Source organism: Rhinolophus ferrumequinum, chromosome 4 (assembly GCF_004115265.2).
Source record: "Rhinolophus ferrumequinum isolate MPI-CBG mRhiFer1 chromosome 4, mRhiFer1_v1.p, whole genome shotgun sequence".
Classification (NCBI taxonomy): domain Eukaryota; kingdom Metazoa; phylum Chordata; class Mammalia; order Chiroptera; family Rhinolophidae; genus Rhinolophus; species Rhinolophus ferrumequinum.
Genome location: NC_046287.1, coordinates 85,951,490 through 86,239,847, shown reverse-complemented (window position 1 = coordinate 86,239,847; position 288,358 = coordinate 85,951,490). Strand labels below are relative to the sequence as shown.

Below are 288,358 nucleotides of genomic sequence, written 5' to 3'. Positions count from 1 at the left end.
GACTTGCATTATTGTGCGGGTTCTCTGTCTGTCTGAGGGGGACAATTCCGGACCTTAACATTTGGGGGCTCGTCCGGGACGCCCCCCCTCAGGGGAACAGACAACTCCCGATACCGAGGTTTACATAGGGAACCGCGGAAGGAGGTTTGGCCACCTCCGATAGGGGAGGACTGAAACAGGTCCTCGACCGGAGAGACTGAAACAGGTCTCTGCCCGGTCCCAAACAGGGGAGGACTGAAACAGGTCCTCGACCGGAGAGACTGAAACAGGTCTCTGCCCGGTCCCAGTTGAGAATTCTCACGGGAAGGAAAGTGCGGGTTACGACCCTGGAGGCTTCGTTACTTGAAGTCGTGGGTGACGTCCCCGACGAGAAGGTGGCCCAGCGACGTCCACAGTGGACGCCGTTTGGACGGGCCCTAGGTAAGGATCTTGAGCGTGGTGAGACTGGTGTGATTGAAACGGCGCCTGTGGATGTGGTGTGGTTGACCGGCCGGTGGGTGTTGAAGAGTCCCGTGCGAAGTTGTGTATTTGCTGGCACTGTGTCTTTTGTCCTTTCTTTTGCCTTTTCTTGGTTTCTCTTTGTGACAATTATGGGACAGGTTCAGGTAACACCTAAGACCCTGCTCCTGAACCACTTTCCTGAAATCCGCGCCAAGGCTCGTAATCATGGTGTGAAAGTAAAGAAAGGTAAGTTTGATACATTCTGCTCTGCAGAATGGCCTACTTTTAATGTGGGCTGGCCCCCCCAGGGAACTTTTTCCCTAGACATTATTAAGAAGGTCCGAGATATTATTAATCGGCGCCATCCGGACCAATATCCCTATATTTTGATGTGGCAAGCCTTAGTAGAGAGTCCTCCCTCCTGGCTTAAGCCCTTTATCCCCGACAAGCCAGAAGATCCCCCCCTCCCCCTTAAAGTCCTGACCATTTCGGGACCCTCCCGCCAGTCGGCGGTGCCCACGGCCGGCCCGAAACCCCCGGAGAAGCCGACCCAGGGACCCATCCTTCAGGAGGGGTCAGACATATACCCCTCCCTGATAGACCTAGATCTGGAAGAGACCCCCCCCTCCTTACGCTCCGGTGGCGCCGCTCCAGCGGCGGCGCGCGCCCAGCCCGGTGGCGCCGCTCCCGCCTGAGGCTGCCGCTCCTTCCGAGCTGCCTCACTCTACCGCCTCCCCAATGGCTCCCCCTCCCCCGGGTTCCCCTGCCCCAGCTCAAGGGCCGGCGAGGGGATTGAGGCCTCGCAGACGCCGGGAAGAGACCCCAGAGGAGGAACCGTCCTCCTCCACCTCCGCTGGGGCGCCGATTCTCCCCGTGCGAGCACTAGGAGGAACTGGTCCAGATGGGGAGCGAGCATACCAGTACTGGCCCTTTTCTAGCAGTGATCTGTACAACTGGAAGGCTCAAAACCCTCCTTTTTCTGAGGACCCGAAAGGCCTAACTGACCTGTTCGAGTCTGTCATGCACACACACAGTCCCACTTGGGATGATTGCCAGCAGCTTCTTAAGACCTTATTCACCACCGAGGAGCGCGAGCGAATCCTCACCGAGGCCAGAAAAATGTCCCTGGCGACAACGGACGCCCGACGACCTTACCGAACCTGATCGAGGAGCGCTTTCCCCTGAATAGACCGGATTGGGACTTTGGGAACGCAGAAGGTAGGGAGCGTCTCCGAGTCTACCGCCAGACTCTTATGGCAGGTCTCCGAGCGGCGGCACGCCGCCCCACCAATTTGGCCAAGGTAAAGGCTATAATGCAAGGGGAAAATGAAAGCCTGGCCGTGTTTTTAAAACGCCTCTATGATGCTTACAGACAGTACACCCCGTTGGACCCCCTGGCAGAGGAAAACCAGTCGGCTGTAATTATGTCCTTTATAAACCAGGCTGCCCCAGATATTAAAAAGAAATTGTACAAACAGGAGGGACTGGGAGAAATGTCTATCCGGAATTTAATAAAAGTAGCGGAGAGAGTATTCAACACTCGAGAGACTCCCAAAGAAAGGGAGGATAGAATTAGAAAAGAAAATCAGAAATTACAGAAACGAATCAGGAAGGAAGACAGAGAGCATCAGAGTAGGGAGAACAGGAGGCAGCAGGAGAACAGGAGATGGCCAAGATCTTGTTGGCAGGCGTGCAAAGCACAGTCAGGGTGGGACCGAGTCCGGCCGGACCAGCCCGACCGTGGAGACCGCGGCCCTGACTGGATAGGGGACAGTGTGCAAACTGCAAAGAGTATGGACATTGGAAGAGGGAGTGCCCCAAGCGCCAGGGCCAAACAGGGCAAGACACACGGGTCCTGCTGGCGGGGATGGAGAGTGACTAGGGGAGACGGGACTCGGATCCCCTCCCCGAGTCTTGGGTAACTGCGTATGTAGAGGGGAAGCCAGTAGGATTCCTGGTAGACACAGGAGCCCAGTACTCAGTTTTGAATAAGCCCACAGAGCCCTTATCTCAGAAAACCAGTTTGGTACAAGGGGCAACTGGGTCCAAGGCTTATCGGTGGACTAGTAGGCGCCAAGTGGACTTAGGCCGCCACCAAGTGACCCACTCCTTCCTAGTTATCCCTGAATGCCCTGCCCCCTTATTGGGGCGCGATCTCCTGACTAAGATCAGGGCTCAGATCCATTTTGAGCCGGATGGCATTAAGCTATTGGATGGCCAAGAACAGCCCCTCCACATTTTGACCCTGTCTCTTGTGGATGAACATCGCCTGTTCGCCCTGCAGGACAACCCCTACAACCCTCCCTCTACAGAATGGCCCCGTGATATGGATTATTGGCTTAAAACATACCCTCAGGCGTGGGCGGAAATAGCGGGTGTGGGCCGGGCAGCCCGCCGAGCACCAGTAGTGGTGGAACTTAAAGCCTCGGCCCAGCCTATCCGGATCCGCCAGTACCCCATGTCTGCAGAGGCGCGGAAAGGGATTGCCCCGCACATTAACCGTTTACTGGAAGCTGGAATACTGAAACCTTGCCATTCTGCCTGGAACACCCCACTTCTCCCCGTTAAGAAACCGGGGGGAAAAGATTATAGGCCAGTCCAGGACTTGAGGGAAGTGAATAAGAGGGTTGAAGACATCCACCCCACGGTCCCCAACCCTTATACCTTACTAAGTCACTTGCCCCCTTCACATGTCTGGTATACTACCTTAGACCTAAAGGATGCGTTTTTAGCATAGCCCTGGCACCCAGCAGCCAACACATTTTTGCCTTCGAATGGAATGATGGCAATACGGGAACCCCCGGGCAGCTGACCTGGACTAGACTACCGCAAGGCTTCAAAAACTCTCCAACTCTGTTTAATGAAGCCCTAAATCAAGATTTGGACTCGTTTCGCCAGAGCCATAATTCAGTTACGCTCCTGCAGTACGTAGATGACTTGCTTCTGGCGGCCCCCTCCGAAGCTGAATGCCGACAGGCCACTGGAGACCTCCTCCAGGAGCTGGGGCAGTTGGGCTATCGGGCCAGTGCAAAGAAGGCTCAAATATGCAGGCAAACAGTCACCTACCTGGGGTATAAACTAAAAGAAGGAGCCAGATGGCTGACAGAGGCCATGAAAGAGACTATTCTTAGACTTCCAGTCCCGACCTCAGCACGAGAGGTCCGTGAGTTTTTAGCGACGACAGGCTACTGCCGGCTGTGGATTTTGGGGTATGCTGAAATAGCAAAACCTCTGTATGAGGCAACCAAGGATAAGGTCCCTTGGGCCTGGGGGTCAGACCAACAGAAGGCCTACGATGAACTCAAGGTCGCTCTCCTAAGAGCCCCGGCTCTGGCATTGCCAGACCCCCTGAAGCCCTTCACTCTCTTTGTTGATGAGAGGAGGGGAATAGCGAAAGGGGTGCTAATACAGCGTCTGGGGCCCTGGAAACGTCCGGTTGCCTATTTATCCAAGAAGCTAGATCCAGTTGCAGCAGGATGGCCCCCGTGCTTAAGGATCATTGCGGCAGTAGCCCTAATGGTAAAGGATGCTGATAAACTCACTTTTGGGCAACATCTGAAGGTAGTAACCCCCCATGCGATCAAGGGGGTCCTAAAATATCCCCCTGGTAGGTGGATGACTAATGCCCGCCTAACCCATTACCAAGGACTCTTGCTAGATGCACCCCGGATCATCTTCGCTGAACCCACCGCTCTGAATCCAGCCACCCTGATGCCGACCCTGGATCTGGGAGCTCCCCTGCATGATTGCCAAGAGATCATGGCAGAAGTCACCCAGGTGCGCCCCGACCTCCAGGACACCGCACTACCCAACAGTGAGTTGGTATGGTACACTGATGGAAGCAGCTTCGTTATAGATGGTGTGCGGAGGACAGGCGCAGCGGTGGTAGACCAAGGGGGAAACATCATTTGGAATGCCTCGCTTTCCCCGGGGACATCAGCACAGAAGGCCGAACTGATCGCGCTGGCGGAGGCGCTGGAACGGGCCGAAGGGAGACAAGTGACTGTCTACACCGATAGCCGCTACGCCTTTGGCACTGTCCATGTGCATGGCGCTATCTACCGGGAAAGAGGCTTTGTTACAGCGGAAGGAAAGACTCTACGCAATCTTCCTGAGGTACGAAGACTGCTGATGGCTGTGCAAATGCCCCGGGCAGTCGCAGTTGTCCACATCCCTGGGCACCAGTCTGCCCAGACCCCGGAAGCTGAAGGAAACCGGCGAGCGGATGAAGCCGCCAAGGCAGTGGCAGTAGCTTCATCAGCTTTAGCACTCACCCTGCCCACACCTGAGCTCCCGCGCCTGCCCCCGCGACCTGACTACACTCCGGAAGACCTGCGATGGATCCAGAGCCACCACTGCCCGGAGTCTGATCAGCAGGGGTGGCATCGGGATACAGAAGGAAGATTGATACTGCCGGCACAGCTAGGACTGTTTCTTCTCTCCAACCTGCATCAAGCCACCCACTTAGGAAAAAAGAAGTTGCTGACAATTCTCGAGTCCGCCCGCCTCCGGTTTCCCCGACAAGCGGCTCAGATTCAAGAGATTGTAGATCAGTGCATTGGGTGCCAGGCTATGAGACCCAGTAGGAAAGGACCCCAACATACAGGTACGAGGGTACGGGGAAGAGCGCCGGGACGGAGTTGGGAAGTGGATTTTACTGAGGTAAAGCCTGGGAGGTGTGGGTATAAGTACTTGCTAGTAATGGTTGACACATTTTCGGGCTGGGTGGAAGCCTTCCCCACGAAACGGGAGACTGCCCAAGTGGTTGCTAAGGCATTACTAGAAGAAATTATTCCCAGATATGGGGTTCCTGAGGTTTTAGGCTCCGATGACGGCCCAGCTTTCATCAGTAACGTCCTACAGGGACTAGCCCGGGCGATAGGGACCAATTGGAAGTTACATTGTGAATATAATCCCCAGAGCTCAGGGCAGGTAGAGAGAATGAATCGGACTCTAAAGGAGACCTTGTCCAAACTGGCCATCGAGACTGGCGGGGACTGGGTGACCCTCTTACCCTATGCCATCTTCCGGGTCCGGAACTCACCATATGTACATGGTTTGACACCTTTCGAAATTCTGTATGGGGCACCACCCCCCATTATTGTTCGTACTCTACCAGATCATGACCCCAATGTGGCCCCAAGTTATCTGGCCAGTTTAAAGGCCCTACAAGGGGTCCAACATGAGATATGGCCCCTAGTGAGTTCCCTGTATGAAATTAAGGACGCCCCGAACCCGGAACATGGCATCGTTCCAGGGGATTGGGTATGGGTAAGGAGACACAGGTCCTGGACACTGGAGGAAAGATGGAAAGGTCCTTATGTGGTTATTCTGGTTACCCCCACTGCCTTAAAGGTTGACGGCATTGGGCCTTGGGTCCATCACTCTCACGTGCGCCGAGCCAGCCAGCTGGAGAAGACGCAAGCTAAGGAGTGGATCGTTCGGCGACACCCTGATAACCCTCTGAAGCTGCAGCTCTCCCGACCTCGGGGAAGCGTCAAGCCCCCTGCCTCAGCTAACGATGGAATGGCTGCTAGCCCTAACTCTGCTCAACATATGGGAGAAGAGCCACACAGGGATCAACCCACACCAACCCCATAAGCTAACATGGACCCTAACAGATGGACAGACCCAAACAACCCTTAATAGCACCACACATACTGCCCCCATCAATACGTGGTGGCCAGACTTGTTTTTCGACCTGCGTGACATTTTCGGCACTAAACGTGGACGGCAGTATGACTACTCAGTCAGGTCCAAGCGGGCTGTAATTGACACCTCTCAAGGACATAGTGCACAAGGGTTTTGGGCCTGCCCAGGGAACCTAAGAAACAATTGGAAAACCTGTGGCGGCCCAGACCGCTACTATTGTGGTAGTTGGAGTTGTGTCACCTCCTATGACGGGCCCCGACAGTGGGACGTTGGGAACAGGGATCTAGTTAAATTCTCCTTTAGGGACCCCCACAACCGGGTGCCCCAGGTACGTGTCCAGTTTAACCAAGACGTGGCACGAAGAGAGCGTGGTTGGTTATCAGGATTAACTTGGGGGTTCCAATTAGATATAGGCCATTGGGCATGGATAGGCCCCCACCCCAGCGGTCTCCTAACTATTCGACTATCGGTGGAAACGATCAGCACTCAGGTGGGTCCAAATAAAGTGCTGGCCCCTCTCGTCCCTACCAAGAACCCAGGTATATCAAGGGATAAAAACACCGCAGGAGGGACTGCGGAAACCCAGCCAAAGACCTCTGTAACTCCTTTGACGCCTGCTACGCAGCCAATCGAAGACTCATTGCGGAAACTGGTGCGCACTGTATACGAGACCCTTAATGCCACCAGTCCTCACCTCACAACCTCCTGTTGGCTGTGCTATGATATAAAGCCCCCGTTCTATGAGGCAATAGGACTTAATGCCACTTACAATGCCTCTAACGGTAAGAACCCTTCTCAGTGTTCATGGGGGAATCGTAAAATTGGCTTAACCATGCAACTAGTGAGCGGCAATGGGACCTGTCTAGGGAAGGTGCCCCAGGCTAAACAAAGTTTATGTGCCTCCATAGACAGCTCCCCTAGTTGGAAAAGTGACACTAAGTGGTTAATCCCCAGAACTGATGGATGGTGGATATGTTCAAAGACTGGCCTCACCCCGTGCCTATCTACCTCGGTCTTTAATGCCGCCAATGAATTCTGTGTCCTAGTAACAGTGCTGCCCCACATCCTCTATCACCCTGAGGAGAGTATGTATTCGCATTGGGATAGTGACACAACTATGAGAAGTAAAAGAGAGCCCATCACCGCACTAACCATTGCCACCCTGTTCAGTTTGGGAATAGCCGGAGCTGGGACCGGCATAGCTTCCCTGGCTACTCAACAATCAGGAATGACCTCCCTAAGGGCGGCCATAGATGAGGACATAGAAAGGTTGGAAACCTCGATTAGTCATTTAGAGAAGTCGCTCACCTCTCTATCCGAGGTAGTACTCCAGAATAGAAGAGGACTTGATTTGTTGTTCCTCCAACAAGGGGGACTGTGTGCCGCGCTGGGGGAGGAATGTTGTTTTTATGCTGACCATACTGGTGTGGTAAAAGAATCCATGGCAAAGGTGAGAAAAGGGTTAGCTAAGAGAAAACGGGAAAGGGAAGCTCAGGAGAACTGGTTTGAGGCTTGGTTTAACAGATCTCCCTGGCTCACCACCTTAGTATCTACCTTAGTGGGCCCAATTATCTTGCTTGTGCTTATTCTAACCTTGGGCCCTTGCATATTAAACAAGCTTATTAATTTTGTAAAAGATCGTGTTAATACCGTCCAGCTCATGGTCCTAAGACAACAGTATGAGACAGTGCCCACCCGTGAGGACCTCTACGGCTGGCCCGTACATGAGTAAGATTCCTCATTATGAACAACACACAGGGGGGAAATGTAAGAGACTGTTAGCATGTGAACTGCTATCTTCAGGTCAGGGTTAACAGCCCCTAGCCTGAAACAACATAATTATAAAATTCCAGGATGTGGGCAGTTGCAGCATGGAGACTAGAAGTTCTGTAGCTTATCTTATACTCCTGGTCTCCTTGTCCTGTAGTAAATCTTATACTCTTTGAAGCTATGTAAGTCCTGTAAGTTTATCTTGTACTCTCAGAAACTATGGAAAGCCTTGAAAATGCTATATAACCCCTTGGCTTTAAGTGTTTGGGGTCCTTGTTAAAAACCCACTGCGTCGGGCAGAGACTGGGACCCCAGCTGGCTGGTAATAAACCTCGCTGTGTGACTTGCATTATTGTGCGGGTTCTCTGTCTGTCTGAGGGGGACAATTCCGGACCTTAACAGTTCGTTGCTTGTACTAACCCTGGAGGCAAAGTGGGAGAGGCCACACTGTGAACTTAGGATCTCTGCCACCAGTGCCAGACCTGGGGTATCTCTGCAAAATGCCCAGACATCCCAAAGCCTGCTGCCACCTGCCAGCTCCCTTAAGGTTCAGCCACTGATCAAGCCTCATGCGGTATGCAAGTTGGTTGAGGCAGGGTCTCAGAGAGTCACTAGAGTGGGAAGTGTTTTGGTCACCAGATTAATGTAAATTCTGGTTTAGTGCTAGTGCTGAGCCTGAAGGTACTCAGCAAAAGTGTCAGAGCACACTGAGGCCGGTTGCCACCCTCCTGATTTCTGTCATACTCTGATAGTTTTCCAAGAAAGAGTGCAATGAGGGCAAGGCTGGCTGCTCTTGGAGAAAGTGCCTCTGGTGTTGGGGGAGTTAGGTGGGTTGGGTTCCCAGTGAGTCAGCAGGGTGGGGCTGTGGAGTTCACTAGTCTAATCAGATTCAGATTTGGTCATGAGCACAGGGGGAGGGCTCAATGCATTAAAGATGGAGGCCACCTGCCTACTACATGGGAGAAGGACCCCTCACAGGGGAAATGGGACTGTCCTCTAGCCCTGGCCTTGAAACCACATACCTCAGTCTGTTCCCCATATGCCTCTGATGCCCCCTGAGTCAACATCTGTCATGCAGGGTCTCTGGTCCTGCTCCCCACATAAGAACGCAGGATATGGTGAAGCCAAAAAGGAACTCCCACAAAGCCATGGATAGGGAACACCACTATATTCTCGCTGGCTGCTGGGTTGGAGATACAGGAAACAAACATCTGCCGGTACCCCAACAAGGGGTCTTCCTGCACACCAGTCTCGTTAGCGGCTGGGCAAGACACAGGAAGTAGGATCAACATGATCTACAATCTGTCGTCCACTTCTCTGCCAACCAACCAACCCCTTGCTAACTGCAATCTGCCCTTACTAGCTTAGCCACAGCAGTTATATTAGTAGCTAATGGCTAACTGGTTACAGCTGATGGCCAACTAGTCACAGCTGATGGCCATCTACTACCCGAGCCAGCACCTTTTCACATGAGGTGCAGAGCCTGGAAACTGCTCTCTGTCCCTACACCATCCCTCCACTGGAGCCCAAGGTGAGTGACTGTGAGTGAGTGAGTCTGCCTGTGGGCTGTTTAAGAGGATGTCTGGATTTTCCACAGCCTTCCATCCCACTGGGATGGTTGGAATCCTCACTGTTTTTCACAGCCAGATGTTGTGGGAGCTCTTCTTCCCGGCAACCTGGAGTGGGGTTGACGGCCTTTGCTCCTCAGGGGGGAATCTCTGCAGCCAAGGTATCCCTGCCAATTTTCATTTGCCACAGAGGTTTGGGACCAGCCCATTTCACGTCTCCAACCCTCCTACCAGTCTCAACGTGGCCTCCATGTTTATATCCTTGTTTATATCCAGATGGTTTTCCAGGTTGATTGTTCTGTAATGCAGTTGTAATTTTAATGTGTTTAATTTTAATGTGTTCGTGGAAGGAAGCAGGCACAGTGTTTATCTACTTCTTTCTCTGTGTGTTAAGTATTCTTTTTTTTTCCCCTTCTTCCACCTACCCCATCCCCCCCAGTTCAATCTCAGTCTAGTTGTGTAGGACACAGTTGCCTAGCATAGGCTGATGGTATTATGAGACTTGCTCTCTCCCCGGCTGAGGCAGTCGGTTGCTGGTTGTCCATCGGCTGCTCACAGTAGCTCGCGGCAGCCTAGAGCTGCCGGCCACTCATGATGGCTGCCGGCCACTCACCCTGGCTGCCAGCCACTCCTGGAAGCACACAGTAGCACACAGCTGCACACAGCAGCCCATGGCCGCTCACCACTCGCGCTGGCTGCCGGCTGCTCCTGGCAGAATACAGCAGCCCCCAGCAGCTCACGCCAACCTCCGGCTGCTCACAGCAGCCCAGCTCCAGGAAGAGCTGTTATTCACAATCTTAGCTGTAGAGGGCGCAGCTCACTGGCCCATGTGGGAATCGAACCATCGAACCAGTGACCTCGGTGTTAGGAGCACGGAGCTCCAGCCACCTGAGCCACCGGGCCACCGGGCCAGCCCGTAAGTATTCTTAAATGGTGAATTTTTAAAGGAAAAAGGGACTCCTTTAAAGCAATTTAATAAAAGTAATATGGAAAGAATTGTAACCAATTTAGTAAATGAAATATATCCAATTAATTACCATATGATTCCACTACTTAAAGTTCCAAGTTCTTTGTGTCTTGTTTTATTACTTTTTTTGATTAGATATTGTTAAAGCCATTGCATACTTGCATTAACTCTATCCTTCTTGGTAGGTTTCTTAAGAGGACTTAAGCTCCCTCTGCAAGAGGCACAGCATCAGTTCCTGTCACTAGCTCCAGGGCATTATAGACCTTAGGATAAAGATTTTACAAATTCACTTCGTCTCTATTCCCCCCTTCCTTTCTTGTTTTTTACATCCTGATTTTTGGTCCTTTGCTGTGATATACACTTTGTCTTGCATCTTTCCTACAATGGCATACATCGTGCCTGCACTTGACTGCTGTTACTGTTATTGCTTCAACTCTCTTCATGCCTGCTGACTCCATGACTTGCCTGAGTGCTGCTGAGCTCACTTTTCCAAATGCCAGTCTCAGCATTCAAGCCACCTTCTCTCAGTGGTGTGGTCAAGAGCGGGGTGGGTAGTAAGGTTTTGGGAGGTGTTATGATATGAAGTGGTATGGTGAGGTATGGAGAGGTGTGGGGAGGTGTTATGAAATGACGCATGGTATGGTGAGAGTGGTGTGGTGGGGAGGTGAGGTATGATGAGGTGTGGTGAGGTGTGGTTCTATTTTTTCTAAACTGACTCAATGCACAGTGGGGGGAACTACAACATGCTCTGGAAAACTTACCATTGGCCAAAAAGGCCTAACTTTCTGGAAAAACTGTCTTGTTACCATTTGGCCCTGGAAAGCAAACACATTTTCTATGTAATTTGGCTCCCTAACATAGGAAAGTGGCCTGGATTACCTACTTAGTAGCACTTTGCTTTAGATCTACTGCTACCCAGGAGGTGTGTACAGACATTTATCAAAAGCTTTGAAGAAGCATTTGAAGAAGTTTTTCTACACCATTAACCCTTGAATAAAACTGCTACATGAAAAGGAAGTAAAGAAACACAAGTTTACATCAATCACTACTTCTTTCCTCAAGCTTACTTCCCACCCCAAATCTCCTCATTCAGTTTATGGCCTGCTTTACTCATTTTCCACAACCCTTACAACCTATCCCATACACCCAGAGATTTGTATATAAAGAGGAAAAAATTAGTTTTCAAGATGGTAGACTATACATTTAATTTTTAAAATATTTTATTTTTAGAGAAGTTTTAGCTTCACAGTAAAATTGAGAGAAAGTACAGAGGTTTCCCATTTGCACATGTGCACAGCCTCCTTCCATTATCGATATCCCGATCAGAGTGGTGCATTATTATAACTGATGAACCTTTTGTTGCATCAGTATCATCCAAAGTCCATAGTTTACCTCAAGGTTCATTCTTGGTTTACATTTCATGGGGTTTTTTTTGACAAATGTATAATATGTATCTATCATTCTAGTATCATTCAGAGTAGTTTCATTGTCCTAAAGATCTACCTGTTGTGTTCTACCTATTGATCTTTTCGCTCCCCCAGCACACCCACCCCTGCCCAAGCTCTTGGAAACCACTGATCTTTTTATTGTCTCCATAGTTCTGCGTTTCCAGAATGCCATATAGTTGGAACCATACAGTATGTAGCCTTTTCCAATTGGCTTCTTTCACATAGTAATATGAATTTTAAATTTCTCTATGTTTTTCGTGGCTTGATAGCTCATTTCTTTTTAACACTGAATAATAGCCCAATGTCTGGATAACCACAGTTTACTTATCCATTCACCTATTGAAAGACATCTTGGTTGCTTTTAAGTTTTGGCGATTATAAATAAAACTGATATAAACAATTGTGTTCAGGTTTTTGTGTGGACATAAATTTTCAATTCCTTTGGGTAAATATCAAGGAGCCAGATTGCTGAATTTTATGATAAGAGTATGTTTATTTTTGTAAGAAACTGCTAAGCTGTCTTCCAAAGGAATTATACTATTTTACATTCCCACCAGCAATGTATAAGAGGTTCTGTTTCTCCACATCTTGCCAGCATTTGGGGTTGTCAGTGTTTTGGATTGTGGTCATTCTAATAGGTGGGTAGTGAGTTGGTATCTCGTTGTTTTAATTTCCATTACATTTAATTATTAAATTAGGTCTCCTTCTAGCTTCTTTGCAGATATGATTTAATTTTCAAAACAAAAATAATATTTAAGGGGCAGCCAGTTAACTTGGTTGGTTAGAGTGCAGTGCTCTTAACAACAAGGTTGCTGGTTCGATCCCCATATGGGCCACTGTGAGCTGCGCCTTCCACATATAGATTGAAACAATTACTTGACTTGGAGCTGATGGATCCTGGAAAAACACACTTAAAATAAATAAAAGCTTTTTAAAAAATAATACTTAAAACATTATTTCCAGTTATAGTTGACATTCAATATTTTATATAATTTCAGCTGTACAGCATAGTGGTTAGACATTTATATACATTTATATAATCCTCCCTATTAGTCTACTACCCACCTGGCACTGTACATAGTTGTTGCAACATTACTAACTATATTTTCTGTGCTGTAATTTACATCCCTCTGACTATTTTGTAGCTACAAATATGTATTTCTTAATCCCTTCAACTTTTTCACCCAGCTCCCCAACAACCCCTCCTGTCTGGCAATCATCAGTTTGTTCTCTATCTATGAGTCTATTTCTGTTTTATTTGTTTATTTTGTTCTTTAGATTCCACATGTAAGTGAGATCATATGGTATTTGTCTTTCTCAATTTGACTTATTTCACTTAGCATAATACCCTCTAGGTCCATCCATGTTGTCACAAATGGTAAGATTTCATTATTTTTATGCCCAAGTAATATTCCATTGTATAAATATACCACTTATTCTTATCCAATTGTCTATTGATGGACACTTGGGTTGCTTGCATATCTTGGCTATTGTAAATAGCGCTGCAGTGAACATAGGGATGCATATATCTTTTTCAATTAATGTTTTGCATTTTTTCTTCAAATAAATACCCAGAAGTGGAATTGTTGGATCATAAGGTAGTTCTAATTTTAATTTTTTGAGGAACTTCCAAACCATTTTCCATAGTGGCTGAACCAATTTGCAATCCCACCAACAGTGCATGAGGGTTCCCTTTTCTCCGAATCCTTGCTGGCACTTGTTTGTTGATTTATTGATGATAACCATTCTGACAGGTGTCAGGTGATAGCTGTTGTGGGTTTTATTTGCATTTCTCTGATGATTAATGATGTTGAGCATTTTTTCATATGTCTATTGGCCATGTGTATGTCCTCTTTGGAGAAATGTCTATTCATGTCTTCTGTCTATTTTTAAATTGGATTGTTTCTTTTTTTGGTGTTTCACTGTATGAGTTCTTTATAAATTTTAGATATTAACCTCTTATCAGATGTATTATTGGTGAATATCTTCTTTCATGCAATAGGCTGTCTTTTCATTTTGTTAATGGTTTCCTTTGCTGTGCAAAACCTTTTTAGTTTGATGTAGTCCCATTTGTTTATTTATTTTTTTCTTTTATTTCCCTTGTGCAAGGAGATAGATCAGAAAAAACTATCACCAAGAGCAATGTCAGAGCATTTATTGCCTATGTTTTCTTCTAGGATTTTTATGGTTTTAGGTCTTATATTTAAGTCTTTAATCCATTTTGAGTTTATTCTTATGTATGATGTAAGAAGGTGGTCCAGTTTCTTCCTTCCTTCCTTCCTTCCTTCCTTCCTTCCTTCCTTCCTTCCTTCCTTCCTTCCTTCCCTCCCTTTCCTTTTTTTTTTTTTTTTGGTTTTTGCATGTATCTGTCCAGTTTTCTCAGCACCATTTATTGAATAGACTCTCTTTACTCCACTGTATATTCTTTCCCCCTTCATCATAGATTAAATGACCATACAGGCATAGTTTGTTTCTGGGCTCTCTATTCTTCTCCATTGATCTATGTGACTTTATGCCAGTAGCATTCTGTTTTGATTACTATAGCCTTGTAGTTTAGTTTGAGATCAGGTAATGTGATACCTCCAACTTTATTCTTCTTTCTTAAGATTGCTTTGGCTATTTAAGGTCTTTTATGGTTTCATATAAATTTTAGGATTGTTTGTTCTAGTTCTATGAAAAATGCCATCAGTAATTTGCATTGAATTTATAGATTTTTGGGGTAGTATGGACATATTAATGATGTTAAAAGTCTTCCTGTCCATAAGCATGGTATATGCTTCCATTTATTTCTATCTTCTTCAGTTTCATTCTTCGATGTCTTAGTTTTCTGAGTACAGATCTTTTACCACCTTGATTAAATATATTTCTAGGTTTTTAAAATTTTGATGCAATTAGGATTTAAATAAATTAGGATGTAAATAGGATTATTTTCTAATTTGTCTTTCTGATAGTTTGTTATTGGTCTATAGAATGCAACCAATTTCTGAATATTAATTTTGTATCTCACTACTTTACTGAATTTATTTATCAGTTCTAATAGTTTATTAGTGGAATCTTTAGGGTTCTCTCTATATAGTATCATGTCATCTACAAATAATGATGCTTTTACTTTTTCCTTCTCAATTTGGATGACTTTTATTCCTTTTTCTTCTGTGATTGCTATGACTAGGACTTCCAATACTATGTTGAATAGAAGTGGTAAAAGTGGACATCGTTGTCTTTTTCCTGATCTTAAGGAAAAGCTTTTTGCTTTTTCTCATTGACCATGATATTAGCTGTGGGTTTGTTATATCATATACGGCCTTTATTATGTTGAGATATGTTCCTCCTATTCCCATTTTGCTGAGAGTTTTCATCATAAATGGATGCTATATTTTGTCAAACCCTTTCTCTGCATTTATTGATACGATCATATGATTTTGATCTTGCATTTTGTTTATTCGTTGTATCATGTAACTTGAGTTGCAGATACTGAACCAACCTTGCATCTCAGAAATAAATCTCACTTGATAATGGTGTATGATCTATTTTTAATGTATTGTTGAATTTGGTTTGCTAATATTTTGTTGAGGAGTTTTACATCTTCGTTCATCAGGGATATTGGCCTATAGTTTTATTTTTTTGTAATGTCTTTGTCTGGTTTTGGAATCAGGGTAATAATGGCCTTGTAAAATGAGCTTGGGAGTTTCCCTCCTCTTGAATTTTACGGAATAGTTTGAGAAGGATAGACGTTAATTCTTCTTGGAATGTTTGGTAAAATTCACCTGTGGAGCCATGTGGCCCTGCACTTTTGTTTTTTGAGTTTTTTTGATTACTGATTCTATTTTGTTAGTAGTAATTGGTTGGTTCAAATTTTCTGTTTGTTCTTGATTCATTCTTGGAAGATTGTATGTTTCTAGGAATTTATCTATTTCTTTCAGATGTCCAATTTGTTGGCATACAATTGTTCATACTATTTCCTTATAATCCTTTGTATTTCTGTGGTGTCACTTGTCCTCTGTCATTTCTGATTTTATTTAGTTGTGTCCTCTCTCTTTTTGTCTTATGAGTTTGGTTAAAGGTTTATCAATTTTTATTTATCTTTTCAAAGAACCAGCTCTTGGTTTCACTGATCTTTTGTAATTTTTTTTAGACTCTATGTCATTCATTTCCATTCTGATCTTTATTATTTCCTTCCTTCCACTCACTTTGAACTTTGTTTGCTGTTCTTATTCTAGTTCCCCTAGGTGTAAGGTTACACTGTGTACTTGAGATTTTTCTTGTTTCTTGAGGTAGTCCTGTATTGCTATGAATTTCTCTGTTAGGACTACTTCCACTGTGTCCCATAGATTTGGGGTCCTTGTGTTTTTATTTTCAATTGTCTCAAGGTATCTTGATTTTTGTTTCCTTGATCTTCTTGTTGATCCATTCATAATATAGAATCATGTTATTTAACCTCCATGTCTTTGCGTGTTTTTCAGTTTTTTTCTTGTAATTGATTTATAGTTTCATACTATTGTGGTTAGAGAGGACGATTAATATGATTTCAGTCTTCTTAAATTTATTGAGACTTGTTTTGTGATCTAACTTGGAAAATGTCCCATGTACACTTGAAAAGAATGTATATTCTGCTGCTTTGGGGTGAAATGCTCTAAAAATATCTATTAAATCCATCTAGTCTAGTGTGTCATTTAAGGCCACTGTTTCCTTATTGCTTTTTCTGCTTGCAAGATCTGTCCATTTGTATCAATGGGGTGTTAAACTCCCTGACTATTATCGTATTACTGTCCTTCTCTCCTTTATGTCAGACAATATTTGCTTTACATATTTAGGTGCTCCTATGTTGATTGCATAAATGTTTACAAGGATTATATTCTCTTGTTGAATTGATCCTTCTTTCATTATGTAATATCCCTCTTTGTCTTTATTACAGCCTTTGTTTTGAAGTTTATTTTATCTGATATAAGTATTGCTACTCTAGCTATTTCATTTGCATGAAATATCTTTTTCCATCCCATTACTTTCAGTCATTGTGTCTTTCAATCTGAAGTGAGTCCTGTAGTCAGCAAATGCATGGGTTTTGTTTTCTTATCCATTCAGCTACCCTATGTCTTTTTTTTTTTTTTTGCATTTTTAAAAAGATTTTTTATTAAATATAGCTAATACAATATTATATTAGTTTCAGGTATTCACAGTAGTTATTCCAAATTTATGTATCTAAGGAAGTGATCACCATGGTAAGCTCAACAACCATCTGATGCTGTACCACTCTACCATATTATTGATTATATTCCCCATGCTGTACATTGCATACCCATGACTCATTTGTTTTATACGTGGAAATTTGAACCTCTTATTCCCCTTCATCTTTTCTCCTCCTTTTCAAATTTTTCAATTACACTTAACATTCAATACTATTTTACATTAATTTTTACCCTATTCTTTTGATTGGAGCATTTAATCCATTTACATTTAAAGTGATTAGTGATAGATACATAGTTATTGCCATTTACTATTCGTATTTATGTTCCCCCCCCCCACACACACACACATCTTTTTCTTCTTAAAAATGTCCCTTTAACATTTCTTGTAATACTGGTTTGGTGGTGATGAACTCCTTTAGTTTTTTCTCTTCTGTGAAGCTCTTACTCTCTCCTTTAGTTTTAAATTATAGCTTTGCTGGATAGAGTAATCTTGGTTGTAGGTCTTTGCTTTTCATCACTTTGAATATGTCCTGCTAATCCCTTCTGGCCTGTAAAGTTTCTGTTGAGAAATCAGATGACAATCTCGTGGGAACTCCTTTTTAACTAGTTGCCTTTCTCTTGCTGCTTTTAGGAATCTATCTTTAATCTTTGCATTTTAATTATAATGTGTGTAATTTAATTATAATGTGTGGGCTAGTTTGTGTGCACCTTGTTTTGGACTCTGCACTCCTAGACTTGTATGTCTATTTCTTTTGCCAGGTTAAGAAATTTTTCAGTCACTATTTATTCAAACATGTTCTCAATCTCTTGCTTTCTCTCTTCTGGTACTCCTATGATGTGAAGATTGTTATACTTGATATTGTCCCAGCAGTCTCTCAAACTCTTCTCATTTTTTAAAATTATTTTTCATTTTTGCTATTCTGATTGGGTGTTTTCTGCTACCTTGTCTTCCAAACTGCTGATTTGATCCTCTGCTTCATCTAGTCTGGTGATTCCTTCTAGTGCATTCTTCATTTCAGTTATTGTATTCTTCACTTCTAACTGTTGCATTTATATGATTCCTATGTCCTTTTTCATGCTTACTATCTCTTTGTTGAAGTTCTCACTGAGTTCATCTATTCTTCCTCTAAGTTCATTGAGCTTCCTTATAACCATTGTTTTGAATTCTGTATCTGGTAGGTTGTTTGCCTCCATTTTATTTAGTTTTTTTTTTTTTCTGGAGTTTTCTCCTGTTCTTTCATTTGGGACATATTTCTTTGACTCCCCATTTTGCCTATTTCCTTGTGTTTGTTTTTATGTATTAGCTAGAACTGCTATGTCTTCTGTTCTTAGTAGAGTGGCCTTATGTATTAGGTGTGCTGTGGGGCCCAGTGACACAGTCTCCTTGGTCACCTCTCCTGGGTTTTCCATGTGTGTCCCTTGTGTGGGTTGGTGTGTGCCCTCCTGTTATAGCTGGGCCTTGATTGTTATTGGTATGTCAGTTGGTGGATTGATCTTCAGAATGACAACTTAGAGGCTGCTGGGGGTGGGGAGGTGTTGGGGGGCCTTTGCTCACAGATCAGTATTCACCTCAGTGGGCTCTGGTGCCTGCTGAGACTGCCCTTTGTATTTGCCACTTGTGGGGCTAATTGTCTGGTGCTCTGCTGTGGTCTGAAGCCAACTTCCAGGTATCTTGGTTCTGGGGTCTCTTGAGAGGGTCTCTGGTGCAGACCCAGGTCAATCACTGCATGTGACTAGCTAGGGACTACCTGGTAGGAGCTACAATGTAATCCGTGTTTAGTCACTTCCTTTGTTGGATCGGGAGGTGTGTGGAAGAGGCCATGCTGTGAACCAAGTATTGGGACTGGGGTAGCTCCTCAAAAAGCCCAGGGCACCCCAAGGCCTGCTGACACCTGCCAGCTCCCATAAGACTCTATTAAGATCATAATGCGAGTATGTGAGTTGGGTGAGGCGGGGTCAGGGAATCACCAGGGTGGAACAATATTGTTCACCAGGTTAATGTAGATTTTGGTTTGGTGTCAGTGCTGAGTCTGGAGCTACTCAGCAAACGTCTCAGAGCACACTGTGACCAGCTGCAGAGAGTTGAACCCCAGAGAGTTGTCTAAGGAATGTAGCACTAGCAAGACTGGCAGCTGGCCGAGAGTGTGCCTTGGGTGTTGCACAAGTTGGGTAGGGCAGAATCCCAGGGAGTCACTGGGGTATAGCAAGTGGGGCTCACCAGGCCAATGCAGTTCAGATTTGGCCGGGTGATGGAGTGCTTAACTCAGGAAAGATGGAAGCAGGAGGAAGATTCTACACAGGGAAAATGGTGACTACACCTCCAGTCCTTGTCTTGAAGCCACACAACTCAGTCTCTCCCTGTATGTCCCTGGTACCTCCTGAGCTGAAGTCCTTCTGCTGTGAGTGAGTGAGTCTGTGTGCAGGCCTTTTAGAGGATGTTGGGTTTCCTGCAGTCTTTTTTCTCCACAGACTGTCAGAATCCCCACTGTTTTTCACAGCCAGATGTTGTGAGGGCTTCTTTTCCCAGCACTGGAACACTGGGCTGTGGGGCTGGGGCCCCTTGTTTCTGCAGAGAGATTTCTGCTGCCAAGATATCCTTCTCGATTCTCAATCACCACAAGAAAGTGTAGGGCTGGCCTGTTTTGCATCTCCACGCCTCCTACAGCCTTGACAAGGCTTCTTCTTTATATCCTTAGTTATAGGACTTCTGTTCACATGGTTCTCCAGGTTGATTGTTCTATAATTTAGTTGTAATTTTAATGTGGTCATGGGAGGAGGCAAGCACAGTGTTTATCTACTCCAACATTTTGGAACCAAAAATAATATTTTAAAAGTCTTTAACATGATTGAATAAAAGGTGATGTTTGATTGTTGAAAGCCCAACTCAGCAGAAGAGCAGTAGATATTAATTGTTTAACCATACAACATCCATCAAGACCTTTAGCATCCAGATCTCAGACTTTGTCTTCACTACAAGGCCTACTTTTGACTTAGGCAGTTTCCTTGTCAATATAGTTGACCTAGTCAGCACCCTAGCCTCACAGTTCAGTTAAGGCTGTCAAGCTAGTCAACTTTACGTTCAAATTTAGCTGTGCTCCTATAGGCTATATGATTTTAGACATTTGTCTGCCTCACCTACAGCCTGTGAAGCCTTGTGGCTCCACAGACTGGATCAATTCAGTCATAACTTTCGACTAATCTTCCTTGCCCAGGAAATCAGCACATCCAGTGCAAATTAATAAAACTATAAATGTTGGTGGATGAGAAAGGGGTTCTGTAAAAAATCTGACATGTCTAGCAACTGAAACTAACCTCACAGTGTGATCTGATCATAAATTCTTAACTGGGCGGGTTATGGTTGATAGTCACATTTGAGGCATATTATTTTTTTGGTGAAATATTTATCAGCCTTAAGAAAACCCTGTTCATTATTCATGTGCATCTAGGTTAACACATCTTTGAAATACCAGAAGTTTAAGCACCCTCAAGGTTTAAGCACCCTCAAGGGAGCACATGATTTTAACTATCCTATACTCCAATCATATAGATTTTCCCACCTTCATATAATTTTCCTTATATTTCTTCATTAATTCCATAAATATGAAAGAAACTGCAAAGCATCATTCTCTGGAGCATTTGAGATCTTGCTTCCCAGCATGTCATCAGTTTGGCTCAAATTAACTCACAAAAATTCTCTACAGGGTTGCACATTTCTTACCTTGATATTTACTTGACATAGAGGCGGGATTCTGAAGAAGCACAACCAGGACCACCCTGTGGATCTTGACCTGGTGCTAGGTACTAGCAAGCGTTCATTGTGCCCCACTGGCTCTCTGCTTTGCATTGGATGGACTTCAGTGAGTTTTTTTCTTGGAATTGTGGGCCTCCTTGCTTTAAGTAGCAGGTCCATGACTTTATTTGAGTTGTTCTTAGAAAATCCTTGAGGTGAATAAGGGTTGACATCACCCAGGGAAAGGAAAGCAAAGTGAGTTGCTGCTTTTCTTTTCATTTTTTAAATTGGATTGTTTACTGAGAGTCTAAATAAAATCTTTGCTGGTTAATGAGAGACTGAACTCTCTTTAGCTTCAAAGAGAAAAGACACTTACTTCTTCAACCTGAATCTTGGCTATTCTTAGGTGGCTAAGAATCTTTGTGGGATGGCCTGAGGAAAACTTTCCTCTAGGGCATTAAGCAGTCTTATAGGGAGATCTACCACATTTGGTTTGTCTGGAGACAACCATATAAAGGTTTGTTTTCCCTAGAAGTTCATTCAGACTCCACAGATCTCTAAGGAAAACTAAAATTAACATGGGAAATCATGCCTCTGAGACTGACAAACCCCACAACATTCAGTCACCCATTAATACTCTTGCAGGAAGATGGCTGAGATGAGGATATTTTGATACTTCTAAATTAATCTTTTGCATGCACAATTAGAAAAACCCAGCTATAAAGTTAGGTAGAATGAATGGAAAGTATATTTAATTGGTCTGTCAATGCTTCAAAAGGAGGATTTAGATAAATGCATCAACCTTTCATGCCATTTAGGTGGCAACCCAATTCTTTGAGGCTTTAAAAACAGTTGTCCTTAACAGGGAAAAAGTCATTTGGAACTTGACTTATCAAGGATAGATCTTATCCCAACTGCCAAAATAAAATTTGGATCCAACTGTTCTTTTATAAACTAGTGGTTTTTTCTCATGGTTAAAGGTTTCTGTTTGTGTCTCTTTGTGTGTCTATATATGTATGTTGCAAATGTGAGATAATTTTCTACCTCTGGATGATATTCTTAAAATTAATTTAAAGGCAAGCACTTATAAGGATTGAATATTCTAAAATTCTCTGAAATATAGAAACTAACTCAAATGCTTTTCAAGTTCATTAAGATTAATCCTTAGTAAATAAAAGCTACCCTGTTTCCCCCAAAATAAGACCTAGCTGGACAATCAGCTCTAATACATCTTTTGGAGCAAAAATTAATATAAATCCCACTCTTATTTTACTATAAGACCCAGTCTTATATAAAGTAATATAATATAAGACCGGGTCTTATGTTAATTTTTGCTCCAAAGACTCATTAGAGCTGATTGTCCAGGTAGGTCTTATTTTCGGGGAAACACGGTAGTTTATGTTATTGGTTTAAGTAGAATAGACATGTTTTTGAGTTATTGACATTAAATATAATAAATATATTTTACTAGGATTTACAAAAATAAGTTCATGTTAATAATTGACTTTGATGTCTATGAAATATGTTTCTAAAGTTTATAAAATGTCTTCATAAATTTGACTTCTTAGTTTTCATTAGAAATTGAGGTTTGAATATATGTAATTAAAATACAAGGAATAACTTTGCAGTGTTCCAGAAGGGCCCCTGAAATGCCTCAAAATATTTGTTTTCTCTTCTTACAAAAGATAAATTTTATTGAAAGGAGACATCTTACACTATGGCCAAAGTTTGATAGAGTCACTTTAAGAAAATGCCAAATAGGTAACTGCTTCCTTTCACAAGCTCCTTGGAGACAAAGACTTTAAAGATCATTGACTGCCACCTGGAGATTTTCTTTATTGGAAAGGACATGAAAAAAAAAAGACACTCTCCAAACTCGGAAGGGACCTTTTCAGGTGCCTAACCATGAATAGACATCTACCCCCATCTCTGACACTTGCCTCTGTTTACAACAAACACAAAGACTGCTCAAGGATGAGAAGCCACTGGTATCAGAGGTAGACAGCTATCCCAAGACATTGATAAGGCCTGTATGCCTGTGGATTGATATTGAACTCAGAAACCAATTGTTTGATTGTCTTTACCTGTCTACTAATGACATTAGTCCTAATAATAGTTATTCTTTGGTTTTTCTATATAGACCAACTGTTTATGATTACTGAACATATATAAGATAACTTTTAATATTCTTTTTAAATCATATATATGTATGCAGTGTTAGATACAAAATACAGAAAAGTGAGACTGATGGCAAAACTTGGATCATGATGTTTCACAAGATAGAAATCACCCAGAGTGTTTTTCACAATGAAGACCATGAGACCTGACTGCCTTCCGTTTACCTTCCTTTCCCTCTAGGGGAAATTTTGCCTCAGTTCAAATATTTCATGGTCATGATATTGCCCCATCCCCAATGATTCGCTGTTTCAACAGGATGACATCAATAGTGAGCCTTCCTAGGAATGAGCCTTCCTAGCACTGTGACACCACACTGTCTGACCAAAACTTTGATCATCAATGCATACTTTGGATTGATTTATAACAAAAAGGGGGAATTATGGATTTAAAAAGGGCTCTATACCATGTTTCCCTGAAAATAAGACTGGGTCTTATATTAATTTTTGCTCCAAAAGACGCATTAGGGCTTGTGTTCAGGGAATGTTATCCTGAAAAATCATGCTAGGGGCTTATTTTCGGGGAAACATGGTAATAAATCTGACAAGTCTAGTGACTGAAAGTAATCTCACAGGTTGATCTAATCATAAATTCCTAACCGGGCAGGCCATGGTGGGTAGTCATGCTTCAGGCATATAGCTTTTTCAGTAAAAAACTTTGTCTTTGCCTTAAGCAAGCCCTGTCCATTGTTCTTGTACATCTAGGTTAACACACCTTTGAAAATGCCAGATTAATCCTCTTTTTCAGACCCCTTGGAGGCTAACCACCCTCAAGGAAGCACATACTCTTAACTGTCCTGTACCTTGCTTTCTCCCACCTTCATGTAATCTCCCTTACCTTACCTCCTTCATTTCAAATGTACACAAGAAACTTCAAAATTGTCAATTCCCTGGAGTATTTGAGATATTGGTACCCTGTATTTCATCAGTTTGGCTCAGATAAATTCTTATGAAAATTCTCTACAGGATTGGATGTTTCTTATGTCAACAAATTTATGACCTCCAACAACAGAAAAATCCTCCACAATGCTGTGCTGTCATGCTACATGCTTTTAAAAAAAAAAATTTTTTTTTTTTTAAGGAGGGCACAAGTCACAGTGGCCTACATGCTTTTAAACAGCCACCTCCACCCTAAATTTCTAAATGTTGCCTCAGAACATTTACCAGTCTCCTATGACTCCTGCCCACAATCATCAGATGGGAACTCCCTCATCCTCTTGTCCTCCCTCTACCCAACTAGGGATTTATCTTCTTTTACAGCTATCCTTTCCTCCTTCCACCTCATCTGAGAGGTTATTCCACCACTTTATCAGAGCTACTCTGGATACCAACCTTTCCTGTCTTCTTTGGTGTTTTAGTCTTTTCATTTCTCCATGCTATGCTATATCTGCAATCCCTCCCTCTCTACTGCTTTCTTTCCTTAGATTATGAACATGCACAGGCTTTTCACCTTGGGAGAGAAAAAATGTCTTCTATCTTCTACACAAACACTCTCTTTTTCCATTCAAACAGTCTTCTTCAAAGATCAGTCTATGAAACCATAACTACTTCTTTAGTACACTCTCATTCACTCTTTAACCCACTTCACTTTGGCTTCCATTCCCACTTGAATCATAAAGCTACCTCAGCAGAAGGCAGAGGTGACATCCATACCACCCAATCCAATATGGAATTTTTAGACTTTGGTATACATGCCATCTCTGTGTCACTGAGTATTGACCACACCTCCTTCTCAAGTCCCCTCTTCTTTGGCATCTGTGACATCACCTATCCTGGTTCTCTGCCTACCTCTGAATATTTCTTCTCAGTCATCTTTCCTAACCCTTTAAATGCTTATATTCTCTAGAACGTTTCATTTCATTTACATTCTATTGGTGATCCCAAACAACCCGTAGCTCCAACTTCTACCTACATTCTGGTAATTCCCTAAATATCTGCCTAGATACCTCAGACATCCCAGAGATCTTCTGTGCCCTAAGACAGTAACTGTCTTATGGACACTTCCACTTGGTGGTCACAGACTTATCAAACTCAACATGTCCTAATGCAAAGCTTCATCTTCCCCCATACCTGCTCTTCCTGGGCTCTTATGTTCTTGGATAATACCATGATCTATCTAACTACACAAGTGGGAAATCTGAGTATTATTCTTAGGTCCTCATTCAGATTCTTTCCTTTTGTCTCCTATTCTCAATTAGTAAAATTCTATTACATCTGTTTTATAAATCTCTTAAATTTGTCTCTTTCTCTCCAGTCCTTCAACTATTGCTCCATCATTTCCAACCTGGGCCAGTCTCCCTGACTCCAGCTTTGTCTCTTTCCAATTTATCCTTCATAAATCTGCTAGCAGCTATCTTTCCTTGTTAAAGTAACTTTCTAAATACAGGCACACCTTGTTTTATTGGGCTTCACTTTATTGTGCTTCACAAATATTGTGGGTTTTTTTTAAATAAATTGAAGATTTATGGCAACTCTGAGTCAAACAAGTCTATCGGCACCATTTTTCTAACAGACTCAGATGATGGTTAGCATTTTTCAGCAATAAAGTATTTTTAATTAAGGTGCGTACGTTGTTTTTTCAAACATAATGCTATTGCACACTTTATATACTAGAGCATAGTGTAAATAAAAAATTCACGTGACTCATTTTAGTAAGATATTCACTTTATTGTGGTAGTCTGGTACCGAACCTGCAATATATTGGAGGTATGCCTGTAGCATATCAATCCTCAGCTTAGAGTCCTTAAGTGAGAAGAATAGCCATAGAGTAGTAATGTAAATTTATTTTAGTTACTCAATTATTAAAATCTATACTTTTCACATTAAATTTATAATTTTGAAATATCAGGACACATTTGGTTGAGAAATATGTGGGACTTCCATTCTAGAACCTCTTTCTCAGAATCTGGCAAGTTAACATAGCATTCAAGAACTTAGTCTTTAATTGTTTTCAGTTGCCAATCTGGTGAAATACACACTATATATATGAAATTTAGGATCAAATCAAATAACAAAAATATGTTTATTTCATTTATACAAAATTTAAAGTTCTCCTTATATTAAAAAAAAGGACTCAGTTTATCAATAATTTTCTTTTTTCTTTTTTCTTAATTGGAGAATATTGGGGAACAGTGTGTTTCTCCAGGGCCCATTGCTCCAAGTCATTGTCCTTCAATCTAGTTGTGGAGGGCACAGCTCAGCTCCAAGTCCAGTCACCACTTTCTGTCTTTAGTTGTAGGGAGTGCAGCCCACCATCCCGTGAGGGAATTGAACAGGCAACCTTGTTGTTGAGAGCTCCCGCTCTAACCAACTGAGCCATCCGACCACCCTGTCAATGATTTTCTTAAGACAGTATCCACGTCGCTTTCACTGCTCCCGGATCTGATGGGAGGGTAGGTGGTTTTATAATTGGAATGCGTGGGAAATACAGAGAAAAGGAGCAACAGCAGATTTTGTGTTTATTTGTTTATGAATCTTTGTATCTAAATGGGCATTCTTTCTGACTGTTCCTCCTAATTTTTGAATCTAGGGAGAGGAGGAAAATGGCAGCAGAAGGACCTAAACTATACTTTATATGTATTTTTTTCTTCTTTATTTTTCATTGAGATATAATTGACATACAATTATATTAGTTTCAGATGTACAGCATAATTATTTGATATTTGTATATAGTGCGAAATGACCACCACGCTAACCCTAGTTAACATCACCACAGTTACAGATTTTTTTCTTGTGGTGAGAACTTTTAAGATCTACTCTCTTAGCAACTTTTACATAGACAATACAGTATTATTAACTATACTTACATGCCTATATTTTTAATCAGTATTATTTTATAATGCATTTTGATATCTGATATGACCAGGAGCTCTTCTTTATTTTTTTAAAAGACATTTTTTCTTTAATTTTAACCATAGTCTCACTTTTCAAAATGTCCATTATTCTTACATGTTTATGCCAAGCACTGGGATAAGTTAGAATACCTACTTACAGGCTGGTTGTGAAGATGAAATGAGTGAATGCATAAAGCTCTTGGACAATGCCAGGCAAGTAGGAAGTACTTAGTAAACATTGGCTTCTACTACCGCTACCCTAGAACACACACACCAAGAGAACAGGAACTTCTGTTTTGGCCACTACCCTATCCCCAGCATCTAGAAAACAGCAATAAATATTTATAGTTCATTCATTTTAGTTCAATAAATACTATGAATACTATGACATACTTGACAGATTATCAGAGATCCAGTGAGGAGTAAGAATTTGGCCCTGTACCAGAGAGGTGAAGATTAATAGGAAATTTTTCTCTCTCCACTGTATTTTTGTTTGTTTTTTGTAGATGCTGTTCCCTCTGCTTGGGACACTCACCACCACTTCTTCATCTGGTTAATTCGTACCATTTTTCACACCTGTTAAGACAGGGGATTGTAATGGTGGCACCAAATCTTCTATTTTAAGATTTGGATCTCTGGTCTAATTTGATTTAACAAGTGTAATTTAGCTTGGGACTTTTTGAAAGCTTTCTTTTCTTTCTTTGCCTCTTAATAATTCTATTTCCTTATACATTTACTATGCCTACCAGTTTCATTGTTTCTGGTTACTTCGTCCTGGTGCTGGCCCTATGACTTGGGAGAGGGTTTGCATCTATATGGGACCCACTCCTGGCTCCAACTTAAATCTGCATAACACATGCAAAGGTTGCTATCACCTGTTTAACTGCACCATCACCCCAACTCAACAAAGCTGAACTCAATAGAAAATTCCAGTACAGGCTGAAGAGATTTACATCTTCTTATATAGAAAATATAAATATATTATATTTAGAAAATATAAAATATTTTATATTTTAAATATAAATATATTATATTTAGAAAATATAAAATATTTTATATTTTAAATATAAATATAAATATTTAAATAAATATAAATATATTTAAATATAAAATATAAATATTTTTGCTCCTGTTAGGCCAGGAGCAGAAACTGCCTTAGGCCTGGAGAAACCCTGGAATGTGCTGAATAGAAACCATCTTATCTTAGAAGCCATCTTGTCCGCTCCCTGCTTGTTTATGATGCATTGAAGAGGAACAGCCTTGTTTACTACCTGCCCCTATAAAGCTCCATACCCTTCTTACTCGGAGAGGTTATGGTCTTTTCTAACCTGACCTCCTGTTACTCACACATGCCAAATAAATTCTAATAGACCAATTTTGGTCTCCCGCCACTCATTCCTGCCACTCATTCCTCCGGCCGTGCCTAACAACATCCTAAAACCTCTCAGCTCAGATACTACACACACACAGAAAAGCTTTCCCAGTGCCCCTGCGTGGGTGAGGAACCTTCTGCAGCCCCTCGTGTTGTGTTCTTAGCAGGTAGGAATTTTCTGTCTCTGAGCACTGACTAGACTGAGCAACGTGAAGTCATGACAGTGGGTCTCAGCTCTGTGGCCTTAGTGCCCAGTCCATTGTTTGCTACATAATATGTGCATGATATATGGTAAAGAAATGAACGATGATGAGAAAACCTAGTCATCTTTACAAGACAAGAGGACTTTTTTGGAATAGCCCTGCCATCGCTTTAAGAAACAAAGACATGTACTGTACTGCAAATCATCATTTTTACCCGTAAATGGCAAAATAAGCCAAACTTTATGAAAATCTCCTTTTTACCTTTCCTGGGTACTAAATTGTTTTTGAAAGTTACGTAACAGGACATAACTAAATTAAATGGTGAGAAGTGAAAAAATGTCACTGTTATCTCAGTGAGGTAACCATGGAACCAGTGACACTAGTCCAAAGAACCTGACAGACAGCTACTGGTGTCATTTTTATACAGCAACATCAATTTTATTCCCTTCTAAAACTGGGGGAGAAAGATTAATTCCCCCACATCAGAAGTATTTTATAGAATATCTTTTAAAATGATGAAGACATTAGGATGTCTCTCTGGTTGTTATGAAGAAACAATAGATATTCATCAAAGTAAGCAAGTCGTTTGGCTAATGTCGCGGGATTAATTGCTATGGTAATCTCAACTGTGGTTTAGAGTTACCTGAGACTGAGTGTGTGCACTTCCTTGGACAACGTCACCATATCAACCTGTGTTCCTCCAGTATGCAGGGAAGGAAGGCTTTAGTAAGAATGGGTAAAAATGGTTCCTACCATTTTGGGGAAAAGCTTTCAAAGTCCCTTCTCTATGCTTCCCCACCTTCTGATGATCTTTGATGTGCTTCCCCAAGGGTGTCTCCCACTGCCTCAACCCCCATTTCATGTAGAGAACCTCATCTCCCAGAACCAGGATCCACTTGCTCCCTCCCCCCGTTTGGGTAAGCCTATTCGAGCTGGAGGCAGTGAGGCGATTACTATTAGGGTAAAAATGGCCCAGAATGTTTAATATGTGGTCCTGAGTAAGGCTGTTAGTATTTTCATAGATGCATTCTTAATCTAAGATAATTAATTCTGATTTTTCAAAGTTTCAAGCATCAACAAGCAAGAGGTGGGAGGAGTTTCTGGGTCTGGCCCATGGCAGCTGCCTACTCCACTTACTTAGATGGCTATTTTGTCTTCAATCTTAATTTCTAAAGAAAAAAAAAGTCTCCATTTTTCTTCCATAAAAACTTGCCTAGGGTTCTGGCCCCTAAAAAAATTACAATCACATGTAATGCTTTGAGAAAAACCACAATTCTGAAAACCTGGGATTAATTTTTCATCTAAATATTTCATATTATCTAATCTTATCAAAAATTAATATGGATATAACATGCCATTCCCCAAATCAGAGCAAAGGGAAAGGGGTTTTGAATCTAACAGTCTTTCCTTAGCTGAAAACATTCTGGGAAACAACCAGCAATTTAAGATTGCTGCAATGGTTTCATGCTAGGCTTTCTTGCCCCATTCAAAATTGTGTACAATCACCCCTCTCTCCCTAGAGGTTTGGGAATGAATCATCAACTTTTCTTTTTCAAGTGCACTATTAAATTAGGCTACAGCCTGGAACCAAACATTTGTTCTTACAAACCTTTCTTTCATGTCATCAGCTGTAATGGAAACCAGAAATTCAGTAGGCAGTCCTTATCTCCAACAAAGCAGAAGCAGGGACATCCAGGCCCACACTTCTGCTGTCATGCACCATTTGGACAAATTTAAAAATCATTTTTAAGAGTTGGAGAATTAATGCTAAAATTAGAAGAGGCCAACTTCAATTTATATAAAAATTCATAATTTTTAAAATTCAGAAGTAATATATGTAATTCCTATTGAGTAAGAAGTTAAAACCAACTGCTTTGAATCTCAGTGTTATGAAAGATACCTTTAAAGGACATCCACATGTTAAAATAAACAGTGTTTTTAAATTCCAGTTTCAAGAAGTTAAAGGTGCTTTCAGTCCATTTTTAATTTCAGGAAATAGCAATTGCTGAATATAAAAATACATAACTATAATAATGGCTACCACTTAGTAATGACTACCACTTACTGACATATTATGAAAACCAGACCTTTAAGGAAAAATGTAAATGAGATAACATCTGTAAAAGCACCTATCACTCTTCGTTAATTCATTCATCCGCTGAACTGATAGTGTTACCACTATGCAAAGGAGGAACAACACAACAATAAACAAAACATACAAAATCCTCTGTATTGTGGAGCTTATATTGCAGGGACGGTGAGGTGAGATAGATTATAAACAAAATAAATCAATAAATATAGAGCGAAAGGCTATAGAGAAAACGGACCAGACACTGTTGCAGATAGGGAGGAAGTTACAATTTTAAATAGGAGGGCTGGGTAAGGTGGCATTTGCATCAGGTATGAAAAAGATGTGACTTTGAGAAAGAGGACTCCAGGCAGAGGGAACCAAAAGGGCACAGGCCTTGAGACTGGAGTACCTGGCACCCTTAAGGGACACCAGAGTCCAATGAGGCTTGTGCAGAGAGGTGGGTAGGAGGAGAGGGTGTTAAGGGATTAAATCATAGAGGGGGTGGGGGTGAGAGCAGATTTTAGAAGGCCTTGTAGGACATTGGGTTTTACTTTGAATGAGGTAGGGGACCATTGGAAGATTTTGCACAAAGAAATTACATAGTCCTACTTAAATCTTTAAAAGATGATTTTGGCTGTTACAAGTAGATTTAAGAAAGGCAAGGATTGAAGGAGGAAGATTAACTGGGCATAAACTGGACACTCCAGAAATAACTTGTTTATTACAAATTGCATTTTTATATTAAATTCCCTCTTTTTTTTTTTTTACTTATAGCACCCTTTAAAATTTACTTTATTTCCTTATTCTCCATGTTATTTGGGGTTGTAATATATTCAAATTTAAGCAGAACAATTGCATTTCTTTGAAACATTGAATACATTTCAGACTTTTCACCATCAAGTCAAACCGGTTTCTCATTAGACTTCTCCTTTTCCTTTCCTTAATTTGGCCAGAGTTAACTATAGCTCATTCTCTGTGAGCAGAAACAACTACAAACAACAGAAGTCACCATACTAGTAATAGGTAACGTTTTTGAGTGTTCTACATGTAGTAGGCACAGTGCTAAGTGTTCCACATGAAGTAGCTCATTTAGTCTTCACAATGATGTGCTGAAGTACTGTGTTTCCCTGAAAATAAGACCTAGCTGGACAATCAGCTCTAATGAGTCTTTTGGAGCAAAAATTAATATAAGACCCTGTCTTATTTTACTAGAATATAAGACCAGGTGTTGAATAGAATAGAATAGAATAGAATAGAATAGAATAGAATAGAATAGAATAGAATAGAATAGAATAGAATAGAATACTGGGTCTTATATTAATTTTTGCTCCAAAAGATGCATTAGAGCTGATTGTCCGGCTCTGTCTTATTTTCGGGGAAACAGGGCAGGTATTGTTATCACTCCCATCTTCCCAATAAGAGAAGTTAAATAACCACTTGAGGTTACACAGCTGGCAAATGACCGGGCCTGAATTAGAACTAAGGCCATAAGGCCATGGGGCTCAAAACCTGTGCAGGTGGCCACCACAGTACAGCGCTGTTACCTCCCAGACACCCACAGAAGTGCCACTTTAAAAGACTGAGAAAGAAGGAAGACCTTAGGAAACTTTGACTGGCTTGTGACATTGTAAAGTAACTCTGGTCCACTTGATTTTATTGTGGTCTATCTGGTTAATGAACAAATGGCGTTTCTGTTTATGTTATTGTTACGTTTTGGCCTTTTGTGAGTTTGGTTTGCTTGGATCAGCACCTCTCCCTCCCCTTCTGCCACCCCTTCCCTACCTCCTACCCTCTCCCCATCTGTGCCTCCCGCATCTCCCTCCACTGCCCGGAGCCTTATCAAGCCCAGGCCAGGAATACAGAGACTCGACTAAAGGTGTCAGCTTGTGCCAAACAGCCGGCTCGCCCTTTGCACACAATGGTTCCAAGTGACTATTTAGAGTTGTTTACAACATACTTCAAATTTATTTGGGGAAAGGCTTTTGAGTTATTATTGTGACATGATTTTGATTTATTTAGGCTTCTCCTATCTAATTGGTAAGAAGCTTAGTACATTTTGGTACAGAAATTTGAATTGTCATTTTTCACTCTTGATCTGTTACCTCTCAGGAATGTATAGTTCCTCTTATTTGCCATCTGAGGTAGGGAAAACTGAGGTGGTGGACATTTATATTTAACGCAGTTAATGTAGCACGGACTCTAGATTTACTGCTTGCTGTATCTTGGCCAGAAAATGAATTCAGAGTTTCAACAAACTGGTAACTGACAATATTGGAAAAATACCAATCAGTTTCCTCAGCTGCTTCTCTCTCTTTTTTTGTGAACAGCCTCTTTATTAGTCCTTTGCCTTCCATCTGACTCCATATGACTGCTTAGCACATTGTGTTTCTCATGTAAACATTTGATATATTTTGTATATACTGCATATTTTTTATATATGTGTGTGTGTTGTATAGGTATATATTTCTTTTATTTAAAAAATCCTGCTCTCTAATAGAATGCAGTAGTTGCTTGAAGAGAGAAGAATGTGACGAACAGGGGTGAAAAGGAGATTTTAGTTCACTGTATATACTATTTTCTACTTTTTGGAATCTATATAGCATTTTTCAATTATCTGTTTAAGTTCATTATTTTACTATTAAAATAAAACAATTTACGACTAAAATCAATTAATTCTCTCTTTAGGTAGGGTCAAAAGTACTATATTATTTATAAAGGAAAACTTATTTTTTAAAAATTAGAATAATAAACTGCCCTGGATAAATATTGTTTTAGAAAAATATTCCTCAAAAATGATTGTTAGACAAATACCACATGGTCTCATTTATATGTGGAATCTGAAAAAAAGATTTTTTTTTTTTAACTCATAGATACAGAGACTAGATTGGTAGTTGTCAGAGGTTGAGGCAGGGGTAGGGGTATGTGAAACGGGTGAAGGTCGCCAAAAGGTACAAAACTTGCAGTTATAAAATAAATAAATCCTGGGAATGTAATATGCAGCATGGTGACTATAATTAATACTACTGTATTGCATGTTGGAAAGTTGCTAAGAGAGTAGATCGTAAAACATCTCATCACCAGAAAAAAAATTGTAACTATGTGTGGTGATGGACATTAACTAGACTTATTATGGTGATCATTTTGCAATATATACATATATTGAATCATGTGGTACACCAGAAACTAATATAATGTTATATATAAATTATATCTTAATTTAAAAAAAAAGAAAAAGGCCTCATGGTCAGATAGCATATAGCCAGGTAGAAATCTCAGTTCTGCTACATACCAGCTGAGTGTCCTTGGGCACATTAGAAAAGCTCTCTGTACCTCATTTTTTCTCATCTGCAATTTGAAGATATGATACTCTCTACTTCACAGGGTACTTATGAAGATTAAATGAGTGTGGTGAAGAAGAAAAGGGAGTAACTGCTAATGGGTACGGCGTTTCTTTTGGGCAGTGATAAAAATGTTCTAAAGTAAATAGATGTTGCACAACTTTGTAAATACTAAAAACCATTGAAATATACTTTAAAATAATGAATTTTATAGTATGGGAATTATATGCTAATAAAGCTGTCATTTGAAAACAATAGGCTCGGTAAGAGTTAGAAAGTGTACTGAAAAATATCCCATGTAACAATAAGAGCATAACAAATGAATTTAACAAGAAATATGCTAGACTTATGTGAAGAATTTATAAATTCTGACCAAGGGTTACAATCAAAGACCGAAATAAATGGAAAGACAGACTATGTTTCTGGATATCTTAATATTGTAAAACGTAAATTCTTCCTAAATTCACATATAAATTTAATGGTATCCCAAGGGATTTGAGGGGGAGAGTAAAGTGTGTCAAAATTAGTGTAAAAATATGAAAGAATATATTATATATAATACAGTATAAAATATATGGAAGAAATATGTCAATGTAGGTTCAATAGTAACAAATGTACACACTCTGATGGGAAATGTCGTTAGGGAGGGGGCCTGTGCGTATGTGGGGACAGCAGGTATATGGGAAAGCTCTGTACCTTTCTCTTAAATTTGCTGTGAACCTAAAACTTCTCTAAAACACACACACACACACACACACACACACACACGGTGCAAAAAAGTGTATACACATTTTTTTTCCTGTGACTATATATATATATATATATATATATATATATATATATGTAAAATTATAGTTGACATTCATTATTATTCAGCTTCAGCTTCAGGTGTACAGTGCAGTGATCAGGTACCTACATCATCCCTGAGGTGGTCTCCCTAATAAGACAAGTGTCCATTGGATACCCTACGAAATCTTTACAACATTATTGATTACATTCCCCAAACTGTGTTTCATATCCCCGTGGCAATCTTGTGGTTATCAATTGTGTTTTCTAATCCCCTCACCTTCTCTCTCATCCCCATGCCCCTCCCATCCAGCAACCCTCAGTTTTTTCTCTATATCTCTGAGACTGTTTCTAATTAGTTTGTTCATTTATTCTATTCTTTAGATTCCACATATGAGATCATATGGTATTTGTCTTTCTCTATCTGATTTATTTCACTTAGCATCTATATCTAGGGCCATCCATATCGTTGCAAATGGTAAGATTTTATTCTTCTTTATGGCCGAGTAATATTCGATTGTATAAATGTAACACAATTTCTTGATCCAGCCGTCTACCGATGGGCATTTCAGTTGTTTCCATGTCTTGGCTATTGTGAATAGTCCTGCAATAAACATAGGGTGCATAAAGTTTTTTGAATTAGTGTTTTGGATTTCTCTGGATAGATACCTAGGAGTGGAATTGCTGGGTCATAAGGTAGTTGCAGTTCCAGTTTTTTGAAATATCTCTATACTGATTTCCATAGTGGCTGCACCAATCTGCAATCCCACCAGCAGTGCACAAGGGTTCCTTTTCTCCACATCCTCACCAACACTTGTTGTTTGTTGATTTATTGATGATGGCCATTCTTACTGGGGTGAGGTGGCATCTTATTGTGGTTTTCATTTGCATTTCTATAATGATTAGTGAGGTTAAGCATTTTGTCATATGTCTGTTTGCCATCTGTGTGTCCTCTTTAGAAAAATGTCTCTTCATGTCCTCTGCCCATTTTTCAATTGGGTTGGTTGTTTTTTGGTGTAGAGTTGAATGAGTTTTTTTTTAATAAATTTTAGATATTAACCCCTTATCAGATATATCATTGACAAATATCTTCTCGCATTCAGTAGGATGCCTTTTTGTTTTATTGATGGTTTCCTTTGCTGTGAAAAATCTTTTTAGTTTGACATTAATCCCATATGTTTGTTTTTTCCCTTACTTCCCTTGCCCAAGGGGATATATCAGTAAAAATATTACTAAGGGTAATGTCTGCAAACTTTCTTCCTATATTTTCTTCTAGGAGTTTTATGGTTTCAGATCTTACATTTAAGTCTTTAATCCATTTTGAATTTATTCTTGTATATGGTGTAAGGAGGTGGTCCAGCTTCATTTTTTTGCATGTGTCTGTCGAGGTTTCCCAGTACCATTTATTGAATAAACTGTCTTTACCCCAATGTAAATTCTTGTTCCCATTGTCATAGATTAAATGACCATATAGGCATGGATTTATTTCTGTGCTCGCTATTCTGTTCCATTGATCTATGTGTCTTTTTTTTATGCCAGTACCATGCTGTTTTGATTACTATAGCCTTGTAGTATGATTTGATGTCAGGTATCATGACACATTTTAAGAAAGGAATAAGCTATATTAAAATTATGCTTATGGTAACCACTTTGAGCACCTCTTATAATTGCAGAAGTCAAATGTGACTTGTAGTCATCTTTTGTTATCAGTATATATTGAGTATTAAAATTTCAAAACAGTTTTTTCCTTTCTTAAAATATGTATACATTTTTTTGGCATCCTCTGTGTGTGTGTATGTATATGTATATATATAATATATGAATAAATATGTAAACATAATTGTCCTTTTGGAAAAGAGAAATAGAGTTAAACATATGGTCTTTAAAAAAGAGGAGCTAAGGGTCATATCAGATACCAAAATACATTATACAATGATACTAATTAAAAGTGTAGCATAAACATAAGACTCACAGACAGAATAACCAATCAGAATAAAAAGTCTAGGAACAGGTTTACATTTATTTAAGAATTTATTGTATATTAATGCCATTTCAACTGAGGAGAGAAAGAATGGTTTATTTTAATAAATGTGGGATAATTGCTTAAACAAAAGCAAAAAATAAAATTAGATTCCTACCTCACAGATATAATCAAAATTTGGTAGATTAAATAGTAAAGCTTAAAAAAGTTTCTAATGAGTCCATTAATTATTGGGAGGAAATATAGTTTTCTTAGATTATTTGTATAATCTTGGGTATAGATGTCTATCTTTTTAGCATTGCAACATAGGCAGAATTATGACTACTTAAAAAGTCTTGATGCCCATAAAATTAAATTTAAAAGTAAGACAAATTGGGGGAAAACCATTTCGAATATATGTAATTCTCTATATAGAAAACACATATATGTATAATAAATATATAGATAGGGCTCTTAAAACTCAATAGGAGAAATATCAGAACTTAATATTTTGTTTAGAGGACACAAACAGGCAGTTCACAAAAGAAGAGGTATTTGTGGTCAATAAACATTTTTTTTTTTTTATTTCAGGCTCACTAGAAATCAAAGAAATGCAACTGAAAATGAGACCCTACTTTTCATCTACTAAATTAGCAAATATGAAAAAAAACCAATATACTCAGGGTGACAAGGTTGAGGAGAAAAAACATTCTCAACCACTGTTGGTGGGAATGTAAATTGAAACAATTTAGCAATAAGTGTTTTGTTTTATTTTTAATCTTAAATATGTGCCTATTTTTTTATATAGAAATCCCACTTCCAAGAATTTGTCCTAGGGAAATAACCAGTCACTTATACACAGCTATATTTGCAAGGGTTTTTATTTACTCATTAATTATAAAAATAAAACAAAAGGGAAACAATATAAATTGTTTAATAACAGTATTGATTTTAAAAACTATGATATGTCCATACTATAAAATATTATGCATCTATTGAATAATATTTTAATGGTGCATTTATTGACATGACAATTTTTATTGCATGTTGGTAAGTTAAAGAATGGCATAAGTATATTTTGTAAAAATTGTAAACACTCTACACACTATTTTGGCAAAAATCAGGAAGAAATAAAGCACTAAGTTTGATTCTGGTTTATTTTGGTGGCAGAATTACGAATAATTTTTCCTTTTTTAGTTATCCCATTTCCATTTTTCTGTAATTATGTGATAATATGATTTTAAACAAAGAACGACAAAATTGAAAAATTGAAAAAGGAATAAATAAATGGAGAAATAATTTTTAAAAATAAGAGAGTCCTGAAGACAGATTCTATTTGTGATTAAATTTCTGAATATAAATTAGACTATTGGTGATGAAAAAAATCCTCTAGATTTTGCCAAATGTTGAACTAAATACCATAATAAGTGACCACAGGGGAAAAGGAGAGCCTGGACAATTCTTTGTGAAAGCCCGCCTGCACAATGCTATTTTAAAAATCTTACTAATGGTCATAAAGGATCTTCAAAAGTGAATGCTAAATAAATTACGATGACAAAAATGAATTAGCAGAAAGAATCTATGATCTGGGATTTGTTATATGTATGATGAATCAACTCAGCATCGAAGTCCTATTTTTACAGACACAGCCACATACCCTTGCTGGGGAATTCTTAAGGAGTGCTGCTGAACTGGCTACTTTGTTTTATTATTTACTCGTCATTTCTTCCAAGAATACTCAGACTAAAATTGAACTTGTTGTTAAACTCCATTAAGAAACAAAAATAAATTCTAGCATAATGGGATCAAAAGTTGGTTCTCTCTTATAGTAATGCATTCAGATATCAATTATAATGAGCAAAGAGACTATCTTCCCTGTGATAGATAAAAACATGTGCTGCCAAACAGACCTAAGGGTGGGTTTTCTCTTCCCCAGTGTGTGCATGATATGTGCAAAGAGCATAAAGCAAGCCCTGGGAGTTTCTGTACTCTGCCCATTGTCCACTACGCTTGCCTTTTACACTATGCCTCAATCTATACAACATGTAGAGAAATCAACATGATTTGGTTATTTATTATTTGAATATGCTATTAATGAGGTCGACTGGTGTCTTAGTTTGGGTCCTCCAGGAAATAGACTCTGAGACAGAGATTTGTGTTCAAGAAGTCTATTGGGGAACTACGTCTCCAAGGAGTGAGGGTAGCAGGACAGAGGGGAAAGTGTGGACTCAGCTGCTCTCATGGGGAGCTCAAATTGTCTCATATTGAGGCAAGGGGGCTTGGATCTTTGTGCTCGCTTTCCCTTTGTGTCCATCCCTCATCTCCCACAGAATGGGGACCTAAACTTTTTATTATTATTATTATTAGTTTCATGTGTACAAAACACTGTAATAGTTAGACATTTATCATTTATACTCCTCATAAAGTAATAACCCCCCTTCCCCAATCTACTACCCCTCTGACATCTCATATAACCATTACATTTCCATTATCTCTATTCCTTATGCTGTACTCCTGTACTCCACTTCTTGTGAATATATCTATCTATCTATCTATCAATCTATAAAGTTATAGTTGACATTCACTATTATTCAGCCTCAGCTTCAGGTGTACAACGCAGTGATCAGGCACCTACAGCATCCCTGAAGTGGTGGGGACCTAACCTTGAGGGAGGCTGCTTCCTTCAGGGAAGTCCTCGGGAGGATTCAGTGGTAAACTTTCAACAGCCAATACTTTGGGTACCTGGGGTCTCCATCCTAAAGGGGAGTATGAACTGAGTGCTATAGACCGAATGTTTGTGTCCCCCAAAAATTAACATGTGGAAACCCTAATTCCCAAAATGGTGACTCTTGGACAGGGAACATTTGGGAGGTAGTTAGGTATAGAAGAGATCAGGAGGGTGGAGCCTCCATGATGGGATTAGTGCCCTTACAAGAAAAAGAAGAGACACATGAACTCTCTCTGTACACACATGTACATAGGAAAGAACAGTGAGAACAACCAGGAAGAACCTGACCTGGGAGCACCCTGATCTCAGACTTCTAGCCTCCAGAACCATGAGAAATAAATGTTTGTTATTTAAGCCATACAATCTGTGGGAATTTGTTTGGGCAGTCCAAACTTTCTAAGACACTGGGCATTGCAGCAAATATAACCAGTGATAGCTTGACTTACATTAACATTGGGACTCTTCAAAGGCCTGTCCTACTCAGAGTAAACGCACGAGAGACAAATTAGTAGTTGAAGGTATAATTCTTAAGAGAGAAGTTTTGCATTTTTACCAAAAAAAAAAAAAGGAAAAAATTAATTTAACTTCTCAAGTAGTAAAGTAGGAAAAATTATTACCCTCTATCTCCTGCTCTGTTACCAATGCAGGGTATGCAGGAAGTTATTCTGTTAATTGAAATGTGAACTTAGTACACAACAGAAAAAGTTAATATCACTTCCTTGTTTTTCTGCCTCTGCAGAATTCTGTCTTTTTGCATTTTATTCAGGTTACTGAAAAGGCCATTTAGAGAGTAGGCTGCTTGCACTTCATAGTAAATAGTGAAAAACCTTTAATTCAAATTTTATCTTGAAAAATGAAATACAGATCGTAAAACTATATTTATTTTACCTTGTATTTAACAAAATGAGGTTACACTGATAACTACATGCTTCTTCTTAGAACTAAGAATAAGTCAAGTGATTGCTTCACATTTTTGGATAAAATTTTTTCCAAAAAAATTTATAACCACAAAAATACATTCTTCTCTTTATATTTTACTTGTGCAGCATGAAAGTGAAGATGGACATTTATTTCAGGGTTTTTACAATTTTACCAGAGTCCCTCAATCCTTTAATTTGAATTCATGGGGAGTTGAACTCATCTTTGGAAAAACTTCTGTTGTCATTATCCTTCCACATGTTTGTCTCCAGTTGTGGACCTCTCCACTTGAACATGTTCTTACTGTGTTCAAAACAGAACCTTGATTCCTGATTTTCCCTGCCTGCCCTGACCTCTATCCCATCTTCTGTCCTCCAGTTGTTCAAAACAAATATTAGGAATTATCCTTGATTTCTTTTTTCTTTTTTCTTCTCTCACACACTACATGCAATCCATCAACAGGTCCAATTGGTTCTATACCCCCAAATCAACTCCTTCTCACCAGCTCCACTGCTGTCATCCAGTGCCAGCCACCGTCAGCCCTTGCCTAAACTGCTTCAGTAGCTTCCTGAATGGTCTCATAGCTTCTACTTTTATGTCCCTACAATCACTCTCCACAGAGCAGCCAGAAAGAATTTTAAATGTATTTATTTTTGTTAGGTACTACATTTACATGATCTAAAATTCAACACGCTATAAAAAAGATATGCCCAGAGAAGTCTTGCACCCATTCCTGCATTCTTCACCCCAATCATCTAACGATAAGCACTTCCATTGGTATCTTTTTTGGTTTTTATTCTTCTAGGGTTTTTAAGGCAAATGCAAGAATATACAAATATATCTCCCACTTTATTTCACAAGCCTACCATATACACTGTTTTATATTGTTCTATACCATGCTCTTTTTCAGTTACCAATATATCCTAAAGTTCTTCCCACGTCAGTACATAGAGATCTTCTTTATTCATTTTTACAGTTGCACGTCATACCATCATTTATTGAACCAGGCCCCTTTTGCTGAATATCACAACTGGGTCCATTTTTTTTTCTTACAAATAATGCAACAATGAATAACCTCATACATGTGTCATTTCATACATGTGGAGATACATCTATGGGATAGAATCACAGAAATATAATTACAAGATCATACGTTTTAGTGTATTTGCCAGTTCAAAATGAAAATTTTAGAGCTCAATCTGATTGTCATTTCCCTGCTTAAAGGTCTCCAAAAATTCCCCACCCCAAACAGAATGAAAACCACTGAGACCACAAGGGCCTCTCTGGTCTGGCCTTCGTCTACCTTGTCAATATCACCCAAGTCTTTCCCTGTCTTTCTCTGTGAACCGAGTACGTTGGCTTTCTTTCCGCAATCTCATAGAATTTATCTTTTACAGGATGTGTAATTTCACTTTGTAGTTCATTTGTGCTGTATTGTCAAATATATATAAAAATCCAGTCATCAGCTAGAGACCTGACAAAGAAGTTGATTTTAGAAGTGGAGAATCGATGCTGATGTTTAATGGAGATGGATATTTGAATGGGTTTTATACTCAGTCATTTGATAAATAAACATTTCTGGGTTACGATAACTGTTACTCTCCTATACAACTTTAAACTTCAGGAATTCAGGTAATGAATGTTGAGATAATGAGGACGTTCTATCTTCCTATAGTGTGACCATGGATCCCAGACACATAAAGGAAACAGCCTAACCTTACAGAAAAATGCAACATGGCTGGAAAAGAGCTTGGAAATTTTGCGTGCCACTAAGTCAACTGTGAGGGCTCAGCCAGCCATTTTACCTTCTCCTGCCTCATTTTATTTGTATGAAAAGGGGGAAAACAGAATTCATCGTTATTCTCAACCTTTGGACTCCCCAGGGATTCCTTTTATTATGCACCTCCCCCCCCCCCGCATTTTCATAACATGTTGAGAAATTTTGTCTACTAAAAAGTGTCAGTAATTTACATTGCCATGTCCATTGTTAACATGTTCATGTTCATTGTCAATTTATCAAAGCTATATATAGCTTCCAACTCTGGTGAGCATTATATAATCAATCGCCATCGGATGAGCTGATGTAATCCCATCAACAGCAAAGAAACTTCACATTTTAATTTGTCTGGGTGGCTTTATCTTGTTTCAAGAGGCTGCAGGTTGGGAATCTCTGGTCCCAATCGACAGTAAATTTCCTTACAAGTCTGGAGTTAATGTTATATATATGATCATCTAGTCCAGTGGTGTTTTAGATGGCACCTCACAGAGCCCTGGGGCTCTGCAGAGTAGCTCAGAGCAGAAATGAAGGTTGAGAAAGAAGAGGCGAAGCAAGGGGTCTTAGGGCCCCCAAACCTCTTTTATCTAGAGTAACCCCACTTGTTTCTGTTTGATATATTGTGTTCTGTCTAAGACTTTGTTTGAAGAAAGGATTTAAACTATTAAAAATAATTTGAAAGACACCGCAACCTAACTTGAGTGCATAGATGTGGATAATGAGGCCCCGAAAAGGTAAATAAAATTTACCCAAGGTTACAGAGCTAATTAATGGAAACATATTCATTCAGTCAATCAACAATTATTTATTGAATACTGTGGAAATAAAAATTGTAAATATGAAACTTTGATTCAGTCTTAACCTAAAATCAACCTGTGGGTTACTATGGTATTTGATCAAAAACTTTAGGATGAAAAAAATCTTATTTTCATACACTGATGGAGAACTGACATTATTATGCATGTTTACTGCTGTTCAATAAGACAAGGAAGAGAGGGCAGGAGAATGTTTGCATTCTGGTTATCAAAGGAGAGCAGTGAACAAAGAGCTCCATTAGGAGACAGGGCAGGTGGGGTAAAGGTCATTTCAGTTTAAATCAGTAGGAGCTCTCTCTCTGATTGTCACACTATTACTCTGTTCAGTGTTCACAGAGGAGGAACCAAGAGCCCTGCCTCCCCAAGATTATTTATAAGGTGTTTGTTTCATTTCCCAGATTGAGCATGTGATTACCACTGAGCTTGGAAAAAACCTGTGGCTATGGGTAATGGGTTCATTTAATCTATAAAATACATTTGTGAAAGTCAATTGGGTGAATTTGTTCCATTTAAGCTGTTAATAAATGCACTGGTTTTATGACAATTTACCCGTGACTGGTTGTTGTGTATGTTCTCTTCTTAGTCCAAAAGCTACAGACCCTCTGGTTCTAGCTTTCTCCTTGCAGACTATTTGAAATAAAGAGTGTCTTTCTTTAGCAGATTCAAATGCAAACATAACACAAAGCCTCATTCTTTTTCAGCACCAATCAAGCACCAGCTCTTCTTCTAGACATTCATGATGCAGCAATGAGCATGTGAAGAAAGTTTCTTGCTTCCTATGGACCAAAATTGGTTCTCTTGATTTCTGGCCCAATGCTGTTTCCAGTACACGATGCAAAGTTGAAGACTTGTTCTACTGTTTTGCAAGTATTTGTCATTATAGAGTATGCTTACGTCTCCTCCATATTATTTATTCATTTATTCAACAAATATTTATTGAGTAGCTTCTATTTCCAGGCTCTCCGCTAAGTGCTGGGCATCCTGATATGAATTAGCTCACAAGGTGCCCACAGACTTATGGGAACATAGACTTGTAGGCAAATTTCAAACCAGCATAATAAGTACAATGGTGGGAGAAGAACGAAGTACAGACATGCTACACGACGTGCTACACAGCAGCATGTAGTATGATTAACTCTTTCTGGCATGATATCCAAACTTGGATCTGCAAGGTTAATAGGTGTTTCCCAGGCAAGCCATTGATGGTGGGAGCAGGAATGGCATACAGAAAGTTACAGAGACTAGAGAGAACATGCCACCCTGAGAACTACACGCTGTTTGTCAGTAAAGGAGTCTAAAGTACAGGTGGAGGGGAGGCCAGAAATTGATGGAATCTCTATCTGATGGTCTCTGTTTTTGCTGTGAGTTAAGAGAGATGGGCATTTCTTTAGAATGAAGAAGGCAGAGGCTGGATAGGAAGTTTGTAGGGAGGTTTAAAAGAGCTGCTAATTTTTTTTATAAGATAGAAATGATTGGAAAAAACCTGAAGGTACATTAAAAGGGGACTGGTTGAATAGATTGTAGTCTACCTATGCAGTGGAATACCACCTAGCCAGGAAAAAAATATGTATTGATATATATTGATCTGAAAAGGTCTACAAGGTATTTAGTGGGGGAAAAAAACAAGATATTCTACAAGATGCAGAAACGTGTGTACTAATTTTACTTTTGAGTAAGCATCAGTGGGAGATTAGAAAAATACTTTCTTATGTGCATAAAACAGCCCTGGAAGAAAGTATAAGAAAGTAAGAGCTTTGGTTGCCCATGGGGAGAGAAGCTGGATGGCTAGGGTACAAAGTGGGGTGGTGGACACTTTACACTCTATACTTTTGAATTTTGGATCATAGGAATGTGTTGTTTACTCAAAAGTAAATTAAAAAATAAAATCTCTAAAATCTTTTTTAACAAAATGAAAAAGAATAATTTCCAAGGGCAATAGAAGATAAAACTAAATAAATGTTGGCTTTACAGCTATGTTCCTCTGGAACCTTGTGCTTAAGCCACTTGGGGAAATACAATGGGAAATGCCTATTTTCATTAGGGGTTCCTATTTGGGAAAGGTGAGTTGGTTGGATAATTGGGATTGGCGCTAGAGAGTGTCTACAGAAAAACCTAACCAAGGCCACTGGCTTGGACGCTTGAAGCCAGGGTCTCCAACCATGGCTTCTTCAACATACTAACAACATTGTTTTGGTTATATCAAAGCAGCAACTCAAGAAGGATTCCAATTCCTTTGTTGTACCTGTTGGTGCAAAACCCTGCTGGTACAAAATGAGTTAAAACAACTCTGCCCTTTAGGAGCTAGGAATTTAAAAGAATACTAATTATTGTGTAATACACAAACAAGTAATAAACAAGACAGACTTTTGTGTGTGGATTGTCAAATTACGTTCATTATCTTATAGTCATACATACCCTCTTATCTCTAACCAAATATATAAAGACATGTTCTGGGCATTTGACAATGAGTCTGTCAAGTACCATCTACGTGCCAGATAGCGTTTGGCAATAGCGATATAAGGATGACCAAACGCTAGCCCCTGGTTCTGGGACCACATAGGGCAATGAAAGAGAGAGACATGAAGAAAACAGAATAAAATGTGCTCCTATCAAAGAGGCATAAACAGAAGAAGGAGCCCAGAAGAAGGAGCGAGTAACTATCCGGAAGGACTTAGGAAGGGCATCCTCGAAGAGAAAATATGTAACCCAAGTGTTAAATGAGGGCTTGGCATTGAGGGATGATCAGAGGGAGATTCCAGGCAAAGAGAGTGCGATGTGGAAACGCAGAGACGCTTAGAGTAACTTGGTGTGTTCTGGGACTCTGAGCAGCTTGATCTGACAACAGCGTCAGGTGCTTCTCAGGGAGTGGCCAGCATCGGGCTGGAAAGGCAGGTTTGGACAGAGTAATGAAGTGCCTCATGTGCTAGGATAGCAAGTTTAGACTTTGTCACGTCAGTAAAACACCGTGTTCTCAGTCTACATGTTGAGAGGTCGGGACTTGGCCATTACTGTCTAATTCTCTTCTAAGCAGGGCATCTGTCTGGTGGCTTCTGTATTCTCGTTAGAGGCAGAACACGGGCATGGAGGGCGGGTTTCTAAACTGATTGCTCACCTTCCCATCCTTCCCTTTCTTATTCTTCTTGCACATCCAATTAGTTATCAAAGCCTGTGACTATTCTGTCACAAACGCTTTTTAAATTTTTTCTTAGAGCAACAATTTAGTAAGTATTTACCTGTGGTAGGTCCTGGGCTAAGGGCTTTATATGCACCATCTTATTCAATCCTCAAAATAGCCCTGTGAGGTCGTGTTTTATTCAGGGTTCTTGGTAGCAAACAGCGGATAACTTAAGCAGAAAAGAAATTTACTGGAAAGGTATTGGGCAACTCACAGAATCCATAGGAACATGGGGGACTGGGTTCAAGGGGGATCCAAAAGCAGCAACAGGGCACAAAGTTGGGATCCTACCTCAGCAACGATTTCCCAGGACATGCCCCGCCATGCCTCTGGATTTCAATCTCCCCAAGAGTCCTCAAGGATTCTCAAATTGACCTCCGTGCCTTTGCATCACTACCCCCCAGTACGGAGAGATGGGCGAGCATCTACTGGCCCTGTTCAGAGCACATGCCTAGCTGCCAGAAACAGGCAGAGGAACAGTTTTCCCTTTGAGGCTTCCACTTACATTGGGATTCACTCAAGTTAGGAAGGACGTTCAGATGGTTGACAGCAAAACCGACCAACATCCACAGTGCATTTTGTAGATGAGGGAATAGACTTAGAACAGGTAAGTTAGTTACCCAAGTAACACAGTGGTGGAGCCAGGATCAGAGTTAGTTTGTCTGCAAAGCCCACGCTGTTATGCAATCCTCTGCATTGCTTTCTCTAAACGATTCCAGCTCTATTTCACAGCCCACACACCAGTCCGGGCTCCCATCCCCTCGTTTGCATTATTGCCTCCTACCTGGTCTCTCTGCTTTGTGCTCCCCCATCTCACTTCATTCTCTACACAGTTGCTAAGATAATATTTTTTGAGTAGCATCTACATCGTGTCAAACGCTTGCTCAAAAATCTGTGACTCACCCTTTGAAAAGCCTTTCCTGACTAATATCATTCCACACTGATCCCTCCCTCAGCAGTCAGTCAAATAATGTTGCTACAGTGCCATTACGGATGTCTAATTTATACTACACTACCTTCTATTTTTGCAATTATTTTTAGTTGCAAACATCGCGATTACTTTTGCACCAACCTAATACTTACTAATAGTCTCTCGCTATCACATTTATATGTGACTTCATTAAGGTCAAAAAGCCTGTTTTCTGCTGCTTTTGTGACTCTAGTGACAGATACCAGCATCTGACACAGTGACTAGCTTCTCATCTTTGAATCCCAGGGCTCTCCAGGATATTGCATCACTGTCATCAATGTTATTACTTGCAGAGCCCTAGCATTTGCCAGTTCATCTTTAGCGTCCCAGAAATTTCCCAGTTGCTTCCTACGTTCCTCTGCCACATACACTGTGCCCTACCAAGAGCGTGTTAAAAAATTACTAATAATGATAATTTTAGTTTTCGGAAATGTTTCTTTACTCCACCCTGGTACTGTAAGTTGAGGAAAGGCAAAAATGGTGTTCTTTTCTTGGAGCCGTGAGGCAAGAGGAAATAATATTAGAACATGCTCCCCCTTTCTAGTGAAGAATAATAAAAGTAACATAAGCATGGAGCATAACATGAAATTAGGTAACCTGGAACGTCGAGGTTCCTGTAGGAAAGACTCTTGCCCGGTTCCTGAATTGCCTTCATATGGCAGAGGGCATCATTAGCGACTTATAGTACCCTGAACCCTCAAAGCCTCTCGATTCCGCTAAGTCCAGACCCAGAAGGCCAAGAACCAGAGTGAAGCAGGCAGTGCATCTCCCATCTGCCTGTGCTCCAGTATGCAGTTCCTTTTTTTGAGGAGTTGTCTCTTTTTTGAGTTCATGACATCAGAGGAGGTCACACCTGAACAGAAGGCACACAACCTGATGATCAATGCCTCCGATAGAATTAACAAAACTCAGAATTCATTTAAAGGATACTCCTATATATATATGCTCCGGTCATTTCATAGATGCCAAGAGTAAGGGTAAAAAAGATAGGGTTTCTGTTCTCAAGGAGTTAACCTTCTATCTGGGGAGAGAAATCTATTAAATAAATAACTGATGAACAGTGGGATAACACAATAAATTAATTCTGTACTGGATATAAGAACGACACATGGAAGGGAGTGATCCACTCTGTTTGGAATGAGGGATCCTAAAAAAAACTTGCAGAGAATGAAATGCTTGAGCTGGGGTTAAGGGAGGAGTAAGAGTTTACCAGACAGATGAAGTGGGAAAGAACATTACAGGAAGAGGGAAGAGGGGTGTACCATGGAATGAAAGGCTTAGAGAATTGTAAGTAGTTTAGATTCTGAAGATATTTATTCAGCATCCACTCTCTCCTTCCCTCCATATTTCCGAGCCGTGGGGTTGAGCATAATTGATCTCAATCTCAGCTCTAGGGAAGGTTCTTGGTTGGTCTTAACCAATCAGCATAATCCATTCCCTTGCCTACTTGCTTCGCAGAGAAGCATGTCCTCTAGGCCTAAGAAAATCAGCCATGGCATTCCTCAGGGATATTAGTTCAGGTCTGGATATGTCCAATCAGAAAGAAGACCTGGACTTTGTTTGATGGTTGGGAGAAAAGATGTGCTCACATGGGAGAGGAAGCTTATAAACCTGAGAGCTGCTAGTTTCTAGTTTGTCACCTCAAGGGAACCCAACCAGAGCACACAGATGTCATATAGAGCTAAGGGAATTGCAGAGAAAGGGAGCCAATGACCTGACCAAACTCTGACCAGAGATTAAGTGGATGTTGGAATTTTGCACGTTGTTTAAAAGATCAAGTAGACTTTTTTGTTACTTGCAATTGAAATCATTCTACCTGACCATGGCACATTTTCACTTCTTTCAAAGGGTATGAGCTTCCAGCTCCTTTTTGCACCAACCTCAAAAGGGAACCAGCCTTTTGAAGATACTTAATCTGTGAACATATGATATAGGATAGGATATAAATTCTTTAGGATTTTATACCCTGGCAGTAAAGATGCATGTTTTGGAATCCCATAAAATTTCTTTAAGGATTTAATGTAGGAAATCAAAGTTGGCTTATATTATTTGGACTATCAATAATATCTTGGCTTCCTTCCATTTCTCTTTAGGACTTTCAATTTGTTCTATACTCCCTCTGAACTCTTTTTGTATTTATTTGTCAATGCAGTCTTTTTTCTCATTGTTTGAGTTTTTTTGTTTTGGCTTTTTTTCTCTAGATACAGAATGGCAATTGAGGAAAAGGAATAACATTGAGTCGATTGGCACAAAAGCCCTTTTCCCATGGTATCTGTTGCCCTTGAGGGAAATCAACCTGATCCTAACCAAATTTACTCAAGAGGAATCACCTTTGATAACAAACATTTGTCCTGATCTCATTGGTTTCCATTATTAACTGCCAAGTAAATTCCATTAATAGGAGAAATGTGGGTATGTGACTCTGCTCCGTTTCACTGGAAACTGTCCTGCAAAGATGCAAAGATTCAATTAATTTTTCTACTTACTTGTCACTATTGAGCTCCCTCTTCATGCCTGCACAGTACCTGATGCTAGAGGCAGTACAACAGGAAAAGAAGGCTGGGTTTCTGCTTAAAAAAAGACTTACGGTACAAATTCTGAGGATGGGAAGTGCTTTTCCTAAAACTCTATCAATGAGGTTTAAGCATATACACAGTTGGTTCGTATGTAAGATGGCTGTGCTGTGCTGATTCTTGAAGCTTACAAAAAGTTTTTAAAAACATCATCAGATATATCCAAAGAGTTTCAGATGCCATTCTGCCAGGACTCCAGTGACACCATTAGAATTTTGGTCATTAACCACTGACCTTCAGTCAAAGTCCTTGAGGATAAAGATGATCTCATTCTTCATTAACAGAATCGTTTATCTTGCTCGTGTGTATAATTGTAGGTGGAAAATGGAACCAAAAGCAGGTACATGTAGAAAAATGTATCATCCCCAAAAGTTGCCACAAGATACAAAATGTCCATTTCTTAGTAAGAAACTGTAGTTACATATGAGAGCTAGAGACTGATTCCTTCCAAATGAATAAATCATCTTGACTAAATGGCCACATATTTCACAGCACACACACACACACACACACACACACACACACACACACATTTCACTCTTTCATATGAGTAATAAGCATTCCCCACATGTTCCATTTAATTCCTTCATACATTCTGTTCAACATTATGTGACACAGGAAATTTACAGCAGAATGGACAATATAATTGTGCAACTGAACCTGAGCATAGACCTGACCTTTTTTTTAAACCAAAAGCTTGTCACACCAATTCTTCTTTTCTACTTGCTCGTTGTGCCCTGGAGACAGTGGACCTCTAATGATGAAATCAAAGATATGAGCCGAAGCCAGCTCTGCCCTTGATTTCACAAGAGAGTTAATCATATCCAGCTCTTAGCTCACTCCCTAGCACATAGCAAGTGCAGGCACTGAACAAATATTTGCTGGAAGGAAGAATGAATGAAAACAGTGTCCATACAATTGTGGATTAGCCTGATTCTTTTTACCTTAAACCAAGGACTCTAATACATTAAGACCTTGGAATGGCAAACTGAGAAGTTTATGTTTTCATTGATGCTTTTAGTCAACAAATATTTTTTGAGAGCCACATGTTTTAGGGGTTGTAGACTCACTTCCTCTAAATACATTTGGAGTTCTTCTGTTTGGTCTTCAAAGGAGCAGACTGTGTCAGTCACAGCCCCTGCCTTTCACTTCATCTCAGTTCAGGGTGAGCCTATCGCAGGTCCATGGTAGCAGCAAAGTTATTAGGAAAGAAGAAAGCTCCTTCTCTCTTTTATTTCAGTATTTACCCTAATTGTTGCCATTTCACTAAAGTTGGTTCCCACTTCTTCCTATTCTGCCCTCCTAGTTCCTCTGTAGAAAATTCCAGAGGAGTTGGTTTCCCCCTGAAATACTGATGAACCTAACTCCTGTTTATTGCTATTGGAAATGCAAAATAGTTTCCTACAAAAATAGGAAGATAGTTTCCTACAAAAATAAACATACTTTTTACCATACAAGTCAGCAACTGGGCTCTTTGGATTTACACAAAGAAGTTGAAAACCACAAAGACCTGAACATGGACGTTTATAGCATCTTTGTTCATAATTGCCAAAACTTGGAAGCAACTGAGATGTCCTTCATGAGGTGAATGGATAAATAAACTATAGTAATACTCAGACAATGGAATATTATCCAATGCTAAAAAGAAATGAACTATCAAGACATGAAAAGACATGGTGGAAACTTGAAAGCATATTACTAAGTAAAAGAAGCTGATATGAGAAAGCTACATACTGTATGATTCCAACTATATGACATTCTCTCATGGGCAAAACTATGAAGACAATAAAAAGAACAGTGGTTACCAGGGGTTAGGCTGGAGAAGGGAGGGATGAATAGGTAGTACGCAGAGGATTTTTAGGGCAGTGAACTATTCTACATGATATTATTTTGAATACATGTATTTATACATTTGTCAAAACCCATAGAATGGACAACACCAAGAGTAAATCTTTGGATGATAATGATATGTCAATATAGGGTCATTTATTGGAAAGTGTACCACTCTGGTATGGAATGTTGATAATGGGGGAGGCCGTATGTGTGGGTGCAGGGGGTATATGAGAACGTCTGTACTTTCCACTCAATTTTGCTGTGAACCTAAAACTGCTCTTAAAAAAACAGTATTTAAACAAACATATAGATATGTAGATATAGAATTTTAGATCTATATAGAGAGATGAACCTTACTTCAGCCCTTTTCCCTGTCTTCTTTCACCTCCCCCAAACACACTCTGGTTCAAGCCGTTGTGTCTAGTTGTGTAGGACACAGCTCCCTGGGCCGTGCTGGTATTATGAGCCTTGCGCTTCCCTCGGCTGAGGAAGTTGGTCGCTGGTCATTGGTCGGCTGCTCACAGCAGCTCACGGCAGCTCTCGCTGGCTGCTGGCCATTCACGCTGGCTGCCAGCCACTTCAGTGACCTCGGCGTTAGGAGCTCGGCCCTCCAACCACCTGAGCCACCAGGCCGTCCCACTTCAGCCCTTTCTATGCATAAAAATCTACTGTTAGCCCAAGCTTGCCTGGGCTACAGAGAAGTGGAAAGGACTAGAGAGGAAGATTAAGAGAAAAGCCTTGTGTTTGCTTCCGGCACAGGTGAGGAGGGAAAAGGCACTGGCTGTGTTCTGTTACTCAGTGGAACACATAAAAAAAAACCAAAAAACCAAAAAAAAACATTGATCTGATCAGAAACACTTAGATGCGGCCAGTGGAAAAGCAAGTAGTCTGGCTAGTCCCTCATACTGAGAAAGAAAAGGAAATGGGCAATGTGCCCACGGCTGGAGGCCTAGCCCCCTATACTGCTGATAAATTTTTCTGCACCCTTCCATTGAATTTGCAGGTCTGCAGTTCTCAAATTTGACTAAACATTGAGGGCCACCTGCATTAGACTCACCTGAAATGCTTTATTAAAATTCAGATTCTCAGGCAAGGCTCCCAGAAAACCAAAATCAGTTATTCAGTGACAGGGTCCAGGAATCTGCATTTTTAAAAATTTCCCAAGGCTTTCTGATGTGCAGCCAGGCTGTTGGGGTACTTGTGCTTACTGCTGGGAAGGGAACTGGGAAAGGAGGAGGAAGACAAATGGAGGAATGTTTATCTGATACTCCTAGATATAACTTCAAAGATATTCTTCTGGAGACGCATTATTTATCAGGGTTGTTCTATGCCAAGGGACCATCAGTTTTGTTTGTAAGGATTTTGTGAGCATGCCTGGGGACCACCAATGCATGTTTGAGTCAGCAAAAAAGTTCAGAGTTCAAAACAATGAATTGTAAACAACTGACTTAAAAAAAGAGTGGACGTTACCTTTAATTCTCTATCCTCAGATTTTAGTCACTCGAAAAGTTGGCACTTCTGTTGCAAGATGGTCTGGCCTTGACTTGTGACCCAGTCTGATAATTAGATTTCTCCCGTGTTTTGAGACTGAGTTGTGATCTCCACCCTATTTCTTTTCTTTATCTGTCTTCCCTATGGTTTCCTTCCAACTCCTTCTAGTCTTTCCCCTCTTCCTTTAAAGGAGCTACTTGCCGGGCCCTAGTCTATTCCTTCAAATGAATAATCTTACTCACGTTTCACAACAAGTCTGTAAGATTGGTGCCATAATTATCCACATATTATAGATGAAGAAAAGGGGACTCTAATGGATTAAGTGATTTGCTAAAGGCCACTGTTAAGCAGTTGTTTCTACTCTTACCTTATTCCCTAGTTCTGACATGTAAGACCCTGTCTAGGCCTCCTGCTCAGAACACCAGTCCTTCAGACCTGGGGCCTGGCATTTCATCTGATGCAGCCAGCATCCCCAGATCCCTGCTATAGCAGGAATAATCCCAGTTCTCCTCCTCTGTGGCTCCTTTACTCTCATGCGACAATCACACGTGCAACACTTCTGACACCACATGTGTAGGGGGTTTCACCCACCACGCAATTCTCTGACATCAGCTGGGTATCCTACAATGTAACTGCATTCTGTCTACCTGGAGATAGCATCAAATTGCAAAGGTTAAGGGCTTAGTCCCACACCAGACTTCCTCCCACTGCAGATCTCAGTTGCAAGTAGTAGGTCTCCAGGTTACACAAACTTCTGTCCAATTTGGCTACAAATCAGAGGTTCCCACAATCACCTCCTTGAATTCAAATGATTTGCTAGAGCAGCTCATGTAGAACTCAGGACAACACTGATGTTTATGAGTGTATTGAAGGATATGATAAAGGATACAGATGAACAGCCAGATGAAGAGATACACAGGGTGCGGTCTGGGAGGGTCCTGAAGGCAAGAACTTCTGTCCCTGTGCAGCTGGGGTGTATCACCCTCCCAGGACATGAATATGCTCACCCAATGGACACTCACTGAACCCCATACTTTTGGGGTTTTATGGAGGCTTCCTCGCATAGGCATGATCAATTATTAACTCCATTTCCAGTCCCTCTCCCCTCTCTAGAGAAGTGGGGGTGGTGGTGAAAATTCAAAGCTCCTAATCATGGCTTGATGTTTATGGTGACCAGCGCCCAGCCAGGAGGCCCCCCAGACTCACCTCATTAGAACAAAAGATGCTCTTATCACTTAGAAATTTACAAGGGTTTTAGGAGCTCTGTGTTAGGAATGTGTGTGTTGTATGTGACAGAGAACTCTGTGTGTGTGTGTGTGTGTGTGCGCGCGCGCGTGCGTGTGTGTGTGTACACTATATATAGTACTATTTCACACCTGCCCAGCCTTCTACTACCAAGTTGCTGAGGACAAGCCAGAAAAATGCATGCAGTTTACTGCTAGAAAGGACTTTAGACTCTTCTCTGAGCCTTTTCACTGGTCTCACCCTGTTTTTTACAGTCTTCCAAGAGTGAGGAGTCAATTCAAAAGAAGTTGCCTTGGTCCAATTAACCATAATTCCTTTCCTTTAATCCTCTCTCTACCTAAATCCTCCATGCCCTGCTACAGCAGTACCCTCTTTCTGTTTCCTAGATCAGTAGTGTCCAAACTATGGCCCACGGAGCTCTGTTCTGTTGAAACTTTTCAAGTGGTACATGGACATGCACCATTTTAAGGATATCCATTTCCAGATCCTCAGATGTTATAGGTCCTAAAATCAATTTGCTTGAGGATGTGCCTATGTTTACATCAGATGGTTTTCTTATTTCATATGTTTTACCCACCCCAAATCTTACTGAGGTGATTTGCCCTGGGTAAAAGAAATAAAAACACAAAGAGAGTACAAAATACCGATTTGGGGTAACTTTAATGATTTACAAAGTGACTTAACCCACAGATCTTTCTGCTGTTCCTTGTCATAAATATTTCTGGTAAGAGAGAAGAAACAAGGATATTTTGGCTCCTCTTGAAAGGTTCTGAATTCTAAGGTGGAGTAGTGTGGCAGAAGTAATGGCATTTTTTTTTGTTGTTGTTGTTGTTTAATGACTTAACCTCTTCCAGCTCCTCTATTATCAAAGAATGCATCATTCTTAAAGAGGAGTACTGTGAGAGCAAAGCTAAGAGAACTGCAATAAGAAATACTGAATGTCCCAAACACCTTTCCTCATGTATTTTAAATGTAAGAATTTCTTTTCAGCTGTTCTCAATACTCATCCCCAGCATGAGTCATTAACTAGAAAGAAAAGACTTTAGAGAAGCTGATGTAGACAAAATTAGTTGTGCTGATTCCTTTCCATGCAGTTGCAATATTTTCCAGTACTACCAAGTGTTCAAAATACATTGGCAAAAAGCCACTGCAAGTTATTGTTTTTAATTCAGTTACTGTTATTCAATAAGGTAGTTAAAACCGATTTGTCAAATCAGACAAATATTTCATTTATGATCATTCATCATCTTATTTTATAAAATGTGTAATATTTTTTATTTCCTATTAACAAAAAATTAAATTATATACTAGTCCCAGACTGTTTTCTTTGAATGAGTATATGTCTTTTCATTTCATTAAATAGATAAAAAAATTTCTATTCTGATTTCTAACCAAACTAGTGTAACCATTTATGATTTTTTTATATTTGATTTTATTTAATTATTCTCAAAAGTTCAACACCAGAGTTCAACATATACACATATACATAATTATTGAAAGAATATTATATCATTCCTTTTGTCACTTTTCTTGCTTCACCAAAATTTATAACTCAGGCCACATATTACATTACATTAAGTAATAAGAAAAGCATATTTGTATGCTATTTGTTTCCATAAGTTATTGAAAACTGATTCACTCTATTAGCGCTACATAAATGAACTCTTGACTACACTTAATAATCCATCTTACAAGATGCATTCCATCACATTTTTATAATATTCCTCAAAATGCATATTAATATTTATTCATTTTAATGGAAAAATAAAGTCAGAATTTTCCTGATAGAAAGTCTGTTTTGCCTAATTGGTTTGACAATAGAACTCTGATAATTAGGCTATATGGTGGACTTCTTCCATAAAACAATTTGTAGCTCTAAGATTTGGAGAAAAATATATTTAAGCATGTCATGAGATAAAAAGATATTTTATTTAAAAAATTGTACTGAATTTAAAACATTCTATATTTTCCCTGTTCTTTTGTAGCATATGTGGTTAAACCTTTAACTGTAAGAACAACAGACAAAAGTAATTGTCACGTAATGTGTTTTTGTATACTTCTCAGAAATTTAGAAAATAAATTACTTTAATGAATGTAGAAAACCCTTTCAGAAGTTAGATGGTTTCCAATACTTTGCTTTCAATAAAATAGATGTAGCAGTAATAGAATTTGTCAGGGAGTCATCAAAAATAATTTTGGGTAATAGACAACTAAAATTCACATAGCATAAAATTCACCATTTTAAAGTGTGCAATTCCATGGCTTTTAGTATATTCATAGAATTGTGCAACCACCATGATAATCAATTTTAGAACATTTCCATCATCTCAAAAAGAAACCCTGCACATTCCTTAGCTGTCACCCTAGGCCTCCTTTACACCTCCTACCTTACATTCTACTACAATCACAAATCTGCTTTTTGTTCCTATAGATTTGTCTATTCTGGATGGTTCATGTGAAAGGAATCTTATAATCCTTTATGGAATCACATTCCTTTATAAGTGGCTTCTTTCATTTAGCATAATATTTTTAAGGTTCATTCATGTTGTAGTCTGTATCACTTTTCACCTTGTATACTTAACAAAAATTATGTGTATGTCGTCTCTCTCTCAAACAATCTTATTGTACTGTATTCACTTTTTTACTTAAAGGAAGCATTTTACGGCTTCTATTTGGAATCACAGCATTACTACTCTTGCACTTTGGGTTAGTTATTAAGTAAAATAAGGGTTACTTGAACACATGCACTGCCATACCAGGACAGTTGATGTGATCACTGAGACAGTTACTAAATGACTAAAGGGTGGGGAGAGTACACAGCATGGATATGCTGGACAAAGGGACGATTCATGTCCTGGGCAAGATAGCAGCATGAGATTTCATCACCCTGCTCAGAATGGTGCACGATTTAAAACTTATGAATTGTTCATCTCTGGAATTTTCCATTTAATAATTTCGTACTGCAGTTGACCGAAGGTAACTGAAATCTCAAAAAGCAAAATCATGGATAAAGGGGGACTACTGTACCACATTTTATTCATTTATCAGTTGATGGGTATTTGGATCATTTCCATTTTTTTGCTATTATAAATAATGCTGCTATGAACACGCATGTACAGGTTTTTGTATAGACCTAAGTTTTCCTTTCTCTTGGGTATATATTTATCTAGAAGTAGAGTTACTGGGCCATATGGTAACTTTATGTTTAACCTTTTGAGGCACTGCCAGACTGTTTTCTAGGAGGCTGCACCATTTTGTATTCCTACCAGCAGTGTACGAGGGGGCTCCAGGTTCTCCACATCTTTGCAAACATTTTTCATTATCTGCCTTTTTATTTTTAATTTTTATTTTTTATCATGGCCAGCCTAGTAGTTGTGAAGTGGTATGTCACTGTGGTTTTGATTTGCATTTCCTTGATAGCTAATGATGTTGAGCATCTTTTCATGTGCTTATTGGCCATTTGTGTATCTTCTTTAGAGAAATGTCTATTCAGATTCTTGGCCAATTGAAAAAACTGGGCTATTTGTCTTTTTATTATTGAGTTGTAAGGATTCTTTAAATATTCTAGCTACAAGTCCCTTATCAGATGTATGATTTACAAAACTTGTCTCTTGATTATGTGATTTTTTGACATGTAACTCAGAAAGGGTTCAAAGAATTCGGTGATATTGATATAATTAAACTCCATCTATTTATGTAAATGAGGTTTCTAGCTCTTACATTTACAAAATAAAATATAGAGATAGAATTAATACTGAATCCTGCTTAATTTTAGCAATATGTGATTATTTATCCTTGGATAGAGGGAAATTTAAAAATCTAGTCTTATTCATTTGCATAATTTTCATTAAATATTTCTAGTTAAAATTTTACTTTTTATGTTTAATAATTTTTATATAAATTCTAATATATTTATGCTTTTTGACCTGTTGTATACTAACAATTGCAATGATCAGTTAATGTAGATGAAACTTTGTAAAATGAGAGCTTTATGGCCTTATATTAACTACATTTTAAACTTTAAATTTATATGTATACTTATTTCAGGCAGTATTACAAGGGAATCAATAAACAGTCCTCGAGCATAAAAATACTTATAATAAATGTTAATATTTATAAGATATCCGAACTGAGATTCTGAAATATAGAACCTTATACTGAAATTCTTCAAAATTCTGTAACATATGAACAAAAGAGTTTGGCAAGTTTCTAACAAGCTACTCCTTTCTGTCTTTGATCGCCACCGAAATGGCCTTTCTTGTGCGTGGGAGAGTGGGGCAGCACAGTCTTAATTTCCTAGAGCAGGCAGAAGTTCTCAAACTGGTGGTTGTATGCTTTCTGCAATTGCATGCTCTTGGATGCTAATTACTCACCTTGGTATCATCATCTGCCTGCTGCATATATTCTCCCGAAGATCACTCTCCATCCTAGGATTTAGGGCAAGGTACAAATTCCAGTCTTTCCATTATGTTATAATGGAATAGAGTTAAACATATCTGGATCTGCCTCTTTTTCTTTCTATTCATTCATTCATCAAATACAGTATGCCTTCTCACGTGCCTGGTACTTTTCTAGGGGATAGAAATACAATAATGAACATGCAGACAATGTCCTTTCTTTGCTGGGATCTCTCTTCTAGAAGAGGAAGATCAAGGAATAGATCAGAAAGAAACAAGATTATTTTGGGCAGCATTAAGTACTGTGAGGAAAACAAAAGAGGGTGATATTACAGTGAGTGTTATTAAGAAGTAGGGGTACTTTAGAGGTGGGAGGGTGAGACTCTTTAAGGAGCTAACATTGGAACTAAAGCCTGAGTGGTGAGAAGAAAGTAGCCAGGAAGTGAACATAGCTGGTGCAAAGGCCATCAGCAGGAAGAAGGTTGGTGTTTCTGGGTAATTTCCAAACCTGGGCTTGGAGAGCACTGAACAGGTACTGAGCAGGAGAGGTAAGGTTGGAGAGGCATTTTCTCCCAAGTACAATGGTAAGCCACAGATAAGTTGTAAGCAGAGGAGTAAATGATCTGGTTTATATTTTAAAACAAAATCCTCTGGCTATTGTGATAAAAATGAATTATATGAATTTTGGGGGAAAGGATTCAATGAGAAGGAGCAGGGGAAGGAGTTAGCTACTGTGGTAGTAGAGGCCAGAGATTATGATGAGTTGGACTGGGGTAGAAATGATAGAAGTGAGAACATTCAAGATATACTTTGGAGGTGGAGCTGATAGGACTTGTTAATAGGATATGGGTTGTGAGTAAAAGAGACGAATCAAGGACAATTCCTAGGAAATTAGTTTTGAACAATTGGGTGAATGATGCAGGAGACTTGAAGATACTCTTTAGGAATTTGGAACATCTATTAAACAGTTAAGTGACAAAGTGAAGTAGCATTAGATATATTAATCTGGAGTTCAGGAGTAAGGTCAGGGGTAGAGATAAGAATATGAGAGTCAGGAGTATGCAGATGGCCTTTAAAACCATTGTGGTAGGCTGAAAAAATGGCCCCCCAAATATGTCCACATCCTAATCCCCCAAACCTTAAATGACGTATTGTGCATGAAGGCACTTAAAATATGTGATTTGTAAGCCTCACAACCAGCCATGGTAGGTGGTATTATCCTCCACTTGATAGATGGGGAGCCTAAGGCTTAGAGAGGTGGAATACCTTGTTCTAGATCCCAAAGCTGGAAAAGATCTCAATCACCCTTACAGGGGCCTTACAGAATTTCTGCAAAGATGGGAGGTGGTAGAGTTGCACTGTTTTGAGACAGGTTCTTTGCAGCATACTGTCTTGGCTGCCAAAAATCTGCCTTAGAAATGCATTCCCAAAAGGCCTGTCCCGTTCTTTGCCCAGATCTGGCATATTCTTTTTTTGCGCTCTATGGCCCTTGTCATCCCAATCGCACCACATAGACCACGACCACTTCTCAGCTGGCTTGTTAACTGTTGGATGGGTTTATCATGTCATGAAGGACACCACATGCCAGGCCTGCACCAGGCACCTAACATTTATTCAATAATCACAATGACTCTCCAGTGTCTCTGGAGCAAGCAAGAAAGTTTGGATTGCTGGGGAATGGAAAGAAGTTAGGACCAGGAGTAGTGAGGCCTGGGTTCAAGTCTGTGGGTACTATAGCCCCTATAGACCTAATTTGGAGCTAAAGTAACCTTGGACTAGTAAATTAGCCACTAAGAAAACGGGGAGGTTGACACTACAGATGATTTTTAAACTCCCTCAAAGATACTTGTATGAGATAGTCCCTTCTTTTGCTATCCTTGTAGGTCCACAAGTATGGGCAGCGGTCGGAACCAATGGCGTAGCGACTGTCTGCTCAGTAGTGTCCGCCCCTCAGTTCTCTGCCTTAGAGGTCAGTCCTGGCCGAAACTCAGCCAATGGTCCGGGAAGATGCAGAGCTTCCAACGCCTGGAGCGCAAATAAGTGGGCGATAGGTCATTCCAGGACAAGGGGGAAAAAAGCTCCGAGAAACTACAACTCCCAGGAGCCCATGGAGTGTCACTCGGTGGCCTGGGCCTGGTGCATGCTGGGAGAGGTAAACGGTCTCCCCCCGCACTTCATTGTTAAGGCCGTTCAGGACAGGTAACCTGTGCGCATGCTCAGTCATGTCCAACTAGACAACTAGTCAGCTTCTCTCCTTTCCGCTCGCTTCTTTCCGGCCTCGCCCAGGCGTGCTTTTCCCCGCCTCAACTCTCCGCCCTCTTTTCAAGGATTTTGGAGGGGGCGGGACCTCTGGCGAGCACCTTCCCAGTGGTGTGGACACCGCGTTCACCGGAGATTAAAGAGGGTTGAGACTAAACACTGGGTGCGGAAGGTGGCGAGGATACAACACCGCAGAGCATATAAGGCGCATGCGTTCTAGGGGAGGTGCTGCAAAGGTTTGGGAATTGCGGAGGGGCTGGGCGGAAATGTACCAGTAGGCAGACGCAAGCGCATTGGGCCGTCAGCGCCCCGCCTCCTTTTTTAGGTTTCCCCTCCTCCTCCTCCTCCACCGCCCTTCCGGAAGTGCCGCCGCCCTCGCGCCGACCAGCGGCCACCTCCTGCGGCAGGCCCCGCCCCTTACCGGCTCCGCCCCCTGGCTCTCCGCCCCCTCCGCTGGTGGTGGCGCGGGGTTGTAGCGCCGGTGGTGGCGGTTTCGGTGCACGAAGCCGGGAGCGCTGAGTCGTTCCCGGGGGCGGCGGCCAGGCTATGATCGCGGGTCCCCGGCTTCCCGCTCGGGCCAACCAGAGTCCTTGTTTCAGCTCTTGCCTGTCCTCGAGCGGTCTCCTCAGCCCGGCCCCAGTGCGCGGTTGGCAGCGGCGCCCCGGGCGCGCCCCCTCCTCCGATGGCGGCGGAGATCCAGCCCAAACCGCTGACCCGCAAGCCAATCTTGCTGCAGCGGGTCGAGGGGTCCCAGGAGGTGGTGAATATGGCCGTGATCGTTCCCAAGGAGGAGGGCGTCATCAGCGTCTCGGAGGACAGGTACAGACCGCTGCCCCTCTGTCGCGAGGAGGGGCGGGACGGGCTGGCGATCCTCGAACCCGCATCAGGGGCTGTGCTTCCACGTCGGCGCAAGTGTAGACAAGCTCCTTTAAGTTTTTATTATAATACGCATCCTGGTGGTGCGGGTGTCGGATCGTGCGCCGCCGCGGCTGCTTGGGTCGGGGAAGCGGAGATCCGACAGAGGCGTACGCTCTGGGCTCCTCCGGAGCCGGTTGACGCCTGCCGGCGCCAGGGAGGCCCGTGGACTAACGCTACGCGGGCCACCCTGGTTCTGGGTCCAGCCCTGAGGACGGGAGGGGGAGAGGGAGGAGCCGCCCGGCCCTGCAGGTGTGTACCTGGGGAGGATGCTCCGAGCCGCCTCTGCGAAAATAACAGAGGGTTTTGGAGTTCTCTGGTACAGTTCTTAGGGCTCCAAACGGAGAAAGCCAATGCCACTCTTCTGCCAGACATTCCCACCGAATCCAGGTTTCCTGGACATCTTACACTGAATTCAGTGAATATTGCTAAGTTGTGAAAAGAGTAACTTTGGGTTTCTGCCCAAAGGAGAGGTGCCTTCCTTTTTTTTTTTTTTTAATCTCTTCGAGTTCAGAGGGAAGCGCCTAGAACTTGCAAGGGACCACTGCTGCAAACAGCTCTTGAGTTCCTTCTTTGCTTGCTTCCTTTCTTTTTGCTTAATTTGCAGAAGTGGAGCCTTTAATACTCTCCCTTATTTTAAAGACAAAAGCGTTTTTTGCTTTAATGTAATGCCTTTTAGTTTGCAGAAATTAGGCTGACGATGCTAATTTTCATAGGACTGCTGCTTAAATATAGTAGTTATGGTATTTTTCTGGAATTGTTGCTTTGATACTATCTACTAGCATCCTAAAAAATTTAACACTTACAGATATATGACAAGGAGCTTTAAACTTAAAACAGTACTTAGATTTTCCTAATGTAAATTCAAATTATTCTGAGAGAATATTTTTTCTCTGTGACTCCTAACATTGCAGGCAGAGGTAAAGCAACACAGTGTCATTACTGTCTTTATAATCAATTTAGTGCTTTGCATACAATGTGGCTTCAAAAAACTTGCCTGATAGATTTATTCATATCGTAGGTATTTCCGTATAACTAGGATGAATATATTGAAGACGTGCACGAATCTACATCATACTCCATACAGATGGCCAAATGGATTCATTTCTTATGCAGATCCAATGGAAAACGTTGTAAACATAACACCAATGGCAAACAGTTTGCAATAAACAAAAGAAATTCATGCCTGAAATGTAATACATGAATGTAGAATCCTTTTGAAATTCACAAAGAAATCTTGTGAGTTTTGATAGAGGCAAACTTCTATTAAAGAGATTGCTTCTGGACCTACAAAGTCTTTTGTAACAGAATTGTATTTAAAGGAATATATTGATAGACATAATTTTTCCCAGTCTGTAACTACTAGAGATGAAACCGCTCAACCTAACTGCTGTGGGAAATTTGTAAGTAAGTTAATTGAAGCAAGTAAAAGAAGAAAGGTAGTTAAACCTATTCCTTTAATACTAGTTGTGAAACTTTTTGCTTTGGTTGATGGTTTGGAAGTAGAGGCAGGTTTTAATGTTTTTGTTTTTGTTTTAAAGAGTTCAGAGGGCTCTTAGAGGTTATTTGCTCTAACAGCTTCATTTTGTAAATGAGAAAATTTAGGCCAGAGGATTTACCTGCCCAAATTCATGTTGCTGGTGGTAGAGTCAGGCCTAGCTCCTAAGTCTTCTGATTTCCAAAGCAGTCTGTTAACCTTGAAGGAAACAGCTTTAGTAGGGTGCCTTTCAAAGTATTTGGAGAAGCTAAAAGTAGCATATATGAAAGAAACTGAAAATGAGTTTCATTTGATTATAGGACAAAAGAAATGTGATGTTTAGCTATATATTAGCTTAATTTTCACTTTCCTAGTTTACAATGTAAATAATAGAATTTATTTTATTACAGAGTTAAATAAATAAGGGCTACCCATAAGTTCAGGATTCTTCTTTACATATATTTTATTATTACTGAAATCCATAAGTCTGTGTTTCTGTAGGAGGAGACTTGGACTACATGGAAATAACTTTGTTATTTAGAACTCGTTTTCGATTATGGTTTTCATTAAAACAGAATTGATCTCTATTCTTGCTTTTCAAAATCCAATGTCACTGTCAATAAAGATATGAAGATAGAATATTGATTTCCATCTAAACCTACAAAGCCATTTCTATTAACTGTTTCAGCTAGAAACTAGTAGTCTTTATTCCTGAACTGTAAGGTTAAGCCACTGATCATGTCCCATTCCTGAATGGCGGTTGCCTATAAATTCTTTTGAAACCCTGGTTTCTTTTTTTGACCTCTGACTTCCAATAGCTTTTATCTGTACCTTTGAAAACATTGAACATTTTCTATTTTGAACAGTATTATAGATACTTGTCCATTTATCTCCTCAATGAGTTACCTAAGGTGCTATGTGCATCTTATTTATTGTGTTATAGTATCTTTGGGGCCTAGCATAGTGCTTGGCACACAGTAGGCTCTCAGTAAACATTCATTGTATCAGTAACTGATCTGTTTTTGTTTCTGAAAGCACAGCATCTTACCTATTGTAGACCTTTAACTGATATTTGTTGAATGAATTTTATGACAACCTGTGTGGACAAATAAATGTACACTTACGGATGGGCAGGCTTTAAGGTGCCTTAAAACTTTGGAAGGCCATGCGTTATTTCATTCATTTCTTCAACAAACATTTGAGTTTCTCCTGTGTTTCAAGTACATGTGCACACTACAAGTACACTGGTGAAAACGACAAGGTCCTTTTAGGAAATTTTAGAAGATAATAAAACCACAGCCACTAATATTTATAATTGAAAAGAGAATTTTCAGATGGGGAAGAGTGGCTGGATTCCACAGTCTTTGCTGTCCCCTACATTTTACCTTCCTCAGGAGGAGTCTTACCTTTTTGGGAGGAGACTTGGACTTCCATTTTCACCCTTATGGTTCTGTGGTGGACTGCTAATACTTTAATATTCAGGCCCAAGAGAAGATAAAAACCCTCACCTTCAGTTCATCTTAGCATAGTTAAGACAGGCTGGAACTTTACTGGATATCAAGAGAAGAAATATAAGGGAATATAAGAAACAAAAACAATAATTAGACATTTCTGTTGCTGCCGTAAAACAGCTTTTTCCTAGAACTCACTAGCCTTGTGTGAGTATCTCTACTTTGCTTGTAGCTGGATTCTATCTTAAGCCCAGCTTTGGTACCTTGAGATCCTTTTTCCCCAGCTTCTTTCTGGACTGTCTTTTCTGAGCAAATGCCGTTTTAATATTCCTTGCTGAGGAGCTTCCTCCCAGACATCTTGGCTCAATTTTGCAGCTTGGCAGGGGTTTCCTCGTCCAGTGGCAGCTTCTTCTCCAAGTGTTGAAGGCCAGGAGAGTCTTTCCTCCAGGTAGGACCTAGCTCCATCCAGACCTTTTATCTTTGTAAATTCTTTATAGGCATATCTTAACACAAGTCAGTAATCTTAGCATTCATACAGAGAATTTCAGTAACTCTTGGTAGTATTTAAAGAATTATAGGAAATTGTTCCATTACTAGTAGTCTATCCCCATGCAATGGGTAAAAGCGTTTTTGTTTTTTTTCTTTTTCTTTTTTAATCTCAATATAAGGAGATGGGCTGAATGAAGATAGGTGCAAACAATGTCCTCTGGGGTTGTCTAGGAATCTCCTCTGCTTGTGGTGGTTAGAGAAAAGGAACTCTGCTCCAGATGGATCTTGCAGGATGAATTGGAGTTCATGTGAAAAAGCTAGAGGTGAGGAAAGGATATTCTAGGTAGAGTAGGAAGAGAAAACTCTTATTCGTTGAGAGGCACTAGAATGGACTGGTTAAGAGTATAAACTCAGCAGCCAGTCTGTTTGAATCCCGAACCCAGCTCTGAGTGTCACACTTTGAAGAATCTGAAAAATTCGTGACTCCAGGGGAATAACTATAATTGTGAAAATTCACAAATTTCTGGGTGCAAGAATTTGGAGTTCTTACCTGGATAAAAAGCCCCGAGGATATGATGGTGGGATGTGGGGGAGGGGACTCTGGGCAACTGCTGTTTGTCTTCTGACTTTATCCAGGACCAGTGTATGCAATGTAGCTGTGTTCTCTGTAAACCCTGAATGCAGACAGAACCCCTGGAATGAGTCAAAAGGAATCAGATTTTTATCTCCTATAAAGTGACCCGATCCCCAGTGCTTAGCACAAAGGAGAAAGGCAATATATGTCCATTGAATGAAATTAAACACTGGTTGATCAGACATCTGTTTGGAATGGAATGGTCCTGAGTAGGTTGTGAGTTTCCAAGAGCAAAGATATTTGAATTGAACATGAGGGGAGTTTAGCGTTTTGCTTTTGGCCCAGGGTAAGTAACATTGCAAAAAGGGGATGGGGTGGGAAGGGGCTGGGACCAGAGAGGGGTTGGATTTTTAAATCTCTAAGGCCCTTTTTTCCATCTCTGAACTATGATTCTAAGTGGCTATGACTACTTGACTGTTTCTTGAAAAGATACCTTAAAATTTCATTTCATTTTATAAATTCCTATACTATTGGTTCATTTACCATTGATTCTTTTCATTATACAATTGCAATATCTCAGTTCTCTTGTTGAAACCATTAGTTTCACTCATTCTTAGACCTTGGCTCAGTTCAGTTTAGCTTCTGTTGGGAGTTTTACGTATCATGCATTTTATAACACTTGCATATTCAAATTTAAGTTTGAATGTAATTCAAATTTAAGTTTTTCCCACAGTGTAAGCATGGTTCTGAAAGTTGAGGACTTCTTAGAATGATGGTGTGAGGTCTCTAAAGTTGACAAAATTAGAACCCATCTAAACTAATTTTTGAGTATGTCAAGTCTATTTAAATTTCATAAAATAAATAAACTTTCAACTATGCTCTAGAGACTCATCACTTGGTGGTCATAATTGCTGGTTTCAAGGTCCCCAAATGGGAAATGCCCCGTATGATGAAAATTAGACTTTTATGCTGGATTTAGAACATGAAGCAGTCTTCATGCCAACAAATCTGTCTGGAAACAGGCTGCCTCTGTGTCTCTAAAGGTCAGAATATAGACTGACTTTTTAAGAAAAGATTGCTATGGGTAAGCTCGTTTAAGGAGGCTCACTGAGGAGGTGTAGCTTCCAGGGACCTCAAAACAGATGGTTCTGAATTTCCTGCTTAAGTTATGCAATTAAACCAGATTCTGGCCAGGACCTCAAAAGGTCTGAAGCAGAATACATTCATCTGGATATGACAAGACAATGGAAAATACTAGAGTGGCAATTCTGACACTGCTGGAATGAATGTTTCGCAGATTGTGAAATCCTGACCAGTTATCTTATACCTCAAGGGTTACTTTGGGGAAAAAATAAAGGTAAAAATCATAAGCTGAAAGAGACTTCAGAGAGCTGATCTTTTCCAAGAACACAAAATCAAAACTTTAAAAACAGAAATGCTGCTTTCTGCTTGCATGACATCTTTCCCTGGCTCTGTTTTCACTTTGAATTTGGCTTTGAGACGGAGACATTTTCTGTTTGTTGCTGAGAACAATTGTGATGTCATTAAAAAATAACAGTTTTGGGGAAATTAAAACACTTAGTGGTGTTTAGAAAGCAATAAGTAAATTGTGGTTTAAAACTATTTCAAGTAGTGATCTATTGATATCTATAACACTAAATAAATTACATACAGTATATACTTCCCTGAAGAGAAAATGGCCATCAAGGCAAGCTTTTCTTCTCAACCACAGTATCAGAATAGAAGGAGGTAACACTCATTCAATTTTATATGGATAGGTCTCTTCAGGAGAGTACCACAATTAGCCTCGAAATTCCCTAATGCAGAAAAAAATAACTCTTCCCTGTGCAACTTCAGTAAGCAGTACCATTAACTTTTTTTTTTTTTTTTTAAAGGGCAGGGAGCCGCCTCATCCAAATGCTTCATTTAGTTATTAGGAAAAATTAATTCAGAGTGTGTAAGAAACTAACAATAAGAGCAAAAAAGAAAAAAAGTCATCTACTTGTCTCTTGGCAGGGAGTGCTGCTTTGTGCTCTGTGTGCCTTTAATTGAAAGATTCTTGGGAAAGAACTGGGACTGGGAGTCAGACTTAGCTGTACTCTGCATTGACCTTGGGAATTTTCTAGGGCATCTCATCACTCAAAGCCTCAGTTTTTCCATCTGGTAAAGGAGGGCATAGGATTTCCTAGCTGTGACTCTGGCACTATGACGTGCTCACATACTGACTAGATAAGTGAAAAATATTTGCAACCACATCATATAGCCTCAAGTGGAGAAAAGTGCATAGAGGGGAAAAAGTAGCACGCAATTTTTGAGGCAACTGTAAAGTGATACTTTCTCAAGCCTTGGGATGGCGGTGGTTATTTATTCCTGGATGAAATATTAAAGAGGTGTTTGTTTTGTTTTGCCTGATACCTAGTTGAGCTGGATACACTACATTCCTACTTCTAGGCGAATCCTTTAATTTCAAATACTGAACAATTTAGCTCTGGGTGGTTTGCAGGGCCTGGGTTGTCTAATGCTTTTGAAACTTTTTTGACCACAAGTCATAGTACGAACTGTATTTAGCATTGACACCCAAGACTCACATAGTTTGACACACATAGATAACTGACACAAAAGTTTTATAAAATGCTATCATTTTAATGAGACGTGCATGCTGAGATTTTCTGTTCTATTGTACCCTTCATAAAATCCCGGCTGTGACTCATTCATTTGATTTCATGACCCATATGGGTTGAGAACAATAGTTTGAAATACAGTGCCTTAGATAAACTGTTGAAGTTTTGTACCCTCCTTCTCTCTCTGTGTAGTTTTGGTGTTCTAGATGGTGGAAATACAGTTCAACTCAGAAACTGTCACCCACCCAAGGCTGCCCCACCTCTGGCCACCCTGCCTGTCTGAATTCCCGCTGGGATCATATAATTGATCTTGTCTTACCAGAAGCCTCCAAGTCAGAAGATAACAAGTATAAGCCCTTTCAGCTCAGATCCAGAAAAAAACCCGAAGCACAGCAAATTGGGCAGGTGTTTTTGGGTTCTTGTGATTGTTCTTTTATTACTGAGTTAGGACTCAGAAATGGTGCGTCTCATCTAAATTAGGAATGTCAGTTGCTCACCTCTCTGTATGACTATGCTTTTCTTATTAGCTAGGCATATTTACCTATAAAATGGAGCTGTTCAAGGGTTTTTATGCATTTTCCATTAGTTACTAAATTTTTTATCTTTTCAATTTCTCAGGATCAACTTATATTTTAAGTAATCATAGTAGTGATCCCTCTGGGGTATGTTTACATTTTGAATAAAGATAATATAACTATAATAAAGTATAATTACTTACAATCCTCTCAGCACAATGACTGTTTTGTTTTATATATTCCCTCCTAGTAGTTTTTCTAATGCAGCTTTCAAAAATATGAGTATAATCATATACTTTTATATTCTTGCCCCTACTTAAAATTCTGCCACCAACTACTTAGTCCTTTAACCATTATTTTAAGTGGCTGTATACTTTTCCTTTCCTTACGTATTCACTCATACTTATTTAATGCTTGTGCTGTATGAACTTGTCCCTGGATCTCCCATCATGAACAAGACATCTTGCTCTCAAGGTGCTGATAATCTAGTGGGTACATGGTAATTTTTTTATGACTATTTTGTACTTTTTTTTTTTTAAGGGGAACAGGACTTTATTGGGGAACAGTGTGTACCTCCAGGACTTTTTTTTTTTCCCCAAGTCAAGTTGTTGTCCTTTCAGTCTTAGTTGTGGAGGGCGCAGCTCAGCTCCAGGTCCAGTTGCCGTTGTTAGTTGCAGGGGGCGCAGCCCACCATCCCTTCCAGGAGTCGAACTGGCAACCTGGTGGTTGAGAGGACGCACTCCAACCAACTGAACCATCCGGGAGCTCAGTGGCAGCTCAGCTCAAGGTGCTGTGTTCAATCTTAGTTGCAGGGGGTGCTGCTCACCATCCCTTGCGGGACTCGAGGGATTGAACTGGCAACCTTGTGGTTGAGAGCCCACTGGCCCATGTGGGAATCGAACCGGCAGCCTTCGGAGTTAGGAACATGGAGCTCTAACCGCCAGAGCCACCGGGCCAGCCCGGTACATGGTAATTTATCCATCACTTACTGTTGGACATTTACATTATTTTCAGTTTTATAAATGCTGTGATGAACCTTGTTGTTCATATAGGTTTTTTTTTTCCCCTCCCAGACTTTTGGGTTATTTCTTTAGGAAAAATTATACGAAGATTGCCATATTGCTCTTCAAAATGTTTGTGCTACCTATAATGTTTATAGTGACATATGAGAATTTTGCCACATTTAACCAGCCATGGATATTTATTATTTTAAAATTCTTCTTCATAATTTATTTGATAAAATAGTGACATTTCATTGGTGTTTAATTTGTATGTTTTGGCTGACTAGTGAATATTTTTCTATTTGCTTATTTACTTGTTATTTTTCCTTTTGTGAATTGTCTGTTCCTGTCATTTGTCCGTTTCTCCATTGAAGTCTCCTTGTTCTTCTGAACAGTGTTGTGTGCGTGCGCATATCTTATAGCTATAGTAAGGATATTAACACTATGTCTGTTACTGTATATCCATATATGTCTTACAATCCATTGTTTGCCTTTTTATTTTTTTACATAGAAAACGTTTACTTTTTAGTTTAACCATCTTTTTTTATAATTGAAATTTCTTCCATCATTTTCCATTTTTTAAAGTAATAGTTTCCCCAGAGATTCGTTGAATATTTATTTTTCTTTCATCCTACTTATATACTTTGGTGAAAAAACAACTTGTTGATTTATTTGGAGTGTATTTCATTGGATGGTGTAAATTAAGGAATTTCTAAAATTTGCTGTTGAATTATTTCAGCATCACTTATTGAATGGTCTTTATGCTTTCTTTTGTTTTTATTTGTGAAACTGCCTTTATCACAAAATTAAATTCTCATTATCAACAGGACCTACTTACAGGTTCTATTGTGTTTTGAGGATCTCAGCTTCTTTTAATAATACCAGTTCTCCACTTTTAATCATTGAAGGTAATGAGTTGTCCTTGACTACTTGCCATTATGTGTCTACAATAATAGCTTGAATCTCTCTGGCCAGGTCAGAAAATTAATAGGAAAGGAATCACTTGTCTCCAGATGAGTGGCTCTTTCGCAAACTTTAGGATTTCAGCATCTCAGTTTCTGCATCTGTAAATTGAGAATAATGATTCCTCCTAGGTTGTTGGGCTGTTTACATGAGTTGATATTCCTGTAGCGCCTGGCATTGTACTCGGAGCATGGATGTTCAGTAAAAATTTTATTGTTTGGTTTATGATACCACCATGCCTCTAAGTAGGTAAGCTTTTTTTGTTTCTATGGTTCCATTAAGGACTGACTGTTTTGAGAATCTACCTTGAATACACAAAGGTGGGCTGTTGCATTTTTGTTTGTTTGCGTTCATATGGTTCTGAGCCTCTTTATTTCTTCTCTAGATATATAAGGGTGGGATTTCTCTGTTATCTTTTTACTGCCACTTCTCGGACTTACCCTGTTGGAGCCGGTGGTCAGGGAGAGGTGTGTGGCTGGTTGGTGCTGTGTTCTCCTTTGCAGGCTTTTCCTCTCTCTCTGTTTGCCATCTTGTCCTGCATGGTGTGTCCATTGTCCCCACTGGTCTCCTGGAGGCAGGGCTGTATACTCTGGGTCTTCCATGGGGAACACATTGAGGTAGCGATAAAACTAACTAAGCTGCACTCAGCTGGAAGCCTGGACGTTATAAACCAGCAGCTGGTGGGCTCAAGCCCCCTTCGGACAGATTTTGTCTATACAGATGCTTTTAGAAGTTTGAATTAGTAGCCAAGGTTTAAAACTGTGGGTTTCACATAAAAGTCCATGCCTACATATGTGGAAAAGTGAGGTTAAAGCTGGTGACAAATACTGGATGTATTTGGGGAGAGAATGGAACAAAATGTGGAAACATTTTAGTTATTTGAAATGTAATTGAGCTAGGAGAGTGCCTACAATTTATATAAACAATCATAGTACAAAAGAAACAAGATCTTAAGGTTAAAAAAGGTTAGTTATTTGGTAGTTCATTTTCCACGGGGACTAATTAATCCATACAATAGCTGAAGCTCTGAATATTTGAATGCAAGATAGCAGGAAAAATTGATACTTAGTTACATTTAAAACATAATGACACTTATTTTTAAGGTGATAGTACATGCCTATGTAAAAATCAGAAGGCTATACTGAGAAAAGTTAAGCCCCCTCCCACTTACGGGTTTTAAGATTTTACGAAAGCAAGACTTGGTAAGGTTTGCACATGCTTTGACGGGTGCCCTGAGAATGGATCTGTGTGGCCATGTCTGCTTTAGCTGCTGCAGACTTTGGCTTGTAAAACTGCGCTGGGGATTAGCAGTGCTTGCACGTGGCCCCTTCCTCCTCCTCCTCATCTTCTGATAGCTGCGTGCCCTCAGCACACTCTTCATGTGTTTATTACAACACTTGCTCACATGCATTGACATTTTTTGTTCGTCTTACGCTGTGATCTCCTCGTCACTGTGTTTCTTAAGGCCTCTAGTTCAGGACTTGGAACATACTAGGCAAAACCAGAGCCATGGAGTTTTGTGCTGTGTGTTAGTCCACAGTGAGGAAGGGGTCACTTTGTCAACTAGTTGCGGTGGAGTCTCTTAGTTTTCTTTGGTGCTGGGAACAGAAACCAGCTCTGGCATTTCCTGGAGGAGGCTCAAGTGTCTTGCAGAATCCAAGGACAGGGATGCATGTGGGCCCAAGTTCCCTCTTCCTGCTGCTCTTGGGTTTATCTGTCTGCTTCATTCTTCTCTCTCACTGGCTTCCTGTATTTCTTACTTACTTCACATGGCGGAACATGGTTCCCAGTTCCTTCTGAATTTTACCTGTTACAGTTCTAGATGGATAAGGAGAGATTGATATCGGGCCCCCAGTCCCAGTTCCAGAATTTCTTGGGAAGGGACTGACTGATCCAGCCAGGGTCAGCTGTCCACTCTGGGATGGTGGCCAGAAGTGGGGTCATGTTGCAGGAATATGGCAATCACTGTTTAGCCTGTGGATGAGGGTGGGGGGGGAAGCCTCAAAAAACAGATGAAGGTCAGCAATTGAGCATGTGCCCACTGCTGGGTGGTGTGGGCAGGAGATGAGCTCGTGCCCTTGTAGCTTGGTGTGTTGTTGGTTATTGCTCTAATAGCAGCAGAATAATGAACACTGACTCTTGCTGTTCTCATGACTTTCATTGCCCTGTTTTCCTTGAAATCTGCTCATATAGTACTTGACATGTTCCAATAACCATTTTCTCCTCATTTGCTGATTTGACATATTGACCACTATTTTCTTATAGTAAATGTAAAGCTAGGAATGGGTAGGTATTTCATTATGAATGTTTGCTGAGCAAAAGCCATTGTTATATGACAAATTTCTGCACTAGTGAGTAGACTGCATATGGTAACCATATTTTCTAAACTTCAAATCAAAACACATGGTGAAATAAGAGATTTTTTTTCCTGATAAAAATATAAATATAAGATTTAATTATACATTTAACAAACATATTCAAAAAATGACATAAAACCAGGCTGTTAAGCGCATATGGACACAGTATGTATCCTATTTCAGGGAGGGGGCCGAAAAACCTCAAGGATATTAACATTTACTGAGTCCATACCATGTGCCAGGCTCAGTGTTAAGCCTTTTATGTGCCTTTTCTTATTTAATCCTCAAGATGATTTCATGAAGCTAGTGTTTTACTCTCATTTGAACCATGAGGGATCAGATGCAGCCAGGAGAGGCAGAGTGGGGATGTGTGTGCACGCTGGGTTATCGGTCTCTGCAGCGCTTCCGTTCAGCCTCACTGTGTCTCCAGCACTTCTCTCAGCCTCTGTTTAGGAAGGTGTGGGAGGACCCGTATGTAGCCTCCATGGAAATCACAACAGGCTGAATTTGGTTTTTTAGAGAAAAAGCTAGCGTATCAGCTAACCAATCAATAAAGGACAATACTAACCACGTAGAAAGAGGGTAGACATCCCTTTTACACCTTGTGATGCCCTTCTTTACAGAATGATAGATACGACTTTGAGTGATACCAGGAAGGGCTGCATTTACTGATGGACAGCAGGCTCTGTGAATGAGGAAGGCCGAGTAGCTGAGGGGGGTGTTTATCAGCTAGGCCTAACTAAGTACGGGCTTATTTCTCTCACCTAACAAAACATCTGGAGATAGGTGGTCCTTAATCTCTTTCTGTTCTGCCATCTCCAGCATATGGAGGCCCCAGGGTTGAAGATGGCTCTTTGGCTTTCAGCTTCACATCTGGTCATAACTCTGTTATAAGCCCGTCAAGCTACAAGGGAGGATGGGGCATTCATTCCTTCGTTCATTTTTATTCATTCATCCATTCATTTTCAACACTGTAACAAATTTGGAGATGGGGAGATAAATCACTAGTATCATCTCACACTAGGCCTTTGGCTGGGCGACTCACACAGTGCGCCTGGGACCAATGTTGGCGTTAAGCTTGGGAATAGCTTTCTCTCCACATGGTTTCCATTTGATGACAACTCTTCCCCCGACCCCCAACTCTGCCCCTTCTAGTATTGCAGGACTGCCTTTGCTCCTTGGAACAGATTCCCAGATTGGCCTGACGCTGTAATCTAAATTCTTCTATCTGGGACCTGTGGTTTCTTAAGTTCATGGATACAGGCCTGGGCCTTTTATGATTAATGTATATAAGTGCTTTGGTCATGGACTCCCTTGACGTTTATCAATTAATCTGGCAAATAGAAATATCAGAAAGTCTGCCAGTTCTTGACAGCCTTTTAGAACCACTTGAAGTCGTTCATTTGCTCTTCTCATTTAGATGCTGGATACTGAACTGCTGGAAGAATTTCTAAAAGCACAACCGCTATGTTTCCTAAACTTGTGGTATGTTTTCTACTATTTTTATTCCAGAATATCTGGAGCAGAAGTTCCCTTCGCGGTTTAAGTTATAGGTGTGGTGAGCTAGTGATGCTTTCAACCCTTGGTTGCCTGGTAGGGCCTGGAGTAGCTGGAGCCCTGGGCTGTGTGCTTCTGGCTGGGAGAACCCCTGTCTGGTTCCTCGGGGTGCTAAAACGCTGGGAAGCAGTTCTCCAGGGACACTCATGGCTTGCATGTGGTACTTAAAACAGCCAAATCATCAAACCTGGCCATATTTTTTTAGTGACATTTTGAACAAGATATTGAAGGATTTTTTTTTTTTTACATTATAATGTGAGTAATTTGTCCAAATTTAAACCATAGAATTGTTCTCGGGCTACTGTCAGTCAGTGTCATGTAGAGCTCAAGAGAAGGAATTATAGGACCTAAATTAAAACCGTGCTTCTCTTAGTCTTCCTTTTCCTGAGCATTAGCTTCCTAATTTATAAAACAGGGAGAATAATGCTACCTTCCTCCTAACACTGTGGTGAGAATTACATGAAGTAATGGATGTGACAATTCGTTGTGAGCTTGTAGGGGTCACAGACTCACACGGCCATAGGCACAAGGCATGTAACATAAATGAGGGAAGCAGCAAGCTTGGAGAATAATTATTTGTAACTGGGGTGGGTGTCAGTATCTGTAATACCAGAGGGGAGTAGTGGGGATTGTGCCAAAGTAGAGAGTGTTTGCCCAGTGGGAGAGGACAACTGCTTCTCAACTCTAGCAGATGTTTGCCATGTGAGAGTGCAGGCCTGTGTCTCCAGATCACTGGAGTTTTCGAGAAGTACTAAAAATCCAGATTTTCATGTGAAATCTTTCAGTTTTTAAAGTTAATGCAAAAATGTTTTTAAAAACTTTTCTGGCCAAGTAAAATACTAACATGGGCTGCAGTCCACCCTTTGTGTTATAAACACTGATTTCTTTTGACTATATTGCATGCCAATTTATAATATTTATTGCCAAGGTTTTCAATTAGAAAAAGCATTTATATTGGGGTTGCCTCCTTCATTTTGTCCCCACAGAAATTTCTGCTTCATATTCTTCACTGAAAGGTGCTTCCCTGAATATGTTGAGAGGAACTATCAGTATGAGCCTGTCTCTATCAAACAGAAACTCAGGAGGAGAGGCTCTTTTAGTAGTTAGGAATCAAATTAAATCGTAACTTTTAGTTCGGAGAATGCACCCAGAAGCCCCAGGAAACGGGAGTTTATTATGATCCTGCAGGACAAGTCCTGGAACCCAAGGACAGGGAATGTGGCAGAGCCCTATGATGTCCAGACTTGGGAAGAGGAGAGACTTGAGGACTACATAGAGCTGTATTGTCCAGTATACTAGCTAGTAGCCACGTGTGGCTGTGTAAGTTTAAATTTAAATTAATTAAAATGAAATAAAATGTAAAACCCTTTAGTGGCACCAGCTACATTGCAAGTGATCAGAAACCACACGTGGCTAGTGGCTACCATATTAGTACAGATTATAGAATATTTGCATCATTGCATAGCTTTCTGTTGGGCAGCGTGGCTAGAGGAGCAGGGGCATGAAGTAGGAGGTCTAGTTAAAGGTTAAACTAAATGGTGGTGGTGCCTGAACTGAACCATTGGCATGGGGGCACGTTGAGAAGGATGTCAGAGTTACGATGCAGGTTACCCTTGGCATCATTATGTCGGGGTGAAAAGCAAAGATCGGTGTCAGGTGTGAGTCCCTGCTCCACCATTTCTTAGCTGGGTGGTCTTAGACAAGTTACTTAAAGCTCAGTTTTCTAGACTAAAAAAAGTGGATTATTGAAGCCTTGGGAATGGATGCAACAATTCAGGGACGACACGTATGAAAAGGGAAGAGGGCGAGCATTGTGATCATAGGAAATGCTGGAGAAGCTTGCAGTGAGGAATATTAGGGAAGATCCCAAAGAGAAGGATGCTAATCAAATTTCTAACAATGAGTGGATTCTGGATTTTAGAACTGGTCAGTGTCCACATAAGGAAAGCACGCTGGATTGAAAGTCTGGGCACTGGAGTCAGACCTGGGTTCAGCAACACCACTTATCAGCTCTGTGACGCTAAGCAGTTACACGTAAGCTCTCAGTTACCTGGACCTTTATTTTCTTATTGCAAAATGCACAGAGTAATACAATTTATCTCAACAGGTTCTGAGAATTAAGGGATGTGATTCATTCGAGGAACTCATTACTCAGAGCCTTATAGAGAAATAGATGATACATCCACACTGGCTGATTGAGGATTCTGGGGGTGTTCTGTGCATTTGAGAGAGGACACTAAAAATGCAGGAGCCAGTTAACATTTTCTCATTGGGGACTAATGGTCACATGCCTCTTAGGGACCCTTGAAGAGGGCTTTGCCAGCAACATTTTATCATATGTTGCTTCCAAGGTGACTTTTTTCCCTTGGTACTCTATGAGTTTGTTCTTCTTTTTCATTCTAGCATAAATCGAAACACTTCACTTCTCATTTTGAATCTAAAAGCACAAGGCAGAGACAGCAAAAGGCAGTGCTGGGTATTAAGACAGCCAGATAGATCTACCTGGCTTACATCCCAGCTCCTCCATTCATTAGCTGTGTGACTTCTCTCAGAGAGCTTAAAGTCATTTCAAAAATGTGCCATAATGTTTGTGAGGATTAAAGGATGGAAGGAGTTGTCTGATAGGATTTTCAGATGTTAGAAAATGCATGAATTCAGTTGACATCTCCAATTCGGAAATGTAGGAGATTTGTTTTTTGGTAGGGACTTCGTATCTCTTGTGCCAAGGACCGTGCCAGGCCCATCATAAATTCTCAATAACTGTGCATTCAATTAATGATCCAAGAATTTATGTAACTCCTGGTATATGTGGAGAAGAAGTTCACTAGGGATGAAGCTATTATTTCTATTGCTTATTTACCTTCAGTGATACACTCAGATCAGGTATTATTATAACTAGGTATTTGGGAAACAAGCACTCTGTAAATGGTAGCTCTTATAATAATCTAGAAGCTGGATTTTAAAACAGTAGTGTAAGAACTTCATCTTTCACAATGGAGCTGTGATTTGACCTTTTGTTAACAAAACATATATTGTTTGTATCAGTGGGCTATGAACAAGAAGGTCACAACGTGCCTGTAAATGCAGTATTGTAGTGAGAGGTGACTAGAGCCTCTTTTGTATTTAGAATCATTTTGTTTTAAAAATTGCAGATGTAATACTAGAACTCACACTATGCCATTGTATTTTCAGCTTTTTAATAAAACTATATACTTTATATAATGAAATTGAGATATTTACCAGTATTATCACTTTTAATTTATGATTCACAGTAGCTACCTGAATGACAAAGTAATTATTTTTCACCATTTAGTTCTTGAGGTTGTTAGTTTCTTTTCCGTTGAATGGACGAGACAGTTTATCTTGCTCTAATACTTTGTGACAGAAAACAATAGCCCTGCATGTCAGTGATCACTTATTCAGTGATTTCGACTATATGAAAAGTAACCGAAAACCAGAAAGTAAGCAGGAGTCACCTTTAGCAGCCAAAATGTAGCATAAAAACTGTTCACTAAAATTTTTATGCTTTCTTCCTGCAGATCCTCTTCAGACACCTACCTATATACTGATATTACACTGAAATGTACTTATTGACATACCATATTTCTTTAATTTTTAAGATCCACATTTTTTTCACCTTTCAAGTTTTCTGATGTCAGGATTAGTGCCTTCAAACAACAATTATTTTTTGTGCAAGATTCAGTGAGTTGCCTGGGGCAGCAGGTGCACCTGCTGGGACTTTTTCTCGTGGCAGAAAGGAACTAGCAAGAGAGAAGTCCAGCCATAGTGTGCATGTACTTTTCCAGCTCCTGTTCGAGCCCCCTTTGCTAATGTCCCATTAGCTGAATCAAGTTGCAAGGCCAACCCCAGAGTCAAGGAGATGACCTGTTGATGAGAGACGCAGTCAAGTTACATTGCAAAGTGGTGGACATACTGGCATGGGACAAATTTCTGAGGGCATTTTCGCAAACAGTTTACCATGATTGAATATCATAGTTCAGTCAGTGTTTTTTTCTTTCTCAGTCATACCTAAAATATTTATCTTATGATCGATGACATCTTAGAGTTGATGAAATATGGTGTATGTATTGGGTTTTTAGTTAAAACTATGTATTCAATGTAAGAATTTAAAATAATACAGAAATATAAGAGTTGAAGTGCTTCCCCATTCCCCGTCCCCCATATTTCATGTTCTAAGACGTCCTCCAAGAACAGTTTGCCATATACTTGTGTGGTAGGCTGAACAGTGTCTCTCCCCAAAGCTGTCACGCTCCTGATCCCCAGATCCTGTGAATATGTTACCGTACGTGGTAAAAGGGACTTTGCAGATGTGACCAAGTTGAGGACCTTGAGGTGGGGAGATTATCCTCTTCCATCAGGATGGGCCCAGGGTAATCAGAAGGGTTTTTAAAAGAGAGAGGCAGGAGGGTTAGAGTTAGGAGAATGCCAGGTGAAGATGGAAGCGGATTGGAGCCATGGGCCCACAAGTCAGGGAATGGCCAGCAGCCTCTAGAAGCTGGAAGAGGCAAGGAACAAATTCCCCCCTGGGGCCTGCAGGAGGAACCAGATGCTGACACCTTGATTTTAGCCTCTTAACTAACATTTAGCCTCTTAACATTTTGGACCTTTGACTTCCAGAACTCAGGAAATACATTTGTGTTTTAAGCCACCAAGTTTGTAGTAATTTGTTACAGCAGCAAATGGGGACTAATATATTTGTTTATTTAATTTTCTACTTTTAAAGAAATACATGGTTATTGGCTAGAAATTCAAATAGAATCAAAGGGTAGAAAGTAAAATCCCCTTTTTCCTCATCAACTATTCCCATCTACTATAGGGTACCACTTTTAATAGCTCCTCATGCATTTCTTCAGAAATAATCATTTTACTCTCGTGTTTATACAAATAAGATCATATAGAGATGCATGTTATATTCTGCAACTTGCTTATTTAATTAAGTATATCGTTGGACATATTTGTATCAGAATAAAATGATCTACCTCATTTAGTACCATGAGTTATTTTACCATTCCCCATTTAGGGAACATTTAGGTTTCCTTTTTTTCTTTTGTTTTTTTTCCTCTATTACAAACAATAATGAAATGGATTATCTTCTACAAATATCATTGGTTATCATCTACAAATATAATTGCAAGCAACTGAATTATCACCTGAATGAATGTCACTGTGTGCCTGTGTGTGGGTATGTGTGCATGCACGCGCGCGTGCTGGAGTGACAGTGGCTGAAAGTGTATCTTCCATTTAACTCTTTATAATATGTTATCTAAATTTTTTTAATTATAGCAAGCACATAAAACACAAATGTATATCTACAAATGTATAGTAAAGTGCACTATTAAAAACACCCGCGTTATGAAATTGAACATTGCTGGTGCCCTTTCCTGATTACCCCTCAAGAGGTGCACAGCACTGGCTTTTATTTCCCGCTGTTTACTTTGAGTAGAACTCTAACAAACATGGTCACATGGTCCTCAAAATGTTAGGACTGTGGAAAGAGGTACTTAGGGTGTTCTTAATACTATAATCAAGAATTGACTATTGACCTTGGAAAAATTATAGAAAGTGGGTATAAGAACTAAAAACAAAGTGAGAATTAGGGACAATTAGTGTTAGAATGGCAACCCTCTGTGTAAGATTAGCTCCTGGGACATCTGTATTTAAGGCATCAAAAAAAAGGTTAATTTATGTTTAAGAACACAGGAATATATTTTAGAAAGAATACTATAAAGGTGATTAAAAGAAAAAAATAGAATTTGAAAAGACAACTGTTACATTGAAAATTCACTCTGAGAGATTACCTCAATGTGCTGAGATGTCAAACGTATGCATCCATTATATGGTGCATTAGGCAACCTCATGTTCATTTTTAAAAGCTAAATTGATTCTAAGGGAAAGTCCTAAGAGACTTGCTTTAGAGCAAGCCCTGAAAGTCTAGTTCTTTATTCTATTTTGTAAACTCCCCAAAGGAGTTGTTTCTGATCAGTGCTGATTAGTTAAAATTGGAATTGAATCTTAGGCACATATAATTCTTGTCTTTTTTTCTGACTTATACCCAAGCCCAGAGGGTAGCACTTAAAATGGCACATACTAGTTCCTGCTGTAAGAAAGTCTTGACTAGGTTTGGTGGTCGGGGTGGTGAATGCATGGAGATGGTTGTGCATAGATATTGTCTCGAACAGCTGGGTGGCTGTGGATGTCCTTGGAGTTGAATTCAAAATGATATCTTCTTTGCTATTTTGCCCCCAGACTTTTTTTGGCTTTCTTTCTTCAAATAGCCAACTTTCTTAATTCTTTCCACTGATAATTTTCATAGATATAAAGTTTCAGGGATTTGGGAAGTCAGAAAAAAGTTAAAACTGAAAGTTTAAGGGAAGAGGAATAAGAATTTATCATGTGGTTGCCACTTTGTGTATTGCACACACAAATGGGAACGGGGGAGTGGCTTTGTTAGCACAAAGTAATGCTTTCACGTTTTCTTCTACTTAAAAACAAATATAGGAAATTGTCTATCTTTCTGAATAAAAAGAGAAAAGTTGGTATGGTCTTAAGTATCTCTAAAGGAGTTAGGTAAGGTGAATCTTTAAAAACCCCTGCTGAACACTCATTTTCTTTAGGAAATAGTTTTTGTTTTTTTTCCTCCACCAAATGTGCATAAGTATTATGTATTTATTGTATGAAATTATTAGATAAAATTCTTTTAACTAGAACTCAGGTGATGAATAATTGCATTCTCATTTCTGATTTGTGTGACTCCTTGGTAGTATATAACTCTATCTTTGCAGATATGAAAAATAAGGCATCCAAGCCCTGTTTGCATCCAGTAATGTTATTTATCTTGTTGGTTAAGAATTGGTGTGAATGTAACATTTACTTGTAAGATTCCTAGAAAAAAGTATAATGTCAAATCTATTAATGGACAACGAACATGGAAAACATATGTTGTAGGATTGTTCTTATGATTGTCTGGCTATCTTTTATGATTGTCTGTTTTTAGACTACAGTCATGTGCTGCATAATGATGTTTCAGGCAACAGCAGACCATGTATACGACGATGGTCCCTTAAGATTATAAATGGAAGAAATGAAAGGATATGGGGTTTGGGAGGAATTTCCTTTTTCTCTGACGGGAGCAACATCTGTGGGGCTTGTCAGTAGATTTCCTCTCACTCATAGTGCCTCAATTTTGAGTGCACAGATTATATCCCAGACAGTCAGCCACTGACCTGTTTCAGCACAGAGGAGCTTGTCCCCCCCAGAGCTGCATATTCAGGGTGCTCAGCCCTTCCAGATCTAGCTTGATGGTCCTGAGAGTACATTGCTATCAGTTCCTTGTTGAGGACCTAAGATCCTGTACGAGGACACAGGAGCTACCTTAATGAATATTAAGTGCCACTGCTCTATTAATAAAAGCTGTCTGTTGTAGTGTGGAGCCAGCCTGCCTGTATCCTTTGGCAATGTTTTCAAGTTGTAGTGATGTAAAGCATAGATAAGATTCGTTTCTTCCACCGATTCGATGCCAGAAAGCCTTTTGTGCCAGTTAGGGTCAAAGGAACCAAAAACGAATTTCCAAAGTCAAAATAATTGAGTCCTCAGTTCTACACCCTTTCCTTGTTAAAACGCCGTCTTTTTTATGAATACCACAAAGTTCCTTAGTCTGACCACTGCTGTAGCCAAAACCACATTGCCATGACAATCCCCTGTGTTCCTTTATCTCTCCGTTTTGGTTTCTTATTCCTACTGATCCTCAAGCCACATGTCACTGTCACTCCCTCCTGAAAGTCACGATTGTGGTGACTACATGTTACCGTCAGCTTCTCCTTAATATTGCCAATCGGTCCAGCCCACATTCCTTTTGATTGAGCAGCACTGACAGCTTCGATGTTCTGTTTCTGACCCTGTTGGAAGGAAGCAGGGGAAGGGCTTGTGAGACAGTGTTTATAATCTACAGTAATGTAATGTCCCCTAGGCCTTCACATTCACTCACCACTCGCTGACTCACCCAGAGCAACGTCCAGTCACGCAAGCTCCATTCATGCTAAGTGCCTTATGCAGGTGTCCCATTTTTAAATCTTTTATACTGTACTTTTACTGTGCCTTTTCTATGTTTAGATACACAAATACTTACCATTGTGTTACTATTGCCTACAGTATCCAGTACAGTAACATGGTGCACAGGCGTGGAGCCGAGGAGCAATGGGCTGTACGATAAAGCCTAGGTGTGTAGTAGGCTGTGCCATCCAGCTTTGTGTGAGTGCGTGCAGTGATGTTTGCATTGTGACAGAATCGCCGAACGACACGTTTCTCGGAACGTTTCCCCTTTGTTCAGTGACGCTTAACCGTATAGATATTGATCCTATTTTAGCTTTGCCCTTTGCAAGTATCATTTTCAGAAATGATAGCTGAAATATGATTCTGCCTTTTGGCACTCATCCAGAACTGGGGGTAGGAGGGAACAACAAAGTGGAATCTGGTTAACTCCTTTGTTCTATTGGTGAGTAACTGTCAATTTTTATTTTTTTTTAGGTTCATGATTTTATTTTTGGGAGGGATGGGAAAATGGGAGCACTAAAAACCAATATATTGTAATTAATTTAAAATTACATGTGTTCTGATAATTTGAGTTCAACATATGTTGATGAGTAAGAATGCTTGTCTTCAGAAGTAGTTATGCAGTTAAATGTAGTTACACAGTTAAGCAGCAACAAGGCAAGGATTTTTGCTTTTTGTTCACTGCGGTATCCCCACTGCTTAGAATAGTGCCTGGTACATGTTCAGAAAATATTGTTGATTATAGACTGGAAATATATATTGACTGTAAACCCATTGCTGACACTTCATATTGTCCATCTACATATATATATGAAAAATGCATATATTCATAGTAGTTCAGAACCTCACATTCTATTATGATTTGAATAGTGGTCATTACAGCTTCCTGTTTTGTGAATATCCTTTATTTTCAATGAATGTATTTTATCATTGAGATTTTGGGGAACTGTGTTTCCTTAATGCACAGCATTCTCCTTGAATGAATAATAATCTCTTACATCTGTAAAGCATTTTCTACTCTACAATTTTTCATGCTTTATCATTTGATCCTCACTATAGTACTGTGAAGTAAGGGGTTCTCGACACTTGATTTTCTGCCCAGTTGTCTATTTCATTCTTTTTTGATGGCTGAACACCAATTTTGTCTAGGTGTTCACCCCTACCCCACATGACTCAGAACTAAATTCTAATTAGTCTAAGCCTGTTACAGTAAGTCCATTCTCTTTGCCAAGGATTGGTTTAAGAATAGTCATGCGACCCAGTGCTGGCCAGTGATGTGAGAGGAGAAGTTTTCTGGGGGTAAGGGTGGGAGGTTTATCTGGGAAAAGGTCCCTTCCTTTTTGAAAGGGACACACTTGAAGAAATAACTCCTATTTTTCTGCTCCCTGTTGTCATGACTGGAGCTGCTATAGCAGTTGTGTGATTGTAGGGGGAGGTAGCCTGCAAATAAGTCGACAGCTGAATATAGTAGAAGAGGAAGATGGAAAAAAACAGCTACCAAATTAACCAACCCCGGAGCTGCCCTACTGCTCAACTTATTACCAGAGAATAAATTTTCCTTATTTCAGTTGAGAGCATCCAAACTGATATTGGTATCATTATTGCCGTTTTTCTGGCAAGGAAACTGAAACCCATAGAGTTTCAAATGGAATGATCATCGTTAGACGATGACTTCACTATTCAAGCCAGGAGAAGTAAAACACATACTAAGATTCCTCAACTAGTGGTCTTCCTGTTCCACTGTGTATATGTAAACAGCCTTCCTTGCCTCCCTGCTTGGGAAGGAACTAAATTACCAAATTTAGGTATTTGCATTTTGAAATGCATTTTAGAGCGGTCCTAATTATTTGGTAGTTGATTACCTGTGACAAATACTGCTTTGAAATTCTCCCCAATGTAGTTATCTGCTTTTCTTAACTTGGCTGACATAAATTAGAACTTTATTTACAAGTCAACAACTTGAAGAGAAGTTTTTTTATAATTAAAAAATGGACTGAATGGGAATAGGGTCTACATGTCTGACTTCAGAAGCTATATTGACATTTGTTAATACGGAAAGTTTATGCTTGGCTGTGTATACATGATATTCTTTGCACTGTTATTCTTTGTTGACTTTCTTCTCTGCATTCCACCCCATTCTTCTCTCATCTTTCTTTCCCTATTACAGAAAGAGGGTAAAGAGACCGTGATTAATAGCATGTGGGACATTCCTCCTGCAGAGGCACATCAGTACAGTGTTTGTCATGCTCGCTGCGCCATGGGTCGTGCAGGGTGTCATGCAGGGTCTCAGCTCCCGCTCCCCACATAAGAACGCAGGATGTGGCTAGGCCAAAAAGGAACACCCACGGAGCCATAGGGAGGGGAGTCATACCACTATATTCTCGCTGGCGGCATCCACCTCTTTGCAATCTGCCATCCTAACTGCAGTCCGCGCCTGCTAGCTGAGCCACCATCTTCCTGCTAGCCCCCATTTTTCTGCTAGCCTAGCCATGGCAGTTATATTAGTGGCCAATGGCTCACTGGTTACAGCTGACGGCCAACTAGCCACAGCTGATGGCCATCCGATCACAGTTGATGGCTATTTACTACCCGAGTGAGCACCTTTCCACATGAGGCCGAGAGCCTGGAAACTGCACTCCTGGCTCTGTCTCCACAGTGTACAGTCTGAGTAAAGGAATTGATTCATAGCTGAAGAATTTGGTTAAAAATAGTTAATGCCATGTGAAAGACACTTTGATGGGGGAGGGTTAGGTATTTTTTAAAAGAAAATTATTCTTGGTGGAAGCAGTGGTGGCTGATAAGAGGAAGCTGCAAAGATGACTAAGATAGTCCCCAGTTTCCTGGAAAATACAGTTTATGTCGCCTGCCTTCCCTTTTCTTCCAACTGAAGTGAATGGCCATGTTGGAGAGACCTACGTGGGGGGCAGAATCTGTTCTTCCCTTGGTCCTTTGGTTCCGTCTTCAGGTTGGAGAGCTGGCTAGCTGAAATGAGAGGACTGAAATCGGACCAGCATTTTGAGATGCTCTTCCTGGTAGCAGAGTGGTTTCATACTTCCCTCAGCTTGTTCTTTTCCTCCCTAATCTAGTGAAATACTTTGAAGAGTTTGATCTTGGCCAGTGGTAGAGCTTTGATTGGACACCTCCTGGAATATTTTCTTAATTCTTAATTTCATTTAAAACTGCAAGGGAGCTCAAATTCTTGGGAATTGGTTAATGATAAACATAAAAATTCAGTCTTGTATAATCATTAAGAATCCCTCCAAAGCTCTGTTTTGTTTTTTTTTCATTGAAAAATCTTTTGTCCCTAAAATTTTGTTTCACAACTAAAATGAGCCATGTGGTGTCCTGATAAGGGTAATTTAACACCAAGATTATCACAGGGGATACCATATGTTGCTGATACTGACTTCTCCTTAAGGGTACTCTTGGATTTGTATTTGAAGTGCTTAATGATTTGATTTCTCCTTTTTAAATTAAATATATCTGTGAAAGGAGAACTTGGCCTTCAAACTGGCATAACTTTTCTTCAAGACCATCTTAATTCATGGGAGTCGAAAGTGTTTTAAAATGAAGATGTTGGGTGAACCATGGCATGTAGTTTGGATATTACATTTCTGCTGCAATGAACAGAAAACCTGACTCATTAATAATGTCTCACTCAAGTGAGAAAAGGGGTTATTTTTCTCTTGTAATAAATACAGAGGTAGGTATTCCAGGGCTGGTTGAAGCCATCAAAGACCCAACCTCCTGCTGCCTTTCCATTCAGCCATCTTTTAATGATCTTTTCACTTCGAAGTCTCGACATGGCTGTTCTCCAGCCAGCACCGCACATGCCTTCCAGGCAGGAAGAAGGGGGAAGACCCATGGCAAACGGCAGATACCAGCTACTGTGTTTCCCCGAAAATAAGACCTAGCCTGACAATCAGCTCTAATGCGTCTTTTGGAGCAAAAATTAATATAAGACCTGGTATTATATTATATTATATCATATTATATTGTATTATATTATATTACATTACATTACATTATTATTATATTATATCCAGTCTTATAGTAAAATAAGACCAGGTCTTATATTAATTTTTGCTCCAAAAGACGCATTAGAGCTGATTGTCCGTCTAGGTCTTATTTTGGGGAAAACACGGTAACGCCTATTCTCTCACAAAGGGCTTCCCGGAAGCTCAGTTCAGTGACTTGCGTTTACATCTCATTAATCAGCACTGTGTCCTACTGCTGTACCCCAGCCGTACAGGGATTGGGAAATGTAGTTGTTTTGGTGGGGCATGTTGTCACCCTGAACACAGCTGGAATTCTGATGGGAAATATTTTGAAAAGAATTATGTCTCTATTGCCTCTAATGGGACTTGGGAGAATTAAAACAAATGAACATTTATTGAAAACCTACTGCATATTTGATGCTGTGCTGGTGACTTTTGGGACATTATTTAAGCCTTAGCACTCAGAGAACTAGGTTACATACACATTTACATAAAAGAATAAAATAAGTTCAAGATGGATTTAAAGAGCTAAAAAAGCAGGTTTAATTGTATTCTTTGTGGAAATGTTGTCACAGTCAATTTCTTAAGCTTGGAATTAATTTAAAGGACTATATCTTAAAACTCAGATATTATAATGGGAAATTTTGACAAATTTAATCATATTCGTTTAAAAAATATGTGTTGAAACCAGCATTCATAAATGAAGGCTTGGAGGAAATATTTGCTACACAGATTAAAAAGTCCTAATTGAATAATAGATATAAAAGCTCTACAAATAAATAATAAAAAACTAACCCTATCGAAAAATGAAAAATACGGAGAGGCAGACATTTCTCTGGAAAAAATATACAGATAGTTAAAAAAAGGAGCAAAATAATTAAGGCAATGCAAATTAAAAACACCATTTTTTGATTTCTAGCTTGATACATATTTTGAAAAATTGATAATATCCAGTTTTGTAAGGATCTATGGAGAAAAGCCCCTTTCATATGCTGTTGGTAGTCCTGTTAGATTGAGACCATCATTTTGGATAGCGGTTGACAGACAGAACCTGTCAAAATGTGAAATGTACCTTTGACTCTGCAGGCCCACTTCTTGGGATAAATTTTACAGAAATAATAGCATGATTTTATAAAAATGTATATTGAAGCATTGCAATTAAATAAAAAATGTGAAACAAGCCAAAATGTCCACCAATAGGGCCATGTAAATAAATTGTTATGGCCATCCTATTTAATTATTAACTGGAAAGCTGTCTATGGACTATTAGGTAGGCAAGTTGCAAAGTAATATGTATACTATTTTTGTGATAACTTCTTTCTCTTAAAAAAAGAATTGATATACCTATAAAAGAATCGGTGTAAGAGGTCTAATGATTTTTCACTTTTTATATAGGTAGATATTATTTGAAATTTTTGCAGTGGCAAATACTTGTGTGTGTATGTGTCTTGCAAGGATGGATTATCTTTATTTTAAAAACCAGTAGTGACTTTTTGAAAAGCAGAATTTTTAAAAATACTGAAACACTGATAGTGATTTTTATGACTTGCTTTCTCGGAGTGGTGAGGGAGCAAATGATGTGGTAGGGATTAATGAAAAATCTAAATGATAGAATATTGGGAAAGAAATGCTATGTTTCTTTCAACTACCTTGTGTGAATAAAGATAGGCTAGATTGTATTACAATGATGGAGAAGCTCCCAATCTCAAGGGCTTTACCACAAAGACTTGTTTCTCACTCTGGTTCATGACTATTGAGTGTTGTCTGTGGACTCTGCTAATAGCTGGAGGGCTAACAGAGGCTCCACCAACTTGAGCATTGCTACTGACCACAAAGGGCAAGGGGCTTGGTGTATTCTCTCCTGGCTTTTGAAGACTTCTTTCCAGAAGTGACACATGGCACTTGCACTTCCACTTCGTTAGTCTAAGCAAGTCCCATAGTCACGCCTAAATTGAAGGAGGCTGCAAAGTGTCCTCGTACTATGAGCTGGGAAGGAGAATCAGAGTATTTGTGAACACAGCATTCGAAAACGGGTTCTGGAGATGAACTTCTAGAACAGTGTTCGGCACATAGTTATAAGTGTTATAAGTATTTTCATTTTTATGGACAGTAATTTGCACTAAGCTAGATACATTGAGAAATATGTAAAATGAATTGCATATTTATTGAATCAACAAGCATTTGTTGAGTTCACATCATTGTACTAAACCTGAGAAAGATACAAAGATTTGTTTTCATCACAAGAAAAAAAATCTGTAATTTTGTATGGTGATGGATATTAACTAGATTTATTGTGGTGATCATTTCGCAATGTGTACAAATATTGAAGCATTATGTTGTATACCTGAAACTAATACAATATTGTACGTCAATTATACGTCAATTAAAAAAAAAAGATTTTCTCTCTGATGTCTGAATGTGTTATCAGTCATATGCGTGGACTGAGTCCTGAGCAGCCAAGAAGTGGAGATGGTGCCCTCAGAACTTTTTCTGGAATCGTATAAGGGAGAGTTAAGGTCACATTCACTGTTCCATGATGTCCACTTGTACAAAAGCTACAGTGACTTGCACAAAAATACCATCATCTTTGACACGTATGATTAATCTGCATATGAGTGAAATGCTGTCTCCTCTGCAATAGATGAGTGCTGGACTTTGACTGTATCAGCGCATACTGAGGCCCTCCTATGATTGGGTAGCTATTATTAAATCAGTGCACCATTGAAGTCCTTCCTAGAGAATTTAAATCCATGGAAGCAACCACTTTACGAGTCACCACTTCAATAAATTTCTATAGGGCAGGTCACCAAACATGTATCTTTTACTTTTATATTTATTTCAGAGAAGGGATAGTAGTAACTTAACATAGTTAAATTGAATAATTCTTATGTGTCAAGATTTGTATAGGGTTTTAATATCATTATATCATTTTATCCTATTAAAAACACGTTATTCTTCAGTAAAAATATATGTGAAGATTTGTTTGTAGATAGATACTTTTAAAGTAAGATATTGTGAAACCTTTTTGTTAAAATTTTTGAAAATCTCCCTTCAAAAATTTCCATTCTAACTCTATCTGTGAAGCAAGTGTTTATTATAAAGGAAACATCTTCGGGCCTTTTGGTGTATTTTTACAGAACTCTTAAGTTAGTGAGGTTTTAATATATTTAATAATAAATTCCTATTTATGGTAGCTACCAGGGATACATTTTATAGCAGTAAATCTAACTATGCTTGTTGGGTTTGGCTGAGTTGGAAGGTACATTCTGTTAACAGAAAGGAAATCTTTTTAGACAATCCCGCAAACACAGGAATGAAGTCCAAGTTCATACACTTCATACTCATGAAGTGCAGAGTTCCTTGCTATTGTGATGGCCATCATTTAGTATGAAGTTGTCCTCTTCTGGGCATCATGGAGTTCCTCCTTTCCCTCTAATCTTCTTTCCTTCCTTTCCCATAATCCTTTTACTCTTTTTCTTTTTACTTCCCTCAAGGACTCAGCTCTTGACCATAAGTTCCATCCTGTTTTCGCATAAATGAGTAGATGCTTGAGTTACTTAGGTTTCTCAGGATGGAACAAGGCAGACACACCTTCCTCCTAGGATCTGGAAGGAGGTAGAAAATCCCTCCTGCTACTTTAATGAAAGGGTGGGTTGAACCTTAAGAAATTTCAAGAAATTTGCCCATAACCTGATTTATTTGAGATGTAGTCTAACTTTCTAGGCCTTGAATTCTCCATGCTAACTAATTTGATATTGTTTTTATTTTTCTTCTCTAGCTATTAAGTAGGAAAAGCTCTTAAGTCTTTGTAATTCTTAGGGAAGCTTGATTATAAAAGATGAAGCTGCCCCTGTGTTTGTATTTACTGTTGTTTTCACCTTCCATTATTTAGCAGTCTTGGACTGACTGTAGAACTCAAACTCCTATGAAAAGAGCAGGCACACGTTAGCTGATGTAGAAATACACTTTAATGCCAAAATTTGGGGTGCCCCTATAAATACAAGTGGCAAGTACTCCGTGAATTCAACAGAATTTTGTCTAATTATCCTCAGGCCACCTGGGTTTAGTGCTACATTTTGGCAGCACTTCCTAAAGAGTATCAGTAAAGAGAGGATACCAAAGATAATTAACATTTTTTGAGCACTGACTATGTGTCAGCACATTATCTTATTAGAACTTTCCCCTAGGCTACCAGATGCTCTGTGTCCGATAATAGTACGCGGATAATAGTATGTGATGTTGATAATAAACTAAGACCTGACAGTAAGGTGCTTTACTAGTCTGCCTTTGCTACTACTGTGTTTTCCCGAAAATAAGACCTAGCTGGACAATCAGCTCTAATGCGTCTTTTGGAGCAAAAGTTAATATAAGACCCAGTGTTCCATTCCATTCCATTCCATTCCATTCCATTCCATTCCATTCCATTCCATTCCATTCCATTCATTATATATTATAAGACCCGGTCTTATAACAAAATAAGACCGGGTCTTATATTAATTTTTGCTCCACAAGATGCATTAGAGCTGATTGTCCGGCTAGGTCTTACTTTCGGGGAAACACGGTAGCTTCTGAGCTTTTTGAGGGCAGGGACTGTATCTTGTTCTAGTGTGTGTCCCCAGTGGTGTCCCACAGTGTGTATCAATAAAGTTGGTTAAATGAGTGCCTGTGTAAATGGATGGATGAATGGATGAATGAGTGGACTCAGATGTACCACCTGGTCCCTAATCTGGAGAAATTTATGATTTTCAGATAATTAATGGATCTTGAAATCAGTGGATGTTTGAAGGGTTTCCTGTGATAGAATGTTTGCAGCCTGTCTGCCTTGTATAAAGTGAACCTACTTGTCCCTGTCACTTTAGGACATATCCCAAACCCTCACTGTTACTATACAGTGTCAGCCTGTGACTAATTGGCCCACATTCTCACTGCATGTTGCTGGAATGCCCCTGAACACAGAACATCACAGTTCTAGAAGATGGGAGGCTTGCCAGAGGAAAACAGTGAAGGTTTGAAGTGCCCCCTCCCTGCCTGTGGCACTGTGAGTACTGGAAGAGGGTGTGTTGGAGAGGGAATGAGCAGTGGCCACGTGCTTTTCATCAAGCAGCAGTCACAAGACTGCGGGAGCTTACCCACCTTTGGGAAGGCTAGAGAAGTGAATAAAATATGTGATGGCTTCTGCTGCTCTAAAAATGCTGTTACTGTAATAGCTGCAAGCTCAAAATAGGAGAAAACGAATGGTGCGTCTCTTTCTTTCTTTGGCTTTCCTTTCTCACTCAACTATCATGTCTGTTCTCTCATTCCTCACAAGACCTACTTCTTCACTTCCAAAGGCAGACAAATAGAAGAACTCCAGAATGTGTTTAGTAGAGATTCTTCCCCTGAGCCTTCCAAAATTAAATAATGGAACCGAGGTTCTTCAAATAGGACTGGGGACTGTTGTCCTCATTCTACCTCATATTGTGGGCAATTAATATAAAGGTGAGAAGAAACAGTGGTTACTTTCAGAATACAAAGGTATAGAGAATGATTCCTTATTTCCTAATATGGGTTTATCTTCCTTACAAGCCTCTTCCTACTCTGGAAATGGGGGTGGGGCTGTGTTTAAACTATGGTCCAATCCAGTAAAATTGGTCTGATACAACTGTGTAAATAGCTTTTAGGTAATGCTCATTTTTAGACATGTAAAGTATTCTGATTTTCCTATTTCCCCTTCCTCCACGTTCCCCACTAAGATGGCATCTGGGTGAGGTGGGGGTGATGTGTGCGGGAAGAGATGGGACCCATAGACCCACCTGGTGACCTTCAGATCCTTTTTGGCTTTGCCCTGAGCAGCTGCTCTGGCTCTGCCTGGACTGGATCGCTGAGGAATGACCTCGCTGCCTGGAGTTGCTGCTGAAAACTCTTGCTGGTAGAACTCCTGTTTGGCTTGTTATGCTCGGTCATGCCTAGTGGTGCTTGTGGCAGGCTCCGTTTCACTTTGGCTCTTGCGGGCATACCTACCCTCTGGATCTCTGCCATGTCCTTCATCCAGCTCACAGTCTGGTCCCCTGTTGTCCTTGTAGTGGCATCACCTCATGCCTTATCAGACACTGCTGATGCCCTCAACGTGTCCCACTCTATCTGCATGTGCTCACTTCCATCCTATCCCCACCCAGGAAAGATTTTCTGGGTTTTGTGGAAACAAAACAAAAGTCAGGGCCACAGGGCCTGCCCGGTGGCTCAGGCGGTTAGAGCTCCATGCTCCTAACTCCGAAGGCTGCCGGTTCGATTCCCACATGGGCCAGTGGGCTCTCAGCCACAAGGTTGCCAGTTCAATTCCTCGAGTCCTGCAAGGGATGGTGGGCTGCGCCCCCTGCAACTAAGATTGAACACGGCCCCTTGAGCTGAGCTGCTGCTGAGTTCCCGGATGGCTCAGTTGGTTGGAGCGCGTCCTCTCAACCACAAGGTTGCCGGTTCGACTCCCGCAAGGGATGGTGGGCTGCGCCCCCTGCAACTAGCAACGGCAACTGGACCTGGAGCTGAGCTGCGCCCTCCACAACTAAGACTGAAAGGACAACAACTTGAAGCTGAATGGTACCCTCCACAACTAAGACTGAAAGGACAACAACTTGACTTGGAAAAAAGGCCTGGAAGTACACACTGTTCCCCAATAAAGTCCTGTTCCCCTTCCCCAATTTAAAAAAAAAAAAAAATCTTAAAAAAAAAAAAAAAGTCAGGGCCACAGAGGTAAAAGGCAGACTCGGTTGTTGTTCTGCCTGACTTTGCTGTAGCAGAGTTTACTTGGTATGGCTGACCTGGGGTTGGTGTGATGTGGCCTGCGAGGCTGTTTTTTCCAGAATCCTAGTGGGAAGCATGGCAGAGGCCCTCCTGGCCTCTGTGTTTCATTCACCCTGTGAGCACTCCTTCCGAGAGGGAGGGAGGGATACACGTACCTCACCTACTTCCTCTCTTGACTCTGGCTCTTCTCTTTTCCCACTTTCCTCTGGGCCAGGCCTCCCCCTGTTCCTCATGTCGGATCAGAACTTTTCTTCAATATGAAACTCGATGATCAAGTCCTGCTGGCTTCAGTATGTTTACTGAAGTTAAAGGGATTTAGAAAAATACATTTTCTCTGGGTGAAACCTGGGAATCCTGCTGCAAAATCATGTTTCTCTCCTCTCGCCCCCTCCTCCTCGTATTTCTGTTGTGATAGAAGCCTTGCCAAGGCTAATAGATACTTTTGATAGATTAGGGGTGGGGTGGGGGGTCATATTCAGTACAAGTACATTAATAGTTGAAAAATACTGTCTGCATTAAATCTAAGAATTAAAGGGACTTTGGGAAATAGCAGACCTTAAAATTAAAGCAGTTATGACTATTTTGAATTGAAGATTCTTATGGACCTCATAACCTAAAAAGAGGTGCAAATAATAAAGTGGTAGCTGCCTGAACCCTGAGTGAAAGTTTTGAAGTACACAATGTGATGGCTGGCCAGATGGGTCCTTTAGGGTTACCTCAGCCACAAATAACAATTGCCAATAGGGAAAATACAGAGAAGATTAGATTGGTTCTGGAGCAGCCATGTGGTACTAGTGATTCCAAAACCTGAGTGGAGGGTTAAGAAAAAAGAATTTAAATATTAGTATGATGTTGATGAAACTGTCCCAGTTCATGATGCACTGGGAGTTTCTGTTTTGAAATTAACTATAAAAACCATTCTTCCTTCAGTCCTGCTTTCTTTTCTTTTCTTTTCTTTCTTTTTTTTTTAATTTTTGCTTTTGCTCCGTTTAACTTGATGTGATCCACCTAAGAAACATCCAAGCCTGTAGAGAATTTTTATGGGAGTTTATTTGAGCCAAACTGATGACATATGCCTGGCAGCAAGATCTCAAATGCTCTGGAGAATAACAGTTTTGCAGCTTCTTTTATGCATTTGAAATTAAGATTGGAGAAAACAAGGTGGGGATTGGGTTACAGGATAATTAACAAGATTATATGCTCTCCTGAGGGTTAATACCCTCACTGAGGGGTATTACTTTTGGTATTTGATATTTCAAAGGTGTGTTAACCTAGATACACAAGAATAATGGATAGGGCTGGCTTACAGGAGTTATAAGTCTAGGATACAACTACCCATCATGACCTTCCAAGTTGAGAATTTATGACCAGATCACACTGTGAGGCTACTTTCCATAGAACCCCCGCTTTTTTTGTCCACAATGTAGAAAGTTAGGTGTGTGTGTGTGTGTGTGTGTGTGTGTGTATGAGAGAGGTGAGGGAGAGGGAAGGAGATGAGGGAGGGAAATCTGTGTTGTTTAACTTCATATTAAATATTGCATTTTAGTTTATAAAATTGCATTGAAATTGGAAGTCATTATTGTTTCCCTTTTCATAAAGGTACAGGATTAACCCAAAGTGCATTTGTGTTGTGATTCACTTCAGGAAGCCATAGGTTGACAGTAGGGAGCTTTGTAGTCTTTGCATCCCTAAGGATCATATTTGAATTTTTAAACATATTTTTATTCAAATATAGCTAACATGCAATATTATATTAGTTTCAGGTGTACACTATAGTTATCCAATATTTATATATCTAAAGAAGTAATCACCATAAATCCAGCAACCATTGGACACTGCACCACGCTATCACAATATTATTGACTATATTCCCTGTGCTGTACATTACATCCCCATGGCTTATTTGTTTTATACCTGGAAATTTGCGCCTCTTATTCCCCTGCAACTTTTTCTCCCTCTTTTTAAATTTTTCACACAGTCGACATTCAACATGATTTTGTATTTTGGGTGTACATCACAGTGATTAGATATTTACATAATATAAGAAGTGATCCCCCTGACTAGTACCCACTTGGCATTATACATAGTTATTACCATATTATTGACTACGTTCCCTATGCTTTACTTTATATCCCCATGGCTATTTTGTAACTACCTATTTGTACATATTAATCCATTTACCTTTTTCACCCCCTCCCATGCCCACTCCCATGTATCACCCCGATGAATCTAGTACCTGTCTGACACCATACATAGTTATTACAGTATTACTGATTATATTCCTTATGCAGTACCCTACATCCCCATAACTAAAATTGTATCAACCAATTTGTACTTCTTAATCCCTTCTTCTTTTTCACCCACCCCTAACTCCCTAACCCTCCTCCCTCCTGGCAATCATTAAAATATTTTCTGAATCTATGAGTTTGTTTCTGGTTTGTTTGTTTATTTTGTTTTTTAAATTTCACATATAAGCAAAATCACATTGTATCTGTCTTTCTCTGTGTAACATATTCTACTCAGCCCAATACCCTCCAGGTCCATCCATGTCACCACAGATGGCAAAAACCCATTCCCTTTATTGGCCGAGCAATATTTCATTGTATATATGTACCACGTCCTCTTTATCCATTCTGCCATCAGTGGACACTGAGGCTGGCTCCATAGCTTGGCCATTGTAAACAATGTTGCAATGAATACATAGATGCACATGTGCCCTCCACATAATGTTTTGGGTTTCTTAGGATAAATACCCATAAGTGGGATTACTGAGTCCTTCTTTGTCTCTTATTACAGCCTTTGTTTTAAAGTCTATTTTGTCTTCTATAAGTATTGTTACCCCAGCTGTTTGGTTTTGTTTTCATTTTCACTTTCATGACATATCTTTTTCCCATCCATTAACTTTTAGTCTTTGTGTGCCTTTCTATCTAAAGTGAGTCTCTTGTAGGCAGCATATTTAAGGGTTTTGTTTTCTTATCCATTCATCCACCCTATCTTTTGATTGGAGCATTTAATTCATTTACATTGAAAGTAATTGTTGATAGATATGTAGTTATTGCTATTTTATTTTTCTTATTTTTGATCTTTTCTTCTTCTTAAAGAAGTCTCCTTAACATTTCTTGTAACCCTGGTTTGGTGGTGATGAAGTCCTTTTGCTTTTTCTTGTCTGGAAGCTCTTTATCTGTTCTTCGTTTCTGAATGATAGGTTTGCTGGGTAGAATACTCTTGGTTGTAGGTCTTTGCTTTTCATCATTTTGAATATTTCATACCAGTCCCTTCTGGCCTGTAAAGTTTCTGTTGAGGAATCAGCTGACAGTCTTGTGGGAGCTCCCTTGTAGGTTACCAACTGCTTTTCTCTTGCTGCTTTTAAGATTCTCTCTTTGTTTTTCACCTTTGGCATTTTAACTATGATGTGTTTTGGTGTGGACCTGTTTGGGTCTCTCTGTGCTCTCTAGGTTTGTATGTCTATTTCCTTCACCAGGTTAGGGAAGATTTCTTGAAATAGATTTTCAATTCCTTGCTCTCTCTCTTCTTATTGTACTCCTATGATGCGAATATTGGTACACTTGATATTATCCCAGAGATTTCTTAAAGTACCTTCATTTTTTTGGATTTTTTTTGTTCTGTTTGGGTGTTTTCTGCTACCTTGTCTTCTAAATTGCTGGTTCGATCCTCTGCCTCATCTGATTTACTGTTGATTCCCTCTAATGTATTCTTCATTTTAGTTACAGTATTTTTCATTTCTGACTGGTTCTTTTTTATGTTTCCTATATCTTTACTGAGGTTCTTCCTGAGATGATTGAGCATCCTTTTAACCAGTGTTTTGAACACTTTGTCTGATAAATTGCTTATCTTCATTTTAGTTCTTTTTCTGGAATTTTGTTTTGTTCTTTTATTGGGAACGTTTCTTTGTCTCCCCTTTTGGCTGCCTTCCCATGTTTGTTTCTGTGTATTAGGTAGGGCGGCTGTGCGTACTGGTCTTAATAGAGTGGCATTATGTAATAAGTGTCTCTGGGGCCTAGTGGCACAGTCTCCCTGGTCACCAGAGCTGGGTGCTCTCATTGTATCCCTTGTGTGGGTTGTGTGTGCCCTCATGTTGTATTTGAGACCTGATTGCTGTTTGCATGTCAGTAGAGGGATTGACCCTCAGGCTGATTGGTTGTGAGGACTGGCTGTGACTACAGTGGAGGAGCTGTTGTACAGGGGCTGACCCTACAGAACAGGATTTGCTTTAGTAGGGCTCAGGTCCCTGCCAAGTCTGTCCTTTGGGTGCGTCATTCTTGGAGGTGGTTGGGTGATGCTCCGGCTTGGTCTGAAGCTGGACACTGGGCATGTCAGCCTCAGGGCCTCTAGAGAGGGGACCTGCTGTAGACCAAGTTCAACTGCAGCCTGTGCCCTGGCCAGGGCCACTTCACGTGAGCCACAAAGCAATCCACAGATGGCCACCACTCGCTCTGGGCTTGGAGGTGCCTCAAGAGGCCAAGCCATTTACCAAGGCTGTCTGTCAGTAGTGCCAGGTTAGGGTTGCTCAGCCAGAGGTTTGGGACATGCCAAAGCCAGATGCTACTTGTTTGGGTTTTTTGAACCTTTGAGAGAGTTTAGGAAAGTCTGTAGCATGAGCCAAGATAGGTCGTTTGTAAGGAAAAGTAACTGGAAGCAGCTTGGGTGGGTCCACAAGTTGAGTAGGACAGGATCTGAGGGAGTCATCAGGGTAGGGCAAATGAACAGCATTAGCCAGGTTGACGAAGACTCGGATATGGCAGCCACCTGAATCTGCTGGGAGAGGGGAGGGCTTAACAAACAAATAATGGTTTCTGCCAGCAACTCTGCCCAGGAAAAAGCCGCCCCTTCAGTCCTCGCTCTGAAGCCAAACAATTCAGTTCCTCCCCATTTGTCCCTGGTGCCTTTTGAGCTACTGCCCCAGTGCTGGAGCTCAGAGCGGGTGAGTCTGTCAGTAAATAAGTCTGTGCACAAGCCCCTTAAGAGGAGGCCTGGGAGTGCAGCCGCCCTTCATCTCACTCAGCCACAATCTCCGCTGGTTTTCACAACCAGAAATTATGGGGACTTCTCTCCCTGGCAGTGGAACCCTGCCTGGGCTGGGGAGCCTAGTTTGGGGCTGGGTTTCCTCACTCCTCTGGGACGGAGGGATCTCTGCAGCTGGTGTATCCCTCCCGATTTTTAATGGTCACATGTGGATGGGGTTCCAGCCTGTCCCCCATCTCTGTCCCTTCTACCAGTCTCAAGGTGGTTTCTTCTGTATGTCCTTAGTTGTAGGGCTTTGGTTCAGCTAGACTTCAGGTGATTCTCAATGTTGGTTGTTCTGTAGTTTAGTTGTAATTTTGATGTGGTCATGAGAGGAGGTAAACACAGCATTACCTACTGTACCATCTTGACTGGAAATCTATTTGAATTTTAATAGAACATTTTAAGTGGAGAAGTTGATATTCCTCTTTGTGTTTTGAATCCCTTCTTGTTAGGTAGTTTCTTTGTTCTTTATTCCAGTCTTGTGAATCTGTCCAAATATTTATAAGCCTACACTCATGTTCTTGCATCCATTCTATCTTGTGGCTGCTCTCTGGGGGGAAGATGACTGTTTTCCCTTGTGCAGCCACACATGCTTCCAGCTTTCTGTGGACCGCTGGCTCTCTCTGGTTGGTCTTGGATAAGCTGGAGCAGTTCCCAGTTTTCAAATTTTGAACCTGGTGGAGGCCAGACTCCCTCTGTAAAATGAAAATTAACCAGTAGGGATTTTGGGATAACATTCATTTATGTGTTCATTTAGTAAACAATTTACTAACAACATGGGCAGCCCTGCGCTGGGTTGTGAGCTTAGAAACACGGTCATATAGTTCTGTTAATACTTAGGCCAGGACAACAGACATCAATCAATCAGGGCAGTTCTGGGCAAACAAGATGAATGGACAAGTAGTACTAGAAAGGTGAAAGGAAGCCAGGAGGCAGAGTAGGAAGAATGACAGGGTGAGGAAAGGGCACCATGTCTTCCTTTCCTCATCTCTAAAATGGGGATGATTATAGCACCTGATAGGGGTTGTTATAAGGATTCAGTAAGTTAGTTAATTCAAGCTCCTGGAATACTGCCTAAGAGTTCAGTATTTTTAAATCTCTTTACCCATTTTTCAGTAGTCAGCATGATTTTCCTTTGTCGTAGATCTTCATATTTTTGTGTGTGTATTTTTTTACACTGTAGCCTCTCAACAGATGTTTGTGGTTTAATCTTTCAGACCTCATCATACCCTCATCAATGAAAACCACTCATTTCTCCAGCACATCACATGTCAGAATGCACATCCAGCTAACATTCAGAAACTACCTTACTTCCAGCTTTTTCTAACTCCATCTGAAAACTCTGGATAGTCTCTGGTTCCTGTCCTTTTAATCTGGTGGTTGTATGGACAAAAAGGTGGCCACTTACTAAAGCTGACAAGCTCAGGGAAGGCTGCATGGCGATTCTTACAAACTCAGACACTGAAAATAACCACATAGGATGGTTTGAACATAAAAATTCCTAACTAAAAGCAGGTCATAGCGGGTAGTCACATCCTAGGCCTTTAGTTTTCTTGATAAAGGCCAATATTTACCTTAAGTGAGCCTGTCTATTGCCTTCTTCCATCTAAGATAACATATTTTTGAGATGTCAGAGTAATCCCTTTTTCTGGACCTGAGGGGACCAGGGCACAACCCATTGCACCAGAGCACGAGATCACAGAACCCCTCATTGTTATCTTGTTCCCTGAACAACATCTCTGTGTGCTGTAAATGTTGATTATTAACTATCCTGTACTCACCAGTGTACAAGAAGTACTGTATCTCTCTGTTTTACTTTTTATCCAGTCACAGAGATTTCCCCGCTTTGCTTTCTCCCACCTCCTTAATCTACTACCACCAATGGATTTCACATCACCCTCTTTACATCTCCTTCTTTCATTCTAACGTATAAAATAAGCTACAAAACTGCCATTCTCTGGAGCATTTTCTCAGTCCATTGAGATTATTCTTCCTTTCATCAGTTTGGCTCAAATAAACTCATAAAAATTCCCTACATGTTTGGACTTTCCTTAAGTCGACAGTGGTTTCCATCTTTCTACAAAAGGCAGTTGCTACAGGCAGATCTTTTTAAGGCATGGGTCCATTTTTTTTTTTTTTTAATTTATAGAATTTTTTTTACTGTCACCCCCCACCCAGCTTTTAAAATAAAGGGTCAGAATAAAGAGATATAATTAAATGACTATGCTCCCAGTGTCACCTAATATTCCTTTCAAGAGCTAGCTCACTTTGAAGTGACTGAACCCTGTTTTGAGATAATGTGACAAAGGATGAAGGATTAGAGAAAAGCTCAGGTTGGGAGAAACCAATATACAGTGAAATTGATGCATTTAATCAGAGGCTACTCCAGGCACACATTTTCTTGGGGTAGTTGTGAACGGATTACTGCTAGTTTCTGAGAAAACGAGTTTGTTAAAAGCAGGAGTTCGGATTTCATCCGAGATACTCTAACCCTGTGTCTCAGACCTTGCCTGCGTATTTATAGTTCTGGTCCCAAGAACTGTGGTGTGAGCCATCATTCTTGCATGGTTATGGCTCCTGATTTGATTTTCGTGGTTCCATTCATCACTGGAAGTGGTAAGGATCTTGTGTGCTGGGATCTCCATATGACTGCATTAGGCTGCTTTGACTCTGTTTATTTTACTTTAATTCAGCGAATTAAACAAATATTGATTGAGTTCTTGACTCTGTATCAGGCACTATTCTAGGATAATATTAGTAAACCAAACTAAGATACTCAGCCCTGTGGAGCTTACGTTCTGATTATAAACAGTAATCATAAAAGGTAGGTGAAGAATGTGTTAGGTGATAAGCCCTGTGAAAAAATCACAAAGCAGGGCAAAGGACTGGGAATGCAGGTACCAGACGGGAGGAGGCACAGTTTCCAGTTTTTATAAAAGAACGTCCAGGGTAGTCCTCACTGAGAAGATGATATTTGAATCAAGATTGGAAGGGCGAGGGGGTGCAAAGTCCCTATGGCAGGATGTCCCTGGTGTTCAACAGGTGGCAGGCAGTGTGGCTAGGACGAGAATGCTAGGAGACGAGGCCAGGGGGATGTCATAGGATATGATGATGTTACAGACCATTATGAAGATGGTGGCTTTTACATCTGGTAAAACAGGAACCACTGCAGAGTGTTGAGCAGAGGAGTGAGGAGATTTAACTTGTTTTAACAGTATTAACTGACTGTTGTGTGAGAGTCAACTAGGTGCAGGGTGGGGATGAGTGTGGAGGACAGAAGCTGGAGGACCAGTTCGGAGGCCGTTGCAGTAGGAAAGGTGATGGTGATTTTGACCAGGATGATGGTGGCAGAGGTAGTGAGAGGTGGTAGGGTACCTCACATGGGTACCTATACTTTCAAAATTCACACAGAGTGGTTTGTAGTCAAGCATATTCTTATTAAACAGCACTTTAACTACATACATTTCTAGTAGTGGTATGATGGTTTCCTCCTCCATTAAGAATGTGGTGTGTATACATTTGTTTGTGTAAATGCTTGGGGTGCAAAACTCACATTTCTTGAGTTTAATCCTGTTTTAATGCTGGAAAGAACGTAGCCATCCTTTAGCCCCAGTTATGTAATAAAGAGAAAATGTATATCTTTTTAATCTTAAAAGTAATAACTGTTTAAAAAGCAAATAAATATTTATAATATACAAAGCAAAATTGTTTCACCCTACCATATACCATGGCAGCCACTATCAAAATTTGGTGCCTATCGTGAATGAGTTAATTAAAATATTCCTCAATTTGGAGGGTTTCAGAAGTTCACTACAAAAAAGGCAGTCGTTTATACAATAAGTACCTCTGGACTTGAGAGCTAAGCAAAAATATTACTGAGACCAACTAAAATGATGTGGAATCCAGCCAATATTAGCGAGCTCAGAGCGTAGGCAGGCCTGGCTGGGGGCCAAATGCTGACAGGGCAGGGACGAGATGCAGCCAGGACCTCGCAAAGGAAACTGATACCAACAGAGGGAATTTTCACCTGATGCAGCATTTAATACTTAGCACTCCAGTGAGTTACTTCTGTTTGATTGTTTTAATATTGTCGTACATTGTTCATATGGATATGAATAAGTCTGGCTAAGAATTTTTAGTGAACCCTTCAGTCATAGATGGATGGCCCGGAGTCCCCAGCTGCCATGCCAGCCCTGCTGCCACAACAGTGAGCCTCACAGTAAAAATCTGAGGGAGGGCAGATGCCGAAGTAGAATTAACATTTTAGAATTTCCCTTGAAATCTTGGATTCTTACATAAGTGAGGGAATAAGGCCCAAGTTCGTCTTTAGAACATAAATTCTTCAACAATAAGACCTAGATCTGTTATTCATGCATAACTTGTGGCATCATTTGCATAGTAGAGGGAAGACAGGGTTTGGCGTGAGGCTGGTCTTGTTCAAGTTCCAGCTTCCCTTCCTATTATCTGTGAGGCTTGAACAAGTTAACCCGTCCCCCCAGCTTCCGTTCCCTTCTCTGTACAACAGGGTTTTTTCACATCTACTTCCTAGAGGTGTTGTAAGGATCACACCAGGTTACATACACAGAATGACAGGGAGCGTCGTCTACCATGCAAGCAAGCCTCCTTCCGCTTTCTCCACCATTGGCTCAAACCAGTAATTTTGATTGAGGATTAACATCACAGATGTTTATAGTTTGTTTAATTTTGTATAATGAAGTATATTACATTTCAAAATTTATGTGATTAATGTGGCAGGACCTGAAAAAATGAAACAAAACTAACAAACATTTTTATTTCAGTGAATTTTTTGTTTACAATTTGGTGTTCACAAATTCCTCTCTTCAACACCTCGTATCACATTACTAGAGACTACAATAACCAAAAAGGCAGAGATTAATTTCCATTCTTTGTGGACGACGAAGAGGCGGGATGACCTAATAGGGCACTTTATGTACCACAGATGGCACTTAGCTGCTTTCCTCTGCACGTCATGTTTAACTGAATGGGGTTTTCTTGCTTGAGGATCTGTGATATCTAAAAAGGGCCTTTGAAACTGATTGACCAGCATTTTAAAAATAGGATCATAAGTAAAGATAGAGCAGCAGGGTAAATTCTTGCAGGGTTTAGACCTCGTCTGAAGACATCTTTCTGTGTTCAGTGGAACATTTCTGTTTATAACTGATCCATTTTGATGGTTTTAAACTGTACATTGATGGTTTTCTTGTATATGAAATGAAGAGTTTGACTAGATTATTTCTCATATGTTCTTCAGTTTAAAATTGAAATTCTGAGATCTAAATTTTTAGTTTTAAGCTACGGAGAAGACAGTTTTGGAAGATGTCTGAAATTAGTAGATAAGTGATACTCTACATGGGGACGTCCCTCAAGCTGTTCTGACTATCTCATAACACGAGGCAGGTTAGCAGAAGGAAGTCACGGAAGCACAGCAAGTGGATAGTGTAGGTTTTGCCTAGCTTGCTTTGGTTTCTAAACATTCATTTTGTCTACAGTAGGTTTAGGAGCACACATGATTACTGGTATGAATTAAACATCTAAAGGAACTTGGGCCCCTTGGAAATTGATGCAATATAACCATGAATTTATTTAAACATTATGATTATGAAATATGGTACATGGAAAGAGAATGTTACTGGAGTAAACTGTATTTAAGTTTCCTAACATAATGCGATTTTGGGAAAGGTTCTTGAATGATTAAAGCTTCAAGTTCCTCATTGCAAAATGCTTTATTTTTATTTTTCTGTATTTATCTTTAAGGCTTGTAGTCAATAATAATGTAATAAGGACACGTGTAAGGGAACCACTAAGTACTATACAAGTGTCACACTCTACATGGACAATAATCATTAACATCATGAGCTTTGTATACAAAACCACTGTGCTGCCTGTGATGGCGAATTAGAAGACTCAGACACGCAGCAAATCAATTTGAAAGAATTCTAATTGGAGAGTACCTATGTCATTATGGCCAAGGGGTAATTGGATCCCTTTCTTCAGCAGCACTTCTCTTTTAGTCCTGTGGTATATGTATATATTTTCCTTTTTGCAGTTTATTAAATGTATTACATTCTTATAAAAAATAGGGAAAGGCAAAAAAAGTATATGAAATAGGGAGGTAAGAAACCACCCATGATCCCACCATCTAGGAGGAAACACTGTAACAGGTTTTCTTTAACTTTTTCTCCCCCCCCTGATTTTAGTATAGTTGAGATCCTTTTGTATGTACAATCTTTTATACCCTCTATTTGCTTAACAAGATGTCCCCCGCACTCTGAAGGTGATGGGGAAATACAGAGCCTCAGCTACCTACTACATGTATTTGAGCTACTGAATCAGCCGGGAAGTGCCTGCCTTCTAGTCCTTTTGTTCAATTCAGACCCTTTTTGTTTATGTCACTTCAGTTGGGTATTCTGTTATTTACAACCCAAATCATCCTAAACTGAGAAAGCTGTCTTGAATTTATTAATTCTTCCTATGTATGATTTCTTACTTTTGTAATATGTGAATGAATAATAAATTTCTACAAGTGGAATTTCTAGGTCAAAGATTTTATACTTTATTTTTTGACCTCTGAGGATTTCCTTTATTTTCTTGTCAGTTCATCACGAGACTTTAACACGTTTTTTTATTATAATGAATTTTTTGGTGTGTAAAGTTGCCTTTTTTTCTTTTAAAAGTGTTTGGTTCACTACAGTGCCTGCAAGTTATATCTTTCTTTATATACACTTTTATTATAATTTTTTTTAACAACTACTCTGTGTCTGGTACTTTTGCACACGTTACCTCATTTAATAACCTGCTTAGGTGAGTGGTGTTTCGCTCTTTTCACCCAGTTTGTGAGTGTTCCTCCTTTACACAGGGGTATTTTACCCATTAGTATTTACTGAATGGTTGGTCTTAACCCTTTGGCATCTTGTTAGGTTTTCAAATTATTATGCTTTCTTATTGTTTACCTTTTCTGAATTTTTTCTTGCCTGATTAAGTTTTTCTTTAAACACTTCTCTTTGTGACTTGGGAGTTATACTCGTATGTCTAATTTTTGTTCTAATCATGGGTACATTTAAAATTTGAACTTATTCATCGTTGGAACAGTAGCTGTGGAGTTCCCCTAAACTGTATGAGTGCTTCAGCACATTCTCTCCTTCCTTCCTTCCCTTTACTGCCTAACTTTTGTTGAAATAATTAGAAATATTTGTTCATGTTATTTTTTTACATTTTGCTTCTTCAAGCATTCTTGCTGAATATTTGTATTATGATTTCAACACTATTAGCATACATAATTCAGATCACTCTAGTTTTGTTAGCTTTATTGCTCTCTGCTATTTCTCTTATCCGTATATATATGTATATATATACATACACACACACACACACACACACACACACATATGCTTCCATATATCTTCACTTTTTTGAGTTCTTTATTCTAGTTTACTTTTCAATTGATTGTATATTTCACTTTCTTAAGAATTTTTTTTCCAGACAGATATGTAGAAGGTACATTTTTGTCCTTCTATGTCTATTGATACATTTCTTCTGCTTTATAATAATGATACTTACAGTATTGTAATTTAGTTAAATTTAGGATTCTTAGGCCACAATCTTTTCCCTTCAGAGTCCTATAAACCTTATTCCATTGTCCTTTAGCAGTTAGTATGGCAGGTGAGAAGACTGATGTCCATCTCTTTCATATTCCCTTTTTTTTTGAAATCTTGGTGGAGGTTCATATGTTTATTGATTTCTTTTTCCTCCCTGACATTCAGAAATTCTGGGGTGTGTGGATCTTTTAATTCTGCCAAACTCTGAGTGAATAATTTCAGTTTGAAAAACTCCCTTTTAAGTTCCTTTCCACCCATTATTTACTTATTACTTCTCCTTTACTTATTGTCTCTCCTGTTTGATTTTCTCTTTCTGAAATTCGTATTATACACATATTTGATCTTCTGGATCTGTTTGTTCAGATTTTATCTTTCTCATTGATGATTTCCAGTTTTTCATTATTTTCTGTGAGTTGGGAGATTTCATTGAATAGATCTTCTCAGGCACCAATTTCCTGTAGGAGCCGGTCTGCATTTCACTGCTCCATTCTTTAGGCCACTAGTTTCACTTTTTACCTTCAAATACTATAATACTATTTCCTGTTGCTCCCTTTTCACCTTTCATTATAGTGATTTGTATCAGTGATTCACTGTCATTTTGAAGCCCACTGAGAATGTAAATTTAAAAATTTGTAAACTTGTCTTGTTTCTTGCTGTTAACCCTAATTATTCAGATTATTCCACTTCTCTTAAAATATCTGAGTCTTTTCTCCTGTCTAGTTTGCTAGCTTGTCTGCTTGCTCATCTGCCAAGTGAGGTCTAGTTTGTTCAACATTGGGAACTGAAATGTGCTTTGGCAAAGATTGTGTATGTCATTGTTCAGTACTTTTCATTACAGGCAGAAATAGGGAAAAAGATGTATTATAATTTCTCAGCAGCAGCGTAGCGTTCTAATAGTTTATGTGGGTAGAGATGGAGTTGCAGGCAGTGGGAGACAGCTGCAGGACAGAGTTCCCCTTTGTTGCGGAAAAATTCTCCCTTTTGTGTTGCCTTGGCATCTCTGAGCCTACTGGAGTAGTTCCTCTTGCCCTCGAATAGCTGGCTGGCCTGGCATCGAGGCAGAAAGAAGCTCCATCACGGCTTCGTCTAGCTCTGTCTTGCTTCCAGCCTCTGCCCCGATCCAGGAGCTGTGTGCAGGCCCTGCAGATGTGATCCTGGTGGATCTGGCCCCTCTACGTGTAGTGGAGTGATGAAGAATTTAAAGCTTGAGGCAGACAGCCATTGTTTTCCAGTCTTGGCTTTGCTACTTGCTAGCTGTGTAACTGTGGGAATCTTGCTTAACCCCCTGAGTACCAATTTATTCTTGTGTATAATAATATTGAAATGTATTAACAGCTTAAGGCACTTAGTAGGGTGTTTGGCTTTCAATAACTAATGAATGGCAGCAGTTTTATTGTCGGTGTTTTGGGGACAGGCTGCTGATTGGACTCTCCTCCATTTACTACGCTCTTTCCTACACCATCCCCTGCTCACTCTCCTCAAGGGTTCAGGTTTGTGGGTGGGGCTCTTGTTGAGGGTTAGTTGGTGGTAAAGAATTTTCCCTGTCGAGTTAGTTGGGTCATTTTAACTAGAAATGATGAGGAAAAGGAATGGCCCATATACATCATCTTGGTTCCAAGTACTCACACATAATTCTTTAAACCACCAAAATTTATTTTAATAAATGGTGTGAGGTAAGGGTCCACCTTTTGGGAACTGACTAATTAGGGCAGCACCTTGCATTGTGTAATTCACCTTTCCCCCATTATTTGTAATAACTTTTTAGTGTGCTAACTAGTATATGTGTTTGAGTCTGTTTCTGGGCTTTTAGTTCTGTTCCATCGGCCAGTCTGTGTAATCTGGTACAGTGCCATGATATTTGAGTCTTTCTTCAGTGGCAAAAATATTTGTTAAGAGTATGGGATTTGGAAACAGTCTGCCTGGATTTGAATTCTAGCTCCATTAATGCCGAAGAGGTTGAATAAATTACTTAACATATGTACCTCAATTTTATCTTCTTAAAAGTGGACACATAGTGATAATGCCAATCTGTAGGACCCATGTAAAGATTAAACCAAATAATTCTCCTAAAGTAAAACTGAGCTTGGCTCAGTGTAAATGCTCAATAAATGTTAGTTATTATTACATCTTAAAATCTCTTGCTGTATGTCACACAGACTTTCTTATTTTTGAGTCTGGCTTCCCAAACTGGAGATCACAAAACCGTAAAGATTCTCTTCCTCCTTCATGAACTTCTTTCTTCCTTGTTCTCCAGCAGAGTCATGGCTTTAATTCTATAAATGCCAACACCGAGAACTAACTGTGTAGTTTTGCAAAGCCCCGGAGGTATGTTTTTGAGGAAGTGTGGATGGAAACCTGACTCTGGGCTGTGTGAGGGCCAGGATTCCATTTTTACCCTCCTTGTGTTTCCAGTACTAGTCCTGGTTTGTGATGAGTGCTCAGTACATGCTTTTCGAAATGAAGAAGTAATACTTTCAGCCTTTCCATAAACAAAGATTGTTAAAATGTCATGAATCCAGGTTGGGGTCAATTAAACTTTTGTAGATTTACAGTACATATTAAGCACCTTAAGATTGGAAAAGGGTGACTTCTATCGTATATTCAGTACCAGTAAATTAGTGGAGCAAGGAGGACTTCTTTGCTAAAATGTTTATGTACTAATCAAAGCAACTGTTTTATGTTTGATGCGTTATGGTTGAATTAAGTGCATTTCATCCACACTGACAAAGCTCAGAGTTGGAGAAAGGACGGAGATATAGATAAGCCCTAATCCTTTTAAATGGCATAAGAAGAGCTGAGAGAGAAGGTATGAAACGGTCATCATTTTCCATGCTAGCCTGTGAAGAACAGCAGCTTTGTGTAACAGAATTTCACAGAGCAGCGTTGTTTTTTTTTTGTCTCCTGTACCTCTAGGCATATTAGAAATGATCAAACCCAGACCTAATGAATGCACTGGGCAAGGTGCTCTACGTGCCTGTAAGCCACTTTCTTTGGTTCTGGTGTTACCTAAATAATGAGAACTGCACTGTGCTTCTTCCATTTCATCTTTTGTCCTAATGGTTTGATTTATTCTTCTCTCTGAGCTGTCAGACAACTGCAGAAATAGTATGGTGGTGAGTGAGAATACTTGGACTGGGGTCACTTAGGGTTCTTCCTCTCACAGGCTGGGGGACATAGGCAGTTTATCATCCGCACACTGCAGTTCCTCACCTCTAAAACGGAAAGGAAAACAGGATCCCCGCCTAGAACTTGGGTGAGGATTAACTGAAGGAAAGCAAGTAAAGCACAATGTGTCTTTTGTAACGACTGCTGCATACCTTGTTGTCTTAGTCAGCTCCCGCCACAGTAACAAATTACCACAGTAACAAATTACCACAGTAACAAATTACCACGGGCTGGGTGGTTTTCTCTCAGTTCTGGAGGCTGACGTTTGCTATCCAAGCGCCAGTATCGCGGGTTCTTGGTGAGCCCCTCTTCCTGATTTACAAATAGCTGTCTTCTCATTATATCACAGAGAGAGAGAGAGAGAGAGAGGGACAGAGAGAGAGAGAGAGAGATCATCTCTCTGGTGTTTTTTCTTAGAAAAGCACAAATCCCACTCATGAGGGCTGCACCTTCATGACCCAATCACCTCTCATAGGCCCCACCTCCTAACACCATCCCACTGGGGTTTAGGATTTCAGTATAGGAATTTTGGGGAACACACAGTCAGTCCTTAATAGTTATTATTCCTTCTGTTACTATTACTTAACATTCTCAGCTAATAGAAGGAGAGTTGGGAGCTTTTCTCTAATCATACCACCACTCTCCATTTCTCTTCTGGTGTCCCCCTATTTGGCAGTGCCAGAGTGGAATTTCCTTCTCAGATTCTGCATATACTTACTCTGGCTTGACTCTTATTGGAAGGGGTGCCCACCAGAAGTTTCTTCATCTTTTTTACAATTTGCTGGATGCCAACCCATTGTCTTCCTTTATATATTAGGAAGCCCAACACTTGTCTGTTGGGCAGTGGGTGATATTTGTTAAAAGATTTTTGCTTTTGCTGCGTTTTGCTCATTTCCTGGTCAATGTGTCAATAAGCTTCAGCTACCTTCTGTAGCTCACATTGGTGCGTGAACACCTGCACTCATACATTGGCACTGACTTATACTCAGATTGGTAAACATGCTTTAGACTAAAAAATTCCTCATTTTACAATTATCTTAGTTATCTTGGCCATGGTTAACTGGTTATTATCAAAACAGACCTGTAGGCTGTAATCAGTAGAACTTGGGAAGTGCCAATCCCAGCAGAGAGGATAAAGAGGCAATTGACCTTGACCCGTTTAGGAAGGGCACAAAACAGCCAGTTATTTGGCTCTGTGTTCTATCTTTTTAATCACAGAAAGTAAAATCATTGCAGCATTTGAAAGGACTCACAAGACTTCACAAAGTATACTTACCTAAGGCTTAGGAAAGACAAAGCATACAATATAGCAAGAGAAAGAGAACACAGGCAAACATCAGAGAAGTGCAGAGCATTCCAGGTCCTTTCTCATTGGCACAGAATGTTTTTTGTCTTTGGATAATGAGCTTTCAGGATACATGTGAATAGCATGGCCTACACAAATTGATCAAGGGAACATCTTAGAGAGTCGAGAAAGAGACCTACACACACACACACACACACACAGAGTCAATTGATTTTTGACAAAAGAGTCAAGTGGAAAAACGTTTGTCTTTTCAACTAATGTTGTTGGAACAATTGGATATCCACATATTAAAAAAAAAACAAGCTTCGATCTGTGTTTTATGTACATACAAAAAGGAACACCAAAAGGATCATAGACTTAAATGTAAAACCTAAAACCATAAAGCTTCTACAGTAAACATAGGACAGAATCTTTGTGACAAGAATCTGCAATTTCAACAAAATCCCCAGGTTATTCTTATGCACATTAAAATTTGAAAAGAACTGCCCTATAAAGTGCACGTGGAAGGATGAGTACCAGTTGTACAGGTCGTAAAGGGCTGTGAGGGAGAAAGATGCTTCAGCAGAGGGTCAGCAGGTGCAGGGGCATGAAGGTATGATGAGTGAGGGCAGTGGTTCCATTGAACAAGTTCATGTAAGAGTGTTCACCAGTGTGCAGTGCAATAGACAGGACAATATAATGCGCTTTTTATGTCTAAAATTTATTCAAGTTGTAGAATTCTAAGATCATGTCCTTAGCTTTTTGTAAAACGAAAGTGCTAGCAAATTATAGGTTTTGTTTTTGTTTGAAGTAATTTTTTTTTCTCTTGGCAAAATAAAAAGCTGGCAATGATATGTTTAACTCATCAGCCTTTTAGTTTTAGTTTTTTGGTTTTTTTTTTTTCTTTGTTCCTGACCTATGAAATCCAACAAAAAGTGTGGCCGTTGGTGAGTGAATAAACTAAGAGTAGTTTAGTAGAGTATTGGGCAACTGGGATGTGTGGAAAACAGACAGGGGTCAGATCCTGGAGAACCTGGTAGTCCATAGGGTTGGACGTGATTCCCCAAATCTTTGAAGGTTGTGAAGTAATTTGATTTGCATTTTAAAAAGATGACTTCAGTGGCTGGGTGAAGGGATCAAAGGAGGGTGAAATAGGAGACTGGAGACCAGCAAGGAGGCTCATGTGGGTGGGTATAGGTGAGAAAATGATTAAGGCAATGTTGCTACTCTGTTTCCCTGAAAACAAGACCTAGCGGGACAATCAGCTCTGATGCATCTTTTGGAGCAAAAATTAATATAAGACCGGGTCTTGCATTATATTATATTATATTATATTATATTATATTATATTATATTATTATATTATATTATATTACACTATACTCTTCTGTTCTATTCTATTCTATTCTATTCTATTCTATTCTATTCTATTCAGACCCAGTCTTACATTATAGTAAAATAAGATCGGGTCCAGCTAGGTCTTATTTTCGGGGAAACACGGTAGCAGAGAGAGGATAGACTTTAGTTACATTAAGGAGGTAGAATTGACAGCAATTAGGAACCCATTGGATGGAAGAGGTAACTTTGCATTATGTAAATTATTCTCTGACTTTATATTTTGGTGAATTTAGTATGCCCAAATAAGTGCAAGTCAGCACAGTTCTCAGAATTCTTAAATGGATTGATTTAAATGACTTCAGAGTAGAGTGATTGAGCATCTGTGCAGTGTAGTCCCTCAAAGACAAAGAGAAACTCATTAAAATGAGATCAGAGAGTTAATCCATCTTCACACTTAAGTACCCATTCATGAAAAGCTAGTCAGGAAACACTGATTTCATTCATTTTATTTTATTACATATATCATTCCTTGGGAGAATGCTGGCTAGCGGAAATACAGGGTACTGCGAGACTTCGGACTTTTATTTTTGCAGGGATTAATTTGATACTGCTACGTATTATGTAAAGCAATAATTTACATATCATGCCTGCTTTACAGCGTGGCTTTTGTTGGAGGGGCTATTGTGGTATGTCAGCCGTAGTTCAACATTCTTATGAATTTCAGAATTTTCTTGCAAGTTAATGAATTCTTTCTTGAAAGGAATATTAGAAAATAATTTAGTTTCAGCTACTACTTTTACCTGACCTCCCCCACAAAAATGTAAATGAAGGTTGACTAATAAACAGAAGGTTCTGTTTCTCTGGCTTCTCTATGCATTGAATGAGTTTACACATAAGCTTTTCTTTGGCATGGCTTACCTCAAGCATGTTTTTCAAGGGAGGTCAAGATATAGTGAATTATTTGTGGTAGTAGACTCCAACTAACATATAAAGAAATTTTGCTATTATAGGTTCATCTGCACTTTGTTACATCATGTACTTTGATACATCAAGAAAATTCGGTGGAAGCTTATGGGGAAGGTTCAATATGGAAGGAGAGTTAATGTGATTTTGATTTATGGGATTTATTAACATTCATGAGTATACCTTATATATCTGAAGAACCCACAGGAAGAATGGTTGATTATAAGAGGAGAGGATATTGGTATATGGTGGTTTTTTAAGATAACATGAGATTTTTCAACCATTTTATTCTATATCATCACTTTATATCAAGCAAAATTGTAAAGGGCATTAGCTACTGTTATTTGTCTACTTGACCTGGTGGATTAAAGAGGTAGTCTCATTGTCTTTTTTATTTTCCTGTTTTATATCTCCTTTGTACTACTACAAAGCGTGTCAGATGCATTTAAAATTTGTGAGAAATATGATTAGTCTGTTAGTTTGTAATACAGGTTGGATTGTAAGGGCTCTCATGATTCCACCTAGAAACTCAGTACTTGTCATAAAGGAGAGCATTTGAAAAACTATAGGTTATTTAATATGGAATCTGAATTCTTTTATTCCATTTAGCGTTTTCCAGTAGTGAGGAGAATTTAATCTCCTAATGGAATACATTTAAACACTGCAGAAAATAGACATTTTCATCCACTCTGCTAACTTAAAAGCAGTTCATATGCTGTTGTCTCCTTTACCATTGGCATATGCTATTGTAATTTATATATTGAGAATATTTAACATGAGAACTTTAAAAAATTTAAAATTTATCAGGATTATTCTGATACTACCAGTTTCTTTGGGGAATATATGCTGGATAATTTGCTCCAACTTTTTATACCTTTAAAGGATATTTTTTCAAGGTTGTTCATTCATTTTAGAGACCCAGAAGTTATCTGTTCTCTAGAAATAGTGTTTCATCTATGAACTATTATTTATTAATACCAACAGAGGATATTAAACCAATTCAGATTGCCAAGTGGATGGCAAAGTTTTAGTACTTTTGTGAATTAACATCTACTACTGCTTCTCTATTCATAAACTCCGTACTCCAAAGGAGGCTGTGCCTTTCTGTAACATATAGTTATATACCGTTGTTGGTATGAGTCAAGACCTCAAGATTTTTAAAAACAATTTATAGTGAAAAATTTCAAACATACACAACACGCGAAAATAACGATGTACGCATCACCCAACTTCAGTGATCAACCTTTTGCCAATCTTGTTTCATACATCTCCCCACCCAGTCTTTTGTTGGATAGGGGTGCTGGGATTTACTTTAATTAATTTTAGGTTACTGTATCATTTCACCTGTTAATACTCCAGTGAATATCTATAAATGATAACTTGTTCTTTATTCCACAATGCCATTATCACATAGAACTAAAATAACAATGATTTTCTTAATGTTGTCATCATCATAGTCTGATCAATTCATCTAGGAGAGAAAATGATAACTTTTGACCTGATCTGAGCAAAGTTCCTTGTTATTGGTTGCCTTCATCTTTAAGATCTCCTTGAAGACTTGGTTTGCTTTGCTTCTCCTGGTTGCCTTGAGGACATTATAAATCTAGGACCACTTAAAGTTAAATTCTCCACTTGAGGCTTTCCAGATGACACAAGTAGGTTACATTTGTACTTAATTTTTCATTAGGGTCAGCTTGTGGAGAACGGCTTGATCTCCCCTCCCCCTGTTTTATCTGTATAATTTTCCTTGCTGTCCCATTTCTGCATGGGGGGTTTTCCTTCTTATAAACTCTTACACTAAGTGAGTGTGTAGTCTTTGGGATCCCATGCCCAATGTGGCATTAAAATGGATATTTCAAGATCTCCAGGATCCAACAGAAACTCTTAAGATTAAAAACGTGAGTTAAAAATTGTTGAAAGCTTCTTTATTATTAGAGTTTTGGGGATCTGCAGGTCCCTCACATTCAAAATAGTTGGCAACGTTTTAAAATGACAATAAAAAGAAAGCCAAATTCTACTAAATTTTACCTAACATTTTGATTGTTTTAATCCAGAAGATCTTTCACTGTCTAGCCTGTCATACTGCTGGAAATCAATGAGATTTTCTCATTTCTTTGTCTTGAAAAATGGTTTTACTGTGAGGCCTCTCCTTGTTTGTAAAATACAGGCTAGCATCTGTCGCCGTCTGCCTCCATCATCAGCATGGCGCTCCAGACTGGAACTGGTGAAGCCACCTTAGACTTTTTCTCCTTGCCTTGATTCCTTCTTAGAAACATATCTAGGATTTGGTTCTTCCTCCTCATTTCCCTGCCACTACTGTATTCTAACATGTTGGTCACTACAGTAGGCTGTCAACGGTTCTTGCAGACTTTCATTTTTCTCCCGTCTAATCCAAGTTGCTCACTACCGCAAAGTAGTCTTTTGAAAACATCCTTTCATTATGTAACCTTACCCACATACACATGGTTCAGAAATCTCCGTTTTTCATAGGATATCAAGTCTAATTCCTCCAAGTTTAAGTTGGATTTGAATGCGGGATGGGTACCCTGCTGGAGTGGACACGTGAATTCCTTTTTCCCATTCTCAGCCAGGAAAGGATGCCCTGGACCTTCCTGCTTCAGGCCCAGTCTGTCCTCAGCTGTCTTCTCATTGCGGCGGCTTTGGCAACTCTATGAAGATTACAGTTTTAGAGAGATAGTCGTTCTGCTATTTCTTTCCTTTTTTAAGAAAATTTTTAATTTTTTTTATTGTGATAAACTAGACATAACATAAAATTGACCATTTTCACAGTTTTTAAGTGTACAATTCAGTGGCATTAAGTATCTTCACAGTGTCGTGCAGCCACACCACCACTGTCCATTTCCCTAATGTAAGCTCCACACCCATTAAACAGTAACTCCCCGGTTGCCCTCCCCGCAGCTCTGCTGTGTTTTTAAGCTTGTGAAATTCTTGACCATTTTGTTACATGTGACTACCCTGGAAGGGAGCAGTTCATCCATCTACAGATTCAGAACGCTGGCAGCCAGGGGCATTCTCTGAGTCACTGCTCTTTCAGTTTACTATTTCATTAAGTTCCTGTTGAGCATTTTTCACGTGCCTGTCACTGCAGCAGGCTGTAGGACTAGAATGGTGAGTAGGATGACACAGACCAAGCCTTTCCACCGTGTACAGAGCCAAGAACTATATTTAAATCAATATTGTTTCTCTAATGATTCCATCCATATTCTTCCTAATCGGTGATATTGGTGAACGCTCTCACATTGCTGAATTGCTCAGACTGACAGTTCAAGCCTTGTACCCAGTTTCTCTGGCCTCTGAGAGACTCTGGCTGAGGAGCAGATGGCATCGCTGATGGTAGTAACCAGGAACCGGTCCAGCCTCTGCTCTTCTGGTGCGTTCCTAGTGCTTCCCTACGGGTCATTCTCTCCTATTGCAACAGAAATGTGTTCTTTTTCTCTTCTCTTTTATTTCTGGTTCTATTTTGTTTCTTTTATGTATTTATGTATGTATTTAGGGTGACACTTTTCAAGCACCTCCTCTATACTTAAGTACCTGGTGTATTCAAAATAAAAATATAGGTATTAAATCAAAGATACAAATATTCAAGATAAAAATTTTTAAAGTCCTGAAGGAATTCATCATCTAATGGGGAGATGGACTTGCTAACCAGCACTGACAGCTAATGTGGCTGTCGTAACATATGCAAGATACAGTGTGATGCTGGAGCTTAATTTTGCCTGGGGAGTCCCGAGGCTTGGAGGGGAATTATGCTAATATGGGAGAGAAGATGTGAAGGCAACACTGGTGAGAGGCGGGGAGTCTCGGGAACTCTAAAACCCACCACTATGCAAGGACAGAAAGCTGGGCTTAAGGAGTCACTAAGAGTTAAATCACAAAAAATAAAATATACGAAAACTTGTCTCGAGTGCAAGGAAACTATTCGCAGATACAGAATAGTGCTTATTAGTAATAAAACTTCTCAGAATTAAGGCCTTGTGGGGACTTCTTTTTCTCAAGACTCTTACTACTACTGACTGATAAAGACAACAGTTCCCTGTATTTTGTGTGTGTTTGTACTTTTTCACCTGGCATATGGGTGTGTTTTAATTTCATTTTGAGACTTCATTTTATACATTTAAAAAACAATGATGATATTGCCTCTTGGTTGTGATTTTAAAAATTGTAAATGGCGAAGGCTTTCACAACCCTCGATTTGACAGATATGCCCCTGCTGGTTAAAATGCGGGGAGATCACTGTAATAAGCACAGCCGCCTGAAGCACAGGGCTGCAAGTGACCAGAATGGTTATTATTTTTAAAGCAGGAATGCCATGAAAAACTCAAGGTGTTGAAATACAAAACAGCCAACTCTTCTCCAGCCTGATTGCTGGGTTGCTACAGTTATGAGAAAAAAAATCCAGGTGTCTGTGATTCAGCAAAGTTGCTTAGGTCTGACATAGTGGGGTGATTAATGCTTGGAACTGACGGCTTGGCAGAGTGGTCTAGAAACTGGACAGCACCCAGCTTGAGCCCCTGGATCTTAAATCTTGGCTGCCTTAATTCACTCCACACAGCAACCTCTGTCTATCCGTGGAGAAACCCTCAGTACAGAGATGCACAGTGTTTTGTAGAAGATTGGGTTTAGTTTATTTACTGCATGTGATGTGAATGCATATAATGAGAATCTGGCAGTTTGTTCTTATTCCAAATAATCATAGAGAAATAGGCCTGTTAAAAAAAATCTTTAATCTTTCAGGTATGTTTTCCAAGAATTTCTGCAACATTCTCTGTATTTAGAGAGTTTTTTCCTCCCTTTAAACAAGTCACTAAAAACTACAAAAAGACACTGACTGACATCCCATTGCTCAAAGTTTTCATATTAGTTTGCAGATTACTAGAGACTACCTTCTGTTTGTATTGGGGTTAAAGTGTGTGATCTATTAAAAAAGTATTACCTGAAAATTCAGGGTCTTCAAAACAGTAGGATTTACTATCCTTTCCTCCCCCCTTACTCAAGTGGTGGCAAAAATAACAATTGTCCCCTGGCAAATGAAGCTCATTGCTATGGAAACTAATGAAGGTTGCATCATTCTAGAGCACATTTTTAAAAGCCTGATTTCATCATGGTTAGACGCCCGTCTTATTTTATTCAGTAGCTTAGCAACCTGTGGTATACTGTTTATCACCACCCCCAATCTTTTCTTTCAGAAAAGTGACCTATATAGCTAGTTTTTCTTCTTTTTTTCTTTCTTTTCCTTTTTTTTTTTTTATTGTGGGCATGTTTTCACTGTAAATTTGGTTCAGTTCTTAGGTATGTTTATAATGACCTTATTTTCTTACCCCAAAATTAGGACACATGCTATGCCTGAGAAGTGAAGGAGTTTTCTTCTTCCTTGGCTGTCCACACTAAGGTCTTCACAGATCTTTTTCGTTCTGTACCCCTTAACTGTTGGTGTTATTCAAGGGTTTGTCTTTGGCTCCTCTTTCTTCTTATTTACCAATGACTTAGCTACTGCTTATGTGCTGTTGACTCTCAAATCTTAATTTTCATCTCAGGCCTCACCCCTGGACTCCAAGTAGGCGGTTCACTCAACAGCCCTAACTAGATCATTCCCAAACTCTGCAAGTAGAAGATGAAGTCAGCATTGCCTTCCACAAAAAAACATCACTGATTGATGAATGGCACCACCGTTCACACAGCACCCACCGCCAGTCATTCCCCAAGTCTAGATGCTTCTACTTCTAAAGGCTCTAAAATCTGTCCTCTTTCAGGGCTTCATTCTTTTTTGTCTGGTTTATTGCCCATATCCTCCAAACTGGTTCCTTCAGTGTAACGAGGCCTCTTCCAGGTACTGGGGGAGAAAAATTGTTTTTCTCCCACCTTTGTAAGTTCTTCTGGCTGGACTAATAGTCAAATTAATGAGACATTAATAGAAAATGACCAAATTTATTACCTGCAGACATACAGGGGTTCCATAAGAATATGAGATCCTAAGGCAGCGCGTTGGGCTGTTGAGGCGTATATGCCATTCTGGGCTAAGTAGAGGCAGGCAAGGGGTTGGAACTTCAGCGGGAAAGTAGGCAATTCACAGGTAGATGAGAAAGAGCAAACATGTAGTAATCAAATACGTGCCCAGGCCACCCAGAAACAATGAGACAGAGGGGAATCTTAAACTGATTTGCTTGGATCCGCCTTGTCTGCGACACTTAATTCATAGATTAAGGTGACTATGCTAAGGTTCCCTTCCTAAAGCAGATTTTTCTATCTGAATTTCTTGAGGCAGCTAAAGGGGGAGGGTCCAAGTTTCTTTCTGAGTTTTTTGTTTCTTTAACCAGCTTAAAGGCATATTTTTTTTGTGCGGCAAACTCCAGTAACCCTCACAGGCTTCCTCCAAACGAACAAAAAAGTGATGGTTTGTGACTGGCTGCTTATCTTCCAGTGGCTCCTCGTTATCGTCAAAGTAAAATCCAGACTCTTCTACATGGCGTAGAAAGCCCTCAGTGGCCTCCTGCCTTCTTCCTTGCTTGCTCTTCCCACTCTGTGCTCAGATAATGCTTTCCCTGCCAGGAACATGCTCCCTCTCCCTCTCCCCCTTTCCTCTGGTAAACGCCTACTCATCTTGCATTTCGGGTACTGGCGTCTCTGGGAAGCTTGCTCTGTCACCTAGCCCGGGCTGCATAACCATGTGCTCCTGTAACAGCACGGGCATCTCCCTACCTTAGCTCTTACCTGGCCGTGTGTCATGCTCTGCACCTGTCTCCCCCCGCGGGCGGCAGTGAGCTTCTGAGAGCAGAGGTGACGCTTGTTTTTTTTTTTTTTTGTGTGTGTGTGTGTGTGCATTTCACATACTACTGTGTTTCCCCGAAAATAAGACCTAGCCGGACAGTCAGCTCTGATGCATCTTTTGGAGCAAAAATTAATATAAGACCGGGTTAATTAATATAAGACTTATAAAACATAAGACCCGGTCTTATATTATACCCGGTCTTATATTCCTATATTAGACCCAGTCTTATTTTACTATAAGACTGGGTCTTATATTCATTTTTGCTCTAAAAGCCCCATTAGAGCTGATGGTCTGGCTAGGTCTTATTTTTGGGGAAACACAGTAGTACCTAGTAGGTGTTTAATAAGTGTTGAATTAATTAATGATCAACAAGTCAATGATTGAATGTATATAAGCACATTGTGGGGCAGAATTCCTAACTTTTAGATTTTAGTGGTCTTGGGAAATTCAAGTTGTCCCAGTCCCTGTAGTGTATTGTCCCCATCGGTATAATTGGACTTGAAAATTGATAGAATGTAGAACAAATGGTATATTTTTCCTGGGTAGGATGTGGGGGGCGGTGGACCTGGTGTGGTGCTTGTCTATATATCTACACACATGTATGTGTGTGTGCATACACACAGTCACACACACGCGTGCATGCATGCACACAGTTCAGCAACTGGGTCTAACTAGACTCTACTGCCATCTAATGTGTATCAACACAGTTCAAAACAAGGAAGTCAGACCAACTAAAATTCAGAGGATCTCATAAAGGGAACATGTGACTCCTTTGTTTGATTGAATGTTTGAGTCCAGACCGCTCTGTGTGATCCTATTGGCTACGGGGCTGAGGGCTGCCTCAGGGATGGGTGAGGAGGACACCCATCCTACAATGTTCACTAGATTGTGCTCAGGCAGGCACTGGATTCGGTTCTTTGGAGGGAGTTGTGGTGGAATGAGGTAGCATGGGAATATCATTCCCTTATTTCTTTAGAGTACTAGTAGATGCTGCAGCTGTGAAATTAAAATAAAGAGTTTATTTATGGTTCCTTCCCCTCGTCTCACCAGCACAGTGTCCAGATAACTTGGTGTCAGCCCAGCTTCTTTGCTGCAGTTCTGCACACGGCCGCTGTGCAGATGTAATCAGAGAACTTCCCCGCTGGACAGGGGAGAGGCAAGTGACTATAGGGAGGGCTTTTTGACTGATCCTTTCGCCCCGTCACAAATGATGAGCACCAGTTTTGTACATGGTGTGGGGCTTGGTCCTGGGGATAGATGCCAAGTATGATAAAATGTGGTTCCTTTTCTGACTTTGTTTAGATCTCAGGCAAGGAGCAAATCAGCACTGATCATAGTGGAGATTTGCTAAATGCTACAATTTGTCTAACATCTGTTTTAACTTTAAAAATAGGAAAACTTTTTTAGGTGTAAGGCATAATATTTAAGGACAATATTTTAAAGTAATTTTTACCTGTTGAAATGTGGTCAGCTGTGTCCAACACAGAATAAGATTGTGCTGTTTTCAAAATAGCCCAGCTGATGAGCTGTTTGAGGCCCATTGGGGATGGCTTGTCTTCCTGTTTTTTAGGTGAGCATTGCGTCTCTCTCTCAGTTCTTCCAGTATCTGTTTCTGCCTAGTACTGAGAAGTTGAGGGAGAGGAAGAGGCAGGGGAAAAGAAAACAGGACCCAGCAAGGTGGATGGAGCAATGTATGTGGCACTATCTGGTTCCTGAGAACCCAGGGCTTTGTGTGCATGTGGGGGTGGGGGTGGGTTGGGGGGTGAGGGTGGGGGGTGCAGTTGCCCTGCCTTGCAGCATGGTCATGCATTTTTCTTTCCAGTACACTGACCTCTACTGGCTTAACTATGACTCTTAATCACAGCTGTTTTAGCAATTTTTTTTTCAAAGAAGAAGGTTTTCACTTACTAGTAAAAGCTTTTTGCATTGCTTTTTAAATATAATTTTCATAGACATTAATACTTACAGGCTTTGTATAGTGGAATTTACATTTATCTAGGAAATTCCTAGCTATCCCAATTGTACACTTGACCTCTAGGATGCAGTACCTGTTTTCTTTTTAAAACTGCACTTATACCTCTGAAGATAAGGGAACAGATATTTTTATATAATTTTATTTTTAGATTGTAAAATTTATCGATTGCCCTTAATACATGTTGTTGTGAGGAAGGTAGTGTATTTAATGAAGAGAGCACAGAATTTAAAATAACTGCATCCGCTCACTGGTTAGGGCAAGTTGCTTAAGCCTTATACTCGGATCTTCATCTCCAAAGGATGATTTCTGTTCCTAGGGGTAAGTGTAAGGATGAGATGTACATGCAAAGTGTTTGGGGGCTATTATTTCTGTAGAAATGTTTGTTAATATTATTAAAATTAAACTAATATTATCCTGCCACCCTTTTGACCTGTATAGCTAGCTATTTTAAAAATCTTAGAACAAACCTGTACTAGCTGTATTGAGGTGTACCTTTTTTACTGGGATTTTTAGAAACAGTTACTAATATGTACATATTAGAAACTAATATATATAAGATTATGTATATATATCATAAATTTATAACTATAGATCATTTGAGTGGCAGTACATGTGGAGCTGGTGCATGTAGGTTGTTACACTACTGGAATGTTAGCTGAATCAATGCTTGTGGTCTTTCAGATGCATAAATTATAAGGTGATATATACCATATATCGTGTATCACCTATATCATGTATGACATGTATATCACATCATGTGTGTCATGTATGTCATACTTGTATGTCAGGTACGTTGTGTATATCATGTATATCATATATTTCATATATTTATATATGAAACATGTATGTCTTTTCATATATACATACAATCATGTTGTAGTTTAGGCACCTGAGAGTTTGTGCATTGATTCAGCTAACATTCCAGTAGTGTAACAACCTATGTGCACACAGCTCCACATGTAATTGCCATATTAGGGAACGGTTCTGCATAGTATAGCGATTGAGAGAGCAACCTCTGAGGTTCGACTGCCTGGGTTCACATTGTGGCTCTGTATAACCTGGGGTCTCTCAGTTCAGAACCTCTGAGCTTCAGAACCTCAACTGTAGCATGAGGTTAATAATCAAGCTTATTTTGTGAGATTGTTGGAAGGCCATGTTTGGGATTTTGTTGGCAAAACAGTCCTTTGGAAAGCCCCGTAGACTTCTTTTTCTTCACTTAGAGTAGTATCCATAGCGAATCAACCCCGCCAAGCATTTTGTCTAGCTTTGAGGTCTGTTGTCTTTTATTTATTGGGCTTTGTGCTCTGCCCAACCCCGTCAGGTGACTGTAACTGCTGCGAGGGAGGAAGAGGGAATGAATTTAGTGTAGGCACCCAGCAATTTCTGCTACCTTGAACTAACACATACTTCCATTTACACAACAGATATTTTTCATGTATTTGCCATGTGCTGTCTGTCCCTATGGATTTGTCTATTTAGGGCACTTTGTGTAAAAGGAATCATACAGTATGTGACCTTTTTTTGTCTGGCTTCTTTTATTTAGCATAATGTTTCTGAGGTTCATCCAAGTTTAGCAAGTATCAGTACTTCATTCCTTTGATGGCCAAGTAACATTCCATTGCATATACAGAGGATGCCAAAAAAATATGTACACATTTTAAGTAAGGAAAAAAACTATTAAAATTGTAATACTTAGTATATACCGATAACAAAAGATGAATACAAGTCACATTTGACTTCTGCAATTACAAGAGGTGCTTATAATCAGCGTCCAGACACTTATGATTATGGAGAGCTACTACTTGAGCAACGTCGACCAAAGTGTCCACTTATATACATATTTTTGGCACCCCCAGTATGTACCATGGTAAAGTTTGTTTACTCATTCATCTGCTAATGGGCGTTTGGTTGTTTCCACCATTTGGCTGTTGTGAATTATGCTGCTGTGAACATACATGAGCCAAGTTTTCAGTTCTTTTGGGTGTATACCTAGGAGTGGAGTTGGTGGGTTATATGGTATTCTGTTTAACTTTTTGAGGAACTGACAAACCATTTTGCATTCCTACCAGCAATGCACAAGGGTTCCTATTTCTCTACCGCCTCTACAACACTTGTTATTTTCTGTTTTTAAAAGTTACTGATTTCTTCCTAGTGAGCGGGAAAGAGTATATTACTGTGCTTTTGATTTGTATTTCCTTGCTGACCAATGATGTAGAACATCTTTTCATGTGCTGTTGGCCATTTGTTTATCCTATTTGGAGAAATGTCCACTCAGGTCCTTTGCCCACCCTTAAATTGGGTTGTTTGTCCTTTTATTGTTGTTGAGTTGCACCAGTTCGTAGTGTTGGCACTAAACCGCCATCAGATATATGATTTGCAAGTATTTTCTCCTATTCTGCAGATTTTCTTTCATTCTCTTGCTGGTGTCCCTTGTTGCACAAAAGTCTTTAATTTGATGAAGTTCAGTTTTTTCTTTTGTTCTTAGGTTTCTGTGTCAAATCCAAGAATCCATTGCTGAATCTGAGGTCTTGAAGATTTACTCCTGTGTTCTTTCCTAATAGTTTATAATTTTAGCTGTAATATTTAGGTCATTGATCAATCTTGAGTTAATTTTTGTATATGGAGGTTGGAGTCCAACTTCATTCCTTTGTACAGGGTTATCCAGTTATCCCAGCACCATTTGCTTGAAGAGACTATTCTTTTCCTATTGAAGTATCCTGGTACCTTTGTCAAAACTTTATTGGCCATAGATGCTTGGGCCTATCTCTGGACTCTCAACTGTACTCTGCTGATCGACATGTCTTTTCTTATGCTAGTATTAAACTGCTGTTAATACGGAAACTTTCTGGTAAGTTTTGAAATAAGTAAGTGGGAGTCCTTCAGCGTTTTCTTTTCCAATATTGTGGCTATTTGAGGCTCTTTGCAATTCCGTATGAATCTGAAGAATGATGTTTCTATTTCTGCCACAAAGGCCATTAGAATTTTGATAGCGATAATGTTGGATCTGTAGGATTGCTTTGGTGATTATTGTTATATTAATATTAAGTCTTCTAATCGATAAACAGGGAATGTCTTTTCATTTATTTGTGTTCTTTCATCGCTTTCAGCAATGTTTTGTAGTTGGTCAGTGTACAAGTCCTCCACTTCCTTGGTTAAATTTATTCCTAGGTGTTTTATTCTTTTGTTTGCTATTATAAATTGAATTGTTTTCTTAATTTTCTTTTCATGTTGTGCATCACTTGTGTATAGAAACACATTTGACTTTTGAGTGTTGATCTTGTACCTTGCAATTTTTCTTCATTTGTTTATTAACCTTATTGGTTTTTTTGTTTGGATTCTTTGGGATTTTTATATGTAGAATCATGTCATCTGCAAATACAAATAGTTTTACTTCTTCCTTTTCAATTTAGATACCTTTTATTCTTTCTATTGCCTAATTATTCTGGCTAAGACTTCCAGTAGTGTTAAGTAACAGTGGTGAAAGTGGGCATCCACGTCTTGTACTTGATTTTAGGGGGAAACCTTTCCAACTTTAAACATTGAGTATGATGTTAACCATCAGCTTTTTAAAGAATACCTTTTATCAGGTTAAGAAAAGATTTTTTTTTCTATTCCTGATATGCTGTTATTTATCATGAGGAGTTGTTGAATTTTGTCAAATGCTTTTCTGTGTTTATTGAGATAATCTTGTGTGTTTTTTCCCCTTCATTGTATTAATGTGCTGTATTACATGATTGACTTTTTATATTGAACCACCCTTGCATTCCTGTGACAAATTCCACTTGGTCATGGTGTGTAATCCTTTTAATGTGCTGTTGGATTTAGTTTACTAGAATTTTGTTGAGGATTTTTTTTTTCTTTTCATTTATATTAATAAGAGGTATGGGTCTGTAATTTTCTTTTGGTATCTTTGACTTTGGTATCAGATAATGCTGGCCTCATACAATACGTTAGGAAGTAGTTCCTCCTCTTCTATTGTTTGGAAGGTTGAATAGTATTTTTATTTATTCATCTTTAAATGTTTGGTTGAGTTCAGTGAAGCCATCTGGTCCTGCACTTTTATTTTTGAGGAGGTTTTCGATTACTGATTTACTCTTTCTACTTGTTATAGGTGTATTGAGATTATTTCTTTTGTGAGTTAATTTTGGTAGATTCCTAGGAATTTTTTCCATTTAATCTACATTATCAAATTTGCTGGTATACAACTGTTCATAGTATTCTCTTACAATCCCTTTAATTTCCTTAAGGTAGGTTGTAATGGTCCCACTTTAATTTCTGATTTTAATTAGCTATATCCTCTCTTTGATTTTTGTAATCAGTTTAGATAAAGGTTTGTTAATTGTGGTGATCTTTTCAAAGAACCAACTTTTGGTTTTCCTGATTCTCTCTTGGTTTTCTAATCTCAGTTTTGTTTTTCTCTGATGTGATCTTTATTATTTCCTTTCTTTTGCTCGCTTTGGTTTGGTTTGCTCTTTTTTTCCCCTAGTTGCATAAAGTGTAAAATTAGGTTGTCAATTTGAGATTTTTCTTCTATTTTAATGTAGGCATTTATAGCTATAAATTTCCCACTACTGCTTTTGCTGCCCTTCATAAATTTTGGTATGTTGTGTTTGTATTTTCTTTCATCTCAAAGTATTTCCTAATTTTCCTAGTGAATTCTTCTTTGGCCCATTAGTTATTTAAGGTTATGTTGTTTAATTTCTATATTTTTGTGATTTTTCCAGTTTTCCTTATTATTAATTTTTGGTGTTTCATTCCTTTGTGGTTGGAGAAGATACCTTGTATGATTTCAGTCTATTAAAATACTTATGTTTTATGGCCTAACATATGGTCTATTCTGGAGAATGTTCCATGTGCACTTCAGAAAAAAGCATGTTCTGCTCCTACTGGGTGGAGGGTTCTCTGTGTCTATTAGGTGTAGGTGGTTTATAGTGTTGTTCAAGTCCTACCTCCTTTTTGATCTTCTGTCTAGATGTTCTATCATTATTGAAAATGATATAATGAAGTCTCCAATTATTATTGAAAAACTGAATTTTCCCTTTTAATTCTGTCAGTGTTTAGTTGGTATTTTTTGTGGCTCTGTTTTAGGTGCATATATATTTACAATGTATCTTCTTGCTGAATTGGCCTTTTGTCAATATGCAGTGTCCTTTATCTCTTGTAACAATTTTTGACTTAAAAACATATTTTGTTTGTTATTAGTATAGCTACTCCAGATTTATTTTGTTTATTATTTTTATGGAATATCTTTTTTCCATCCTTTCACTTGGAACCTATTTGTGTTTGGGAGTCCAAAGTGAGGCTCTTTTAAGGAGCATAAAGTCGGATTTTTTTTTTTAAATTCTGCCACTAATGTTTTAATTCATGAGTTTAATCCATTCACATTTAAAGTAGTTATTGATAAGGAAGGACTTCTGCCATTTTGCTTCTTCTTTTTTGTTTTTATGTCATCTTTTTTATTCACCGGTTTCCCAACTATCTCTTTCTTTATCTTTTATTGAATTTTTTCTTGAGTACCATTTTGATTTCTTCTTTTTCTCTGCTGTATATTTTTTAGTTGCTTTCTTGGTGGTTACCAAGGGGATTTTTAACATCTTAAATTTATAGCAATCTAGTTTGAATTGCTCCCAACTGTACTTCAATAGCATACACTCTGCTGCTATTCAGCTCATTCCCCCTCCCTTTTGTTGTTATTGTAAATTACACATTGTAGTCCCAGTAACATAGACTTAACATTCTTGATTTATGCGTATGTCTTTTAATTCACGTAGGAAACAAAAAAAGTTACAAACAAAATACACAATATTAGCTTTTATACTTACCTATGTAGTTGCCTTTACCAATGATCTTACTTTCTTTGTATGGCTTCAGGTACGATCTATTGTCCTTGTTTCAGCCTGAAGAAGGCTTTTTAACATTTCTTTTAGGGAAGGTCTACTAGCAATGAACTTCATTAGCTTTTGTTTATCTGGAAATGTCTTAATTTCTTCTTCACTTTTAAAGAGTAGTTCTGCAAGATACAGAATTCTTACTTGACTTTTTTTTTTTTTCTTTTAAAGCCCTTTATCATCTCACAACCTCCTGGCTTCCAAGGATTCTGATGAAAAAAATCTTTCTGCTTTCAAGATTTTTCTCTTTGGCTTTTCAACAGTTTGATTATTATGCGTCTCTTGTAGATCTCTTTGAGTTCATCCTTCTTGGAGTTGGTTGAGTTTCTTGGCCATGTAGATTCTTATTTTTCATCAAATTTGGGAAGTTTTCAACCATTTTTCTTCAAATAGTTTTCTGTCCCTTACTCTCTTTCTTCTCCTTCTCATATATGTTGGTATGCTTAATGGTGTCCTATAGGTTACTTGGGTTCTGTTCATTTTTCTTTATTCATTTTCATTTTTTTCTCCTAAGACTAGGTAATTTCAGTTGTCCTAACTTGAAGTTTGCTGATTCTTCTGTCTTCTCAATCCTGCTGTTGAACTCTAGTGAATTTTTCATTTCAGCTATTGTACTTTTCAGTTCCAGAGTTTCTAATTGATGTTGTTCTATAATTTTTATCTCTTTATTCATATTCCCTACTTGTTCATATATCCTTGTCATGATTTTCTTTAGTTCTTTTTTTAAAATAAATTTTATTGGGGAATATTGGGGGACAGTGTGTTTCTCCAGGGCCCATCAGCTCCAAGTCGTTGTCCTTCAATCTAGTTGTGGAGGGCACAGCTCACTGGCCCATGTGGGAATCAAACCTGCAACCCGGTGGATTAGAGCTCGTGCTGTAACCAGCTGAGCCATCCGGCAGCCCCGATTTCCTTTAGTTGTTTGTGGTTCCCTTCAGCTTTTTTAACGTATTTAGACAGTTAATTTAAAATCTTTGTCTAGTAAGGCCAATCAGTTTTGGACTTCTGTATCCATGATTTTGTCACTTTTTTTCCCCTATGAATGGGCCATTTCCTGTTTCTTTACCCATTTCCTGTACACTTTGCAATGTTTTGTTGAGAACTGGATAATTTAAATATAATGCAGTAACTCTGAAAATCATATTCTCTCTCTTCCAGAGAATGCTTCAGCTGTTTAGCAACTTTTCCAAACTATATTTGCAATGACTGTATTTCTTGTATTTCTTGTTATGTGCTATCATTGACGTCTTTGTTCTCTTGTCTCTGAGATCAACCAGTGATTTCTTTTAATGTTTGGTTTTAATAAAGGAAAAAAAGGTCTTCTGTTTCTTTAAATTCTTTTGGCAGACATTGTCTGGGAAACCCTTCAGTCCTAGGGGATTGAAACAATAGCCAATCTCCTTTCTAGTCTTTCAGTGAACTGCCAGGCAAATCAAAACACTCATCCCCAAAATTTGGAGGGCAGGGTTCCCATCTTGGTACCAGCAAGGCACTCATTGAACATGGGGCACTGTCCCCACAACTGTCTGCTACAGGGATGGGGCATGCATAATGGTAGCTGCTAGCAAAACATGAAATTCACTGACATATAGAAGCCTTTATCTTCAACAAGCATTCACTTGTATGCTGTGAGTATCTAACTAGACTTTAGAGTTTTGCAATAGGGATTCTGACACTTCTTGCCGGCTCAATAGTGGATGTGGTATAGGGACTGATTCCTGGAGCGTCCTCCTCTGCCATTTTCCATGATGTCACTCCTGTATTTTTGTTGAGGTAATAATCTCCATATATAAATACTCTGGCATATATTATAAAAAGAATTTCAGTGAAGGCTGATATGTGTACAAGTAGTGTATGTATCAAATTACTTCTTACAAATTATTTACCATTATACCTGTCCATGTCACAAATTGGGATAGTTGACCAAAAAGATGGAGTTTTGCACGTATTTATAGTGTCACTGTATATCAGTACACTGTATCTTGTGGCTATGCAGAGAAAATGGCATTTCTTTATTGTGTCTGTAGTTAGTTTAGTCTTTTTCTGACCACTTCTTATAGGAGACCCACTGATTAGGTGGAGAAAAATCCAATACTATTTAAAACTTAGTCTAAGATGATCACATAAGTGGTTTGTTTAGGTAGTATCCAATTCCATGGGATAAAAACACTCTGTCTCTGTCTGCTTTTTATCCTGGGGTGATTTACGAGTGTGGGAAGAGGAGTGTGGCATAGATGCTCTCCCAGCAGTGGGGCACTGCTCGTTTCCCTTGGTTTGATGTCCGCTGCTTCCTCTGGTCTGTGGAGCAGTGTCCCTTACCTGCTAGTTGTGTTTGCCCTGCCAGCACGTGCAGATGATGCATGGCTGGTGTAAGGCAGTGGTGATGGCTGTGTGGCTGGTCAGAACCTAAGTGGCCCTCCCTGACTGCTTCCTGTCTCCCTTCCTCTCAGCTTTCTGTCTGGCCTGGAGCAGCACTCACAGCCTTTGCTACAGGGTTGCTCTGTCCCGTGGCGGGCCCTTTGGCCAGCCCTTCAGCTCAGCAGTGTGATTCTTGGAGCTTGCTGTTGCCTAACCATGCCTGGAAAAACCGTCTCTCGAGACAATGGCTGGCCTGGCCTCTAACACTGGACTTACTGTGTGATCCTTCTGTGTGTGTCAAATGCTGCGTATTGCTTCATTTTATCTCTTTGCATTCCCTTCAATACTAAAACCTAATAGCTCCCCAGGCAGATGAATGCTTCCAGCAGACTAGGGCAAAAGTCATATTTAGAGAACAAAACAACAACGAAAAATAATAATTTTCAACCACTATTGCTATTACATGTGTGTACATAGACATATATGAAGATAACATTTAAAGATTCATATGTAATTCTTAATGTATACAAGCTTTACATTTAGAATTTTTAGAGAGGCATATGTGGTTTGCATGTATGTATGTATGTATGTATATTACATATACACGTTAAGATATATATAGCATATATAGTTAAGATATGTTGCATATAAACATGTATATGTATGTATAAGTAAGAGGTTTGCTTTCTATCAAAATTTTCCTTTGACTAAAAATACTTGATTTAAAACACATTTTCTTCTATTGCAGGACAGTTCGCATATGGTTAAAGAGAGATAGTGGACAATATTGGCCAAGCATATACCATGTGATGCCTTGTAAGTATCTGGATTTCTGTCTTTAAAAACCAGACTGACCTCAGCTCCCCTTCCTTCCAAGGTTGCCTTCTCTTTATTTTATTCTTGAGTAGGGATACCTGAGGGTTAGGATTATCATTATAATGGAAAGTACCATATTAAATCGTTTTAGATTTTCTAAAACTCTCAATATGTAAAATAAGAACATTGTTCTGAAATTGACGATATATTCATAGGATCTGAATAAGATTAATGGAAGGACTACAGCACATAGGCTTTCTGATTATAGCAGTGTCCCTCTCTTTTCTTTTTGTTTAACTTTTTTTGTAAAGTACTTCCTTAGACAATTCCAAATTTTGTCCAGTGATTACATTTGTGAAGTAAATTTGTTCATGCATTGTTGTTATATTATTTATCCAAATTCAAGACATTCAACATTGAACATTCAGTTCTCAAAAGGATTTGCTTAGGATTGAAACATTCTAATTAGAAGTCAACCTCATTTACCTAAGATCTTATGTGAGAAATATGTCTGCACTGATAAGTAGTGAATCTTGCAAATATACTTTTTTTAAAAAAAGATATGACTGATTCTTAGGCTCTTACACAGGCAGAGTTCCCCTGCAGGGAGAGAAGATCTGGCTCCCCAAAGTAAGAAATTCCTTGGGGTGGCTGGTTGGCTCAGTTGGTTATAGAGCAGTGCGCCTAACACCAATGTCACTGGTTCTATCCCCACATGGGCCAGTGAGCTGCGCCCTCCGCAACTAGATTGAAAACAACTACTTGACTTGGAGCTGATGGGTTCTGGAAAAAACACATTGTTCCCCAATTTAAATAAATAAATAAATAAATAAATAAATAAATAAACTTTTTTTTATCTAGTGTTTTATCATTAAAATTAATGAAGTTTGGGCATCCTATTCCATATTTATTTTAGTGTAAAATAATTATTTAAATTCATTATCAGTTGTATTAGTAAACATTTCCCTTATTTCCCTTCCTTTAAATCTTAATTAAAATTGACGCCCTAGGAAAATCCCTCAGGTTTGTCACTTGGGCTTATGTCCCCTCTGGCTTGCTGCAGTGTCACCTCTTCCCTTGTTACCGGTATCTAGTTTGAGAAGTACATGGCATAATGTGCTACTAGAATCATGCTAAATTGTAGATGTGATTAAGTTTATGCCTCTAGCAAAGGAATATTGTAATAACATAAACAACAATTTTGCCTGTTTATGAACAAATGAATTATTAAGGATGTAATGGTTTTCTGTGATTTTCAAATTATCTTTGAGATTTTGTATGTCTTTTGAATTTTGCATGACAAACGTGAAGCTGAACCAAGTACTCAAGCCTACCTTACTAAAGAAGAAACTTCTTGTAATTCTGAGTACTTATATTCGCCCCTTACCTGTTGTGCCTCCAGCAGACAACATTATATGACAAAGGCTCTAGGTGAACTTTGTTTTTAAGCCATGGTAGTGATGGGGGCTTAGGTAAATGGAAAGGGAAACGAATTCTCTGATTTTTCCCCCCTGATTTTTAAGTGGTATGAACCAGTTTTATCTGTGGTCTTGCTGTTTCTTGCTGTTTAATGTACAAAGTTGACACAGTATCTCACTGAAAGAAATGGGGTAGGACTGTAATCCGAAAAGTTGAAGTTGACCCCAGAGACGTGTCACTCTCATGATTGTGAACAAAGGAGAGGCGGGCCTGGGCAGAATGATGAGGGCTTGGGGACAGCAAGCAAGGAACCCTCTTGAGATGAACACTGATAGGAACCTCGTGACGACACAGGACCCTAAGCTATTTCTTACCCACCCCCTGCCCCATACACTCATCCGTACACATTTTGGTATCATTCTCTATAATGTTCTGTGTATTTTAATGTCACTGAGAATGCAGAGAAGCTTCGAGTTCCATTTTCATAACGTATTAAGCTGTGTGCAGGAATGACTAAAAAGCTGCCATAGCTTCTGCACCCAGCATAGGTGTTCAATAAATATATACTTATTGAAGACTTGAATCTGATAATAAAGATAAATTTCCCTGAGAACATTGGTGTAATTTTCCTAATGACTGAACATGATCTTTGAGAAGGAGGACCCTCTAAGTATTTGCATATTTTACCTATGGTGTTCTACTAAAGGGAGCAAAAAATGGATTCGTTTGCTGTTAAAATGGGGTCTGTGGACCAGCAACATTAGGATCACCTGAGAACTTACTAGAAATGTAAATATTGGGTTCCACTCCTGATTTTTGAATCAGAATCTGCATTTTAATAAGATCCCTAGGTCATTTGAATGCACTTTAAAGTTTGAGGGCATTGTCTTGTGGCAATTTATACATGTTTATATGAATGCATGTAAAGCTTCATGCATATATAGTGTTGATTTGTAAACACATAGATAGAAGTACACATTCTAGTCGATCAAACATTTATTGCACACCTGCTGTATATAGGCCATCAGGCTAGGTGCCAGTGTTTGCTGATGAGCAAGGCTCACATGGTCAAGATGACTTCTGTCATCGTTCATTGTTAGGTGGTTCCACTACCACGGAGAGGTAAAAGATCAAAAGGCTATGTTCTTCATAATTAGTCAGAAGTTGGTTTTTATCTTCCTAGGAATCGTATGCATTCAGATAACATAGTCATTGATCTCTGAGCAAGAATTTAAGTTTTGTTTAACTTGAGAGAGCACAGAATCTTATTGCATAAGGAAATACCCGATGCTACATTTTTGGTCAGTTACAAAACCTGAAATAGTTTTGAATTTCCAAGCGTTTGTTTTGCAATCCTTTCTTTTGAAAGGTGTTTTGGTAAGAGGTTCGTATTATCCTTAATTACCAGTTATGTGGTTATTAGTTACAAAATAAGTGATATGGCACAGTATACCTGGAGGCTATAATAGAAACACCACAAAGCAGATATGACCATGTGTGTTTATAGTGGTATACAGCAAGTAGTATTCCAAATTACAAAGAAAACATAAAATATCTTGTACATGTGATACATGACTTATTTATTTTGTCCATTAGAATACCTTTTAAATATAGTACTTGTCATGTTCCGCGTAGGATACTAATGATATGTAGCGTTGAGGAGAATTTGAAGTTTAAGGGAGGGAAGGAAACAGAAGGCATTAGATGAGAAAGACTGAATAGTGAAGGCTAAGTTTGATGGCAGGAAGTGAGCCAGAAAGTAAGAGTGTGATAAGGGCTGAGTGAACCTACAGGAGTGGGAGACAAGAGACAGAAGAGCAGACACTTCATGATCAAAAACAAAACCACTGCTTTGGCAGTGTCCTTATCCCCTGTCTTTTCTGAGAAACTCCCGCATCGCTGTAGGAAGGAGCATGGAGAAACTAGACTTGCCTCCTTAAGGCTCTTGGCCCCTGAGCCAATCTGATTTCCCCAGAAATTTAGAATTTGGAGTAGGAGACGCTAGTCTCTTCTCAGGCTGGTCCCTTGAGCTGGGAACATGTAAACCATAGAGCTGTGAAGCTCTTGTGTGCGTAAAGAAACAGTGAAAGCTGACCTGCTTAAAAGGAAGTGTGAACGAGGGAGGAAGGACCACTCCAGAGGGAGAGCATCCTGAGCAAGCGATGCTTGAATGTTTTCCTCCTTACCCTCCTAACCTCCAGAAGCCTGCCTTTGCTTCTGCCTTTGAGTTGAAGAGATACTCCCTCGCTTACTGGATGTGCCCATTTGTGTTTAAGTTCATTACTGTTCTTGTAACTGCAAGTATGTGACTCAGCCTACCCCTGATTGTATACCTCCTAGTTCCTCTCTGTTCAGTTTCTCGTGGGTCAGTGTGATCTTTAAAGAGCCAGGACTAAGCCATGTCTCTCCTGGTGTCACTGTGGTGTTAAGCCGGAAATGGTCTGAGAAAAATGAGGGCAAGTGAAGAGCAAAAAGAACTATTTATCCTATTTTCCTTAGTTTCTTTGGACAGTTCATTCAACGGATTTTAAGTGCTTCTTCTCTACTAAGCACTAGGCAGTGTGCTAAGGATATGTGGTTAAATATGGCAGATGATCCCCATGTCTTCATGGTGTGTGGTCTGGTGGGGAAGGCAGACCGAGAATAAGTACCACTCATGATGCGTGATGAGTGTTGTAACAGGAAGTCAGCACAATGGACGTAAGGTCACAGAGCCTCCCTGAGGAATGTCCATTTTAAACCCCTGCTGTCTGTACTGAATTTGGGGTGACTGATGACTTGTGTTAGCGTTTCCTATAAGCTCATTTTTATGGATGAGTGAGAAATAACAGCATTTCCTTATCCAGTGTTCTTTCAAAAAATAATATATTCTTGACATAGCTCTGGTAGTACCTGCTTATTGCCTATGACAAGATCAAGTTACAACCTACCCACCAGGGACCTGCCTGGGCTTGGAAACCAGAGAGGGCCTTCCTGACTGTACAGAGTTGAGGTTTCAGTTGTATCCATAAGTGTGATTATTTGTTTTAGGCTTCTAAACAGATACCATTTCAACCACCACGTTAGTATCACACTACGGAGGAAAAAGACACACATGAAAAGCACAGACATTTCTGTTTTCATGACTGAGATATTTTAGATTTACTTTACCAACTAGGTCAGACAAAGGAATGGAGGAGAGAGTTCTCACACAGAAGCCAGGGTGGCAGGTGTTAGAGATTTTCTTACTCCGTTAAAGTATTGGGTATCGTGTCTGGGCCTTTATTGCCAACTTTTCCCCTTGGGCATGGAGAATAGGTAAAACACCTTGGCTGCCAACGATGGTCGTGAATAGGAGGTTGAGAAAGCTGGAGCCTTGGGGGTGAAGGTGTCTGGGATAAACCACTGTGGGTTCTGTTGTGGCCAGGGCAGGCGGGTGGAATTTACTTTGGCTCCGAAGTGTTTATAAATTTGTCCTGAAAGCAAAACAGAAGACAGGTTTTTAAAGAGGTCTAAGATAAAAAGCACACCTAACAGAGCCATACAGTGACCTGTTTTGTCACATTCCCGGCTCTGTGCCGTGGCCTGGTGGGATGCCACTGCCCAGTCTGAAGTGGTTGAGCCCCTCAGTTTTCACACAAGTATGGCCACTTTACCATTTGTTCAGCTAACTTTTAAAGTATAGGAACTCTAGTCCTCACTGAAAAAACATAATTCTGAACTGTGTGCTTCCCAATTTTTATCAAACGCCCGGTTGAGAGAAAGGCTATTTATGATGGCAGCAGGAAGGATATGCAGTCCAACACTCCTGTGCAGTCTGACTTTTCCTACTTGTGTGAGCCCTCTGCAGAAATGCCTTCATGCATTGTGCCCTCAGCTCATACCGAGGTGTACACTACGGCTATTTTTGAAGTAATCGTCTACCCTAATGCTTAGTGCCCTTTTCATGAGAAGCACTAAGCAGTAATATTTTTCAGATAAGAGGGCCAGAATCACTTTGCTTTCTCTAGGGTGGAACGTACCAGCCTGTGTGCTGCCGCCTTTGGGATGGTCCAGATGGCTTACTGGCCACGAGAACTGATCCCCTTGGCAGGGCTGGGGAGATCCAGTCATCTGGGCCCTAGCAGTGTCTCCCATTTACTCCAGGAGCTGTACAAATCTAATTTTCTGTATGTGTCAAGAGGCAAAAAGGTTTGGAGAACAGCTCTAAGGACCTCTGGTACATGGTTCTTACGGATAGGTGCAAAATGGAACGTGTTGTGTTTCCCAGCAGATCTTTATTCTAATTTTCTGTCTGTTCTTTTATATATATTTCCTTAGTCATGACTTTTTGCTTTTATTTTTTATTGTTTGGCTATATTATATCTACTTTTTAGCCATTTCATATTCTTTGTGAAATAGAGTAGGGAATGTATTAAATAAGTGATCTTAGTTAAGATAAAGTTTGAAACTTCTTAGTTAAGAGAGATGAAGTTTGAACATAGTCTTGCTGTTTACATTAAGTTCACCCAAAAATATGCTTTGTTTTAGGTTGGAGTACAGCAGTACCCCTTTACCTGTGGTTTTGCTTTCTGCAGTTTCAGTCAATTTGGTCAAACGTTGTCCGAAAATATCAAATGGAAAATTCCAGAAATAACTCATAAGTTTTAAATTGAGCACCGTCCTGAGTAGTGTGATGAAATTTCTCGCTGTCCTGCCCCGTCCTGCCCGGATCATGAATCATCCCTTGTCCAGCGTGCCCACACTGTACATGCTCGTTAGTCTCACGGTGGCGGTCTCGGCGATCAGATCAGCTATCATGATACGCAGTGCTTGTGTGCAGGTCACCCTTATTTTACTTAATAATGAGCCCAAAGTGCAAGAGTAGTGATGCTGGCAATTTGGATGTGCCAAAGAGAAGCTGTAAAGTGCTTCCTGTAAATGAAAAGGTGTATGTATGTATGTATGTGTAGGAAAAACGACCTATAGGGTTCAGTACATTACATGGTTTCTGGTGTTTACTGGGGGTCTCTGAGGTAGCCCCCTGTGAATAAGGAAAGACTACTGAATTCAAAATACCTTGTAATATATTGAATGTGCCTGGGTGGGAAACTGGTATTTGATGTTCATTTTAGCTACCAATCTGTTGAGTCAACTTTGGTCAAGTCCTTTATGATTTTTCTGTTCTGAAGCCTAACAGATAAACTGTCCATTTTATTCTCAATTTTGCCGAAGTATTTTTATTATGAGATATATCAAATAAATATTTGTAAAGTCCTTTCAGGTTCTTGATGTTTAGCAGTGTCATTGCTCATCTTAACCCAGAGGGACTAGGAAAGATTCACTAATTCGTTAGGTTGTGGCTGGATTGGTTTCCTTTACCCATTTGTTGGGATTATAGTCCTAGAGCAACAGATAACTTGAAATTGAGGATTTAGAATATTAAAATGGTTAATATTTTTATAAGCTTTATATCTGGGATGGAAATGAGCTATTCTGTATGTAAATTGCCGATGTTAATTTTCCCATTGGTGAGGTCAAAGGAGCACTCGCAGTGATTGAGGGCTGTGAAGGTGATTCATGTGCCATCCAGCCTCTTCTGCTGGGTTCAAGGGACGTGGGGGAAAATTCATGTGGGTAGGTTAGTGATCGAAAGGTATTTAAAGTAATGGATTGGCAGTTCTGTTTTTATAAGGTAGTGTTTGTTTAGGTGATTTTTAAACAATATGTTTAATTCGATTAAGGGAGTTTCTTGGCTGATGGGGGAGTATGTGTATAATTGGGAAAGGCCCAATTATCTTACTTCAAATAACTTCTTGGTTTCCAGTTGTAAAGTATATTGTTCCTTTTGATTTCTTTTGGTATTGGTTATAACTACTTACATTTTCAAAAATAATCTGACCTTTTCATTTTATGTTGACTAAGAAGAAAAGGTGCCCAAGGACGTTTTGGTTTTTAACAGAAATGAAGGAAAACATAGATTATTCAAACTGAAAATAACAGGTATTAATCTGAGTAATATAGCATTTATTTAACATATGCTTGTTTGATTTTCATCTCACAGAGTAATTTAAAATTCACTGTATAGATCACTTTACTGTAACTTAAAACTTGTCAGGGAGAAAAAGTGACCACTGCTAATTCACTGTAATTTTGCTGATGTCTCTTATACTAAATTAAAAGAAAACAAATGGTTAATTTCAGTTGAGTACACACAATATTTGATTTACATGAAAAATGCTTTTTAACGCTAGGCCGTTGAAGACCTAAATGTAAGTGTTCTTAATAAAATAAAACATGGGTTGAATACTGTAAACATAATAAATATAATCTTGTGATAAGCAGGGCTGGGTGAAATAATGTTAGTAAATTAAATCTTTGCTTTGTGGTGGTGGGGTGCTTCTGGAAGGCTCTGTATTCAAGCCACTTACGGTGGGATCCTGACATTTAACTACACCAGGATGCCTTTAACAAGTGGTGATTTATTCACGGAAGTACTGTTGTTTATTTAGTTTTAAAGTTCCCACCAGAACACTCCATGAAGATTAGTGTCTCCTGCCAAATAATGCCTTCAGCATTGTAAAGCAGTCAGTGTGATCGAAATCCACGGCTTACCCTTCAGAAAACTTGTGTTTATTTGATCAAAGTTCAACCACTCAGCAAAAGACAAAAAAGAAAGTAGTCATATAATGTAAGAAATACAGGTATAAATAACAGTAATTAGGAAACTTTTCCCCAAATAGACTTATTTTGAGAATACCTCCTCTCAACTACATTTTTTAAAAAAGCAAGCGCAATGTTTTTGTAAGACGACCTATGGGATAGAAGTATTAGAAATACAGATGACCAATTTCTCTGTAAACCACTTAAGTATTGATTCTGTTGAAGTTGATCTCTTGAATTCCCTTTGTCTAGGGCTCGTATCTCTTGAGCTTTTCCTCCTTCAAATTACATGGTCATTAATATAATCATCCAGACTAGAGTGTCTCCTTATTTTAGTTTTTCCTAACCTTAAAGCGGAATACCTGCCTGAAACTACACAGATTGCATTAAGAAAAACACTCAGTATTATGAAAGTGTTTAATTTTAAAAATAAGATTTTGACAGGCCATCAAGATCTAAAGTAAGAGATTATTATTTCCAATTATCCATATATCTACACAAATTCCTTTTCTATCTTATTTTTACCTTTCATTATCTCCTTTTCTAAAATTTTGCCAAATACACTTCTTTTAACTGTCATCACTGTGAGACAGAGAAGGGAGATGGCAAATCTTAATCAAATAGCATGGAAAATGAGTTCTAGTACTGTTTTATCAAGAAATTGTGGTCAGTTTTTCCCCTAGATTTCCGTAAAAACATTGGGGAAAAAATAGAATATAACATTAACAAGAGCAGTCTCGCGCAAACTACATGTTGCATGTGTCAACCGTAAACAAAAGTCAACCTGATATTCCATCACCACAAAGGATTTATTCAGGAAAAAGAAAGGATTGCAATCCAATCCATGCAGCCATGGTGAGCCACATACACACACTGCAAGAAGAAGCAGGAAGCCCCCTTTTCACAGGGGAAGAAGGAGTAAAGAGGAGGGGCTTTTTTAGAGCTGTGTTGTGAACAAAGATTTCTTCCTGCACGCTCCTCCCACAGGCCCTCCGGACTCCTGTCCAGGTTACAGTCTCGTAAATTTTGACACATCGTAAATGTGAGAGGTCTTGGGAAATGGGGGTCACCCCACAAAGATTACTCAGGTAGTTATCTTTTCTCGTGAGGAGAAGTTAAAAGTGAGGGGACTTATCTTTCTCTGTCTGACTTATTTCACTTAACATAATGTTCTCTAGAGAAAGATAAGTACCATATGATCTCACTTATTTGCGGATTCTAAAGAAAAGAATAAGTGAATGAACTAATCAGAAACAGTTTGGGAGACAATGAGGAAAAACTGAGGGTTGCTAGATGGGCGGGGGGGGGGGGGGGGGGTGGGGGGGAGGGTGAGGGGATTGGAGGGCAGTCGGTGACCACAGGATGGCCACGGGGTTTGAAAATTAATCTGGGGAACGTAATTTGGTGGTTACCAGAGCGTAAGGGTGTTGGGGGGTGGGGGATGAGGGTGAGGGGGATCAAATGTATGGTGATGGAAGGGGAGCTGACTCTGGGTGGTGAACACACAGTGTGATTTATGGATGATGTGATACAGAATTGCACAACTGAAATCTATGTAATTCTACTAACAATTGTCACCCCAATAAATTAAAAATAAATTTAAAAAAAAAAAAGTGAGGGGAATAAATATATCTTCAGGTTTGTATCATATTGTATTCATTTCATCTTAAGTTCAGGGGTACAGTTTTCATAGTCATAGAGGGAAGCTGTATTGTAATTTTATAGTTCTGGTCAGCCACTTTTCTCCGCCTCTGGAGAATATGCAGTTCTAAGGTGGGAGAATAGAATAGTCTCAGGCACTTTGGCTCTCACCTGAACTTTGAGCCATCAGAGACCATTATTTTTTATTGACTTACGAATCATTAGTTGTACAGCATTTAAAGCTGAAATCTTATTTGTGAAACATCACATTTTTACACCCTAGCTATGAGTATATTATGCTTAAATCATATTTTGTTTGGTTCCTACCTTTGTTCTTCCTGCCGAAGGATTCCCTTTACGATTTATCCGTAATTAACCTTACTGTGTCTTATTATCCTTCCCCAGACAGTCTTGCCCCTTTGATATTTTCTTGCTTGGATAGATAGGAGCCCATTTTGTATGGGCCGTAAGACTAGTCTTTCAGAGGTGGTTTTTTTGTTAGTTCCTGGTGAGTTGAAGTTAGAAGGATCTCTGTGTCAATCTGTTTACTCCCCTGTCCCCCAAAAGGAGAGACATTTACTGTAATAACAAATAGAGCCATAGATAATCTTTGCAATTCACTCTCTGCCTCCTTGGCCCTGCAGTGTCTGTGTGTAACCAACTCAGGGCCTAATCCTATGGGAGTGTCACAGCTGAGGAACAGCATAAGGCTCATGCACCCAGTGTCTATCTGTCTGTCTCTCTCTCCTTCCCTCCCTCCCTCTCCACACACACACACACACACACACACACACACACACACACACACACACAGGTTTGCTTGGTGCTTCATCATAAAGCCTCTTTGAAGGGGTGTTTGTGCATTTGGGGGTACCTGGGCAGCCTTGCTCTCTAGCTCTGGCATTCCTCAATCTGTAACCATTTTGTGTTCCAGCATATGGGTTCCGGAACAACAGAATTTCTGTGAAAATTTCTTTTGTTTGTGGTCCTTTGTAGGAAAGATCTTTTTCTTTTCAATTCTGGTCATGTTTCTTACTATCAATATAAAGTGATTTGAACTAAGGAGGTGACATTGGGGACAAGTTTTATAGGTTTTATAGTTGGTGTTGCAATCTGTAAATTCCTTGATGACAACTATAACACTTTACATATCATTGTATCATAAGCCTGGAACATAGTAAGCATTCTATGTTTTTTGTTGAAAAAGTAATAAATTTAGTAAATACGGGGAAGAACAATGAATAAAGAAATAACAATGTAGATTTAAAGGTAGCCTGTGCAGTATTATAAAAATGTCTTTTAAATCACATTAAAAAATCAGTGGGTTTTCTAACTATTACATAAATAGATAACGAACTTTGGAGGAAATCACACAGAAAATACTTTTATCTGGTCAGGCAGGCAGCTAAGTGATAAAGTTATTCTAAACTTGTCTATAGTCTTTTGGGCTGCAGTCAAGTTTTGCTTTATATGCTCATGCTTATATCTTAATAAATCATTAGATATTTAAAATTTTTAATAGGAATAGCAAAATAATAAAGACAATGTTATACAAATATCTTGTCAGTCGAACACAACTATGTTTAATTTTTCCATGTATATTTTAATGTGTGTATATACTTTATGTAGCTGTAATCACAATGTATTTTTTCATTTTTTTTTCAACTAACATACTTTTCCATGAAATCATTAGATTTTAATTTTACCCACACTGTGGATTGTGAGATCTGACATCTTAGCATCTGTGTAGAGATTTTGCCAACATAGTTTATAGGCCAAGAGCTAGTAAGACTGAGTTCCTTAGGGCAGTGCATTCAATATCATTTGATTGCTTTTTTCCCAGCAGTGTTCTTTTGGGAATCGTATTTAATTTTATGGCTAAACTGAAAGAAGATACTCTGCTGCACTGATAGAAGTTTTTGGGGAAAATTATTTTTTATGTGTTTCTATTTTCTAAATATATCATGATTGAAAATTAGAAAAAAAGTAAATACACAGTTTAGAAGATCTTTTTGTTGTTGTTAACGGCCTTTTTGTAGAGAATGAAAACAGTGTTACTAAGTGAAGTGTTTATGAAGTGGCTTTGTTAAACTTGAGGTTCTTTTATAGTTTAAAGATAATCTAAGTTGAATGTTTGAAAATAGGACACTGTTTGAATTATATCTTTGAACCTTCTCCAATTTATTCTTCCTGTGTGACCTTGGGTAAGACATCTAGCCATAACTGTGAAAAGTAGGAATAAAAATATCTGATGCTGGTTATGATTGTGATGGTGAGTAGTTTGTAATCTACGGGGCTACTGGGAAGATGAGGAGATTTTTTAAAATTGTGCTGGACTCTTTAGAGCAACTATTTCAGTATAGGATAAATTATCCAAAGGCCCCCATTCTTACAAGCAAGCATAAGTAGAAAAGGCAAGGAAGGACCTGGAAGCTGACTGTGTAGCAAGCGCTTCTTGGCCACACAGGACTTCCAAGCAGGCGTAAGTTAGTTAGGCTCAGGTCAGTCTCGCACAACACGGAGGCCCTGTCCAGGACTGGGTGAGCTGACTCACTTGATTTCTCTCCTGTAGAGCCTGGCCCTGTGTCAAGTTGTTCTCTTTTAGATTGAGATAAATCCTCAGTCTTTTTCAATTAGCAGCCTCCAGCATATCCCTTGAATGCTGAGAATAGAAGACTTCTATTAGCCTTCATGCCCCAAATGAATTCTGAATCAAAAAATAGATTTCTGTACTAGTGTGTATATTGGGGGGGGAGCAGGTAATAAGATCTATCTTTTGTTTCCCTAGTTCGGAAAAGATAGGTTATTTCTGTTAAAGATGGGGTTTGATTGGTGATAAATTAAAGAGATAGATTGGTGACAGAAGGATTACACAGCATAAAAGACTGTTAATCTAGTCAAGCAAATTTAGACTTGATATTGACAGAACAGCTAAGCCCCTTGGAACTTGTCCAGTTTGAGAATATCTTATTTGTTATGTTCATTAAAAGGATAACTGAAAAACTAAGGGTTGGTTATAAATTTACTGCTTTAATATTTGGTGAGTGGGAGTTAAACTGTTTTTCAGGAAATAGTGGCAAAAAAAAATTAGCCACACAGTTTTAGCTAGTCACTCCTAAATCGATGAGAATCATCATTTTGTTAATTTCATCAACATGTTCATTTCTTTCAGCTCCATGTTCATGCATGTCTTTTAACCCGGAAACAAGAAGACTGTCCATAGGTCTAGACAATGGTACAATCTCAGTAAGTACACATAAATAAGATTTCCAGTTGAAATACTTCCCTTCCTGCGGAGTGTGTATATATGTATTGTGATAAGAATTATTTATTAGCTTTATTCAAATTAACAAATTAATTTTCTTGCTAAGTAAAGTGGAAATGGCAGTGCAGCAAATTATGGTGTCAAGGTGTAGGGAGAGCTGTCATCCATCTCACCTTAAATGCTGACAAGATTTAGTTTAACTTACAATGTATACAGTGCCTGGAATAGGGGCATTATGAGGCCAGCTAGAGAGCTACACAAATTCGTGCGTTAGTAAGAACAAGCTGTGATACTAGTGGCTTTGATCAGATGGTTGATCATGGTGTCATATGCTTCCCCACACAAGTGACAAAACACAAGGGAAATGCCTTCTTTCAGACCTGCATATTCTGATCTTGTCTTTGATACTCAGTGTTCTCCTTCCTCTCTTTCTTCTGCTCTTCATTGCCCTCTTAACTCCCTCTAACATGTGAATAGAATTCTGTAAATTTCTATGAATTGGTAAAGAAAGCACAGAATCTAGAATTTAGTCTGTAGAGTAGATTCAGATAGATATTAGACTCTGATTATAGATCTTGAGGGAACTGAAGTTATTAGAGATTGGAATCTCAGATTTTATTGCTTACTTAATCTTCTTTTTACATATTTATTTTCAATTAGTATATTAACTGGTAACAAACTGATCTGGTAAATTCTCCATTTTGGTAAATTACCCAAGTATGTGCTGCCTTTAGTTCCGGTCAAGAGAGGCCTGCTTTGGGACCGTGAATGAGAGACCCCTTGGGCCACTCTTCCCCACAGGATGAAGGAGCTGAAGAGCCAAGAGGGTGTGCCCAGATTAAGCCCTCACTCCGCCCACCCCAGACTCTGGGTACCCTATAAAGCCAGTAGCCTTAGCCTGAAGGCTGGCTAAGGGTCAGTGGTCTGAGGTGGGTAGGATGTCCACACTTGTGCAGAAGTCCCCTCAAGGTGTTGATTAAACTGGGGAATGTGAAGAAAAAGGTATGGGCTGGCCCTCCCATGTCACCACACCACGGTGTGGAACTTCAAGGAGTCTAAAAGTTCTAAATTTGTATCTGTACCTCCAAGTAGTTGAACGAATACTTGCCAAGATTGGAGGAAGAGACCGTATTTTATTTAATAGTTTAACTTTTGAATGTTTAGATGTAGGGAATGTAAGTCTTCGTTTGTGGTCGTGGCCTGACCCCTACAAGGAGTCTGAAGCGGTGGGCCTGAAATTTTCTGTCTTATCTTTAGTCAGAATATTTGTTTGGTAACCTTAATATTGTTAAATATGAATCAGCCTATTGACAAATATTTATGGAATTTCTATAACATCCAGTACATTTGATAGCTCTGTAAACTATTCCTTAGCAGGACAGAAGAGAAGTTCATGATATAGATCCTTTGTCTACTTGAAGGAGAGCCATTTTTAAAAAGTGGGATGTGTGAAAGATAAATTTATTTTTAAAAGATAAAGGGATAATTGGATTGCTTAATAAACAAGTGTTCATTACAAAGGAAATCGGAAAAGGTGAGCCGAGCTCCATATGTTGCCCAATAGTATATGTAACACTCACTATCCATGAAAACACTTATGTGTACGTGACATATGGGTGATTCTGTGCATTTTTTAAAACAATATGGGTGCTGATAAATTTGGCTTTGAAGGCAAGAAAGGTGAACCAAGTAAGTTACGGAGAGTTCTGGCTATGTATTATATGTAAGAGGAGAGACCATGTTAGCCATTATTTCTTTAGTAAATGACACGCCGGAGAACTGAACATGAATCAGAGACTGGACTAAGGTGGTGTTTCTCTCAGTGTGTCAGTACAGTGCCTGGATATCAAACCTTACCTTACCCAGGTCTTCTAAAAAAGATCAAGGCCCAGCTTGTATAAAGTAATTTCCTTAAAAGTACCTCTTCTATGTTGCTGAAGAAAAAGAATTGTATACCCTACCTATTCTCATCTGAAGAATTGTAAAAAGCTCTGAGTTAGGGAAACATGTTGGGAGAACAGCATGTTTCAGGTTCGGAGTTCGCACTGAGCACAAGAATAACAGGTTATTTACTAAAGCACGTTTACACGTCTCAGCTGTTTAATAGTTCAGTTTCTGGACATAAGAAATTTTATTCAGAGACTCTTCATTCTTTGTTCCCTGAATATAGCAAATAAGTTTTGAAAAGAAATACTGATTAACTTATTTTTTTTCTAGTTAGCTTATTTTGAAACAAAGAAAGAAAAAAATCAGAAAATAAATCCTTATTTCATTTTATTTTACGGAATAAAAAAGATTTAAGAGGCATTTAACCTTATGTAACTGAGTAATGAATTAGGAGGTAGAGATAACAAATACAGACCATTTCAAAAATTTGACCACAAAAGGAGGAGAGATGGTGAGTGCTGGAACAAGATATGGTAGTAGACAAGCAACAAGAGGGTCCAGAACAATTTGGAGAATTTGGCTTTGGGAAAGAATAGGGACACTTTTGAGACAAGTGGGAAAGAGACAGTTTTGAGATATAGGAGAGGAATGGCCTTTTATTTTTCCCATGAAGTAGCATGTTAGATCACCTATTGAGAGAAGCTAAAGTAGGGTGAGGGGATATTTTCATGTCTAAAGTGTGCTTTTTCTGATCTTATAAACAGAACCCCTTCTGCCATCTTTGTCTACAAAGTCTCAGTTATGTCTCAAGGCGTTATTCAAATGTTATATTTTCCTTTTTTTGGTTTCTTTCTTCCTCCCTATTCCCTTTCCCTTTCCCTTTCACTTCCTTTCGACAGGTGGCTCCTGAGCCCTACCAATTGAAACTAATCACACGCAGTATTCAGGGTAGCTATGTTGTATTGCTTATTGAACTTGTTTGTGAAAAGTTTTGAAGTCTGTCTCTTCCATTAAAGTATTGAGTGTTGAGGTCTTGGTCAGGCTTTTATTCATCTCCTGTCCCAGCAGATCTTGGTCTGGTTCCTTGTACAAATTAGGGATTCAATGAATAATTTGTTAAGTAAATTGTTGACTAAAGTATGAACACTATTATTACTTAATATAACTGATTGTAATAAGTACCTACTTAAATTCTGAGATCGTTCATTTGTATAATTCTATTGCTGTTCAAAATGTTTTTCACAATGGAATTATCCTGTGTAGTAGAAGTTATATCAATAATTAAATTCATCTTGAGTTTTCAGAAATGCCTTATGTTTTAATGTTGAAAGAAGTCAGTCAGATTGTGCTGCTATTCATACAGAAGTAGGACTTTAAAATTTTCTGTCATAATGCCTCTGTATTCTAGCCAATCAGCAAATATTTAAATATCAACTGTGTGCAAAAGAATTTGCTCAATTCTAACAGGTGGCTCCTGATCTCAAAGAGCTTATCTTTCAGTTGGGTAAAAATGAAGTTATGAAATCAGTAATACAAAATTTAAAAAGGCAACAACAAAAGTAGCAGTACACCAGTGAGTGTGACGTTGGCAAGGCAATGAGGTCAGAAGAGTGTGGGAGAGTTTTCTGGTCTGAGTCAGCTCCATGGAGATTGGATGTGAGGTAGATTTAGAAGATGGGCTAGGATTTGATTAGCTAAAGATAGGAAGGTAAGGTATTTCAGGCAAAATGAATTGGCATAAGAAAAAAAAATGGAGGTAAGAAAGGGTAAGAGATGTTTGGAGGGAACTGTTTGGTGAGAAATCAACAGTTTGGGGAAAGGCTTATTGGGATGTAAAGTATAAAATATAGTTGGGGTTTGATTATGACAAGCTTGACTCAGGATGAGTAGTGAGCTTTATGTAAAGGAACTGGATCCCTAACAGGAAGATCTCCCCCTATCACCATTTGGGAATACTTTCTAAAGTCTTCAGAGGGAATAATTGACTAGTGAGGAAATGTCAAAACAGAGAAATTAAAGAATTTCCATTAAACTAATTTTTGCTAACCCTACTGAATAATGGCTGTAGAATAGTCATAGAGTTGTATATATAATCATCTTTATAAATACACATTTTCTTCATCAAAACTGTTTGTGAACCAAATTTTTTATGAAAATCTTGCCAAGATAAATGCATAGTCATTGAACATTTTTTGAATAAGACCTGAAAATGATAAAATCTCTGCTCTCTGAAGATTCATTTCATATATATGTTAGGGGATGTTTGATTGGAGTGAGAGGAAACGATTGATGTATATAACAGTTAACATTCAGGATAGTAAGTATTGTATAAAAATAAATAATACTATGTATGGATTTGTTGTTGTTTGGTAGTTCTTGCGGTTATTATAGTATATGTTACTGTTAGTTCACATAAGTTATCCAAGAAAATGAAAAAATAAAGAGAAGCAAACATTTATTGGCCATCTACTATGTACCAGGCACTCTGTTTTATATACATCGCCTCATTCCAGGTTCACAATAATCCTATGATGTAGATGGTATTGTTCACATTTCTCAGATAAGGATACTAAGGCCTGGATACAAGCCTTCTTGTGCGTACTTAGCTAGGAAGCAGCTCTCAGCAGAGCTAGGGACTCTGTGTGCTTTTAAGCCTGGGCTTTCTCCTCATCCCACATTGCTATCCTGGAGCCACTTATACATCTATAAAGAATTCCTGCTAATAGCTTTCCATCCCCTGCCTGTTGCCTCTTCCCCCAATAGGCGATTGTAACTCTATGCTTCCAGAGTTTCCCTGGGTATGTTTCCTCATTTGTTTATGGGTCGGTCTCCTTCACTAGATTGTGAACTGCCTGAAAGCAGAGACCATGTCTGCTTCAGTGTTGTGTCCTAACAGAATTCCTGGACCACTGTAGATACTTTGTAAAATGTCTGTTGAACGAAGGAGAGAAGGCATTTCAGTTCACGTCATCAGGATACCAAAACCAAAGTTGGGCACTTCGCTGGCAGTTATAAATTGCTGTCAACAGTTGACACAATATGAGTGAATCCTGCGTTTAAATGACTGGTTTGGGCTGTTATTTAAGAATTTGATGTTTGACTCTGCTTCCTGAAATTCATAAACAGAGATACATTAAGCAAGCAAATAAAAAACTTAAGTAGAAATATAAAAATGTGTTCCTGAGAGTTTGTGGGACCCTAAAATAATGCTGTTAGTAAGACTTTCATTGCCTGTTTATCAGCTAAGACTAGAAATCTGATGAACTTTTGGGATTCTGAAAGGAATATGCCGTCTTAAATCATTTATTATTACTTGGAGATTTATATTTTACAATAAACAACATAACAAGAGCATTACTTTGTGTTCATCTATTTCACCAGTGGTATTCCTTAGATGGCATGTTCTAAAATTGCTTCACATGATGGAATTCAGAATGGAGTATGACTTGGCAGAATCTCATAGATAGGGAATCTGTATCACAGGTCACAGTAATCACAGTCACTCAGTCAAAGAGTTCTTGTTGCAACAGCGAAAAAAAAATGTTCCTTTTCCAGAAGGTTTGTAGCTTCAAGGGAGAGGAATGTAGTTTCTGTAAGAGAGGATGTTACTTTTTCACATAAAAGGAGAGATTACCTCTTTTAAAATGTTGACCTTTAACAAATAACCAGATATAATTTTTACAGCAAAATGGGTTTATTTGGGAACAACAAAAAATTGCAATTTGGGACATGCAGTCTAATGGGGAACCAAAGACAAGACCAGAGAAACAAAGGAGAGGGATGCCCTTTTTATGGACTCCAGAGGAACTGTGGTAAACAAAGAGTCCATTGGAAGACACTGAAAGTTCGAAGTATAGTGACTTTTCATTGGCGGCATTATGACAGTCTCCCATTGGCTGAGCTGTTACTGGGCAAGAAGGAATCTTTCCTTCCTCCTATTGAGGTAGTAAAGTAGTATCACTTTCTGTCAGAGATGCAAGGTACATCTCTTCCTGTTGGGGTCAGTAATGTGGTTGAATGACAGTGTGCCTGAGAGTTCACTCTTCTAACCTCTCGACTCCATTTTAAATGAAGTTTCTGTTTATTAATTTTCACAAAAATACAATACTCAGCATCCACTAGAAGGAAGTCAAGAATTATCAGAGCTGTTTTTATCACCTAAAACCAGGATCTCGAACTCCAAGTTTTATTATATTTAGAAAGTCCAAGGTATTGTAGTATTTGTAATAGTCCTTGTATTTTGCTGTGAGAACAAGATGAGTCATTACTAGTTGCGGCATATCAGTAGCTGGTATATGACTTTCCTGGGGCTGCTGTAACAAAGTACTGAAAACTGGGTGACTTAGAAAAATAGAATTTGTTCTCTCACAGTTCTGGAGGCTGTAAGTCCAAAATCAAGGTATCTACATGGCCATGCTCCTTCTAGAAGCTCTAGGGAAGATTCCTTTTTTGCCTTTTCTTAGCTTTAGGTGGTTGCTGGAAATCCTTGGCATCCCTTGGCTTGTAGATAGGCCACTCCAATCCCTGCTTCCGTCTTTACATTCCCCTTCCTCTCTTTGTGTCTTCACATGACCTTCTTTCTAAAGCTACCAGTCATTGGACTAAGGGCTTACTCTAATCCAGTTGTGATCTCATTTTAACTAATTACATCTGAAAATACCTTAGTTCCAAATAAGGTCACACTCTAAAGTTCCAGGTAGTTATAAATTTTGGGAGGACATTATTCAACTTCGTATACCTGGTAATACTGCATCTCACAGTATTTCCCTAACTGTTCTAACAGTGGATTAGGAAACAATTTTGTGGCTTTGCAATACGATGCCTTCAGGAAGGAGGTATCCAAAGATACTTAAAAAGGGATGATTCAAATCCCCTTGATGGAGATAAGGAAAGATTAGAATTGAAAAGGACCTTAATTCTTCTACATCTAATGCTACCCTCCCCTGGAGTAAGTGATATATGGGGTAGGTCACATGTCAAGGTAGTGGTAGCAGCTAGGACTTTTCTGACCCTTGTACAGATTTTCTTATTATACCAGGGTGATTCCCTCACACAATTAGGATAGTCCAGTTGCAAGGAATTGCCCTAGGATGGTCATTAAGGAATTGGAAGCTTGTGTTTTCCATGCATCAAGTCATTGCTAAAGGGATTTAAAAAAGGAGAAGAAGAAGAAGAATTTGAGCTTTTAAAGTAACAAAGTGTTTTGGATGAGTTGTTTAGTACTGTGGGCTATAATGAGTCTATAGGGACTGACCCAAATGTTGAGGTCACATTCTAAGGTGATGGCAAATAGCCTATGAATAAAGCACTTCAGCTGAATATACAGTTGAGCCATTCCTACTGGAGAGAAAATATTTTGAAAACCTTCCCCTTGATGATCTACGAGATAGCAGTGCTATAGCTGACTTGTCAGTCATCCTGGTGCATTCTAAATTTTGTTCTTATTGAAGAATTGATGTTGCTTCTGGAAGTACCCTGCTTTCCATGATTTCTAGTTTGATACCATACTTGAATAATATCGTAATCATGAGATCAATGGAGTGTAGATTTGAAGAAAATTCCAGGAGGTCTTGTGTTCATAGAAATGTGGACCTAGAATGTACAGGGCCTCCTTCTTTTAAACTTTTACATAACTTCCCTATTATTTATACTAGCTTGTGTTTCATTATTCTGTGGTTTCTACCACAAAAGACTACTATTTCTGAGTCGTTTCATCATTTTATGGCAGTGGACTTTCTAATGTGAGGAGTTCTTTTTATAGACTGTTATGTAGTTACTCTCTTCTGGGCTTCTTCAAATAAATTGCAAGGAACTTAAATGTAAATATATAAATTTACATATATATGGCTTTTTCTGCTTCATAAGAGTCCTACGGCCAATATACCAGTTGCTTACTATTTATTCATAGAGCATAATTCACTGAAGGTGGTTTTGTCATAGAAACCACTATTGTTGTCAGAGTTATCGTGCCTTCCGTATTTGTGTGGTTCACAGACCTTCTTAGAACCTCCCAAGGACAAGCTCATCTCCTCCAGTATGTCACTGCCGTCTGTTGTTCAGTACCGGTATGTTATCTAAAAACGTGGTCAAGTAGGAGTGAATACAGATGCCAAGAGCATTCTGTGGCCCAAGATTATTTTGTGGCATCTCCATTGTAATTATACATTTTTGAAGGTACTCTTGATCCCACTTTTAGACTGATTCTATGGCATAAATATGCGAGGAACACCTAGATTGCCCTGCATGTTAAATTGGGCGCTGAGGAGATCCAGTAGGGTACACGGTGGAAATCATTTATACACTACCTACCAGAGTTATCTGCCCAAAGGATGGCCTAATGGGGACATTGTATTAACTGTTTCAGAAGGTGGTCATCTTATTTGGCCAAGTCAAGCAGCATATCTATGCTTCAGAAAGGCAGTGGCTAGGAGCTGATGAGTGTATCATGTTTCGAGTTACTTTCCCCTTGTCTTAGACCTCAATAATCTCTCTCTCCCTGCTGGATCTTTCCCACTGGCTTTCAAACACACTCAAGTTTCTTTTTATTAAAAACGAAGATAAACATCGCAGCTCTCTTCCCTGTCCACCTAACGTTCTATCTCACTTCTCTCCTTTTAATCAAACTTCTCAAGAGTTGTCTGTAGTCACTTGTTACATTTTCTCACTTCCCCCCCCACTCAGACCAGTGCAGTCTGGCTTCCAGGCCATCAGTCTGTCCAAAGAGCTCTGGCTGTGCTTACAAAAGACCCCTGTGTGGATCTGTCCACCTGACATTTTTCAGTCCTCATCGTGTTTGACCTCCCTGCTTTTCTTTCTGAAATACTCTCTTTATATACATCCAACAATACAATACTCTCCTGGTTTTCTTCCCTCTCAGCTCCCAGCCCTCTTCTGCATCGTCACCCCACCACCGCCGCCACCGTTTCCCTGTTCCTTGGACCCTCTTTGACCCCCTTCACTGGTCATCCCACATCCGTTCTGCCTCCTCCAGTCTCTTTTCTGTATTGGAGCTAGAAGGATCTTTTCACAACACATTTTTATCTTGTCATAGCCCCTGCCAGACCTCTGCAGGGACACAGGCTGAAATTCTTCACATGGCCTGTGTGACTAACCCTGCCACGTCTGTCCCTGCCACATCTGCCCCTGCCCCCTGTAGCCTCCTTTTGTGCAAAGCCCTTCCTCTTGGAGTTGCAGCCTTAGTGGCTCACTTCCAGTCTCTTGTCCTCGCCATGTTCCTTCCTTTCACAGAACCTCTGTCCTGAATGTGCTTCCTTCTTCTCTCTGCCTACTTAAGCTTTCATCCTTTACATCTCAGTTTAATTTTCATTTTCTTGGGGAAGTCTTCTCTGACACCCCAGTACAGTGCCCATGAATTGTAAGTGCTCTGAAAATATTTATCAAATGAGTTAATGAGTGAGTTAGTATAGTCTGTTGAGTTGACAGCATAGAGAAGGTAAGAGCAAACGCGTAGGCTCTGAATCAGACCGCCTGAGTCAGATCACAGTTCTCACTTCACAGGTTGTGTCAACCTGGGCAAGTTGCTTTACTCTCTGTGTCTCAGTCTCCTTATCTGTAAAATGGTAAGGATAATGATAATAATTGTATTTATCAAATGAGTTAATGAGTGAGTTAGTATAGTCTGTTGAGTTGACAGCATAGAGAAGGTAAGAGCAAACGCGTAGGCTCTGAATCAGACCGCCTGAGTCAGATCACAGTTCTCACTTCACAGGTTGTGTCAACCTGGGCAAGTTGCTTTACTCTCTGTGTCTCAGTCTCCTTATCTGTAAAATGGTAAGGATAATGATAATAATTGTACCCATTTTATAGACGTGAGGATTATCTGACATACTACACATCAAGCTTTTAGAGCAGTGCCTGCACATATCAGATGCTCTGTAAGTATTAGCTCCTATCAACATTATTGTCACTAGCAGGAGCATCTTCCGTTGGTGGTAACCAGGAAGCCGTGGTTACACTCTGTCATGTGGATTTTGTAGGCCAGCTCTAAGAGGAGGAAGTGTCTTCATGGTGGCGTACTTCTCTCCTTATGATCCAACTTAATTCTAGTCCCATTTTCAATCGTTACTGCCTTATCACAGTAATTTGTCAGTGATTTGCAAAACATGGGCTATCGAATACTGTTTTTATCTGCAAGGAAAGTTTCTTATCCAACTTGTTACCATGTTAATTTCTCATCACCCGTTGGAGAAGATTGGGCTCGGATAAGTGTGCAGATTACTGAAGATGCTCTGAATGGATGACTGGAGAAAATGTAGCAAGTTTCTCATCACAGGTGACACCCTTTCTCTAGTGGACTAACTGGGTGAGGAGGGAAGGTTACCAGCCATGAAAGGCTGTATCACTTTCTATTAATTTGGGAATTTGGATTTTATAGGCTAGTGTCCAGAGAGTTTTCTGTGGTCCTACAAAGTTTTTTAACACTAGGAATCTGTCTTGTATCACAAATCTTTTATTAACCATTTCCATCTAGACATGGAAGAATAATATTCTCTGTGTGCACAAATATTTTTCTAATTTTTATTTTGAGTTCATCTTTTATACAAACTATATACTGGGTTATGATTCTCAGATAACTATCATTTAGATTGCAAGGTTCTAAATGATTGGAAGGACTGATGTGGTATCTCCATGTCAAATCACCTTTGAAGGCATTCCTCCCAGAGTACCTTGACAATAACAGGGTCATGAAACATACCCCCCAAAGAGCCATCTGACAGCTATTCTTTGGCTGTAAAGCTTGAGAACTCACTAGAGCCAAAATGCATGAAGGAAGCAGTTATTCTTTTATAGCCTCTACGTCACTGAATTGCCATCACCTGGTGTTACTACTTCTACTCTGATCTGAGACAGTCTTAAAAACAGGCTTTTTTCTAGCCTTGCTGGCTAGAAGCTTGTGTTAGAGAAGAGAGTGGCATTAGGTCTGCCCTGGTCTCTGGAGTGCAGTGCTGGGGTTCCCTGCTGGGCTTGTTCATTCTTGTTTTACTGCGGCTGGATGCTACAGTGACTCGGGGTGGTGGTAAGCCAGAGGAGGTTTTGTTTCCAAATTGGTCACCCCTTCCTGTTTATTGTGACTCCTGCAGCACTATACCTTGAACGTAGTCGCCACAAGCCACCATCCGCTCACCTCGAGTTCCACAGGTGGGGGAACAGCTCTACTCTCAGTTACCAGTAAATGGTACCTTTTTATAAATACTCATTTAGTGTAGGAAGAAAACTATCACTATGAGACCTTAAGCTCACTGAAGTAAATTCCACAGTTGCAAAAAGACTGCTAACCATATTGGCATGTAGAACAGCACAGCTTTTCTATCAGCAACCATCACTCAGGTTTCCTGGTTTCCTGGATTGGAGATAAGTCAAAACAATAGGGCAAGTTCTTTCACCCAGAGCCCGTCTGTCATGGACAGGAGCAGAAGGAGCTGGAAAGGTGCCTTCCAGTGGGTTGAGTGGTTTCATGGTTGAATAATTGGTGTGGTGTAGTGCAGGGGATCCTGCCGACTACGCCAAGTGTCCTGCGGGGCGTCCGGCGGGGTCTCAGCTCCCGCTCCCCACATAAGAACGCAGGACATGGTGAGGCCAAAAAGGAACACCCACGGAGCCATAGGTAGGGGAGTCACACCACTATACTCTCGCTGGCGGCTGGGTTGGAGAAACAGGAAACAGGAGCCACACAATTCTCAACCCTCACTGTGCCGCTTGCAGACTCAGCCACCATCCTCTTGCTAGCCCCCACTTTTTCTGCTAGCCTAGCCACGGCAGTTATATTAGTGCCCAATGGCTCACTGGTTACAGCTGATGGCCAACTAGCCACAGCTGATGGCCATTTGATCACAGTCGATGGCCATTTACTACCTGAGCCAGCACCTTTCTATGTGAGGCCGAGAGCCTGGAAACTGCTTTTTGGGGCTCTGTCCCCACATGTGGTGTTTAAAATTTAGTAAGCCCTGAGTTCTCTCCAGATTTTCCTGCTGACTCTTTCTTCTCTGGCAGAGCCTTAGATGCCAGTGCTCCCCAACGGTCTGCCTTGTGTTGCGTACGCTTTCTTGGTGATCCACTGCAGCTTCATTATCTTACATCTATAGTTCTCAAGACTCCGGCCCATTCTGTCCTTCTGAGCCTGAACTCAGACTCCTAGCTGCTTAATTGGCAGGCCTACCTAGGCATGTCCAGGACACCTGATTTAGCATATTCTACATAGAAAGAATTCTCTTTTCCCCAACATGTGCTCTGTCTCCTTCCTTCAGTAAATGGCATCACCGAGTAGCTGCAACCAGAAATCGGAGTTTTCCTTCAAACCTCACAGCAGTCAGTGCCCTGGCCTACTGACTTACCTCAGAACTGTCTCCAGACTCCCTTTTCTGCCATTCCCACCAGTACTTTAAAGCTTTCTGTCCCCCGCACTATGGCTTGGACCAATGCACTAAGCTCCAGATTGGTCCCACTGTCTCTTATCTCTCTAGTTTCCTCCAGCTACTCTGCCCTGAGAAATCTAAAATTCTGGTGTAATTATGCCACTCCCTGGTGAATAGGCTCAACAACTTCCGAGAGAATACAGTTCAAATTTCTTAATTCCTGCCTGCTTTACCAGCCTCCTCTATTACAAACTCTGCTACCCAGATATCAGACTTGTTTGGTTCACACATCCATGGCCGTGGACATGGAGTCCCCTTGCTAAAAAGAGATGTTACCCCTTGCTGAGGAACTCCTGCTTCCTTCCCCCTGAGGAACTCCTCTCCTACATTTAAGAATTAGGCCACACATTCTTATGAGAAGCCTGCCCTACTCCAGGGCAGGGATTAAAGCCTCTTCTTAAGGGTTCTCATAGCACTCAGTAGTTCAGATTTCTACTACTGTGTTTCCCCAACAATAAGACCTAGCCAGACCATCAGCTCTAATCCATCTTTTGGGGCAAAAATTAATATTAGGCCAGTCTTATTTTAATACAATATAAGACTGGGTCTTATATAATATAATATAATACAAGTCCGAGTCTTATATTAATTTTTGCTCCAAAAGACGCATTAGAGCTGATGGTCCGGCTAGGTTTTATTTTCAGGGAAACACGGTGTGAATATTTATGTGTGTGTGTGTTTTAAAACACGGTGTGAATTATTAGTTTACATGTATGTTTTATTTATATGATTGTATATTAAATAAGATGACACATAGAGTTCCTGAAAGTAAATAAGAGACATGTAGTAAGTGCTAATCTTTGTTTTCTTGACCCCCGTTAGCCGAGTAACTTGAAGGCAGGAAGCATATTACATGCATTGCTATTTCCAATACCCAGCAGACAGCCTTGCACAAATTGGAACCTCAGTAATAGTTTTCAAATGAATAAAAACCAAAGTAGTTTCATCTGTGTTTCCATCCAGAAATTCTTTCTCTTTTTACTTTCAGTCTTACATTCTAGTCACCTTTATAGAAGCCCTTGTTTCCTACTAGCTCTGATAAGGATACACTGATTGTTTTATTCTTCTCTTCCCTCCCTGTATCAGGTAGAGTTTACTCAAAGTTTGTAGGAGAAATCATTGTTAGCACACTTTGCCTTCCTAGATCAAGGGCAGGCATCCTGGTGGTTGAGATACGAGCTGCTTCCAGAGAGATCTGCATCTGAGCAGCAGCTCTGCCGTCCTTTAGCCGGATAATGATGGACAAGGTGGTTCACTTCACATAAGCCTCAATTTACCCACCGTAGATAATATGTGCCTCACAGGAGGATGGTTATGAGGATTACATGAGGTAAATAGTAATTATCTTGATAGCAGAAATTCTGTTCATTTGAAGAAAAGATGAACTTTAATTTACTTTTTGATCAAGTTAATAATTTTATCTGACATTAAAGAATATTTTTACATAATTATTTGCCATCTCAAGTTTAAAAAATAATTTTTAAAAACTCGCATTTTTTTTAACCAGTTTATTTTTTGTGAGCACCATTTTTGGCTAGTAAAATTGGGCTTTATATGTAATGTTTGCTTTCTGTTTTTGCTCATTACTTGTTATCTGCATATTTATTTGTTTGAATAATGTTCAGGCTAGACTTAAATTTGTGAATTTAAATCCAGAAAAAAGATAATTTAGCATTTTAGCACAGAGACCGTGGTTAGAAACAGTTAACTTTATAAACCAACACATCACAATATATAGAACTATTGAAACATTATTTTGTACATCTGAAACTAATATAATGTTATATGTTCATTGTACGTCAGTTTTTTTAAAAAAGCAACATATTGTTGTGTTTCCTGTTGACCTACGAAGTAAAACATTGATTAGTCCTGAGATTTGAGTCAAAACCAAGTGCTGTTCTATTTTTTGGAATTGAGTACAAAAAGCTTAGCTTACTCAGAGTTTGTAATTAACTCAGGTAAACTCTTGAGTTAGCAATTAGGCTCTTTTTGCTTTTATTATTTGAATGTCTAGTAATTGCACATATTTTCATTCAAGCCTATTGTGGTTAGCATTAAACCCCCAAATTGAGAAATCTAGTTCCTACTTCCAAGCCTACTATTGATGAGCAAATTGATCCTTTTTTGATGTGTTATCTATATGAAAACATAAACTGTCATACTTATTTACTGCAGCCATCACTGAAAAACTATTACTTCATAATTTGTATAGATTATTGTATGTTTTTATTTTTACATATTTCAAAAGTATATTAATAGAGAGCTGCTCTGTGTAAATTAATATATTACTTAAAATAGCATTTTAATTCTTTCATTCAGTCCTTTTAACAAATACATGTTGAGCAGTTAGCATGTGCCAGTCAGTGTTTTCGGTGCTTGAGATCCATCAATGAACTCTCCCCTTCCCCATTCCTCTCCTTGTGTATGTTACATTTAGTAAATAAGAAATATAATAATTTATATGTTAAAAGGTAATAAATGCTATGGGGAGAAGTAAAGCAGAGTAAGGGGAATTGGGAATGTGAGGGTGGCGTAGAGGAGACAGATTGTAAATTTTTTAAAGGATGAACATAGGTTAGGCCTCATTGCAAAGGTATCATTCAAGCAGAGAAATTGAAGGTTGGGGTAGTGAGTCATGCTGGTATCTGGGAAAAGAGTATTTAAGCTAGAGGAACAGACATTGCAAAGGCCCTAAGGCAGGAGAGTTTATAATATTAGTACAATTAAACACTTAATAAAAATACAACAAATGATTATTCCTTTATAAATATTCTCTCTCATACATGGTATATTGGGGGACATGCTAGACATAAGGGAGACACATGTATTAAGAGAACAGAAACTCCACTTGTTTCAATTTAAAATCTATAAGGAAAGATAAAATAATCTGATCATAGATAGCTCCAATTTAATGCGTATTGTGATCAATAGCATAAAAGGTCTGGAGTCCCTTGAATTTCAGCAAAGAAACCATCCGTTCTGCCAGGGGCAATCATATGAACAGACCATTCAACCTTGCCTAGGAGGCTAAGTTTGAAAAATGATGGCGATTGGGAAAAGGGAACAGTTTCCTGGCAAAGGCTAAGGAGTGGGGGTATGCAGGCCACCGTCAAGGACAAATGTAGTGTAGTTGGAATTGCACTGGAAGGGGCAGGGGTTCAAGAAGAATGAGAAGGATCCGATTACTAAATGTGTAGGAGAGATTGATGGAGAGAAAGGATAGCAAGTCCCTGACCAAGCTCGTCTTCAGTCAATAGACTATAGGGCAGTTGCTGCTGTCTACACTAGCATCTACCCTGATTGTGATTGGTCAGTGTCTATACCATATACCAGTTATCCTGTTTCCAGTCATCAGACTTGAGTAACAGAGATAATTATGGAGGCATTAGTGGTACTTCGTGCTTATCTTTCTTTTGTGTTTGTTATAATGTACTGTCATCTGGATTCTCTGAAAAGCAGCGTGATTTCAGAATTTGCACTGTAATATTTTCCTTTGCTCATAGAAATTCAATGAGACATTCATTCAGGTTTCAATATCCTTTTGAAAAGGCTTTTTGAAGTTTGTGTGAGTCAAAAGATCAGTAGATTAAAAAAAAAAAAATCAAGAGACAGACCCAAGTTTGAAGCCTGGGCTGTGCAACCAAGTAAGCCGGGTGACCTTGGATAATACCTTAGTATCTCTGGGCTTCAGTTTCTTTAAAGAAGGAGTCATTGTGCTGGGCAATCTCTGAGACCCCTTACAAACTCCAAAATCCCAGGAAATCCAAACTTAACCAAAGAGTCACCCTCTTTTCACCAGCTTTCCTAAGCAGGAACAGTAGTTGCTAGACTTGGCTATCAGGATAGATTTCATGACATCAGCTCTAAGCAATTTTCGATTTCAACAGGCAGCTTTTTTGTTTGGAATAATTTTATCAAAAGGTTTTGAGCTTTTTTTGTTAAAAAAAAAAAGTGTTAGCAACTAGACTTTATGTAAAACTAATCTCTCATGGAATTTGCTGTTTAATATTACAGTAGAGTTTTTACTGTGTTTAGGAATTATTTAAAATATGCGCTCTCACTATCCATGAAGGGTAATACGGGCACAGCACTTCAGTGGCTTTCTTTGTGTAATACATCATTGTTTGGGCTTCAGAATTTGGCCTTGAGCAGGATATCTGCCATTCCTTGATTAATTTCCAAGAGCATTTGTTTTTTTAGATTCTGAAATTTGCCAGAGGCAGTCTTGGAAGTGGTTGATTTCAAACCTGTGTGTTTTTTTCTTTTATCCTCTCCCTTCCATCCTCTTGGGAGAGGTATTATTGAAAAACCAACTGCGTCTGGTTACTTGCATTCAGTGCCAGGGGGCCAGGGGTAGGAAAGCAGAAAAACATGTTACCATTGATGTAAAGAAAGATGATGACAGGTAAACCTTAAGTTAAGCACCCAGGTAAACCTAGAGAGGGAACAGCCAGACATGCGGTTTGTGTGCAGAAAGACCTTGAAATTGCATTTTCTGTGTTTTGTGAGTAAACCTGAGTTTAAATGAGAATTTATTCAAAGAATTTATAAACCTGGATTTGTTTCTTTGTATATGATACTTTGAATCTGGAGAGGCTAATGGCTGCTCTTGTTACACAACCCTCAATTATCATTTCTCTTGCTTCAGATGCTTCCATGTATTGTGACATATGTCAGTCTTCTTAGAAATATGACTAGGAGGTTCTTAAAAAGTTTGGAGCTGAGGCTGGGAGTTTTATAGCTAAAGCATTCTATTCCCCCCCCACCCCCCACTTCTTAAAATACGTATGATCAGAAAAAGATTAGGATTCCTTAGGCATTTGACAGAAAGAGGCACCGGACTTAACCCTCCCATTTCCTGGGTGGAAAGAATGTCCCATTGTTTGGTAGCCAGTAAAGCCTCTTTTCATAATTTATAAACAAACAAGAATAATTCTTTGAACTCTGCAGGCAAATTGGCAGAATCTGAAATGAAGATTAATCAAAATCTTTAAAAGTCAGGTCAATCACTGAACCAGTATTCTCAAACTGTGATCCTTGAGATCAAAGCTATTTTCCTAATACCAAGATGTTATTTGCCTTTTTTACTCTTTTTAACAAATGTACAGATTGAATACAGAAGCAGATATGAAGATCCAACTGTCTTCTATTAATCACATTTGCAAAAATGGAAAACAGTGCCACTCTCTGTTTAAATGTTTTGTTTTGTAAAATATAGATATTTTCATAAAGAAAATTATGTTAATATGATAATTTTTTTATTATTTTAGTGAATTAATATTTTAAAATTTTCTCAGTTTTAATTTCTAATATGATAAATGTCAATAGATACAATTTATGGGGTTCTCAATAATTTTTAAGAGTAAAGGGAACCAGAGACCCAAAAGTTTAAGAATTGTTGATTTAAAACAAAATGACAGCTTAGAGGTACAAATTCCAAGTCACTGATTTGTCAGCTGTGGAGATAGCCATAAGTAAGAACAGAAGAAACTTCGAGGGTCTTTCTTAGCATCATCCACATGGGATTTGAGTTGTTTTGATCATGGGTAGAGAGGAAAAATAACTACATATTGAAGGCACATCCAAAGAGAGAGCAAGACATATTGGTAGAAAAAGGCCAAATCAGAAGCACGTGGATAAGATAAAGACTCCTTGGGTCCTCACCCCATGGACTAGTGACCCCCTTCTTTTCATAGATAGGAAGACCAGCTAGAAACTGGCTTCTTAACCTTCTCACATCTATAAAAGGAAGATTAGGATTAGGGAATGTAGGTATTTCCCCCATTTAAATATTTGAGCAGAAGTCATTATTTTTATGGAATTTCTTTTTAAAATTCTAAATTCCTCAACAGTTTTGAAACACTGCAATTTTATAGTATAAAAATGACCTTCAAAATGTGAAAGTATGTTTATTTTGTTTGTCATTGTGGATTATCTGTTTATTGTCTCATCTGATTTTAGAAAGTATTCGTGGAAGCTTACGAGAATACACATAATAAAAGTGAAAATAAAAATTGGAGTCAAGGCCAGGGAAAATATTTGTGTGTGTGTGTGTGTGTGTGTGTGTGTGTGTGTGTGTGTGAAAATATTGGAGATAGCCCTAAGAAAGAGGCATAAGAGGTTAGCGAGGGTATGTTTTACATATGTGTTTTACATGTCGTGGTTGAATATGTCATACACGGTGTCTACTTCTGCTTTGCCTCTTCTGTGGTGAAAGAACTGCCCTCTGTAGGCCCTCTTGAAAAGATGGATATAGACATGTTTTATATCTTGTGACCGTTTTCTTTTAATATTTACTAGTTGAACTGAGTGTGGATAGAAAAGCTGTGTAGGATGGTCAGAATCCTGCCTTGAATTTGAACTTTGAGGTTACATTATAAAGAGGCTCTTATGGCTACTTGCAAGCTCCAATTATGAGAACACAGAAGCTGAGTTGTCAGAAGGGCTAGGTGGTTGAGAAAAGATAATAGATTGTACTTGGGGGAAGAAAACAAATACCAGGAGAGAGGCCATGAACCTGTAAAAGAGAGAGACAGAGGGGTGGTAAGTGGTGGCAGTTTCAGTGGCCAGTAGCTTTCCCATATGGCCTCTCTTTACAATAAATCCTCTCTTTACTGGCTTGAGGTCCTGGCAACCAAAAGAGCCTGAATGAAAAATACAATAACACAAGTATGCAAATTATAAGGACTAGCACAGGTAATATGATTAAGACTTGAGTTTGATTCTGAATTACCTGGTAGCCAAGACAGAAAGGAGACACTGTTAATCATGAAACCATATAATAAAACAAAAGCAGTTTTAAAGGTAGCAATAGTTTTCTAACACTAAATTTCAAATCAGTCACCCTCTTATGTATGGAGGGTCCTTAAAAATTAAACATAGAATTACCATTCGATCCAGCAATCAAACTTACGAGTATATACCCAAAAGAATTCAAAGCAGAATCTGGAAGACAGATTTGCACACCCATGCTCATTGCAGCATTATTCACAATAGCCAAGAGGTGGAAGCAACCCAAATGTCCATTGTCAGATGACTGGATACAGAAAATGTGGTATATACACGTAATGGAATAGTATGCGACCTTAGAAAAGAAGAAAAGCCAGTCACATGCTACAGCATCAATGAACCTCAAGGGCATTTTGCTAAGTGAAATGAACCAGTCACGAAAGGACAAATGCTGTTATGATTTCATTCAAAAAAGTATCTAAAGTAGTCAAAAATCATAGGAACAAAAATTAGAGAGGTGATTACCAAGACCTGGGGCGAGGTGGGAGTGAATGTTTAAGGGGTATAGAGTGTTAGTTTTGCAAGATGAAAAAGTTTTTGGAGCTCTGTTGCAATATACTTAATAAACTGTACACTTAGAAATGATTAAGATGGTAAATTTAATGTTATAAATGTTATACATTTTTACCACAATTCAAAAAATATAGCTTAATTATTATATAAATTAATAATTGAGACACTAAGCAATGTACTTGGCAATATCCTGAACATTTGTAAAGCAGATGCAGAAATGGATTTATGTGGTATGTAAAATGAGACGTTTACCACTCTCAGGCCTCTCAACAAGATTTCGGCCTTGGATCAGTTTCTCTTTTATGGAGGCAGATGCAGAAAGAAGACACCTCTATTCCCGACCAGAAATGTAGTACCTCTGTGTTCATGAAACTTTTTATGTGTATATCATCTCTCTTCAGTAATGGCTTTGTATAGGCGCACATATAAGAGTACCTCAAAGCTGTATACTTTGTGACGCTTTTGCTGGGCAGTTAAGCAGATGACATCATTCCTTCCTTCATTCTTTATCATATGTGGGCTGAGTTAAGAGTTCCTGTTTAGTTTTTGTATGACTTTGCAGGTTGGTTTGAGATGTATTTTCTCTGAGAGGAGAGGAAAACCTATACAAAGACTCTAATTCAATTTTCTTCATAAAAATTAGGTTTATCAAGTATTAAATCAAATTATATGTTCTGATATGCAACAAACATGATGAAGAATCAGTAACTAATAATCTAATTTTAAACTATATTTCTATTCTCTAAAGTAGTGCTATATTTTTTAAAATAAGAGATCATTAGCAAACTTTCAACTAAAGCAAGAAACTAAAAATTGATATATATATTTTAATGTGTAAGGTATCGTAGTTCTATTATTAAAATTCTTCAGGATCTATTTCATTGAACTGTGTAGCAGCATTCCTTTACTGTAAACTCAGAGTAGAGAGTCAGGGTGACTATGGGAACAGCAGAGGGGCTAAGCTTATTGCTTTCTAATGTAATTATTATTATTTTAAAGTTCTTATATTTTGCAGTGGTTGAACCTTACTTTGAAAAGAGATGGGGGCGGGCGTGGAATGGATAGATGAACACAGAAGAAGGCGGGAGGGAGAGAGGGAGGAAGGAAAGAAGGAAATAAATATATAGATATATGTGCTTGGCCCAGAGTGGGGGCTCCTGCCTTCTGTGCTCCTGGGCCTTACTGTGCTCCTGTCATGCCTGGTTCCCCGGATGGAAGCAGAGCTACAGCACGGCACTATGGATCCTAGTCTGTTATTCCATTACCTCCTGTGTTTCACAGAAGAATCCAAGACATCCATGGGAACTTGTGATATGTAGGAGTCTAAACATGATCAGGAAACAAAACCATTCCTTTCATTTGAGTGAAAACACAAAGTACTGCCTGTTGACCTCTTACTTAGACTGAGAAAAAGATGAGTAACAACGTGACTCAGGTAAGGTGACCTCTGTTACCAGACAAGAGCTATGGTATCTACTTGACAAATAAACTTTTATAAACCAACAGGAAATAATTGTTCTTGTGAAACACACCAGAAGAGGATTGAGAATGCCTATGTATACACAAGCATGGGCCTTGTACATTCTTTAATAACAGGGCATGCCAGAAACTTTTCAGTATGATGTTGCCCAAATAAAGTAATATCACGATCTGATTGACTCATTCTGCAGCACCTGGTTTTTCTTCGGAATTCAGAGACAGGAGAAGTAGAAATGTACAAAGAAGCTTAGTAGCATACTCCATTTTTCTTTACTCCACCCTTAGCCCAAAGCACTGGCTGTTAATACCCAGCTTCCCCAGTCTTGCCATTTTTCCCGCTTTTCTTCTCTTTTCCCTAACTTGATCTGAAACATTCCTTCTTCCTTTCCTTCTAAATCGTCGGAATAGAATAGTGCCTTATCCTGCCTTTGGTTTGTGTTAAGTATCCCATGTAACCAAGTACCCTATCCAGTATTGATTATCTCACTACAACTGTCACAAATTAAAATTTCTTTTTTAACTTTTATTTATTTTAAGTGTGTTTTTCCAGGACCCATCAGCTCCAAGTCAAGTAGTTGTTTCAATGTAGTTGTAGAGGGCACAGCTCACACTGGCCCATGCCGGGATCAAACCAGCAACCCTGGTGTTACGAGCATCATGCTCTAACCCAACTGAGCTAACTGGCCGCCCCACAAATTAAGATTTTTTAATGGATCCATAGTGTGTCTCCTAGGATCTAATACCACTATTTTTCAGATTTAGTCCAAAAGTAGCACCTTAAATCTGTCTTTTTTAATTCAGTTTACCAAATAATGGAAAACGAACCTATTCCTAGAACTTAAAATCTAAAAATGGTCTTCAAAAGTAATGTGTGAAACTTTATTGAAGAACATTATGAGAATTTGCTAATGTACAAAAAAAAGACTCATAAATGTCGCTTATTCCTGAATTGAAAGATTTAGTGCAATTCCAATAAAAAATTCTTAATGTGATTTTTCTTATTTGTTAACAAAAAGAGATTATTATAATGATCATCTACATTTTCTTTTAAGTAGACTTTGTAATTAGTAGTTAGGTTTTATTTTTTAACAATTTTTTTTTCAATTACAGTTGACATACAATAATATTAGATTAGTTTCAGGTGTACAACATAATGATTAGACATGTATATAACTTACAAAGTGATCACCCTGATAAATCTAGTCCCCATTTGACACCATACATACATATTACAGTATTATTGACTGTATTCCCTATGCTATACTTTACATCCTGGTGACTATTTTGTAGCTACCAATTTGTACTTCTTAATCCCTTCCCCTTTTTTTCACCCACCCTCCAAACCCCTTCCCATCTGGCAACCATCAAAATGTTCTTTGTATCTATGAGTTTGTTTCTGTTTTGTTTGTTTATTTAATTCTTTAGATTCCACATACAAGTGAAATCATAATGGTATTTGCCTTTCTCTGTCTAACTTACTCCACTCAGCACAATACCCGCTAGGTCCATCCATGTTGTTGCAGATGGCAAGATTTTATTCCTTTTTATAGCTACGTAATTTTCCATTTATATATATTGCACCCCTTCTTTATCCATTTATCCACTGATGGATACCCAGTTTGCCTCCATGTCTTGGCTATTGTAAGTAATGCAATGAACATATAGATGCACATGTCCCTTCAAATTAGTGTTTTGGGTTTCTTCTGCTAAATACCCAGAAGTGGGATTATTGAGTCATTCTTTGTCTCTTGATATAGCTTCTTTTTTAAAGTCTACTTTGTCTAGTATAAATATTGCTACTCCAGCTTTTTGTTGTTTCCATTTTTATGAAATGTCTTTTACATCCCTTTACTTTCAGTCTGTGTGTGTCTTGATCTGAAGTGAGTCCCTTGTAGGCAGCATATGTAAGGGTCTTGTTTTCTTATTTATTCATCCACCCTATCTTTTGATTAGAATATTTGATCCATTTACATTGAAAGTAATTGTTGATAGATATGTGGTTTTGCCATTTATTATTCGTATTTTGACTTGGTTTTTGTTTTAAAGAAGTCCCTCTAACATTTTTTTGTAATACTGGTTTGGTGTTGATGAACTCCTTTAGCTTTTCCTTGTCTGGGAAGCTCTTTATCTGTCCTTTGATTCTAAATGATAGCTTTGCTGGGTGGAGTAATCTTGGTGTAGGTTCTTGCTTTTCATCTCTTAGAATATTTCATGAGAATATTTCATGCCAATCCCTTCTGGCCTACAAGGTTTCTGTTGAGAAATGAGCTGACAGTCTTATGGGAGCTCCATTGTAGGTAACTAAACGCTTTTTTTCTTAGTGCTTTTAAGATTTTCTTTGTCTTCAACCTTTGGCATTTTAATTATGATGTGTCTTGGTGTGGGCCTCTTCCGGTTTATCTTGTTTAGGACTGTGCTTCCTGGGCTTGTATGTCTATTTCCTTCTGTAGGTTAGGGAAGCTTTCTGTCTTTATTTTTTCCAATAGGTTCGCAATCTCTTACTCGCTCTCCTCTCCTTCTGGTACCCCAATAATGCAAATGTTGGTATGCCTGATGTTGTCTTGGAGGCCCCTTAAACTGTCCTCATTTTTTTTGGATTGTTTTTCCTTTTTGCTGTTCTGATTGGGTATTCTCTGCTACCTTAACTTCTAAATCGCTGATTCGAACCTCTGCTTCTTTTAATCTATTGTTGAGTGCCTCTAATGTATTCTTTATTTCAGTTATTGTATTCTTAATTTTTGACTGGTTCTTTGTTATGTTTCCTATCTCCATTTTTATGTTTCCTATCTCTTTGTTGAAGGTCTCACTGAGTTCATCAACTCTTTTCCTAAGTTTATTGAACATCCTGATAACCAGTGTTTTGAACTCTGCGTCTAGTAGATTGTTTATCTCCATTTCATTTAGTTGTTTTTCTAGAGCTTTGTTCTGTTCTTTCATTTGGTACATGTTTCTTTGTCTCCCCATTTTTGCTGCCTCCCTATGTTTGTTTCTATGTATTACATAGGCCTGCTATGTCTCCTGGTCTTAGTAGAGTGTCCTTATGTAGTAGGTACTATGGGGCTCAGTGGCACAGTCTTCCTGGCCACCTGAGCCAGGTGCTCCAGATGTGTCCCTTGTTTGGGTTTTGTGTGGCCTCCTGTTGTAATTGAGCCTTATTGCTGTTTGCATGTTAGTGGGAGGGATTGACCCTCAGGCTGATTGGTTGTGAGAACTGACCATGACAACAGTGGAGGAGCTGTGGTGCAGGGTGCCCATACCGAGCAGGATTCACTTTAGCAGGGCTCTGGTGCCTGTCCACACAACTTTGGGAGTGTCACCTGCAGAGGCAACTGGGTGGTGTTCCACCTCAGTCCAACGCCGGCCACTGGATGTGCCAGCCTCTGGGGCCTCCAGGGAGGGACACGGCCACAGTCTAAGATCAGCTTCTGCCTGTGCCCTGTCCAGGGCCACCTGGCATCAAAGCAGTCCATAGATGGTAGCCAACCACGCTGGCCTTAAGAAGTGCCTGGGAAAGGCCAAGTCACAAACCACGGTTGGCTGCTGCTAGTGCTGGGCTTAGAGCTGTTCAGCCAGAGATACTGGGCATACCGAGTGCTTGTTTGTCTTTTGTGAACCTTTGAGAGATTTTAGGAAAGTCCACAGCATGAGCCAAGATAGGCCATTTGTATGGAAAAGCTACTGGAAAAAGCTTGGGTGGGTCCAAAAGTTCGATGGGATGAGGTCTCAGGGAATTAGAGCGAACAGTGTCAGCCAGGTTGATGGAGACTCAGATATAGCATCTGCCTGGGTCTGCATGCTGGGAGGGTGTAGGGCTCAACTAAAATAATGGATTCTGCCAGCGCTTCTGTCTGGGAGAAAGCTGCCCCTCCAGCCCTAGCTCTGAAACCAGACTATTCAGCTCCTCCCTGTATGTCCCTGGCAACTTCTGAGCTGCTTCCCCAGCGCTGGAGCTCAGAATGAGTGAGTCTGTCAACGAGTAAGTCCGTGCATAAGCCTTTTAGGAGGAGCACCTGGGACTCTACATGCCCTCCGTCTCACTCAGCCACAATCTGTGCTGGTTTGCATAGACAGAAGTTGTGGGGACTTCTCATCCCAGCACTGGAACACCCTGGGCTGGGGAGCCTGGTGTGGGGATGGTACCCCTCGCTTCTCAGGATGGATATCAGCAGCTGAGGTATCCCTCCCGATTTTTAACCGCCACACGTGGGTCTGGGGTCAGCCTGTTCTTTGTCTCCGCCTCTCCTACCAGTCTCGAGGTGTCTTCTTCTGTATGTCCTTAGTTGTAGGACTTCTGTTCAGCTAGACTTCAGGCAGTTCTCAATGATGGTTGTTCTGTAGTTTAATTGTAATTTTAATGTGGTTGTGAGAAGAGACAAGCACAGAGTTTACCTACTCTGCCATCTTGTCCCTGGCTGCATATTTTTAAGAAGAAAAATTAGGAGACACATAACTTCTATGTTAACACATGTTTTATATCTACAGTGATTAAGTCATTTTTGTTTTAACTCAAGGATAGAATAGCAGATCAACAGAGCAGGGTTAGATAATTCCCAAAGAGACCCAATTATATTTAAGAACATAAAATATGGTAAAGGAGACATCACAAGTCAGTTGCAGATGGAAAATGTTATTAAATAAATGGTGCTGAAGCAATTGGTTTGCGTTTAAAAAAAAGATGAATTTTAACCTTCATTTCATGTCTTATACTAAAATAAATTTCAGGTGCTTTAAACAGCTTGAAATGTACAAAATAAAAGCAAAAAACTAGAAGTAAATAGAGTGGACATTTATAAACAATCTCTAGGGGAACATGTAAGCTTAAAACAATGGTAATTACAAAAGAAAATACGTTTGATTATATAAAATTTTAAATTTCCTGATATAAAAAAGCTACTTAAAATACAATTTAAATGAAAACAACAAACAGTTGCTCAAAATATGACAGAGAAAGGATAATATTCTCAATCTACAAGAAGTGTATACAAATAGATAACAAAGGCACCAAAAATCCTTTAGATAGCAGAAAATTCACAAAAGAGGAAATGTTAATGGCTGATAAACATGTTGGAGTGTTAAAAAAACATTTTTAGTTCTATTTTTATCTAAGTAGTAGCAATTTTAGAATATTCATGTTGGCTAGAATTTAATAAAATAGGCTCACTTTATACACTGATAAAGACATAAATTGGCACAAACTGTTTAGAAAAATTATTGGTAATACACAACTAGAGCTTTAGAAGTATTTTTACCTTTTATATCAGTAATTCCACTTCTACAAAACCATTTAGAGAAAAACATAAAAACACAAAATTATAAAGATAGTCTCATTATTTTTTAATAATAAGAACGGGTGTCTTAGAAATGTAATGTTCATGGACTAATTAGATAAAATCTTGCATAGCTTTCCAATGGAATATTATGTATCCATTAAACTTATGTTTCCAAAGAATGTTTAATGACAAAGAATGTTCATGTGATAATGTTAAGTTAAAAATGAGAGCTACAAACCAGCATCAATGGGACTACTATTCCAATTTCATGTGTTTTAATGTGTACAAGGGAAATGATTGAAAGGCAAAATAATCAAAATATTAAGAGGAATTATTACTATTTGGTAGAGTTATAGACAATTTAAGTTTCCTTCTTGATATTGTTCCACAGTTTTTGTTTATCTACAGTAAGCATGTTACTTTTATAATCAGAATAATAAATACTGAAAAGGCCCATTTTTAGTACGTCTTTCTGAATTTAAAATTCAAGTAGACAAATCAGTAAAAATATAGAATATTTGAAAACTATTAGGTTGGTGCAAAAGTAATTGTGTTTTTTGCAATTATTTTTAACGTTTTAAACTGCAATTACTTTTGCACAACCTAATATTAATCAAGTTTCATTACATAGATACACAAATGGATCTAGAATTTTGGATCAAATACATTTTTCTCATATCTACAGAACATTTACAAAATAATTAATACCTTGACCATGAAGAAAATCTTACTAAATTTGAAAAAGTAAAAATATTTTCTGAATATAAGCGAATAAAACTAAAAATTAGCAACAAAAAGATAGCCATAAATATAACTGCTTATAAATTAAGCATTTTTTCTAAATAACTCCTACTGTAAAGAGAAAATTAATATATAAATAATGTATTTTTGTAATGCAGTAGTCCCCCACCTTGTCTTGGGGAATATGTTCTAAGACTCCCAGTGGATGCCTAAACTACAGAGAGTACCAAATCGTGTGTATATTGATTTTTCCTATACGTACATATCTAAGATAAAGTGTAATTTATAAATTAGGCACAATAAGAGATTAACAACAGTAATAAAGTAGAGCAATTATAACAGTATACTGTAATAAAAAGTTATGTAATCTCTGTCTCTCAAAATAGCTTATTGTACTGTACTCACCCTTCTTGTGATGATGTGAGATGATACATGATGAAATGAAGTGAGGTGAATGACATGGATGAAGCACACTCACTCACTCACCTTCTATGTGTCCCCACAAAGAGTATATACAATGTGTCATGTAGAAATTGATTTTGAGTAAATTTGACATCCAAACTTATCAGATTGGGAGATGCCTTTCACAGATATTCATTTAATCAATATTTATTGATTACCTACTGTGCCAAGGCACTGTGCCAGGTGCCCTGGGGATATAGGGATGAATAAGATGCAGCTTTGAGAAGCTTGCAATAAGGGAAATAGTTACAATATTAGAAATTAAAATCTTTAAAATATTTAATGTATTTCTCTAGTAGCAGATTGCCATCTATTTGGTCATTGACTGACCAGAGCCTTGCAAATGTTCAGCTATGGCACCATTGAAAGAAAAGTAATTTGAATCAAGTTAACCTTCAAAATTTATCAGTATCAGAACTTGCTCCAGTTTTCTTCTCATGCATGGTATAAAAAAAAAAGAGTTATAAGGTAAAAATTATGATAATTGCATTGGATCACAGTTGTGACTATTTTAAAGAGATAAATATGATGAATTGATTGGCAAAATACTAATGTCAGGTGTCATTCTGTGGTGATGTTTGCATTATACAATCTGACTTTACCAAAACAATTATTCATTTAAAGAATTTCTTTTTACTTAATATATTTCTTCTCTTTTATAGGAATTTACTTTATCAGAAGATTATAACAAGATGACACCTGTGAAAAACTATCAAGGTAGGAATGAGAGCAGTGTTTTCATTTACCTAGACTTTCAAATGTTTCTTAATGGCTTCCACTGCCACAAAGGGGAGGCCTTACTTTACACAATAATCAGGGGGAACAAAACAGAGCAACTCTTTGAGGTGAATATTATCGTGGTTTTAGAAGGAAGATGCTGAGGCCCAACCAGGGTAGGTGACTTGTCTGTGGTCCTGTAGCTGGTAAAGTGCAGAGCCAGACCAGGTCAGCATGACTACAGAACCCATAGCCTTTGTCCTTTGGCTTCCTACTATACCACACTGCCTTGAAACAGTGCAGCAGGCATGGAGAGTGGGACCAGTGTTAAGAGTGAGCTGCTGTACATGGGCTCATTTCATTTTTGGTTAAATGTTTTAAAGGGCAGACTGTTGGTACTTTCTAAGGGAGAGGATTATGGTTTATATGGTGTCTGTAGCATTGACAGTGTCCCATAGGCCATTTTCACCATATGGATCAGGAGTAATTTTTGTCAAGGATTTCTTTATCAAGACCAACAATGTCATGGGATCAGAACATTAGAGGTGGACCTTTTAACACTGAGAGATTTCATCCAAATCTCTTGACCTCATTCATCCTGCATGGTCATCCAGCGTCTCCTCTTAAGAAAGACTTCCAGAGAAATAGCAATCCATCCTGCCTTGGGAAAGTGCTAAGCACTAAGTTCTTTATTTTTAGGTTTGGAACAAAAATTCATTTCCCTATAGATTTGGTCTTTAATATTTTTACATATCACGTATCAAGTATTTATACTTGTACCTGTATTTATTGAGTACCTATATTGTTCCAGTAACTGAGGATGATAATAATGAACAAGACATGTACAGTGTCTGCCTATAAGTAGTTTATACTCATGTGGAGGATATAGACAGGTAAGCAGACCATTGAAATGTTACGTGATAAGTGTTAAAAAGTTCCCCTATTGCTCTTTGCTCAGCCTGTTGGAGCTAAGTACACACTCTCATATACATGACAGCTTTTTAGTGATTATAAAACAGCGATGAAAATTCCCACCCCTGTCCATTCCTCTCTCCCTTTTTTTTCCTTCTCTTTTCTAGCCTAAACATTTCACATTCTCCTTTACATGAGCTGAGTTTTTGGCTCTTTAAAAATTTTTTTTGTCTTGGTCGCAAATCTTGGGATATCTTGTACTATTGGGGCCATTTAAAAATGTGACATATTGTGGTAGGCAGCTTCTAATACAGCTCATAAGGATCCTTGCCTTGTGGTATTCACGCCGCTCCCCTTGAAGGTAGGCTGGACCTAAAATATGACAAGCATTGGATATCACTTTTGAGATTAGATTACAAAAAGACTGGGGCTTCTGTCTTGCTTGCCCTCTCCTGCTCTCTTGCTTGCTCTGATGGAAGCCAGCTGCCACGTTGTGAGCTGCCCATGTGGTAAAGAACTGAGGGAAGCCTTGTCAACAGTCAGTAAGCAACTGAAGCCCTCAGTTCAGCAGCCTATGAAGAACTGAATCATGACAACAACTGGGTGAGAGGACTTAGAAGCAGATCCTCCCTCTGTCCAGCTTTCAGATGAGACCATCCCACACCTTGATTTTATCCTGTGAGAGACCTTTCAGCAGAAGCACCAAGCTAAACAGCACCAAGATTTGTGATCCACAGAAATTCTGATATAACAGATATTTACTGTTTTCAGCCACTAAGTTTTGGGGTGATTTGTTACACAACATTAGATAGCTAATACACACATGTAACGTGATAAGTACAAAATCACATTTCTTTCCTCTTCTGGGCACTGTTCTTCTAATATCAAGGGTGGCCGCCACTTTACACTGTGGGCCCACGTGGAGCAGTCAACTCAGCCCCCTCAATAGTTCTCGCTTGAGTTCTTATTAGGCTGCATCTCCTGTACTTTTGAAGCTGTTTCCTAGTTTTTGGTTTTGTTTGTTGGTTTGTTTTTAGCTTAAATGCTTGACCACACATCCTGTTATTCGTAATCTTATTTAGTCACATCGTCTTAGCTTATCAAGATATTTTGAAATCTTAGTTGTCATTAAATGATATTAACTCTCACTTAATTTTGTGTTTTTGTTAAATGTATAATCTTAAAATATATCATCCCTAAGTCTTTGTTAAAAATGAATGTCCTCACAGATGCACAAATGAGCATATCACTAGAAACCACTCTTCATATGCCATTATTCTTTGGATCTCTTATATCCAGCCACTTTTATATACACATAACTGTATCAAAATACAGCCCACTTATTTCCATTTTGTCTATAAGGAGATTATTAAAAAATTGTTTCCATTTTGTCTATAAGGGGATTATAAAAAAATTGTTAACTAGATGACTGAAGACCTTTTCACCATAAACAACTAGAGAAATAGTAAAATGACACTTTTTGTTGTTTTTGTTGCTCTTTTTAATGCAATGCTAAGCTCATAAGAGAAATAAAAGGAAGATCCCCATGTGCCAGAAGCAAAGAGAAAACACAAAGCTCAAAGTGATATACATATGACCTGACATTGCAGATGTCCTGAGGAGATAAGAGCCACTAATAGCAGGAAGCTTTTGCATGAATCTTCACTGGGGGACCTGAGATGAGGCCTATGGCCTGAGTAACATGAGAAAGTGCGAAGTTGAAATCCATAAAAGGATATAACCCCTTGAAAAAGAGAGGAACCAAACCTCCACTTACTGGCCCAGAAGACCACAGGGATATTTATTTATCTCAAATCTGGATAGAAGGAAAAGTCTCCCATGATAAACCAAAATCCCAAATAAAAACCTTTTATCGTAAAAGTTCTTATAAGAAAAAAAAAGCAATTATGTAAGGTGGTAGATGTTAACTAAACTTACTGCGGTAGTCATTTCACAATATATACATATAGCAAATCATTATGTTGTATACCTTAAATTAACACAATGTTATATGTCAATGAGAAGAAAAGAAAACTTTTGGATTTGGAGTACAAATTTAAACCAATCTTGTGGTGCTGGAGGCTCCCAATTAAAAATTTAACATACAAAATGTGCAAAGATTATTAAATAATGATCAACAATCTGAAAGGGACCATTACGTCTTTTAAAAGATTTTTTAAAATCAGAGAAGGTGTAAAATCAGAGAAGGTGTAGAACCAGAAGAAAATATAAAGCCTATTTAAAAAAACAGGTAGATTTTTTAAAATAATCAAATGGAACTTTTAGATACAAAAAAACCAGTGGGTTGAGTAGTGGCTGGATGGCTCATTCAGTTAGAGAGCGAGCTCTTAACAGAAAGGTTGCCAGTTAGATTCCCACATGGGCCAGTGAGCTGCACTCTCCACAACTAGATTGAAAACAACGAGCTGCCGCTGAGCTTCTGGAGGGGTGGCCAGATGGCTCAGTTGGTTAGAACGCGAGCACTTAACAACAGGATTGCTGGTTCAATTCCTGTGTGGAATGGTGGACTGTGCCCCCTGCAACTAAAGATTGAAAATGGCAATTGCTCGTGGAGCTGAGCTGTGCCCTTCACAACTAGACTAAAGGACAACGACTTGGAGTTGATGGGCCCTGGAGAAACACACTGTTCCTCAATATTCCCCAATAAAATTAAAAAATTAAAAAAAAATAGATTTAAAAAAAATCAGTGGGTTGATTAGACACAGAGTAAATTAATGAAATGGTAGATAGCTTTGATGTCAGTGGAACATCTTTAAAGTACTGAAAAGGCAAAACTGCCAACATGGAATCTATACCCAGTGAAAATATCTTTCAAAAAAGAGATGAAATAACATTTTTTCCAGACATACAAAAGCTGAAAGAATTTGTCATCCATAGACCTGCACTAAAAGAAATGTTAAAGGAAAATTTTCAAGAAGGAAGTGATTGATGTCAAAGGAAAATATGGATCCACACAAAAGAATGAAGAAAGAGCAACAAACATAATAAGAATTTTATTGTAAGAACTGCACTTGGCCCTCAGCATCCATGGGCCAAGTGCAGTTCTTATAAGAAGAACCCACTCAATAATACCAAAATCCACAGATTCTCAAGTCCATATATAAAATGTCATAGAACAATGAATACAGTTCACAGTTCGAAAATACTGGTTTTGATCAGCAGTTGGTTGAATCTACATATGTGAAACCCATAGACACAGAGGGCTAATAACTATATTTATTGAAAAGAATCTGCATATAAGTGGACTTGTGCAGTTACAAGATGTTTTGTTCAAGGGTCGGCTCTATAAGATTTTTTCTTATTATTTAAATCTCTTTAAAAGAATTCAAGTCATGCAACGTATGTTCTGTGATCAAAATAGAATTAATTAAAATAGGAATCAATAATAGATCTCTGGAAAATCCCCAAATACTGGAAAGCTAAATAACCTACATCTTAATAATCTATGGGTCATAGAAAAAAATCAACAGAGAAATCAGACAATATTTTGAACTGAGTGAACATGAAAACACAATATATCACAATTCATGGGATGCTGCTAAAGCAGTACATAAGGAAAATGTATAGATACAATGAATTATTATTTGGCTATAAAAAAAGGAGTGAAGTACTGATACATGCTATAATGGATGAACCTTGAAAACATGCTAATAGAAAAAAACTAGACACAAAAGACCACACGTTGTATGGTTATATTAATGTGAAACAGCAAGACTAGGAGAAAGTAAATTAGTGGTTGCCCAGGGAAGGGGGAATTAGGAATATGGGATTATTTTGGGGGTGAAGGAAATGTTCTGGAAATAGAACATTTTTCCATGATGGTTGCACAACGTTGTGAATAATTGGTGAATTTTATATTATGTGAATTTTATCTCAATAAACATTAAAAAAAAAATCAAACAGTGATACTAAAACCAGACATTACAAGAAGAGAAAACTACACACTAGTATCTCTCATGAACTTAGATGTAAAATCTTCCAAAATGTACTAGTCAATCTAACAATGTATAAAAAGAATTATATATATATATATATATATATATATATATATATATATATATATATATATATATATCAAGTGGGATTTATTCCAGATATGCAAAGCTGGTTCAACATTTGAAAATGAGTATAATTTATTACATCAAAAGGCTAAAAAAGAAAAACCATATGATCATATCAGTTGATGCAGAAAAAGCATTTGATAAAATCTGACACCCATTCATGATAAAAATTCTCAGCACATTACTAATAAAGGGAAACTTCTTCAACTTGATAAAGAAACATTTACAGAAAATCTATAGCTAACATCATATTTAGTTATGAGAAACTAGATGCTTTCCCCTAAAATCAGGATCAACGCAAGGATATTCTCTTTCACTATTTCTACTCGAGTATAGCCAGACTTCAAGCCCAGGTTTCTGAAGCTTGGTGATAGGTATGGATCTTTAAAGTTTTGTTTTGGGTTTTTAAATGTGCCACCTTAGAAAGAGGATGTGTTTGAATTTTGGGATTTGTTTTTTTTTAACAATCATAAGCAGCCTGATACAGAGAAAGAGAACCAACTTTGGCAGAAAGACTAGGGTTTTAATTCTAGCTTCATCGCTCATAGACTATGTAGCTTTGAACAAGTCAGTTAACATTTTGAAGGCCCATTATGGCAGCTCACAGGGCTAACCACTCCCCCCACACACACACCTTATCTTCTGAGCTACTGTCATCCCCTTGGACTTAGAAAGTGATACATAGAAGGTCAAAGGCCCCTTCATGAGAAAAGGGGGCAAAGTTCCAGGGGCCACATTCTGCCTAAAATAGACTTGGACCCCTTAGAAAATTCGTTTTTATCCCCACATGGTGAAATGTGAATTGGACATCTGATGACATGGACGTGACAAGATCTTCAGGAGTTTCTCCAAGAGGTCACATTTTTTAGTTAAAGATGTTTTGATCTTGATGGTGGCTGATACTGTGAAATGCAGGTATTTACTGTAGAGAAGTCATAGTATTATTGTTTCTATACCTCTTCTGTATCCCTTTAGATTTTCTATGCTTCAAATATCGGATTTTAAAACATCACGCATTTGTTGAAATGACTGTCAGATGGGTATTCACTCTGGTTCTAACTGTGTTGTTTGGTAGCCAGTCTAAAAGGGCCATCTTGCCAAGGCCAGGTTGTGTCTAGAAAATAAGGAAACCACCCATCTTTGCAGGGTCATTACAATAACTGAGATAATCCAGTTATTTAAGTACCTGGCACTTGTGAGGCACTCAGAAATTGGCAGGTAATATTGTTATTGCCGATACAGCTGCATTGATCCATCCTTACAGCCTAACTGTTTTCATGATCAAAATGGGCAAGCTGCTGACTTCTCTGTCACTGCCTCACACTGGTGATCAGTCTACTCTCACCCACCAGATTGGACCATCGAGGTCCAGGTCCCAGTACGTCAGTCTTTGTTTGTTCCAGTCAGCTCTGTTCAGTGGCCACAGACCACCTCTACCTCACCCTCTGGAATTATATAAGAAGAAGAAAGCAAATATTTTACTGATTTTATTTGGCAATTGAGAAGCCAAGTGACTTGACCCAACTACTCAACTTTATTGTGCCTCAGTTTGCCCATATGTAAAATAGGGAGATGGGGAAGAGAACATGAATAGTTTCTTCTAATTTTGAAATTGTGGGATGCAATAATTCTATGATGGTGTGGCTCTTATGTATGAGCAACCCTGGAAAATCGGTTCTCATTACCACATATATGTGTACTCCGACATAAGGATATTTCTTTTCATTCTTTTTTATTTAGCATTTGGGACTAATTCTGCCCTCCTTTCCAAACATTTGATGTCTTACAGGAAATTGATAGAACTTTGTGGTAACGCTATCAGCCAGACTTCATCAAAAGGAGAACAGTCATTATCTTTACTTCTTTTTACTTATATAGACTGACCCCAGTGACTTTATTATAAGACCGTTGTTCCTAACGTGTCCTGTGGTCACACTATATCTGGTATTCCCTAGTCCAGCAGCTCTAACATGAGGGAGAGTGGTGGCACACGCCCTTTGGTAATGGAAGTCCTCTGTGGTAGTAATTTGGGGTTGGTGTAGGCAGGAAGGAAAGACAGTAGTGGGAGGAAATGGATCGTTTTTTAAAAATCATGTAAAAGCTTAGACATACCTCTTTATAGTGACATACCCCAGCCTCTGATGAGCTTATTTTTTGGGGTGGGGAGAAGAGAACCATGCATGTCTGTGGACCAGGCTTTACCAGCCTCCTTTCGGATATTTCACGGGCTTGTTTTCTTTGTCTCTTGGTTTTCAGCGCATCAGAGCCGAGTCACGATGATCCTGTTTGTCCTGGAGCTGGAGTGGGTGCTGAGCACGGGGCAGGACAAGCAGTTTGCCTGGCACTGCTCCGAGAGTGGGCAACGCCTGGGGGGTTATCGCACCAGTGCTGTGGCCTCAGGCCTGCAGTATCCTTTGCTGGACAAAACTCCGTGGTGGGTGGGAACTTAGCTGTTGACTTTTTTCTTTCATGAAAATTTGGGCATGTGCAACTTAAAAGGGTTTTGTTTTATGTGCTGACTTGCTCTGCTGATTAAGATGTTCATAAACTTTCCGAATGTACAAATCTTCATGTAGGAGGAATAAAGTGAGGTTTTTTTCACCTAAAATAATAGACCCTGCTGAGCAGGTTGTGGTCTATGACCCAAAGTCTGACATCTAGATAGGACACAGCCCAGACTGTGAGCCTCAGCCGTCAGAAGGAATTGTGGAACATGGATAGAAAACCATCACCGAAATACAATCTTCATTTTTGTACAGAAGTAATTTACACATAAATATTGAGGTTGTGAACACTCCCGTTGGTGCCTGGCAGAAACACCGTAGAATTGCTATTTATTTTTAAAATATTTGAGAGGCTACCATACCAGGACCAGAGTAGATTAATTGGTACCTACAGAGTAATGCTGCAGGCTTTGTTCCCGGTACAAGACTTGCCCAGGATATGTAGATGATATGAATTCTTACCTCCCAAGTGTCCAGGGCCTAGGTGCTCAGTGTGAACACCTGCTATGCTGAGTAATCCCTCCTGGGCTCCAGCGAGCACAGGCTTGACAAGTACAGAGCCCGTGTGGATGATGCTACCATAGTAAGGAGTGAAGAGCCCTGGCTTGCTTTTTTTTTTTTTCCTCCCTTCTTCCGCCTCCCACTCCGATTCAAGCCGTTGTTTCTCAGTCTAGTTGTGTAGGACACAGCTCCCTTGCCCATGCTGGTATTATGAGCCTTGCGCTCCCCCCAGCTGATGGCAGCCCATGGCAGCCCAGCTCCAGCGAGAGCTGTTGTTCACAATCTTAGCTGTAGAGGGCTCAGCTCACTGGCCCATGTGGGAATCGAACCAGCCAGCCAATGTTAGGAGCACGGCGCTTCAACCACCTGAGCCATCAGGCCGTCCCAGCCCTGGCTTTCTTAATTTAAAAAGCACAGAACTCTCTTCACCTTCTGGCAAATGAGGAAATAGGTAGAAACAAATCACTTGTCAGCCAAAGAAGGGAGAAATGGTAAGACTTGCTTTCAGATTTTCATCTCATTTGTAAAATGCCTATGCAGTGATTCTCAACAATCTGAAAAAGTTCTTTGCTATTTCCTTGTAGACATGTGGCAGTTGCTGTATTTGTGTGTGTGTAGCCTAATGTCACTCTTATTTTCTTCATTGGAAGGACAAGATAAAGAAACTAAAAATGCCTTCACAGAAGCTTGTAAAAGTGGCAAATTACCAGGAAGCCCAGAAGCGAGGGCAATAAGGAATGGAGTGAGAGCAGGACCAACTTACCTTTGAGAGGGTTGTACCACCAGTCAAAAGAAACTCCAAAGTTTACTTTCTAAAAGCCAGTTCAGATGAGCCAAATGCTTGAATTGAAATACATGAACTCTCTTGACAGTAGATTAATGGTTTCTTATAGTGTTAGAGCTGGCAGGGCCCTTAGATATCATTCAGTCTAACTCCTCATTTTATAGATGAGTCAGCTGAAGCCTAGAAAGAGTCAGGGCCTTATGTGTGGCCACCCAGCTGTATGCAGGAAAAGCGCCGCCAGAAACCACATCTTCTGCTTGGACTGCTGTTTTTTCCCTGTCATACTGCATTACCCTTCGAGAACAGAACCAATGGCACCAATATAACTTGTTCTCAATTTGCTGGTTTCTGTATCATTAGCCCAACCCGGCGATATATTTTCTGTATCACTCAACCAAGCCAAGGGGTATAGAAAAAAATACACATCTTGCTCTTCAGTAGTTTACTTTTTAAACTATCTGAAAATGAAAAATAAAATACAAATACACAGAATTAAACTTGTCTTGACTGTGGTAGTCTTTGTGTCTCTTCAGACATCTCCAAAAGCCATCCTCATTTTCTGACTGCTTCCTTTGACCATACCACGTGGTTTGCCAAGAATAAAAATTATGTGATTGGTTATCAAAAGCCTTTGTGTATGTGTGAAAACCTGTGGCTTCATTTCCCAGTGTCCACGACCATCCAGTCTAACTTTGCTATTAAGGTGGAGGGGAGCTATAATACTACAGACAGGCCCTTCCAGAAGATTCCCTTATCTCCACCAACTCTGCCTCTCTAGCTCCAATTTTGGAGCTACAGTGCCAGCTCTGGCTCCCGGGAGCATATTATTCGTGGTAATTTTCCAGTGCTGCACACTGATGGCATAACTGTGCTGCTTTTGCCAGAGTCTCAGCCCAGAACCACGTGACTTTCTCAAGGCTGGAGGTTTTTCTTTGGGAGCTGCCTGGTGCAGATTGTTAACAGGCAACCCCTACAGTGTTGGGATTCACATTAAAATTGAGTTTTTAAACACATTTTCTCATGGGAACCCTCCACCCTCTCTCCTTTTCTCTTCTTTCTGCCACCGTCCGTATTTTTTTGTGGTTGTTTGTTTTGTTTTTAGTAGTAAGGGAAAGAAAAAGCAGATCTGCAACAACATAAAATGTTCAGAACAATATCATTACTCCAATTTCTCTTCATTATGGACACTGGTGGTGTAGATAAGAGACTTCTTTTACGATTAACTAATTCTTTCCCATCTCCACCTCAGTCATTCATCCAAGCCAACAAGTGACAGAATAAATCACACTGAATTCAGCATTTTTTCTCTCTTTCAGTGGAGAGTAATAATGTAATAAAAATAACCAAAATTGAAATAGAGAAACAAAGGAAGACAGACCGACCGGTTTACAAATTGAATTATCAATTTCTGAATAACCTCAAACACTTTGGTTGCTTTGGCTAAATAGCTGAAGCTTCAAATATGAAGTGACCTATAATACTGCCATCACCACCACCAGTAATAATAATAATGATAATGCAGGAAGGAGAGGAAAAAGAGTAACTTGCATTTGCCGTCCCTGAGCATTTACATAGTGCCTCTACATAACGTTACTTTGTTCGCCATCGAAACAGTAAAGTGAGTGAAGAAACTAAGGCTCAGAGAGAATCAGATAGCTTAAGTGACTTTCTCGCGGTCACATGACTGTTACCTGGGAGAACCAGTATTAGAACTTGGGTATTGTAATCTTTTCGCTAGCCCTCTGCACAGCTAGATACAGCAGAGCCGGAGGTATTTTCTACAGGTCCCACGGCAAGATGGTGTTAGGAAATAACTGTTTCCTTCCCCGCTTCCCTTCCTAATCTGTAAATTTGTGACTACTTTAGCCTCACCTTTCAGTCTTGTCGTTTGATCATACTTTGATCACATTTTTCATACTTCCACAAGAATAATTCAGGTACTCCTCATTTTAAGATTCTATTCAGGTTGGAGATGTTTTCAATATGTCACCTATGTAGTAAAATGGCTTTCTACCAAGTAGTCTCATAGATCCATTCCTAGTCAGGGAAAGAGTACTGAAAAGCTATTAAGATTATCTTGATTTTCATATTTCCTCATATCATACTTAATGCCAATCACTCTGGCTTTGAGGTTGTACAATGATTTTATTTCAGCACTCTTCCAAATAGCTTTTGTTGAGTTCATATATGTGTGTTTTTCATAGAATTCTACTATTTACCTATAATTATAAGGACTTTGGGGTATCACAAGTTGAGTCTGTTTTATCGTCTGTGTTCTTATAATGAATCAAGATAAATTTAAGTGCTCTTACTCCATATAGATCTTAATATTGTTTTACATAGATCTACTTGTTTGTAGAATGTAACTTTTCTCCCTTGTTCTTGAGACTGGAAGAATTTGATATGCCTTGTTTTCTTTCACTTTTCTTTAAAATGTCTTTTGAAAATTCTCAAAACGTACTAAATTGGAAAAAACAGAATAACGGACAGTCATAATCATCACTCAGATCCACTGTTGATTCTTCTATCCCTTTTTGCTTTCTGTCTCTTTTTGCTGGAGTATTTTAAAGCAAATTCCAGACCTTATGTCATTCCATCCCTACATACTTCATTGTGCACCTCTGAAAGATAAGGACATTTTTTTCAATTATCACAAGGCTATTATTATTCCCCCAAATTTATAATCACTCCTTGATATTGTTGAATAATCAATCAATTTTCAAATTTCATGTACTGTTTCTAAAATGGCTTTTTGCAGTGGGTTAGTTTGAAATTGGGTCCAGACAAGGTCCACATTTGGATAAGGATGTCATATCTCCTCAATCTCTCAATCTAGAGCAGTGACTCCACCTTTTTTTTAATGCCCCTGTGGAGATACCCAATCAGTTCTCCTACAGACAGTCCCACATACTAATTGATTTCTGCTTTCTCATATTGCCATTTAACCTGTTCTTCTATCTACCCAGTATCCCATGTATTTCTGTAAACTGAAAGTTGCCTCTCAAATCTTGATTCAGTTCAGGTTCAGCTTTGGGTAAGAACACTTGGAGATTGTGCTGTTGTCCTCCGTATTGCTTCGCAGCAGGCAGCCCATGGTGTGGGATTGTCACCCTTCCAGTGAGGCCAGGATTGATCAGTGTTGCTGGTGGTGACAGCCATTCCCTGCAGTGTAGTCCTTCCCTTTAGCCTTTCATGTAATGGTGTCATCCATTGCTGATCTTTGCCTGAACCAGTTCTTTCATTAGTGTTGCAAAATGATTATTCTGTAATTTTTTTTGCACATGTATTAGTTGGAATTCTGTTATCAAGTAGAACATTACCTCATTTAACTTGGGCTATTTGCTTATCCTGAAATACAATTAATACAGGAAAAGCAACATGAATTCTTAATTATGTCTCTTCGATTGCTCATTTTCTGATAGAGATTTAGTGCCCTGGTTACCTCTAATAGGGATCTTTTATTCCTGAGCATTTTTATAAACTGTTAGGATTTGTTTGCTTTTTAATAATGCATTAAGTATATTTCAATAAATTGCCTTTTTTTTTTCTTTTCCAATTCTTATATTGTCCCATCTTTGGCCAATTTAAAAGCCCAATCATATTGGCTCCTATGTCTTTTTGGTACAACCCCATGGCCTCCAATAGTTTCCTTGCTTTTTGGCACAACTGTCTTAAGCTCATCTCGTACCTTCCTGTCACAGTGCTACGATCAGCCACTTTTAGTGAGGAATAATATTCGGAGATAGCTAGGAAATGTATGTATATGTATTTTTTAAAAGAAAGTAAATGATCAGTTCATATAATATTTCTAATTCTAACTTAATATTATATTAATATATAAGGTTTTTACTTCATTTTTGTACTTGATCTTGGGCTAAAAAATCTTGGTTCCTAAAACATTAACATAATTTCTTATTTGCTTTATCCTGTGGTATATTTAAGTTGTTTAAAATAATAATAGTAATATTATAATAACAAGACTTCTGAATGAGATTTTAGATTTCTTCACAATTCTCTTTGTCCTTAGAATATATTCTACAAAGGACATACAGTCAAAATGTTGTGTTTGGAAGTCACTTGAAATAATTCTATTAACTACATGGTTATATCACCAATTTGATAGTTAGGCTCATACATTTTACTTTATTGTCAATTTGGGGGATTTTTTTCTTTTAATTTTATAAATATTTTTAATGTGTAAAATAATTACAAGATTCCAAAATAGAAACTATATAACAAGAGAGAAGTCTCACTACTATCTCTGTCCCTTCAGTATATTTCTCCCTTCTCCAGAGGCAGCCATTCTTGTTAGATCTTGATTTATTTTTCCAGTTCTTCCTTTTCTAAATATAACACACACACTTATATTTGTATTTCCTCCTTCCTTACACAAAGGTAGTATAGCATAAACTCTTATATACTTTGACTTTTTTTCTCCACTTAATAATATATCCTCAAAGTTACTCCATGTCAGTTTGTTTTTGGTATAAAGGTCTTTTGTTTCTCTCCAGCTGCATAGTATTCTATTGCATGGATGTATCATAGTTAATTCAGTAAGTCTCCTTTTGATGAACTTTTCGGTTTTTCAAATTTTAGTTATTACAGTAATATGGAATGAATAGCCTCAGGCATGTGTCCTGTCAGGGTTTTTGTTTGTTTGTTTGTTGTTGTTGTTGTTGTTGTTTTGCCAGTGTATCTCTGGGACAGTTCTCTAGAGGTAGCATTGCTAGATGTTTTATCAACCAGGGAAGCTCACTAGAGACTCGGTGCCTTGCATTTTTACTACAGACTGGTCACGTAGGCAGCCTCTGCCTGACATGTACCAAACTTCCAGACTTCCAGAAGGAAAGCAGGTATTTGGCATGAACCATATTGTTTATACAGTTAAGGCACAGTGAGCTACTCCTATCTGTTAACGGTGGGAACACTCCCGAAATCCAAGTTCCCAGATGCCGTGTCAACCTTGTAGGCAGCCTTTCAAAGGACAGCCCTCAGACCTGCTAGGTTAATTATTTTTTGCACAGCACCATTTTTATTTCTTAAACTATCCATCTATATATTTTGCCTATTTTTCTATTAGGTTTATGATCTTTTTTTTCTTGGTTGCTCTTTTTATGTATTAGGGATTTGGGCCTTTTGTGATATAAATTGCAACTATTTTTTCCAATTTGTATTTTAGCTTTGCTTATGGTATTTGTTTGTTGTTTTGTTTTTCAGTAGTAATATCTCTTCCCACTTCAAGGTTATAAAGGAATTCTCCCATCTAGAACTCATATTTTTAATTTTTTGCGTTTAGATCTCTAATTCATTTGGAATTTATCCTTGTATATAATGTGAAATGCAGATCCTATTTTATTTTTCCAAATGACTATTCAGTTTGTGCCAGTATCTTTTTTCCTAATCCATCTTTTCCTTATTCATTTGAAGAGCCACCTTTATTAGACATGTAGCAAATGTCTATATGCTTTTGGGTTACTTTCTAGACTTTGTATTCTGTTTCATTGATCTGTTTGTCCATTTATGCACGAATATCTCACTTTCAGTTAAAGAGATTTTACAGCATGTTTTCACTATCTGGTAGGGCTAGCCTTCCCATGTCACATACCATGTTACTATTATTTTTGGAGTATTTCTGGCTCTTCTTGCTTATTTATTTTTCTGTATGAACTTTAGAGTTAACATATCTAGCTCTAGGAAAAAACATGATATTTTTTATAGGGATTATATTAAATTTATAAATTCATGTTATGAGAATTGACATCTTTATTGTGTTGAGTCTTACTGTCCAATAATACCACTGTATCTTCCTTTCATTTTGTTATATCCTTTGTGTCTTTCAGCATTATGTCCAAGTTTTTCTCAGATGAGACTTGCATGTTTCTTACATTTATTTATTTTTGTAAATCCTTCCACTCAATTCTGAAAAACAATCCTTAATGCTTACATGATAGATTTGATGTTGAAACCCGGCATGTGTTTATTGGTGACCATTCAGGCCAAGTAACCATCCTCAAACTGGAGCAAGAAAACTGCACCCTGGTCACAACATTCAGAGGACACACAGGTGGGATTGAACGCAAAATCTCCATGTTCTGCTCGCTCGCTTGGTAAACTGGCACTTGCCATATGTGCTGGTGTTCAGATGGCATGTTGTGAAAGTGACAAGGTACACTCTAGGCTTGTGCAAAGATCCGCATGATACACTTAACTAATTTCAAAATGGTTCAGTAAAATGTCAAAAATGATATCAAAAGTTTCCTGCATCAATCCAAACAAAAGAGGAACCAATCTATTTTGAAAATGTTGGTGATTTGGTTCTTCGTCATGGTGCCCTGGAGAAAGCCAGTGTTGGCGTGTGTTGATGAGCTGTTGTTTCAGACTATGTGGCAACTGCTCAAACCCCAGAACGACAAAGGACAGCTGCCTCATCTGAAAAATATGTTCATCATGGGTAGCCAGGTTGCATAAAAAGGTCCAAGTTCCTCTTTAACTTCCTGTTGGGCTCTTTTTAGTTTAAAACCTAAGGCCCCCTTTATGGCACTGGTCTGCTCAGGGTCATTTAAACAAGGTAAGATAAAATATCCATGCTTGGCCTTTGAAAGAGTTGAATAGATGATGATTAATTTTTCACTAGTATTTTTAGTATGTGATAATCGACTCTGGAAAATGAGTCACTGCCTGTTTTCATGGTCGTTGGTGGGCTTTTGTGTCTTCTGCAGATTACCAACCCATGCTTTAGTACAGAACAAGGTTAATACTGAGTTTAGATGTCATACAAGTACAAAAGTAGGTGAATGAGGATGTAAAATGGAATAGTACCTAGATCATAAGGGATTTCCTTAAAGAGATAAAAGGAATGCAGTTAAAGAGAAAATTGAATCCAGGGGAAAAGATTCTTAAAAGATCATCTGAATTATCTCTGCCTTTGGGAGGAAGAACACACAGAAACATCCCCTGTGGCAAGGACCCGGGTCTTCCTGATTGGATTTCTCTTATTAGCCACCTAACCCTGGCCAAGGCTGGCCTGGCAGGGACCCAGAACCGTCCCACCTCAGGAATCTTAATCTCGTGTTGCACTGCTAACTTCAGTCTCCTAATCTTTTACTTCCCTAAACCCTTACTCCACCTCCACTTGCTCTTGCCCTTGTTGAGAAGTCCGGTCCTTGATCCCACGTTCCCCTGTGTCTACCCCATCTCTCCTTCCTTCCCAGTCACTTCAGCCACATGCTTCCCAACATGCTCTGCTCAGGGCCCCTCAGTCTTCCTTCTTGGTAAGCCTTGTTCGTGATTCACTTAGTATTCACGCTGTCTCCTTGTGCTGTCAGCCACTGGGGTCCATACCCAGCCGCAAGTCACACTGAGTCTTAGCCCATCATTACCATTGCAAATTCATCATTCCCGTCCACTCGGGAATGGCCTCATAATCCCTCCACGTAATAACCTTTACAGATCGGCAGTACACTCCTCCTGTTCCTGTCAACAGCTTTCTCAGACCCTCGTCACTCTCCTGAAGTCCCACGCCTTCCCATCCCTTAGCATCCTCCTTCAAAGAAAAATAGATGTTATCAGATAGACAGACGCTTTTTAAAGAATACTTTCCTTGCCTGCCCCATATTCCCTCCCCAATAAACAAACTTCTCTACCCCCTCATCTCTTGCCCTGCTGCATCGTCCAGGATCCTGCTGTAGAGGATCCCCAGCTCAGTCCCCAGGGTCTCCACACCAAAACTCATTCCCTTTCTCCCTTTTGACTAACAACTCACTTCTTAGTTTATTAACATGGTCAAGTTTCTTGCCTCTCTGTTAAAAAAAGACACAAATAAAAACCCTCTCATTCCCATGTCCGGTTGTAGCAATTTCCATCTTAATTCTCTTAACAGCAGTACTTTTTCCTTTTTTAAAAAATTGTGGTAAAAACCTACATAATCTAAAATTTACCGTTTTAATCATTTTTAATCAGTTCAGTGTCATTAAGTACATTCACATTTTTTTGCAACTATCATCACCACCTATCTACAGAACATTTTTCATCTTGCAAAACTAAAACTCTATACCCATTACACACTGACTCCCCCCAGCCCTTGGCAACCACCATTCTGCTTTCTGTCTCTGTGAATTTGACTGCTCTAGGTACCTCCTGTGAGTGGAGTTATACATAGTATTTGTTGTTTTGTGACTAGCTTTCTTCACTTAGCATGATCTTCATGTTGTAGCAAATAGCAATTCTTAAAAAAATATTGAAAAGAATATTGTTTTCCCGGCTGCTTCAAATTCTTTACCTCCTATCTGCTTTCCAGCCACCTGGAATTTGGCCTATTTCATCACTCCACTTAAACTGCTCTCCCTGAGATGGCCACTGGCCTGCTGGTTGCTAAATCCAGTGGACGTGTTTTAAAGCATGTCCTACATAAACTTTTCGGTGGCGTTTCACATTGTGGCCATTCCTTCCCACTTGTAACTGCCCTCCTTTGGCTTCTGTGACCTGAGCTCTCCTAGTTTTCTTCTGCGTCTTCAATTGCTCTTTCTCATCTCCTTGGTTTCTTCGGTTCTGCCTGGGACCCTCATCTCTTTACACTTTGTACTCTCCCTGTTGACCTCAGCCACTACTCCCAATCACAGAAATAAAAGGCATAGTCTCGTCCTCAGATTCCTCGCTGCCCGGTGAGAGAGGCAGAAGCTAAATAGTAATTCCACTGCATGATGTCAAAGGCAGTGAGGAAGCAGACCCCAAGTGCTTCCAAGAACACAGAATGGGTGCCAGACTTGCATGGGAGTGGGAGTTAGTCCGGGAAGACCTCAAGGAGGAGGTGTGGCTTGTGTTAAGATATTTGGGGAGGAGAAAGTGTTGAGTTACTCCTGAAAAAATGAGAAGAGCAATCCAGGCAGAGAAATCAAGTATGGTCCAGGGCCTGCAAATTTGCAAGAACATGGCTCCCTTGGGAAACCCTACTAAATCTTTTTGGCTGGATCATTGAGTATGAGGTGAGAATAGCCAGAAAGGAAGTAAAAGGCAGTTCAAATTACTGAGAGCATTTTCTTGATGTCAGTGAGAAACCATTAAAGAGTTTTAAGCAAGGATGTTACCTGATCAGATTTTAAAAGATTGTTCTGGCAGTAGAGTAGGGAGGTAATTGGAAAGCTAGTCCCTTGAAATGTGGCTGTGGTAATGGGAAAGCAAGGAGTGGATGAACCCACGGTAGAACTTAGGTGGTGGACTCAGCAGGCCTGGTGATGGACTGCTAGTTCCCAGACTTGGTTTAGGCAGAGGTGGCCTGACCTTTTAGCTTCTTTAGTCGTCAGGAGGTCACCAGGTGGTGGATGACAGGAATGAGCTGAGTTCTGGATCGCTGTCTCCCGGTCAGAAAAGGCGCATGTAGCTGCTTCTCATCAGTGTATGGGGGCCAGATGTGGCCCAAGGGTTTCATGTTTTGCAAGTTCTAATATAAAATGTTGCCTTGACAGTGTGTCTTTTCTTTCTCCAAATGCTTAAAGCATTTTCGTAGGATTTTACCATGAGCTGTCTCTGAGGAAGACAGGACAGGGTCCAGGAAGGTCACTAACACAGAGGTGAATGGAGCAGGTCACATATTTGACTTGTTATTATTCCTGGACAGTACTATCCACCCACCGCCAACCTGGCTACAGCACAACTCAATCCTTTAAACTAGAGCAAGGACATCTAAGAGATTTCATGGTGATTGAAACATTGTCAAGCCCTTCCTATATAGTTGGCCCATTCTGGGCCTTGGAAGGTCCCAAGCTTGGCCAGACGCAATGCTGGAAAAGGATTAGTTTAATCTCCTCACTCCTCTACCCGCCAAACAAAGACCGTAAGATGAACCCAGATCTATTACAGAGGGATCTTGGGGGTCTCATCAGTCCAGATCTAAACTCAAAGCAGACAAGTCTTTGGTATGTGTACAGAGTCATAACCATTCACCCATCACTCTCTGTTACAGTACAGAAGGTCATAACAAAAATGTGGGTTATGATGGAATCAGCCTAAGTTATACCCAGCAGCCAAACATAGCATTTACTAATCCATGAGGACTTAGGAAACTAGTTTTATATTCTTATGCTCCCTCTGCTGGTTTTATTTCTGGAGCTAACTGCCAAGTATCATAGGTCTTCGCTATTTATGCAGAAATTCTAATGTATTTCTATCAAAAAGTCATACATTGACTTGAACAAAAGGGGGAAAAAAATCAGATTTTGAACATTGGGAATTCATAGTATCGATGAATATTTTTTCTTTTATGTCTAAGAATTTTTTGATTAGTATAAACATTTTAGAAAACAGGAGGGCTTGAATGTAAATCTGCCAAGCATACTAATTAATGAAAAATTAAATACAGACTTTTTCATTAACAGAATTATTGAAAATGGCCGTATAACTATAACAGAAATAACTAAAAAAAGGAAAGGCATCATTTAGTGCAAATATCAAAATTCAAATAATTAAATTGCAAACGTAATTTTCATTTACAATAGAGGCTTTCAATCAATCCAGTTTGTATAAAGTACAATAGGTACATAGATGTAAAGTATAATAGATGCATATTTTCATCAAGAGTCAGTCAAGCCATTAGTTCTCTATGTGATGAATGCTGGATTACATAGGTAAAAAGCGTAATGCTTGCTTTATTCAACTTCCAGTCATGGAATACAAGCATTAAACCAATAATTGTAGATAATCAAAATATGAGTGTAGCCGGTGCTGTGAAGCCCCAATGCTGTGCGCAGGCCGCATGGGGAGCAAATAACAGAGGACCTCTCCTTGTCCAGCACAAGTTAAAGAGAGGCTTCACCCTGCGGAGAAGGAGGAGATACCCAGGTGTGAGAACATCCCCAGATGTGTGAAGCAGGTGTGAAGCTTGGGGTGGGAAAGTGTGAACAGCTGAATGAAGTCAAATGGCCCCTACGGAGAGCCTGGGGAGAGGAGTACAAGTTGACCCTCCAGGCAGCGTTAAGAACCTCAAACATTGTTCTCAGGCACTGGGAAACCAGTGATGAAGGAAAAGCAGGGTGGCAACCCGGTTTCCATTTTAACAAATCACTGGCAGCAGTGGGTAGTGGATTGAGTGGGGACAAGAATGGATGTGAGGACACCATTTAGAAGGAAGGCAACTGCTGGAGTCACTAGGAAAGGGGACCTTCGTTTGGACTGGGGAGGAGGTGGCAGTGGGCATGGAGAGAGGAGGGGTTCGAGATCTGTTGAGGAAAAGAGGAGTCAGCAGCACTTGGCGATTGGGGTAGGAGTGGCTCCCAGGTTTCTGTCTGGAGCACCTGGGTGGATGGTGATGCCATTTCCTGAAACCAGGAACGTTGGAGGTAGAGCAGGCTTTAGAGAGAATATCATGATGCTTTAAACTGGGTCTGACGGAGAGACGTCCCTGGGAAGGTGGCAGGGAGACAGCTGGCTGTCCGTTTGTGGGTCTCAGGAGGAAGTTGTAGCCTAGAGATAGAGCACATTTAGCTTTACAGAAACACTCATCACTTCAACCTAGAGCAAAATGCAGTAACTGCAAGGTCAGGTATTTTACTCAGGAGACTTCATGGTCTGAAGACTTACTTAGATGGCTCTCCTTTAGCCACATTAGCCAACACACCTTCACCTTGCAGGGTGTGATAGAACGCTCTTAGTGGGGTCCCAGTCACATTGTGGTAAAGACAGAACCAACAGTTTCCAGCCCTGGCTTTGCAGCATTCCACATAGTCTAGCTTTGCAAGATATGTTGTAAAAGTCTACAAAAAAAATTAGTTCACTAAGCATTTTGGTAACGTATATTAAAATTTTTAAAATGTTTATGCTCTTCGATCTGGTTCCACATTTGGGAATCTCTTTAAATAGTCAGAAATGTGAACAAGTGTTTATGTTTCAAAATATATTCATCTTAACAAAACATGTAATAGCTAAAAGTTGAGAAAAAATCTAATAAGTGAAATAAGTTCAGGTACATCCATGTGTTGGTATATTATGCAGCCATTGAAAATTACTTTTATGGGAGTACATAATAGTACAGATAAGTTTTATCATGATTAAAATCTTTATTTTTAAGAATGAATTCCTTTATGTTAAAAATTATTCTGTAGGTCACCTCGTGGGGGTCAAAGGCAGGGAGAAGCATGTCATGAAACATGGGGGCGGGGCGGAAAGATGGAGTAATTGGAAGTGAAGTCCAACAAAATGGAAGAAATGATTTCTGTCATTTAAAGCATCACAAGCCTTGGAAATCCACAGCATTGCAGCCCATGGCGCTCACTCTCCTGTTACGGAGGGCAAGGAGGCCGCCCTGGGTGTGGGACCAGGCAGGAGGTGCATGTGTCAGCCCTGCTCTGGAATGCAGTCCTACCTGATGACGCTGGCCGCCTTCCCCTCCTGCCAAAAGTGTTCAGTAGAAAGCGCTGTTCAGCAGGAAGCTCTGTCTGCTGACAGAGGCAAAAACACCCAGGAAGGAAGAAACTGTTTAGTTAGCCGCTTTCTCTCTATCTCTCTGTGCCCTTCCATGTCTCTCTGCGTGCTGCCTTCCCGCTGGCCCCCAACTGCAAGGCTCTGCCAAATGGCTCTGTAGTGATGCTTTATTGCTCGGGTTTATTGCCCTCCCATTCCTTTCTGCCATCCATTCAACAGTCCAGGTGAGTAAACATTTGTGGAGCAACTTCTGTGTGCCAGGCACTATGCCCTGTGCTTGAATGCAAAGATACGGAACCTAATGTCTACTGTGGGCACAGATTTCTAATCCAACCAGTTTGATACAGTGGGTGAGTGTGACAGGAGAGACACGCACAGAGGTGGCAACCTCATGCAGATTGGGGGGCTGGCGAGAGAAGGCTTGAAGAGGGAGAAAAAGTTCCTTGGGTCATAGAAGGTAGGACCGGCACTCCAGGTAGAGGGAGAAGCCATATGTCCCATGAGAGAATGGCTCCACTGAACACGACGTGCATGCCCTTCTTGTTCTCAGAATGAATCCCACCATCTTACACTGGACCATCGGACGTTTGTGTTGGCGTAGGGTCTGAGTCTTCCTTGATTTGATTATATCCACAGAGCTTAGCACAGTGCCTACCATAGAGCAGATGCTCAATCCGTGCTTGTTGAACTGATTTAAAATGAATGCGGTAGCTTACAATTTATAAGCCAACCGCCATTAAACCCCATTGGACATTTACTTCGATGTGGGATGGGACCCTGAAGGTATTTGTTTCCTTCCCCAGTCCCATCCTATTGCCTGTCTTTCAGCTTTTCCTTGCTCATTTCCACTCTTACTGAAGCCTCGTGTAATACTCTGAGCCTTGGGAGGGTGCTGAGTATACACTGACTTGCTTTGACCTAGTTACCTATTTTCCCTTCCTAACTGTTATGAAGAACTCCCCTTCTCAGCTCTAGCGTCTTACAGACTGATGTAATTGGGAAAACTAGAGATTGGTTCTTGTTTCTAAAACTTTAACTGATCTCATAATGGCTGGGCGAGCATAGGAACAAGCAGGTCACTGCCTGAAGGCTGACCCAGCAAAGGACAGTGTCGCCGAGATGGTAGAGATGAGGTCTCCTGCAGTAAATCAGGGCTGACACTTACTGAGTGCTTCCCCTGTGCTAGGCACTATTCTGTGTGCTTGTAATATGCTAACTAGTTAATCTCAACAACACTGTTATCAGCCCTGTTTCACAGATCAGACAGAATTCTGAGGCACAAAGACATTAAATAACTTGCCCAAGATCACATACCTAATCAGGGTAAAGCTAGAATTTGAGCCTCGAATCTGATTCCAGAGCTTGTGTACTTATAATACCATAACTAAACATCCAGTCTTCACCGTAAACCATCCTCATCCCATAGTCCCCGACAAAGGCCAGGGGGCCTCATGGTGCAGAGTTTGGAGATGTGGGTGTGTGTGCGGAAGTTGGGAGGTCTTTATCCTGCGGCACCTAGTAAGTTCTATTCAAGGATTTCCATGTTTATTTATTCTGATAAAATGAATAACCTAAGTCTTTAAATAAGTCAAATAAGCCTTTCTAACCATTCTTTTTACCAGTGGCCACCATTATTAAAATCTGACATGCTGCTTTAAAGAAGTTAAAGCAATAACTGAGTTACCCATTTTATACATTGTTGTGGTCTGTTCAGGCTGCCGTAACAGACTGCCAGGCTGGGTGGCTTATGAACAATAGTTTTTATCACTATTCTGGAGGCTGGGGAGCCCAAGAACAAGGTGCTGGCGGTCAGTGTCTGGTGGGGTCCGCTTCCTGGCTGATGAATGGCTGCCCTCTCGCTCTAACCTCACATGGCGGAAGCAGGTGAGGTAGCTCTCTGAGGTATCTTTCAGAAGGACATTAGTCCCCTTCAGGAGGGTTCCACCCTTATGACCCAAACACTTTCGAATCTTGGGGATTAGGTTTCAACGTAAGAATTTGGGGTGGGGGGGGACACAAGCACATGTTATATAGGGGAAATCCTTCATTTGTCATCTTTCTCTTTTCTATCCCCTTAATCCTAGTGGCTTAACCAGTCAAGCAAGACCATCTCCAGAGGTTCTCCTTCAGATGAGCACTCCCTGACCTAAAAGGTGTGAGTAATAGAATAGATGAAGGCTGTCACATAAACAGCACTGGTTAGCCAGAGAAAAAGAGATGTCATATGCCTGTTTCATAAGCGAAGAACATTCGTTCATGTACTTGCTCCTTCATTCAATCATTTGCTCATTTGTCTGTGCTGATTGCGTACCTAGTATAAGAGGCCTAGGTCCTGGGAGGAAGTCAAAGCCCAGCCCTCCTAGAGCTTATATTCTGTTTGGGGCGTTACACAGTAAATAAATATGTATTGTTATGCGCTGAAGAAAAAGAAAAGAATAAGGAGGAAGTGATAGAGTGGTCCAGGAAGATGTATCTAAGGAGGTGACATTTGAGCAGGAACTTGTGTGAAGTGAGGTAGCGAGCCAGTGATAATCTAGGGGAAGAGAATCACAGGTAGAAGCTGCAAAGGGCAGAGACCCTGAGGTGGGAATGAGCCTGGCGAGCTAAAGGAACATCAGGCAGGCCAGTGGGGCCAGAGCAGAGCGAGGGAGGGGAGGAGGGGAGGAGAGGAAGCCCCATGACGGCTGGAGCTGGATCATGAAGGGCCATGAAAGGCCATGCACAGGACTTGGGGTTTTACTCTGAATGGGATGGAAACCGTAGGTGGGATTTGAGGAAGGGGGTGTCATAATCTGCTTTGCTTCTTCAGTGATCACTTTGGCTGCCAGGTGGAGAATAGACAGTAGGAACAGGAGTGGGAGAAGGGAAACCTTGTAGGAGGCTATTCTAGTCTTAGGCTTTTTTTGTTTTCTTACTTTTCGTTTTGAAATAATTTTGGACATTAAAACACTTGCAAAATAATGCAGCATCCTGTACGTCCTTCACCCATATTCCCCAAATGGTAACATCTTTGAAAATTATGGTGCAAGTCTCAAAATCAAGTAATTAACATTGATACAACAATATTCTCTAACCTACAGACCTTGTTCCCATTTCTCCAGTTATCACACTGATATCCTTTTCTGGTTCAGAATCCAACCCAGGACCACATGCTGCATTTGGTTGTAATGTCTCCTTAGTTTCCTTTAATCTGAAAGAGTTCTTTAGTCTTTCCTTGTGTTTCCAGACCTTGGCAGTTTTGAATATTAGCCAGAATGTCGCTCCCCTGTAGCATGTCCCTCCGTTTGAGTTTGTCTGATACTTGTCTGATGAATTTCATGGTGAAATTCAGATTATGCATTTTTGGTAACACCACCACAGCAGTGATGAGATGCTTCTTATGAAGTGCATCATATCGGGCACATGGCACTGATTTTCCCTGTTACTGGTGTTAGCTTTGGTTAGGGTGTGTGTCTTCCAGGTTTCTCCCCTTTGATCACCCTTTGTAATTCATAATTTTATAAGGAAATACTTTCAAACTATGTAAATATTTTGTTTCTCATTATATTTCTGCCCAATAATTTTAGTATCCATTGCTGATTCCTACCAGAAACAAGAATTACTGTGGTAATTGCCAAATTGTGTCTTTTTTCTATTTTCATTATGCCTTCTACACTTTTTAGTTGCAACTGTACTATAAGGAAAAACTTTCACTTCTTCCCTACTTATTTGTTCAATTATTTATATTGGACTAGGCCCACAGGTTCTTATTAATTTCTATGTATAAGGATCCTCTACTACCATTTATTTATCTTGTTGCTCAAATTGCCCCAAATTTGGCCGTTGAACCCTTTCACATTGGCTCCTGCGTCCTTTTCACATGTCCCATCATTTTTTGTGCACAGCTTAGTTTTTGGTACCACGTGATGTTGCTCAATTCTAGAATACAAGTAATATAGTTCCAGAGTTGCTCACCTATATAACCCATAGCCCTGTGAAATACAAACCTACTAACTAGAATACTGTTTTTGTGTGCAAATCTTTTTATATTTAACCTTATCACCCTTTTCCAAAGTTACTTTTGTCACTTTCCCCTTGCCCCCCCTTTAGTATGATTGTGTCATTCATTTGTAATGCACTGTTTCACTGTTTCTGTTTTTATGCCATTTTGGGTCCTCTCCTACACGCACACACCTAGTTGATTTTAATTATGTACTTGTTTTTGAGTATGTGAAATACAAACATGGTTCTAAAACACAGAACCAAACAAAAAAACTATGCTATGAAAAGTGTCACTGCTTCATCTCTTCTTCATTCCCAGTCTTTCCCACACACCTGCTGTAATTAACAAATCTCATTAACTTCTCATTTACCCATTTTTCTTAAATGAAAGGTAACATAATGTAGATATTCTTTTGCACTTTGCCCTTTCTCATTTTGTGGTACATCCTGGAAATGACTTCCTGTCCATCCAAGAGACCTTCATTCTTTTTCATAGCTGCATAGTACTCTGTGAGTGTATCGTAGTTTATTCACCCACTCTCTTACACGAGCTTTAGTTGTTACCAGTTGTTTAGCTTTTTCAAACAATGCTGAAATCAGTAGCCTTGTGCATGTATATTTTCATATTGCTTGGTGGGAGTGGTGACAGCATCTTCAGGATAAATTCCTAGAAGTGAGATTGCAGGATTAAAAGCTAAGTGCATGTGTGGTTTTGTTAGATGTGACCTTCCACACTTTGCTGGTCTGCATTCTCATCAGCAGTCGATAACAGTGCCTTTTTCTTCCACAGCCTCTACAACAAAATGTGCGTCATGCTTCTTAATTTTCTAGGCAAGAATTTTGACAGTGGCTCATACAAGGATAGCAGTTGAGATAGTAAGAAGTGCTTAGATTCTACATATGTTTTGGAAGAAAAACCATTTTGGAGTCTCTGATGGATTGCTTTGGAAACTAAATTCTATTTAAATATTAGCCATCAATATTAATGGCCTAATATTCGTTTCGTTAGTGTGACATTTATGAAGCTTTTGGTGACCCTTGCCTTCCTCTTGGGTCAGCCTTACTGTAATAGTCCAGTAAATATATGGCATTGTAAAAGGTGAACAAGTTATCCTCAACGTTTCAGTGCCTAAATGCAACAGAATTTTATTCTTCGCTCATTTAACAACCAGTACAGATGTTGCTGACTTACAGCTCTCTTCCATGTGGTGATTCAGTCTCCTTGTAGAATGTAGTTTCTTCATGCCCTGGGGTCTTGGAGTCCTGAGGAGAAAGTGGAAAGGGACATCTTAACTTCTTTGGCCTGGAAGAGATTTCTGGATGTCATTGCTTAGAACTGGTCACATTCCCCCTAGATGCAAGAGGGCCCAGTAAGTGTGGTCCTTGCAGGACGGCAGCTTTCCAGGGAGTGCTCTGTATGTGGAAGGGGGACTGTGAGGCAGGTGGACAGTTAGCTAACTCCGCCACAGGTATTTAACAAAGTCATCCATTGGGGTAGGGGTACTGTGTGGGAATAGACACCATGTTTTGCAGAATGGAATGCATACCCTGGACTGTTACATTGCCAAATACTGAAGGATGGTTTTTTTAAAAAAGCGTAATCATGGAATTCAATAGCAGGGAAAGAAGAGATCTACAGATGGAAGAAATACTTAGCTTTGAAAGACTAAGTAAGCATCACAAAAGAGTTCCAAATAAGGTTTATGAATGGGAGAGATTTTTGTGTTTTCATTCATCTGTTCCTTCATTCATTCAACAGACAATACTACGGCCTGTCTGCTGCCGGCTCTGTGTTTGGTGCTGGGGTGTGTGTGTGTGTGTGTGTGTGTGTGTGTGTGCTTGCACGTATGTGTGCGCACACACGCAAGTGGGTTGAAGGGGCAGGAAATGGTGAGGGAAGAGGATATGAGAGTTACATGGGGTGGTTACCGCATTGGGGGAAGTGATATTTATTCTTACATGAACAGGAATACGAGGTCTGACAATTAAGTTTGCGAACTTGTTGCAACGATGCTGCTAACCTTTTTTGATATTAGAGCGATTACTCATTATGAATTTGTACCAACTGGACAAACAGTTAACCAAGTTTACTATTTGGAAGTGCTGAAAAGGCTGCGGGAAAAAGTTAGACGACCTGAACTTTTCGCCAACAATTCATGGCTCTTGCATCACGACAATGCACCAGCTCACATGGCACTGTCTGTGAGGGAGTTTTTAGCCAGTAAACAAATAACTGTATTGGAACACCCTCCCTGGTCACCTGATCTGGCCCCCAATGACTTCTTTCTTTACCCAAAGATAAAGGAAATATTGAAAGGAAGACATTTTGATGACATTCAGGACATCAAGGGTAATATGACGACACCTCTGATGACCATTCCAGAAAAAGAGTTCCAAAATTGCTTTGAAGGGTGGACTAGGCGCTGGCGTCGGTGCAGCTTCCCAAGGGGAGTACTTCGAAGGTGACCATAGTGATATTCAGCAATGAGGCATGTAGCACTTTTTCTAGGATGGGTTCGCCAACTTAATTGTCAGACCTCGTAAATACAAGGTGAATGTTGTGCGGGTATAGGAAGAAGCTATTCAGCATAATTCAGAATAGTAGGTTGTTGTTGTTTTTTTTATCTTAAAAAAAAAAAGATCTTCTGAGACAATTACATAAGAGAACTTTTCCTAAAAGCTTCTAAAGTACAGGACTTTGTTAGAACAAATTGGTACTCTAAAAGAGAAAAGCATCAGATTCCAACAAATAAGAAGCTAGTTTATGGTTCTTTGCAGAATATAGTATTTTTCAATAATGTAAACAATGAGTAGTTCTCACATCCTTAAGTATTGGTAGGCTTTGTGCTCATCTTATATGGAAAAAGTTGTTATCGTTCTCTGTGCACAAGGAGTTTGATTTATAAGGGGACTGCCGGAGAAGAAAATCTGTCAATATTTTATAGCCACATCGCTAGAGTAATGTGGATAACCAACATCTGCACCGTTTACAGAGAGGGCCTGTGTAGTTCTTCCCGTCTGATTCTCAGCACAATCCTGTGAAGTAGGCAATGGCTAGGGCCATATTATCATTAGGAGCAGCAGTCATATCGCCATCGTCCCCATTTTAGAGGTGAGGAAACTGATGCTTAAAGATGCAAATGATTTGCCCTGGATCCGTAAATTTAAATTCCCAAAGACAGCGAAATAAATTTTAAATTCTGATATTATAGTCTAATTATATCTGATGTTTAATAATAAAAAAAATCAATTGTGCTTTTTTAAACCCTATTTACTTTTCATCTATTATTGTCAGGGTAGGAAATAGAGAGCACTAAAAATATATAGCTAAGATTTCCAAACAGTGCAGTATTTTCCATTCTTCTTTGTATCATGTCAATTGTTTAAACGTCAGTTAATTGTCTTTTTCATTTTTCTTTGGTCTTTGCAGTAATTGATTTCATGGTACATTTAAATTTGGGGGTGGGGAGTGCTTAAAGTGTGAGACTTTTATTCTTGGAGCCAATTTTTTTTCTCTTTGGGGACTTACTGTTTGTTTTTTCAACAAAAACGTTATTGTATACCAGGAACTGCACTAGATCCTAACTCCTTTGCTTTCACATTTCCTTGGTGAATAATACCCTTACTCTGTGACTAACGTTCATCTATGTCTGGTCTCTCAGGTGGGGTGACTGCTCTCTGTTGGGACCCCGTCCAGCGAGTTTTGTTCTCGGGCAGCTCCGATCACTCTGTAATCATGTGGGACATCGGTGGGAGAAAAGGAACGGCCATCGAGCTCCAAGGACACAAGTAAGACCGCTGGTGCTTTTATAAAGAACTCTCGAGAAAAGACTCCCTGCTAAAAGCTGGGACAAAGGAGTGTGGCTCCTTCTCTATGACAGGATCTTAGTATGGGAAGGAACATGGCAGGAAAGCAAATAATGGCCACTTTGATTTATATCTGTACATAAGTATGTTTATTTATTTATACCCCATTTTATTCCACAGAGGATTTGAGAGTGCTTACAGAAACCATAAAATAAAATGATGGCAGCAAATAAATAAAAGGTTAAAAATTAGAACAATATAAGGAGACTGTAAGAATATATTCTTACAAGAGTAAAAATTTTAAGAGTGGAAGAAAAAAGAGCTTAAAAATACAAGTCATGAAGGCATACAGAATTTCTGTAGTTGAGGTGAAATGTGGCTTCAAGATTCCTGGCAGCTTAAGAAAAAGGGGAGAGATAATATCCTTCCTTACACAGTACATTTTGTACTTCACCAAATATTTATTGGGTACTTGCCTTGATTCATATCAGGCTCTTCTTTCTTAAGGGACCAATTTCAGGGGGCTGAGAGGAAAAGCACAGAAAGCTTTGTGTTTCCTTGGAGCAGTTCTCAAACTTGGCCATACACAGAGAGTCACCGAGGAATTTGTTTAGAGTACATTCCTGGGCCGTGTCTTTGGAGATTCCGGTCCCCGGTCTGGAGTTGTGGGCGTCTGTGTGGTAACAAGCCGCCCAGGCAGCTCCCTGCTGGCGACCCTCAGACCATACTCTGATTTGTCCTGCTCTGTGTTGCCCACAGGCCCTTGGGACAGTCTGCTCATGCTGCAGAAAAGAATTTTAGATCTGCTATAGAACTCTAAACCTAATCTAAAATTGTTTTTAACTCGTAAAGTTTTGAAAATGATAGTAAAAGTGACTCCAGACAGCCATAAAGAAATATCAGTAATGCCCCCATGAACTGACGGGTTTAAGTAACGTTAGGTCTTCCTATAAATCTGCCTGGGAACACAAGTTTTAAAAGATTCTCCTAAGTAGTTAAATGTACAGTTTAGGATTATTGAACTAATTCAGTTTTGGAGGGCCCATGCACAAATAGTTATTTCAGTGTTAGAGCTTAGTTTTAGAGAAGTAGCTATTAAGCCCTTCGTTCCCACATTAGAGAACAGACCAGTTGTCTGGGGCCAGTGGTCTGTTGGCTTGTGGGGTCACTTGGACCTCGTCATCAGTTCATTAGAGGAATTGTTCCATTATATTTCTCTCTATGACATGGGGACATGCATCAAGATCATGTAGAAGGAGTTGACATCATCCATGTAAATGAAGAAAAAGAAGCCAGGCACAGTCCTGTGTTATTACACTTAGTTATTATCTAATCTGCCGGGTGATTCCTGTCACTTTGGACTCTCTCAGATAAATACAGCATAGGTTTTGAATGAAGATCAGTAATATTGGTTGGACTCACTCAGATGAGCTCAGAACTAGTTTTGTGTTTGCACAGAGGTTGATGAAGACTGCCAGCAGGCTTACAGGACCCGTCCACGGGTTGGGAGTGTCACAGCGCTCCCTGCCAGTGCCACTGTGTGCTGAGTGTCCTCACGCAAAGTGTTGTTCTGGGAAACTTGCACCTATAGTTTGGTAAGAAAGAAAAGGCTGTAAAGTTGAAATGCAGATTCTCGGTCCCAGAAAAATGAAATCTAAGCTAATAGGTCTTCCAGTTTCTAAGTAATGTGAACTGGGCCTTTTAGAAAATGGGACGGACCATACTTGGAGTCCATCCCTTAGGACCTAGTGGGGCAGGCAGGCTGCTGAAATCAGGAGCCGCAATCAGGACTGGCTTTCCACAGGAGTAATGGCAGGCTTTTGCATCGTGCTTTGTTTAACTCAAGCTTAGTAACAAAGGGAACTCTATCTCTGAGGGGCTGTCGGATCTTAGCCTGAGAGGGGCTGCCTGGTGTCACAGAGCTAGAAGGAAATGTCCTCAGCATCAGTTGGTGTCACTGTTAGAGTGGGTTTGAATACCTGAGGTGGGGATGGGAAGCCACGGGAGCTGCTAGAAATAGGAAGATGGGAGTCACCTAGTAGTTTCGGGAAAGAAAGCGCAAGGACATCAGGCAGAACAGGAGAAGTCACAAGGCCCACTTTCCTCACAGCCTTTTCTTTGCCCTGAAAATTGGCCACTGGATTGGTGTTCAGTGATTCTTGTGTTTGAATGGTGCCGAATATTTTGTCAAAGAGCTTTCAAAATACACCAGCCCCTCAGTTTAATCTTACAATAACCCTGTGAAAGAGAGAAGCCAGATACCATTTTTTAGATGAGAATACTGAGCTACCATCCTCAAAGACCCAGGCTGGCAGCTTAGGTCTCCCAAAGCTTAGTGCAGTTTGAAGTAAGAAAGCTATTCATAACCTTCTTTGTATCCAGCTAGGCACTGGAGATATAAAAATGAACATTGAATAACACGTGGTCCCCACCATGCCCCATGATGTTTTCTGTCTCTTTTCTACTTTAGAGGCCCAAGAATTTCTGCTTGCGGCCTGAGGCTTTCCCTTGATGTCCTACAAGTCCTCAGTTTCCCACCTTCCCCAGGGTGATTAATGGTGTTCAGAGTTCCAAATCAGAGATCGAATGGGTGAGCTGGGGAACTGGGGAGAGCAGATGGGACCACAGCTCCCTGCCTCCAGGGGGAGAGGCTGCCTTCCCCTCTTCCGGAAATGTCCAACCATAGTGTGGAGGGACAGCTCCACGAGGCTTCTGCCCCGAGCTCAGTGGCTTCCTACCATCCTTCAGCAGCAAAAATGCGACCTATTGGGAACTAATTTGATTTTGTGTATAAAAATCCCATCGAAGCAGAGAGAGCTCTAGCACTAGAGTAAGTGATTTCCAAGTCCAAGGGGGAAAAAAGCTAAGAAAGTATACTTCCATACAATTTTTCTGCATTGGAAGCATTTTGGTGTTTTTGTTCCCTGCAGCTAATGGAGCATGATTATGTGCTAGCTCTTTGGAAGGAAAGGGAAAGAAAAGGTTCTAGTTTCAGGGAGCCGTTCGGTTTTTCAAGTATCAGTTGTCAGTTGGACGGGTATTATCGAAGCATAAACCTGGACATTTATTGCCCCAAGCCCATCTTGTCAAACCCAATAATGGTCCTTGGGTTTTTTAGATCCTTTTTTATTCTTAGATAATATCTCTCATTTCATGACTAACTTTATGACCATAATTTTTCTCATAGCAGTGTTTTCTTAGGCTTCCAAGAGTTTTTGGCAATTAAATGGTAACTTGATTTAAAGCGCAGATAAAAGATCTTTGTGGTCCCTTGTGCTGGGTCCCCAGGCTGCACGAGGCTGTCACAGCCATGTGTCTTGGCCTGTGTATTTGCTTTTTATTTCCACAATCCCAGCTCTTGGTTTCTCTCCTTTCTAGGCTTACCATGTGTAAGACTTCTGGTAAAGAAATATGCTGTTTATAAATAAATATACATTGGGATAATTTGTGCTTTTCTCTCTTGTATCAAGTAAATTGCATACCAGGATCATTCTGTATGAAAGCTTTCTCTCCTTCAGAATCTGAGATTTAGGAGTATTTCTCACTGTAGTTAGTACTGGAGAATTATTAGCATAGAGGGGAAGAAAGATCTTTTCTATTTTTAACTATTTAGCTAAACACATAATAACTAAAAGCATTGGAAACTGGAGTTCTCATAGAGAATAGAGTCTTGTCAAAGACAGAGGGGCCGTATAGCGGTCATTAAGTGCTGACCTCTGAGTCAGGCCAGCTGGGTTTGAGCCAGCGCTTCTGCTAAAGGCTATGTGGGCTTTGGCAAGGCACTTCCTCTCTCTGATCCTCAGTTTCCTCATCTCTAAAGAAAGGATAACATTGTAAAGAAACTCCCTCAAAGGTTGTCAAAACCCGTAAATGATATAATGCATGTAAAATACTATCAAGAGTAAAGGCTAATAAGTGGCAGTTGTTAAAATTATGTTTGTTAATAAAAATTAGAATTCTTCAAAAATAAGCTTTTGGATATGATCACTGTCTCACTATGATGGTAGCATTTCCATGGAAATGTTGCCACATGACACCTACTCCCTCTATTCATAATACACTCAGCAAATGTTACTGGGCTCCATCTACACTCCAGACTTTGCACCTAGAACACTAAGGTGACTAAGAAACTGGTCCCTGCCTGAGTGGAGCTGGGCACAAGTATGACAACGGGTAAAGGTGGGACAATTCGTCAGTGTTACTGGGAAGTGGGGCTGAGGGGGGCTGTCACTCCTGATGTGGATCTTAGAAGATGAAGAGATTCTCACAGTTCTCAGGATCAGGAGGTTAACCAAAACAGAACTGCATGAACTAAATACAGTGTTTTCAGGAAATTGCAAGTGGACCGAGGGGCATGGCTAATCTGATCTTCCACCCAACCCAGTAAACAGCAAAATGTTGCTGATGCTTAAAATAGTGTTCCCAGACAGGGGTGCCTGAGTTCAGGTTCCGACTGGCTGTGGTCCAGAGATCCCTGGCGAGGCATGTCCTTCGTGGGTCCTTTTGGTGTGAGAGAACCTTAGGGGTCAGTTAACTGAGAGACCTCACGTGTGTGGATTTCCCACAAGCCTCTCTGGTCCTTGAGGTTTGGGAAACTTATGAATATGGGAGTTCTGAACATAAGAGAGCAATCTCTGGTATTAGATGCATAACTGATTAGATTTTCACCAAGTAGCCTAGGACTTTGCATCAAACAAGTGAAAGATGCTCTACATTTAAGTGCCCCTACTCTTAGGGCATGGAAGAAGGCCTACGTTGACATTTGGGCAGATGTTAGCCTGTGTCTGAAAATCTGTTTCTATAAAGAAGATAAAGGCTTCTCTACCTTTTTTCCTTAAGAAGCATCAATCACAGTGCGATCTGTGCAGTCACAAAAGTCCCCATGCTTAGAAGGTCCCCACACTTGGTTTAATGCTCTGCTATCACCATCTTGTAACTCTTAGCACATTTTTAACAAGGGGCCCTGTATTTTCATATTGCATTGTCCCCCTCGACTCCCCCCCAATTATGTAGCTGGGTCTGATCAGACATATATTACCTCTCGGGTGAGAAAGGAAATGAAGCCATCCCACTAAGTAGGGTCTTTGTGATGGCAGATTCTGGTGATTGGGAAAAGTGGCGCTTTTGTGCACTTGTACAATCATTTGCATTGCAGTCCATGGAGCACTTATACATGAGATAATAGCTAGTTTTGAAATGCTTTCTAGTATGAATGCTGCAGTGATGTCAGATGAAACATGAATGCAGGAAGAAGGTATCTTTTATTCTTTATAACCCTTAATCAGTGAGCCTAGGGAGGCTCCCTCACCTTGTTTTTAACTGCAGGGTGGTTGTATTTTGAAACCTTAAATCAAGAAGTCCCGGAGCAGCTTTAGTGCAAAGCTTGGAATCCAGCATTCATCACTGTGTTCCACTCTTCTGTGTTGGAATATTAACAGTACTGGAATCCCATAAATTATATATTTGTTGCTGAATGTTGCTGTTAGCTATGAGTGGCAGTGCAGTTCCTTCTGGAGCTTATTTTGGTTTTACGAGATCATTGATGTGTATCAAGATGCCTTAACAAATGAAATGTAGTTCAAATCACAGGGTTATGAGTCTGTTCAACTAGATTTTCCTTCTTGTGCCTAAATGTCAGAATGGTGGCACTCCATACTTTAAAATACATGAAATAACAATCAGGACAGATAGAAAACAATGGATGTTTTTTAATAATACATGTCAAAGATTTTCTATTAGTCATTAATTAATACAGGAAATATAAAATGTTACAACGAGTTCCAAGGAAAACCCAAAGATGAGATACACACATAGGCAATGGAGAATGTGAAAATGTATTTGTAAGTAGAGTCACAGTTGGCTTCTTCCCTGGGAGGGTCGGGACATGGAATTAGTGGCATCTTCACTGGACAAGTTTCATTTGCAGTAATAGCAGTTTTCTATAACTTACTAAGTTATAAAAAAGCTCAGCTAAAGTCACAGACCCCTGTAGAACCAGATTACCCAGAATGGTGAGCTGATATTTCATTCAACACCTAATATTCCATTGAAAAGATACCTAGTAATTTCTTTTTGCCCATTTCAAAGCCTTTCACGGTCTCCCTGACAATTCTTCCCCCTTCCTCTTCTGTAATCATAATAATCTCAAAAGTTATTCTTGATCACAAAAAAGGCCTGGTCTCATCAGGCTTGGCCTAATTATTTACAATGGCGCAGTAAGTGTTAATGAACCATGTTGGCCTTCTTGGTTTGCTTTGCAAATAAACACTCATATAGTATGAAATAACTAGTAAGCACACAGAATTAAGTTCTGCCTGGAAGTTTTTATAAGGAATCTGGGATTGGTTTTCCTTCCCCAACACTAGGAAACCAAGCCCAAGAAACACACTACCAGATTTCACCTGTAGTATTTATAACCTTGGTTGAATTCCTCAAGGTTTCCAACATTTGCTAGGTTCCTGTCCTGGTAGCTTCCTGACCACCTGTGAGGCCAGGACCCTGTAAAACCAGGGACCAGGCCAGTTTTCCTGGGAGGGCTCTGTAGGAATTGGCTCCATTAGTTCTTCAAGTGGCTCGTCAGGTCGGGTTCCGTGAGCACCATGTCCAATGTGACGCTGGTAAGGGCTTGGTTGCCCAATTATATCCTGCAGATAGATTCTGATTAAACCTTTGAAATAACTATATTGCCATGAAAAATAAGGGAACTCAGTCACAGTTTTTGGATTCTGGGAGATCAGGGAGAATTAGATAATATTTTAAATGTTTTGATTTAGCTTATAAAAGCAGAGTTTACTAAATTGTAGGTTAGAGGTAGCATAGAAAGTAAGAGTAAAGGCATTCTCACATATCCAGAAAATAGAACATTAAAATATCGACAGTATTCCAGACAACACAGTAAAATTTCCCTCTTCAGTTTATTCAGTCCTGTGTAACTAATTCTTGTTCTGCTGGTTCTTGGTTTAGCAGTCCACATTCACAAAGACGTATGCATCCAGACTTCAGAGTCCAGAAATCCCAGGAAATCCTAACTCAGTCCACTAGCACAGATTAAAAATTGTCTAAGCAATGTTAGCTCAATGACCTCTGCTCAAAAGTCTATTCTTTGGCATATCAGTATTTAAAATACCTGGTGTGTAGAGGCTTTATCCACGAAACTCTGAGATTGTCCTTTCTGGCCTATAGAGCTTATAGCAGAGCTCTCAGGAAAGCATCAGAAAAATACAGAAATTATCTGTAGATAATAGAGATGTAATGGTTAATTTTTTTACTGTGACAAATACTATCAGAATGGAGATTTAAATTCTCTATTGAGATAACCTACATAAGTATTTCCTAAGAGTTTTGATCAGTATTTTCCCTGAAGCTAAAAACATATTACAGGCAATGAGAGCATTCATAAAATCTACAGGGTCTTCCCATAAAATACACAATTTCAGAAATACTTATAGTAATAGCATTTTACCTGTACTGCCTTAACCTAGGGAAGACTGAGCATTTATTCTGATCTGACAACTCTTCCCATGCAACTTTTAAAATAGTAACAGCAAACAAATGCAGGTATTTATAGCATCTCTCTTTTTTATAAGGCAAAGGAACAAATCTTTATGATTTTTCAGGACCTCTCCAGGAAATCTCAAAGATAGTTTTAGGTGTAAAAATATTCTAAAATTTTAAATTAATTTTTTCAAAATATAGGGCTTAGTCTGAGAAGGCAAAACCAAAAGAATTGTCACAGTTTTAGGTTCTTGATTAAGATAACCAATACTTGGTTATCTATATAATCAGAATAACAATCAAACATTTGAAAATAAGTAGAGAAAGTAACACAATCTTAAAGAACTTAGCTCTTTTCACAAGTGGAGGCCCCCTTGTTTTTTCTTTAATTAATCAAAGACATTAATCAAGTCAACATAAAGCTCTGAAAATAATTTGGGAGAGACACAGAATCTCTGCTAGCTAGGCAGATTCTGTAGAAGGTAAAGAATATCCTTTGCATTGTAGTCAAAGGTATTCATCAGTAAACCAAGGAAGCAAGCCATCAAAACTGAGGGAACTCTGCCAAAATTTTAATATATTTTACAACTTTTTTCCAGGCTCAAGTATTACATACCAAAGCAAATAAAGTTCACTTTCCAAGCTCTGTCCTTCCTTTTTTTCTCTTTCATATTCTGGAACAAATTTATACTTTACTTTAGAATTGCGTTTTTTATCCATATGCTCTCAAAAGTATACAGTGGAGTTTTCCAGAGGCTGCGTGATGAGTGACATCACAACAGATGCAGTAAGAGATGATGCGTATCTGGCCCTCTACTGTTAAGCCAGACACTGGAAAGACTTACAGAAGTGTTAAACAAGGCCATTTTTGTCATTAAAGTGTTTCATTTTGGAAAATAACAAGTTTTTTTCATAAAATATATGTTACATGAAAATGGAATGGATTCATCATTGCTGTTTTCAAATGAATCAACATTTTTAAGATTTCTCAGTTTTGGTTTCAAATACAATAAATGTTGATAGTTATCACTCACTTGAACCATAGCTCTTCGGTTTCCTCAAATAAGTTTTAAGAGTGTCAGGACGTCCTAAGACCAAAAAGTTCAGCATCTACTGCTTTAAGATAAAGCTGCTCTCTTTTTCTTTCATAAAGTGCATACACACAATTGTAATTCTTTTTCATTTGAACCTGGCATAGTCTCAACCACCCACTTTAATTATAAGAATTAACTCATATTTCATAGAGAAAGTTGGAAAGAGGACGGATGTGGATAATTGAGACTGTCTATCATATGCAAGCATTTTAGCAGACTAGCAAAGCTCACGAACACACATAACAAATTTCTACTGTGACATACATCACTTTTATATCCCCTTAAAGTGCCAAAAATGAACATATTTATTGACATCACTCACCTAAGTTATAGCCTCTTTATCCAGTATAAAAATAAGAAGCAAACTTAATATGTGAACTTAATATGCTTTGTAATCAAAGTTTCAGTATTCTAACTTAGAAATTATCTAGGTTGGTGTCCAATGATTTCTGTCGATTAGCTCAACTTAATATTAGTCCACTTTAAGTTACATAAAGATCTTAGGAATTGTCTCTAAATCAATATACTGTAAAACATAATTGCTATTTATATAAAAAGTTTATTAGAAAATTATTGTGTCCAATTTAGTTGAACACAAATTTATATTTTTCATAATCTTAAACATGTAGGCATAATGTTAGCTTATTTGGCCTGTTATCCTATATAAATTTAGGAGAAATCAACTCAAGTAAAATAAAATGTACACTTGCATTATACTTAATACTTTATAAATCAGAGAAAGACATAGCTGTGTTTTAAAACTTATCATACTAGTCTCATTTGCCAAACAAGACTCTTAATTTTGTGAACTTGGAGTCTTAAACTTTTCTTGAGTTCTGTAACATTTTCTGTAAAATAATTTTTATTTTTAAGTCTAGTAAATTTAAAGCTTTAAAAGTTCAATTTCCTTATTTTCTGTGAAGTTTAGGAACATTCAGTTTATGTAAGCACTTGTTTATCTTTAAAGCCAAACAGAACAAATTATTACAATTTAAAAGGTGCTATAATCTAACGTATTGATACCCTCAGAAATAGGAAAGTGTTCCAAACACTTTAAGAGGTAAAGGGCTTTCTGAATTGTAGACACAGATACACAGAGCTTAATAGCTTCAGTTCTACAGCTTCAGCCACAGGTCAGAAGTAAACGTAAAACATCACCAGTCCAGATTTCAAAGAGCTGCTCTCCTTCCCACTGGGCCCAGAATTCTTAATTGATTTGAGCTCAAAATAGAAAACTATTCAAACAGAAACCAAGAAACCAGATTCCCTATTCTCTTTCACCGAACAGAAAATAGATCTCTATAATCTTTTGTTAGACGACGAAACTGAGTTCTCCATCATGGTTGCCTCCAAGAGGAAATAACTTGTCAGCCATGCATGGATTAGAAAGAAAAACAAAACACAAATCAGTAAAGAGGGAATAAAAACTAGAGAAATAGAGTCAGTAAAGATCAAGTCTTCTGCTGCTTTGGATTCCCTCTGGGAGCCAAGAAATGAGGTGCCTGGCCCAAACCACCCGAGACGCACCTCACACCTCAGGCAGCGCAGTGTACCTGGCTCTAGGTGAATCCAGGGGACTTCTTGACGGATGAGCTCCAAAGCTCTTAAAGGATACTTTTTTAAAAAGATAAAATCGTGACTTTTGAACAAATACAACATGAACACGTCACAGATTTGTTTAATGAATTAGGGAAGGAACCAGTAAGATGTTACAACCAGTTCAACAATCAGCTTTTTTCCTTATGTGTTGGTAATGGACAAAGATTACTTCTGCCCGGAGCCTCAGGATCTTAAATGAGCATTTTGACTTTGAAACCTTATTGGCACATTGACAGTTCCATCTAATTTCTAAGATCTGTACTTGGAACTCACCAGTGAGTGTGCACTTTGACTGCTGGGCTTCCTTCCCTTAGGGCTTTCGTTTGCTCTCCTGAACTGTCACTAACTCTTTCTTTCTTTCACAGTGACAAAGTCCAGGCTCTCTCATATGCACAGCACACGCGGCAGCTCATCTCTTGTGCCGGTGATGGTGGCATTGTCGTCTGGAACATGGATGTGGAGAGGCAGGAGGTAGGTGTCACAGCAGGCTGGGGACCTCTCCCCCCATAGCTGCCAGTTTGGGCTCTGCAGTTCTGGTTGTGCTAAAAACGGCTCAGCCTCCCCTCCTGCTCATTTCTTATTTCTTTTATGATTAAACCATGAAATAAGACATGTTATGTCAGAGACTAAAAAAAATCGAGTATAAAAGGAGTTTCCTTTTTGTCTTTAACCCCTCACGAATTGGCATTTAATGTTCGTTTAATAGAGATTTCTTAAGAATTTAGACCGAAACTAAGCTGTTTAGACTTTTAAATTTGTTGCACCATTCACAGCAAAACTTCATGTGAGAAAAAGAAACCTTCTGTTTTCAGGTGATTAGCCCTTGGGTATAAAGTGCCCTATGAAAACAGAAAACTCATGTGCTTTGTGTAATTGAGGGAAATGGTGGCTAGTGTATGAGAAATGGTATTTGATAAAGAAAGAATCATTAGTGTGGTATTAATAGAAATGTTAGAAATAATTATTTTCTGCTCCTTATGAGTCATGTCTTAAACAGTTCTCCAGATAAAATATATACTTTGTCATTTTTAAGCATATATCATTGTTTTATCATAACATTCTTTTTCTATGAGTTTTTTCTTTCACCTTTGGGCATCTTAACAACTGATATGTTTTCTAACTATACCTTTTGACAAGTAGTTTGAAGGTAACTATATTCTCATTTCCCTAGAATTTTCCTGGGTAAACTCTCCCTATGACAGTGTATGTTCTTCTAATTTCAGAAAAGCAACATTTTGAAAAAACAGAAGTGATTTCCCAAAATCTTACCCTACCTTCACCCAATCTCATTTGAAGAGAGTATTATCCATAATGTGATGCCTTTCAAATGCCAGTAATTAAGTGCTTAAGAAGATTAAAGCTTGATTTGCTCAAACCATAAATCCACCGGTGTTCTATTAGTAACTAATTAAAATGATCATTACTGTTAGGAAGTGGGAAATTACAGAATATTGCTTTTGAAAGTACCATTTGGCCTTACCAATATAAAGGCATGAAAATTGATACAATGCATGCTAGCCATGCTAACCAGGCTTCCGCATGACCGGTGCTTCTGCGTGGCCAGCGACTTGAGGTGCCAGATAGTCACACCCTCTTCCCAAGCCTAACTGACCTGACCAGGGAAGGAGACGATCACTGGGCTCTTTCCCTTCAGTGCACTGTGGGGGAGGAAGAAATTTTCCTCTATCCTCAAGGTTCTTTCAGCTGGTCTAACATTCAGATAGACATGAGCGACATTAACAAGAGAAAATGACACTTAATTACATACATATGTATGGGAACCCCACATATGTGAGGGAGTCAGAGACCCCCACCTATGTGAGGGGTTCAAAGACAGAAAGGGAAAATGAGGTAATAATGACATTCAGAGCTAAGGATTGCCTTGGGACTTCAGAGGGAAGGAAAGTCATTGCAGGATGATAAGAGCAGATGTTCAATAATTAGAAGTTTGCCCTTCCCTACAGATAGGTCATAAAAAGTTATTTCTGGTGATAACTCTTATGGACAAGGCCGCTAATTTAAATTCTTTAAGGGATAGGTAAAAGTTTCTCATGAGCCTGCAGGGTCTCAATTGCCTTTCGCTCAAAATAATCCACATACCACAGAGGTGCATGTTGGAGTGAGGGGTGATCCATTTTGAACCCCCGCAGCTCACAGCCTCCACCCTTGATGGACAGAGGCCCACAGGAGGATAATGTGGTTTCCAGAGAGGAAACCAGGTGGTTGGTGAGCAGTCCTTTGAGCCATCTCGCTTAAATGATGCCTTTTAACATGCAGATATATGAGCACTCTGTCCTTGTTGATTATTTTTAATTTTGTTGAGTGATTCAGAGCTCCAAATGAGCAGTGGAAATGGGTCCATCTATTTTTTGCAAGTGTCATAGAAACATAGATCCCCTGAGACGTATCTGTGGAGCTTCTCCTGGTTATGGTAAGTGCCATGCAGTGCTTACCTCGGGAGGTCTGAGACGTGTGGTGAAGCAGTCCCTGCCCCCAGGCGCCGATAGACTCTCTGGAAGAAAAAGACGTGTGGGAGAAAACTTAAGAAAACGATTAAATGATAGAAATGAATCAGTTGCAGTCGATGTAAACTAAAGCATTAGCGCTGAGTATTTAGGAAGGGACGTTACCATTGTCAGCTAATGTTCTCAAAGCCGTGTCTGTGGAAAGACAGTGCTGAAACATTGATGGGGCCTGACGCGCTCTGAGCAGGACAAGAAGCCCCAAGAGTAAAGACCAGGTGAACATGAGCGTCATACATGGAGCATTAGTGCGCATGCGCGGAGAAGCCCGCAGACAGGAGAGGCTGGCTGGGGGGGCGGCAGGGCGTTGGGGGGGAGGAGCTGATAGCGGAATAGTGGAAGACCTCGAGTGGCTGAACACCATCAGGTTGACATCCCATAGGTTATATACAGAGGGTGCCAAAAAAAGTGTAGACACATTTTAAGAAAGGAAAAAACTATTAAAATTGTAATAGTATATACCAATAACAAAAAATGAATACAAGTCATGTGTATACATTTTTTTTAAATAAATTTATGTTGCTTTTTTTTTAAAGATTTTTTGGCACCCCTGGTATGTATTTATACTTGTTACTGAAATCAATTTTTTCAAAAATTTTATCATTTTTTCAAAGTGTATGTAATAAATGTTCTTTGTAGAAAAGTTATAGTGCTCCTTAACAAATAGAATGTCAGTTACTCATCATATCACCCCCCAGGAATATCACCCTTAGCAAGCTGCCAAAGCATCCTTCCTTACATTTTTCTCTACACATACACATACAGAAGATATTTTTCGGGAAAAAAACAAAAAGTGGAATCACACTATACACCACATGCTGATTTATGTTTTCCTCTTTCCTGACCCTTACTCCCAATTCCCTCTTCATAGAAACCCACTATGATGCATTTTGTATATGTCCTAAACCTGCATGCTTCCTGGTGAAAGATGTAGTGAGGTGTGTGTGTGTGTGTGTGTGTGTGTTCAAGTTTTAGGAGTAAAATACTGTCTTTAGCTAAAAACTGTATATTATTTTATTAAATCTGTCTTTAAACTGATTGGGACATGAAAATTACAAAGCAAATCAAGGCTTACTTCTTTCCTTTATTTAGCTTTAATAAAACAAACAGACTAAGAATTAGAGCTCTTAAAATGTCACCTGTTTGCTTTTCTTTTTGAGAAAATGTATAGCTTTAGGTTCCTGTCTGCTTGAAGGTAGGAGAATAGGCTAATTCTGTTCCGTAAGAGGTATTCCTCAGAAAAGGATGACATCAACAGAGAAGGGCCTTCTTCCGGGCCTTCACTGTGCTGCTGTCCATAGCGAATCTTAGCGGGATCAGACTACTGTTGCCCACATTTCTCCAACTTGTTTGATCTCAGGCCTCTTTTATAGTAAGAATCAAATTGGAGTTCCCTGGAATTCACTTTTGGAAAACGCTGGGATTGTGTTTATTTTTCAAGGTTCCTCTACCAGGTGATGAATTTACAGAGTTGAATACGGAACTCAGAAACAATGCAGAGTCACCATATGTGTAGTCTATAACGATTTGATAAAGAATAGCTTTAAGCTTAACACATCTTGTAAACATGATTGGCATAGTTTAGAGTACTCGTGATGGGGTTGGGAAATAGCGAACAAGTCAGAATATTGTGTGACCCAGGAGCGGAGTTTCAAACCCCACCTGGTCCTGCCGCAAGTTCATAGTGGGCAAGTAGCTTCTCTGAGTACCCACTGTGGTCAGGTTCTGCCCCTCCAACACAGACAGCTGTGTGTATGTAATGTGCAGTTAGATATAATTGTGACAATCAGAACAACTATAATTGCATATGATCAGAGAATACAAGATAAAGTCCTAAATCCTCAACATGTCTGTCAGAACTCTGCTGACATGGCCCTGGCTGTCCCTGAACACCCCTGAACGCCAGCCTACGTCATAGCACTCTCATAGCACCCTGTGCTTCTCCTTCCCAGGCCTTGGCACTTACACGTACTTAAATAATTATTAATAACATGTTCATGTTTAACCTTCCGTGATGATTCTCCATGAGATTCTTTTTGTTCACCACTACGTCCCCAGGGCCTTCAGTAAATATTTTTTAAATGATTGAGGAATCACACTTGTGTTTTTTGCAAACATATCCTGATTCTGTAAGTTTCATCAATGTCAATGGTTCCATTGTCCTCACTGCTTCTCACTGTGACTTGCTGTGTGCTTTATTTGACAAGACCCCTGAATGGTTGGACAGTGATTCCTGCCAAAAGTGTGATCAGCCTTTCTTCTGGAACTTCAAGCAAATGTGGGACAGTAAGAAAATTGGCCTAAGACAGGTGGGTGATATGCCTGCTTCGTCAAAATGTTTACCTTGTGATCTTAGAAGAAATAGGGGTAAATTATTATCATGGAGTCGCTTTGTGACTGCACGTTAATTTATTCCTTTTATCACTGTAGCTCATTCCTACTGGATTCAGTTTTTGTAGTGACTTGTTCCCACTAAGTTAAGGAATGTGACTTTAGAATTCTAGTGGCATCTATTGAAATATACCTTAAAATTAGAGGGTCATGCTTAGCTCCTATTGGTACCAAACCATTGAAATTATAGACGTGGTATTTATTTCTTTTTAATAATTTCACTTGCCCTCCTTTGGTCTTAATTTTAGTTATTTAGAGCTACTTAACATACAGCATTTTTGGTCTGATTCCATGGTCGAGTCTGGTCCTCCCCAAGAAAACCAGATGTTGATTTCATGGCCAGAGTTTAAACAGTTGAATCAGGGTTCATTCATGTTCTCCTCCATCAGGCAGCGTAATCTTTAGAGATGGCACTTTCTCAGTACACCCAGCTTTACGATAACCTGACCACTGGTTAGCTCCTAGCGACGATAACTGGAAAGGACCGAGAATGGGGGAAGGGCCCATGGGGAGGTGGCACAGTCAGGTGTGTTTCCCAACAGTCCTCATTCTGAATAAACAGAGTCCAAAAGAGAACATACCTGGTGTGTTCCTTCCCGTTTTCTGGGGTACTCTTGTTTAGCATCCTCACCTGCATGCAGGTGAGCACGCCTGAGCCTACCTGGACACACCGCGGTGCAGCAGCCTTAACGAGTGTCTGCTCTCTCTCCAGCACCACTGCCGCAAGTGCGGGAAGGCCGTCTGCGGCAAGTGCAGCTCCAAGCGCTCCTCCATCCCTCTGATGGGCTTCGAGTTTGAAGTGAGGGTCTGCGACAGCTGCCACGAGGCCATCACAGATGAAGAGTAAGTCCCAGCAGTCTGCAAAGTTGTCCGGGTTAAGGACAGAATGTGATTTGAGAGCTGCACCCAGTACTACAGTCGTGACTACTGGTGCCCTCGTTCCTGCTGGTTTAGAACACAGACCATGGCGAGTGGGCAAAGCCCTGCTTTCCACCAAGAGATTGTGTTCTCTCGTGTGATAAGAGAGGAGGAAGTCTGCACAAAGCACGCGTCTCTGTGCTCTTCTCAATCCTAGGGTTGTGTGCACTGCCAACAGATGTTCTTCAAGCAGAGCTTTCTGTCTGCTCACTTCCTTGAGAAGTGCCCAGGAGTCAGGAGCCCAGGGTTCACTTTCTAGCCCAAGCTGGTATCTTTACAGGAGCCCAATGAGCCTCCAGGCTCCAGAGGTTTCGTTGTCCAGGAAGAGCTAGTCCACTTTACCTAAGAGGCAAATACTACCAGTTGCCCAGCTGCTCAGTCTCGCTGGGCGGTGTTGCCCAGAAACCCAGGACCTTAGGTTACTGCGCCTCTGTGTGCTCGGGCAGGAGGGACACATCTGTGATGTCTCTTTATTGTCGGTTGTTAGAAAACTGCCCCAGATGTAAACAATGCTCTGCAACAAGTTTCCCTTCTAGTGAATTCCAGCAGGATTTCATAGGAAACCAGCTGCCTGATTCTCCCACCCCCACATACCTCCAGCATCTCATCATTTAAGTATTAGATGGGAGCCTTAAAAGCTGCATGTAAATAGAAATATTTACAATGCACCCGAGTAAATCAGCATTTAAAGGAGATTCTTGGCAAATTCGTATAACAAAGCATTCTCTTACAAGTAACCCTAATTTATGTGTTTTTCATTGTTATTTATCTATATCAAATATAAATTAAGATGCATAAGTAAGCATTTCTGTTCATTATTCCCATTCATCACACATGATGAAATTAATATGAGTTCTTCTCGTTAAATTAGAGAGCTGCACATGATCTTAGAGATACTCTAGTTTGATTCTTCATTTTATAGATACAGACACAGACCCAGAGGGTCTGCGTGACTGCAAATTAAACCTAAATCTTTCATTCTAAATATTTCATAGGGATCATTATTGGTATGCTGAAGTCTACTCCCCAGATAGAGCTAGAGATAAAAAGAAGAAAACAACTCTCTTCAGAGAGCCCACTGCAGAGGAGTGGGAACCCTGGAAACACGATTAGAGAACAGGGGTCTCCTTCACCATGTCCCTATGCCCTTTCCGACGTCACTGTTTCTTCTGCCTCTTTTGTGGAAGCATTTGCATTGCCTCTAGAGCACCTGAGCAGTTGACAGGCCTCCTCCTAAAAAAAAGGAAAAAAATACATAGATTCAAAAATACAAAACAGGTAATGATGTTTGTGTATGTTAAAGTGTTAGCATACTATAAAAAAAGTAAGTCTGCCACTATACGTGGAAAAAGAGGGGAAAGTATATAGCCCTTCGGTTAGAATGATAGTAGTATCGTAGACATTTTAACAAGCATTTTTTTTTAATTAAGTAGGCAAAGATAGACTATTTTACCAGAGTCCTTCTAAGAGCAAACTTGGCAAAAGTACAGTGGGTTTTGTTTCGTTTTGTTTTTGACTTTGTCAAAAACACAGAGCTTTTCATAGACTCTATCAGAGCAACAAATAATCTATAAGAGACTTGAAAAATTCATCATCTCTTTCCCATTTTGAGGAATTCTTTCACCTAACAATCCTTTCACCTTGTAAAAAAATAAAATAAAATCATACCAGGTCACCAGGGAAGAAAGGTCCATCTGAGCAGCATTTCTACCATTGAAGCAGTTTTAGCCGTTTGGCTGAAAATTAGAGCTTAGCATCACCCTGGATCTCTTTCGTTCGTATGTCACAGCTTTTCACTCTTCGAATTTTCTTTGCTTCTTTCAGACGCGCGCCCACGGCTACCTTCCATGACAGTAAACATAACATTGTGCACATGCATTTCGATGCAACCAGAGGATGGTTACTGACCTCAGGAACTGACAAGGTTATTAAGGTAGGAAGCCAGCTTATTTTAGGAGCTTCCCATCTCTGGCCCTATGTGAATATACAGGAGCACCAAGGCCATGTGCAGTCTGCTCAGGTTACCCTTGGCAGCGAGCATCTTTGAGAACCTGTTACATATAAGGCCCCATGCCAGGCACTGGCTGTACACACCAACATAAGACACAGCTCTTGCCTGCCAAAGAGCAGCTAGTTTACTGGGGACATACTCTTAAAAAGACAGTTAATAATAGGGCACATGAGCAGTGGCCAGAAGAGTAATACAGACAGGGACTTGAAGAGTCCCCTGGGCTGGGGTGGGGGGGTTGGGGGAGACGGTGCCGGAGGTGGCTTCCTGAAGGAGGAGGGATTTGAGCTGAGTACTGAATGAAAGGTAGGACTTGAATAAGCCAACAAGTAATAAACAAGATCTGTTCCCATTGAGAGCAATTAATCCGGAAGCATTCCTCCAGGGCCTCTCTAAGGACTGGTAGACTTCATGATTCAGTGCCACGGCGCAGGCCCAGGACAGAGGGCCACACCTGCATCGTTCCCTGAAAAACACAGAGGCACGGCCCAGGCTCGCCCAGCACACCAAGCTCCGCTTTTCCTGGGCCGTTCTGGGCCGTTCTTAGAGGCAGCGGCAGGATAAGGTGGTTAAAATAACCCCCTTCGGAAGCTACCAGACCTCTGTGACTTGGAGCAAGTTTAAACTCTGGGAGCCTTGGTTCCTTTATTTTTGAAAACGAGACACTTTATAGAACTGTTTGGAAAATTAAATAAAGTATGGAAAGGATACAGCACATCCCTGGTACCCATTTGGTGCCTAATATAATAGCTTAGTTCCCTTCCCACTTAAATGAGTGATCTGCCTTTACTTATTCTCCGTTAGATGGATAAACATTTCCAGCTGCCATTGTCATGTTTTTGAGGTTTATATTATACTTTTTGGTGGAAAAATACTCTTTTACAGATTTCAAAATCATGTTACTATAGTATTTAGTTGCTTGTTAAATTAAATTCACTTCAGTTCAATGCTAAGGACTGTTTATCCTCAATACAATTTAATTTTAGTTCCTTGCATGTCTTCTTTTTCTTTTTACAGTTGTGGGATATGACCCCAGTAGTGTCTTGATGACACTCCCCGGCATCAGATATTTACTCAAGAAACGGTTCTCATCCAGATCCTGCTGGAGCTGTGAGCAGACGTGTGAGAAGAGGAGCTGAAGAGCCCAGCCAAGCTGGCGCATTGCCTGTACACAGTGGTGAGCTAGGGAGTGAACACTTGGAGGGGACTCTTTCGACTTGTTCATAGAATATAAAAAGAAGATATTTTTTTAACAAATGGTTTATACAGTCTGGCTGTGCTACATTGTTTTGAGTATACTGAAAACTCTGTGCAGTGTTTCATTTTTATGTTTTTCAACCCTTCATTTTAGTTGTTGCTTTGTGTGTCGGAGAAATGAGGGAAGTGTCTGTTCAGGGTATTTTTGGTCATTATTAAAGCAGTTTCCATGTTTTCTTCACTTGGGCACGGATCCTGAGGTCAGCATCTTTCTCTTGTCTCTGTATCTGTGTACCCTCCCCATGTGCCGATCACCAGAGTGTATGTATTTACACTGTGCATTTGCAGTGTCTCTGCTTTCACAGAAATCCTCTTAGGTTGAGCGATTTGGAAAACCATCCATGTGGATTTACCAACTGACTTCTTGAATCGCCTGAAGAATGACCTGTTTGTAATGCCTAACTTGTTCATGTTCTTGTTGAATAGAAATGACCTTGTGTCTCTGTCTCAGCTTTCTCAGCTTTCTCCGTCTTTCCCACGTAAGAAAATGCCATGAGAAAGCTCTTCCCAACCATTGTCGTTACGGAAGTAAATTATTGTAACTCCGAGCTTCAACTAGCAGTGCCTGGATTATTTCTACTTTAGTTGGAGCCTTCTGAGCATTTTATGTTTTAGTTTTATTGACACAACTCTCCCTCATTCATGATATTAAAAACAAACACGAAACCCCTATGTTCTTCACAAAAAGTGTCTTTTAAGATGTGTTTTTCCGTGTGACATCACCTCTGACCTTGAACATGTTCATTAATGCGAGATTGTATCCTGTCCTGTTCCTCACCATTGTATTTTTTTCCCTTTTAAAAACTAGAACACTCTGCACACTTTCATACTAAAACTGTGTGATCTGAGACATGAAAGATACTGAATCGTATGGTTCGTGCTGTGTCCTATTAGAAATGTAAAAAAAAAGGGCTTTAGAAAATCAACTTGAAGGGAATCCAGTCAAACTTGATACAGTGAAATATTCTTGTGTGTAGTGACTCAACTCAGGATATTGAAGTCCTTTTTAAAAATCTTATTTTCACCTATAAAAATAGAATTTAAATGAGTGGGCAAGCATGTGCTATGTGCCCGCCCGTTTTAAGCACTTTACGTGTGCCACCTCAGTCAGCCCTCACCTGTCCAGAGCACTGGGGATCGCTGAGTCTCTTGGGGATCACCAGGTTAAATAAAGTTTTGCAGGTAAACAGGCCAGTTACTTGCCCATCTCTATCCAAGTCCTACCTCCACAGTGTCCTGTTCACTTCTGATTTGACAGATTGTTTTCCCTTTTCTGAGAAAGCAAATTTTTCCGTCATGATCATTACTTACTTTTCTTTCTAGCCGGGGACGGTACTACCAGCCATACTTGGGTCCCACGCCTAACACTGACCAAGCATGCTTCCTAGACAGGGCTCTGCTGCTGCAGCCCTGGGAAGCAGGACCAGTGGGCGTTCTGCAGTCCGCCCTGCACATGACAGCCACCACCTGAGACTCAGACCAGATCAGCCCATGTGACCCTACGCTAAGGGTGTATGCACGGGCATACATACAGGGACGTGATTACCATTGTCACTTCACACCCCCTTCCACACCACCCTTGCTTGCCATCAAGCTGTTACAATTAATCTGACTCTGTTCTGCATGATTGCTCTATGAGAGAGCTATCAAAAGGGAATTACATTTAAAATATTCAGATGTCTATTTTATAGTTTGTTACTAGAACCTGCAGCCATTACTAAGTTGTACATAATAGAGAACTATGTCGGGAATGAATGCTAGAAATGGATCGCTCTGTTTGCTCTTCCTGAACTTTGGAGCGTGGCCTCTCTACAGAGCAGGAGACGCAGTGTTAGGGAGGCAGTAGATCAGGCACCCCGTAAGCCTGGCGTGGATCTGAGTTAGGTCTAGATGAGCTCACACCTCGTGTGGGAAGCTGATTGTCCCTGTTGGATCACATGTGTCACTCTGTCTGTGACCCTGCACTTCACGAGTCATCTCCCTCCCAGCATGGCCGTACCCCAGCCCACAGGACCACTCAGAGATTAAAACCACTTGACACCTCATTGGTGATGAGAGTCACAATCAAAAACCACAGATACGTCAAGGTGTCTACTGCTCTGCCCTTTTTCTCCTCATCTGGGTGGGGGCTTGAGCAAACCAACTGTGTGTGTTTGTAATACTGTGAATTTTTGAGTTTTACTTTGAGTGTCTCCACCATTTTTATAACTCAGAGTGAGAGATGTGCTGGTGTTGGGTGTCTTCCAAGCATTTTATGGAAATGGAAGCTTCATTCACTAGGAGTGAAAGCTGGCACCAGCACTGGACTTTTCTTCTGTCTAGGTTAGTTCTTGTTCATGGTTCTTGTTGTACTCTAATGGATTTGCACTTTACATATATTTTTGCTCTGTTACTTCAATATACAGAAGTTCTGGCAAGTAATGCCTAACTTGGCTATGTTGGGAAAGTGGCAAAACTACACATATCACGCACATAGTTGTTCTTTCTTTGGTAGGATAAAACCAATCACGTGATCTCGCTTTCTCCAAAGAAATGATGTTACTGGAAACTTTAACTGCCTAGGGATGTCTCCACAGTAGCCAAAGTGGTTTTACATTAAGTCCTTGGAATTGTGTGTCTTTTTATATGAGGTCCATCAACCATTATGTATTTCTTATTTGATTGTTTGAATTATTCAAAGAATCATAAAATTGCAAAACTGGAAGGGATCGTCAGAGATCTAGAATGTTCCAAGCACAAAACACTTTAGTCCTACCAGGCAGTTAGAACAGCTGAGGTATAAATTAAAAAATCTACAAGAAAAATTTTCAAGGAACAATTGTTTTTGAACATTACTTGGTAATGGCATGAGAGGGAGGAGTGACTTCTAGCACCTTGAAACAGGGAGCCCTCAGAAGGCAGGTTTGTTCCTCTTATCATAGGCAAATTTCACTTCTTTTGGCCCCAGCCCTGTGGTTATGGGGGGTTACTACACAGTGCGGCAGTTATTGCAGGTCTTCATCGGTGTAAACTCCTTCCTACAGTCTGCCCCATAGACCCCCCAGTGGCCATATTTAAGTGGAAATCCAGGGGCACTGAAGAGGCATCCTACCCTGTTTGAAGGCTCATCAGTTTTAGAGTCAAGTTTTCCTGCAGTCAAGGCTAGTATCAAAGTTCCTTTTTCTTTGGAAATGCCTCAAATTGTTATCTTAAAATCACCCATGGTAACTAATTTTTTAACTTTCTGGATGCACAGCCCCTCACTGGAGCTGGTGAGGTAGAGCTAGAGACCCTGCATGTATGGAAGAACTGGCCTGGAGGAACCGACATACTGATTCCAATTACACAGGCAGGCCAGGCTAAGCGGCTCCCCTTTGAAAGAGGAAACACCTTGACCTATGGCAGGAGGAGATTGTTCTAGACAACTGGCATTACACTAATATGCAGTGCCAAGCCTTCCGGTGCATAAGCAGGCAGCTGCTGCCCTTCATTGCCCTCTGGGCCTTAAATCATTCTTGCAAGTAATGGGTCATTTCAGTACAGTGTGGTGAATGTGATAAATCCTCATTGCAGCGGCACTCTCCCAGTGGAAGAGTGGAAGGGAACATTTTTCTCAATTCAATGGCAGTAAAAAGGGCTCAGGCAGCCACTGCCTCAGAGACCTGGCTGTGCCGAGGCAGGGGCACCCAGCCTCCCACCACGGGCCGTGGCACTTTCTAGTTCCTGCAGTTCTATCCGTTTGCCTTTTTCTCTCAGTACCCAAGTAACATGTGTCCATAGTTTAATTCAGGAACATTCACATTCATGTTTAAACTTGAGCTCAATTTTATAACCAAGAACTATATACTTGCCAACTGAGGGGTTTCAGTTTTTAATTTTGTCTTCAAACATTATCCTTACCACTGAGAAGCCTCTTGAGGCCTAGCACACCAAAGGAATGTCTGCAAATTAGCTCTGTCCAAAATTGGCGTGGTACCCTCCGTTGGTTCCCATGCCAGGGAATGTTTGAACTGACCGTGGGCAGCTCGTTGTCAGTGATGTGGGACGGAGATTAAAGCTTGGAGTAAGGGTTGAAGTCAATGATCGTTCTCAGGATCCCTTTCAATCCCACGATCCTATGATTCCATGAATGTTATTATTGGTCCTGCCTAAACCATTCCCAGTGGCCCACACGGCTGACTTCACTCAGATAAATGGGAGCATATCACAGCATGTTTGTCTTCTGTCATATCAAGAAAACTGCTTTCAGCATTTTTCTATCTAGAGCCTAGGAGGTTTGAAAAAGATGAAAGTGGAAGTTAATCGTGGTGCCATCTCATTAAAAACAGATACCTTAAAATGCTCACCTTTGTGAGCCAAAAATGTAGCTGACTTTTTTGGGAGAGAAAGTGTCAGGGAATTGCAGGTTGATTTAAAAGTTTAAAATTAGGATCTGCCCTTGATATTCATGATTCTCCCCATCCCCCATTTTTTTCTTGATTCCCTGGGAAGCACAAGAGCGTGAACTATAACACAAAAAGGAAAAATAGCTTGAAAAAAGTATTTCACTTATATACACTTTTTTCATTTAAACGGATGGCAGCCTTATGTCAGTAGCATACACCAATATGAGGCGAATCGGAATACTTGTGTCACTGGTAACTACTGTACTCTCATATATATTTGTTTTATGCCATTTGCCTTGCTTTTTAAATGACTTTTTTTCAGTGTACTGTCGTTTTGCAAAAGAAACTCTATGAAAAATAAAAAGACTGTTATTAACTGGACAACAAGGAAGGTGCTAGCCCCATATCGTGCCTCCCTACCACTGTATCCATAGTGGACATGGATGCTTCTGCTCTGGATACCTATCTATGGCCACAGCGGAGACTGACTGCTGAGGGCATGTTACTTTGTGGATATTCTTTCTTTCTTTTTGAAGTGAGATTCTCCTAAGGGTCAGCTGAGAATGTAATAAGTGCGAAGCTGGAACAGATTTCTTAGATGTGGTTCTCTGTCACTGATTCCACCAACCAGACCAAACAGTCTGGACACTGACTTCCTGAATGTGAGGGGGTGGGACTGAGCAAGAATTTCCTACAGTGTTAAAATGTCTGTCTCCAGTTCTCCATTCAAATGCTGCTGAATGTTGTGAATGTTTTAAACTCTGCTCACTTTCCCACTGTGCTTCCCTCCTACTAACTACATGTAGCCATTACCAATGTACGAGACTCAATGCAAAGTTACCTTCATGGTTTAAAATAAATCTCTGTGGAAAACATCCTGCAGCTGTGGTCCCATTGTTGTTGTCCAGCTGTAACACGTGACCACATATACTCCAACAACCCTGCTTTGGTGCTAACTGTGGGGGTGGGGGGTAAGTCTCCGGGCCACTCCTGTACCTGGCTGTCAGGATTCCAAGGAAAGCAGCAGTCTGGTGACAAAGGGAAACCACCATTCACCCCAGATTCTAAGCACAGCAAACGGGCTGTGGCGTGTAGTCCTTCTTTTATTTGTTTACGTTTCACATAAGTCTACTTTAACTGTGGTTGATGAACTCTCCAAATGAGGAGAAAGAGAGCTTCAGAGCAAATACACCCAGGAAAAGCCTCTCTGAAAACTCATGAGGCCCTGTAATTTTACTAACAATTGTCACCCCAATAAATTAAAAAAAAAAAAGTTAATAATGAAAACTCATGAGGCCCATTTTATGGTTAAGAAAATACGTGGGAAGGAATCAGTGGCCTGCACAATGGCGAACAGCCAGTGGGTGTGGTAGCTGGGTGGCACTTCACACCAAGTCCCCTGCCCCCGGTGGCACCCCTCCCTCACAGCCCAGCTCTGCCAGCACAGCCTCACCCATGCCCAGCACACCAGAGGCCCCCGCTTCCTCCTGCAGAAAAGGAGAGCTGCAGATAAATAGAGCTGATGCTTGCTGGCCTTCCAGTCAGGTGCACCCAGAAAAACCCCTCCCTTGGGCTGCTTGGCTGAGAGCCTGGATCTGAGCACCGCTGAGGAACCGCACTGTGGCACTGGCCGAGCTGTGCCCACCTTGGTTTTCCTCCACCATGGGTGATGAGTTAACGTTTATGTTGCCTTGAACACCAAGGATGTATGTAGACATAAATCTGTTCACTGATTTGTTACAACTTTCCCTGGAGTCACTAGAAGGTAAAATGGTGTCATTCAGGGTTTTATCCAACTGGAGCACCAAAATGACAGGTGCATTATTGAAGCAACTTCTAATCCTAAGCAAATGTAAACTAGGCCCCACGTAATTTGTTTATGTAAACAGGCACTGTCCCTTGGTTACACTTGGCTCCTGGGGATGCAGGGCAGTGTAGCGCCCTCTGCTGGTGGACAGGCAGGCACAGTGTATTCGTTCTTCCCCCATTCCTGCTCCCCTCAGACTGACAATGTGGGGAATTTTAAATGCAGAATTTGAAAGAAAACCACATTCTCACACAAATGAGAGACTTCACACAGGAAAAGGACCTGCTGTAGAAGATGTTTAGATTGTTCCCAGCCCTAGTCATTTATTTTAAAAGTTCCGGCGCATTGTAGGTTCCTCATTGCTACCGGGACGTCTTTCGGACGAAGTGGAAGCGGAGTCTGGTCGTTACCCCAGCTCTGCACTTCCTCGAGTTTTCCAAGGCGATTCTGGCCCCGCGTTGGGTCTGGCCGGGCCTGTTTAAATCTTGAGGCAGGATTTCCATTAGTTCCTCCTCTTCAGCCTGTGAGGAGAGTGTTCTAGCAAGAGGCAAGGGTATGGGAACTGATTTCCCATCTAACAATGGGGGGGGAAACAAAGATGTGAAAACTGCCGTGGCCTGGACTGGCCTCTGTGTCTGCTGTGTGGCCCCAGGTCAGTCAGCTCCCTGACACCTGCCAGGGAAGGGCCCACACGGGAGTTAGATGCCATCCCTACCCGCGGGTCCCCACAGACAAGTATCATGATCTGTAGGCGTCTGAGGGAAGGGCCTCCAGGCCTGCTACCTGGCTGGGAAGGGCTGGGGGCTGGGGAGTGGGGTGTGTTGGGAACTGAGGGCAGGGGCCAGGGCCGGGGAAGGGGCACAGTGCGAACAGACACATCATCCTCACTGCAGGGTCACCAGAGCTTCACAATAGCTCAAGGTGGAGTGGTTATCCATGATAGGGAAAGAACCATAGAGAGGACCCTAGCTTCTGCCCCAGGTCTCTCTTGTACTGCCATCTCCCCCCAGCCTGCCTCCCCTGTGATTGCCCTCAGGGTCCTGCCCAGAAAAAGACCAAAACCTGAACAGATCACTGCCTCCAGAAACAGGAAAGCAGAGTCGCAATGTTCTTTATTCAGAACAGCTCCCATTCCCCTGGGCTTGCAGGTGGAAATGCCTCCATCGGGTGCCCACGGGGCCTGGCCGGCCCAGGACTTGGATGACAAGTGCTCACAACCTGAAGACCTCTGTCCTCAAGGGACCCACTGAGTTCAGAAAGCTAGATGGGAAAAGCAGGAGGTTGTGGGGCACTCAGACGTGAAGCACTTAACAAAATTCACCCCAACAGGCAAAGAGCCATTCCACCAAGGAAGCCCAGGCACAATCCCAGGGATAGGGCGACAATCCCACCCCCATCACAAGTTTCAGGGGAAGGAGGGTCCACCTCAAGAGGCCACCAGCATATAGTTTAAGGGGAAAGAAGTGGCTGCCTTCACACCGGGAGGAAGTCGCCTTGAAAGAACAGGCCACTGGGCTGCATGGTGACACGGGGGTGAGGGCCAGCCACAGCACGGTGTCCACCCCCTGGTCTGCAGAGCGCAGCCTGTCCTTGAGCCTGGCGTGGAACCTCAGCATGCACAGCCTCACAGCTGCGAGAAGGAAGACTCGGGAACACAGGTTGATTAGGACAACAATCTCAGCAGAAGAGATTTTGTGTGGTTGCTTTCTTTTTAGTATCATAATAAGGAATGAGGTCATAAACTGCTCTCTTCCTACTTTAAAATAGCATTTATCCAAACTGTTCAGATTCCAGAGATCCTGTTACAAAGCCCCTGAGGTGCTGTCCTGGGGCCTGGGTGGAAAGGGTTGCTCACCAGATCCTGAGAGTGCGTTGGGTCCCGTGCCCGCCAGGCACCTGGCCATGGGCACCCAGACCAATCCATCCTGAGAACAAAATCACCTGCAGTGCCCCCTCCCCCCACCTCCTCCTATCCTAAGAAATGGGCTCTTTCCAAAGATGCTGAGAGGGAATTAGACACTTAGACTCCCACCTTCTAGTTAGCCATCTCTCTCAAATGTTTCTGACCTCTCTGAGGATCCTGGCTGATGGTTTCTTGAATTGCTGAAATGTTTTCTTCTTTTTCGGGAGGAGGAGAGTAAGAAGGGAAAGAACTTTACTTCCTCTGGCAAGCTCCTCTGCCTTGTGTTCACTCTGCACATCTCACCCCAGGCTGCATAGAGGATCCTGACCTAGTGTCACCTCCCCAGGCTACAGCACCCGCCATCCCTCAGCCTGCCCCTCACCACAAGTGGCCCAGAGATGGCTGCAGGCTACACCCCAGACCTCAGGGAACATAGTGTCTCTACAGTGAGGACTATGGGAAATGAAATCATTCTCTTGTGAAACCAAACAAAGAAAAGAAACCAGAGAAAACAACATTTGAGAGCCACAATGAGATTACAGGATTTTAGAGACACAAAGGATCATCTAATCTAAGGCTCTCATTTTTTAAATCAAATAGAAACTTTTTTTTTTCCTTTTATGGAAGCTATAATTGTTAACTGTCAAAAAATTAGGAAGTACTGATGAGCAAAAAGAAAATATTTGGACTTCCGGTCAAGATGGTGGAGTAGGTAAGCAGTGTGTTTGCCTCTTCTCATGACCTGACCACATTAAAATTACAACTAAATCATAGAACAATCACCCTGGAGAACGATCTGAAGTCTAGCTGAACAGAAGTCCTATAAATAAGGATATAAAGAAGAAGCCACATCGAGACTGGTAGGAGAGGTGTAGGTATGGAATGGGATGGCCACACACCTGTGTGTGGCAGGTGAGAATAGGGAGCGATATCTCAGCGGCAGAGGCCCCCCCTGAGGAGTGGGGGAAGCCAGCCCTATACTGGGCTCCCTGTCCTGGAGCACCAGGGCAAGGAAGAGGAGACCCATAACATCTGGCTGTGAAAACCAGGGACTCTGTTCTGTCCAGGTGACATGAAAGGCTGCTGGAAACCCAGGTGTCCTCTTAAAAGGCCTGCACACAGACTCACTCATTTGCAGACACTCACCCTGAGCTCCAGCGGAGGGATGGTGGCTCAGGAGGCACCAGAGACATACGGGGAGAGACTGAGTTGTGTGGCTTTAGGGTGAGGGCTTGGAAGGATAGCTGCCATTGTCCTTGTGTTGAGCCTTCCTCCTGTGCAACCAGTGGGCAGGCACCAGCTTTCTTGTATTGAGCCCTCTCCCCAAATGGCCAAATCTGAATCTGCATTAGCCTGATGAATACGACTCATCTCACCTTGTGACACCCTGAGACTGTGCCTCACCTAAGTCACGTACTGACAGAGGCTCTATCAGCAGCTGAGCCTTATGGGCAGCCAGTAGGCAGCAGCAGGATTTGGGGTGCCCTGGGCCTTTTGTTGCGCAGCCCCAGGCCCAATACTGGTGATAGCCAGCCTCGGTTCACAGTGAGGCCTCTCCCGTGCACCTCCAGGTCCAGCACAGGCTGCAACCAACTATGGGTCACTTTGCAGCTCCTACCAACTAGCTCCAGGCCGGTCACAGGCAGTGGCTGGCTTGGGCCTGCACTGGAGCCCCTCCCAAGAGGCCCCAGAACCAGCACATCCAGTGGATGGCTTCAGAACACAACAGAGCACCACCCAATTAGCCCCCTATGTCATACCCACAGGGTGATCTCTGCAGGCATCAGCCCATCAGGGTAAATCCCACTCCATTGAGTCAACCTCCACACAGCAGCTCATATGCTGTAGTGATGGCCAATCCTCACAGCCAGTCAGCTTAAGAGTCAGTCACGCGTACTGACATGCCAACAGCAGTCAAGGTTCAACTACAACAGAACACACACAACCTACACAAGGGACACTCCTGGAGCATTCGGCTCAGGTGATCAGGGAGACTGTACTCCCTGGGCCCCAAAAAGACACCTACTACATAAGACCACCCAGCCAAGACTGTGGATATACCAGATCTACCTAATACATAGAAACAAACACAGAGAGGCAGCCAAAATGAGGATACAAAGAAACATGTCCCAAATGAAAGAACAGGAGAAAACTCCAGAAAAAGAACTAAATGAAATAGAGGCAAGCAATCCAGCAGATACAAAGTTCAAAACATTGGTTATAAGGATGCTCAAGGAACTTAGTGAGAACTCCAAAAAAGAGATAGTCAGCATAAAGGACATAGAAACCATAAATAGAACCAGTCAGAAATAAAGAATACAATAACTGAAATGAAAAATACACCAGAAGGAATCAACAGCAGATTAGATGAAGCAGAGGATCAAATCAGCAATTTGGAAATGAAGGTAGCAGAGAACACCCAATTGGAACAGCAAAAAGAATTTAAAGAAAATGAGGATAGTTTAAGGAACCTCTGGGACAAAATGAAGCATATCAACATTCACACGATAGGGTTACTACAAGAAGAGAGAGCAAGGGATTGAGAACCTATTTGAAGAAATAATGATGGAAAACTCCACTAACCTTATGAAGAAAATAGACATACAAGTCCAGGAAGTGCAGAGAGTCCCAAACAAGATGAACCCAAAGAGGCCCACACCAAGACACATCATAATTAAAATGCCAAAGTTTCAAAACAAAGAATCCTAAAAGCAGCAAGCAAAAAGCAGTTAGTTACCTCCAAGGGAGCTCCCATAAGACTGTCAGTTGATTTCTCAACAGAAACTTTGCAGTGCCAAAGGATTGGCATGAGATATTCCAAGTGATGAAAAGCAAGGACCTACAACCAAGACTACTCAACAAGGCTATCATTTAAAATTGAAGGAGAAGGTAAAGAGCTTCCCAGACAAGGAAAATGTTAAAGGAGTTCATCACCAGCAAATCAGTATTACAAGAAATGTTAAAGAGACTTCTATAAGAAGAAGGGGGGGAAAAGAAATATGAATAATAAAATGGCAATAGCTGTATACCTATCAATAATCACTTTAAATATAAATGGATTAAATGCCCCAATCAAAAGACATAAGGTAGCTGAATGGATAAGAAAACAAGACCTATACATATGCTGCCTATAAGAGACCCACTTCGGATAGATTGAAAGTCACACACAGACTTAAAATAAAGAGATAGAAAAAGATACTTCATGTACATGGAAACAAAACAAAACAAAACAAAAAACAGCTGGGGTAGAAATACTTAGACAAAATAGACTTTAAAACAAAGGCTATAATAAGAGACAAAGAAGTACATTTCATAATGATAAAGGGATAAATCCAACAAGAGGACATAATCCTTGTAAACATTTATGCACCCAACATAGGAACACCTAAATATATAAAACAAATATTGATGGACATAAAGAAAGAGATTAACAGTAATACAGTCACAGTAGAGGACTTTATTGACATCAAGAAATATATCTTCTGGACAGAAAATCAACAAGGAAACTGTGGGGACAGAGTCCCATAGAGCAGTTTCCAGGCTCTTGGCCTCTCATCGGGAGGTGCTGGCTTGGGTGGTGGATGACCATCAACCGTGATTGGTTGGCCGTCAGCTGTAACTGGTTAGCCAATTGGCTACTGATGTAACTGCCGGGCTGCGTTGATTGGTTGGTTGGCAGGCAGAAGAAGTGAATGGCAGACTGCAAATCGTGTGGATCCTGCTGCACGTGTCTCGCCCAGCTGCCAGTGAGAATATAGTGGTATGACTCCCCTATCTACGGCTCCGTGGGTGCTCCTTTTTGGCCTCACCTTATCCTGTGTTCTTATGTGGGGAGCGGGACCAGAGACCCCGCATGAGTCCCTGCATGACAGAAACAGCAGCCGCAAATGACACATTAGATTGGATGGATTTCATTGATATTTTTAGAGCATTTCACCCCAAAGCAGCAAAATATAAATTCTTTTCAAGTGCACATGGAACATCTTCCAAAACAAACCACACGTTAGGCCACAAAACAACTCTCAGTAAACTTAAGAAGACTGAAATCATATCAAGCACCTTATCCAAAGACAATGAAACTAGAAACCAATTATAAGAAAAACTGAAAAATACACAAACACATGGAGACCAAATAACATAAAGAATTCATACAGTGCTACACCAAAAAAAGAAATAATCCAATTAAAAGTTAGGCAGAAGACATGAATAGACATTTCTCAAAAGAGGACATACACATGGCCAATAGACATATGAAAAGATGCTCAACGTCACTGATCATCAGAGAAATGCAAATAAAAACCACAACGAGATACCACCTCACACCTGTCAGAATGGCTATCATCAAAAAACCAACAAACAAATGTTTGTGAGGACATGATGAGAAAAGGGAAACTTTAGGCACTATTGGTGGGATTGCAAATTGGTGCAGCAACTGGAAAACAGTATGGAGATTTCTCAAAAAAATTAAAAATGGAACTATCATATGACCCAGCAATCCCACTTCTGGGTATTTATCCAAAGAAATCCAAAATTCTAATTCAAAAAAATATACGCACGCCTATGTTCATTGCAGCATTATTTACAATAGCCAAGAAATGGAAGCAACCTAAATGTCCATCAACAGACAACTGGATAAACAAGTGGAGGTACATAGATACAATGGAGTATTACTTGGCCATAAACAGAATGAAATCTTACCATTTGTAACAGAATAGGTGGACCTAGAGGGTATTATGCTAAGAGAAATAAGTTAAACAGTGAAAGACAAATACCATATTATCTCATATATGGAATCTTAAAAAAAAAACAAATGAATAAACAAAGCAGAAACAAACTCATAGATACAGAGAACAAATTGATGGTTGCCAGATGAGAAGGGGGTTGGGGAGATGGATGAAAAGGGGGAAGAGGTTAAGTACAAACTGGTAGTTACAAAATAGCCACAGATGTAAAGTATAGCATAGGGAATACAGTCAATAATATTGTAATAACTAGGTATGGTGTCAGGTGGGTACTAGACTTATTGGGGGGATCACTTCATAAGTTATATAAATAAGTTATAAGCACTATATTATTGTGCACTTGAAACTAATATACTAATGAATGTCAAGTGTAATTGAAATTTTTTTAATTTCAAAGAAAGATAAAATTTGAAATCTTATGTGGTGCCACTTAGAGGACAAGTGTCCCCGTGCTCAGGCCCCTGCCCAGCCCTCCCTCAGCCTCAATGTCCATGCCTGAGAGACCCAGTAGTTGCTCTGTGGCATGTAGACAACAGGTGGCAAACTGCACATTGACCCCGATGTAAGAGCCGGGCAGTGGTCTTCCCAGCACAAATTCTGTAAGCAGACAGGCTGCCGTGGGGTTGTCAGGGTGAGAGGTACTTGGGAGTATAGGAGGCTGGTGGCTTGCTGCAGCCTGATGGAGCTCATGCTGGTCAGGCAGCGCCAAGCATGTCTCCATTAGGAAGAGAAGAACTGAGAAGCCACACTCTCCCGACATCCCCAGCCTGAGTCTCTCCTGGTGCCCCTTTGCAATTACAACAGGAGACTGCAAACCCTCAGCTGCATGCATCAGATGTGAATCTGTGCCGGGTCTCCAGCCAGGTCTCCTAGGAGGCTACAGAGCACCAACATGCATCTTTTTCTATGGGGGTGTGGGTGTAGCAAAAATTACATCACAAGGCGTGTACTGTTTTGGAACCTGATGTCTTCGTGTAATGACACAGTGCAGACAATTTTCCTTTCCCACAGACATTTATTGACAGCAGTTTTCAGGTCTGAATGGCTTTCTTGTACAGGTGTTCCATAATGGATTACCTTACTCTCCTATCACTAATGTGACCATGAGCAACTTTATTTTCCATGTCTTTTATTTTTTTTTAATATACAATCGAAGGATGTATTAAATGTTAAAGCTTCTAAGAAACTGGCTTTCACACGGTGACAGCAGTGTATGAGAGAGAGCCTGCTTCCCAAAATCTTGTGACCGGGCCCCACTGGGATGTCCTTGCCTCTCTGTGCCTCAGTTTCCTCATCTGTAAATGGGTGTGATAGTGGTGCCCACCTCACAGAGACTGTGAGGACATACATGTTAGCATCCAGACAGCACTGGGGGCAGCCCTGGGCACCTCCGTGTCCTATGGGTCGTCCGCTGTGGCTGCTGCCATTTCAGTTCCCTTGTTTGGGGAGGAGGAAAAAGCTGCAGGGAGCATGGAGTTGGGGTGTGGGGCCCGGGAAGGGGCAGATCCTGAAGAAATCTCTGCTCTCCTTCCCTGCTGCTCCAACATGCTTCCAGATCATTCCAGCTGTCTCCTTAGTGGTTATCATTTGCTTTGGTGCACTCATTACTATTTCCAGAAACATGGGGAGTGGCGAGGTGGCCTGGGCCTACCCTCCAGCTTCCCAGTGGCCTCCCGCTGACTTCGTTCCGGCCCTGTTCATCTTCTGTGACACGGAGATGCCTGTGTTCACCGGGCCCCTCTATCCCTGGGCCGCTGTAGTCAGGGGGGCACCCAGCCCCGCGAAGGCACCCAGCCGCGCCCTTATTTCCGGCTGGGCACAAGGCAAACCAGAAACAAAAGCTCTCTTTCTGAGGACCAGCCTTCTCCCTTTCTAGCCCAACGTGTCTTTCTCAAATGGACACGAAGCAATCCTTTAGTCTTCATGACTTTGGTTTTAGGTCATTCCTGGGGAGAGTGGATCCTGTGGCTGCTCAGATATTTTTAGATGAAACGTAAGTGGCAGGGAATTAAAGGCTCCGACCTGCGTGAGGTGTCGACCCACCCGGAATGCACTGACGAGAAATCGATGGCCTGATGCGCTGCGCTGGGGTGTACCGCTCAGTGAGAACCACCGGCTACCTCTGTACAGGGAGGGGTGAAGGATGAACACATGGGAGAGAAGGCGCCCCTGAGGTGCGAGGCAAGAGAGCTGCCTGCCGGCACCCGGACAATCCCCTCCCTGCTTTGTCCCGGACTGCAGTGTGCTCCGATCACACCCTCGATTTCACCTTCCTCCCGAACCGGACTTGACCAACAAGGTCTCACTAGAACCCAGTGCGGCGGCCCGCCCCTCCGCAGGGGTGCGCACAGCACGGAGAATGAGGGAACAGCAAAGGGCTCACTGCCTGGGGCTTCCCTAACCTCGGCCCTCCATGAAATGAAATCCCCTCAGCGCCCAGATCTTCCTCTTTCACAAGCTGCTGAGGACAAACGCTCAGTGAGGACAGTTCGCTCTTGTACCTCAGGACCCCAACACTCAGTGGGTGTCCATTAATGCGTGAACTCCTGCCTTAGAGTGCAGGAAACATACTGAAGACGCTTGGAGAACACAACAGTTGCAATTAAAAAAAAAAAAATCACTAAAGACCCCTCCCCCCCCCAGTTAAACCTCATCCGCATGGAGCTGAGGCCCAATCTCAGGGCAGTTTGACATGCCTGCAAAGAACTCCGGCTGGGCCTCGTTTATGATGAACAAGTGGTCCCCTGAAAAGCTGTAAAGAACTCTGGCCTTTTCAAACGTCAGGATTTTGAGTCATGAGAAGAAATCCCCCAGGATTCGGTCTGGGGGTCAGTGAGCAAAAGTGGGGCATAGGGTGCATCCGGCAGAGGCAGAGGTGAGGGGCACCCACGGCTTCCTTCTGAGGCAAACACCAACAAGAGGGAAAGCTGGTGGAGCTGGCAGCTTCACAAACGGGGAGCCAAAAGGTGAATGTACCGGCAAGAACTGTCCACGTGGGAGTTATAGAGCAGGCTCTTAAAAAAAGTTACAATAAGCCTAGATGTGGGCTAGGAGTACACTTTCTGTTAGAAACTGGCCCTTTCATTTCTTCAAAGTTAGCCTGGGGACCCCCCAGTTGGTCCTGTGTCATCTGCCTGGCCAGCTGGGGCTGCGGAAAGAAGAGAGGACGAACTCCCACAGCCTTTATTCTCTGAAAGCTGAGCAGGGCAAGGGTACCTCTGGCAGGCTTCAGCTGGGTGGTCACCAGCTCTCACCATTTTCTTCGTGGGTCTGAGAAACACCGAGAAGAGAGGTGGCAGCTTTTGTGGCTTTCCCAGGACCTTGCTGAAGGTGCACCCCGGTCTGAGCAGAGCTGTGCTCTGCTCATGATAGAGAAAAGGATTCCCTCCCAGCCAGGGAACAATTTCAGGTGCTGCGGTGAATTCCTACGGTCCAACTTAACGCATTTCCCAGAATAAGCCCTTCTTGGGAAAGAGCCCATGTGGCACATTAATAAAATGCAGTCTTGAGGAAACCACCTGACTTTGTTTTGTCCATACACCTTAGTTCCATTAAAGGCCGTCCCTTCTGAACCAATATTCCTCCTGAGGAGGATGTTATCTGCAGTCAATATCATGGAAATTTATAAACAAAAGTTTGTAATACCCTCTCATTCCTCCTTTCTGTCAAGCAGTGTATTAGTTTTCCAGTTGCTATTGCAACGAATGACAAACTCAGTGGCTTCAGACAACACAGATATAGTATTCTCTTACAGTCCTGGAAGTCACGTCTGAAATGGGTCTTACGGGGCTAAAAGCATGGTGTCAGCAGGGCTGTGTTCCTTCTGGAGGGTTTGGGGGAAGAGTCCATTCCTTGCCTTCTCCAGCTTCTAGAGGCTTCTTGCACTCGTTGGTTTGTGGCTGCACCACTCCGATGGCCTTTGCGTCCATTGTCACACCACCTTCTCTGACTGGCCCTCCTCCCTCCCTCTTAGGATGACCTTGTAATTACTTTGCCCCACCTGGACAATCCAGGCTACTCTCCCCATCTCAGGATCTTTATCTTAATCTGCAAAGTCCTTTGTGTTTTCTTTTTTCTTTCTTTTTTGTTTTTTTGTGTGTTTTTTTGGTTTGTTTGTTTTGTTTTTTTTTTTTTTGCAACTAAAGGTGACATATTCCCCGGTTCCAGGAATTAGGGCATGGACATGGTGGGTGGGGGCATTATTCTGCCCACCACAGCAGAGAGAAGGCAGCTCACATAAACTGCCTTCTTCCCGATATCTCTGATCCATGTCATTTCAACCCATTAGGAGAGGACAGGCTCCATTAGCTTGTCCCTTCCTGTTTAGCATCTTGTTGTTTCTCTAGCAAATGTACCCACCACCCTGACCTGAATGCTGCCCACAGCTGTCCCTGCTCTTCAGAAGCCTCCCTTTCCCAAAGTTTTGCCGGCTCTCAGATGACACAGCTCTCAGGGAAGAGCCCACAGTCATGGCTGGGTCTTTACCACGGCTCTTTGTACAGTCTGCCTCCCTGTTCACAGGGAGTTCCTGGGTCACGTGTGGGCAGCAGCTTCCGCCATGACAAGAGGCAGGAAGAGAGGGAAGGTGGAGGTGGCCCTGAGGGCGGAGGGGCAGGATTTGGAGTGGCTTCCAAGGAGTTACAACTGCCAGAGTGAGCATTCAGGAATCCCAGTCTACACATCCGCACATCGCAAGTGTCCTGGCGAGCACGCATCCTAGGGAAGAGGCAGCGCCCGGCCAACCTCTCCTGGACCTAGATCCCTCCCAGCCTTTCTTAGCTCCTCTCTAGACCCACCCAGACTCCGCCCAGGCTGGCACACCGCTGCTCGATTTTAGGTTATTAAACAGCAGGCCCACTGGCCAGAATCTGGTTTTCCCTGTGGATGTGGACAGATGGCCTCCTTAGGACTGCTGGGGCCACAAATATAGGACCACTGACTTCCCATTGAGAGTACAGTCATTTACTTACAAAACAGCCCGAAAGTCAACTCACTACTCTGGGATCACGTTCGTCCTGCAGCAGAGGGATCAGGGCAGTCGTGAGAATATACACACCTGAGGAGCCACCGAGCATTCCGTGATCGGTGCTACCTAGTGCCTTGGGATCCTCCTCTCAGGTGGCCCGGGGGGTGGGGTGGCCTGTTCACCTGCGTCCTCCGGATGAGTGCCAAGTAGCTACCTGAGCTGCAGTCTCCCTCCTTGGATTTGCAGTCTCAAATCCAAATGCTGCAACCAACCCCGTGTTACTATTGCTTATTTTGTTCCTTACTTAATTTGATTCCCCTCAGGTTTTCCTTTCTCCAGGATTGGAACAAAGATGCCTTAGAACCAACCCCATGTACTGAGAGGAAAAGATGACCACACTACAGGAAGGGAAAAAGCAAACGGCAGACGGTCTATGAACCTACGTTGTAGGGGGGAAAAAATGATTGTGCATATATACACATAAGTTCGTTATGTCTATTCTGTGCATAAAAAAAATATGAAGAGGAAATAGGAAATGTAGCATTACTGCTTATGTCCCAAGGGTGGCATTAAGCAAAATGTTTGCTTCCTTTGCTGTGCATGTCTGTACTGTTTGAATTTGAATATTTTTACAATGAGCATATAATTTTATGATTTTTCTGCAATCATAAAACATACATAACATTTTTAATGAAATGAGAAAAACACTGTTGAAGTGTATTTGACACGGAAGGATATTCATAAGACTCGTATGTGGAATGAGAAGTTACAAAACGGCAGGAACAACAAATTCCATTTTTCTGAGGAAAGGTGTCAAAACAAAGAGAAAAATATCTGCAAGGATGATATTTTGGTGCACTAAAATGTTAAAAATGCTTATCTCTGAGTGATAGAATTCTTATTTCTATGTCCTTAGGCCTATCTGTATATATTTTTAAAACAATGAACATATATTACCTTGTGTTAAAGGGGGGCAGTTAAATTGACGTCCCTTACCCCAACGTGAAGTGGGAAACAGGAAGGGGTTGCAAGTGACAGGACCCTGGGCTCTTTCCTGGGCCCCTGGGAGCTTCTGCTTGACCATCTCTCCCCTGCCCATGCGATGGCCCTGTCCATAGGGTGGCCCTGTCCATGGGGTGGCTCTGCCCCTGGGGTGGCCCTGTACTCAAGCTTGAAGGAGCAGCCTGGCAACACGGAAAGGGCACTGAGGGAGCCGGGAACCTTGATGTGAGCCCTGGCTCTGGCACCTACCAGCGGTGTGACCTTGGGCAAGTTGACGTAGCTTTTACAGCCTTGATTTCTGTGCTTGTGAAAGGGGTGTAACAGCTGGGCAGCCCACCTCCTAGCATCTGGGGGTTTTGTGGCGAAATAAAAATGTGTGTGAACAGAAAAGCTGTCTGTGCATGTTGGTTGTTGTCCTTTGATTCTGTGTTATTATTAATTGATTGTAACTGCATTGCGACTCTCATCCCAGACAGCATTCTTAGTTGTCCATGGCCCAATTAATTTTTGGCCTGCCTTTGTAGTATTTGTGGATTTTTAAACTCTAGTGAGCAGTTGGTCTGTAACATCTGTTCACCTCCACCCAGTGGCCTTGAACACTTTCTTTGTGTTCACTGCTGGTGGCTTTCTCTGTGATTTAATTTGTGAGAAGTAGAAAGGACTTCTGCCAAAAGCTATCTGCCCTGTCAGCCTGCCATGACGGAGTCATAAATGACTCCTTTGAGTAACGGAAATGAAACCTGGAAGCAGGTTCCACTCAGCAGGCCTGCAGCCCCCTCCTCTGAGAAGCCTCACTGCCTGCCCCCCACCTCCCACCCCCAGCCTGAGGGCCTGGGCCACAGAGGGCTCGGCTTGCTGACCCGGCCTGCCTGGCCCCACTGTACCGCTCCTCCTACCAAGGAGATGGCTATGTTTTGTTTTCTGCTTCAGCCTGTGTGAGAGACGATACACCTGTATGATTTAGATGTTAACAGAGTCACGAGCAGGAGGAATAGCTGGGCTAAGTACTCTCTTCTAGGACATAGCCAGCTGGGAGATGCTCTCTAAAAACTCCTGCAGAAATAGCACAGTCTTTTGCAATAGGCCTTCCTGGGGCTTTTCTACCTTCTTAAAAATCTCCCTCATCCAAGTCTACAAAACAGGCCGTTCCCCAACTTTCTTCCCGAGCCCACTCACCTCCCAAAGGAGTAGATCTGAGGCGTCACATGTTTCTGTGTGGGGCTTTTTTTGCCTCCTAGGTCACCAGCTTTATCATTCTGAAGGACATATGTAACTTTTCACATGAAGCAAGCATTTCTCCTCCCTGAGAAAGAGTCGAAACATCTCTCGTTTTAGCTGCAAGCAATTTATGATCCTCCGACTTCCTAGCCAGCTTTCCGAGGCCCTTCTTGTATACCCTCAGAGTCCTTTCAGGCCAGCAAAGAGAAACACAATAATAATCTGCTAAAACAATAACAGACAAATATGTAAGTTATATGCCTGTGTGTATGTGTGTGCGTATAACCGTTTTATTAAGAGAACTGGAATTAAAAGACTCCCAAAGAGGTTCAGTCACTTATCCAAATTCCCAACAAGTCCATGCAAAGTGGAAAATAGATGGCAAATCTCCCTTTTCTTGAGTCATTAAACCACACTGAGTGCCAACTGACACCAGTGCCAAGAGGATGTATCCCACTGTTTGCGAGTCGTTGTTCCCGTAGGTAAATGTGGCGCCAGGAACTCCTTGCCCCACTCATACAGATCCCACCACAGGCCTGTTGTTAACACATGAGCCAATGTCACTCTCCTGCCCCAAAGCCCTTCAACAATCCAGGTTCCCACCCCAATTCAGCAAAAGCACTTTGAGGCCTAGGGCAGTAGACTTCTTCTGGAGATGTTACCCCATCCCCGCCCCTCTTTGTAACACCAACAAGTGCATAACTGAATCGTTATCTTGGGCCAGGCACTCTGTTTGTCCCCTGTGGCCTTGACCCCATGAGCACAGAGGACTGAGCTAGGGGTAACACCTGACCCAAGCTGTGCCTGTCCAGCCCTCCCACCAGGAGTGTGGAACTGATGGCAGGTCGGCTCAACGGCAGCCATATTTGGCCCACATGCTTGGAAGAGCAGAGAGAGCCTGCCCGCAGAGAGGGGAGAGAGTGACAGTTGTTGTGATGACAGTCTATGCACCACAGTCCCAGGGAAACAGAAAAGGTTTACCCACTTCCTCACAGCTCTCTTGTTCTGTCCCTGACCCTCCCAAAGCACGGCTGGGCCTCTTCCACTGAGTTCTGTGTGGGCTGCTCTTGTATCCCACCGATAAATAATCTTTGTGTAGTGGTCTTGAGTGCGTTCCTGTTACTTTTAACCCGACAACCCTTAAGATCCTCAGCTTATCTTAGCTAGAAAGTTCACCAGTTCTTCGGTGCTAAGCAGTTATCTTTTTAAATAAGAATACCCCCTGGAAAGGTTCAGGCAGAGCATCGTTGGAAAGGGCTAATGGTGCGTTTGGTCATTCAAAGCTTAGTGTGTTCGGTAACTTCCTTTCCTCCAAGACAGACTAGCTAAGATCGGGGACATTTGGGGGATTCATAGTTTTGATGAGAAAATAAAAAAGGCGAAGCTATTTTAGATTACCGTCTCTGGGGAGAGGGCAGGCCTGGGTGCAGGCAAGGCACTTTCAGCTACTAGAAAATGTGCCCAAGGTTAGCCCTGCTCCTAGTAATAAGGAAAATAATTCATTATGACTCATTAGTATTTTTAATTTACAGAATGCCTTCCTTCCAAGGAACTCATTATGTCGATGGAGGTTCATTATGAGAAAGAGATTTGGGAGTGGAATTTATGCTGGACATAGTCTTCTAAATATGGCAACAAAGACCTTTATTACATGGGTACATGACTTGAAGCAAATCTCTCTCTATAAGCTAATTAAGAAGGGATGTAAAACTGTGTCAAGCCCGGGTAATGCTGAGAGAGAGATGTGGAGCACTCTTAAAGCATTACTAAAACCATGTTTCCATCCAAATATTAAATTCATGGCGCTCCCGAAATCGTATAGTACCTTGGGTATGACATATTTTAATAGCATTAAAGTTACTTATTGTTTGATGAGAAAAAGTACATTGCAATTTTTATATTTAGCTTAGGAAAACTGATTGGAGATTCTAATAAGAAACCTTCAAAGCCAGCCTGAATTACAGCCACATTGGTTACTAGCCAATGGATATGTGCTTCCACCAATTGTACTATTTGCAGGAGAAAATAATTGTCCCTCTACTCCGGGAAGCTACTGGTGTAGATTTTAAAGGAGCAGACAGCTGTGTGGGTGCATACCATTTGATACTTCTCCATTTGTACAGTATCACAAACATCCCATAGTGAGCCCAAGGGGATGCACACACTGACCTTACAAATTATAAAAGACCATTTCAAAGATCACATTACCTGGGGAAGCCAGCAGCACAGAGTCCCAGAGAAAATGGGGCATCAGGAGGCATTAGAGTCAGCAGCTTCTCATGGAATATTCTTGATTTGGGGTCAGACAGTGCACTGAGGGGGAGCCAGAACATTCTCTTTGCCCCCAATCTCCACTCATGGCCCTTATCCAGTTCCTTTCATTCAGCAAGTATTTATCAAGGGCCTGCTAAATGTCAGGCCCAGTGCTAAGTACTAGGGGTCCTGGAGGTCCGCCTGCCCTCAGCACTCACCAGGCATTAACAGGCAGTAAGCCGTTTGTTATGTAATTAACCTACTCACAGTTCAGGTAAGTGCTATGAAGAGTGCACTCAGGCTGTTAGGAGCTCGTGGGAGTGGGTCAGGGAAGCGGCAGTGTGCATTAGCAACCAGGTGACATCTGAGCTAAGATTTAAAGGAATAAGCTGGCAGAGAGCTGGGAATGGGAAGGAGAGTGTTCCAGGCCTGGAGCACGGCCTGTGCAAAGACCTATGGGTTGGGGGGCTCGACAGAGAGTGGCGAAAGCTGGGTGAGCAGGATGGACAGTGGGACCAGGAGACGCTGGAGCCTGGAAGACCAATGCCAATGACAGTGAACTTTTATGACACCAGGGGATGGTCCAAAGCAAGATGAAATAGATACGTATTTTTAAGGATCCCTCTCTAGAGGAAGCATCTTCCTCTATAGAGGAAGCCGCCAGTGGAGGGCGGGCATGAGTGGGCATTGAGAGTCCTAGTGATACTATACTACCTTTAGGTCGCTGAGGTGGCTTGGGCAGAACGGTAGCCTGGAGATGAGAATCGGACAAAGTGGACGCATGTTATGGAAGCTGACTCAAGAGCATGATAACTGATTGGATACAGGAGGTGAGGAAGGAGAGCTGTCAAGGATGAGCAAGTGGGTGGACGGTCATGCCATCTGCTGAGGTGGGGACAATCGAGTGAAAAACAGAGGGCTGAGGGAAGATTAAGGGCTCAATTTTGGCCATGCTGAGTTTGAGGTTTTTGAGACATGGACTTGGAGCTCAGAAGAAGGACCTGGGCTGGACTGAGATTTTTGGGAGCCAGGGCACATGGTGGCATTTGGGGCCCTGGGCAGGGATGAGAGCCTCATAGAGAAAGTGCAGAGGGAGAGGAGAGGAGGGCCCAGGACTGTGCTGGGAAGGACACCGATGTTTAAAGGTCATGCGGAGAAACTGCAGTCAGCTAAGGAGCTGGAGGAGGAAGGAGCAGACGTAGGAGGAGCCAAGACCTTGAGCGTGGAATCGCAGAGCCCGTGCAGAGAGGGCCACAGGAGAGCATGGATGACCCTGTCGAGTGCTGCTGAGGCGTCAGGTGAAACAGGAGTGGAGGCACATCCTCTAGGTTTGGCAACATGAGCGAGACAATCGCCAGGCCTGGGGAGTAACCTGGAATGGAGTGGGACGCATGGAAAGTGAGGAGGTGGAGAGAGAGGTTGGCTGTGAGGAGGTGAGGAAGATGGAGGAGGGTGTGGACCCAGGGCTCTCCTGGTTTGCGCACTAAACATCCTGAGTGCTGGGAACCCACTTAGTTCTGGAGAAACCCAGATAGATGGTCGGTCACTTTGCAAGGTGGAGTCTTGCAAAGTGTTTGTTCTTGTCTTTTTAAAATATGGAAATGGACATATGTGAGCACTAGTGGAAAGGATCCGCCTGAGAGGAGAGGGGAGAGCCCTGGTCAGCCGCCTCTAGGTTACTCGCACATAAGTGAAAATGCTGTCACTTCCTAGTCTTCCCCAGGCTATCCAAGGGCTCTGCCTCAGGTGCTATAGCAAAACCAGTGTTTCTGTTCCAAGATGACTGAGCGTGGTCCCAGCTGTCACATCTGAGGGAGGCTACTACACCTGGGAAACAATGAAAGAGCCTACTTTACAGCAGGGAGAACTGGCGTGTGGCCACTGGGGACTCAGCTCATTAAAAAGCGTGAAGGTTTGGGATTTTGTTTCCAAAATTGCCCAAATGAGTGCCTGGTAGAACCGATGTGAATAGCACTCCTTTAAAACACTCATTGAATCCCAGCCATATAATCAGATAAGGTCCTGGTCCACAGGCCAGCAGGAGTTCCAGACGTCGCTGACTTCCTGGATTGGGGCTCCTTGGCCTTGACCCCAGAAGAAGCAGTCCCCACATTGGTGGGGGAGGGTGCTCAGCCTAATAGGGGCTGCAGCCGCTCAGACCCCACCCTGGGAACAGAGGGCAGGACAGATGGGGCCCCAATTCTGGGAGGTTTTTGTGCTTCATCCAAAGCAGCCTCTGTGACTGGCAGGAAACCAACAGCCAATGGGCAAATGAGCTCTGGCTTTTGGGTTTATTCATTCTCTCTCCTTAGGAGGACCAGACAGACCCCCAGGGCAGTTTTAGACCAGAGCCTCTCTCCAAAGACCCTCTGGAGGTATGCGGGGCTTCCCCCTTGTGTGGTTTCTGGAGCTCCGGACGCTATCAGTCTCCCCTGTTGCCTCACATCTGCCCTCCTCACTCTCAGCCTATCAATCCGCTGGGTTAAAATGTCTTAAGAATGAGATGAATAATGAGCTGGGGCTTGCCCTAGAAGATATTAAAATGTACTGTGAATAATTAAAATAGTGTGATCTGACATAATAATTAATGGATCAGTGGAACAGACTAGAGCTCAGAAAGAGAAGCAACTTAATGAGAATTTGGTATGTGATAAAGATGGCATCATGACTCAAGGAAAGAGAAGCTTGTGCAATACATAAGCGGTGCTGTAACATTACTTATTAAAAAAATTATATATAATGGGGATGCCAAAAAAATGTATACAAGTGGACACTTTGGTCAACGTTGCTCAAGCAGTAGTTCGCCATAATCAGAAGTGTCTGGACCCTGATGGTAACCACTTTGAGCACCTCTTGTAATTGCAGAAGTCAAACATGACTTGTATTCATCTTTTGTTATCAGTATATATTGAGTATTACAATTTTAGTATATTTTTCTCCTTTCTTAAAACGTATCCTTTTTTTTGGCGCGCGCACACACACACACACACACACACATACACACACACACACGAGGTCTGACAATTAAGTTCATGAACTTCTTGCATGGATATTGCTAACCTTTTTTTATATCAGAGAGATTATTCATTATGAATTTGTTCCAACTGGACAAACAGTTAACCAAGTTTACTATTTGGAAGTGCTGAAAAGGCTGTGTGAAAAAGTTAGACGACCTGAACTTTTCGCCAAAAATTTGTGGGTTTGCATCACGACAATGCTCCAGCTCACACGGCACTGTCTGTGAGGGAGTTTTTAGCCAGTAAACAAATAACTGTATTGAAATATCCTCTCTACTCGCCTGATATGGCCCCCAATGACTTCTTTCTTTACCCGAAGATAAAGGAAATACTGAAAGGAAGACATTTTGATGATATTCAGGACATCAGGGGTAATACGACAACAGCTCTGATGGTCATTCCAGAAAGAGTTCCAAAATTGCTTTGAAGGGTGGACTAGGCGCTGGTGTCGGTGCATAGCTTCCCAAGGGGAGAACTTCGAAGGTGACCATAGTGATATTCAACAATGAGGTATGCAGCACTTTTTCTAGGATGAGTTTACGAACTTAATTGTCAGACCTTGTGTGTGTGCGTGCATGTGTGTGTGTGTGTGTGTGTGTGTGTGTGTGGATAGATAGATAGATAGATAGATAGAGAATGAAGTCTCCTTACCTACCTGATACCAAAATAACTCCCAAAATGGATTAGCAAGCTAAGTAAAAGAAAATATTATACAAAAAGTATTTAGAGTACTCAGGGATTTTTTTCATATAAAAATGAATAAATCAGTGTTAATGATAAATATATAGCCTGACTACATGAAAAATGTAAACACACCAAAACCAAAATTAAAAAGTAATTTGCTAAGATGAGGGGAAAAGGCAGTTGTGATAAATGTACCAAAGAAGGCTTATAAATCAACAGTTTAGAGGAAGATGATCACAATAGAAAAATGGGTAAGGGACATGAACAGGCAATTTACAAAAGAAATACAAATAGTCAATAAACAACCACCACAACCAAGTTCAATATCATTTATGAAAGAAATGCAAAAAAAAATAAGATGCTATGTTTCATCTGTCAGTTTTGCAAAAATCATTCTTTCGAGAATGACAGGACCCAGAGTTTGTTAAGAAGAGGAGAAATAAACACTTAGAGTGCTGAAGGGAATATAGATTGCTATGATTTTTCTAGAGGGCACTTTAGTTAAGGTATACCAAAAGTCTTAAAAATGCCAGTTCTCTGTAATTTCACTACAAATAATACATCGTAAGGCAATAACCAAAGATGTACACAAAAATGTATGCACAAAAGTATTCATTGTGGAGTCATTTTCAATAATGAGAAATTGGAAACAAGCTAAATATCTCACAATAGGGTATTGATTAAACTGTGGAACATTCATACAACAGAATATATTCTAAATAGAAGTAACATTTTAAAGAATATTTAATGACATGAGAAAACATTTGTAATATAATGTTAAATGGAAAAAACACAGGTCTCAGAATGATATATACAGTGTGGTTCCAACTGGGAGTAGGAGACATGCAAAGAAAAAGGCTTAGAGAAAAGTTTGGGGAATATAATCAATAATGTTGTAAAGATTTTGTAGGGTATCTGATGGACACTTGTCTTATTAGGGAGACCACTTCATAGACGGTGTAGATGCCTGACCACTGCACTGTACACCTGAAGCTGAAGCTGAATAATACTGAATGTCAACTATAATTTTGTGTGTGTGTATATATATATATATATATAGTCACAGGATGTAAAGTACAGCATAGGGAATAGAGTCAATGGAATTGTAACAGCTATATATGATGTCAGAGGGGTAGTAGATTGGGGGGTTTATCACTTTGTGAGGTGTGTAAATGTCTAACTATTACATTGTTTTGTACACCTGAAACTAATAAAAAAAATACCAAAAATATTAATAGTGGTTATATCTTAATGATGGAATTATAGGAGCGTTTTAGTTTTATTTCCCTATTTGTATATTTTTATTTCCCTATTTTCTAAATGAATACACATTTGTTTTATTAGAAAAAAGCGATCTTGAATAAATAAATACCTCCTCCCATTCCTGCCCCACACAAACAAAGTCCTAAGATGGCACCTGCTAAAATGCACAGATCCCTTGATTTGCTTAGCTGTGTGCTGTGACCCAAAAATGACAAAAAGGAAACAAATGTTTGGAAGGAGGGGAGTGGGGAGGAGTGAGGAAGAGATCTGGGAACGATCCAGAATGTGGAATGCTGCTGGACTTGCTAGGGTCCTGATAACACTCCAGTGTCCATTAATTTGCATGTTTGAAGAGATTGGAGGGGCCTGGGCACCTTGGGGTCCAGATTCCAAAATTGGAGACAGGAACCTAAGCGAGACCTCTACATCAGATGTGGCTGAATGACAGGTCTCTCCTTCTCTCTCCCTGGCCATCTTCCTCTCTCTCTCTCTCCCTCTCGCTATCTTTCTTAAGCCAGAGGTAGTCCAGAGAAAATTCTAGAACAATGATGAGAGTGGAGAAATAATGGGAACGTCAATGAGCCACTAGGGCTGGCTGTTCATCTTTTCCCTCATGACTACTGCTTGCTGCCCAATTTTGCCCAGAATGAGACTCCCAAGAAACATGAAACCTGGCTCAGGACAAGAATCCCTCCTGGGGCTGCCTTCCCTCACCCCAAGAAGCTCTTCTTGACTGAAAGTTTCTCTCCTTCAGCCTCTGTGCACTCCACTCTCCTTGGGGTGGGTGGGCAGGCAAAGACCAGCCCCACATCTGCACAGCACAGCATAGAAGGTGCCTCTGCAATTATTGTTCACCAATGGATACTTTTGAGCACCTGCTATGATCAGGCGTGTGCAGGGTGAGCTGTGCTCAAAGCTGAAGAGAACACAGTCCCACCTTCCTGGAGTTTACTGATTACTGAGGAAGGGTGTGGAGGAGAGACTGTTTAATGAGGTGACAGCTGCCGGACCCTCGTGCTAGGTCCAGGCCAGAACACAGATGGCTTCCCGTAAATCCCCTCAGAAGCTGTCCGACCCCTCCTCATGGCGCGCTGGTTCCTGCTGGTGCCTGGAACAGGCCATTGCCCTTCCCCAGGCAAGCAGGTAAGGCATTTTCCCCTTATCTGGGATGGTCATGCCCCAGTACCTCCATCCATCCTGCCCCGTCCTGTGTAACCCCTTAGCGCCTGCCACATGGCTCAGAGGACAGCCATGGCATCTTGTCACCACCCAAGACACACCTTGTATGAAAGTTCCCTTAATAAACTCTTGATATAATGTTGGAGTTGTCAGCCTCTTTCTCTGGTCTCCCAGCCCTGGGGAAGTTTACGTAACAGAGGGCACCTAGAAACATTAGTAATAAATAGTCTGTTTCTTACAAACAAAGGGACTCACTGCATGCCAGGCGTTGTGCTCAGAGCTGCAATGCTTTCTCTTTTCGTTTTCATCTATATGTATCTATCTACCCATATATACGCAACATTTTACTGTATGTATTTACGCACAGTAAAATTCTGTGTGTGTACAGCTCTATGAATTTTTGCAAATGCATAGGGTTGGGCAACTCTATGTATTAGATTGTAGCGTGATTCAGAACAGTTGTATCACCCCAAATAACCTCTTCCCGTTGTGGTTACACCTTTCTCCCACCCCTAACCGCCAGCAACTACTGATCTGTTTTCCGTCCCGAAAAGGTTTGCCTTTTCCAGAATGTCATATAAACGGAATCATACATATATCCTTCTGAGTCTGGGGTGACTTTCGCCAATGCATTTAAGATTCACCCACATTATCGCAAACATCAACAGTTTGTTCCTTCTTATTGCTGAATAGTAGTCTGGTGTATAGAAGTACCACAGTTTATTTATCAGCTGAGGGACATTTGAGTTGTTTCCAGTTTGGGGCAATTATGAATGCAAAATAAAGCCGCTGTAAACTTTCATGTGCCTGTTTTTGTGTAAATATAAGTTATTTATTTGGGTAAATAATTCACAACTCTTTCTTTAAGCCTCACCTCTAACCTATAAAAGTATCGTTATCCCCATTTTACAGAATGGGAACATGAAGCTTGGGGAGGTTAACACCGTTTTCCCAAAGGCATAGAGCTGGAGGAACTGGCTTACTGACCCAGCATGCATCAGCTCAGTTCAGCCGGTATAGATTGAGCTTCTCTTACGGGTCAGCAGTGCCTGCTCTCGATGATTCAGGCTCTTTGCAAGAAACCCACCTAGCAACAGGTGGTTTCTAATTGTGCTAAGTTAGGTTCACGAGGGTGTTGTCGGAGTGGAGAGGAAGAGCGCCGGCCAAGCTCCAGGCTGGGGGCATGCCTAGCTGAGTCACTGAGAACAGCCAGTGAAGCAGAAAGGGAGTGTTCCAGGCAGAGGAGCAGCAGGGACAAAAGCATGGAGGCATACTGCTTGCTAGTGACATGTTTCAACACTAATGGGTTGATTGGCAGAGGATCCATGTAAGCAAATAATGGGAACTATGTTTGGACAGGTAGGTTGGGTGTGATAGCAAAGGCCTTCAATTCCAGGGGAAGGGATTTGGAGGTTAAAACCGTATTCGCTGACATCTCTACGGTACTTACATTTTCCAGGTACTGTGTTTCTGTGGGAATCTTGATGGTTTGTGAGCTGGAATGAGGTCTTAGAGGCAAAATGGTGCATGGGTTTCCCAGGGTAAAGATTATTGATAAATTGGAATGCCTGGCACCAAACCCATTCAGCGCCTGCCTTGGAAGCACTGTTCTTTGCTTTCCTCTGAAGCTTCATACCCTAGCTCCCTTCCTGGACGAAAAGAGAACTTACCATATAGCTACTGAAACTGTGTATGTATGTAATACCCCCACTAGACCCAGGAGCTCCTTCAATTTCTGAATCTTCATCACTGACCACAGTGTCTGGCACACAGTAGGCGCTCTATAAATGTTTACTGAACAAACAAGATCTTTTTTTTTTTTTTTAGTTTCAGGTGCACAAGACAAACCCCCCTCCCCGTATCCACTATCCCTCTGATGTCGCCCAGAGCCATTACATTTCCACTGTCTCTATTCCTAAGGCTGTACTGTGTTTAAACAAGATCTTTTATTCATTAAATATTTTGGTTAATAAACAGTTACCACATCAAACGCAGATGACCCATTTCCAAAGAATTAGGATGTAAAGGATGTAACAAAACAGACTATTGCGGTAGGTTATTGTTTGACAGTGTTCAAGCCTGTTCATTGGTTAATTGGACGTTAGCAGATGTGAAGCAAGCGGGGGCTTGACATGGGCTTGCACACTTGGGCTTCTCCCGTTGCCTTGGAACATACTCTGGCCCCCCTAACGGGCCCAGGAGGATGTGAGAATTTGAAACGTATTCTAGACCTCACTTGTTGCTCGGAGACACCCCACTGAGCTCAGCTGAGACCAGCCCACCTAGCAGACCTGCAAACAGTCAGCAATAAATACATGCTTATTACTGCATGCCTGCTTATTATTGTTTGTTATGTAGCCGTCGCTGATACAACCCTATACTAAAAATGCACAAACTATAATTTTGCTGTCCTTTGTTTAGGAAGGTGAATCACAGACTCTGGTTTTAGACAGCCCTCAGTGTCCTTGTCTGTAAAGTTGTTATGAGGATTGAAGGAAGTAATCCAAGAAAAGCACTTAGTACAGCCCCTGGCACATGGGAAGTGCTCGGCATGTGGTGTTGTTATTGTTATTGTTATTTTTGTCCTGGACCTTGGGTGTCTGCTTTAAACAGCAGTTATCATCGAGTGTGGGGCTATGCCAGTGAGTAGAGAGCTTCTAATAACCGAATGTCAAGCGACGGAACACTTACTCTGTACTGATGCATGCTTTTCCAAAATGACCGAAACTGCAAACCCCGCCTTCTGACAAAGAGCAAAGGCACCACTGCCTGTTTATTACAGTCAATTAATTGATGATGCAGCTGTCCTGGAGGAGGTGGAATCAGTGTCCTCTTTTGTGTCCTGTGATGAGGGAGCCTAAGACGTGGGTGAGAGTTTGAATCTGCTAACACTCAGGCTGTGGCAGCCTGCCAGCACAGCACTCAGCACAGCCTCCCCTGCCCTCCCATCTGTCTTTGCTCCTCACAGACTCTTAATGCCACCGAATGCTAACAGGCACCATGTATAGGATATGAGAAGACCCAAAACATGAGCGAGAACAGCAACCGGATTTTGTCTCGTGAGGTCACTTCGCCTCCACACGTCATCTACCCACAAATCTACCCAGGGCAGCTCATTTTGGTGTCACTGTAGGGTAAACTACGAAAATCTCTCCAGGACCAACCCACCCCACAAAAGGTTAAAGAGAAGTATTCCCACACTTTATCTAATTCATACACTATGCTATCTCCACAAAGAGACGTGAGCAGGCATGGGCTTTGACAGTATCTTACATTCAACTCCAGCTTCTAACCCTTTAAGATCTGGTGATAAATTCTGCAAATTCTGGTGTTGTCCTGTGTGGGGAATCTACTGATGTTTGCCTGGGGATTGGCAATGTTTCTCAAGGCCCAAATGAATCTTAGAAAATAGAAAACAACCTATGCCGCGTTACATAATCGGGCTGGAAAAACATGTTTCGTATTAGAATGGCAGCCAGCAATTTCCTAGGACTCAGACAGAGGTCTGGCTTGTTCACTCGGCTCTGGACCTGCTGAAGGATGACAATGTTTTAACCTCTCTGTTTCTGCTCAAAGACACATTGAGCTGCCCCCTCTGTCACTGACACGCCTCTTTGTATAGTGGGCTCTGTCTTCCATTCTAGAGAGATGAATAGATATCAAAGCATGAGAATGATTATGCTTCTCAGAGAGGTTGGGGAGATCAATAAAATGTTTCTCACACAAAAAGGAAATGAAAATGAAGAGATATCAAGGTCCTTAGAAGCAGACCAAATCCATACAAAAGGACAACATAACCAGCTGTCTAATCAAAAAGGCAGTCCCTTAAAGCCTATGCTAGCTGTCTACATTCTCTGTTAATGCAAAGGTACCAGACTGCCCTCCAAAGGTACCGGCCAGCCCTGCCCCCGGCACGGCTGAGCACTCCCCTCCCAGCACTTATTTGACGATAATACAGTGCTGAATTTGAGGAGGAAGGGCTGGGGGTTGGGAGAATTGCATCCTGGTTATGAACATGGACTGAGGAGGCAGATAGATTTGGGTTCAAATTCTGGCTCCTCCACTTGACCTTGGCCAACTTAGGCAACCTCTCTTGGTCCTAGTTTTTATCTGTAATCTGTAAGGTAGGAACACCTCCATAGCAGGGCGGTCATGAGGGTAAGTGACATATATACCCACCCCACTCATGAATGCCCAGCAGGAAACACCCAGTTGAATTCTGCTGGGGGGAAGGGTGGGTGGGTGGGTAGGCAGCAGAACAGCTTCTTCCTATGCAGTTCCACAGGACCCTGCCCTTCGAAGGGCCCTGTCACTACATTGACATTCTTCATAATTTTTAAACAAAGGGCTTGATATTTTTGTTTGGCACTGGGCCCCACAAATCACAGAGCAGCCACCTGGGAGGCCAGCGGTGGCACTCTGGGGTCTCTGCCACCCAACAGTTACAAGGTGACCCCCAGCATGGCCCCACATTCAAGTACTTTGGCAATGATACCACATTTGGAACAAAGTCAAAGATGGAAATATTTTGTACTAAACCTGCACCATTTCATAGCAAGCTTTCAGATATTTGTTTTTTTATTTTATTTTATTTTTAAATACAATCTCACCACTGGGGAGAAAGGTTCTTCCTCATTTCTGATGTTTCTTTCCTCCATTCGGGGGAATGCAGCACTCATCAATAATTAACTTAGTAAACTTGGGAGTGTGGGGGATAAAACAATTAATACTTTCCTTCCACCTTCTAAATTCTTCTAGCTGTGCTAACAAGCAAATAAACCAGAGACAGATTAACAAGAGAAAATCAGTTTTAATACATGCACATGGGGAATTCAAATAAGCATGAAAAATCCAAACACAATGAGGCAATACTGGGTATATATGACATTTTGGACGAAAAAGAAAGGGGGTGGGAAGGGGAATTAGATTTCAGATACGAGAATGGGCGATTTATAGATAGTTGAGGAAGAGCAGAACACATATGGTAGGAACATTCTTGCTGGCAACTCAGAAACACTGGGACACAGGTGATATCTAGCTAACAGCCCCCCGCACCCCCAAAGCCTGAAGCCCTCCTACTTACATACTTAATTCAAATGAGGCTAAGGTGAACATCCTAAGACTGCCGTCCTGAGGCAGGTTTTTCTATCAGAATCTCTTGGGAAAGGGAGGGAGGGTCAACGGTTCTTTCTGACTCTTTTTTTTTTCTTAACAAATAGCTTAAAATCAATATCTCAAAAAGCAGTTTCAGGGTGGCAAACTTTGGCTCCCTTCAGGAGCAATAAAGTGGGCATACTCAGCCCTGCTCCCCTCTTTCTGCTTTCCCTGGGGGGGAGGTGGTGGTGTCTGTCCTAGGCCAGCCAGCTCCGACAGGTGAGTCCACTTCTTGGGTTCAACACCAGGAAACCCGTTTGATTCTCACATTGAGCATACCCTTCAAGTACCCTCATCAAAACAACAGTGATAGTTTGACTTGCGTCTATTGTGCCATTATCTTACTCCTCAGCCTGTGCAGTTCTTGGCTGGGAAGAGGGTTGCTATGTAATGGACACCCTCAATGACCCCACAACTACATGAACCCCTGCCATCCATCTTGTGACTTAGGACAATATTTAACTAAAACACCTCATTGAAAGTTCAACTTGCTATGAGGAAGTGGTAGAGACACTGGGGAGAATTTTAGATTCACTGCATCTCCAAGCTGAAAAGCGCTGAAAAATTCTACTCCTAACCCCTTGGTTCAAGAAAGAGAACATCCAAATAGGCCAAAAGCCTGGTATCTTGGTTCTAAAGCTTTAGTGTACATCCAAATTGTCTACAGGGCTTCTTAAAAAACAGATTTCAGGGCCAGGCCGGTGTCTCAGGTGTTGGAGTGCCCCGTGGCTCAGACGGTTGGAGCACCGTGCTCCTAATGCCGAGGTCGCGGGTTCGATTGGGGAGGGGAGACGGAGGGGAGGTGGAAGAAGGGGGAAAAAAACCACAACAGATTTCTTGGCCCCAACCCAGAGTTCCACTAGCCTGGCATGAAATGAGTCAGGCTGTTATTACAGAGCAGGAAGCCGACCCAGGTGTCCTGTGTTCTAACTGAATGCCCTTCTCGGTCCATCTTCTTCTCTCACAGTTGCGCCCTCCTCAGGCCTAGCTGGAGGGTCCCTTGGCTGCAGCTTTTTTACTGGCACACTCCATCTGAGCCGAACTTACTCTTCCCACCAAAATGATGTCTATAATGAGCCTTGAACTTTCGAGAAAAAAAATGCTTTAACAATACAAAGTATTAGAGTGTTTTATGAAGAAAAATTAATGCAGTGAAGGATAAACTTAAAGCCAATGCAATCATGCCAAGGACCAAGAGCCCAAAAAGTTGATCAAAGTTTTTCTGATCCTTCTATTGTGTCATCTATGTCTATTTTGCTAAAAACAAAGAAGAAAACTGCATGTACTTACCCAGAGAGTTGGTAGCAAAATTCTTTTCAAGTCCGTCTTCTGTGAGCTCTCTTGTATTTACCATGCAACTTACATTATTGATCTAGAAGTCACAGTTGCTATTTTGAAATAAAAGAAAATAGGGCTAAAGGACCTGTTTCCAAACCCCACACCTCCACTGCCACCACCAGTCCCACATTTAAGTGACAACAACAATTCTGCTCAACTGTCCCTTCACTCCAAACCCCTTCCAGGAAAATGCCACTCGTGCAGAAAACTCAGCCACAGAATTGTGCAGAGATCTCCAATGAGGAGGGTTTGGCCAGGCAACCTAGTTCATAATAAGGTGCTCTGGGAATTTGTCTAGACCAGTGCCATCCAGTAGAAATATGTAATTTTCAGTTTTCTGGAAGGTAGCCATAATAAAAAGAAACAGGTAAAATTCATTTTAATAATGTATTTTGTTTAACTCAGTCTATCTAAAATAGTATCATTTCAATATGTAATCAATATAAAAATATTAATGACAGGGTTTTTTTTCACACTAAGTCTTCAAAATCAGCTGATTTTTACACCTATAGCACATCTCCATTTGGACTAGTTACATCTCAAATGCTCCATAGCCATACTGGATACCACGAGACCAAGCTTTGACCCACACAGGCATTGTGGAGCACTTTAGAAACTATTTGGGTAGAGAAGCAGCTTCAAGTGAAATATCTGGGATGAGCAGACAGACACCATCCTGCCTGCATACTCCTGGCTCTCTGTGGAGTTCCACACTGTTACTAAAAGGTGCGCTTGTCTACAGCAGGCATACTTTTGGACAGCTTTTTAATTGCATATTTCCCTGAGCCTCTAATTTTAATACACTAGTCCCCAAATCTACAGAGCTCAGGAATACAGATATAACAGTCATCATTTTATGAAAAATGGAACAGCCTTATCCTCACAGTCCCTTCCTTTCCCCACAGATCTACCCAGCGTGCTTGTTAGATTGAATTTGGTGAGTAAACTTGATTGCATGAACAGGCCTCACCATAAAAGATTCCTACTAAGTGGTCACCATAAAGACCCACAAACATACTTATCAGTCCATTTCCACACAGACGAAAAACATATGCATGAGATTTAGCCTCTACTTATGTTTATAAAGTGTACCAGAACATTGGGTTTATGTTCCTGCTTGAAATTTTCAACAAATTTCCAGATTTTCTTGGGATCAGACAAGTCCACAATGTGCAAAAGATGTTCTAAACCAGGATAGGAAAAAAAAAGAAAGTTGTAAAGCTTTTTTAAAAAAGATGTAAGCTAAAGAAAGTACAAAGAAAAAAAAAGAAACAAAAAAGAATAAAAACAACAAAAAGATATAAGCTAGTATTTTTAAAATTAAAACAATACATGTATCTGGTTTTAAAAATCAAATAAGAATGAATCAAAATGGAAAGTAATAGTTTCACTCCTCAGAAATAAGCCATTGTCCATAATTTCTTGTGAATCATCCAGAAATATTTTAAGCATTTTAAAATATATTATAATATTTATATTATTTACATCATATATAGGCATATTTAAATATTATATACACACATATATTAAACTTAACATAATATATTTTAAACATATTATATATAAAAATATACATTTATATATAAGTAGGATCAGACTATACATTGCTCTACATCCTCCTTTTTCACTTAGCAATGTGTTTTGGAGATGCTTTTGTTATATATAAATCTACCTTATTTCTTTTAATGGCTACATACATAACATACTTTTGCATGGATATGTCATAGTTTCCTGCTGCCAATCATTTAGGGGTTTTTGTCAAGATTTTGCTCTTAAGACGATACCTAAGGCGTATCATAACGATTCGGTGACAACCTCCTGGGACTCAGTCCTTACTGACATGTCAACTGCTCCCTTGTGTTATGGTTATCGCCAGACACCACTCCCTTTCCCATGACACTCAGAACTCCTTAATGGAAGAACCACATTGAATGCCCCCCTTTTCCCTTACGGAGGGACATACATACACGTGAATGATTCACGTATGTTGGTGGTGTAGCCCTTTTTCTCAGTACCCAGCACATGAATCCAACTTGTATTTTCAGTATCCAGTGAACGCAAGGATGTCGCCTCTGAGCTCCTTATCACCAGCCTCAGGCAGAGCGATTCCTGCTGCTGCAGACCTGAGAACTGAACCTACAGACGCAATTCGGAGCAACAGCCGATAAAGTGGAGATTTCAGCGCCGGGCCTCAGTCTCCCCATTAATTGAGTCACAGAACCCTAGTGTGTACTCAGGGTTTCTTTCTACTGATCTTAAAACATTGTTTTCTCACCCTGAGACAAAGGCTCAGAGAATGAGAAAACAGAGCAAACCCACATTTTCATGACTAAAGTCTGTAGTCAGCTTGAATACCATATCCGGCTTAAGTCTGGCACAATTAAATATACCTCTACCTTCAAAAGATAGGAAAAGCATTGCCTCTACAGGACTATGCTCTTTAAAATAATCTATGAAGTCCCTTGCTCAGCCAGTGGACACAGTCCTGTGTCGGCAGTGAGCACCCACCAGTCACCACACACTGAGTTTAGACACCTAAGCCTTTCATTCTGAGGCCTTCTCCATGACCACCCTAAAACTCCCTCCCATCCAACAGTGCTGCGTAACACATACAAAATCCAGGTTCAAAAAACAGCAAAATTCAAGAGAGCGGAAATCAATTCTCCTTTCAACATTCCACGACCTCCTTGAGCTTTCTGGAAGCACCCAAAGGGTCTCAGCATTAAAAGGAGGTAGCGGCAGGGAACAGAAACATCACTGTCCCAGACGAATCAACCATGGAGCCTGGTGAAATGAAGCATTATAGAAAGATGAAGGAAATCATCTGTCCCCCTCTGGGAGAAAATAGGGGGGCAGAAAGCACCCAGAAGGAGAGGCCAGCAGTCTGCTGTGACCAGGAGGAAGCACTGGGAACAGGGCCAGGTATGTAAAAGCCCTGACTGCTGACCTATGAATGACAGCGCTGGCCCTAGGAGCCACCGGGCCCCACTCTACTAACTCTGAAACCCTGGATACTAGTATGGTTATTGAAACTGGACAAAACTCAACTGCATTCTTTCTATGGATGTGCCACCATCAAGGCTCTGTGGGGTCCAGGAGTCATGAGGTGACATCATGGGAACCCCTCTACCCATGTCAGAGGGTGAGTCTGATGAGCAAATGGAAAATGGTGTATGAAGGTGCCCTCAGGAGTGGAAAGCCCTATGTAAGAATGAAATGATAGTTGATATTAATGTCAAATACTCAGGAAGTTAACCAATAATTCTCAAGAAGTTGGAAATCCACGTTGGCCTGAGCGAGATGGAGAACAGAAACCCCTGTTTGTTTGTTTTTATCTTGGTGCTTTGATGTTGACGGGCTCATTCCCACAAGACACAGGGCACATTTACAGCACCTTCTAGCCTCATCAGGACTGTGGCAGGAGTTAAAATGTTGCCCAGGCACTGTAGCTCTATGATCTGTCTCCTCAAAACCCGTAACCCTAATTTAAACATGAAAAAAAAAAAAATCAGATAAATCCCAATGGAGAGACAGTATACAAAATGCCAGACCACTGTTTCTCAAAATTGTCAAAGTCTTCAAAAACTAGGAAAGCCAGAGCCACTGTCACAGCCAAGAGGAGACAGGAGATAACAACAAAATGCAATGTGGTATCCTGGATGGGACCTGGGAACAGAAAAAGGGCAGCTGGTAAAAACTAAGGAAATCTGAATTATCTATGGACTTTAGTTAATAATAATATATCAATATTGGTTCATTTATTACAACAAATGAACCATACTAACATAAAATGTTAACAAAGGGGAAACTGGCTTTGAGGTAAATGGGAACTCTACTATTTTCACATTTCTGTACATCTAAAACTATTCTAAAATTTAAGTTTATTTTTGAAAAATGTTGACAACGAAGACAAAAGTCTCGTGTCCTTCTACTGAGGCAGCAAGACAGAAACGAACTGCACCAAGAAGCTGCAGAAGGAGGGTCCTCTCTGATCTTCTGTTGCAGAACCACTGGGGACACTGAGCCACAGATGGGCTGGTGAGCGGGGAGTGAACTCTGTGACTAGCATTCCTTCCCCTATGCTTGTGCCACACACACCCTCTCCAGGAAGAGCACCTTGGCGGACAGTGCACACGCCAGGTCTTACAGGCCAGTATGTACAGGCAGCCGATTCTCATCCGACCTCACACCTCCCTGGTGCCCGGCTTGCCCACACTCACCAGACTCGGCTGGCCTGCGGCACACCCTGCCCAGGCCTTCCTGTCCAAGAGACCACTGCTCTTTGATGTCCATCCAACCATGCAGCCAGGGCCAGTCCCTCCAGCACAGCAGTGAGGTAGACCCTCACTGCTCTACCTCACACCTCTTCTGTTTCTGGGAACTTGCTGGCTTCCAACTCCCCCTGAGGCAGGGCAGAACTAGGGAGCTTGAAGCAGAGAATGTTAGGTTGGGAGTGGTAATGATAGTATGAACAGTATTGATAACACCAATAATAATAGCTTCTCTTACTGGTTGAGAGCTGTACATCCTACAATACCCTGAACTTCCCGTGTCAGAGCACTTATTATGTTATGTCGGTCAGGGTCCAACAAAAACCTTTTTCAGCAGAAACCTGAATGCAGGGACAGGTTTCCCAGGGGATGAAACAAGGTGAGAATTCAGTACTGCTCAGTACAAGGAGAAACACATACTGCGGGGTCTACACCTTCCACTCTCCCACACGCCCCCACTGTGACACGACTGTGAAGGCAGGCCCAGAGTGGCACACAGGCTTCATTGAAAGTGTCTGTTAATCACTTGAATTCCCCCATAAGACTGTAAGGGGCTGTATCTATCTCTATCATCTCGATCGCCAGCTCCTACTACACTGACGGACGTACGGTTCACATTCAAATATATGTTCGTCAGTGAATAAAGTAGGATCACGCCTATTTTTCAGATGAGGAAACTGAGGTCCCAGGAAGCTAAGAACATTGCCCAAGCTCACAAGGCTAGTTAGTACAGACCAGGGACTCAATTCAGGGCCCAGCTCCTTCCCTCTCCCACGCTGTTTGGGGGTGGGGAGGGGGGCTGTGTGTAGTGAACCGTTTGAAGCCATGCAGCAGTGCCTGTTCACAAACAGGGAGGAGCAGCTGATCCCTGGCAGAGCCTGGAGGATATACTGAGTCAGGGAAACCACACCCACGGGATGAGCAGACAGGCACTGAGCCCTGGGCTCTCAGAGCTCTCAGGCTGTAAGCTACTTAGAAACACAAAAGAGGAGAGAATTTTCTATGTGTTCGTTCAAATCCCATCCTGCGTATGTGTATGGGGAGTGGGTGGGCAGTAGGTGAGGGGCTCCCTGTCTCGTGACGGCAAAATATATGTGTTCCCCTGTCAACTCTATATCCCTCCCAAAGATGGCGGAGTTGGATATAAGTTTGGCTCAATATTAAAAACAGAACCATATTGTCATCTTTTTCCATATAAATCCACTTCATAAAAAATGAGGCCCAAACCACAGTGGGCTGGAATCCAGGCGAACCCTCCTCTGCCGGTGGCCTGAGATTAGTATTCTTGTTGCATCTTGTAGCAGCACAACCGAAAGTTATCAGCAGGCAGACAGCCAGCTTTCAATCTCAAGAACGGCAGCCCAGATCGCAGCAGCACTTGCAGACATTAGAGGAAGATTTAGACACCCTCACACTCATGCCAGCGCTAAGCCTCTCTAAAGCATCTAACGGCGTGAGACTAGGGGTTTCTGGTGAGAAGGGAAAGGAACAGCAACTTGCTTGGGAAATGCTACTGAAAAAAAAAAAAAACCCTTCATGAGCAGATGCAAAATATTCCATTCTCGATCGGGGGATTCTTTTCTCTTTGGCCACGGTCCAAGCCTGAGGCAGTGGGCGTGCTGTCTGCCCCTCCCCAGCCCCTCTCATGGGCCCCTCAGTTGTGGGCAGTTATTGGAGCAGCAGCAGTCGTTGGGGTGGGGGTGGGGAGGGGCTGTTGCTGGAGAAGCAGGTTCAGAGAAGAGAGGAGGAAACTGGGGCGGGGAATGGAAGGAGGACATTTTCCAGTGAAAGTGAGGGCCCTGTGGTCACTGTGGGTCATCCCCATGGGCCCCTTCCCTCCACTTTACAGTCCGGTGCAGGTTTCCCATGCAGGGCCAGCTTCATGGGGCACAACCTGTGTGGCTGCACAGACCCCTCCATTCAGAAGGTCCCCATGGTTATTTGAATGCTCTGCCTTCACTGTCTTGAAATTCTTAACTTTTACACAAGAATCCCACATTTTCATTTCGTATTGGGCCCCGCAAATTATGTGGCGGGTTCTGCTTCCAACACTCTTAGAAGAAGAAGACCGCAAAATGTGAGCCAGGTCTGAAAGCTCTTGTTAGAAAGTGGCTCTCAGCAAGACCAAAATGTTTTTTGTTGTCCCTCTTTATTAGAAAGACTTTGGGTCAGTTTACAGCTTGGTTCAAAGCACCTGAGTCACCCTTGATATATCTCAATGACCTGGGCTCCTTCTGAGGCCTCAGTGCGCCATTGTCTGGTACAATGTCTCCGCAGAAGGATGGGTCCCTGCCTGCTGGCTTCACAGGCAGCCCAGGGAATGGGGTCAAGCCTAACAGCCCCAGTTATCCAGGGGGCAACCCAGCCATTGAAAAGTACAGCTCCGGCTTTCATTGGCTGAGGCTGCCTGAAGAGCAGAAGCACAGACACAGGCCATTGCCACAGAGGGAGCACCACCAAGAGTCCGGCCCCCTCAAAGCTGACCCGAGGCATGAAAACCCCAGCAGGAGGGGTGAAGAGCAGTTCACCTGGTTACCACTCTCCCTGATGATCTCACCTTTGGCACCTTCTGCTTGGTCTCAATCTCAACAAACCAGGTGAACTGTGCCACCTGGTGGAATTCAACGAAACTGTGAGTTATAGCAATTGCTATAGCTATGGAAACCACCTTTTCCGAATAACAGATTAAGACATATGGGCTCCCGAAAGAATACCCGAAATTCAGACCATTCAGGTAATCTAGACAGATGGTCCCACAGTTAGGGCAACAGATGTAACAGTGAAGGTGGCCCTGGAACCTGCTCTCCCGCCTGTCTGCTCTGACTGACAGTGTATCTGGGATAATGTCCTGATTCTTTTAAGGGTCTGAACACATGAAGGATAAGAAATGTCAGTCTTAGTCACACCTGCACCCCTACCATCTCCCATAGTACCTGACACAGAGATCACTACCTGGCTGCACGTCACAAAGCTGACAATTAAGTTCGCTAACTCATCCTGGAAAAGTACAACATACTTCACTGCTGAATATCACGATGGCCACCTTCAAAGTACTCCCCTTGGGAAGCTATGCACCGACGCCAGCACTTAGTCCACCCTTCAAAGCAATTTTGGGACTCTTTTTCTGGAATGGACATCAGAGCTGTTGTCATATTACCCTCGATGTCCTGAATGTCATCAAAATGTCTTCCTTTCAATATTTCCTTTATCTTCAAGTAAAGAAAGAAGTCATTGGGGGCCAGATCAGGTGAGTAGGGAGGATGTTCCAATACAGTTAGTTGTTTACTGGCTAAAAACTCTTCGCATTCAGTGCCATGTGAGCTGGTGCATTGTCGTGATGCAAGAGCCATGAATTGTTGTCGAAAAGTTCAGGTCATCTAACTTTTTCCCGCAGCCTTTTCAGCACTTCCAAATAGTAAACTTGGTTAACTGTTTGTCCAGTTGGTACAAATTCATAATGAATAATCCCTCTGATATCAAAAAAAGTTAGCAACATCCATTGCAACAAGTTCGCGAACTTAATTGTCACACCTTCGTATACTCACCTGGGGAGTTTTTAAAGCTCCAGATGATAGGCCCCGGCCTGGGTAGCTTTTCAAAGCTCGCTCAGTGAGTCTAACATTCAGCCCACATTGAGAACCACTGGCCTAGCACGTACCAGGGATTCGACAAATAGTTATTGAGGAGTTGACTCCACAAATGGCACTAACACTATTCTGGCAAAGGCCATACGGTCATTAATCAAGGTTTATTCAAAGCAGAATGCCTCGGCTGGGGCAGTTAAGAAGTAATCATTACAGAACCCACTTTCTTCACTTAAATAGCCCACTTTGCTAAACGGGGTCTGTTTCATGGGTGGCTACAGGTAAACCACGTAACCATCAGCCGCTCATCTCCCCCTCCCCCCTTCACCCCCCCATTTACCCCCCACCCCCACCCTCGGTGCCTCAGAGTACCTCCCAGATGCTAAGACGAAGTGGATCCTTGCCTTGACTTGGCAGATAATTTTACAGGTCCAAGTGGTATAATATTCCCCTGGAAAATGCCTAACTTGATTTTAGAGGAAAAAATAAAACATCTTCGACATCTTGAAAAGCGGTAACTTCCCAACCTCTTTTCCCAACTTCTGCTGGAACATCAATGTTGCCTAGAGAAGAGGCTCTAGAGAGACATGGCTGACTTTTCTAGCCACTCTAGTGCCGTTTAATGACCAGGGCAATTGAGTTCATGCAGGAAATTCTGGCATTTAGCCAGAGGGAGAATTCAGCTGATTAAATAATGTATGGGGCACCCAGAGAGCACAGAATCAAGGTTAGAGAAGTGAAATAGGAGGCCGTCCCCACCTGCTGTAACCCTGCAGGCTAGCCATCAGGCACCAGGAAGGAGGTAGGAAGTTTAATGCACTTCCCTCTCTGGTTGTTCTGGCGACACTGGTTCTTAACTAGGGTGCACAGCCAAATTGCCCTGGACTCCTAATCTCTGCCCCACCCCCACCCCATTAGGAAGACATGAGCTAGGGACAAGTATCCACATTTTTAAAGTATCACCGGTGATTCTGATGCCCAGGGTTGGCGGGAACCCCTCACTGCTCTTAATCAGAAAGCACTGTGACGTATGGACAGGACCCAAGCTCTCCTGTGAATTAATTGTCGAGGAAAGGCTCCTCCAGTCATTCATTCTGTCCACTTCTAGGTTAAAGCTCCAGGCACAGCTAAGAAAGCCGGGAGCTGTGCTACTCACCGTGGGATTACTGTCTAGGACCCCTGGCCCTTCCTGACCTGCCTGTGACACAGGGCACTCTCGCCCTATGTAGACAGGCCACAGGCTGGCTGCGGGGCGCCGCGGACACACGGGTTAGGAAGCTGCTCACCTCGCTCGGCTATCTCCATAGCAGTTGCTTTTCCAATGCTGATGTTCACCTATGACCAAGAAGGCTCTTTCAGGAACTTGTCATCAGGGACAAAATCCTTACGTGCAGATTCATGGCCCCCCTGGAAGCAGCAGACCCACAGAAAGACTGGCTGTAAAAGGCAGGGGACAAAACCCAGGCAAGGAGAAAGGACTCTGGGCGGGCATTATTGCTCTGTCCCAACATATCAGACAGCCCCTTCCTTCTTTGGCTCCCGGCTTCCCTCCCTGATGGCATAAACAATACCATCTTCTCAGCCCCTACATTTCCTGTACCATGGGCTTCCTGCACTTTGGAAGATACTTGGAGATCCCAACCATCTGGCATCCAAACTCCCTTTCTCTGCTGCCTCTGATACTGGGAAGTGGCCGCTCCCACACAACACAATCCTTTGACAGATGAATTGTTTTCACTTGTCCCCATTTTATGGGTGGGGGAGGGGAGCTCAGGAAACCATTAGCGTGTTCACTAATGCTTACTGCATGGCAGGGTAGGATCCCTGTGCAGCTATAGAAGAAGATTTGCAAGTAGGGAATGAAGGAAGAGGGAAGCAATTATTTGAGCTCTGACCCCATCTGAGGAAGTGAAGACTTCTTCAGGGCTACAGGGTCTACACTGCACAACTCTAGGGGGCACCACTCGGATCATAGCGATGGGAGTTTTGTATCTGCATTAGGACAACTTTCTGGCAGATGACCGCAAAGCAAACTGAGGAGGTGCTTTTTTCAATTTGCATAAAAGCATCATAATGGATAAACCCAACCACGAGTTCCTTAACTGTTTCTCTTTGCTTTTTTTTTTTAAACAGGACTTGATTGGGGATTTCCAGGGCTTTTTCCAAGTCTAGTTGATGTCCTTTCAATCTTAGTTGTGGAGGGCGCAGCTCAGCTCCAGGTCTAGTTGCCGTTGTTAGTTGCAGGGGGCACAGCCCACCATCACTTGTAGGAGTCGAACTGGCAACCTGTGGTTGAGCCATCCAGGAGCTCAGGGGCAGCTCAGCTCAAGGTGCCATGTTCAATCTTAGTGGCAGGGGGTGCAACCCACCATCCCTTGTGGGAGTCAAGGAATCGAACCTGCAACCTTGTGGTTGAGAGCCCACTGGCCCATGTGGGAATCGAACTGGCAGCCTTATGCATCAGGAGCACGGAGCTACAACTGCCTGAGCCACCGGGCCGGCCTTCTCTGCCTTTTGAGATACCTCTTCTACCTTTACTTTCCTAGTCACAAAATTGGCAGAAGGCAGTGGAGGCAGAATGGAAGGAGATTGGCAGGAGGAGGCCCTGAGGGCAGAGCCCTTCCCACACGTGACAGGCTGGGGTCTCAGAGTTTGCATTTCTCACTCAGTGAGCCCAGTGGTTTCCCTCCTGCAACGTGGAATGTGACTCTTTCCCCTGAAGGTTTTACAAGAAGCCCAGTACCCTTCCACATGTCCTGTTTATACACAGGCTGCCAACAGCTGGCCTCCTGCCCCACGCCCTGGTACAGCACAACTGCTAATTACATGCCTGGACACTGGGGAAGAGGCCAAAGAATGTTTACAGGCTTGGGTTTTGTTTCGAAATCATCGCCGCAGGGGAAGTCATCACCCCTTATCTCAGAACCAGAAGACCGGTAAGAATGTTCCTGTTCTCACATCTGTAACTTGCCTGAAGGTCCCAGGCAGCTCAGAGAACACCCTGTCTATTGCGTCTGCTGTTTGTGGCTCACTAAGTGGGGTAAGCAAGACTTCTGACTTCTCTAAAGCTCCCTGAAAGGCTGACTTGAAACTAAAAATAATATCAATAATAAGGGCTTGGGATGGAACAACCTGAGTTTACATCACAGCTCTGCTTATTAATAGCTGTGTACTCTCATGTGTTGAGTTCCTGTCTCCTCATCTGCAGAAAGGGGATAAAAAAAGCTCTTTCTTGGGCAGCCTAGATGAGATCATGTATGTAAACCGTTAATCACTGCACTTGGAATAAATTAAGAGCTCAATAAATAGTTGCTATTATTATTACTTTTATTAAGAGTGACATTAGTACCTTCCATGTTCAAAATTGAGCTCCTTATTCGGCCCCTTCAAATCATTAGGGACTTTGAGAGCATTTTCATCTATAACCAAAGAGGAAGCTGGAAGATTTGTTTCCCCCTACAAGTGGGGATCCCAGGATCATTGTGAGAGGATTTTTTTTTTTTTCTGCAGAGGCAAGAAGTTCCTCAGAAAGAGCAAAGGCCTTTTAGAAAGAGTTGATGAATAGGGGCCTCTCCAGAAGGCACTGGTGCAGAGCGAGTGAGAGCTTCCCAAACCACAACGGAGCCAGAAGAGCAGGTCCTGAGACATGCAGGAAACTGGCGTCCAAGAGTCCCCCTCCACCAGGGTCCTGAAGCTGAGAGGCTTTTCTCTGGGACACCCAGCCGGAGGAGACCTTAGCTTTTGGGCCACCACGTTGATCCTATTAGAGACAAAGGTGTGCTGAGGGCGGCTCCTGTGGGTTAAATGTCATCCTCAAACTCCAGGCTGTGAGCCCTTGCCAAGTGGGCGGTGCCAGGATGGCCCTGCAGGACCCTCAAACCCTCCTTCTGTCCTTTGTCTTCAACACAAGGATTCCCCCTGGGTCCAATCTGTTGTTAACACTAACGCTTAGCTTTTTAAAAATCCTCCTACTCTCTTTTGCGAAGTATTTTATCTTTATAAACTCTTGATGTCAGTCCTTATTTTTCAAATGCAGAGAGAGGTAAAAATGACTTGCCTAAGGTCACAGGATGGTTGGCGATAAAGTGGAAGGAGGTTTCCAACACCCAGCCAAGGGCACCTTCTACTACACCAGAGTTGTCAAATGGTGAGGGTGGTCCCTAGACAAGCCAGCAGCGTCAGGATCACCTGGGAATCGGGTAGAAATGTGTTCTCTGCCTTGGGGGTCAGACACTTCAGGGTGGGGTCCAGCAAGCTGTGGTTTCCCATGCCCTCCAGGTGATTTTGATTCAAACTAAGCAACCACTGTACTTAGTGTTTCCCCATCCCCTGACGACAGGGATCACCAGAGGGCAAGCTCCCAGGCATTTGTTTTCCCAAATTTACCCAATATGAAATTTGCTTAGGTCCCATCCACACCTACTAGGGACTCAGGCATCTGATTTTTGTTTTTTAATTGTCCCTGGTAATTCTTAAATTGGAGCAAGTTAAGGACACTGACTACTGCAGATCGTGCTGCCGAAGGGCCCAATATAAGGAAGCTTTATGAGTGTCCCAAGAAAAACCATGGTAAACCAAATTACATATGCTTACCCTGGAATCAAAGTTATTGTCTTTTCCTCCGATTCACTGAAAGTACAACTGCAGGGAGACCCACCTAAGTTTGCCCCCCTCCACCTTCACAGAAGAGTCTGAGGAGAGACTTTCAGAAGCCTGCTTTCCCGGGGGCAGGAAGCTGACTCAGGCTCTCCATAGTACTACATTCTGCGTAACATGGAAAGACCCAGCAAATAGTGGCCGCTGCCAGAGTATACCCCTTTGAAAGAAAAGGGCTGCCAGGCTATTCGCCTCAATTTAGTGGCTCGGGGTTGACAGCTACACTTCCCACCATTCTCTGCAGCACCGGAACTTGAAGAAGGTCTGCATTTTTTCCAAAACCATGAAGAGAAGGAAGCAGGAGCAGCTGCCTGCCCTGGGAATGATCCCTCAAGTCCCATATGATGGAATTTTGCCCAGGCTGCCTTAGGAACTGATAAAAACCCTAGTGCAGTGAGGACAGGAAGTCTCTTAGAGATCACGGCTGCATGTTGAGAATCACCTAGGGGATGTTTGTAAAATGTCAGTCTATGCAGACCAACTGATTCAAAATCTCTAGAGGTAGGGCCTGAAAACTGGTATTTTTAATTCTCCCTGGTGATTCTGATGTTCAGACAGGGTTGACAACCAGTGCATCGTAAGCCTAATTAATTCTAAGGTAAAAACCATCTCTCCACCCTCTGGAATTGGCCATCCCTTAAAACCACAACGCGGTGGAGGGCCGGCCAGGGCACAGCGAGGTGATCGCAGGGCGAGTGAAACCATCCAGCACCATTCACCAACCTCACCCTAGGAGCACAGCATACACCGCCCTGAAACCACTGCTCGGAATATTCCAGCTGGAGCGAAAGGTCACCGTCCACAAGCCAAGTTTTATTAGTGAGAACAAACACACCCAGGAAAGTACTCGGCCAAAGTCTCCGCTAGCAATTGAGAACTAGACCTGGCTGACGCCAAAAAACAGCCCCACGAAGACAGTTCCCCCAGCGCGCCCTGCAGGCGGCCAAGGAAACGCCCCGTTGGCTCCGAGGCGCCCGGGCCGCCTGACGTCAATGGGTCCGGGCCCCCGCGCGGCAAAGCCCCTCCCGGTCCCGGAGCGCCGAGAGGCTGGGCCCCGCCTGCGGTCCCCCCATCAGCCTGCAGCTGCCAGCCTTAGTTAGTCCAGCAAGATCACGCTTAGTTAGTCCAGCAAGATCACGAAGAAGTCATGGGCGCGTCCCCGTCAACCCTGTTGCCCGCTCCGAAGCCCGCGAGCCCGAGCGCTGCCACCGCGGCCGCCTGGCCGCCTCACTCGGTGTGCTCGCGCGGCCCCCTAACGAACCACGCGGCGTGGCGGAAGAGGGACCTGGTGGGGCGCGCGCCGCGCTCAGAGGCCCGCAGCCCCGCGCTCTCGGTGTCCCCGCCCCCGCCCCTCCGGAGCCGCCAGCGGTTACATCATCCCAGTTATGTAAGAGCCGCGGCCTCGCGGGCATTTCTGTCCGGGGAGTGCGGCGGGGTCTCCGAGGTGGCCGGCCTGCCCTAGCTTTGGAGAGCACCTCTTGCAGCTCCAACCTCAGAGGGTAGAATGAGGGAGGGCAGACCCTGCTGCGGGCCGCGCTGCAGGTCCTGTTTGGGGAATACCTGCCTGGTGGATATGGCTGGGGCACAAAGATGGCACCATAACGCACCTCTGAGAATTTGGTTACCTAGATAATCATGTGGCATAAAGAGATGAGGTTTATTACTACCCAAAAGATTTCACCGTCTAAGGGGTTTATCATAAGGGTTATTGTAATAACTAGCATTTTCTAAGTTCCACATCTTATTTCACATAGTGCCCCCAGTAACTCAGCGGAGGTACCTCCCCCCTCTCCAGCCGGTGCAATGAGTCAGGTTGGTAGCTTGTACACAGTGACACAGCTGGTAAGAGGCAGGGCTGGGTCTCCCACGTGGAGATAAGTTTGTCTCCAAAGTAGGAGGAATTTGCCACTAATTCTGCAACTCCATGCAGTGCCAGGGAAGGCCCCTTTATTGCCTCCAAATCTTCTTCAGCTCCCTGATGCCCTAAACCCAAATAAACCTACAGCATATGTAAAAAACAAACAAACAAAAATACATGGTTGCTGTATCAACCTACACCCCAGACAAGTCATCCAGCCCCCTTCTGGGCCCTGTTATGTAGGAATCAGCCACCCCCTGTCCACATCTGACCTCCATTCCCACCTTTAGGTTAAGGATGGGTCACTCGATTAAATTCTGTACTGGTTTGCCCAACTCTCCCGGAGACTAAGCCACACTTATATAAGATGTGGGGAGACTAATTGGTTTAATGGCCTCATTACCTAGGATATAGGATCACTGACCCCCTCCCAAGTGGGCGTGTTTTTACTCTAGAATACCTTTAGAAATAAATTTCCCCAGAACAGCTTGCTCCTCTGAAGAAGACTGTGAGTTTCCACTGCACTGCCCTTCTTCCTGACAGAGTGAAGAAAGGAAGTTTGAACATGTGGCACTCTGCAAAACCACCCAGCCTGATGTGACTTTCCATGCCTGTCTAGTTTGGCTGGGAGAATATTTTAGACCCCCAGAGTTACACAATTGTGCTTTGTACACTGCTTTGTGCCAGGGATGGAAAAGGTGTCCGTCTGCTCTGAATCCCTCTCACCCCCTCAGGAAATAAGCTTTTGGCTCACAGGGGGGCTGAGAAATTGTTCTGAACCAGAGTCTACTGAGGGCACCAGCAGCACCTTGAACTAAAAGGAAGAGTGGAATCCTGGCGCTCAGCCTGTCATGTGGACCTGGACATGCTGCATAACCACTCAGTTTTCTTATTTGTAGAATGGAAATGAATACGCTCACTTCGTGGGGTGGTTGTGAGATTAAACACATTTGTAAAGAGCTTAGCAAATGCCTGGTTTCATATGAGGTAATCACAAAATGTTCATTTCCCTTTTTTCTCATTCCTTTCTCCTCCTACACTACAGCCATGCCCTGTACATTCACTTGATATTCCATGGGTGCAGGAAGTGTATAATGTTTATTCGCAAATCAAGTACCCACAGGGTACCTAGTGTAGGCAGTATATACATTTTGCAGGAGGTTTTAAGAAAAGACAACCCTCATCTCAAAAGGCGCTTCCACTCTTCCTAGGATGACAACATATACACAAAAAGAAACAAAGGACATGATGGAATTAATGGGAAAAGGCTCCAGTTGACGTACTAAGAGTTAGCTGAGCTGGATTTTAGTCCTATTTCTGCCATTGATTCCCAGTGTGACCTAAGGTAATAGTGATAAAATTATTGAGGGCTTAATATGTGGCAAGAATCATGGATTATTTCACTTAATTCTTACAATGACCTAGTAAGATTGCTTTTGATAGTATGCCCATTTTACAGATGAGAAAACTGAGACTTAGAGGGATAAGTCACTCACTTGGCTGAGGTCACAGTAAAGACATGCTGGAGCCAGGATTTGAACCAGGCAGTATGATTCCAGAACACACACCCTTACCCACTGTACCATACTGTACAGAGGCAAGTCACTTAATCTCTCTGGGCCTCAGTTTTCTCATCTAAATGAAAAGATAATCAGAGAGATGATATCTGCAGCCCCTCCCAGCTCCGACTTTCTATGTCTAATTAGATAATTATAAAGATATTAAATAAGTTAGGTCCAAGGGGCTTTTAACAGCGACATCAAGTAGATGTAGTTGCTTCATTTCATGTGGCTAGAAAATATTTCTTAGGTGTCCCTGGTTCCAATTTGCCACTCAAAACCAAACAAAGAAATCATCCTCCAAAGCTTCCTTCCAATTGATTTAGAGTCCTGAAGCTAATTTTGACCAAATTGGAAAGAAGCAGAAAATGTGGACTAAAATCCATGGCTTTCTGTAAAACCGAATATATGATGGGAAGTCTCCATACACACACACACACACACACACACACACACACACACACCCCTAGTGTTCGTATCATCTTCCACCGAAGCTTGCCAGTTTTTCCAGCCCAGTTGTCATGGCAACACCAGCTGCCAATGAGATCATGGAAGACAAGGTTATAATGGCAGTGGTGCCTTAATATTTTACCTGGCAAAGCCACTTAGATAATAAGATGAATACCATAAATCATAAATCTATAGGAAGCGCAGGCACAGCTCATTGTATGTGTTTAGTGTTCCCTTCGGGGGTGGGGAAGAGGAATGAAAGGGAAGGGAAGAAAAAGGAAGGAAGGATGAGACGGGGTGGGGAAGAAGATCTCTGATATTGACCCTTGTTATTCCTTAGTGTAGATCATACAACGGGTCCTGACCCCATCTGTGCATGGATTAAGGAACTGGTCTCTTCCCATCTGTAATAAGAAGGGGGTGGGGGCTCCCAGCTTTAATCACAAAAGGCTTAGAAGAAACCCGAAGCGATTGTTTTCTGGGGTCCACACTAACGGAGGAGAGAAGCAGCCTAGGGAAGATGTACATGGCAGACAATGACCCATCCACATACTCACCCAGCGGGAAGCTGAACCCCATGTACAAACACCTTTCTGGTTGGCTCCTCCAATTCTCTTGATGCCCACCAGCTTTTACAGATTGGCTTGTCCTTGGGCTCTCTGTTGCTCATTTGAACCAACTCCCTAAAGAGCAACTTCGTTTAATTTAGGGTTGCCTTCCTTCCACAGGAAACTAACCGCTGTGAAGGTCTCTGGTAAGAGCTTTTGGCACTGAGGGACTGGTGTGGGAGACTCAGTTTACACTGAATATCCTCTTGTACCTTTGAATTTTGTGTTCCGTGCATGAATTTCTTATTCAAATTAAAAAACAAACAAACATGTAAAGCTCCACCCTCTTTCTCTAGCCTTTGTCCACCTTCCAAGAACTAGACACATTGGTGGTGAGATGAGCCAAGGGCAGAGCAGTGAAGCCTGAGAAGGTCGGTCTCCACATAACTGAGTGGATGAGGGAAATGATTTCCCACACATGGGACTTGAGTTGGTCTGAAACTCTCACGCAGTCTGTTTCTAGGGCTCTCGTTTCACAGCAAGCAGGTTCTGTTCTGCGTGCAACAGCAGTGGTAGTGCTCAGGGGCCGGAGTCGTTGCTCTGAGAGGTTGTGTGGTTCACCCTCACCCACTTCGCTAGACTGCCTGGTTCCTACTACTTGCTCGGAGAAGGGCCACCAATGAGGCAGGCGGAAGGTGGCAGATGCAGAGCAGCAAGAAATGGGATCGAGAGTCAGAAGACCCACTTTCAGCTCTGACGCTTCTTCATAGGAGACATTTCAGCGCTCTGAGCCTCAGTTTCCCCTCTCTATGGCAGTATAACTGTCCAGTCCTCGAAGTATAGCAGAGAGGATGAATTAAAGAAACCTTTCTTCTTTAACAAATATTTACATTCTACGTGCCTATGTGTCAAGCACTGTTCTAAGCTCACTTCAAGTGAGGAGACTGAGGCACAGAGAAGTTCAGTGGCATTTCCAAAATCACACTAGAATCTAGAAAGTAGCAGAGCCAGGATTCCAACCTGACAGTCTGGGTCCAGACTCATATACCTAACCCCTTCTCTGACAGAATGGGGCACTTCTCACGGTGGCTTCTCTTCAGTTTCTGCTTTTAGGAGCTGGAAACTTCCACTACCATCTCCTCCCCTTTTTTCTTTGATTGATTGGTTCCTGTGTTCAACTGCATGGCTTATAGTTACCACCAGCATTCACTGCCCCACACCCCAAGACAGAGGCACTGGGAGATGGAAAGTGGGACCCTAAGACCGTTCGTCAACTGGGAGTGAGATCAGGTTTTGAGCCTGTGGGCACGTGTGGCCCTACATATGCATGGAACGACCAAAGGACCCTGCACTTGCCAGCTATTTCATACTGGGAGAGTCCATCATTCTGGGAGGAGTACATTATTTCACTTTTATTTTTAATGTTTAATTGTGGCAAAACACACATAACATAAATGTACCATCTTAGCCTTGTGTAGGCACACAGTGCAGTGCTGTCAAGTACATTCATATCATTGCACAACCATCACCACCATCCGTCTCCAGGACTCTTTTCATCTTACAAAACTGAAACTCTGTACCCTTTAAACAGTAACTCCTCATTTCCCCCTCCTACCAACCCCTGGCAACCACCCTTCCACATCCTTTCTCTATGGATTTGACTACTCTAGGTACCTCCTATTAGTGGAATGATCCAGTACTTGTCCTTTTGTGACTGATTTATTTCACTTAGCATAATGTTTTCAAGGTTCATGCATCTTGTCGCACATGTCAGAATCTCTCTCCTTCTGAAGGCTGAATAATATTCCATGGTGTGTACACACTACACTTTGTTTATCCGTTCATCCGTCGATGGACACCTTTTACCTAGCATCAGTAAAGCTGCTGTGAACATTGGTGTACAAACATCTTTCCAAGACCCTATTTTCAAGTCTCTTGGATATATAACTCGAAGTAGAATTGCTGCATCATATGGCAATTCTATTTTTAATTTTTTTAGGAACCTCTATACTGTTTCCCACAGTGGCTGTATCATTTTACATTCCCACCAACAGTGCACAAAGGTTCTCATTTCTCTACATCCTCCCCAACACTTGTTATTTCCTGGTTTTTCTTTTTTTTATTTGTTTTATAGTAGCCATCCTAATGAGTATGAGATGGTATCTCACTGTGATATGTTATTGTTTTTTGTTATGTATCTTAAGATACTTTTTATAATTTCTGTGATATCCATGTGCAGACTCCATCTTGTATTTGTTGCCTACTATATCTTAACTATACATACTCTCACACCCACGCAATACTAAAAGAATAGTTTGCTCCATAGATATGAGGTGTTGTGGATATACATAACATAAAACCGAACCAACTTCTTTTCTTTCATGAGCTTCAATCTATTGTTAGGGACAGCTGAGTGTCCCTCAAGTGAGTCACATGGCTTTAATCTAAAAGGCTCTGCAATTAATTTCATAGGAAATGTTGGTTCAGTCAAGCTCATTTCATTTGGCACACGCAGGGAGAAATGACAACTGTTTTCTTGAAATGAACTCTCAGTTGTTCATTTGGCAAAATAAAATCTCAAATCACTGATGTTTCCATTTTGATTCACAGAAACGGTAGTCAATGCCTTTTACAGAGAATATGCCTATTTAAATGAGTCTTACAAATATTGGTCACTTTTGAGGCAGATCTCTTTGCACTGATAATAGAAAGAAGTGAAATGGTTCCATTTTTACCTCTTTCAACTGTCCTCTCCCATAGATTCAGGCAAAGAATGGAACATGGTGGTTTTTAGCATGATGCCCAAGGTAGCAAATAAAATTAAATGACTTCAATGTATTTTTTATCTTTGCTGAAGTCTTTTCTCAGATGGAAACAGCTGATTGTCCCTCCCAGGCATATGGATTTGTTCTCTGAGTTTTCATAACATCCTCACAGCTCAGACGTTACCATGTTCATTCTCCAGAATACCACTTAGTTATTACCACTAAGTTCTGATGAATCTACAGAGGAGGGATGGTTGTCTCTTTGGGTCAGTCCTCGCCCGGTGCTTTCAGTCTGCAGGTATATGCAGCCCACTTAACATTCAATGTACAAAGTATGCACTTCAGGGCCCTGCGAGCAATTACAACTGTGAGCAGGAGTTGCTGTGTTTTTTTTTTTTAATTTTTTATTGGGGAACACTGTGTTTCTCCAGGGCCCATCAGCTCCAAGTCGTTGTCCTTCAATCTAGTTGTGGAGGGTACAGCTCAGCTCCAAGTCCAGTTGTTGTTTTCAATCTTCAGTTGCAGGGGGCGCAGCCCACCATCCCATGTGGGAATTGAACTGGCAACCTTGTTGTTGAGAGCCCGTGCTCTAACCAACTGAGCCATCCGGCCGCCCAGCCATGAGCTTCTTATGCTCGCTTTTAACCAAGTGCCCAGAGGAGGGAAACGATGCTAACAGGGAATCACTTAAAGGGCAAGCAGCCCATCACTTCCTAGACAATATGACATCATCTCTGACTTTTAGAGAACCAGAGTTTGGCTTGACCCCAAACTTTTTTCTAGAATGTGCCTTGTCAAAACCATCTCACCATCCGTTGAGGGAAGCCCTAATAAATTATCATTCAAAACCTACAAACACTATAAAGTGTTTATATAGCATACTAACGATGTCACTGAACCCCAGTGTCCTTTCTGTGAATCGATCCACATGAAGATGTTTTCAGACTTAGCCTGTATTTTTCCTAAGGGAGGCATATTTTTGACTCCATGGAAAATGTGCAACTCATAGCTAATTGTCATATTTTTCTTACTGCTCTGGTGGCAAAGAAATTCAAAGCCAGGAATTTAGTCCAGGTTTTAGCAATTATTGAGGACCTATGACTGATCCTCTTCATTGCAGTGGAGGTGGGGGTGGGGGAACAGATGAGAATGAGCATAGTTCTTCAGCATTGGAGTAGGAAGAAAATAAAAGAACCCCGGCTCCTCTGCTTTCCACACATCAGAGCTTTTCCTATAGTTCTATTTCTAACTATACATTTTCCCTTTATTTTATGGTATCAAATATAGTATTTAAAGACCCTCCAAATTTGTTGTGAAATAAAATATAAATATAGAGAAAGAAAGGAAGGCGATAAATCTTCTCCCAACCATTTCTGGGTAAGAGAATGTTTTGCTACTTTCAGAAGCATATTTGACAAGTTATCGTCTATGGGAATGGAGAACGATTTCAGCAGCACCCCAGGGATAGTCACACCTATCAGAAATGGGATCTTCAACATGTGAGAGAGACCTGGCTACTGACATACCCAAAGCACGACCCGATATCTGCAATCTGCTAACAGCCATTTTCATCTTCCTTGTTTTTTCACAATCTCTTTCCACCTTTGCCAAGGCCCCAGCAGCAAAGCCTCAGAAGCGCTCGTGTGGGAGGTATGCGGGTTCTCTGGACTCAGGCCTTTGGTGTCCACAGATGAAGAACACGTGGTGATACTTGTCCTCAGGGTGGAGAGGAGGCAAATGTGCCTCCTCCCCTTCTCATATGTTCTCTGTGGCCAGACTCCTCGATGTAAGTCACTCACGAGGCCACCAGCAGTGACAGTGCCCCAATATGTGAGTGGGAGAACCCTCATTGGTTCGTCCCCGCATGGGCCTGTGTGGCCCGTTCCCAGGCAGGCATGGCTCTTCAATCCCAGCATTCCTTCTTGCTGGGTCTCGATGCAGCCTCAGAGTCCTTCCCAACACAATGTGCAGCTGTGACTGGAGCTAGCAGGAGAGAACAAAGCTGTTTGTCACCCTAGGCTATAGTGTGCCTACGCCAGTGGTGCAGGTCATTGGTGCCAGGAAGAGTGGGCCTCGGCAGAGGGGTGCCAGGCCCTTCTCCCCCGTGAGTACAGAGTCCGGCTCTTCCCTAACTGTCTTTATAGGATTGGCTTACTTTTTTAGAATGGAGTCTGTTCAAGTCTCCTGCTCAGGCGTTAGTGTCAGGGACGTTAAGGGAAGTACTAGTTGAAGTGTGGCCTGGATGGAGCTTAGAAATGGGGGGCTCTGCTGGCTTTCAGCTGTGTTCATTTGTGTCCAAACTTTAGTGTAGCGACTGGGAGTGACTGAGGAGTCGTCGCCTGGGGAAAGCAGGGTGGGAGAGGATGCCCAAGGAATACCCGGCCTGCCCCAGTCTCTGAGCCTGCAGACTCTCCCTGGCCCCCAGCACGGAGAGGGTGACCTGCAGCACGATAAGAACGGCATTGGACATCACAGATGAAGGCAGGATCCACATGTGGCACACCCTCTGATCCTCCATGGCTCAAGTGAAAACGAAACTAGAAAGTGCCAGGAAGAACAGGGCAGAATAAGGGCTTTCCCGCCCCAGCAGAGGGCACAGCCAACACCTTCTTACAAGAGAGGAAAATCAGGACCAAAGGTGACTTTAGGTGACTGATGCTCAGAGAGTGCCTCCAAACTCAGTGGGAACTCTCCATGGGACCCACAGCTCCTTTTCTCTTAAAGCCATGGAGAGGAGTGAGCCTTGTGGTTTGAGCTGACACTTCTGATAAAGGGAAGTGGCCCACATTGATGGCCACTCAGGCATTGACTTGTTTATACACACAAAAAAAAAGCAACTCAGCTCTGTGTAAATATGCAGAGATTGTGCATGTGGCTGAGACAGAAGCATAGTTATGCAGGCGCCATGCCCCCTGGGCACTGCCCCTGGAAACACACATGGGTGCTCCCCACTGAGGACTGACTGGCACAGCGCCACAGCCCCCAGGAACTTCATTTCACAACAGCAGCAAGAGGGGATGTCAGTGATCACTGTTTGGTGTCAACTGGACCTCCAGACAAAAGAGTTTACAAAAGGCTTCCAAACCCTAACCTGACACTAAGTGGATTTGCTACTGAATGGTATTTAAACGCAGAGACCAAAAAAAAAATACACATTAACGACACTGCATGCAGCCTGGCCAAAACATACAAAACTGGTTTCTGCCATCAGCAAATCCCACAAATGTACACAGACAACCAGGGAAAGAAGCCGACTCAAGGCCAGGCAAAGAATCTGCAGTGGCGCCATACAGAGCACACTGTGAGAGGAAAGCTGCTCTCTGCGATGCTACTAGCAGGCCATCGCAGATCCCCAAGGGGAATTTACTTCTTTGACCCTGGCAGATTTTATAGCTGTCCTTGGAGTGCCCTTATAGGTCAGATCAAACCCCTCTGATTTGGGGGTGGGAGAGAATTCTCTTTAACTTTCCCAAAAGGCAGCTGGACTCATCAAATAAGAGCGCCTTTCTCCTTTCCATAACAAAAGCCATCCAAGCAGGTAAAGCTAAGTTATGTCTTGTTTGAAAGTCCACGCTGTTTCGGCTGAATGACAACACAGCAATAACAACACCAAAGCTTGCCGTTGTACCAGTCATTGGAATTGCACTGTGATTTGAAGGGATCTCTCATTCTTTGCCTCCATTACCTTACCCCCTCAAAAAAAACCTCCCTTTGAAAACACTTATGAGAACAAAATTCCCAGGCCCAGGCTGGCAAGAGTTTCTTTAGTCTGCTAGAATACTCAGTGCATTTGGTGGTTTCTTAAATGCCCGCAGGGAAGATTATATTGTCTTTACAGCATGTCCTTCTCCTGCGACAGTGTGTGCATGTTCACGTGTGTGCATGTGTGTACATGCATTTTTGTGTGTGTGCATATTTGTGCATGTGTGCGTGTGTATGAGTGCCTGTGCATGTGTGTGTGCGTGTATGTGCACGTGTGTGTCGCAGTCTTCTTCGACAGCCAAGCTTCACCAGGACCACACAGACACAATCACCACACAGGACAAGTAAGCCCAGCACAATGTGGGACCCCGACCGCAAAGAAGTACAGGGTTTGGTCCCAGTAACCCTGAGGCTGCTGGAAAGGGGGAATAAAACCAGGCAGGTATGCGGAAAAGACCCAGTAATTTCCTAGAATGAACCAGAGAAAAAGAAAGAGGGTAAGGATGGGTGGATGTAATATTTCTGCCTGTCTGACTCCAGGGGTATTTATCATCATCGTCGTCATCAATCACCATAGGCTTGGACGGAAGCCGCCTCATCCTGATGCCATCAAACAGCAGGAGAGACACCTGGGTTATGACAGGGAGCCAGGGGTCAGAAGGCAGAGCAGCAAAGTAGAGGGAGGAGAGGGGAGAGAGAGAGAGAGAGAGAGAGAGAGAGAGAGAGAGAGAGAGAGAGAGAGAGAAGAGAGAAGTGCATGCACTGGAGCTGAAAATGCTGCCAAGGAGTGAAATTTAACTTGGAAGAATTAGAACTGGCAAGAAGAAAGGCATCAATCCTCAGTCAACATCCTTGGTGGCATTTTCCTTTTAGACATGTGAGTTGCTCTGGACAGGAATCAATTGACTGAAATTCATCCCTGTGCTGATAGTTTTGCTATTGCTCTGCTTCACTTCATTGGCCGAGAGGTCCGTTCCTTGGCCTCTCTGCCTCCAGTGACCTGCTCCTCCTCCTCCCATGGCCTCGCCTGGGGTCTGGTCATCAGCTGGAAGTGTCCTCCTCCTCAGTCAACATCTGTTGTTTAAGCCTCCCAGGCTGTGGCATCTTGTTGTGGCAGCCTGACCTGACTAATATGGACACTAAGTGCTTTTAAGCATATTGTCTTACTTAAAACAACCCTGTTGAATGCACATGACTTTCCTCACGTTAGAAACAATGGAATTGAGGACCAGAAAGGTTAAGGAACTTGGCCAAAGTCACATGTGTAAAAATGGAAGTGCCAGAATATAACGCCAGGTCTATCTTCGGCTACAGCTGGCATCCCTTCCACCAAGCCCTTCTGTGTCTCTGCCTCTTCCGCCGGCTTTCCCCCATGGTGACCATCAAACATGCCCCAGGCCCTGTCCTCGCCCCATGTTCTCACTCTGCGTGATCCCTGAGCAACCCCACCCACCTGCAGGCTGATGACACCAAGTCTGCAGCTCCTTTCCAGAACTTCCCCCCAAACTTCAACTGGATAGCTCCACGGAGTAGCCTCAGGCCTTAGGCTCAGCATGTTGGAAACACAACTCATCATCTTGCATATTCCTCTGATCTGGTGCCATTGTCCAAGGTGGAAACCTCCCTGCTCCTCACCTCATATAACCTTCACTGTGCTGGTTGCACCTCCAGTAATTGTCCCCCTACTAACACGGATGGGCAGGAGCCACTGCACACCTGGCCCAGCACACTTGTGGAGCATGGCCCGTTAGAGGAGCCCTGTTATGCTTCATGCTCCAGTAGCATGGAGCTGCTTCCCATCTCCCTGCACGCAGTCTGTGCTCCTTCTCTTGGAGGCCCTTGCTCATACAATCCTCTCTGCCTGGAACCCCTCTGCTCCCCAACCTGACTCTTTCAAAAGCATCCAGATAGAGGCCACCTCCTCCAGGAAGGACTCCAGGACCTCTCTGTGCTGAGTTAGGAATCTGTCTTCTGGGTTTCTGTCATTTTCTGTGTGTATTTCTACGATTTTCTTACCACACTCCGAAGTAATTATCTGTTTACGAGCCTCTTGCTAAAGGGATGGGGTCTCCAGAAAAATAAGGACTGTCAATTGACCTTTGGACTTGGAAACACTGAAGCCATTGAGACTTCAATGAGAGCAGCTTCAGCAGTGTGAGAGGGGAGCAAATGAGAGGGGAGGGTGGGGAAGCCAGTATAGACAACTCTTAAGAAATGTGAAACAATAAGTAAAAGAAGAAACATGGCTGAGGAGGAAGAAAGGTACTCGGGAGGGATGTTTGTATGCAGACAGGCACCACTGAAAATGTTTGAGTGGAGAACTGCTGTAACTATTAAAGCCAGGGTGTAGCCCCCCACAAGGGACCAGGTGTGGAGAGCTCCAGCAGCAGCCCCACGGCCCTCTTGGCTCAGGGTGAGCGTGTGTACATGCGTGTGCAGCGTGTGTGCTTGTATACACCCACGTGCTCACTCGGGTGTGTCACACGTGTCCCGGCTGCCTCTTGCTTCTTTCAGGCTCACAGACATGGGGTGGGAGTAAGGAATCACTGACGTGGGCTGCAAGGGATGTCTGACCAGCACAGAGCAGCCTTAGTGGGGAACCTCCTCCTCCCCGCCTCCTCATGGTTTCCTCAGCCACAGCAGACGGCTCGTGCTCAGTCTCTCTGACCGCGGTCCCAGCACAGTCTCCACAACTCATTCCGTTTGCCCCATCGCTGTGCTGGGCCACTAAGAGTGGAAGCCCGGTGGAACAGACTTTCCCTTCTATTGTCTTAGCACATTTCCGCCACGGGTGACATAATAGTGAAACCTGGTCGGAAGCTAGAGGAATTCTCAGCAGTCCCCTCTGTCTTGCAAAGACCCCTGAGCAGACTTTCCTGCTGCTTCCAGGCCACTTCACAGGTCCGGTCAATTCCGGATACCATGGGTCCTTCCCTCCTTTCCCAGGCCCACGTCTCCACCCACGCTGCTTTTCTCTTCTCTTGGATGTTCCCACCACTCGCCCTCTCCAGGGATCTGGGATTCTCAGTGGGGCTATGGAATGAGTGTGTCCTTCCTGTGCTTACATGTCTGTCACGTCAGGAGCCCAGATCCTTGCCCTTCGCAGATCTAACTCCTCCAGGGAGGGCTCCCTGGAAGACGGGGTCCACTCCGGAGCCTGTGCGCAGGGAGAGGTGGGAGGGAGCTCCTTGGAGTGGTGTCGCAAAGGCAAAAAAGAAAATCAGTTTGACTGGGGCAGGGCAGCCGAGGGCGACTGTCAGGGCAGCAGGCATGGAGTGAAGACCAGCTCCGTGGAAAGTGAAGGGGAAGCTTCTGTGTCCTCATCTGTAAGCTGGAGTGAGTAGTACAGTTCCTATTTCAGCTACTCAGCACGCATTTCCCTTTCTGGCAGGGCCCCATCCCTTTGGGGCTGTCCCCAACCCATTACATGTACAGGAGGCTAAATTCTGGTGCCTGTGTTCTACCAGAAGGCACCTTCCCCATGCTCTAGGCAGGGCCAGCAGGACCTCTAAGGTCCATGGATCTGGCTGCCCCCCCCCCCCCCCCCCCCCCCGGGACTGGTGCTTGAGCACAGTGACACCGGGAAAGAAGAACTACCTTGGATTCATTCACTTTACTGCTGGCCCACGCAGGCCCCACCACCCAGGCTTTCTGGAAGCGCCTGGTTCCTTTCTCTTCCACCAACTTTTGAAGTGTGAGCTTTTTAAAGAAATGACCCCTTATGTTAGCCAGAGTTGATTTTTTTGTTCCTTCTTCATAAAAGTACCTGCTTCAGAGGAGTGCCGTGAAGACTGACCGCATTCAAAATGGGGGCAAGGCCCTTAGCACAGCGCCCCCTACATAGTCAGTGCCCTCACTGCATGGTAGCAATTATTACTGAAGAAGGGGGACATCGGAAGGTGCGGTGGAGTGTTAGGTAGATAAATGGTCACTGAATCAGTGTTTTTGAAACTCGAACACGGCACTCACTTACAAATACATTTTACATCATGACCTAACAATGAGTGACTACATGTCCTTGTTGGCTCAGAGTAATCCTGGTTTATGCTGTTTTCCTGGCGTGATGATTATGACGGCCCCCTTAAAATGCTCAGAAGTGTCCCGATTTGGATGGTAAATTATGGTCGTTTTACCCAAACACACGTGTGTATCACACAATACTTAACTTACTAGGAGGCACTCTAATATTTTCTATTCTATTTTTTATTTAAAGTGGTCAAAACCTACTAAATTCATTTCACGATCTTCTAATGGGTCATGACCCTGAGTTCTTTTTGATAACTTGGAAATGTCAACTGATTTCTCATCAGTTTTCTCTTCAATAACATGCAATACTGTGGTGCTATCTGATGCATTTCAAAAAGGAAGCTGGACGTCACTGAGCAGTGTTGTCAGGGGCTTCAATACAAAGCACTGGCATCACTAGTAAACTTCTCTGGGGATTGTATAAACCTGTTTGTAGTTGCTCTAATGGTTATAGACTCGCCGTGTATTACCTCACTACGAGGAGCACAAAAATTTAATTTGACTTCAAACAGTTCTGGATTGCCGGGAAGAAAAAAATCAATGGTGTTTATTAGGGCCCTGGTTTGTTCATCGAAATAAATTACCTTTGTGTTCTGGGCTGGCTTTCATAAAGGAAAAGTTTGCTGTCTGTCATTAAGAGGAACAGACCCCGTGGACAGCAACGTCTCTAAAGGAAAGTTCTGCTTTGCGGGGTGACGTTGAGGCAACAGAGTGAGAGAGGGTAGGGCTGAGGTTATTACTGCTGGAAACTTTCCCTTGTTTTGAGCGTCTCTATGGTGCTCCATCTATCAGAGCCTTCCCATAACCCTGTGGGACCCCAGGGGCGATGCAGCCCCGTTGAGCTGAGTGCCTTTGGGTTTCCTTGGAGCTAAACAGAGTCCCAGGCGGATGCCACTGGGACGTTGTTATAGGGAGGATCACATGTAGTTTGCACATTCCAGGACATTGCCCTCCCACTGCTGTCAGGAGAGGAGGGCATTTAATAGTGAGGTAACATCAGACACAAAAGGCTCCAAACGCTTGCCCCAAATCAGACACGTTTCCCAAGACAAAACTGAGCTTGTGGTATTGACTGCATATGACAGCAGCCATCGTGAAGACATTCCTTTGATGTCTTAGATCAATACCGTGAGCCATGCCCCTGGCCAGCGGCATGTGAAGGCCCCAAGGAGGAAGCTGACAAAGCAATCAGATAGCGGGTCCAAAGGAAATTTTACCTATGGCACTCTTGATTCTGAGTTTTCTTGTGTTATTGCTTCACTTTTGTGAAACCATTTTGGAAAAAGGATGTTTATGTTTTCTAACTTTTGATACAGAAAGCTTTGTGGTGGGCTTGGATGGTTGGGAAGTGTCATTGATAAATGGAGGTCAGCCTCACGTGCTTTTGGCAGGTGTGACATTTCTGTGGGACAAGAATTTTGGAAACTTAACTGCAGGCTACGCAAGACCTTGGATATTTCTTCTTTGGTCACTTTTCCTCTTTAAATCGACGTGAATTCAACCTATGAGCAAATCAGCTCCCTGCACGGACATAAGCTTGAGAGTCACCAAAAAAGCACTCCTAGCCCCAAACATCAGAGTTTGACATTTGAATGATAACTGCAGCCAATTCATTCTATGCTAGTCAATTGAGAACTAGGAGGTATCATTAAAAACAAAAACAAGAACTGCTAAAATCAAACACATTTGAACCAAATGCAAATTCTACTGCCTCACACAGGAAACTTGTTTTAAAAGAAGCACAGAGAAAGGCTGCGATTACACTGGCTGAATTCAGTGGTGCAACTGGTAGTTGGTAACTCCTTTGCATCAGCTGTTAAAGTTAGACCAAAGCCACAGCTTAGCGCATTGAACTCGGGGCAGCAGGAAGGAAGAAGCTATCGGCGGCGAGGCACAGCCCTAGGGGACTGCTGCTTATCTGGGAAAAACGCACATCTCTGCAGCAGGCCTCGGGATCCAGCTCGCCCTGTCGCTTGGACGATCAGGGGCTTAGGGGGAAGTTATTCTGGCTCCCTGTGAGTAGCAAACAATTAAAAGATGCATTCCATGGTGCCTGTCAGTTACATTTCTACAAGAACTACAAACAACGGATCATTGTACTTTACCTTTAAGGCTCCGACGATCCCACCCACTAGCAAATATAGAGGAATGAGGGGCTGTATGGGGCAGTCCTCCAAAACTTCATTCCTACAAAGGGAGAGAACAGAAGAGGATTGACAAAAATGCGTTTGCGAGCAAAACATCCAGTTAGGAAAATGAGGTAACTGTCTACAAAAGCCAAAATGTTGATCACGAACAAACCATCTCTTGATCCCCTGTGTGGGGAGTCTGCTCAGGCTCACGGGCTACCTGGGTATCAGGATGCTCGGAAGCCTGAACGACAGTCCGTCGGACCTCAGACAGAGCAGGGACCAGAGGTTGCTGCACCTTTTGACTAGGTAGTAACTGCGTATGGGTGTGCTCTGCTTTTATGAAAAGCCATGTGTGACAACCCATGTTTTCAAGGGTTCATTGTACAAAGAATATCTTTAAACATCCAGGTCCCTTGATATGCTTGAAAGAAGATCCAGTGTATGGGTCACAGTCTCAAAATGCATCCACTGTGTACACTGAGGCTCACATTTACTCTGCTTCCAGAACCCGGGTGGCAGGCAGGAACGGCAAGCACCACGTCCTCATCACTGCCCAGTTTACTCACCCGACCCCAAGCATTTACTGACATATCCTTAGCTGCCAGGTTTGGAAAACTACCAAATCAGGGGTCCAGACCCACACCCTTCCTTAATGGTACCCTTTCTCCCCGTAGCCATGCTTTCTCTACTTTTCTCAGGTCTTTGCCTTCTGGGCCTATTATTAACTAACAATGGTGACATGATGTATTATTGAGAACATAAGAAAGAAATGCCTATTTCCCTCAGTGACCAATCTGGCTCAAATGACCAGGCTTCAGATGGGTTCTAGCACACTTCTGGGCCGTGTGGACACACTGACTGCTTGGCATGTTTCCCTCACATTTCCCACCCCCCTGTGGGTTCTCAGGACTGTGTGACTCGTTCTAACCCATGTGCTGGAGGACACTCTGGGGCCAAAACATCGAAAAACTGACTCACATGCCTTCATTTTCTTTCCCTGCTTTGACCACATGAAAACAATGGGGGTGAGATGGTGAGCTCTCCGTTGAAGTGGGTTGGTGTGTTTTGTCATCACGTTGCCCAGGGGGATCCCCCGGGGTCCTGGAGAGACTCCTGATTCACACTGGAATTGGCATGAGCAGGAAATAAACCCGGATGGTATTAAACCACTGAGATTCCAGGGTTAATTTCTTACGGCCTCACAGTTAAGTTACTCCGACCAATACATTGGTCAACAGAGCCCAAGAAAGGGGATCTCACTGGAGAACTAAAGCTTCTGTTTCAATGACAGTTAAAGTTTTATCTTTCATCCGACATTTTATTTCCCATGAATGCCTTGGCACTTTAAACCATTTTTTAATGACTACACCATATTCCATGGAAATTAATAAAAATGTATAGGTATACAGAGATCCACCACTTCAGGGCCGAAAACAGAGTAAAGTCAACTACACACATTGATCTCATCATCAGCCTACAGAGGCTTGCCTACCTGGATCTCTCCGATGTTCAGCTGAATTCACTATTCGATGGAAATACTTGCCAAGGCTCAACACAACCTTTTCACACAAAGACCTTTAAATACTCGATGCCAAATTTGTTGGCTGTGAACTGCCTTTCAACTCAAAAATCCAGCTGTGAAATGAACATTGAGTAATGACTTATATATCTGCTCATTCCTAATGAATAAAAACAGCTGCTGCGCTCAGGAGAGTCAATCAGTACACAGATGGCTTAAAAGTATCCTAATAAATTTAATAAAAGCCTCTCTCCCCTGTGTTCTTCACGTTATTGCTTAGGACCTACCTTACCTCTAGGTGCTCTTCTTGGTCTCATCTGCGGTATCAAAATTAGCCTCTTTAGGCTTTAGAACTGTCCCCAGTGCAGTTGATACCAACTACCAGATGTCATGAATTTTTTTTTTTTTACCAATATTATGGAGTTTCAAAAATTATTTTTATTTTTTACATTTTTATTGTGATTTTTATTTTTTACGTTTATATATATATATATTTTTATATAGCAAAAAAATGTATACACATTTTAAGAAAGGAAAACTGTATTAAAATTGTAATACTCAATATATACCCGTAACAAAAAATGAATACAAGCCACGTTTGATTTCTGCAATTACAAGAGGTGCTCAAAGTTGTTACCATCAGTATAACTGAAATACAGTTTTTTCCTTTCTTAAAATGTGTATACATTTTTTTGGCACCCTGTGTGTGTGTGTGTGTGTGTGTGTGTGTGTGTGTGTGTGTAGCCATATTAACCATTTTTAAGGGTACGACTCAGTGGCACTAATTACGTTCACAATCTTGTACAACCATTGCCACTGTCTATTTCCAAAATGTTTTCATCACTCCAAACATAAACTCTATAACCATTAAGCAGTAATTCCCTAATACCCTCTTCCCACAATGGATGTGTGATTTTAACATGATGTCTATGGGAATTGGCCTGGGGGGCCTTGCCTCATTTATGCAGCCTTGTTAGTGAATAACCTGTTCCAGTTAAGTTCATTTTCCACATAACTAATCCACAGACTCCAAAAGATTTTTTTTTTAACTTGATAAATTGTACATAGAACGTTTTCTTAAGGGTACTCTTGACTTCCTAAGAAGGGTATACCTCACATCTCGTAAACTCTTCTTGATACACATTAATTTTTGAACTGCGCTGTGAAAATGATAACTTAGGGCTGATTGAAGTGGTTGAATTATGCTTACACCAAATAGCCCCAGGCTACCTGGCTATTTCAGTTCTGTACAAACTTTAGAATTTTATTTTGTTCTTTTATTTTCTGTCAAGCTGCCAGCTTTTAAGAGTACTATTTTTTGTATTAATTTTTGTTTTTTAGTATTGTTGCTTTTCTTTTCAATTGAGGTGAAATTCACATAACGTAAAAATAACCTTTTTAAAGTGAACAATTCAGTGGCATTTAATGTATTCACAATGTTGTATAACCACCACCTCTCTCTAGTTCCAAAACGCTTGCACCAACCACTCCAAAAGAAACCTGTATCCATTAAGCAATTAGGGTACTGGGATTTTTGCAACAACTTTTAATGCCCTTTTAATTTCTGCTCCAATATGCTGTGAACTTGGAACCAGAACACCAGGCTTGCTAGGCCTCTATGTAAACTGGGGTAGCTAGATTCTGTACAGAGCTCAGGGGCTCCTATTGGCAACATTCAAGGGCATGCGTTTAATTTCACTGACATGTGACAATGATTTTGGGCTGCTCAGAGCACTGCCCACCCCCTCAACTTCCCCTATACTTCACACCTATGGATAATGAGGTCGTTTAATATATGTGCCTTATGGATGTATTTATCCCTTCCTTCAGCAAAACAATGTATAGCACGTCTACACATTACCATAGCACAGGATGCATTTCTCATATTGCCCACCACAGACTTCTACATGGGACCCTAGGAGCTGGGTAGGGATCTTGGGAAACTTCTAGCCCAGTGGCTCTCAACCTGGGCTAGAGGTACCAGAATATCTGGAGACAGATTCTTTAAAAGCACATGTCTGTCCGAACCCCAGACATACCACATCGATATTTCCTAAGGCAAGGCCCAAGACTCTGCCTTTTAAAAAATGTTCACCACACAATTCTGTTGCGACTGAAAATGTGTTTGGAAACCGTCGGTCTGGCCAGCTCTTCTTAAGCACACATTTTATGTTTAAAGATGAAGTGCTATCGTCCCATGGCCCAACAGGGCTGACCTGTGGCGTCCAGCAGCTCAGCAGC

The 288,358-nt window shown here is 41.1% G+C and overlaps 3 protein-coding genes across 3 annotated transcripts in view; 1 reads left to right on the top strand and 2 right to left on the bottom strand.

Annotated features, from left to right (window-relative positions):
* The first annotated feature begins 60,084 nt into the window (after nucleotides 1-60,084).
* WDFY2 (WD repeat and FYVE domain containing 2) lies at nucleotides 60,085-224,835 on the top strand. Its single transcript, XM_033104237.1, has 12 exons — nucleotides 60,085-61,493; nucleotides 130,588-130,655; nucleotides 143,509-143,582; nucleotides 171,838-171,892; nucleotides 179,143-179,293; nucleotides 186,627-186,739; nucleotides 200,730-200,856; nucleotides 211,427-211,532; nucleotides 215,791-215,892; nucleotides 216,687-216,817; nucleotides 218,717-218,825; nucleotides 219,918-224,835. Exons 1-12 carry the CDS (start codon nucleotides 61,357-61,359, stop codon nucleotides 219,945-219,947), a joined length of 1,203 nt encoding a protein of 400 aa, XP_032960128.1. The 5' UTR covers nucleotides 60,085-61,356; the 3' UTR covers nucleotides 219,948-224,835.
* Nucleotides 224,836-226,690: 1,855 nt separating this feature from the next.
* On the bottom strand, nucleotides 226,691-264,875 carry DHRS12 (dehydrogenase/reductase 12). The gene is given in 16 exon segments (XM_033104036.1): nucleotides 226,691-226,902; nucleotides 227,504-227,588; nucleotides 227,808-227,851; nucleotides 227,854-227,958; nucleotides 228,184-228,224; nucleotides 234,996-235,063; nucleotides 235,066-235,095; nucleotides 236,497-236,537; nucleotides 236,540-236,573; nucleotides 237,968-238,029; nucleotides 255,000-255,081; nucleotides 256,140-256,231; nucleotides 256,754-256,781; nucleotides 261,847-261,929; nucleotides 264,189-264,237; nucleotides 264,798-264,875. Coding segments are annotated over 16 exon segments (1,134 nt in total).
* A 13,893-nt stretch (nucleotides 264,876-278,768) lies between these two features.
* Nucleotides 278,769-288,358, bottom strand: part of TMEM272 (transmembrane protein 272) — an 11,574-nt gene continuing 1,984 nt past the window's right edge. Inside the window, 4 exon segments of the mRNA XM_033104034.1 lie at nucleotides 278,769-278,947; nucleotides 278,950-278,967; nucleotides 278,970-279,069; nucleotides 284,572-284,653. Coding sequence (XP_032959925.1) covers nucleotides 278,769-278,947; nucleotides 278,950-278,967; nucleotides 278,970-279,069; nucleotides 284,572-284,653 — 379 coding nt within the window.

Bases quoted from the DNA above. Each gene is read 5' to 3' on its own strand.
- WDFY2 (XM_033104237.1), top strand. From the start codon at position 61,357: ATGGCGGCGGAGATCCAGCCCAAACCGCTGACCCGCAAGCCAATCTTG. The intron at 143,583-171,837 runs GTAAGTACACAT...TCTCTTTTATAG, and splicing joins TAGACAATGGTACAATCTCA to GAATTTACTTTATCAGAAGA. The intron at 186,740-200,729 runs GTGGGATTGAAC...CTGGTCTCTCAG, and splicing joins AACATTCAGAGGACACACAG to GTGGGGTGACTGCTCTCTGT.